We start from the raw sequence: 288358 nt of genomic DNA on the forward strand, positions 1-288358 counted from the left end.
CAAGAAGAGTTCTCCACTCCTCTACTCATTGCAGAATACCTTATGCCACCAGATTGGAAATTCTAGACCTAGAAAACCTAGAACTACACCGCATTTGGTCCGATCTAAGTATAGTATATAAAATCATACATTGCAATGTCCTACCTGTCAATGAATACTTCAGCTTCAACCATAACATAATAATAGGATTTTACAATTGGAGGGACATGATTTACAGCTAGGTTGGCAAGCATTTTTATGGAACCTGGATAGTAAAAATAATCTATAATTTTACTAGACATGTATTCCAAAAGTCTTTAATTAAAATTTGGAATGATATAAGAAAGAATCATACTAAAATCCCGAGGTGGTTTTCAACGATGGAGGTGATGTTTCACTTAAATACAATGGACATCAGTAAAAAACTTAAATATTACCAAATATTAGATCGTGAGGGAAGAATTAAAGCAAAACAGGAACTAGAATTACAAGAGATAGTTATTGATAATTGGCCATATTTTCAAATAAAATTGAGATATAACAAAGACGTAAAGGAATATGGAATTGAGGTAAAAGACACATATTTAGATAAAATACTTTTAAACCCTGAGACAAGTTTGATTTCCAAATTATATAATTGTTTACTAGAATATGAAATGGCGGAGAAAATTGTGAAAGATCCTATGTTAGCTTGGGGAAAAAACTTTGGTTATAGTATCAATCTGGATGCCTGGGAAGAAATCTGGCAGAAAACCTGACACTAACCAAATCAGTAACACACAAGGAGAATCTATACAAAATGATGTACAATGGCATCTGGCACCCTCTAAATTGGCCAAAATATTTCCGACAGCAAATCCTTGCTGTTGGAAATATAAAGAGAAATTTGGTACATATTTTCATTCATGGTGGACTTGTCCTGAGATAAAGAAATATTGGTTAAAAATAAAAACGTGGATAGAAGAAATTATAGAGTGTGGGCTGGAGTGGAAACCAGAATTATTTTTGTTGGGAATGATCAAAGGGGACTACCCCGCTAAAGTAAAATATCTGACCATCCATTTATTAACTGCAGCACGTATTTCACTAGCACAATATTGGAAAAACCCAAATGTACCACCTGTTGCTATTCAGAAAACATATGAGTGTGCCCAATTGCAGAGGCTTACGCTTAAAATTAATGGGAAGGAGGATACAGAATACTACCGGATATGGGATAAATGGTATAAGTGGGTAGACAATACAAGGGGAAACATGTAAATGAACCTAAGATACAAATTATATTCAGCGGTTTATATTAAATATATAAAAACAATTAAAGGTTTTAAACCTTCTTTTCTCTGTTACTACTACTATTATTATTAGCCATTTATAATATTTTTTGTTTACTAGTTAAAAAATATGAATGTATTCGTAATAGAAAAGTAGTTATAAACCAACGTGAAAATAAATAGAGTATATTGTGAATTATTTAGCACTTAGGATATGATAATGAGTGAAGATGTGACTAGTACTAGCCAATAATGATTTTTAGGACTTACCAAATTCGATAACAAATGTAAAGAATTATGTGTTATGCACATATTATTGTTTCTGTATTTTTGAAATTGTACGTTTTTAAATTTGTAAATAAAATTGCTTTTAAAATGTTTTTAAAAATATAAATAATATATTCAACCATAAACAGAGAGAATTGTGATTAAGTAGGTAAGGCAATGAAAGAAAAAGTGCAAGGCTGGATAGTATCCTTTCTTTAAAAAAAACTTGCTATGCTGTTTTTATGGTGTCAGTTAAGAAACAGAAAAATAATTTCCCAGGAGCCATTCATGGAGAATCAGAATCAGAAGAGAGCTGGAAGGGACCTTGGAGGTCTTCTAATCCAATGCCCTGCTCAAGCAGGAGACCCTATACCATGGTATGCCCAATAGCTCCTGTGCCAAAAATTGTGTGTGCGCTTGCACACTTGCGCTCGCATGCCAGCATCCAGAAGGCAATGCGTGCCCCCATGGCCCTATGCATGCATGCACAATACACACACACACACACACACACACTGCCACCCCCTCTTACCTGCACTGTGCCTTACACTGATTTTCAGCCAGTTTGAGGCCTTTTTCAGCCTCCCAGAGGCTTCAGGAAGGCTTCGGCAGGCATCTCAGGCCGAAAATTAGGCCCGTTTCGTCACTTCTGATATTTCTGGAAAAACAGGAAGTGATGAAATGGGCCTAGTTTTCGGCCTGAAAAGCCTGCAGAAGCCTTTCTGAAGCCTCTGGCAGGCCGAAAAAGGCCTCAAACTGGCTGAAAATAAGCTGTTAGGCGCGCACATGCGCAATGAGGTAAGTTTGCCTGCAGCTCGCATTCTGCCACAAATGGCTCTGCATGCCACCTGTGGCATGTGTGCCATGGGTTTGCCATCATAGCCCTACATCATTTTAGACAAATGACTGTCCAGTGTCTTCTTAAAAACCTCCAGTGATGAAGTATCTATAACTTCTGAAGGCAAGCTGTTCCTTTGGTTAACTGTTCTCACTGTTAGAAAATTTCTCCTTAATTCCAGGTTGGTTCTCTCCTTGATTAGTTTCCATCCATTATTTCTTGTACTGTCCTCTGGTGCTTTGGAAAATAAATTGACTGATACTCTACAGCAGGACTGTCAAACTCGCAGTGCGTGGGTTGGATGCGTCATGTGCTGGCCACGCCCATATCTGGTTTAGCAAAGGGAGGGGGAAAGTCCCAATGCGTCACGTGATACTGCGATGGCAATGTGAGTTTGATACCCCTGCTCTACAGCAAAGAATAGCTGTAGATATAATTCTGTCACCTAATTGGTTACTTGTAATATCAAGCTCCTCTCTGACTTCTGAATATCAGCCAAGACATGAAGTTGCTAAATTGAAGGATTTGATGAGAGGGGAGGAGAATAATTTTTGATTAACAACTTGAGACTGAAAAGGAACATCTTAAAAGGGTAAAAAAACAGTGGCAAGGTCTCCAAGGTCACTTGAAATAGAGAGAAATGATTCAAAACTGCTTCAGTAACAAGACATCAAGACCCAAAACACTTAACAGGATGCAGAGCAGTTTTGTGAAAGGAAATGGCCGGACTGTTGAAAGGTAACGTAATAGGCCTACAGAGTACAGACCAGAACTGCAGATTTGTGCCAATGAAACAAAAGTAATTTTTCATTCAAATTGTATTTGCCACCTATGGGAAGCAACAGAAGCAAAAAGGTTTCATTTCCTAATTATAAAAATGCTATGCTGGTGGTAATTTTGAGCAGGTGGTACCCAATAAAACTGGTCACTAATTACTGAACTTGAGCCACTGCATTTCATGCACTCAAAGTGAAGAAGTAATTTCATTACTGCCCTCCAGAAGCATTAAAAAAAACAGTGCCTTTTCAATCCTCATCTTCCCTTTGAAATGTCACATTTCATGGTACCTTTAGCAGATGAGAATCAAACAGCTGTGGAAGCTTAATAGGAGTTTATGAGATGGCTGCTTGATCAACTATTCCTAAAAGAGACAATACTGAAATGTTTCAAAGCATACAAAGTTGAGGTTGGCCTCTGCAGTAAAGGATGTTTTAATGTATATTGATGGGACTGTATAACAGCTTTCCCCAACCCAGTGCTTTTCACAGAATAATACAAGGTAGTGATCTTGAAGTACCATACAAGCTGGACTATAGTCCCATTCTATTATTGCCAACATAGCCTCTGAAATAGTATTTAACTGGGGACTGAGGAAACTGTTAGAAATATGGAATAAATACCAAGCTTATACCAGTTTAGTCACATTTGAGACTATATAAATGGTAAGTATTCTGCAGAAATACAGGTGGTTCTTGAATTACAATAATTTGTGTTGTAACCGAAGTAACAACAGCACTGAAAAAATTAAAAGAAGAAAAACCTATCACCATTTTTCACACTTTCAGCATTCCCATAGTCACATGATCAAAATTCAGCTGTTTGGCAACTGGCTCATATTTATGACAGTTGCAGTGTCCCCGTCATAAATATGAGCCCCACATTCACCTTTTGCAATCTTCTGACAAGCAAGGATATCTGGGTTACTAACTTAACAACTGTAGTGATTCGCTTAATAACTATAGCAAGAGAGGTCATAAACCTTCCTTGAGGTTGACAAAACTCAAACTGTCTTGCTTAACAACAGAATCTTTGGGTCTTAAGGACTGCCTGTGGTTTTCTCATTCCTTAAGTGAGTATAGTATAGATAAAGATAATCTTGCTCACAACCAGGATTTCCTATTCCATGGAGAACTGAAACTGCTCATGTAGAAAATAAAAAAATGGAATTTATTAAACAAAATCAATATTAAACAAAATGTTTATTCTTAAATAAATCAAATGCAAAAATGAATGATGAGGATACCTGGCTTTTATAGATTTAAAGCATCTTGTAATTATTGCTGCTCAGGAGCTGCATGTGGATCAACAATATAACATGACAGTAAGGCAAATGAAATTTTAGGCTATAACAATATATAGTTGTAATAGTTCCACTTTATTTTTCACTCTTCAGATTCTGTTTCAAGAACTATGCTTGCTTCTACTCCAATCATAAAATTTATAGATTCAAAAAATTAGAACAAGTTCAGAAAAAAGGCAATAAAAATATTCAGGGAACTCAAAACTAACTTCTGTGCAAATTGTTGTCAATCTTCCTTTATGTTTTGTTGATTAGTTTAGTTCACTTTAGCTGATTATAGGAATCTCTAGATGAATTACCATGGGCTCCAAATAAGTTCCTGAAGCAGCCTGCAATGTGACTGAGCCCAACTGACATTACAACCACTTCCCTTAACCATGAAGTGTAGCATTGTCAACTAAGGACTACCCATAAATATGGGGCAACGACAAAAGATATAAGTTCATGATTCAAAGTGCTCTTCCAAGAGGCAACTGGACTTTCTGGTTTTTCTTTGAAGATGTTTTGCTTCTCATCCAACAAATTTCTTCAGCTCTGTACTTTTGAGACAACCATCTCCTAGATGACTCTCCCTAGAATCTCCATAGACATTTAGTCAGAAGCATAAATGAAGAACGAGGGGGCTTCAAGACACTCAGAGACTGAAAGCCACCCAAATCCCAGAGAAAACCTCATTCCACAGGCAAGTGATGCAAAACAGATGGTGTGCACCCAGACTCCCAATATATTGTCCTGTTAATCAGATCCTCAGTGTGCCAACCTAGCCAGATTGATATTATGGCAGATACTCTGAGAGACAGGCAGTCCCTTCAAGAACAGGGTCTTTATAAGTAGCAGCAACCAGCACATTGAATCAAACTGACAATCTGTGCAGCAAAAAAGCAGAAGTGTTACATGGCATATCAAGGCGTATCCAGGAGTGGGGTTCAAAAATTTAGCAAAGGTTGCTGGGTGGGCATGGCCATGGTAGGTGTGGCATCGTTGGCCTCCTGCACCATGATAGGGGTGTGTTTTTTTCCCTCCCCAGGCTCTGGAGGCTTTTCTTGAGCCGCTGGGAGGACAAAAATGGCCTGCCCGGGCTCTGGAGGCTCTCTAGAAGCTAGGAACAGATCCATTTCCAGCTTTCTCGAACTTCTGCATGGCCCATTTTTCGCCCTCCCCAAGGCTCTGCGCATGCCCTGCACTTATCTGCACTCAAAACAGGCCCCGTGGGGACTCCTAGGAGGGGCGGAATAGGTGGGGTGGGGCCAGCCAGGGGTAGGATTTGGGAGTTCTCCAAACTGCACAGAATCTCAGATAGGGGCTCTCCCAAATCCTTGCAAACCCCCAGCAGCTCACTCCTGGGAATACCCATCACTGTCTTTGCTGTTGCATTCTGGGCCAGCGGAAGCTTCTGAGAAGCCAGAGTCATGTAAGTCAAAATGTGTGGGTATATAAATGAAAGGAAATTAATATGCAGGCATTCAAGAGGTTTTCAAGGGACAGCCCCATGTAGAACCCCTTGCAATAGACAAATTGTGCGGTGACCAAAGTATGAGTGACCCTTTGAAGGGCCTCTCAATCTTGATGGCCTAAATACCTACCTACCTACTTTATGATTATAGAACTTTATTATTTAAAATTCATAAAAACAACTGCAAGCACTTTCTAACCCACATAGCAACTTATGTATGTTTTATGTATTTTTTTTTCTTTGAATCAGCACAATTGGGGGAAGATCTTATAAATAAAATGGCACATAGAGTTAAACTGTCTGACTTATGAAGGCAGTGATAGGGGAAGAAAGAGAAGGGGAAAGATTCATAAGATTATAGAGGAGTGCATCCTTTGGGCATGAATCAAAGCCTTCAGATGCACTAAACAGAGGACTTGGATTTGAAAACTGAAATTATTCTTGCATTCCTTTGGTTCTATAATCCTACAATTTTATAAAGATTTCTGCCTTAGTTCTACCTATAAGTAGATTCATATGCAGTGCAAAATCTTAACTATAGTTTGGCTAAACCACATGACCATTAATTACATATTTCAATAGTTGGATTCATGAAATATGGTAAATCAAACAAATACCATAATTTCTTAGTGCCAGATGTGAAGAAGATACTATTAAACTGAAAGCACAACATGGGAAAAGGGCAGCTTCATTATGGATTTTTTCACATATGTATCAGCCGCTTGCAGAAATTGGTACATTTATTTTATTGTAATTATTCATATCCCTTCGTGAACAAAATTCTCTCAAAATGGATCAAGAGCATCATAACTAAAGTATTGTATTTTTTTTAAGGAATATCTTTTCTAGTTATTGGTCAATAGGTGGCAATGGCCTGAAGGATAGGAAAGAAAGAATCGAAATGCAGCAAGTGTAAACACATGAAGATGAAGTAAATTAGTTAGCTTTCTTCAGCAGTCAAAAAACTACTATGTACTAACATTGTGGCCTCCTGGTTAATAGTACCATTGCTATATGCTAAATAAATAAAATCTGCCTTCTCTAAGATCCATTCACAGAGCAACATTGTGTAGTTGGGACAGTCTTTGTCTTCCTGTTCCTCTTCCCTATTTTTATTAAATGCAGAAATATTTATCAAAGCTTAACAAGAAGTTCTGTTTACGCTTTCACAGAATAGATCTGAATCCTAAGCTAGTCAAAACTAACCTGAAAATAATACTCTACTCAATTTTTTAGGGTTGTTTTCAAGAGGACAATTGTCACAATTGTTTGAATTTCTTTTCTTCTGCTTCATTAAGTGGCCTAAGACTTAGTTTATCCAGTTGTTTTTAGCTGTTTTGTTTAGTATGTGTGTAAATTAAACTACTTGCTTTTTTCTGGATCAAAGGAATCATTCTCAGCTCCGGTGTCTGCACTGTGTACTTGAAAATACAAATAAATTACTCTTCATTCATTAATCCATTCATTCACTCACTTATTCACTCAGTTCTATAACTGCCTTTGAAGGTGGTTCTAAATGATGAACAATCATAAAGTTAAACCAAGCAAAGTATTATGCAATTAACTAACCAGCTTGAGTTCAATAGATTGAATTGTTCAGGTCCCAGTCCTTCCAAGTTATGTGTCTCTGAAACAATCTATCTCTACAGCAGTGGGAACCTACCAGATCAGTGTTTCTTAAACCCTGTTGATTCCCTGCAATGCAAATAGCTAAAACAACTGTTTAGATTTTTCACAAAATATTTCTTCTTACAGAGAACCTAGGCAGATTGCAATGCCTCACTGAACTGTCTTAAACAAACTAATGGGAGCTATTTCTTTCAACAATAGGGAGTGCCCTAACCTGCCATGTATCAAAATTGTAGGCTTCTAGACAGAATAAGCTGTTGTCAGGGAAAGATAGGCTTTTATTTATCTACTCCCCAGAAAGGTGTGTAGTCTGGCTAGTAACACAAATAATTCTCTGCATTAAAAATAACCAAAACCAGAAAGACAGACTTTATAAAGACCTATAATAAGATAACTATTATATTGTTAACTGTTTCAAGCTGATCTAGATATAGAAAAATAGCTTCCAAAGAATGAGGCAGGATGAAAAGTATTGTAAAAGTTGTACAGTGCAAACTTCCATCAGTGGTTTTTTTTTTTTTTTAATCATGAGAACATTTGGCATCCCTTCAAAAAGCCACTTGTTTATGACATGGGCATTAGCTCACTGATAACTGATTTGAAGTATAGATTCATACAGTTGCTCCTGATGAGCTAAGTGAGTTAAAATTAGTATTGTTTATCCAAACCAATACAGTGGTGCTTCAAAATAAAATGTGCATATTTTGTTCATTAAAACTCACAAACAATCTGCTTCATGTTTCTTGGAAAAAATATGCAGTCTCTCCTTGATCAAGTTTCCAATTGTGTATGTGATTCTCTCCTAAAAAGTAAGGATGATACCAATGTCACTATGAGGTAAATTCCTAAATGAACGATAGATGCAGATTTGAATTCTACCTTTGAATCTATTGCATTTGATACTTCTTGTTTCTCTATAAACCTGAAGAGCTGAAATTTTGGTGGTTTTGCTGTAGCCACAACACAAACATCCAACCTTAAGCAAAACCATCAACCTCTTCCTTAATTTACTGATTTATCACATTTCTGTGCTGGTCATCTCACTGAAAGATGGCTCCAATAACAGTAAACAAAAAAGCTCATCTGGTGTTTTGAACCATAGGTTGACCACAATTTGGATAAGACGACTATCCATCTTTGAGAGCAATAAACCAACTGTAGATCACTATCTTGCAGTTTCCTCATGACAAGCAGCTGTTTGGAACACTCGTGGATGATCACAACTCCTTGTCTGGAAAAGAATCTAAGGGGGAAGACAAACTTGAACAAAGTTTGTGGAATTAATTTAAAGAATCCTTATTCTCATGAGAAAATGCTTTGTTTTTAATACTTTTAAAAAAAGAAGACGTTAAAAATTGGACAGTAGAGGAAACTGGAGGGAACTAAAGATTACAATTATATAAACTTGACTTACAATCACAGAATTAAGCAAAATGTTCTAAGGTTGGACAAACTGAAGAATATTTTTGAACAATGGCTTCAGAATCCAATTTTAATACTGAAAACAGAAACATCTGAGTCTATGAGGAGAATGTGTCTAAAGTATTATAGAAGATAACAAGTTATAGCTGACAAGATTCAGATTGGATTGAATTGAAAGTGGATTTAGAAATGATATCTACAAATGATATAGAAAGAATGCTATAATAAACACACACACACATATATCAGCTGATGTGTTAATAATTAAAGGAGATACACAAACAATAAACAGAGAGTGATCTGAATAATTTTCCTATATTTGATTTACAAAAGAGACTTGTTAAAGCTTTAAATAATTTCATGAGAAGGGACAAAGAAAATAAAATGAAGTTCTGCAATATTATTTGAAGGAATTAAAGATTAATATTGTTAGCATTTGAATAATATATCTTTAAAATAGAATACAAAGTTGTTTCATTTGATCAATATTAAAATAGATATTATGCCTATAAAACTTAGACATAACTCTAAGCCTTTGTTCAAGCATGAGTACCTATAACTAGAAAAAAATAATAATAAAAAGTTACAGGATGTAAAAAGCCACTAGGTCTAATAGCTCTCAAAGCATTGCACTTAAGGGGCAGAAAAATCAGAAGTCTGGGCTCAAAAATAGAAAAAAAGATAAACTCGAAAAAGAAAACTGGAAAATAATAAAATATTTCTGTGTTCTACTCAGTATTAACTTTAATTGTATGTCAGCATCACACCTTACCCTGAAGGCTTAATTAGTTGGGCCCTGTGCCTCTTTTTCTGGGAACATTAAATTTATCTCACAGCTAAAAAAAAAAAAAAAAAGATACCAGCAATTGGAACTGGTTTAATTTCATTAGATTTATTCAGGCCAATATTGACTAATGAATTCTAGTACTGGCTAAAAATTATTTACATACTGACTGTTTCCTTCAATATCAGTAGACTGGTTTAAATTTATTACCACCCATATTCAAAAACCAAAAATAGCACATCAAAAAAATCAATTGGCCTTTTGAGAGTTGTAAACTATATGTTAGTAGTCTGAATGTTGCAATATAATATATTTCTGGAGGAACCAGCTTATTTTAGAGAAGACAGATCAATTCCAGATTGTTACTTATATTTCAGCTGAGAAAAGTAATACATGTCCTTGGAGAAAACCATATGTTGCCTTCATAGATATGAAAACATCTTTGATTCAATACTTACAGACAAGTTATGGGTGAAAATATTTATCTTTTCTATAAACTAGTGTCTCCTCACACTAATCTTGAAATTTCATGATAAAACCAAAATGATTTTTGTGTGTAGAAACTGGATCGTGTTCAATCCTTAGAAATGGCTTCAGTATCAATCAGACTAAATCCTATTTAAATATCTGAAATTTATTTCTTGATTTCAATTTCTTAGGGAGGGGGAGACAACACTGTGTCTACAAAGCCTCAACATTTCTATATGACTACTTTATATTTTGTGATGGCAGTAGTCACAAGTATATCTTGCCAACTATTAAGCCAAAGGAAGCAAAGGTCAAAGTATCTGTCTTACTATGTGCAGGTCTAATACTCACTGCCAAGAGGTCTCTTTTGAAATTGTTTAATCAAAGTTCTTAAGCTCTTGCTAAATGTCTTGCTATGTATCAAATGTTTTTATCTCGGCTGTGGCTTAAACTCTTTGCCACTTAAAATCTTTGCTTAAACTAATCTACGTAGAAGTTCTTCTGGCTTCCTTGACTTTTGTAGATTCTTTAGGCTAGCTACTGTATATCCCAAGATAATAGGTAAATCAATTTTAGGATTGCTTTTATTACTTAAGGCTATTTACAAAATAAATGTTATTGCTTAAGTTATTTGTTGTTGTGAATTATTCTTTATAATGAAGCTATCTTTTATTTTATAAGTGGTTTCAGGAGGTTTTAAAATGATTTCTGTGCACAGTATCAGGTTTCAACTGCCTTCAGCCATCTTATCTTTTTCTTTTTTCTTATTTTCCAGTTAGTTTCTAACTGAGATTTATTCGCTTTTCCACTACTTTCCTTCTGCATAGGAGAGATGCAGATTGATAACCAGGTAGGCAAGGAGTAGCTTACAAGTAGTTGCTTATCTTGCTCACCTCATTTGATTTCAGGGAGAATGGAAGGAAAAGAGACACAGGAGAATTCATTAACTTGTTGCTTTTCTGAACATGACATCTCTCCTTCTTTCTTCTTCTTAGACATTCACTCTGGTTTAAGGTATTATTTCTCCAATTCGCCACTTCCCTTCTTCCAGATTCTTTACTCTGATGGATACCTCTTCTTCTCTTGTTCCTGCTGTAACCCATCAAAAAAAAAAAAAAAAAACACTTTCAACAATTGCAGTCAGAACAATAGTAGTCACAGAATATCAACTGTAGCTCTGAAAAGGCTCAACTCCTGCTTTTAAAAGACAATTAGCTCCCCCTTGTACATTTGAAATGGGTAAATGTGTATACCAATCACTAAATGAGACAGTTGTGTGAAAAGAGTCACAGGAGTTCTCTATTACTCAGTTATCCTATCATGTACATAGAATTGTAGAAGACTTTTGAGGCAATGTCATAGTATCACCTCAGACAAATGGCTGTCTAAAACTTTCTTTCAAAATCTCCGGTGATAGAATACAAGAAGCAGATTGCTTTCATTGCTTGTTTCTGTCTGAAAATTCCTCCTTATTTTCAATTTGGGTATAACTTTAGATTCTTGGATATATGCAGAGTAGCTCCATACCAATTTCTTTTGTGATAGTGTTCTAACCCAGCCTTCACAAACCCCACTCAACAGCCTACTTGTGAGATGAAACCCCTTTTTATTTAGAAAGGAAGGAATACATGGTATTCACTGACAAAGTTCCAGGTCACACATCCTTGGGTGATTCACAAGCCATAGCTGTTGCGTCTCAGGAAAGAGACTCGGGACCCAGTTGACTTTTTCTACTCTTTATTTTCTTCTAGGATCTGGTTTCGGAGAAACCGCGGCAGCCTTTTTTAAAGCCGGCTGCTCATGGCTCGTGGCCAATGACGGCTCTTCAAATCTCCCGCTGCCACAGACCAACCCATCATAAGTAAGTATGCAAATATATAACACCCCTCCCCATGTGGTCCAGTCTAACCAATCCATGCCCCGCCTACATTACTTAGTCACGTAGGTAGGCGGGGCTCTTATAGTTCCTACTAGACCTACGCAACTCAGTCTTGAGTTCACCTGTGGCCTGTTTGGACGGGGTTGCTGTTTCTCCCGTCCTTTCCTGTGGAACCTCCTGGAAGATAGAATCAGCCATGCCGCTCCCACCAGGCCTTTCCTGGCTGGTTGAGTCAGCTCGGCCATTCCCACCAGGAGTAGCTTCCCGATGGTTCTTTGAAGCCTGCTCCAGTCTCCCCAAGTTGTTTTCTTCTACAGTCTCAAGTACGTGTTTGCGAATTCCAATCGGAGCTAATGTTAGTATTGGTTGTTGTGTAGTTGTTAGGGTTTGTTTTGTCAATTATTTTATTTGCGGAGGGTTTCCCCCTCCCCTTCTATTTGTGTTTGAGGGGTCACCCCCCTCTCTGGTTGGATTGTTTTTGCTTGAGGTTTCCGGAGGGTCTCCCCCTCCCATTCTACTTGTGTTTGAGGGGTCTCCCCCTTCTTCATAATTGTTTGTGTTTCTCAGTGTGATTCTCGATCTGATTTGGTCTATGTGTCTCCTCCAGTTCTTCCCATCCTCAGTGTCTACCCTGTATGACCGGGGCCCAGTTATTTGGGTTATTTTTGCTGGTATCCACAATGGTTACCCATGAGGTTCTTTGCATAAACTAGGTGCCCTGTTTTGAATGCAGCACTTACTGGAGGAGTCTGCTGGCTTTTCTGGGATATATGTGGGGTGTAGTCTGTCTAAGTTTGATCTTAGTTTCCTTCCCATTAATAATTCTGCTGGGCTTTTATTTGTTGTAGTGTTAGGTGTCATGTGTTGTATACTTAGTAGTTTGTTTATTTTTTCTTGTATATCTCCAGGTCCCAATTTGTGTAGTGTTTCCTTTGTGTAACGGACCATGCGTTCCGTCCATCCGTTTGTGGCCGGATGTCCTGGCGCTGTTAGTGCATGCCTTATCCCTTGTTCTGCCAGGACCCCCTTGAATGTTATTGCCGTGAATTGTGGTCCATTGTTGGATACAACTAAATCCAGCAATCGATGTGTTGCAAAAAGTTTCCTTAGTTGTCTAATAACAGCTTCTGTTGTGATTGAGTGCATGATGCTTACCTCTAGCCAATTTGAGTAAGCATCTACGACTATTAAGAATGCCATTTTGGCCCACTTCCGTTTTGTCGGCTTCGCGAGCGGCAGGGATTCGCGAAGCTGCGCGATCCCTGCTGCGCTAGCCATTTTTGGGGCTCCGATCCGGACGGGTACGGAGCTAGGCTGCCCTGCAGGGGCAGCTGAAGGTAGGGGGGATCCGGAGAGGGGTTTGGGGGTGTTGCAGACCCCCTCCCCGGCCATCAGAACCCCCTTTTCCCAAGACGGTGCAGCGGAGGTCCGTAATGGCCGCCACAAAGAAGCTGGCAGCCGGGTAAGAATGCGCAGGAGGAAGTGGAGAAAGTTTTTCAAAGGAGAAAGTTTTTCTTGGTTCCTAGGACTCTAAGACATATTTAACAAAATTCCTGAAAAGTATGATTTTCTGAATGATACCTTCTAGAAGAGGAAAAAAGCGGCAGTTTGGTGGTGCTGAAAGGAAAGCTTACCCTCTTTTCCTACGGAATAAATAAGTGGATATTAAGAAACCTATTTCTTTTAGGTGAAAACTGGCTTTAAGCGATGAGTGGGAAGAGAGAGGACTAAAAAAAAAAATATTTGTATGCTAAGACTTTGTTGGAGGAGATGCCTTAAGGATTTGAAGACTAAAATATATTGCAATAAGATTTTAAGAAACAGATTTGGACTTTCTTTTTCTTTGATTGATACTACCCCAGGAGGAGAAAGTGAGAACTCTGCCTTGGTTTGGACTGATTGATAACTTTGGGACTGTTTTATTTTTTCTTTGGAATATTCTGGTTGTTGTAAGAAGAAAGAAGGGGAAAAGAAAAGATTTATAATGGCTCTTTCTATTGAGGAACTGAGAAAAGATTATGAACAAGCAAAAAAAAAAAAAGGTAAATCTGGTTTGAAAGAAGCCTTCCTTTTTTTAGAAATGGCGCTTATTAACTATCAACAAACATTACAACAGATGAAGACAGCAGAAAAAGAAGAAGGAGAGGAAGCCATTTTTATTAAATTTCAGAACTCGACCAAGAAAGAAGGAAGAGTGAAAGGAAGAGAAATAAAGGACTTAAGATTTAAAAAAACACTTAAGAAAGGGAAAAATAAGGTGCAAAATCAATATAATGATAGTAAACAAAAGGGAAAAGGAACACGACAGAGAAGGGAAGCCAGTAAGGCAGAGGCTAGAAGAAGGTGGGGTAGAAAGGTTTGTTGGGAGAAGAAAGAAAGGGAAAAGGTGGAGAAAAGTTACAAAGTTTTGAAATTAAATGGGAAAAAAGGAATCTTTTTTAGGGATAAAGGATAAAGTATAATTTCTTCAAAAAGATTTTGCAAGGTACATAAGATGATATTGTAGTATGGTATTAGAAATAGAAAACTTAAATGGTTTAAGAGTTGATAAGAGATTAAAATGTTGAAATGTTTAATAATGATTGGTTTTAAAATTTAATAATATGATGGGAGGTTTAGAATATTGAGTTTTAATTAAAGAGTTTAATAAGATTATGGTATTGATGTTATTATAAAATTTCTATTATATTATTTGTTTTTAATATTTAGATTCATTGTTTAACTATGTATTTAATTACTCTGGATGTACTATTTAGATAGAATGTACCAAGCAAAATCGGATTGGGTATTGGGCGTTATTTTAAAGGTTAATTTGATTAATTTAGGGGGGAGATAGAAAGGCATCATACTCTGATTAGTGATTTCAGGAGAAACTTCTTTTTTTATAAGGAATGAGACAAAGGGACAATAAAGAATGGACAAAAGATACAAATATAATGACTCAAATTAAGATGATTAATTAAGATAGAATTAAGAAGAGTGAAATATGTGGAGAAGTTAATATAGAAAGCTTAGAATGGTAAATAAAATAAGTAATGATATGTAAGATGAGCATGAATATAATTGAAGTCCATGAAGAGAGAGATACCTGGGTCCAAGTTACTTTCCAAAAAGATTTTTTTTATGTTTTATGTGTTGTGTGTATATGTTGGTTTTTTTGGGAGAATTAATAAAACCTTGCAGAAATATAGAATGAGAATAATGGTAACTAAGTCAGAAAGAAATAGATGAAATAATAATAATGAAATTGAATAAGAGTAAAGAGAAGTAAAGAGAAATTGGACAAGAGGTTTTTGTATGTTTATATGGAAATGGTTTAAAACAGAATTATAGTTTATCTGACTTGTTAAATTTATAATGGAAAAAGGTTTAAACATGTAATGGATAATGATGATTTGTGTGTTTTGAAAATTAATAAAACTTGTTTTTTTTAAAAAAAAAAGAATGCCATTTTGAATACTGCGGGACCACAATGGGTGAGGAAAATGGCCCTCTATTTTGGGATATTCCGTGGAGGTCGCTTCCTTCTAGGAACATGAGGAATTGGTTGACGTACGATTCCCAGTCTTCGGTTGTTGGGTTGAATGGTGCGGGTGGCGAGTTGTTCCTGGCCATTTCATCTCGTTCGGTCTTCATTGCCACGTGCTCAACTGGGCTCCTTTGTCTCAGTATCCCACCCTCGTCACCAGTGTTGCATCGTGGGAAAAAGACTCGGGACCCGGTTGACTTTTTCTACTCTTTATTTTCTTCTAGGATCTGGTTGCGGAGAAACCACGGTAGCCTCTTTTATAGCTGGCTGCTCGCGGCTCATGGCCAATGACAACTCTTCAAATCTCCTGCTGCCACGGACTAACCCATAATAAGTAAGTATGCAAATATATAACAATAGCAGTCTCTGAGTTCCCTGCAGGGAGCCTCAACGAACACTTCAATCCCAACACAAGGAGTCCTGTCCAACCTGGGTTGTGGCAAGCAAATCCTGGCACGGAATTCTTCTGGAGCATGAACAGTTGTCTCCAAAAACCATGCCTCCCACACCCCTCCTCCTTATATCCTAAACAGGGAGGGACTTGTTAATGTCTCCTTCTTGGATAGCTGGCACTCAATCCTGTATTGCTCTCCTCTCTGCACTTCTCTGCATATATGCACATCTGGGATAGGCACCAGCTGTTCCTCCCTCTCGCTCAGCTCAGGCTCTGAAAACAGCTGTCTCTCCACCTGAGTGTGAGTAGATGGGCCCTGCTCTGCATCTGGCTCTGAAAACTCCTGCTTCTCAGAGCCTTCCACAAGCCCCAATAGTAACCCAGCATCCCCTCCATCTCCTCTGACTCCTCTGACTTGACTGCCAGATCTACTGGCAGTCGACGAACCACAACAGATAGTCCATCAAGTATTTGAAGATTACTACCGTGTTTTCCTTAGCCTTTTCTTCATTAGTCTGAACACAATTTCTTTAACCATTCTTCATAGCATTTGGCCTCCAAGTCCATCATTTTCACCATTCTTCTGTACAATCTTTCCTCTTTTTGTTTTTATGACCAAAAGTGGATACAGTAGTTTAACTATGATCTGAACAAAGCAGAACAGGCACCCCCCATGACCTCAACACTATACTTTTGTGAATACTGTCAAAAATTGCTTCTCTTTCGGAAGATGCTCTCCACTGCTGGTTCGTGCTTAGTCTGTGATTTGCCAAAACACAAAGATTATTCCTGCAGTTGTACTGGCAACTCAATATATAATATCCAGAAACTGAGTTTGTTAGGATTCATAAAAGCCTGATTGGAGGTGCAAAAGTTATGCAGAAAGATCTAAGTTCCCACCTAACATTGTAGTTCTCTAGTTCTCTCACATTTAAAGTTAGTATGGGATTCAACAGACATTGCACTATGATTTTCATTCAGCCAAAAGTAGATTGGCATTTCTGTAAGTATCATGGAAATGCCACTGCATGGGTCAAAATTAGTCAAGCTCAACTAATGGCAGTATTGTACCTGTCACAACATGTCCTACGTAGCAGTAAATAATCTGAGAAGCAATTCATTAAAGAACACTATGAAAAACAAATGCAACAGTCTGAATTGAGAATTCTATAATGTATTGGGCATTTAGAGACAGAAGACTATTATGGTTAGCATGCACTGTGCATATAATGTGGCCTAGAGAAACCTAAAATGATCTCTGCTTTAATATTTCACTGGCTGTGAGATGGGGTCATCTGCATGTCACTTCTGTTCCCGACCATCTTCTCTGACCCAAAATATAGCAAAACGTGTGCCACAGCAGCTGCTCATGTCAAATAACTCCCAAGGAAAATGCTGACTTAATTTGTTTTCTGCAAACTTTTCACCTGCCCTGTTGATGCGTACCATAGCTTTTGCTTTATAAGACTCTTCTGCATACTGTACAAAATATGCAACAAAAAGCAAATACAGCTATATCAAGTAGTTTGGAAAAAAGATAATTTAAACCCTATTGGGACAAATTTTAATGAAATGAACTAATGTAAGGTTTAGACTGCTGTTGCAAACGTTCAAATCTCTAATAACCCACCAGGATGATGATTCATTAAAAATATAACAAAACGGAAGTGTAAAGAAGATAAAGCATCCAGGACATAGTTTATGGGAATTCTTTCTAACCTCTTAATAATAGTTCTGATTTGGGTCATGTGACCAGGAGAGAAGAGATTTAGTATGTGACCAGGAGAGAAGAGATTTAGTATGATTCAGTTACTATTGTTATGAGCCATTGGCCAGTTGTCTTTCTTATAGGAATGGGGTTTTTTTCAGGATTTCTTTTCTAGGAAACCCCCAGATATATATGATCCATTTTAGAACTTCAAACTTTTATTATACACTACGTAATATATACACTATGTAAACCATATTGTTGCTCCAGACCACTCAACTTTGGAGCAATTATCTTATGAATGGATAAAGTCCAGAGCCTATTTGCATAATTTCTTTCTAGCATTCCATGCATAGACAGATAAACCAATAATAAAATCAATAATTTATATAGTGCTGGCTAATCCTATGCAAATCAAATAGGCACTAGATTAGTCTTAGATGGATAATTTGTTGGGACTCAACTCTGAATGTGCCGGCTTTCTACAGATGTAAAGCTACTGACAATGAGCGCAAAATATGTGGAGGTAATTAGCAAGAAGAACATTCTTTTCCTGATTTAAAAGACTTATTTTGCAAGTCACTTTGCAACATGTCTCCCCTAGGTAGACTGATGCTGTAAGGGCTGTCATCAGTCTTACCTTCTTAGATTAGTTCTCATTTGCCTTTGACCTCCGCAGTTCAATTTCTTACTTGGTTGACTTTGTCTTCATATTGGAGGAAAAGCCACAACAGGCTTCTAACAGTAGCTACACTTAAATAACTCAAACTTTCCTATCACTACATCATTTCTTCAATAAAGCTTATCTTAATTTTGTTTATGCAATTACCAGATTCACTTGTTACACTCCAAACTATTTTGTGTGTGTGTGTTTGTGTGTGAATGTTGGCACACACATTTATCTGGGAATATATACACACATATATAAATGCAATCTTTTCACTGAGCAAAGCTATCTACCACCTAGCATAATTTTAACAGATAAATTAACAGGGGACCAGCAATTATTTTCTTGCCTTACTCCAATCTATAATATAGTTAGTCCTTGACTTAGGACTACAACCGAAACTAGAATTTCCATTGCCAAGCAAGGCAGTTGTTAAGTGACTTGTTATGACCTGTTGGACATCGCTCCTCCAGCAGCCAAATCGGATTAGGAGGTAGCACAGGAATTGGGGCCAGCATCAAGACAATCTGAGAGGTCCGAGGGGGAAAAGGGAATGGAGATATCAGAGATAGAGACAGAGGCAGAGCTTGGGACATCCATTAGCCCTCAGATGGAGAGTCAACAGCTCCCAGGTCTGGAGATGGCTGATGAGGAAGAGGAGGAACAGCTGGGTCCAGTGCCTGACGAATGGATGCGCAGAAGGCAGAAGAGAGGAGAGCAGTGGAAATCTATGGGCTGACCTTGGGACAGAAGAGCCACCACTGCTAGTGAAGCCACACCCTAGCTTTGGGGATAAAATGCAGGGGGTGGAGATGAATAGTAGTGGCAGACAACTATTTATCTTCCTGCCAGACTTGTTAGCATGTCCTTTTGCTGGTGCTCCTAATAAACTCTGTAGTTTATTTAACTACAGAGGGTTTCTCATGTTTGGGAGCTCAGTCAGAAATGTTACAACCTTTTTTTGCAATGATCATTAAGTCACACAGTTGATAAGCAAATGTGGCTTTCCCCATTGATTTTGCATGTCAGGAGCCTTTGGGGAAGTCTGCAAAAATACAGCACAGATAAGTGAGTACCTATCAGCTCAAAATCAAATCCCACAACAACCACAACCACTACCTCAACTACAATCAAAACTACAACCAAAAATAACCACCAAACCACAGCCACAAACAATTACTATCCCTTCAAATAATTCCACAAATAATATCTCCTTACTCATGAAAGACATCATGGAACATGAACAGAAACATCCAAATGCCATCTTATTTGGTCTCGAAGACACCAACGAATCAGATGACATCACCAAAGTTCGTGATATCATAAGCAATTCTAATACAACAAACATCTCTCCTGAAGATATCATTGAAATAACCAGAGATGGCCAAGGGTACAAATACAATGACGGCTCTGTGGCCCCAAGATTTTGTAGAGCTGTATGCAAAAATGAGTCCAGCAAACGCATATTCATACATACAATAAATGCCATTGCAAAAACCAATCCCAACCACAAAAAACTTTGCTCAAGACCAAACTTATCCATACTGCAAAGAATCCACTCCCATGAACTCCGTGCAGAACTCAAAAACTGTCTAGACAATGGAGAAAAGGACCTGTACATTGACTAATGAGCTGATTGCATCAAAAGAAAGTCACACAACCCACAACTCTGCATCCAACCCCACCCCATCCAATCCAACATCACTCAAAACTAGGCATGCACACCCCTAACTACCTCTATTCCAACCACAACTGGCCTTAAATGAAAGCTACTCAATGCAAGAAGCCTTGTAAATAAAATACCTGAATTTCTCGTCTTACTAAATATGGCTAAATTCGACATTATATTTGTCTGTGAAACATGGCTCAATTCATCTCTCCCTGACTCCATTACCACAGTAAGAGACTATCATGTTTACCGATCAGATCATGAAATCTGTAGAGGAGGTGGTGTTGCTATCTTCTATAAAAAGTCCCTACATCTGAAAAATATCCAAGTTACCCAGGAGCTTGCTATTCCTGAGACCATCGTCTGTGAACTGTCCTTAAATATCACATTTTGGTTCTTACTATGTTACAGAGCCCCTGATATGACATCGAACATGCAAACAAGCTAAATACACTATTAACATGGGCAGCATCCTGCCCACACACTTTTATCTTTCTTGGTGACTTTAATCTACCTCATATTAACTGGATCCTTAACAAATGTACAACTGAACCCACACATGCAACCTTCTACAATGCAGTAACAAATCTGGGACTAGAACAACTAGTAACCAGCAACACTAGACTTAACAACTGCCTCGATCTCATCTTCTGCAATAGTTTGAATTCAATTTACAGAATACAAATTAAAGAACCCTTTTCCAACAGTGACCACAACATGATTGACTTTTGTCTCAACATACGTCCATACAAAAATCATCACAATGACGGAATCCCCAATTATAACTTCAAAAAAGGCAACTATGATCTTATAAACAACGATGTCTCATCCCTTGATTTGCAATTTCTATTCTCTGGATGCAATACTGTAGAAGACCATGACAACATATTTTTACTTGAAGTCAAAAAAGTCATCAAACTATATGTACCATTAACAACTCCCAAAACCAGAAAAAACAAATTACCCATAACAATAAGGAAGCTTCAATCCAAAAATAAATCACTTCGGCAGAAAAACAAATCTGGCCACGTTGCCAACTTCAAAAGCCGATACAAAAATTTATGCCACCAGATAAAGACTGGATGCACCAATTATCACATTAAACAAGAAGAAACCCTTCTACGTACCAATTTCACCCGTGCTTTCTACAATTTTGTAAACAACAAATTAAAAGACTCAAGGTCCATCCCACCCCTGAAAGGACCTAATGGTAAAGACTGCAACGACGAGACTATAAAAGCCAACATCTTTAACACATTCTTTGGCTCAGTATTTGTAAACAGCAAAGGATCATGCCCAGTATTTCCTAGTCGAACCACAGACAACTACAATGATCTAATACATATCGATTTTACAGAAGACATTGCTGAAAAAGCACTGCGCAATCTAAAACCATCTCTATCTATTGGACCAGATGGAATATGTGCCTACTTCTTAAAAATGCTATCCACTGCTATAGCAGAACCTCTAAGCATAATCTTTGAAAAACCTTTCAGGACCAGTTCCTTGCCAAAACTATGGTCACAAGCCACGGTCATCCCCATCTTCAAAAAGGGAGACCCCAGCCTAGTTGAAAATTACAGACCAATCTCTTTATGCTGCATCACCTGTAAAGTCATGGAATCAATTATTAACCAATCCATCATCCTCCACTTAGAAACAAACAACCTACTCTCTAATAAACAATTTGGTTTTAGGGAAAAACTATCCTGTAATCTGCAACTCTTACACTGCAAAAACTTATGGACTACACAACTCGATCAGGGCAAAGCAATAGACACAATCTATTTGGAAAGACTTTGTAAAGTCTTTGATTCAGTGGTACACGACAAACTACTCCTAAAACTAAAATCTTACGGTATCTCTGGACACCTGCATTACTGGATGGAAGCATTCCTCTCAAACAGACAACAAATGGTCAAAATTGGGAGCGTCCTATCAAATTCTTTACCTGTCAATAGTGGTGTCCCCCAAGGCAGTAGGACCAACTCTTTTCATACTCTACATGAATGACCTCTGTGATCATATCAAGAGCAACTGCGTTCTCTTCGCTGATGATGTAAAGCTATTCAACACCACAAACAATACTGCTACCCTTCAAAAAGACCTTGACTATGTATCAGAATGGTCAAGCAAATGACAACTTCAAATCTCAACAAATAAATGCTGTGTCCTACATATTGGCAAAACAAAATCAGAAAATAAGATACAGGTTGAATAATCAAGACCTTGTTGATAATCCAAGCTCTGTCAAGGATCTTGGAGTACTCATCTCTAATGATCTAAGTTCTAGATCCCACTGTAACTACATAGCCAAAAAGGCATTAAGAGTTGTTAACCTAATGTTACGTAGCTTTTCCTCTGGTAATATTACACTACTAACTAGAACATACAAAAAATTTGCATACTCGAATACAGCTCATCAGTTTGGAACCTACATTATGTATCTGATATTAACACAGTTGAGAAAGTCCAGAAATATTTCACAAGAAGAGTTCTCCACTCCTCTACTTGTTGCATAATACTTTATGACACCAGACTCAAAATTCTAGACCTAGAAAACTTAGAACTAGGCCGCCTTCGGTCCAATCTAAGTATAGTATACAAAATCATACATTACAATGTCCTACCTGTCAATGAATACTTCAGCTTCAACCATAACAACATTAGAGCACACAATAGATACACTTCAGCTTCAACCATAACAACATTAGAGCACACAATAGATACAAACTCAAAGTTAATTGCACCAAACTTGATTGCAGGAAATATGAGTTCAGCAACAGAGTGGTCAATGTCTGAAATACTCTACCTGACTGTGGTTTTTTTTCCTGAACCCCAAAAACTTTAACCTTGGACTGTCTACTATTGACCACACCCCTTTCCTAAGAGGTCTGTAGGGGGGCGTGCATAAGTGCATCAACGTGCCTACCATCCCTGTCCTATTGTTTCTTTTATATTTTATATTTTTCTTTTATGTATCCATGTATTCATAACTATGTTTTTACTTATACCTATTATCTTGTAAGCAATTGACAAATCAAAATAAATAAATAAAATAAATAAATGATGATCACATGATCCCAGGATGCTGAAACCATTGTAAATGCATGCTGGTTTCCAAGTGCCCAAATTTGATTATATGACCATGAGTATGTTGTAATGGTTGTAAGTGTGATGATCAGTTTTAAGTCACTGTTTTCTGTACTGTTGTAACTTTGAATGGTCACTAAGCTAACAGTTTAAGCCAAGAAACAAACAATATATGCCAAAAAATAAATAAAGCAACACTGCAAAAGCTTATTGAAAAAGTGTCTTCTAAAAATGTACTTATTGACTTACAGTACCTAAATGGGGAACAACATAAATACATGAGCAATCAAAAGGATGATTGGTTGACAATTTGGAATATGTTTTGTCTATTTTTTTAAAAAAAACACCTCTAGGCATACCTTAGAAGTTGAGAAAAGATGGACATTATTCAGTTGTAAATCAATTATATATTAAAGGCATTCATGACTCATTAATTCACATCATTCAGTTCCCAGCAGTCTCATTTGAAAGGATACAAACCAAGGAAATTGAATTGTTTCAAAATGTATTCGTTATTAAATTGTTTCCCTAAAGTAGAATGTATTCATCTAATTTGGTCCACTGTATGCCTACATTATGCTCAGATAGTTTTGTCTACTATATCAGAAATTATTCACCAACTTGTATGATAAGCATTCCGCTTATCTGTCTTTATTTTTTCTCCTTATTTCTAGGTTTAATAAACTTGGTGGGGTTTTTTTAATAAAAGAATAATTTCATGACTAGACAGTGTTTATTTTATATATATTTCAAATTTAGAAACTGTCCAGCTCCTTCACAAAGGAACTTGGGTGGTTTACAATTTTTAAAAAACATAAAATCTGTATATAAAATTAGGCGGAAAAGAAGAGTTAGAATTCAAAGGTAAAAGGCAAGGAAGGGGATTTCAAAGCACTAACCAATCGCATGGTCCTTCGTGAGCCCCAAGCAAGATGGCATTGCAATATCTTTAGATATTTCCAAAAAGCCAGGCCAGTGGTGGCCCATCTTGCATCTGGAGGGAGAATGTTCCAAGGATGGAGGCAGTGGCAGAAAAGGTTCTCTTTCTTGACCTCACCAGTTGAAATTCTTTAGTCCTCAACATACCCTCCCTGCAGGGGTGAAATTCAAAAATTTTCCCTACCAGCTCTGTGGCTGTGGGCATGGCTTGGTATTCTTCAGAGGTGGTATTCAGCATCTGACCAGTTCTGGAGAACCAGTAGGGGAAATTTTGAGTAGTTTGGAGAACTGGCAGTAAACTTCCCTCAAGAGTGGGGTGAGAATGGAGATTTTACAGTATCCTTTTCCTGCCACACCTACCAAGCCATGCCATGCCCACCAAGCCACGCCCATAGAACCAGTAGTAAAAAAAATTTGAATCCCATCACTGGTATACTTGGTCTAATAGTAATTGCAACCAGGGATGATTTTTTTACCGATTCAAAGCATCCCTACTACCTCTCCCGAGGTGGGCCGAGGTGGTTGAATTTCACCCCTGCCTCCCTGCCTTACTGGGTAGGCTGGGCTTATGTAATGGGGCAAATATGAAATATAAAATATAAAATCATGTCATAAAGGTCATAATCAATATCTTGGATTGAACCAGGAAGCAAACCTGCACAGGAAGCTTGTGCAGCAAAAGTGTTGCCATCCTTGGGTGCCCAAGATTGGTCATATGGCCATATTCTATGCCGACCCAAAGTTTCAGATTCTCTTCAAGGATAGCCCCATGTAGAGTGCATTGCAATAGTCCAAACAGGAGACAACCCAGATGTGAGTGATATAGAACTATTATTACTTAATAATAATAAGCTTACTATGTTAAACTACTATTATGTTTTCTTTTATAAGAATACAAGATAGATAGTTGTAGTGATGTAGCCATCTTTCTGTATCTTCTAGTTTGGCATTTTCTAGTTTAAAACTCTAGTGCATCCTTTCTGCATTGTGTAAAATACTTCAATAATATACGCTAATCTTTATAGCACAAAGCTGAAATAATATTGGAGAAAGAAAATGGAGATAGAACTGAAACATCTGTGGGAAGAAGTATTTTTTGTTTACACAATATATCTGGCAAGGCTCCTGGGAACAAAATAATAAATTATTGGTGCTAAATCCTCCAGTAAGCAAATATTTTCTCAGTGAAAGTGATTTACAAAAGCTGGGACATATGTTCATAGAGATATTTCTTTCCCAAGCTACTTGAGCTTTGTTAACCAAAGGGAACAAGGTGCAGCCACAGTTTTAACTTGATTATTACACATTCTGCTAATGTGTACGTAGAAAAAAAATCTTTCTACCATTACATAAGGTCGCTTATTCCATGCAATTATAAAACTCCAGAAAGGAAGTTATTAAATCTAATATGAAATATTTTTCCTATCCTCCCTGGGGAGTGCCATCTTTTATCTTTTGCTTTTCTACAGTTATTTTAGAAACTTCTGAACTAACTAAATTCTGGTTTAACAGTTTTATTATTACCTTTATTGTCAGAGTACAACATGTGTACAATGAGATTGGCTGAGCCTCCCTTCATGCACACCCACACCCAACATATAACTGAGACCTGCCAACAAATGTCACAGTGCAGCACGTTCTTCACTTTCCTGGTTTTAAAGAATTCATTTCCATTTTACCTGTTAATTCGGTTTTCTAACCTGCCCTCTTATATCTAGCATTCTCTAGTGTCAATGTAATCATTCTCATTAAAGGTTCTTGGTGATATCCCATTTAGTTTTGCCTGATTTCTAAAATATTAGACCCATCTGCCAAGATGGTCGTAACCGTTTTATATATGTAGGTAGTACCATTCTGGCTATATATCATAAATAAAAAAAAGCACTGTAGTGCTTTCTTTGAAAAAAGAAATGCAAGCCAGCTCTAAGTGAGGACTGCTAGATGTGCGGATCCATATACATCATGCTAATTTTGTCTTATTAATTTGTCGGATAGTCATTCTGGTCTAAGGATAAAAAAGAAAGATGATTTCTTAAGATCCACATCTACTTGTTGTCCATAATTTTCCCCACATTTTTGTACACAATTTGTCCTAAAATACAGTTGACAGTTTCTTTGACAGAAGCCTCAGCCTTGACAGATGCTGGAAGACCTTGGGGGGGGGGGGTTTGTGGGGGGGGGGGTAGAGGGGGAATGGGGGGGGAAAAAAAAAATAAAAAAAAAAAAAAAAAAAGAAGAAAAGAAGGGGGAGGGGGGGGAATATATTGATATATATTTATGTATTTTTGTTTTTTGGGGGGGGGGGGGAGGGGGGGTAATGTGTAATTAAATATTGTTTTTTTTTGGGGGGGGGAATTACGGGGGGGGAGGATATTGCTAAAATTGAACACTTTTTTTTTAAAGTTGTATTTCTTTTAATCAATTTGGTGGGGGTTTAATTTGAGGTTTTATTTATTGTGTGCTCGTTAAAGGTAGTGTCAGAATTAATCACCAGAAAGATTTCTTTCAATTGCTTGATATACAAGGTCATTAATAGGGAAGGGGGGGGGGCGGGGCTGGCGGGGGGTCGGGGGGGCGGGGGGGCGGGGGGGGGGGGGGGAGGGGGGGGGGGGGGGGGGGGGGGGGGTATTGTGGGTGGGGGGGGGGGGGGGGGGGGGGCGGGGGGGGGGGGGGGGGGGGGGTGGGGGGGGGGGGGGGGGGGGGGGGGGGAAAAAACGGGAAGATTTTTGGGATTTGTTTGGTATAGAAGGCTGTGGTTAGGAAAACATTATTATCCACAGAAAAAAACCCAAGGAATGGAGATTATAATTTATTGAAATTGGATAAAGAGATTGTTGGAGAGGTAGTTTTCTCCATCTTGGTGCCCTTGGTGCTACTGGTGACTGTCAATCCCATGAGTTAGGGTAGACCAGACCAGGAAATGAACTCCACATGAAAGTTATAACTATTATTAAGAATTACTATAATAACAGAATGTTGCAGTCTGATTATGCTGTACCTCTTCTCCCCTTTTATACACCTGTGAATTGTCTGAACCTCTTCTGCATGTGTTTGGTGTTTTACTTGATTTAATATATGTTACTACCCTTGTCAATTTAGTAATGGAGCTTGCATATTACCATCAAGGTCATCTTTCTACAGTCTCTGCAGAACTCTGTTCTGTTTGCAAGACTCTCGAGATAGTTTCAGTACTTCTGGAAAGCAACAGATTATAGGGCAACTTCAAGGTTAGTAAAACTTTATTGAGGTATGCCAATTCTCTTGTGGTGGTTAATGACTGCAATAAAGTTATGTAAGAAAGTATTGAGGTGTGTAACACTAACCATATATCTTGATAAGATGTCTTAGGGAAACAGAAGTATCCATCAAGAATAAGACTTTTATAATATATATAAACACACACACACACACACACACACACACACACACACACACACACACACATATATATACACACACACACACACACACATATATATATATATATATATATTCGTAGATTTTCACAGGTACAGGTATGTAGGTCTAGGTGTGTTCAGGCCACTGGCACGAAGCCGAAAGCACCAGCCTGAGGATGGCGAGTGGGACCTCACTGAAACATCGCCAAGATAGTCTTAATCTTACACAGGAAAAGACCCGAACACACCTAGACATACATACATACATACATACATACATACATACATACATACATACATACATACATACATACTATTATATATCTATTATATATCTTAGGAAAGCCTAGCTAGGTGGAAGTGCCTACATGACTTTGATTGTCATGATAAAAAATAAACAAGGTAGATCCTAGTTCTCAGATGGAATAACATCAGTAATACCTAGTAGCTGAGAAATTTATTTTAAAAAGTCCTAGAAGAAGACAATGGCAAGCCACATTCTTATTGTGCAAAGCAAAGCAAACAAACAAATCCCAGGTAAAAGGTAAGCACTGTATTTATCTGCTTTACTTCTATTCATCAGGGCTGCACAGTGGCTCAGCAGCTAAGACACTGGGCTTATCAGCTGGAAAGCAGTAAGGCCAAGTTTGAAACCCGAGTGCCATACAATGGGGTGAGCTCCTTGCCCTAGCTCCTGCCAGCTTAGCCTAATACAGGTAGATAAATGGGTACCACTTCAGTGGGAAGGTAACAGTGCTTCGTGACATCACACTGGCCACATGACCATGGAAATGTCTTCAGACAGCACTGGCTCAATGACCTTAAAAAGAGATGAACACATCCCCCTATAGTTGGCAATGACTAGCACAGTAAAATCTGCTGTGATTCCTTTACCTTTTTTTTACTTCTATTCATCTGCTATTAATTGTATTATCATAAAACGTTACATAGTGATTCCTATTCCTATTACATCATTCCATTCCATGCTATTCTACTATACTCTACATTGGTTTCTCCATTGTTAAGCTATCCTTGCTATGAAAGCTTATTCTCTCCTTTGGCAGATACTAGAAATGCTCAGATCATCTGCTGCCAATTCTCCCATGGTCCTTCCAAAACCTTTGCCTCTTTTAATCTCTCTTTTTTCTCCATTTTTCGGTCTCTAATGAATTTACTTATTATGGTTTTTACTTTATCACTAAAACAGCTGTTCCAAACAACAGATATATGCTAAGCAAAAATTCACTTGGGTAGCAAATATGACACAAATTATACAATCAATATTTCATGCCATTTTTTTTCAATTGAAGCAATATAAGAAAACTATTCATCTATTGGAGAGTGACCCTAATGAAATGGTAGCCAAACACCTATCAGGTACAAGTGGTATTGTATCAGTATTAATGTCTTGCCCTTTGGCCTTTAAAACGGCCAATTTTATTTTACAGAGGATCTTTGTGGAAAGCCAAATCTTGATAAATTAGTTCTATTATTCAGTGGGAGGTCATGTACCAATATACTTTATCTTGGTGGCACAAATCATAAGTGAATTTCTTATTGAACAGCTGTACTTGAAAGTTTTACATTAATGTGAAGATTACCATGGGAGATTAATTTATTGTTTAAATCTGGTCCTTGTTATTAAACTTCGTTAACAATGTAAGAAATGCAGTTCTAGGCTACCTCAACAGTATAGCGACACAATCAAGGCAATGATTGTGTTTTCTATTTGTTCATTCCTTTCTATTCATCATACTTAATTTAGAATAACGTATCCAGCTCTAGGCATCAGATTTCAGAAGGACATTGATAGACTAGAATATGTCCAATAGAAAGCAACAAAGATTTTAAGGGAAAACTTCAATTGGAGGTATTGTATATGTTAAACCTGGAGAAAAGAATATTATGATTAGATCTGATAGCCATATTCTGAAGAGTTATTATGTAGAAGATGGAGAACTGTTTAGAATGTTCTCAAAAGAAAATTACAAATTTATATTGCAAGGAAATAGATTTTGGTTACACATTAAGAGTATTTTTAATGTAACACTGTCTCAGGATATGTCAGATAGACAATTGCACCAGTGGATTCTTGCGATAGGCAGAAAGTTGTATTACATAGTCATCAGCTTCCCTTCCAACCTTTTAACTGTATGATTATCCGCATTTTCCATTGCTCTCCCTTTATCTACCAAAGCCTGGGTGGATAAATACTAAGAAAACTGTACCTGATGCTCAAGGATACTCATATTTGTGTATCCATGTGCAGTGCATGGTCCAAGTTCTTATTTCTTCACTTCCTTCTTAGTATATTTTTATTTTTAACCTTGGGTTTTTTTTTCTTTAGTTTCTGTCTTGCAGTTTAATTTCTTAAAACTCTGCCCCCTTCAAAGATTAGCTTAGAAATATATCAAAGTCCTGCCTCCTCAGGAAAAAAAACTGTTGAAAGTGGTTCACTTTATTTGTGATCCAATTTATATGCACCGAGAGCTTAGTTATTTATACTCACCTGGGCTCATAAATCTCCTTCAAATCCACTCACCTCTTTTCCCCATGTGTAATCACTGTAACCAAGTAAGAGATGGAAAGGGTCATCAGCAACTGAAGTGACCCCAAAACTGAACAATAATGTAGATTTCAAGAGAATTGTGCTCTCCACTGATGCTCTGAGATAAGATGATATATGCTTCCATCCCTTCTTTCTATTTGCCACCACTTGTCATTGCTATTTGTATGCATCACTATTACACTATGTACAGGACAACGGTACTTCAGGACATTTTTTGTTGAAAGTTATGGCTTGGCAGGAGTAAGGAATGGAGAGAGAGGTTATACCTTCTATATAGGATACTATGACATTTCATCTCCCCCAAATATGAATCTCAGTGATATCATCAAATAAGATCTCATTAATAATTTGTATCTTGATGCAAGAGCCATGGTGGCACATGGGTTAGAGTGCAGTACTGCAGGCCACTTCTGCTACTGCCGACTGCCTGCAATTTCACAGTTCAGATCTCACCAGGCTCAAGGTTGACTCAGCCTTCCATCCTTCCGAGGTGGGTAAAATGAGGACCCAGATTGTTGGGGACAATATGCTGACTCTGTAAACCACTTAGAGAGGACTGTAAAGCATTGTAAAGCTATATATAAGTCTAAGTGATATTGCTACTAATTAAATACCACAGAGGTTGATTGCTACAAACTGGAAATGACAGAAATGACAATTAAGGTGTTAAAAAATTTCTCCTCAGCCATGCAGTTTATTGGGTGTCTCTCTCAACCCAACCAATTTCAGAGTGTGACTGATAAAAAATCTGGAGAGGCCACTATGCACATTGCCTTGAGACTTCAGAGAAAAGATGGGATAGAAACATAAAAAAACACAAAGCAAATCAATAGTGTGAGTCCCAAAAGGCTATTCGGCAGCACTGAGTAGCATTTATTTATTTTTTGCATGAAAGTAAGTAGCTCAGTGTATATAGCTGGGTGGTAATAATAAAAATGGAGTGGTTTTCTTTATTTAAGTACTATAGTGCATTAGGAGCTAAAAAAAAGAAGGGGATAAATGACTTGAAAATGTACTTATAGTAGGTTGTGGATGAATAGAAGGTGAACTTTGCAGACAAATTTCTATGTCTGGGAGCAGACACATCACACCAAAGCACTGTAAATTTAATCTTTAACTTCTTTGTATACACAAAATTACAGCTGCGTTACAAACAAAAAGACCAAACACCCCACCCCCACTGAGTCTGACATCTTTCTACTCTAACTTATGTTTCACTGCCAGGTAAACAGATTTAAGCTGCTGAGTAAATGTACCTGCTGAGTAAAGAAATTGTGTTTAATATTGGGGTAAAGTCTATTGGCTCCCTTGAATTTTAATACTAACATAAAGTCAGATGAGGATGTTTTTCTCCGAAGTGCTCTGACTTAGAAAATTACTAGCTGTTTTGGCCATCAGATATATTATTATACCCTCTCTATTTAACCAGGCCTTTTCATTATGCTCAGAATTTCCATACAACACAAGCCAAAAGTCACTAATTGCTTCTGAGATCATATCAATGAATACAAGATCTGATTTGAAGACTGTAGCCTAAAAGTAAGATACAATAAATATGATGGAAGAATGTTGCTTTTGTTTGGAGACAGAGAGCATCAGCAGATAATTCTTGGTATTAGTAGAAAAGAACTATTGCACTGTCATATTTATGTCAACAAACTGAGCCTGTCAGAGACATCTAGAGTAAATCACCTTATCTAAACACCAGATAATGGAATGGAATGAAATGGAATGGAATGGAATAGAATAGAATAGAATAGAATAGAATAGAATAGAATAGAATAGAATAGAATAGAATAGAATAGAATAGTTCTAGTCCAATCCCCACCTGCTCAGGCAGGAAACCCCATACCAAGGGTTGCCAACCTTTTGGACCTCAGGGACCACCAAACGCATAATTTTAAATCCCACGGACCAGAAACCCTGCGAAAATCCCATTTTCCTACCGATTGATCATTCTTTATTTGGGATCATAGGATACCGTGTCCAGCTCTCTTCTGAGAGAGAGGGGGGGAGGGAGGGAGAGAGAGAGAGAGAGGTGGGGGAAACAGCAGAAGTCATTCTTTCTCTCCCCCAAACTCTGCCAGAAATGAGTCTTTGTGAGACTTGTCGTGCTGGCACAGCCTCTTGGAGCAGGATGCCTTGCAGGGTCCCAAAGACTCATTTCTGGTGGAGTTTGGGGGAGAGAAAGAAAGACTTTTGCTGCTTTCCTTGCATGCAGCCAAAAGCAGAAGAAAGAAATGGAAAGAAGCAGCCCAGTAGCCAGGTGAGGTGCGTGGGGTGAGTAGGGCAAGTTCCTCCCTCCACCCTTCCCCACTCCCCTCACTACCTCGTGTTGTTCAATGCAAGCGATGCAAGCCTTGTGCTCCCACAGGTCATGTGGGTGGCGAAGCCTTGTGTTCCTATGCAGCCTGGATTAATTGCTTTGGGTGGTGCTTTGGGGCTTTCTCTGCAGACCACCAAAACTTTCTCGCAGACCAACAGTGATCCCTGGCCCACTGGTTGACGACCATTGCCCTGTACCATTTCAGGCAAATGGTTACAATAGGCAGTTTTCTTCCCATGTTTCAAAGTTGTTTTATGCTCTCCTACTTACACAGGTAGTCCTTGACTTGCAACAGTTCATAGTGATCACTCAAAGTTCATAGTGATCACTCAAAGTTACAGCATTGAAAAAAGGGGCTTATGACCATTTTTCACTCTTACAACAGTTGCAGAATCGCTATGATCACATGATCAAAATTTAGATGCTTGGCAACTGAATCACATTTACAACAGTTGCAATATCCCATGGTAATGTGATCACCTTTTGCGACCTTCAATGGGGAAACCAGATTCACTTAACCACTTTGTTACTGCAATGGTGGTGATTCACTTAACAACTGAAAAGTGGCAAGAAAAGTGGTAAAATGGGGCAAAACTCACTTAACAAATGTCTCCTTTAACAGAAATGTGGGGCTCAATTGTGCTCATACATCAAGAACTACCTATAACACGTTGTTGGGGGGAACTTAAAATACATGTTCAGCTAAATTTCCCACATTTTATGCTTATTATTAAAAGTTTGGCTCCTGTGAATTTAGTCTCTCTCGTAATTTGCCTGAAATATGTTTTCTGTAACACTGTGCAACACCATTATTGATACTAGAGCTCCAGGTTGTGAAATTTGATTGCTATATATGGTGGCAAGGAGAAGACATTTATATAGTCCTGACATGCTGTCCAGCAGGCTGCCACACTGCATGTTAAGACCCAAGTTGTTTCACAAAAAAAGTAAAAATTACAATGAAATGAAGTAAAAGTCCTACATTCATGTTGTTTTTATTGTTGGATTACAGCATTTATATTTCTTTCACATTAAGATCACAAAATTAGACATAGATCTGTACCAATACTTTCTTCCAGTACTAACCTGAGCCAATAATTGCACCTTCCCCAGTCTTCTATCACTTTTACATCATTACATCTGGTGTAAGATTTAATTATATTAGAATCAACACATTTACATGTTATATATATTTTTTACAGTTGGAATAATTACTTCCATTAGAATAAAAAGGCTTTTTATTCTTTTGCTGTAATGTAAAACCCCCTCTACTATTTACCAAACACAGTATATATTTTTATAGCACTGAATATCAGATGCTGAGATTTTATTAGTGAAAATTATTTGTTAATACGTTTTCTAACCACACTCAAAATAAACGTATGGAATCTGCTGAGCCTAAAAGAAAGAACTGGCAGCATACTGTACCAATTCCATTTTGGGGGGGCAAGATTATAACTATACAGTATTTTGAAGGAAAACCTTGAAGAACTAGGCAGTATGACATGATAACACCAGAAGTGCACATAACCTCAATCATCCATATAAAGATAGAAAATTGTGAAGGCAATTTTATTCAGAAAAGAGATCATGACTAGGTGGGAAAAAATAAGCAATAAATAAACAAATAAACAAATTTTCACATAAAAGCTACTCTACATAATAACAACATTGCCCTATTTGTGTGTATGTGTGTGTGTGTGTGTGTGTGTAAGATCAGCCAGAGAGGGAGGGAAGAACAAAATTAAATTTGAAAACATAATAAAAGCTCTAATTTCTATATAGTAGACCAGGGATGTCAAACTCGTCATGACACATTGTTGTCACATGATGTATTGCAACTTCTCCCCCCCCTTTTGCTAAACCATGGGTAGGCGTAGCCAGAGCATAATGCACCCACAGACCTGCGAGTTTGACACCCCTAGATAGTAGATAGAAGGCCACAACTGAACTATTTTTATTTTTCTTACTTTTAAACTGGAACCATGTGTTATACGGCCTTATGTATTAGACCAGCAAGATGGAGGGATTAAGGTTTCTTTGAAATGTTACCTGCTGTATATTGGAATGTTCTTTTTGACAAGGGCTCTCCCAAGAAGAGGACTCAAGTTTTTCTATTCAGTCTGAATAATTACAATTATTCAAAGAAGTGATTTGGTCAGTGAAATAATTAAATCACACAAGAGACTAAAAAGTTGGTTTTATCCGGAGTCCTCCCATTTAAGACGTGTAACTTGTTTTTGTTTGCTTTCAAGTACACTGATATTGAAGAGAGGTGTATATAAGGCTTTAAGAAGAGTGTTTGTGTTAAGGTGCCTATGAGAAAAGGTGACTTTTGAAACTGTGATCATGAGGTATTCATCTGGCTTAAATCATCCATTCATTTTCATTGGGTATGTTTTCTTAATAGTGCCCAAACTCTTACTGTAGATTTGAGAGCATCAAAAAATATCCTTGTTTGAAAGCAAAGTTTCTACTTTTATTCTAAAAATAGGTGGGCAAAAATAGTAGGAATAGCATCACATCAATATTACAGCCATTCAGGAAGGAAATAAACATAGATAAGGAAAAGCATGACCTTGGGATAAAACCTTGCACCTGTTCAACTAATCACATTGAAATACCTGAAAGCACATGAACAGATGAGTCTCCAGGTAAAACTGAAATCCCAGCTACATCCATAGATATGGTTGCTCACTGCAAAGGCTTTGGGGATTAGCCAAAACTAAGTAAAGCCATAGAGTTATCACAACCCTATTCTGCTACTTCTTTCCATGTATCACACTGAACATTTTTCAGTGTTTCACTGAAGTACAGAAGATACCCCAATAAAAAATGTTGAGCACCTTGTTAATAGAACTCCTTATGTACCATTCTGGAAATGTATATAGAATATACAATTGATTTACAGAATATGTAGCTATCTGGCCATCAGGGACAACTACTACAAATCTTTTCAAACTACATAGAGAGGCAAAATGTATGCCTTTGCATATTTATTGAATAAAGGCAAATAATCCTGATATTATGCTGGTGTTATATCTATTCATTTTTCTCCCATTGGTGTATATATTCAGATAAGTAGTATCATCCCTTATCCAATATTTATGAGATACACAAATGCCCAAAATTCTTGCCTTTTTACAAACTAATTCTCCAATCGATTTATTTCAAAAGGGCTTATATATTCCAACTTTTATTGAAAAGATCACAGAAAGAAGGGAAGGAGGGAGGAAGAGAGAGAAGAAGGAAGGAAAATGAAGGCTATATTTTACAGAAATATGCTTGCTACATCCACAGAAGTTAGACAATGCACAGCCATGACACACTAAGAGCACTGCTGCAATGACTTGATCAAAAGAGCTTCCAATAGTCTTGCTAGATATTAGAGAAGAAAAAAATGTTTAATTCATCACAAGATTTTAATACATAATATCCTCTTCTATAGTACCATATCAACAATTCTTAAAGTTGAAACATATCATTTTTCCTTCTTTGCTTCAAAAGATACATATTTTCAGTGCAGTGCTGAATAAGATGATGATAGCTTCCAAACGTGTAGTCAGAAATTAAGGGTTGCTCACAATTTCTCTGATCTTGGCAAAGATCTCTAGCTGGGCATCCCTAACTCCAATATCTATTTTTCTTTGATGTCCAGTGTTGCAGAGAAGTTCCAAAACCAAGAAAAAAGGTTGTACAAAAACATTCATCAGATTTTTTTTTTAACTCAATGTATATTAGTGATTTTCTGTGAAATAACAAACCGGTTCATCAAATGGAAGTGTGCTTTTTTACCTCCTTACAGAAATAAAGCATATCCAATACCTTTCTTATTATAAAGAAGACAGATTTCTAACTTTTAAGGCAACCTTGCATTTCTGTTTCTGAATCAGATGGGACCAGGAATGATGGAGGATCCATTTGAGAAGTTTCATTTTTGCTACAGAGGTGGGAAGAATGGGGTCTATATATAATTAGCAGCTATGCTATCAAATAATTGCCCTTCATGCATTTACATATTATTATATAGTAACCTTACAAATATAATGCTTGAGAAAGATACAAAAACTGCAGGTGTAGCAGACACATTTTTAAACAAACAAATTTACTAAGTGCATATTGTGCAGAAGAAACATTAAGCATTCCCAAACCGACTGCCACACATTCATCAAGGCAACAGAAACTATTAAGCAAGTATGACTGTAGCTCACTAAGTCACTTTCTCCAAGGATTTGGGAAGGATTGTTGTGTTCCAAAGGACTGTAGAGTGTCATTTTAAAATAACTCATTGAGCTCCAAACTAAACAACTATATGCTGAAGGGATACACACACACACACACACACACACACACACACACACGCAAACACACACACACACACGATATTGGGTTTTTCCAGAGTGTCCAGATAATTTTTTTTCAGTACATGTTATTGCCAGCTGATGGTTTCAGCACCTTTGCATAATTGTGCTGTCAATTATGTCAGGAAGGATGGAAGTCTGAATATTTAGGCTCTCCCATTTCTGAAAGTTGAAGACTTTTATTTCACTGTAGCCAGTCCTGATGGATTTGCAAAACATTATATGCAGCATTCAAACACACTAACACACACACATACACGCATGCACACACCATATCCGTACATTTGTTTGCTTAGACCGCTAGAAGATACACAGAGGAAGATAAACATGCAGCTGTAACTGCATTTATAACTGATAGATAAACAAAATTGTCTTTTTTATACATCAAATGTCTCTAAGAAAAGTAAATAAAGAGTCAGTCACAGATGACAATGTCTATTAGTTCTTAGAAGAAGGCTTTGATAACCCCTTAGCAGCCAGTCTGGTCCATTGGAGTAAGACTGGATATGTCACTCTCTTTCAGCCTCATGTGGCTGTTACGAATGTGCTATGATTTGCAAAGCAAATATATGCACAAAGGCGCTTCATAAATCATGGTTAGTAATAGTTAACAATATTTCAAGAGTTTCAGTTCTGCCTCTATCCCTTTAACCAATAATCACTTCCTTGTAGCAATCTTCTTGAAATACAGGTGAAACTCAAAAAATTAGAATATCATGCAAAAGTTCATTTATTGCAGTAATGCAACTTAAAAGGTTAAACTAATATATGAGATAGACTCATTACATGCAAAGCAAGATAGTTCAAACCATGATTTGTCATAATTGAGATGATTATGGCTTACAGCTCATGAAAACCCCAAATCCACAATAGCAGAAAATTAGAATATTACATGCAATCAATAAAACAAGGATTGTACATAGAACAATATCGGATCTCTGAAAAGTATAAGCATGCATATGTATTCAGTACTTGGTTTGGGCCCCTTTTGCAGCAATTACTGCCTCAATGCGGCGTGGCATGGAAGCTATCAGCCTGTGGCACTGCTAAGGTGTTATGGAAGACCAGTATGCTTCAATAGCGGCATTCAGCTCTTCTGCATTGTTTGGTCTCATGTCTCTCATCTTTCTCATGGCAATGCCCCATAGATTCTCTATGGGGTTCAGGTCAGGCGAGTTTGCTGGCCAATCAAGCACAGTAATCCCACGGTCATTTAACCAGGTTTTAGTGCTTTTGGCAGTGTGGGCAGGTGCCAAGTCCTGCTGGAAAATGAAGTCAGCATCTCCATAAAGCTCATCTGTGGAAGGAAGCATGAAGTGCTCCAAAATCTCCTGGTAGATGGCTGCATTGACCCTGGACTTAATGAAGCACAGTGGACCAACACCAGCAGATGACATGGCTCCCCAAATCAATGCAGAATGTGGAAACTTCACACTGGACTTCAAGCATCTTGCAGTGTGTGCCTCTCCATTCTTCCTCCAGACTCTGGGTCCTTGGTTTCCAAATGAGATACAAAAGTTGCTCTCATCAGAAAAGAGGACTTTGGACCATTGAGCAACAGACCAGGTCTGTTTTTCTTTAGCCCAGGTAAGACGCTTCTGACGTTGTTTGTTGTTCAGGAGCGGCTTGACAAGAGGAATACGACATTTGAAGCCCATGTCCAGGATCCATCTGTGTGTGGTGGCTCTTGATGCACTGACTCCAGCCTCAGTCCACTCCTTGTGAAAGTCCCCAACACTTTTGAATGGCCTTTTCCTGACACTCCTCTCCATGCTGCAGTCATCCCTGCTGCTTGTGCACCGTTTTCTTCCACACTTTTCCCTTCCACATAACTTTCTATTAATGTGCTTTGATGCAGCACTTTGGGAACATCCAACTTCTTTTGCAATTACCTTTTGAGGCTTTCCCTCCTTATGGAGGGTGTCAATGATGGTTTTCTGCACAACTGTCAGGTCAGCAGTCTTTCCCATGATTGTGATTCCTATTGAACCAGACTGAGAGACCATTTAAAGGCTCAGGAACCCTTTGCAGGTGTTATGGCTTAATTAGCTGATTAGAGTATGACACTTTGAGCCTAGAATATCGAACCTTTTCACAATATTCTAATTTTCTGAGATTGTGGATTTGGGGTTTTCATGAGCTGTAAGCCATAATCATCTCAATTATGACACATCATGGCTTGAACTATCTTGCTTTGCATGTAATGAGTCTATCTGATATAATTGTTTCACCTTTTAAGTTGCATTACTGAAATAAATGAACTTTTGCACAATATTCTAATTTTTCGAGTTTCACCTGTATTTAAAAAAAACATAGGAAACAGAAAAGGGAAAATAACAACAGAGGATACACATGAGTGCAAAGAAAATAGTCAGTAAAAGTAAAAAGGCAAGAAAGGCTGTTGTGGCTGTTAAAAAACACTGATTATGCAAAGATACCGTTTGGATTTGGCGGAATGTATGAAAGAGCTAAAAGTTCATCCTGCATATGTATTAGTCATACTGGGCCTTCTGTTATCCCTTCTAGAGGAAGGTTGGTAGCATTATCAGCTGTAGATGTGTCTTCTTTCTTCATTGATGTCTGAATTAGCAGACTGACATATGGTTTGTGACAAGCCATGTTGCCCAAAGGAGGGTAATGTTGTCTGTAGCAAATGTAAGCAAATATAAGGCCAATGACTCCTCCAACGAAAGCATCTAGCCGTGAAGAAAGAAAAAGAAAATAAAGATATATTACTATTGAAAGAATAACGTAGGAATGTTCTGAAGCTACTTTTGGGTTCCTTTCTACTTGAAGATTATTTTTATGACACCTTCAGAAAAATACCTGACGTGTAAGCAGAAAAAAATATTAGCAAATCTCCAACAAGTAGCAGGTTTTCTTAAAATGTGGGGCAAACGTTCCCAAAAACGGTTAACAGGATTGGCAAGAATCTCAGACCAAAATAAATACTTTAGGGGAGTTCAAAATGCACTGTTATTCCTATAGCCAACTTTTATTCAAATGTGTAGTTAAAGTTTGCATCAGTAGACAACTTCCTTAAAGAAGCTACTTCCCCTCCAGCTACATACAATATATATGTCAGCGTTCGAGAAAACTGCCACTCCAACAAATAACTCTGAAACAGACATCCTCTCAAAAGTTCTTTTTTATTTGGGTAGTAAACTGGCACATCTGGGAAATCCCGAAACTGAAAGTTCTGGGTTTCCTTGCAATAAGTAAAAAATTACAAATCCACCCCCTGCACTCATCATCGCATCACATGCCCCAATCCGTCCCAACTTGAGACATCTGCTCAACCAGGTGCAGAAATAACATGACCTTGATTTGGAAGAAGAACGCTATTATGTCTAACCACATATACTCCAAGAAATTCCCCTCTCCCATTTCCCAGGCTCAAGAATGTGACAGTGTGGAAGCGTCTGGTGCTAATATGTCTTCCAAAGCTGACAATATGTACATTCTGTACTGTTTCCAGAATCACACAGCTGTTTCAAAGAGATACAGCTTGTACTATGTTGAATTCAAAGCATTGCACTGTTGTAATAAATATTCTACCTTGCCTTACTCTCAGTGCTGCCTAGGCACCATTTTAATATACCATTCTGTACTGCAGAAACATGTTGCAGTGTTCCCAAGAAAATGGGAATTAGGATGGCAGCTAACCCAAGATGCCCAATAAGACTTGCATTAATATAGCCTATGAATGACTCAACTGTTATCAAAAGAATCTTTTCCTGATCCCTTAAAATAGCATCTAAATAAGATCAAACAAATTTAACCCAGATAACTATTAAGATCCTCTTATGTTCAAGTAATCTATTTGCATTCCCATATAGGCATGGCAATCATATTTGTGTATGAAGTAGTGAGCTGATTGGAAGGAGATTTAGCACAGAACTATGAAAGCTCTTCTTAACATTAAATATAGCTAACCAGTAAAATTCATTGAGACAGAAGCCACAATCTTGGATGGCTTTAAGAGGGGATAACCTAATTTTATGGATGGCTGGTCCATAAAGACTTAGTTCTGAAGACTCATTGTTACCTTCAGATTGGGGCAGTGTTCCTCCAAGTCCTGGCTGCTCGGGAACAAGCATATCATAGGACCGTATCTGTAATTTGGGAAAGACCTTAGGAGATGGATGATGTTGCCTAGGAAATAGTCCAATAAGAGACAGCATAACCTGCAGCTGAAAATTGCACTTGCAAGATTCTGTTACGGTAGCTTTACCACAAAGCAATACTGGTTTATCTGCTGGCCATTTCCTGGTAAGACTGATCAATGTCTGGCTGGCTGTTGTGAGAAATGAAATAATGAACTAAGGTGGACTTTGGCTTGACTACAGCCCTGCCGATAAGCTCAGAATGCTTTTCTGAATTATTTCTTGTTTATCGAGGAGGCTAACTTGAAATATATTTCCAGAGCACTTACACAATCAATAACCCACTAAACATTTTGGGTACATGTCTGGAAAGGGGAAATTAGTAACTAATAATAGATCTTGTATAAAAACAACAGATGCAGGGAGGAATACCAATGAGAGTCTTTTCTGTTTTGCTATGTGGTTTTACCCAAGATAGAAACTCCGGCTCTACAAAATTACACTTGTTATATGATATGCTGATAGGATGGAACCACTTAAAGCAAAGCTATTTTGGGGGGGAGGAGGAGCTATTCCAGTACTCCTCCACTCTGCTATCAGCAGCAACGGGCAGTGAGATTTCATTATCATCTATATCAGGGGTCACCAACCTTTTGGACCTCAGGGATCACCAAACTCATAATTTTAAATCCCACAGACCAGAGAACCTGCGAAAATCCCATTTTCCTATCAAAAATGGGTACTTGGAATCACAGGATACCATCTCCAGCTCTGTTCTGGAGGGAGGGAGGGAGGGAGGGAGGGAGGGAGGGAGAGAGAGAGAGAGAGAGAGAGAGAGAGAGAGAGAGAGAGAGAGAGAGAGAGAGAGAGAGAGAGAGAGAGAGAGAGAAGTCTTTCTTTCTCTCCTCCAAAGTGTTTGTGAGATTTGTTGTACCGGCGCAGCCTCTTGGAGCAGGAAGCCTTGCAGGGTACCAAAGACTCATTTCTGGTAGAGTTTGGTGGAGAGAAAGAAAGACTTTTGCTGCTTTCTTTGCATGCCGCCAAAAGCAGAAGAAAGAAGTGGAAAGAAGCAGCCCGGTGGCCAGGCAAGGCGTGTGGGGCAAGTTCCCCCTCTGCCCTTTCCCCCTCCCTTCACTACCTCATGTTGTCTGAAATGCAAGCGACGCAAGCCTTGTGTTGCCACGGGTCATGTGGGTGGCGAAGCCTTGTGTTCCTATGCAGCCTGGATTAATTGCTTTCGGAGATGCTTTGTGGGGGGTGACATTTCTCTGAGGACTACCAAAATTTTCTTGTCCCTGGTCCACTGGTTGATGACCACTGATCTATATAATACAAATCATTTTGCATTCCAACTTTTTCCCCTTTTTTCCCAAGAGTAAAATCTTATAAATGGAAAATATTTCAAACCGCCCAGAGTTGCTGGAAGTCAGGCAGCCTATACATGTAATAAACAACAATTGTATAAGCACAGGCTCATGTGAAGCTTTTAGAATGCTGGACTGCTATTAGTAAATTACTCATACTTGACACAAAGAGAAAGCATCATAGGATTTCAAAATTTCATTTCATTGAAAAGTTCACTTCTATCACTTTCTGAATGGCCTGAATCAGTATGAATGGTGTGCAGTAGTTTTTATATAGCACAATGCCTCCATTAAACCATCTGATATGTTCACTTTATGCTGAGATGCTAGAATATGTAGGCTTCAGCTACTGTTTTCCAAAAGAACCTCTGCTATGTAATCCCATCACAAAAGATGCAGTAGATAAAAGCCAAAATGTATCTTTATAATTCTATCAATTTTATCAATCAGTTATTAAGAAAGAGAATTTAAACCCCTCATGGCATCAGATATTGGGCAAAACAACAATCATCCTAAGAGTCTTCCAATTATCCTCCAATTCTATAAAATAAAAGCATAAATGTTCAAAGGAAGCACCTACCATAGTAGCAACAATGACATGAGTGGGCCTGCTTATAAATATCCAACTGGGAAAGTCAAATCCAACATTGTATAAGCTGATTTATACGCATCAAAACATATATCTTTTAAACCCTTATGGCTAATGCAATTGACTTCATAGAAAATATTATAGTTTTATAAATAGTCAATTGGTAAATTTCAGTTTTAGCTTTTAAAATTATTTTACATAAATGCTAGGTCTAATGAGATCCTTAAAATTTTTCTAGGACTGATGCAAAGGCCAATCAAGGAAAATAATACAGATAGTCTTCAACTTACCACTACAATTTATCCCAAAATTATCTGTTGCTAAGCAAAACAATTGGTAATTAATCTTGCCCCATTTTACAACCTTCTTGTCACAATCATTAAGTGTAGGGGTCTTCAAACTTGACAGCTTTAAGACTTGTGGACTTCAACTCCCAGAATTCCTCCTCCAATCATGTTGTCTCAGGAATTCTGGGAGTTGAAGTTCACAAGTCTTAAACTTGCCAAGTTTGAAGACCCTTGGTCAGGGGTGGGATTCAAAATTTTTAACAACTGGTTCTGTGGGTGTGGCCTAGGTGGTGGGCATGGCTTGGTGGTCATGTGACTGGGTGGGTGTGGCTTGGTGGTCATGTTATTGGCTGGGCATGACCAACTCAATATCACTCACATCAAAGCACGCATCTCCTCGCCTGGCCTTTCATGACTGTGGGGATGCTGCAACAGTCGTAAGTGTGAAAAATGGCCATAAGTCACTTTTTTCAGTGCCATTGTAACTTTGAATGGTCACTCCACACAAGTAAAGTACCAGCAAAGGAGGGGAAAATAACTCCAGAGAAGTTCCTGAGACAGGAAGTCTAGTCCTGCCAAGAATGTAATAAGGGTTAATGGAGAGACAGTTTCTATAAGCAACACCAGAATGTTTCCTTCCTGCCTTCTTAACAGGATTAAGCCAGTAATTTCTTCTAACAACCAGTTCTCTGAACTGCTTAGAATGTTAACAACCGGTTCTAGTGAATAGGTGTGAACTGGTAGAATCCCACCCCTGCCCTTGGTTAAGTGAATCACCACAATTGTTAAGTTAGTACTACAGTTGTTAAGTAAATGTGGCTTTCCTACTGACTTTGCTTGACAGAAGATCATAAAAGATGATCACATGACCCCAGGACACGGCAACAGTCATAAATATGAGTCATGTGCCAAGCATCTCAATTTTGATCCCATGAGCAAAGGGATGCTGCATTGGTCATAAATGTGAAAAGCAGTCATAAGTTGCTATTTTTATGCAACTTTGAACAGTCGCTAAACAAACTGTTAACTCAAGGACTCCCTAAAAGTTAAGGAGATGGCTTCTGTTCTAAGGTAAAGTATTTTGGTTCAAAGAAATTTGGTAGCTAAATTCAGCAGCTAAAAATTTCTATTTAAGCAAGACAATTTGAAATGTTCAAACACATGGACATCTTTATGAACTTAAATCCTATATTTACAAGACAATGAATTAAAGAGTTAACAAATGGTGCTGGTAGCTGTACATTAAACCCTGAAACTAATTAAAGTATAATTTTGTACTCAAATTATTTTAAGACAAATACAATCTCATTATCTCAATGAACTAAGGCATTAGGATTTTTAAGTCTTTTGAAATATCTGAACGTAGTTTTAAAACAAACAGCATTATTAATTGCATGGAGTTATTTTATAATTTTTTAAATTAAAAAAATAAATAAAATGAGACCACTGCTACTTTCAAATAAGCGCAATGTTGAGAATATTAACATGTATTTTACATTTCAGTGGTAGGAAATCAAATAAAAATAATCTAGTGCGATGAATGGCTAAAGCAAAAGAATGATTTTGCCTCTCCATATTAATATTCCTGTTACAAAAATCTGTGGTGTATCCCACACATCTGTCAAACACATATAATTTTGTGAAGAATGATTTTTCCAACTCTTGTTTGCAACCCTTACACTTCCAATTTATGTTTGTGAACAGATGATATAAAGAGAAATATGGAAAATACTGAAACAAAACATATCTCAAACAGCCTTGTTCACTAGAAATTATGCCTTGTTGTTGTGATGGAGACATTATGAGAACTCTTGTATTTCAGACAAGGGTCTCCTATAGTTTTGTTTCTATGTGCAGATTTTGTGTTGTTCTGCTTTGTATTTATTAATACTAAATATAAATTTTATCTTGCTTACCATAAAGAGGTAAATTTATCAGTGCATTTGTTCCTTGCATATATTCTATATAATCATGTATAGGTTAAGAGAATTGAAAAGTTTACATATCTTACATTTTCAGAACGCTGAAGGACAAAATAAGTATCTTGTCAAGAGGTATACCATATCCTGGACCTCGCAGTGTGTCCCACGTACTTGAAAAAAATGTTGTATTTGTGAAAATCTCTTCAGATCCATTTGCATCCCTAATATTTTTATGTATTTTTATGTATCAGACATATTCTTTTTATTTACAATGGACTTCCAATTGTTGTTAGATTGTCTATGCACACCTGTTCATTAAAAACATTTTTAGATAATTAAAAGAGAGCTCGTTTTAAAAAACACTGAAGTAGAATACCCATAGATATTCTGACATAATTAATTAAATTAACTACTATTATTGTCATGGTGGCGCAGTGGTTAGAATGCAGTATTGCAGACTACTTCTGCTGACTGTTGGCTGCCAGAAGTTTGGCAGTTCAAGTCTCACCAGACTCAAGGTTGACTTGCATCCTTCCAAGGTCAGTAAAATGAGGACCCAAATTGTTTTATATATATATATATATATATATATATATATATATATATATATATATATATATATATATATATATATATATATATATATGCTGACTCTGTAAACCACTTAGAGAGGGTTGTAAAGCACTGTAAAGCAGTGTATAAGTCTATGTGCTATTGCTACTACTGGAACTCTGAGAGGTTTACAACTCATTTAAAACATGAAAAATATAACAATTAAAACAATAAGAACAAAATAAAAGCAGAGAAAACAGGATAATGGGTGGAAACATTAAAAGAAAACAATCTTAAGTTGAAAGGAAAGTTCAAAGACATTCGGATCTCACAAGGAACCTCATTCCAAAGGGCAAGTGCTGCCATAGAGAAGATGTGTGGCATTGCTTAGGTGAAGGACTCCAGAGTGTGCCAGCTCTGGTCAAGCAGATACTGTTCCAAACTAGCAGGCTCGTAAGCCTGCAAACCTGACTGGCCGTTCCACAAGCAGGCTCGTAATCCTGCACATTTGATTGGTCTGTTGACAGCGAGTCGTGACAGCGGTCATTCTGGACTGGTCTGATTGGCTAGTTAACGGGCTGCCGCGATTGGACGCTCCAAGCGCGGCAAACTTAAACCATTGGACGCTTTGACAGCAGCCAGTTCTATAAAAGGAGCTGCTGTTGCTATTCTCGTTGCTCTGTTCCTGAAGTCACAAATAAAGAGTTGGAGTCACTAATCGATGTCTCATCTCCGTTATTGTGCCCACTCTCCGAGATAGAACACTGGCGACGAGGATGGGATGCGGAGACGATAAGAGCTGACTGAAACACTCGCAAAGTATTGGCAGAGCACGTGGCTGACAACGCGCAGAAAACGGCAGAATGACCAGCAGCGCAATACCACCCGCTCCGTTTGATCCAGCCAACGAAGATTGGGACTCGTATATGGACAGGTTCCAAATGTTCCTGGAAACCAATAATCTGAAGGATGCTACGCCTGGAAAAAAACGCGCGGTGTTCCTAACGCATTGCGGACCCGCCGTTTTCAAAATGGCAAAGGCGCTAGCGAAACCAGCTGAAGTCAAAACTATGGATTGGGACACCCTCGCTCCCATTCTCAGGGCTCATTACGCCCCAGCGGTTCCAACCCTCATCAGAAGACACGAGTTTTATCAGAGGGACCAACGGGAAAGCAAGAGCATCGGGGACTTTGTAGCTGACCTAAGAAATTTGGGTGGACTATGTGGCTTCGCGAATCTGGAAGAAGCCATGAGGGATCGGATTGTCCTGGGTCTAAGAGACCTCACCATCCAAAGCAAGATTATGGCAAAAGGGGATATCGCCCTCGCAGATGCCATAGCGGATGCTACTGCAGCAGAAGCAACCAGGAAGTCAGCGGCTCGAATGCGCCGAGCAAATGGATCCAGCCGCCAACTCGCCAGCGACATCCCAACACCCACAGAGAGACACACAACAACAGCCCACCATGAAGACATCGAGTCTTCATCAGAAGGAGAAGAGGAAGAAGTCAATAGACTCAGATCAGAGCGCGACCAGCGAGACCAGCGAGGTCGTAAACCCAACTTCCAGTGCGCCGGATGCGGGGGAAACCACCCACGAGCAGATTGCAGGTTCCTAGACGCCATCTGTCGTACCTGTGATAAAAGGGGCCACATCGCCAAGGTCTGCAGAAGTAAACGAGTATCCAGCCCCAAGAGGAACGAAAATACCTTCCGGCAGACAGCGGGCAACCACCCATCAAATCGGGACCGCCCAAACACCCAGTGGAGCCCATACAACAGAAACCGAATGCTTGCCACCAATACCAGACGAGATGAGGCACATCAGACCGTCATCATCGGCCACGCCTCATCAGTAGATGCAAAAAAATCTGGGTAAGGGTCACTATCGAAGACAGACCGTGCATCATGGAAGTCGACTCCGGGTCATCCCTATCAATGGTCTCCTGGAAAACTCTCAAGCAACTGATTCCTGACATCCGCCGCCAGGATCTCCGCACCCAGAGACTCATATTAAAGGACTACCAAGGCAATCGAATCCCGGTTCCTGGTTCCAGTCACGTCCAGGTCTCGTTTAAAGACCACACCGCAACTCTACCTCTCACCATCATTGACAGAGACTGACCCAGTTTATTGGGATTACAGTGGTTCGCGCCATTAGGAATCGAATTGGCAGGCATCAACCAGACTGTAAGCGAAGACTGGGAGGCGGCCCTCATCCGGGATTTCCAAGACGTTTTCACCGAGCAATTAGGCAAGTACAAGGGGTCCCCCATTTCGTTTAATCTCTGCCCTGATATCGCACCCATCCGTCTAAAGCCACGCCGAGTTCCATTTGCCCTCAAACTGAAAATTGACGAACAATTGGACAAATTAATAGCACAGGGCGTGTTAGAACCCATCGACCACGCCCGGTGGGAGACCCCAATAGTAACCCCCATAAAACCTGACGGATCCCTGAGAATTTGTGGGGATTACAAGGCCACCCTGAATCACGCGCTTCAACAGAGCGCCTATCCAGTACCCATGGTCCAACACCTTCTTCACTCGCTCGGGGGCGGAAAAGTATTCGCTAAGTTTGACCTAGCCCAAGCGTATCAGCAGCTGCCAGTAGACGCAAAGACCGCTGAAGCCCAGACTATAGTCACGCACAGGGGTGCGTTCAAATGTAATAGACTCCAGTTCGGAGTAAGCGTAGCACCTGGCATTTTTCAAAGTTTGATGGAAAGGTTGCTACAGGGCATAAAAGGAGTTGTACCCTATTTCGATGATGTATTGATAGTCAATTAGAAAAACGCCTAAGAACTGTCCTACAAAAGTTCCAGGACGCAGGACTCAAAGTCAAGAAGGACAAGTGCCAATTATGCACTGAGAGGGTTGAATTTCTTGGTTACCTTCTTGACAAGCAAGGTATTCACCCTACCGAAAAGAAATTAGCAGCTATTAAAAATGCTCCAAGACCCAGAAACAAGACAGACCTCCAAGCCTTCCTGGGCCTCATTAACTTTTATAACATCTTCCTACCCCAGAAGGCGACTGTTGCTGAATCCCTGCATAGGCTCCTCGACAAGAAGGCTTCCTGGCTTTGGGGACGTCGAGAGGAGCAAGCTTTCCAACAAGTCAAAGACCTTCTCACATCTGATGCAATGTTAATCCAATATAACGAGACACTACCCTTGACTGTGACTTGTGACGCTTCACCTTTTGGAGTAGGAGCCATCCTGAGCCACGTTCTACCAAACGGTATGGAGGCGCCTATCGCATTCTTTTCAAGAAGTTTGTCAAAAACTGAAAGGAACTATAGTCAATTAGATAAAGAAGCCCTTGCTATTGTATCCGCAATTAAAAGGTTCCACGAATACGTATATGGACGATCCTTTTCCATAATCACAGACCACAAGCCATTGCTTGGCATTCTAGCAGGGGATAAACCAACTCCCCACATCCTATCACCAAGAATGACACGATGGTCGGAGTTCTTAGCCACGTACGACTACCAATTAAGACATCGACTGGGGAAAGCCATTCCCCATGCTGACGCCTTAAGCCGTTCACCATTGCCAGAGTTCCTAGATGACCCAGCTCCTACACTTTCCACGCTACAAATAGAGATGCTTCCCTCACCTCCACTAACTGCGCAGGATATCGCATTAGAAATAAAAAAAGACCCTTGTCTGGCGCAAGTCCTCAGCTGGGTGGAGAGGGGATGGCCAGAAATCGAACCCAACGACAAGTTCAAACCCTTCAAAAACAGACAGACAGAACTTTTCTCCCAAAAGGGGTGCGTGTTATGGGGAGACCGAGTAGCCATTCCAGAAAAACTTCAACGCCGAGTCCTGAAGGTGCTGCACGATGAACACCCGGGCATCGTACGAATGAAAGCACTGGCAAGGAGCTACGCATGGTGGCCAGGTATGGACAGACAAATCGAAGCCTGGGTTGCCACCTGTAGCAAATGCCAAGAAACACGCGCAGCTCCACCAAAAGCACCCCCAACGGAATGGGAAACGCCCAGGGGTCCATGGTCCCGCATCCACATCGATTTTGCGGGACCTACAAAAGGACATACTTTTCTAATAACAGTAGACGCCTACTCGAACTGGCTCGAGGTGAACAAGATGAAGACCACCACCACAGAAGCAGTCATCAAAAAACTAAACAGGCTGTTTGCAACACACGGATTTCCAGATGTCCTGGTCTCCGACAATGGCCCGCAGTTTACCGCCTTGGCGTTTAAACAATACCTAGCGGACCAGGGGATACGTCACGCCCTGACATCACCAGCTCACCCGGCGGCCAATGGCAGGGCTGAACGAATGGTTCAGTTTACTAAAACAACCCTACACAAAATGGACCAAGGAAACATTCACGACAGAGTCACCAGAATGCTCCTTCTCCAACATATTACACCGAACAGCACCACAAACAAAAGCCCAGCCGAACTTCTGATGGGCAGAAAACTTAGATCACACCTGGACCGCCTACACCCTGCTTACACCCCAGAAAAGCCCCTGGGTTCCAGCAGCAAACATCATAAATTCAAGGTAGGAGACCTCGTATTCGCTAAGAATTTTACAGGTGACCCATTGTGGGTCCCTGCCAAGATAACACAAATCACGGGGCCCCGTTCCTACCGATTAGAAACCACAGATGGAAGATTGTGGAAATGCCACATCGACCAGCTGCGTTCAAGGCTGATAACTACCCCCTCTACGAACTCTGAAATCGGAACCAGAGGGGGAAGGGAAACCGAGGATTTTGAAAACGAAATTATACCTGCTCCAAGACACGCAAGCCCGCAGTTTGCACAACCAAGCCCAGCATACTCACCTGAAGGAGAGGACCCGTGGCAGATGATCGCTTCCCCAGGCAACAGCAGCCGAGCGGGGTCAGCAAATTCGGAGGACCCAGACGACAGGGACGAGGGTAACGTTGAAGGCATCCCTGAGTCACCTCCAAGGATACCCAGCATAGAAGCCAGGTCACCGTTAAACAACCCACCAGAACCAGAATCCGAGCTAAGGCAGGTTGAACAGCACAAATCAGGTAGACAGGTGCGAAGACCTGCCTACCTGTGCGAATACATCACCCCACCCCTGAGACGGAACCTAGAGGGGAGGAGTGTTCCGAACTAGCAGGCTCGTAAGCCTGCAAACCTGACTGGCCGTTCCACAAGCAGGCTTGTAAGCCTGCACATTTGATTGGTCCGTTGACAGCGAGTCGTGATTGGTCATTCTGGACTGGTCTGATTGGCTAGTTAACGGGCTGCCGCGATTGGACGCTCCAAGCGCGGCAAACTTAAACCATTGGACGCTTTGACAGCAGCCAGCTCTATAAAAGGAGCTGCTGTTGCTATTCTCGTTGCTCTGTTCCTGAAGTCACAAATAAAGAGTTGGAGTCACTAATCGATGTCTCGTCTCTGTTATTGCGCCCACTCTCCAAGATAGAACAGATACTATGAGAGACAGGTGGTTCCTTGTGTAACCAAGCATTATGCCATATAGGGCTTTATAGCTATCAATCAGCATCTTGAATCATACCTGGAAGCAAACTGGCAACCATTACACCTCACAAAGCAGAAGTGTCACAGGGGCACATTGAGGCCATCTGCTTACACCACTGCATGCTGGATCAGTTGAAGCTTCCATGTGGCCTTCAAGAGCAGCACCATAAGTGATGGTATGTCAAATTATATATGACTAATTTTAAACATCCAATGGGAGGGAAGCCCTGCCACTTCCTGGGTAAACCTAGAGCAAGATGAGAAAATTTCTGTGTCTAGGATCACATGAAAAGCTTTCACTGTAATCTCAGGGAGTTCATGTAATATAAAAACTGGTTTTAACAAAAGGGGTTTGTTTGTGTGTGTTCTTTTTCACTGCCCAAACTCAACAATTGTGCTGTTTCTATTTGGCAAATAATTTGAGATGAGACTCTGGAGACTACAAACACTGAATAAAAGGTCTATACATGCCCAAGATCTAATCTGCATCAGTTTATCTGCATTTATAATTAATTTAATACTTGTAATAATCTATAGAGTAGTTTCTACAAGAATTTCCTTTCCCTAAAGCTTAAGACATAAGAAAATTATTGGAAAACAACAACAACAAAGTCTTTATTTTCTATGTGATTTTTAAGGTTTGTTCTTTATCTCTAGAGATACTTATTATGGTGAATCAAAGATGAAAATGTATAATTATTCCCATTAGCACATCCAGATCTTATTCCCGGTTGGAAAATTACAACCAGATCAACATGTTAGATATGCAGGCATCGCTCTGTAAAATTTAGCTCCTAAAATAACCAGTAATTGTTAAAGCAACTACAGGTAATCCTTGACTTACGACCCCCCAAATTTTAGTTGCTAAGCAAGGCAGTTGTGTCCCACTTTACAACTTTTTCCACACACAGTTGGTAAATGAATCACTCCATGTTGTGAATCATGATAGTGAACCTGGATTTTCCCATTGCCTTTGGTTCTTGAAAGTCATCTGGGAAGGTTACAAAAATGATCACCATAAAATTGGCATAAATGCATGCCAGTTGCAAAGCATCTGAATTTTGATCATATGACTCTGGGGATGCTGCAAAAGTTGTAAGTAAGAAAACCAGTCATACGTCTTTTTTTTAAGTGCCATTATCTATGTGTTATTATTATTGTTATGGTTGGTTGCATAGTTAGACTAGATTTGGGAATTTTATTGACTTAGCTAGTTATGTCTCTTTTCTGTTTTTCATTTGGTCATTCTTGTAGGCCAGTTTGGTCTCTCCAATATTCAATAAACCTTAGTGGTGTACTAACTTTAATGTAACTTTTTCACTGTCCTTCAGATGCTCTTCCAATGCTTTTTTACTTCTTCAAATATCTGGTGTACTTGCTACATTCAATGGCTATTGAATGAGTCTTCTAGTAACAGAATCAATATGCTATTGAAGACCTGGCCATGGCTAAGAAAGTTGTTTACACATAAACATAAACAAGGACAAGTGTTTTTTATCAGGGCAACCTGGCCTACCCAATATGGGATGAAGCATACTTCTGTTTTCACCTTTCAGCTCCAATCAAGCAGCCTTCGCAGGTAGTCGCTTTCCCGACAAACTATTTTTGTGTTAAATATTTATTTATTGATTGATTGATTGATTGGTAAATATAAATTTAACATAAATAAGGACAGGTGGAAAACAGATGGAAAGCAGGAGAATCAACCAATCATGGTAACACTATCCAAAAAGAACACCTGTTTAGCATCACTGCCAAAGTTGGAAATCTAGACAGCAATTTCTTAAGCCAGCTTCATTTCTGGCTGATTTCAGCATGAAAACAAGCAGCTTAAAGATGCTGATTAGAATTGATTTTTGTACAACCATTAGTTCAGGATGTGACCCCTTTGGATCATCTGCAGAAAAATACGTCATTAATAAATTCTTTGCTTTCTTCCTCCCCCAATACACAGTCAAAAAAAATGCAGCTAGTTGAGTTATTCCAGTTCTATCTCTTTCAACTTCAAAGACTAGCATATGCTGCTGTAATGGACATATAGTAGTCCCCGTGGACTACTATATTCACTATTTAGAAATTGTAATTGTACAGTACTTACTTTATCATGTGAATAATTGTGCCTCTTGGTGGAATACATTTCTTAAAACCATACTTCAATATGAATTCATCTAGCAAACCTGAATAGACATATTATTTTTACACTCAATATCTGTGTACATAATAATACCTACATATTTATTTTTCTAAACTTTGCTAAAGCTTCCAATATATAAGTTTTGGACAACTAGCAGTCCACAAAGTTAGTTACAAGTGTCCTTGAATTGCTTAAGATCATCCTAACAAAAAAAAAAAAAAAAGGTTGGCTAAGCCTTTGGGTAGGCTTGCCATACTAAAGGATGAAAATAGAAAAACAAATATAGATATCCTTGATAATTGATCTCCCTGTGAAAAAATGACCCCATTCATATTCTGATGCTATGGCCCCACATATCTCTGGGCCATAGCTACCACAATTTATTCAAGAATATATATTTACCAATCTCTGTAATATGCAAGTAAAGCTTGAAGCTACTAGACAATGTGTAGTTATCTGCAGTGAAACCTAATACAAAAATAGTTAGAAATGCTTAATATTCTTCCTATAACTCACATTAGCTGTTCAATATCTTTTAATAGCTCTTCTTAACTTGATTCTGCAGTTGTGTTAAGACTACAATGCCCATGATAGCCTGGAATTCAGGGACTTGGAATTTAAATACATCTGAAGGACATGTTATGTTAGTGAATCGAATTTGACTTGATAAACCACCACATGCCCTAACATAAATTAATAGCACACAGAGAGCATAATTAAACCTTGATAATTTTGATTTATTTTATAATGATACCTTAACTGGTGATTATTACAATACAAGCTTCTGGATTTAATTCAGAGCTGTCACATGTGGAATTTCATTCAGGTAATGCTCCTATTTTTGAAGGGCAAACTAAAATATCACTGATGAGTCCTTCCTTTTAGACTTCTAAAAATCTTTTCAAAACTGTTCAAAACCGCTTCATTAAGTTTTTCCTTGTTCAATATTTAAAGTCTAGGACTTACAGTACAGTTTAATACATTTCCTACTTGGTGTCATTTATAGATCCAAGAACCTTTTCCCAACAGGGTTAAAGAAAGCTCAAAAGATCATTAAAAAGAAAAGAAAAAGAGAGGCTAAGTTATCTCTTGTAAAAGTTCATTGTCTTCATGGATTAGAAGAAGCAACCTGAATCTCTTTGTCTAACAATCCTGTTATCTGGCATAAGCCCCATTGCACAGAGTGAAAACCTACTTTCACAAAAAGTTATGCTGTGTTGAACTCTACCTATCTATAGAAAAGAACAAAAGTAGTTCCACAGCAGCATTTCATTTTATTTTTATCTTATCTTATCTCAAAGTCTTTCAGTTATTTAATTAGCAATTTTCGGGACACATAAAGCAGTTCTCCCATGCTAAACCAAGTCACGTTTGATCTTGTTCCTCACCACCTGATTAAATCATATTCCAGAAAGAGCAAGGAAAATTAAGAGAAGGCAGGGATTACCAGGACTCACCTTGCCAGTGATGCTTGTAATCGCACATGCGTGATAGAGCAATCATCATGGCACAATACAGAGGTAGAATTGCTGCACAGAGCCGCCAGCTTTTCCCACGACCATTTTCAGTGAAGCAGTGCAGCTTGCCAGCCAAGTAGAAAGTGGTAAAGCCAAGGCCTGAAAATGCAACTGCCAAAGAAAGAAGAGAACAGGGAACCAGGAGGTAAAGTAGCATAGCAGAATGCCACAATGCCAGAGAACATAGCTCATTGTTGTAGAAAACAAGCTTTACAAATGACATGAGCAATTATTCTGTGCCATTAACTAGATATTCTATCTAGGCATTTCTCTATAACTTTGACCTGAAATGAAAAGACATGAGCTCTATTTTGCTCTCCTGTAATTTAATTTTTTTAAAAAAAATCACATTCAGTTCAAGTTTAGCTCCTAATGCTGGCCCACTTCATTTCTTTAACACATTGCAAATAACACCATTTCAGATTATACTGTCATTTTGCAACCCAAAGCCTGCAAGCTATTGTGTGCAATTATCAAAGAATTGCTTTTGATTTTTAATAATGAAAAAAAAAGATTATCCTTTTGCAAGAAAAGCAAGGAAGTGAGATGAAAGTCATATGCTATATTAAATTATAATTGGATCCTCCTGTGACCAATATTGGATTTAACCATGATGCAGCTGTGATTTAATTATGTTCCAAAATATTCTACTCATAACTGTGTTGGGGAGGCGGTTAGAAACAGCAACAATCACAAATCCCATTTCTGAAAGGGAGATGACAGGAATCTTTTTTTAAAAAAAAAATGGTCTACAACTAATCAGTGATAAATCAACAGGGATGTTTGTCCTGCTATATATGCAAAAGATGCTAGCTTCTGATCTCCTATTAGAACACAGAATAAGTACATGTTGCAATATCTATAATTTCAAACTTATGCTGCAGAGAGTTAATTGATCTGGAACTAAGATTGTCCAGTCATATTTTCTCAAACATTAATTTGCTTGATAATTTAGTGTAGTGCCCATATATACATATACACATATATGCTAAGATATGTTTTTTGGAGAACAAGGCAGAGAATACATATTGAGGAATACATATGGAGATTAATAACTAGCATAGGAAATGCATTTGTTAACCAACTCCGATTTAGAAATCTATTGATATTTAACCCAAATACTATTTCTTCTGATTGTAATTTACAGTTTGCTGAATTCACTAAAACATTACTGAAATAAGATTGAGAATTCCCAAAGACATTTAAAATATTAGCCTTAAAACAGCCAACAATTTTCATTTTCCATGAGATATGCCAGATATTATCCATTAAAAAAATAACATCAATGCAGAATTACAGCTGGTAGATTATTGGTAATGACCTCCATAGAGAAGGGTGTCAAACTGGATTTCTTCAAGGCCGGATCAGCATTGTAGTTTTCCTCTGTGGGCCGGCAGCAGATGTGGGGGAGGACAAATGTTCCCTGCAGCACCCTGCTGGTCAAAACAGGGCATGGACTTCCTGCGCACAGACCCCCTGTGCCTCATTTTTGCCCTCCATGGCCTCCTGCAGCACTCTACTGGCTGAAAATGGGCCATGTGACCTGATTTTCTGCCTGTTTGGGGCTCATTTTTCACCCTGCTTTGGACCCGTTTTCCTGCCCGTTTTTGGCCTGTTTGGGCCCATTTTTTAGCTAATTTTTGGCCAGTTTTTGGCTGGCAGAGTGCTGCAGGAGGCCATGGAGGGTGAAAACGAGTTGCAGGGGATATGCCCATGGCCCATTTTAGCTGCCAGAGACACCATGGGCCAATCCTTTGATATTTTCAGGTGGGCCCTACAGGCCGGATTTAAGCACACCTTAAGTTTGAGTCTGACACCCTTGCTGTAGAACATACGTTACATTACTTTCATTAGGGACCTTGTAAGATATTCTGTCATAAATGAATTCCAAATAACTGTGTAGAAGTAAGGTTTTCACCAGGGGTTGGTGAGCAGATGTCAGACAAAAGAACATTCTTGAAGGAAAATAATGTTTAGTGAATTACTGCCACAGCAGTTATGGTGTGTCACAGCAGCCATCTATCCAAATGCAGACTGAGGTGAATATTTTCCTCCAGATGTGCCCTGCCCCTCCAGATTATTTTAGTTATTATTAGGGGTTAATGATTGCTTCCAAACATGCAATAGGCTGAAGTATCTATTTGATTTTCTAGGCATGCCCATAAAACACAGGTGGACACTCATAGGCATGCACTCCAGTGCATCCAAACTTTAAAATAATATTTAGCTTATCTACCGTGTTTCTCATATAATAAGGCCAGGTCTTATTTTTTTTTTGAGCCCCGAAAAAATGGCTAGGCCGTCTTTTCGGGGGTGACTTAATTCTCCCCCCCTTGCATCTTTGGGCGGGCGGGCAGCGACGGCTTGGATGTTGACCTTGGCGTTGGTGGGGCACTTCATATCGGGGTCAACGCAGGCAGCACCATATCCGGGTGTGCAACAAAAGTACTTCCTAATGGCAAGCCCCCCCACCATTCCCCCCCATTTCGCATGTTTTAATATAGGCCTTAATTTGGGGGGAGGGGCTTAATTTCATTTCATGCCTATAAAACATGCTGGGACTTCCTATTGGGGGAGGCCGTATTGTTGGAGAAACAGGGTATCTATCTATCTATCTATCTATCTATCTATCTATCTATCTATCTATCTATCTATCTATCTATCTATCACTAGCTAGCTATCTCTGTCTGTCTCAAATCATTTTAGAAATGTATAAGGCTGCCCAACTCTATAATAACTCTACCATTCAATAGAAAAATAAAATAACTATCACTCACACTAAGTAGCATTATACTCTAAATGATACCCACATCGTGAAAGAGGGAAACCTTTCTCCTGGTTCCCCAAAGTCTTCTATAAATAATAAGATCTTGACAGTTTTTATTAACACCCTCAGAGTTGGTGCTGATCTAATCTTAGATAGAACACTATTTCAAAGGAATAGAAGAAATATAAAGATCCCAAATGAAAGAGAGAATAGACAGTTAATATGGTATGTGTGTTTGTGTATTTGTGCGCACACACACACAATTACATTTACCCATTACATTTAGAGGTCACTAAAAACCAAATGACTCTAGCATGCTTACATTTTAAAATTATAAACAATAAAATAAAAAGGTAATGAATATCTAGAATAACACAACACAGCACCCTCAAAACTGATAGTTCAGCAACCATTATAACCCCAGGTCTGGAAAGCACAGCCAAGTTTTTACAGAATACATAGAGTACAAATGAGGGGAAGACATATAGATCCTTTGGGGAATGTTGTTCCAGAGGGGAGGCAAAGGTGAAATAATACCTTTACTTTCATTTAAAAGTTGGTATTTGAAGGGCATCAAGGACCATGCCTACTAACATGTTGATGATTTATGAGTACCATGTTGCTTAAGCCTTCTCTGATAATACCAAAAGAGTCCTGGAACAGGAGCCATCCATGAGACTTGCCTTCAGATTCCAATCTCAAAATCTTGGCTCACTTTAGAGCATTTATATAGATACCTAATTTAAAAATATATTTCATAAAGGATGCTCTGAATGGATGCCCTGTGTGAAGTAGTTATAAGTAACAATGAAGCATATTATTCAGCCAAAGAAAATGTGTACCATAATAACAAACTGTTTAGTGAATGGGTTTACTCAATGTCCTTGCTTCTGACTCAGTTTATTTCAGGAAGTTCTTTAAAACAACAACAATGTTTATACTGTACTTTTTAACCAAGTCAGAAGCATAAACCTCAATAGATAAGTCTATTCTCCTGAGAGTGACTCATAAGTATGTCCAAAGTTTATAAATCTTGCAGTTAACCATCCAGGATTTCTGATGTACTGATCCCTTTTCCCACATAGATAAAACTGCAAAGCATTTCTAGCTTTATGTTTCCTTTTGTAAAGCATCTACAGGTGTCCATTTGACACAGAGAAAGAATTGGCAGATCCAATTTGGGTCTTTTTACAACCTGGTGTCCTTCTATACGAGACAGCTAAAATAATCATGGCTAGTCATCATTTTTCTGGTCAGTTCTACCAAACAAAATGGTTGTTGGAGAAAGGCTAGAACCTGGGAATGTAAAAATAAATGCATTAGGGTTTTTTCCCCCAACATAAAATGCCTTAATAGATTCTTTCAGAAGACAAATGGCCATAACAATTAGACACCACTGGCATTCTTAATTTTTGCAGGAATTATTAAACAACATTAGTGTAACCAGTTCAGGACTGGTTACACTAAGAATAAAGTTATGTCAGAGGTAAAAAAAATATAACTGTAATGTAAATATAAGCTATACATTGTAAGTATAGTACCTGTCCATGCTGATTCAAAAAAGCTTAAGAAAGACTGCATCCATTTATTAAGTTGCAGGGCTGCAGACTAGAATGAAAAGCGAGGGGGGAAGCAGGAAGAAAACAGTGGCAAATTATTTCTGGTGTAATTACTTGCTGATTTCTGCCAAGAAATCAACAAGGGAGATGCACTCCTGTTGTTATCAAAAGTTGAACTCAATTCGAGGGAGATTTTATCTTGTGTTTAAAATTGTTAATATTAGGAAGCAGACATCAAAATCTATAGAACCTACTGATCTGGAGACATTTTTAAAACACACAGAAAATAATATTGGAAAGAACAAAATAAAAGAAGAATCCAGGCATATTTTCATTAATCACACATCCTGAACCTGTTATGGCGACTTATAAGAAGATCTTTTCTAATGTGCAAAAGTGTTCATGAGCTTGTTTATTTATTTTTTCTCTTATAGCAGAAGTCATAACCATTTCCCATTAACTTATTCATGTATAGTAATTCATAAAAAGCCATGAAGGTTTTTCTTTCCAGCTTCAGAATTTTTCTGGCCTTTTTAGAAACAATACAGAATATTGTTGCTTCAGCAATAGTCCAGCACCAATGATAATTAGAATAAAAATAAATTCTTCATTTTTCTTAGAAGAAGAAATAGGAATGTTTTGTTGTGTGCAAGAGTGTATGTGTGATCACCATGTCAAGAGCATATGCCCAAAGGGCAAATTCTGATATGAGAAAAGTGATTTAAAGTCATTGTAATAAACTAAATTGGCTTTTGGAAGGAAATAAAATGAATAAATCATTTCATTTTTTTTAAAGTTAATTATGAATGTCCCCATGCTGCACTTCAAGGAAGTCAATTATAAGTACAGAACTTCCTTGAGCTTTAACTTTTCCAAAAAATGTTCTCTCTGGAGGTTTTATAAAGTACAAGATGTGCTTCTTTTTTCCCTTTCAACAAACACAAAAGATAATATGAACGGGACACAAATTAGCTAATCCACAGGACATATAAACCCTTTTGTGTTAGACTTCAATGTTTAGTGGAAAACCCTCTTGTGGAAAGGAATTTGAAACAAAATAGGATGAATTTTATTAATATTAAGTTAAAACTATCAAGGTGGTCTTGGCTCAGGAATCTTAGGACCATACTTGAGTAGCTTTTTTTTTTCTCACCCTGGAATAAATTTTAAGAAAACCTGTGAAGATAGCATCTGCAGTGGGGAGTCCAAAGGATACAGTTCCTTTCCACAGCATGTGTTGAGCTGACCAAGAACTAATTTCTTAAAATATTTATTGGGAAGGATTAAGTCTTAATCTTTCCAATCTTAGTCCAAAAATATTGCCTGAGTTGCAGTTGTTTTTGCCGTAGCATGTTTGGGGCATAGCCAATTTAATTTTAAGTCAGCGTTATAATAAATTTGTACAACTTACAAATAACAAACTATTGAAGGTTGTTTCAGTATTGGGGTTAAATATCAGTGGTATTGGGGTGTAAATCCCCCTATGCTGCAAGGCTTGTCCTGCAAAGCTGGGCATACTGAATCACCAAAGTTATGATTTAGTAACATTACCCAATAAAGAAGATCTCTTCTTTAGGCCAATTCCAGGTCAGAAAGAAGAATTCTATGTGAGGTGTTTTTTTTTTTTGGAAAATAACAATTCCAAGCTAACGCTAGTTATTGCAAAGTTTATATTTGTAGCCTGCAGAATGTTTCTCCTGTTGACAGGAAAGTAGGCTATGCATGGCCTCAAGTCTTTTTCTTATGCATGTTACACTGTAATTTATATTACAAGCTGTACTCTTTTCTTCTTTAATTAGGCTTGGGTCTATGACCTGCAAAGAAGTTTGATTGACTGGTCTTAGCCTGTTGTGTAAAACCAGCTGCTGTAATTTGCAAACCATGATGTCTACCTTGGTGTTATGACAAAAAGGCCACTGTAGATTATTCTACAGATCAATGATTAAAATAACTCATTATGTAGCACAGCAAATTAACTCACAGTTTTGAATTTTATTTGTTAAGTTGTTTGAAGCTACAAGTTATGTCAAAGATTAGTAATGTCTAGATATGAGGCTAGATGATCCACATTTAGAGGGATAAGACAAATACAGTTGATGCCAGGAAGCAGAACTTTTTTCTGCAGGCCTGGAATAACCCATTGTGCCTTATAGAGAGTACAGCATTTATAGCAACAATTTAGTGAAAGAAATGCATGTACACACATGCATGTTGCCAGAAGTCCTAATCTGAATCTGTCCATCTGAATCTTCCTGGATTCCTTAACATGTAAAATTCAGAATTAAGTGGGTTGTATTTAGGAAGACATAAATGAAATGAAATAATTTCACCAGAAACTGGTGCATGCTTTTAATTTAGATTTAACAAAATGTAAATAAAATCCTAATATAATTTCAATATGACCATTTAATGTGTTCAGTTCTAAGTGGGAAAGCCCTGTGCAAAGTAAGAGACTGTGAAAGCCCTATGCAAACCAGATTCTGGCTCCTAGAGAAATTTCTCCTTATCTAAATGGCATGTGCAAAAATATTCTCCTTGTGGCTCTTTGCAGAGGTTGGTGAGTCCACCTAGATCAGGGACAGGAAACTTTTTGATGGCCAAGTAATCCTATTTAAATTTTTTATTAGTACCCGCAGATGGGGTGATTCACAGAACAAGGATTTTCTTGAATGGAGGTGGTGAATTTTGCCAGCCGTGGTTACAGTAAAATGGTCAAGTATAGCAATAGCAATAGTAATAGCACTTAGACTTACAGATTGATTCACAGTCCTCTCTAATCGGTTTAGAGTCAGCATACTGCCCCCAACAATCTGAGTCCTCATTTTAGTGATCTCAGAAGGATGGAAGGCTGAGTAACCTTGAGCCATTCAGGACTGAACTCCTGATAAACAGCAGCGTTAGTTTGCAATACTACATTCTAACCACTGTGCCACCACGGCTATGTTATAATGGTGATATCGTAACATAAATGACATATTTATGTATTTACATCTTGCCCTCTGATACTATTATGTAACTCATCATATTTGGTCATGGCATGTTGATACCATTTATCTACTTTTCTTCTCACTTTGGGAATTTCTTGATTTTTTAAAAAGAAGTCTGCCAACTTTAGAGCATATATTACAATTCAGAGAATTGTACAATTGCAATTCAGGGAATTATAATATATTCCCTCAAAATAATATTCAGGATCCCTGATCAAAGTACCTCTAGAAGACACAAAAGAAGGTTTTTGGAATGCAAGCTGTCTATCTGTGAGATACACAATATGTGTTATTTCCTCAGAACACAGCTACTTCCTGCATATGTGTTTCATGAATTATTCAGAAAGAGTTATTGTGATTTGTTTAATTGTAATAGGCAAGGCACTTTAGTTCATGAAGACTAGAAGTGAAGCATATGTTAACTTCTAATCGTGCATTCCTCTCATGAAAGTTAGGTCCAAGTCCAGCAATCAATATAATATATCCATCTTCTTTGTATTAACAGTTGCTACCAGAGTTTGTAGAAATTGATAAATTTATAAAGAAAACATATGATCAGACTGGAGCAACAAAAAATATTTGACACATTAAAGGCTAACTAACAGATAATCATATAATTATTAATGGATATTTGCAATATAACAGAAGGGTGTTTCTTTCTGTAAAAAGTAATAGTACATGGAACTTCTACTCTGCACAAAATACCTACTGAGGGAACACTACTGTGACTTGTAGCTATGAAACTAATATATTTTTCCCCCAAGCCAATTCTTTCTTATAAAATATTTATTATAATATTGATTTTCCCAGTCATGCAGCTATCCAGAATAGGGTTCTTTATTACTACAGTGACTGCATGAAGTGTTAGCCAAAGATTTTTTTTAAAAGCCAGAACATGAATGTTCCCCATTGTCTAAATCTATATTGTGAAAATACCCCGTTAATACTGCATTATTTATTAAATCCACTTGGTTTAATTGCTATTCACTAGAAGTGTGTATCGCTATGTATTTAATATACTCTTTAAATGTAGCACAACGCAATAAAGATTGGGAAATACAGTCTTTCTCCACAAAATAAGACTTGGTTCTACACTACTTTTTCCACTTTCAACACACTGGAACATCTGATCAGGAAAAGGATACCTTGTGGGATTTATAATGCTATTCTGAAGCCTGTTATTTCGTATCTTCTCACCTTCAAAGTGTTCCCTGACTTATTAGACTGAAGCTACTCCTAGAATAAAAATTAAACTTTGCATACTAAATTTATATTTACATAGTACAACTGTGCCTAATGTTTGAACAATACTAAATATTGTATAGGTATAGACAAACAGTACTTTATTTTACTTTGTTTTAGCTTACCCTTTTAGTTTTATGATAAAAATGTTATTAGGAGATAAATAACATTTTGATTAATTTTAGACAAATAATATTCTGCCAACAAGTGATAATAAAGCACTGTATTACAGACTATCACCTGTGTTTTATATTTGGTCCTTCTCTTTTACTTATGAACTTAATTGCTTTGTATACTATAGTATACAATATATACTATTGTATACAATATAATGACTATACTGGTCATTAATCGAAATAGTGATGGACTGATTGACTACTAAATATTTAATATGTTGAGATATACTAATCTTTACATGCCTAACATGCTTTATCTCAGCACTGGTTCCTGTCAGTCAGCACAGCCAACAAAATCAGCATGTCAATTATTCCTCTCTGTCCTCTGACACTAATTTTATTTATTATGCTACCTGCCCAAACAACTCCTGTGTGTCTACACAGAACTACTACAGTAGCTTTACTTCGTAGAGACAACCAGATGCAGGTTTTCTTCAGGAACACATCATTTCTAAATGTGTCCATTACCTCAGGAAGATAAAACAATTCTCTCCTTGAAAGAAACAGAAGGCAGGTAAATGAGAAGGGACCAAGAACAAGAGTTTTGCATTCTGTCAACAACTCTGACAGGAGCTGCCTTTGTTCTGTAATGCAGTGCAGAGGGCGGACATCACAATGATTGATGTCAGTTTCCAGATCAAAAGCAATTTACAAAATCTGGGCAGACAAAGTAATGATTCTTTGAAATATTTTTTTAAATATTTTTTGTAAGGAGGAGAGAAACAAAGATTCTAGGGCTGACAGAATGACGCGGGAAATGTTTTGCAAATCCAAAAGAGATTGAACATCAAGTACATCCTGCGTATTTGTTATCATTTGTCAATTTATGGAGAAGATTGAACAAGATTATTTCCAGATTGTATATATTGAGCAAACAATATTTACTGGGGAAAAAAAAGGGTCATAGGGAAGAATAGGAAAGACTCCAGACTGGGAATATATATTCCCAATTCTCAGTGAACTGTCTGTTCTCGTGGCATTCAGGTATTATTGGAAATTTATTTCTTCATATAGAAGTTCCTTAAGTAAATGTTATTATTTTTCTTTACTTCTTATCACCCTCTTCACTACTATTCATATATAAATATATCTTTACCTGTTGGTATATTTCCATTCCACTTCCATGCAGCTTTCAAACTGATGTGCGTGTGTGCGCACGCAAACATACACATACAGGAAGTATGAACTGGGTAAGTCTAAATTAAATCCAAAGTGAATACCTTTCTTCTTCGTTCCTAATTGGGACACAACACAAAACAAGTGATCTCTGAAATCATTTGCTACAATCAGGGCCCTTTCTTTAAAATGGGAAAATAGTGCAAATTGATTTAAGCTTTTGACATTTTGGCAAAAAAATTACATTATTTTTTGGGGGCATGTTATTGTTCAAAATATTAAGATCTGTAATATAAGACAACTGTACATTTTCAGGGGGTAAATTAAACCCTGTAATTTAATATGCTATTACTTTTATACTTATTTTATTCATGGTGATTATGTATTCCATAATGGTCATAAATAAATAAATTCAATAGAATAATGAAGAATGGGAATAAGAATGAGATAAATATATTTATGCTCCTGAAGTAAGTGTCTTTTCAATAAAGGTGAATGTTTTAAACAGCCTTCAATTTCCAAATTGCTACAATTAAAATGAATACATTACCAAAAGTTTTATTTCTTTTCCAAACAGTACCAACAAAATTAGAAAAGAATTTTTTTGAAGAATTGAATAAAATAATAATAAAGTTTGGCTAGGGAAAAAGCCCCAAATAAATTTAAAATTATTACAAGACAGTAGAAATTAGGGAGGCTTTGGACTCCCCAATTGGGAATTATGCTACCAAGCAGCAGCCATGACGTGGATAAAATTTTAAAAATAAAAGAATATTGACAATAGAGGGTCATGACCTGCAATTAGGCTGTCATGCATTCATTTGGGAAGGGAAATAAACTTCATACATACTTTCAGAGACACTTAGTGAGAGATGCACTCCTTTATGTTTGGGAGAAAATTAAGACAAGCCACTATATGAAAATACCAACCTGGTTATCAAGCATGGAGGCAGTGATATACCCCAATGTACTAGATTTAAATAGTAAGGTATAAAAAGTTATTAGATGATCAAGGGGAATTAATTCATTTATAGTTCATTTATTTCAGTAATGCAACTTAAAAGGTGGACCCAATATATGAGATAGACTCATTACATGCAAAGCAAGATAGTTCAAGCTGTGATGTGTCATAATTGAGATGATTATGGCTTACAGCTCATGAAAACCCCAAATCCACAATCTCAGAAAATTAGAATATTGTGAAAAGGTTCAATATTCTAGGCTCAAAGTGTCCCACGTTAATCAGCTAATTAAGCCATAACACCTGCAAAGGGTTCCTGAGCCTTTAAATGGTCTCTCAGTCTGGTTCAGTAGGAATCACAATCATGGGAAAGACTGCTGACCTGACAGTTGTACAGAAAACCATCACTGACACCCTCAAAAGGTGTCAATGACTGCCATTGCCATACCATAACAATAGATGTTCTCCCCTAACAGTTTCATATAGATCAGGGTTGTCAAACTTGCAATCCATGGACCTGATGCATCACGTGCTGGCCATGCCCACACCCGTTTAGTGAAGGGGGAAAAAGTCATGATACATCACGTGATGCCACTGTGACAATGAGAGTTTGACACTCCTGATGTAGATGTTAAAAAGGAGTCTTGCTTGTAAGAATTATTGTGTATCATCCAAGTAACAAAGTTATCTTTTTGAAATGTGCATTCAGGGGCTAATAGCGCTTTCAAGATTTAAATACATTGATCTTTAGAATTTTCTGTTGATTCATATGGGAATCACACTGCTGTCTGAGAAATTTGTGAACATATCACAGGTAATACATAGATTAAGGACTTAGGGCAAGGATAGTTTTATATTGTGGATTCATGTTTATCTGATTTTTAATCTCTTCTTTTTTCACTTAGCAAATGAGCAAGCAAGTTGCTTATTCCCTGAACAGCTTTAGGTAGTTTGATTTACAATGTAAATTGCCCAAGGAGAAAGTCATGTATACAGTTTTGTAATCAAATTACTCACAGAATACTGAGTAATTAAAATAAGTTAATTAAGGAAAGCAAGTGTATGGTCAATGCTCAGGGTCAGGGTTTAAAAAAGAAATAACATAAACCTTAATGATGGGGCCATAACACGTGAAAAAAATATGGAGTTTGTAATCTGTCTCAGTTTGATCTTTCAATCAAATTGAATGTATTAATAGTGATCAAGGGAAGGCTCAGGAAGAACCTGAAACTCTATATGATTCTTTTTTTGTCCATTTAGTCTTGATAATATCACCATTTTTTTGATCTAGTATGGAAATTGGCTATTTTAAAAGATTATACAAAGATGTATAAAAGGATGATTCCAAAGAGATGAAGCTAGGAAAGAATATTTCTCTCTTCCAAACTTTCACTGGCTTGTGTAGTTTTTTCCATATTAAAAAAATTAATAAAGTGAAAATATATTTAATGTATTAAAATCACCGGTATGCAATATTTATGGCCCATGTATTCAACTTTATCCTTTTCTTTTTAATATGGCAGAGGGATACATATGAAAAAAATCATTGTGTCTGTGTATAGTTGTGGTGTTATATCTGAGATGGAAGCATCAGGTGGTAAATATTTATGTGTGAATTTGATTGTGAATAAAGGAGTCTCTGTGGAGGCTTTTAACTGTGAGCAGAACTCTGCTGGCTATTCCAGTGAACACATTATTTTTTAAATCAGTGATCCCAGCAGACATAAACAAGATTGATAAAGTTGAAGAAGTCATAGACTATTCTAGAATACACAATATTTTTCTCTTCCCATATGTGGCCCTAGGGATATAGACTGTATTTCTCTGCTCTAAGGTGAGGAAAGGATGAATGACTCTGGTAAATCTCAGTGGGTGCCGAATGTCCCAAATCACAGCTTATTTGGATGCAGTACCAAACTACAGTTTGATGAAGCTTCACATTGTGATTTCAAGTCCTTGCTTACTGGATGCTCACATAAACTCAAAATGCACTTTTCTGTGCTGGGTTAAAATATTCATCAAAGAAATTAAGGAAGAATGAAAATGCCTCCCTCTAATAGATTAAGATTTTGCAGCGAAAGAAAAGCACTTCCATTTTTTAAACAAACAATAAAAGAAATCCCATTTTTTTCTACTTTATTCAGCATTTTTTTTAGACCAGTGGTCGCTGGTGGCACATGAGAAAATTTTGGTGGGCCACAGAGAAATCTCACCCCCAGAACACCCTCCCCAAAGCAATTAATCCAGGCTGTGCAGAAACACAAGGCTGCCCGCCACACGGGAACCCTCCCCACTTACTCACTCGTTACCCAGCAAACTTGCCTGCTAAATTGCTATTTTTCCTTTTTCTAACCATCATCTGTTCTGCTGTGCTGGGAGATTTAGATTAACTAGGAAGCAGGAAATGGTTGGATTTCTTGATTTCTAGCTAGTCTTTAGATCTTCGACTCTGCTTTTAAGCACAGCCGAACCTCCCTTAGGACTGAAGGTTCTATTATTCAGTGCAGACTCACGGCAAGCAAATTTGAGAGACTGAGCTAGCCGATGGCAGATAGATAGATCATTGAATGATTCTGTGAGCAACTCAATCTGCCTGCCTGCTTTGCCTGATTTTGGGTAAAAGTTGCTCTTTTTTAAATAAAAAATTCAATATTTATATAAATATTTATAATAATTATATACAAGCCATGCCCAGCCAATCACATGACCACCAAGCCACACCCACAAATTAGGCCATGCCACAGAACCAGTTAGTGGTCCCTGGGATTTAAAATTATGAGTTTGGTGGTCCCTGAGGTCCAAAAGATTGGCGACCCCTGCTCTAGACTATGGTTAAAAAAAAGCCTCATGGATAGAATTATTTGTACTATAGTAATTGTCACTATTATTGGAATGGACAGATAGGCTGCTTCCTAATTGGTCAGTGAAATCATCTGCTCTGAATGTCCTGAATAATCTCTACTAACTCAATTTGTCAGTAATGTAAACTTACGTCAACTAGAGCATCTGGCCCCACGCTAGCTGGAATAGAAATAGAATTTCTATTCTATTTCTAATCACCATGTAATAGGTGTTAAGCCTGGATTCCCCAACGGGTGTTAAGGAAAACAAACTAAACAGAACGTGCAGCGAAGTCAGATAGGAAGACAGGTAAATGTGTGAGATAAGTTTTCTAGTTAACACGCAGTAAAAATACAGATACGCTTGTGCTATCAAAAATATAGTTTATTCCATTTAAGAATTATAGCATAGTCAAATAAACGGTCCATTAGTCATATATCAATTTCAGTCAAGTCTTGTCGGGGATATTCTATTTGCAAAATCCGTGTTGAATAGCCAATGTCAGTTCACTTACAATAAATCAGTCCAATCTTTATCTTCTCTCCGTTGAGAAAATATCAACACTCCTTTATCTCTCCCCGTTCCAGCAAGAACGCAGTCATCAATCCATTCAGTAATTAGGGATCAGTAAGCCAGAGAGAGAGAGCTGCAATTGCCTCGCTTCTTATATAGTGCTTTTACAACCACACCCTTAATTACATTCTTGCTGTTAAAGTTACACACACTTTAACTAACAAACCATGATACCATATTTATTATTTTTACCCAACACAGTTAGGGTAAACAATGTTATCCCTAACAATAGGAAGAAATAGCATGGAATATTTGTCCGTCTATGATTTAATTATAATAGTCCTAGAAACATCAGTTAAGCTTTTGCTGGACTAGAGGACTCCAATCAAACTTTGCCAGCTCCATCCTTATGTGCAACAATGTTGATGTAACGATATATTTCTTGCCACTTGACCCAATTCCACCCTCTTGTAGATATCCATGTTGGAATCAGAATGGATGGAATATTTGAACTCTCATGGCCTATAGAAAGGTGAGAAAAATATTTCTTCTTCACAAAGAGATTATTATCACTGTCCTATTGTGCCATTGCCTGAATGGATCAGCAACCATTTCTGTAGGAAAGAAACAGGCAATATTGCCATTTATTTATTGCCATGTATCCTGCCTTTATTATTTTTACAAATAACTCAAGGTAATGAATATGTTCAACACATCTTCGTCCTTCTATTTTCCACACAACAGAACCTTATGAGGTGGGTTAGGCTGAAAAAGTGACTGGCCCAAAATCACCCAGCTAGCTTTCATGGCTAAGGCAGGACTAGAACTCACAATCTCCTGATCTCTAGCTTGGTGCCTTAACCACCAGACCATACTGACTTTCTATCATGTCTCTATTAAGGCCCCTGGGCACATTCTTCTGCTTCACTTTTCCAATGTAGTTTCAATTTTTTTAGCAATTAAGAACTAGTGTCAGAATCAGATCAAAAACAGACAAAATAATAACTATCCCAAAATGCATATATCATCGATAATTCAAATATTCCTGTCAAGTTTGGATCAAATCACTGCGTATTTATCAGAGGCAGGAATCCCACCTTCAACTGATTTCTGCTTATCCTGGTATGTAATACACTTTAGAGCTGTCTTTTTCATAAGTATATCACAACATTTGCAATACTTTACTTGAATATTTCAGTAAGTGATAAATCTATCCTTGGCTCTTACAATTGGGTTGCCATGACCTTTTATTTTCAATTTTCTGTAAAGGCAATCCAAGAGTCTCCCAGATTACTCTCCAAACAAGGTTCTGTTACCATCATTGCTTAGTTAGCCTAATTCAGTGTAAGAAGCATTAGACCTTTATCTAGCATTATGTATCTGGAATCAAATAAATTAGCCAATAAAACCTTTTATCATATATTTTTAAAATAGCTATTGGATTTGGATTTATTTATGTGAGGATTTCACACAACCAATCAATCCAAATAAAAGGTTTAGCTTCTTCCTGAAAAAAAATACTTTTGAAGTCTTATCTCTCTCCAAGAAATAAAATCTATATGTAATTGAAAGTTGAACAAAAGTTTGTAAACTCTTTTGGATTTGGAATTTATTCGACTTCTCTGTCTCATTTTACCAATACCAAGCTTTGTCCCAATCTCTTAAAGGTATAATGGAAAGGTGAATTTCCTTTTTAGATCAATACAGCAATTTATCTAGCTTACTTAATTAAACAATAACTAAATTGGATATAACATCATATTTATATGGATATTACATCAGCCAACAGTGGGACATTTGTCATACTTTATTATAGACTGATATTACCTTTGGCTTTCTGACAGAATTTGCAATGGTTCTGTTCAATCTTGTTTTTCTTTAATTTTAGTCCTTTTTTCTATCTTATTTCCAGAAGCCAAATCAATGATTAATTTTCCTCATTAGATTCCTATTTTTAAAGCATCTCACTTTTTTTTCACTTTCTTAAATAATCAACATCTAATACAACTGAGTGAGAAATTACTCTCCAAGTTAGTCTCAGCATTTTTTAAGCTATGGCTAATGTAAGTTATTGAACTTTCTAATTAACAGGAGATTCTAGAAGGCAAAAAAACATAAATGTGAACATCTAAGGATATACCCTACCAGAGGTGATATTCAGCCGGTTATGACCAGTTCTGGAGAACCAGTAGCGGAAATTTTGAGTAGTTCAGAGAACTGGCAAATACCACCTCTGACTGGAGATTTTACAGTATCCTTCCCCTACCACGCCCACCAAGCCACATCCACAGAACCAGTAGTAAAAAAAATTGAATCCCACAATTCGGTATTCTTTTAAATGTGTTAGAACTATAATTCTGTGAAAGCTTGACAGGATTAAGGAAATGTGTTCTCAATCTCGGTGACTTTAAAACATGTGGACTTCAACTCCCAGAATTCCATAAGTTTTAAAGTCACCAAGGTCAAGAAAAAGTGAATTATGGTATTGGACTGGTTCTTGGGAGAACCAAGTTAAAATTTTCCTCAGCTGCTGAAGTTCACCCTTTAGAGCAGAGTCTCTCTGCCTACTAGACATCAAAGGATTGGTATGTCATGGAGAAAGCAAAAGAAAGTGTTCCTAAAGAAATGTTGGATTATCAACCTAACAAATAAAATATATCTTAGTAGCAAAATTCACTGAGAATATCTGATCAATTTCTATAAATCTGAAAGGCACCAGATTGAAAATTACTATCTATCAAATTTAGGCTGCAATCTGGGAATAAATCTCATAGAACAAAATTATGAACTTTTCTGAATCAATTTATAGACATTCTGATCAAACGATAGGTGCACCATAGTTTATGGTTAGTATTTGGTTAGTATTTATCGTTGTTCCAGCAGTTGCTAACCGGAAAAACTTAAAATAACTTATTAGCAGCCACTAGCAAGCCATTTAGGGCATCAGACACAAATCAATGTGGGTGAGTAACTGCCTTAACAATAAATAAGCCATAAATTACAGAGAGGCTGTTGACTACATGCACTTGTAGAATGGGATTGCATCTGAAGTATCTTTTTTATCAACAAGATAGGAGAAAGAAGAATATCAAGCAATTTTATCCACATTTTTAGCATTTTTGTTTATATTACTAAGTATATTCAGCCAGTTTTGTTCCATACAATATCAACCTTGTGAACTCTCAAGCTTCCTCTTTCCACTATGTATTCAAGACTGAAAGTGATTAATATTTATATGTTAGTGTGTAGGTATATACATATGTAGGTTTGTAGCATGTCTATATCTGTGTTATATATGTCTACACTTTTGAGAGCAGGCAATACAATTTCTTTTTTAATGTGTGCCAGAATGCCCACAGGAAAAAAAGGACAATAAAGCTTATCTTATCTCATCTCATCTCTTCTATTCTCTTCTGTGTTCATCTTATCTTATCTTGATAGGGGTAACAGAGTTGGAAATGGAAAATCCAATAGATTGTCCTTCCTCTTTAGTGCTTCTTCCACTAAAAATGCTTCGCACTCAATTGCTTTTCATCTAATGTTGAACATTATCATTTGCTCCCAGCAATCTCTTCGTTTATTCTTTTTGGTCTTCCTGAAATACAGTAACAAGACTGGAAGGGCATTTTACAATATACGACATGATTTTTCCTAGACATGCTCCATTTAGGTCCCAGCTCTTAGCAAAAAAAAAAAAAAATGGATGCAAATGAGCCATGATTTAATATCTCATCTAATTTGGCCCCAAATGTGAAGATGTTCCAAATCTCCTACAAACCAACTTTTGACTGCTGAAAGTGATTTTCAGTGTTTTGAATATTCATCAGGCAGTTGACCTGTTGTTTAGAATGTTCTGTCTTGACAGACTTCTTTGTTATTCCTCAGCTGGTTGTACATGTTTTATCTCATTTTTTCATTGCCCTTGCTTTTTGCTATTGGAATTGAAATTGTATTGCAATTGTACTTGTTACCTCCAAACCCTTCATGGTGTTTGAGGGAATGTCTCTCACCATATGTTTCTATCAAACTGGTGAGATCAGCTGCAATGGGCATTCAGTTCTGAATGACTTCAAGGCCAAAGCTAAGTAACATAAGAAAGTCTTGTATAGCTTGAAACACTAGAATTCATGGGAAAAATACTTACACAAGGAGCCTCCTTAGCACAGGTACTTGAGTTACGAGCAGAATTGACTCCAAAATTTATATTGCCAAGTGAACCATTTATTATGTGAGGTTTGCTCCATATTATGACTTTTCTTGCCAAAGTTGTTAAGTGAATTGTTGCATTTGTTAAATTAGTAACCTGGTTGTTAAGTGAATCTGGTTTCCCCACTGACTTTGCTTGTCAGAAGGTTGCAAAACCTGATCACATGACCCCAGGACACTGCAACCGTCATAAATATGAGTTAGTTGCCAAGCATCTGAATTTTGATCTCACGACCATGGTGATGCTGCAAAGGTGATAAGTGTAAAAAATGGTCCTGTCACTTTTTTCAGTGCCTTTGTAACTTTGAACAGTCACTAAATGAACTGTTGTAAGTCGAAGACTACCTGTAGTACAAATGTGATAATGTAGGAGTTTGTAGAAGAGATAAAAAGTTTTTGTCATAAATAGGTACTGTTCTCATGGCTACTTTCTGTCTAGGGAAGGTTCAGATTAAATTTTTTCTAGCACTGCTTGGCCTAGTTTCTAGAAATTACAAACGTAAAGATTATGCTTGGACTTATATCATTCTTCTTTTAGGGATGAAGAATTATCTGCTCAATAAGTATGTCTCAACTATTTCCAGACTTATTTTGGTTCAATTTAGGAATTTCAAGGGATAGTAATGATTAGGCTTTCCAATCTTTGACATTTTTGTGCTAATAGTTACAATGCCAAATTTGGGGAGCACAATTTTTAAACTCTTCAGATGTAAATGGAACTTTTTAAGGCCACCTACCATGTATTGGAGTCCAGATTAGCCATTCTTGAGCTATATATAATATTAACAAAACTGGACATTATTTTTTTATAAAAAGAACAGAATCTGGTGGAATTACCTAATGATAGAAGAGAGTGAATCCTCACAGAATGTAGCCCTAAACAGATACTATAAATCCTTTTCCCGCCGAAGAGAAATCTTCTTGTTATTCACTATAGCTTAATTTCTTTATTTATAGAAGACATTTCCTGAATTAATAATGGTAAAATAAAACATTCTAAACTCATCTGACTCTTAAATAATTGGTAGACAAAGGCAAAGTTAATAGGAATTACACAATAAATTCTAAGAATATTGCCCAAAGCAAAATTAATAAAATGATCAAGTCTGTAGGAAGTCTTTTGTCTCAACTATTGCTATGGTTCCTTAAGGAATGAATATTTTAGACGTACTGTCCTACAGAACTGTTAATTAACAGATTTATCTTTAAAATAGGGAAATGGTTTTAATTATGGGCAAACACTAGGTACTTGTAGCTCATCAAATACTTTAAAATCCTTCATTTTGCTGAAGGAAATATAATCGTTCTCCATAAAATAAATGGAAATAATTACATCTCCAATTTCCATACCAAAGTATAATGAGAGGTACAAGGATCATATACAGTGTAAATTCATATCTGTCTGAAGGTCTGTCTATCTACTATAGAAATGTACATATGCATACATTACAAACCCTAGCTATTGAAACTAGGTTATTACTCCACTGCATGATGCATATCATTTCAATTTTGTAGTTAATGAATAGCTTCAGGAAAAATAAGACTATTCTGCAATTCATTCATATTCCAATTTGTGTAAATAGCCTATCATGGAAATAATTTATTTCATGTCTTATTATCATAATCCTCCTGCTATGATTCTGGTGGCAATAATATAATAATTCATATTTAATAGACAATTTTGGTTGGTTGACCTTGAAAAAAGTTAAGGAGCGCTGGTAAATAACTGTAGAAAAGCCAGAAAAACAAAGAGGTATAGGCTAAACATAGCAGTCAAAACAGAAAAAGACAAGGATAGACCACTTTTGTGTTATGCTAGTAAAATTGTATGGACAAGTCCCTAAAATAACCACAAGTTAAGCTGATTTCAAGAGATATTTTACCAACGCACAATTATTGACATATGTTTCTAATTTAAAAGATAGTTTACAGTGTTACTTCATCGCAAACCACCCCAAAATATTGATCATTTGTTTTATTAATTCTCCTTGCTCTGTGTTGTGTTCTTTCTTAGGGAGTTCTTAACAAAGATTCCAGGACATGTTGTCATTGAGAACTTTTGTTACCTAATAGTTGTGGAAATAGCATTCTATAGTTCTTCATTTTATTTATTTCTTCTTTCATAATTCCTTTCTTTCCTGTCTGCTGTAGAGTTTTCTGGATAAAAGTCATCCGAAGATTTCCAGGGTTTCTGTGGAGATTCTCAGTCATCCAAGTCATAGATGTCCAAAGGTGCTTTTTCAAGAGGCAACTGGACTTTCTGGTTTTTCTTTGAAGACTTTTAGCTTCTCATCCAAGTTGCCTTTTGAAAAAAAAACCTTTGGGATTTCTAAGGTTTGGGGTGAGCTGTTCTCTGGGATCAGAGCTTCCTATGATATGGGATGCAGCAGTCACCACTTCAGTAGAGCCCTCACTGCATTCAAACCGAGATGAAAATTTTATGAGATGGCAGATATTTAAAACACTACCACTCTTAGTGTTAATTGGTTGAAAAGAAGACTCAGAAATGCTTCAAAGTAAACACAGAGAACATGTTTTCCCTGGAACGCTCACAACATGTTGACTGACATTTTTCCTCAATAAAATTGTTTGCCATTTTTTACTCAAATCCCAGATTGTAAGTGGTGTCACTTAATTATAGGTGTGGTATTAATGCAAAAGTTCCTTTGATCCTGGTGCTTCTGATTATTTGTTATGGCAATTCATCTACTATAGGTGGTCCTTGACTTAGACAACTGAGACCAAAATTTCTGCTGATAAGTAAGACAATTGTTAAAAAAGTTTGTCCCATTTTACAACCTTTCTTGCTACAGTTGTTCAGTGAATCACTGCAGTTGTTAAGTTAGCAACTTAATGGCTGTTAAATGAATCTGGCTTCCTCACTGACTTTGCTTGTCAGAAGCTTGTAAAAGGTGATTACATGATCCTAGGAAATTGCAACCCTCATAAATACGAGTCAGTTGCCAAGCATCTTAATTTTGATCACATGACCATAGGGATGCTGCAACGATCATAAGTATAAAAAATGGTCCTAAGTCCCTTTTTTCAGTGTCTTGGTAACTTTGAATGGTCACTAAATGAACCAGTGTAGGTTGAGGACTATCTGTACTACTTAAGTACAGAGAGCAGGAAGCTTAATACAAATGGCCCAAGAAGGCTAAGCAGGTGTTACTGTTGAAGACTGGCATGGAGCAGAATGATACATCATTAAAATCCCCCCTCCCTTTGGGTGGGGTACCTTTATGTCATTCTTCACTCCTGGTGACTGCCTGGACAATTCCCTTAATTTTCTTGATAAGGTTTTAGAATTGGTTTGTCACTGCTGGTTTTGTGCCTAAGGCAGAACTATTACTCACTGTGCCCTGGTTTCTAGACTGATGCCTTAACTAGTACTGATTCTGTTTAATTTCTTTTCTTTTTTTACTAGTTATTTATTTAGCTTCTGGTCTTGGGATAGTAAAGAATAGATATATTACATGTCACAAAACTACTATGAAGTTGTTATATCATATGAATTCTGTGCAGAAAAAATGTGAAAAGTTAGAAAATATTGGACAATCTTATGATTGCTTCTTTAACTAGTATCACCTACAGCTTTTGCTTAAATTTCTTTTTTTCAGTTATAACAGATAATAACAGATAATCAGAGTTGGAAGTGACCTTATTGGTCATCTAATCCAACCCCCTGCCCAAGCAGGAGACCCTACACCATTTCTGACAAATGGCAGTCCAATCTCTTCTTGAAAGACTCAAGTGATGACACGCTCACAGTTCTTTGCCGCCCCCCTTCTTGAGCCAATTACAATTCTCTTTAAAGAATCACACAATTTATATATAAACAAACATGTATTTTCTGTTAATTCAAACACTAATGTTCACAAGGAAGTAGGACAAAAGCCTTATTCTATTTAAACATATTGTAAGAAAAAAGAATGAAAAATAAGAAGAATAAGGGTGAAGTTAAGAAAAAATTCCAGGCCCTACAACCGCCAAGGTACCTCTTAGTTTACAGATGTTGAAAAAGGAGCTACTACAATTAACTGTTTCCTATGCATGTACATTGCTTAGCTCAACAAAAGCAAGATGGCTCTTTTTTTTTTCCTCTCTTTTTTTTTTTGAAACAGATTTTATTAATTTTAAAGACAAACAAAGCATCATTAGACATTAAAGACATTAAACCTCTTTCCATTATCAATTTTTACAAGGCAGATAAAACATTGTTTTATACAATATAATTCTAATATATCCCATTTCCACTTAAATATTTTTTAGCAGATTTCTCATTATTTCTCTTTGCTCTTGTTCAATTACATTTCTTCTATATTTATCCATTTTATACTCATAATATTCATATTTCCCTCTGCCTTGTTTACAAATATTCTTCTCGCTTTCTCCCAAGGTTTTATTAAATCTCAATCAAACATACACACACAAAACACAAAAACATAAAACTTCTTTTTAAAAAGTAGCTTGGCCCCGGATTACCTCTCTTTGTATGGACTTCAATTAAATTCATGTTCAACTTATATGCCATTACCTATCTTATTACCCTTCTATATCTTCTTTATAACTTCTCCCCGCTTTCCACTCTTCTTAATTCTATTTTATTTATTTCATCTTAATTTAAATCATTATATTTGTATCTTTTGTCCATTCTTTTCCAATTATCCATTTATCTCATTCATATTAGAAAAAAAAGATTTCTTCTGAAATCACTAATCGAAGTATGATGCCTTTCCATCGCTCCCCTAAATTAACATTTAAGGTAACACCTAGTTCCCTATCTAATTCGGCTTAGTACATTCTACTTACTAAAATAGTAAATCCATAAAGTAATTAAATATATAATTAAACATTAAATCTCATAGCATTCCAATTATCTATTTCAAAAACAAATACCATAATAATAAGTTCATACAAACATCCACACAATAGTCAATTAAACTCTATACTTAAACTAAATATTTTAAACATTCCTTTTAATATTTTATTAAATCTTAAAATCTATCATTATTAAGCCTTTAATGTTTTAATCTTTACTTAAGTCTTATAAAATTCTAATTTTCTATTTCTAATACAAATACCACAATACTATCATGTACCTTGCAGAAACATTTTGGAACAAAGTTATGCATTACCCATTATCCCTAAAAAAAAATTCTTTTCCACATCTTGTTTCATACCTTTGTGGCTTTTTTCCCCCTTCTTCCTTCCTATCTTATCCCATCTGGTCTTTTTACCCCCCTTAGCTTCCCCTCTCTGTTGTATTTCTCTTTTCTTTTGCTTTCTAACATTGTGTTGATTTTGCATCTTATTTTTCTCTTTTTTGGATGTTTTTTTAAGTCTTATGTCCTTTTTAATCAACTTTGTAGACTCGTTAAAGATGTCTTCTTCTTCTTCTTCTTCTTCTTCTTCTTCTTCTTCTTCTTCTTCTTCTTCTTCTTCTTCTTCTTCTTCTTCTTCTTCTTCCTCCTCCTCCTCCTCCTCCTCCTCCTCCTCCTCCTCCTCCTCCTCCATTAATTGTTGTGTTTGTTGATAAGTGGCAAGCACCATTTCTAAAAAGCGAAAAATTTCTCTCACACCGTCTTTACCTTCTTTTTTTATTTTACCATATTCCTCTCTCAGTTCATCAACAAATAAAGCCATTATAAACCTTTTCTTCTTCTTTTTTCTCTTCTTCTTCTTCTTAAAATAACCAAGATAATTCAAAGCTTGAAACAATTCCCCAAAATCCCAAAATCCTCAAATAATCCAAACAGAGCACAAAGTTCTTCACACTTTTTCTTCCTGGGGTAATATCAATTGGCAAGGGGGAAAAAAAAACCCAATCTGTATTTTAAAGTCTTATTGCAATTAACTTCCAATCTCAAAATCTTCCAGGCATCTCCTCCAACAAAATCTTAATAAAAATTTTCCTTTTGTCCTCTCCCTTCCCACTTATAACAAAAAGCTTTAAATTTTTACCTTCTATAAAATAGCAGGATTTTCAATATCCATTTGTTAAATCCATGTGGAAGGAGAGTAAACTTTCTCTTTAAGCACTTTCACTCGCCGCTTGTAAATCTCTTCTGGAAACAAAGTATCTTTCAAAAAATCAGGATTTTCAGGATATTACTTGTATCTTATAGTCCCAGTTCAGCCAAAAAACTTTTGCTTCAAAACTTTCTCCTTCTTCCTCCAGCACAATCTTATCCAGCTATCAGCTTCTTTGTGGCGGCCATTGCTGACCGCCGCTCCACCGCCTTGAGAAAAGAGGGTTAAGCCGGGTGGGGAAGGGGTCTGCGAAAACCCCAACCCCCTGTCCGGATCCCTCCTATCTTCGGCTGCCTCTACGGGGCAACGTTAGCCTCCAAACCCGTCCGGATCGGAGGCACCAAGACGGCTAGCGCAACAGGGATCGCGCAGGATCGCGAATCCCTGCCGCTGCCGAAGCCAACAAACCGGAAGTTCCCAGATTCCTCTCTTGACTCCAAAAGCAAGATGACTCTTAACCATAGGGTGTTATAAGAAAATGAGAATATTCAAAATGGCAGAAATGTGGCATCGGCTGAATACATGGCAATGCAACTACTGCAAAGTAACAAGAAGAATCAGTGCTTGTAAGCATACATCCTTTGTATGGGTCCAACAATATTCATGTTCAATTTAGTCCAAGGATGAGATGATTATGGAAAATGGCACAATGGCTGATTAACATGTACAGAAACATAACTCTTGAAAACATATTCCACATATTCTGTATAATATGCAGAATCTGTCTTCTTGCACCAGACTTTGATATGTTTCATGAGCCATTTTTAACTATTTGCTCACTTTAGATATAATAGACTATTCACCTTGCAGTGTGAGATTACCTCGTACAGAACATCCAACAGCAAATGCTTAAATGGTCTTTGTGGAATAGAAATTATTTTCAACCATATGTTGGATTGAACAATATGATGAAATATTGTGAGTAGGTATCTTGCTAAGAAGCAAAGCCGTTATTCTAATGATAATTTATCAATAGCTTGATGAACATACTCCTGAATCATGTATGATGTAAACAAGAATCACCTACCTTTTTTTTCCTAGAAAAGTGCTGAGCAACAAGATCATCAGGTGGCAAAAATGGTTGAAACATGCATAGGAGTGGTTTATGATGCCTGAGCACAACAAATGGACATCCCTAAGATAAGCATTAAAACATAAAATAGCCCATACACATTCCAAAGCTTCATATCAACCTGTGAACATGCCTTCTTAGGAACAGAAAGTGAAGTCTGTCATTTGTGTTCCTGAGTATGTAGCAAGATGGTGCTAACTCCCAACTTAGTTAATACATGCTGATATGCAGACTCAACTGCTGCAGACTATTTGTCAGCTGATGCTCCATTCAAAATCCAAGAAAGAAATACTTAGACTCTTTTAATCAGAGAAAATATAAATTTTACTGGAAATCAAGTGGTAGCAACAAAAGAATTCTGAATCTGAGAAAATGGGCATGTAAATCACATATACAAAGTAATGGCAACGTTCCCACCCCCAATAGTTCAATTGGCTCATCCAATTAAACGTTGTGTATATCATCATGTGGGCATCTCCAAGTGGTGATGAGGCTTCTGTCCGTTGACCTTGACATAGTTTGATAAAGGGTTGGAGCTGCGCATAGCATAGGAAGAAACCTAAGCAAGAATGTACAACCCCCCCCCAGCTTATACAGTGTTGGTTTGTAACACCTCCAGCTCACTTCCCATAACCATTCCCCCCTCCTCCCCCCATTACTTATGACAGCCGAAAGATGCAAAGCAAAGGGAGAAAAATCTTGAAGGCTGACACTATTGCTATATCAACTTTGAAATGACATCTTTTCGTTTCTCAGCTTGTCACACATTGGGGGGAGGAGGGAGCACTGGAATCTCAAACCAGAGAGCAACAACAAACTATTCCATGGGAACCAAGATCATCGCAATAGGGGTTGGCTAGAGACTGAAGTTCATTGCTAAAAAGGCGCCAAAACACCTAATTGGACGATGTGACCTGTGACAATGCAGAAGAGCATTATCTATTCTTTAATTATACAGAAACCACAGGAAATATTTAGAGCTGGTTTTGTTTTCATTCATGCCAAAACAATATACTCAATAAAGCAGTTCTTTGAGAAAGCAGAAAGCCTCACATTTGCTGAATTGGTTGGGTTCATTAGTTGGAACTTTGACATCCTAATTATGCAAATATTTCAGAAACTACTGTACGTGCTGACCAGGCAAATATCTCTTTCATCACTGATTCTTGCAACTAAGAAAGATTCCGTAGTAAGTTATAACTTAGAAAATTTTATTACATAGTTTCATTAGTTACAGCACTATCAGTTCTCCATTATGCTTTCCTCTTTTCTTAAAATCTTCCTCTCCAATCTGATGCCATGTTCCTATAACTCCTAGTACTATACTACATTTTAATGCAAAGGAAAATTGATGTATTCATTCAGATATGAAGGCAAAGAAATGTAAAAACTAATTGCCCAAACCAATTCTTAAATTTCTGTATTTTTCTTCAGAAAAATAAATTTCTGAGAAATCTGAGCATGAAAAGTTATTCCTATTTTCACCATTTTGTAAGATAGACAGGTAGACAGATACATATATACCTATCTAAACATACACATATACATATGTATTTTATATCTATCCCCTTTCTCTCTCTTTGTCTATCCATCTCTATCTCCATCCATCCATCCATCCATCCATCCATCCATCTATCTATCCCTTTAGTCTATTCTCTCAGAAACATTATATGAAAGGAAGGAAAAACAAAGCCAGTATAACTCAGTGCTAAAATTGATGCAATTCACAGACTGAGTTCTTGATACTGTAAACTGAAAACAGTATTCTCAATTTTAATAACAATGTACTTGTTTCATAATGTAATATATCAAACATGAAAAATGTGTTAAAAGAAATCACTGATCACAGGATAATCAACGCATGTGCTCACTTTATGGGAATATCACAGGATCTCATCAAAAGAGATTGGTTTTCTATATGAGATAAGAGAAATATAATTTGTAGGTGAGAAGTCAGTAATGACTTGGATGCAGCTAATTTTACTGAAATACATATTTAAAAAAGATTGTGGTTTCAAATGTTTGCTTTCATAGCCTTTTTGCTGACACAAATCAACAGTTAAGGTCACAAATGTTTTAATGATACCATAATGGTTAGATCATTCCCATTTTCCTCCTGATAAGGGCAAAGGCTTCTGCAAGTTAGAAATATATAAAATATCAAAGGAAAAATAAATGAAATTTCCTATTTATTGTACTGGAATGTATTTATTGGAACACTGGATATAAAAAATGTATTAATGCAGTAAATTAGTTATATAAATCCTTTTTCCCCACTAAAATTCTAAACCATAGAAGTCAAAGGGGAAAAAATAGCAGATGGCAAACCTGGTTGAACAGAGCATTTTATTTCATTTTTCCTTAATTCTTCCAGCTACCGCTTGGGTCTGCAAAAACAATCATATTCCACAACTGATTTCTAAGTTGTTGTTGAAAATAAGTACAACTTTACACTGTGCATCTGCCAAAGAGACAAAAAATAATTGTGCAGGATAGTCTGTATATTCTATTCTCCGCTCCCCATATTCAAAAACCCCGCAACTTTTTCAACTTTTTTGGTTATCAAGAAAATTAGGGGGGATAGCCAAAGTAAATAGCCAATGATCTCTCTGCAGTACTGGGCATCTTACCTGGAAGGCATTATATTAAAACCTTCAGATGGGGTGCATATTTTCTTTTGTACATCATACATATTACATAATGTTTGTTCTTCAGGATTCCAAGCATTATTTCAGGATAGGAAAACCAGTTGGACTGAAATCAACTGGTAAAGCTGAGGTTAATCTTTGGACCTGCAGTAGTTTCTTGGGGGGAAATCTTAAATCTAGATTTTGCCACCCTTGCAGTGGTAATTCAGGAATTGGAATCTCCAAATTATGGATTGTCATCCAAGAATATTTTTGTCTTTCCTTGGATTAGGAGAAGGTTGAATGAATCTGGCTCACTATGGAACATCTCGCACCAGGATTCAAAGGGACTGAAGCCAATTCCTGCGAAACACTTGAGATACATTGGTATAGTTTTGAAGAAAGAGGCTCTTACCCTAATAGGACCAAATAAATAGAGAATGGCACAGAGTTACAAATTACTTGCAAGGAAACAATTTATTGACCCAAGCAAACAACAAAAAAATTATTCCTCCTGTCTCAGTCCCTTTAATCTTTGGAGAAAACAGAACTATGTATTACACTGTAGGTAAGGTTTTCAAGGGTGTAACAAGGAAGACACAATCTTTTTCTTTCCTTTGACTGAGATAAAATAATCTAACACTGTGAAAAACCAAAAAGGGCAAAATCCATTGGCTACAATCCAACAGAGACATAAATGTCTTTTACTGTGTTAATATTGGTGTTTAACTCTTGTGTAAGATGATGGTAATGTGTTTTGCATTTAGCTATGATTTGAATGTACTCATTCCATAAAATGATTCATATATGAACATATACAAACACACACACACTTGACCATTCATGCAGATCAAAGGATTTCAGACTATTTAAATGTTTACTACTGGAATGCATTTTAAAACATTTTGAGTGATTTTATAGGCTATTACTTGGCACTGGGATCAAGCATTCATGCATTTAATAATGTGTGGGAAGGGACAAGGTTTCTAAGCAAGAGAGGGATTGATGTCTCTGTTATATATCTGTTCAATCACAGGTGGGAATACTTTCCTGCAATCATGAACATCCTTCTTCTTCCACATTTCCATATCTTTCCTTCAACTCACTGAATATTTCCCAATGGGATAATTCCCAATGGGGAATTATTACTAAGGACACATACATTTTAATTATATTTCATACAGTTACTACTACTAGATGGAACTGATGTAAATTGTGACAATGCCTATAAATGGGGAACTTTATCTTCCAGCCCTAGATGAGACCAAAGCCCCAGAGCAGTGAACTTGCCATTATAATTCTCAGTTTTATTTGATGAACTATTAGAAGAGGGATACGTCCAGGCATTCTGCTTCCTCAATTGGTTCAAAATGTCTTCTACCAAACTGATAGATGTATTTTCTTTTATTTATTAAATCCATATGGCTGTTCAACTCTAACAGTGTGGCTCTGCGAAATCTACAACAACAAAAAAGGGAGAATAAACTGAAGTCCCATATAAACTCCATGTAATATTAAAACATACACAACATATGAATACAAAATGGCAACCAAGCACCACAACAAAGCTATGAAAAGAGAATTCCATGCAAGTGTCTCCTAATGCCTTGGAATGGAGGGGCAATCACATCTTAATATCTTTCTTAAAGGCAAGTAGAATTAAGCCCTATCTTATATCTAGGGAGAAGTTGTTTCAGTTGAGGACAGAGCAAGATAACACTAATTACTTGTTACAGGACAATGAGGTGCTAAGCCCGAGAAAAGATCTGAAAATCTGTATTTTACACTGCTGTAATGTAGATTATGTGATAGTGGTCTATATGGCATCAAGGAAATAGATATGTTTATAGCTTGTTGCCAGCAATATTAAAGAATGAATGAGAAATAAGACAAGCATCAATGCATCGATCCATCGTTCCTTTCTGCTTAGCAAAATAAGATCAGATTTGTTTCCACTCTTCTAAATGATTATGGGGTTAATGATTGAAGATTATCTTGGATTGGGTACAGCAATAACATTCCAAAGATTTCAATTACTCCCTGCTGTTTTGCCAACCTTGGCAACACAGTACAGTACAGTACAGAATGGGATCTAGTAAGCTCATTTAGAAAGCCTCCTTATTAAACTAAATGAGAAAGGAGCAACAAATAAAGTAACCTTATTAAAGCACTAACATTAATGTGAGCATCATGAATGCAAGAAGAAAGAAGGAAAGAAACTGAGTTTCTTTGCATGGGACTATAATCTTTTGGAATATAAAGAAGCGGCCCTTTAAAAAAATCAGACAGAAGTTGCTTCTAAAAGCAAAAAACATAAAAACTACTGTCGTTGCAATTACAACGAAATATATTGATTACATCATGTATTTTAAATTTCTTCTAATGAAGGCTCTGATCTACAACAGCGGTAGTTATCCATAAAAATTATGACTATAATAAGCACAGCATACATAATAGTTTAATAAAAGCAAACAGAAACCTGAAGGGTAAGCTCCCCTGTTCAAAATGAAATAAATACACAATATACAAAGACAATATCTCAAACAATATCCTAATCTTCAGCTCTAGAATAAAGAGGCTTTCAGAAATAAGTTATAGGTTTTGGTTTAAAAATCACTGCACACTCAACCCAAAAGTCAAGATATCACAATAGGCACAACAAAGCTATCTGACTGAAATCAATTCCAGAAGAGTCATTTAGTAATTGTCTTGTTGAAAGACAAATTCCTTTTCCAACTGTAAAACAAGTGGTTACTACACAAAGCTATCTAGATCTTGGTTTAGGATGTCAACTGGGTTGCAAAAACTTCAATAAAACCATCTGATGCCTTGTGGATTTTTCCCCATCTTGCATAGTAACCCAAATTCTTTTGAGAATGGAATGATTATCTGAATGAGCAGTTAACCAGGGCAAGTTTAAAAACTTTGAGTTGAAAGTGGGTAGCATTTTGACAGTGGATCATGACAGTGGCATCTGCTACAAAATGTAATGAAGCTAAAATGTTATGTATACAATAATGTCATCATGCACATGTCAACATTATGCACTTCCTTCCCAAACTCTGACACAAGTATGTATCTTGTGGTGTTTGCATGGTAATATTGGCATATACAAGTGATTTGACTTAGCTTGTCTCCATTGAGAGCACTGATAGATTATCCAGTGTTCAAATGAATTGTCTAAAATAATGACCAACCTAGTCTTTCCTAATTGTCTGATCAATCAAGACTTTCCCCATTCTAGTTTGTTTGCTGCCTCAGTTCCCTCTTCCTCATTTCCCTCTACTGGACTCCTGGGCTGAACTTTGACCTCACTTTCTCAGCTACACAACATCAAAACTTCATTGGGGTCTTAGACTAGTTAAAATTTCTAATTCAAGTAATCAACACAATACCCTGATCGCATTGCACATATCCACAAGCAGAAGTATAGCATGTAGAATGGCTAGCCAAATTCATGCTACATGAATAACTTTATATAAAACCATACAAAATTTCATAGTTGAAGTGTGACTTCGAGGTTTCTATCTACTAAATCATAATTTGTATAAATTCCATCAGGAATGACAGGTAAGATTTTAATGAAAGAGGAAAAAACATTTATTAAATCTATTAAATCTGTCATCCAAGATTACTGAGGGTAAGGCAAAAAGAGGTTCCACAGAAATACCTTTGATAACTTAAAGTAGGTGAAAGATTGTATTTTGCATGGGAAAGGGAAACTCCTTGTGCATCTCTAAAGGGGTGGAGGCTTGTATAGTTTTACAACATTATGAAATTCAATATTCTCAATCCATCATCTGATTGCATCCTTAGACATATCTATCAGTACAAAAGGATGAGATGTCCCATGAGCCTGTTTTCTCGATACTTACAGCTTTTTACATACCCGGTGACTTCACTGATATGCCATTTATAGTTGCCTTTACTATTAGACTAAATCTGATTCTTTGTTATTGGTTTATAACGATCTATTCTTCCTGTTGGACCAAGGTCTCAAGTATTCTCCCAGAATTGACCTGGGTTAATACTTCTCTACTGTAGCTGTCAGTTGGGTTTCCAGCATGTAGTTTGCAGCTTGCTTGCCCTGGGCTACCATAGAAATGGGAAGCAGAGTTTTGGCATTTGGGATGGGGAAGTGAGCTGGTATGAAGTAACTCTCATGAAGCTCCTGTGAGAATTGAAAGGGAGGTTTGCACCCATCAACTGATGCAGTTTTTTGGACTTTTCCAAGGCCAACTGTCTTGGGCCTCCAGCATACAACATCTGCTGAAGAGTATTCCCATAACATCATATTGAATACTGATTGGTCTTTCTGGGCTGGATCGCGGGGGTGGTGGATTTGGGGTGACTTTCAATGCATAACTTTCATGTGGATTTTTCCCAGATCTTGCCTTGCTTTTGCTGCTCTCAGTTCATTCTTAGTAAAAGTACTTCTTCTCTAAATCCATGGACTTAGGGGTTTTCTTTCTTAGGATTTGAATGGAGGCAGACCTGACAGCATCCCCATGACTGACTTCTAAACTGATCTTGTCCCTCCCCTTTGTACATGGTCAAGTTTGGGATCACGATGATAATGCAGCTTCTTGGCTCTCTGGTTAGCTGTCAAGCTGCTTCATACCTCTGCACAGGAAGTGGAAGCAGTATGGCCATGTCTTGACTGACTGCAATATTGTTAAATACTTAACCTTGTCCCCTTGATTCTGTTTGTGAATTTTCCACTACCAGACTGGTATCTTAAGAATAACGTTCACTGTTGGAAGGAACAAAGAATCAAATATATTGGTATGTTATTATAGAGTGACATAGCAGCTCCAAAAGAGCAATCTTTTAACTTTTCACATTCTCAGGATAAATTGGATCATAAGAAGAAGCAACTGACAAGTGATAATTAAACCTAGATTAATACAGCTGGCTGCAGAAAGACTTAAAATCCATCTGCATGAAGGCAGTTTCCTATAAAGAATTTCTTCCGTTTTCATGTTTTGCACTTCATGGAGCTTACAGAAGCTTGTTATGGATTAGAAATATGTACATGTGCCATGCACAGTATCTGGACAAGCAGATACTGTCATTGGCTAGCCTTCAACTGTGAAAGTGGCAAATGCATAATTACTGTAAGAAATAGTTTGTCCTTCACTTGCCACCTTTTTGAAAAAGAACAGTACAGGATGATGTGGCAGTTAATATCTGAGTAAAAATACTGCACACATGCAGACCATGTATGCATTACTCCTCGGGAAAGGGAGAACAAATAAAAAGAACAAATGTAACACTATGGTAACGTACACACCTTGCATTCAAAAAGTCTTAGCTCAATAACCAACTATTCTAAGTATGTGTGATAAAGATTCTCACTTATGAATCATGACTGTCCTTCAGTGTAGACGATGATAAAGGAAAGCTGAAAACCAAAAACTGTACATCAGTATATATCACTCCAAGAGAAAAGCAACCAACTACTTGAATATTTAAAGCAGCTAGAGAACATAAATAAACCCTTTTCCTCCTTTATTTTTCTTTTTATCAACAAGGAAAATTTCTAAATGGTTGACTTCGGCTCCCTGAAATTAGCAAAATTATAAAAACCAGAAACATGCCATGCCAATCCTAATTCCATGCTTAAACAAAACATCTGAACTGAACACACTCAAAACCGTAGAAATGATGGTAGACTTTGGAAGAAACCTTCCCATACTACCACCTCTTACAATACTAGACAACACAGTATCAACAGTAGAGACCTTCAAATTTCTAGGTTCTACTATATCACATGATCTAAAATGGACACCTAACATCAAAAACGTCATCAAAAAACTAAGAATGTTCTTTCTGCGCCAACTCAGAAAGCTCAAACTGCCCAGGGAGCTGTTGATACAGTTCTACAGAGGAATTATTGAGCCTGTCATCTGCACCTCTATAACTGTCTGGTTTGGTTCTGCAACCCAACAGGCCAGACACAGACTGCCTTCAACCTGCCTTCAATCGAGGACCTGTATACTGCACAAGTCAAAAAGAGGGTTGTGAAAATATTTACAGACCCCTCACATCCCAAATATAAACTGTTTCAACTCCTTCCCTCAAAATAACACCATAGAGCACTGCACACAACTAGACACAAGAACAGTTTTTCCCCGAAAGCCATCACTCTGCTAAACAAATAATTCCCTCAACACTGTCCAACTATTTACAAAGTCTATACTACTATTACTGTTAATCTTCTCATCACTCCTTATCACCCATCCCCTCCCACTTGTGATTGTATAACTGTAACTTTGTCTCTTATATCCTTATGATCTATATTGACTGTTTCCTAGTATGACTTGATTGCTTATTGTACCCTATGACTATCATTAAGTGTTGTACCTTATGATTCTTGACTCTTGACAAATGTATCTTTTTTATGTATACTGAGAGTATTTGTACCAAGACAAATTCCTTGGGTGTCCAATCACACTTGACCAATAAAGAATTCTATTCTATCCCATAAAACTAATTCTTATGCAACTATTCAAATCTCATGGTCTTCATGGGTAACCCCATTCAAATCTCAGACACAGAGGGGCCTATCATGGAGCAATATATCTGGGTTCCTTTTGGGATGGGGTCCTCTCAATAGCCCCATTCTGGCTGAATGTGCTAAATGATCTATTCTCTTTCGAAGAGGCATTCTTCATATTTGCTATTTACCTTGTGAATTTAGATTTTTTTTTTCCAGGATGAACAGTGAAAAGGGCTAATAAATCTAACAATACGGCTGTTAGGTTCTTGGCCTCTACCAGACACCAAAAGTAATTTCTTTCCTAGGCTTGATTCTCTTTAGCAAAAATTTATTAGAAAGAAAGGGATTACAAGACCTCCAGCAAATGAAATATTTACCAAGATTCAGCCAATATACATTAAGGTAATGTTCCCTTCATATTGCTTTATTACTGTTTTTTTGGGAGAACTGGAGACTGGAGGGCCTTGTCATTGATAAGAAAGGAGCTTGCAGAATCACCTCCTAATTAGTCTGGGAAGCAATCATTATATGTTCACACATCATGCTATGCTGAACTGATTTTGCTTTAGCTCCATAGTATTAAAACTGTGTTCCTTAAAACCTCATGGTTCCATGAGAATCGTTTGGGGTTTCAACATGACTCCATGAAATTATTAGTGTAACGTTTTGTTTAAATAAAACAAAGTACATGAAATTATTTCATTAATGGATTCTGGATTGATTTTTCACATTGAGGATTCCTCGGGTACCTTAAATCAGTGTTTTTTAAGACAATGATTTAGCTCAATGTACAAACCTGGTGATAATAATTTATAAAGCATGGTGGATCATTTTTTGTTATTTGGGTTTTCTCCAACTAGTACTTCACTGAAAGTCATTTCATTGATCATGACTTCAAGCTGTCAACTAATTTTCATAGCATGGGATCTATTCCATTTCTATTTGATCATGTTCTGATCCAGCTCTCCACATCAAAGCCCCTGAAGTTGACTCAAAGATTCCTTTATTAGGAGTGCCAGCAGCCCCAGCAAAAAGTTAGTCTCTCAAAGCAGGCTAACTAGTTGTCTGCCACATCTATTCATCTCCACCCCCTGCCTTTTATCCCCAGAGCTAGGGTGAAGTTTCACTAGCAGCAGTGGCTCTTCCTTCTCAAGTATCAGTTCATGAATTTCCACTGCTCTTCTCTTCTCTGCCTTCTGTGCATCTGCATGTCAGGAACTGGACCCAACTGTTCCTCCTCATCAATTGCATCCAGACCTGGGGGCTGTTGACTCTCTACCTGAGGGCTGACAGGTGGCCCAGACTCCACCTCTGTCTCTGTCTCTCTCTCTCTCTCTGCCAGCTCCATTCCCTCTTCCCCCTTTGAGGTCTCAGGTTGCCTTGATGCTAATCCTGACTCTTACACCTCCTCCTCATCTGATTTGGCCAGTGGCCAACAGACCACAACAGATCAGCTTTTTGTGAGACAATGAAAAGAAATTGACACACACATATCCATTAAAAAAGTGTTCGGAAAGTCATTCTGCTAGAAAATTAGTTTTAAAAGGCAAATAAAAGCAAATAAAATATAGTGAGAATTCATTTTAAAGAATTTACTGTCCTAAAGAATTTACTGTTTGAAATCACCATGTGGCTTTCAAACAGGAAAATGGATCTTGTTTCAAAGGGGAGAAAAGGAACATTTATAATTCAGTTAATGACTTTCCAGTCAGGTAGTATGTGCATTTGGTGAAAACCCTCTGATTGAAAGACAAAGAAAGCGTATAAGAGTTATAATTTCCATGTAATTATGGATTTTTATTACTAAAAATAAAAACTAATACAAACTAAACTTAAAGAAACAAAAAGAGTTAAAAAATAAAAAGTACAAGAAAAAGAGAAAAGAGAAAAGAATGTGATAAAAAAGAAATATGTAAATATGTTACTATATATACAAATTTAGTAACTTCTATATTACTAAATACAGTAATATATAAGTTTATATATAGACATTTCTTAATCCCGTATCTCATTCTTCAACTATTAGCAAATCTATAAAACATCAACTTTTCAATCCCAGTGTCAATCTGTAAAGATTTGCTAGAATTTTGCAAATAAAAGTCTTATTTTAACCTTGATAAAATAAACTAACTTTATTTTCCTTCCTTTTCCTTTTTATTTCTAACAGTCTTTCATTCATTCAAATATTGATATAAGACTTGAGTCGGCTTGTACTTTTTTTCCACATAGACTCTTTAGCTGCCTCGAGTGTCCCGTTTTTAAAATTATAGTGTTACTTATCTTTTTATGAACTACATTAACCAAAATAACCCACAAGCACTACTTATTTTTACAGTTAATTCCAAAATCTTAAAGCAAGAGTCAATATTCCAAATTTAATTAGACCCTTAATCTACTGCAACTTTCTGAGATCAAAATCTGAGATCATGCTGGGACTTCCGGTTTGCAAGGTTTCGGCAGCGGCAGGGATTCATGATACTGCGCGATCCCTGCTGCGTTCGCTGCCAAGGTTCCCCCGATCCGTTTGGATCTGGGGGATATAGCTGCCCTGTAGAGGCAGCTGAAGACAGGGGGATCCGGACAGGGGCTTGGGGGTGTCACAGACCCCCTCCCCAGCTGGCAGAACCCCCTTTTCCCAAGGTGGAGGAGCAGCGGTCAGCAATGGCCGCCACGAAGAAACCTGCAGCCGGACAAGCTGGTGCAGGAGGGAGAAAGTTGGAAGAATTATGAAAGTGGCTTTCGACCGGGACAAGGCAAGAGAAAGTGCCCTGGAATCTTGAAGGCTGCTAAGGATACATTGTTTCCAGAGAGAGTTACAAGCGGCGAATATCCTAAAAGGGAAAGGTTTTTTTTTTTTTCGTTTCACTCTCCTTCCCAACGTGACAGCAGATGGAATCATAAGAGAAATCCGAAAACCTGCATTGGAGGTAATTGAATGCTGAAGGGATAAGGATTTCTGAACATTTAAAGGAAAAAAAAAAAATCTTTTTGGCTGTGAGTGGGAAGGGAGAGGGAAAAAAAATTGAAGCAAAATTTGAAAATAAGGAGAAGATTGCCTAGAATTCTAAAGAGTTACCAAACATCAATAAGACTTCTAAAAGATATATTTTAAAGGGAACTTTGTGACTAAACTTTAACCCCAGAAAGAGAAAGTGAAGAAGGAGAAAGTATTTAAAACAAACAGCTTGTTTGGATTGTTTGGTGATTTTGGAACTTCTGAGAATTATTTCTGATTAAAAGCACTTGGGTGGTTGTTTGGAAAAACTTTTTCTCTACACAATGGCATCACTTGTGGATGGACTGAAACTTGTATACCAAAAATATGAAAAAGAAAAGCAAGAAGGGAAGGATGCCTTTGGCACTCTTTTTCAATTTTTAGAAATGGCGGTTTGCGCTTATGTAAAGCTGAATGAGCAACAGGATGACTGGGACAAAGAAGCCATCTTTGATGAACAAGTGACTTTGGTCGGGGAAGGAAAAAAGAAAGAGAAAAAGGGAAAGAAGACTTTAAGATCTGGAAAAACAATCCAAAAAGAGAAGAATAAGGTGAAAGGGGGATATTATGTTAGGAAACAACAGAAAGGAGGAAAGCAGAATAAAAGGGAGGTGGAGAGACAAGGGGGTAAAGAGGACAAGGAGAAGAAGAAGCAAGGGAGGAAGGAAGGGATGAGAAGCCTTAATGGTGGGGAGCAAGATGTAAAGAAGCAAAAGTTTTTTAGAGATAATGGATAAATTTTATTGAAAAAGGGATTCTAGAAAGGTACATAAGATTGTATTTCTACATTTGTACTTAGAAATAACCATAGAAAATTGGAAATAATATGCAATTTAAAATGTGATAAAATATTTAGTATAATTTAGTGAAATTTTTGTTAAGAAAAGGGGAGTACTTCAATGAAACAATGATTTAAGATATGTGATGTGGGGGGGGAAAATAATTTTGGAAAGCATAAGTGTTCCCACAAAGGCATGATATTTAACTGAAATGGGTAAAATGTTTAAGATATAAATGATTGTTAATATTAATGATTAGACTATGTTATCCTAGTGAAACTTTTTGTGAAATGAGAGATTTGAAATAGGAGAAGGGGGAACATCGTAATGAAATAATGATCTATAATATGTGATGTGGGGGGGGAAATAACTATGGAAAATAGGTGCTCCCATAAAAGTATGTGATTTAACTGAAAAGTAATGTGCTAAATGTTTAAGATATAAATGAATATCAATATTAATGAATAGATTTGTATTGGTTTTGATAATACTGTATAATTTTAGAACGTACCAGACAGAATCCCAATGTAAGCTATGTATTCTATATTAAGTATTATAAATATAGGGGAAAGAGATAAAGGCATCATACTCCAATTAGTGTACAGGAGAAGTTTTCTTCAAAGAAGAAAAATAAATGGATCGCTGGAAATAGAACAGACAAAAAATAATAAATATTATGATTCGAATTGAGAGGAGATAAATAAAATAAAATTGAGATAATTTAAAAGAGAGAAGTTATATAGAAAATTGAAAATGCTAATAAGATATGGAATGGTATGTAAAATGAATATGAATATGAATTTGTGTCTGTACCAAGAGTTTTAACCCGGGACTAAGCAACTTTCAGAAAAGAGATTTTTTATGCTTTTATGTTTTGTGTTTCTGTGTATTTATGTTTTGTATGTCTTTAAAAAATTAATAAAATTTGTTTTTAAAAAAAATCTGAGATCATGCTTTTTGCTGTTTATTTCAATTTCTTTAACTTCCTAAGTTGTAATTAATTGTTCCTTTTTTCAGAATGGAACTTAAACTCCTTGGGCAACTTTTCAAACTTATCTAAGTTTGAAGATGGTTGATAGGCAATTTCCGTAAATGATGAGAAAGTGAGGCTTGTGAATTTAGTGTCCTTTAAAAGGCTCCACTACAATTGTGAGCAAGATGGCTCTTCCCTTTCTCTCTTGGCACTCAATCCCATGGAGGACAACTGTCCTGCAGATGCCTTGCAAGGAGCAACCACCAAAGCAATATGGGTGAACTCCTGGTCTTTCCTTATCTAGAAAGGTTCCAAAGAACTAACATACTCATCAATTCTTTTACCTTTGCTGCAGTAATTGGCTACGTTTTTTGCAGAGACATCTTATTTTGCCAGTGTCAACTTTGGAAGCCATATTAGCACCATAGAATGACACATTGTGCCTGTGCCTGTGCCTGGGAGGGGGAATTTTGTAGAGTGTTTATAGTTAGACACAATAGCATTCTTCTTTACAGTCAAAGTTATGTTATTCCTGCACCTAGATGAGGAGTGGTTTAAAGGATGCCTCAAATTGAAACGGATGGTGATTGGGTATTCTGATGGAGTGATGGGTACAGGGGATGGATTTTGTGATTTTTAATTATTGGAGAAAAATCCAGAATTCTCAGATTCGGGTTTTCCCAGATGTGCCAGTATGTGACAACTCAAATAAAATGGAACTTGGAGAAAATGCCTTTCTCAGAGTTTTGGTGTTGGAGTTTGTTTCCCTGGAATGCTGACAGCCAGGCCTCTCCCTGAAGTCTAAGTCTTCTAGTTTCCAAAACTTTGCTGGGATTCTCTTATAGGTCTCATTTGTTACACAGGCCAGATGTCAGCTATCAATGACTTCAGTTGGAATTACCATTACTAATGGAGTGTATCAAACTATGGTGACACCAGTATATAATGCTACACAGGTGACGATGCCATGACACAAATATTTGCCTCCTTTGCATTATGATATCTGATGCAAGTATGCATGTTAGTCATAGCACTTGTGTAATTATATCACTATGTATACATTGTCATTTACTTCCTATCCCTCTCCTCATCCCAACAATTGATACCCATTACCATTACTAGCATGTGTAGCCAATACAGGAGAATATGCTGTACGCTAAATGAGTAAATAAATAAATATCTGAATAACTTGGTGAAAAGGAAAGAATGATGTGTAAAAAACACCAAACCCAGCAGCCAGTTCAGAAATGACTTGCAAGGACTTATTAACGCTTATCAAATGGACCCTGAACCCAGCCAGGAGAACATTACAGCCAGGAGAACATTACAGCCAGGAGAAAATTGCAATACTTTTCTAGTATGTTGCTTTCCGATTATTTGTAATAGAAAGATAAGCAGCAGAGAAACTCAAATTATTGTTAGAGTTTTTAAAATGACAGAAGTTAATTAAAAAGGTTTGGAAAATGCATTATGTATACTATTTGAATATCTTCACTCAGCCAGACAATTTCCTTGTGGCCAGCAGCAGTCAATGTTTTTCGATTTCAAGTAGAACCTATGCATGGTGATTTTTTTTTCTCATTTTGCCTCTGTAAATGAAAGCAAAGTTAAATTTCATCATCTGTCCAATCCATTTTTGCAAACTTATCACACAGGCTTCTCTTTAGATTGTATGATCAAATCTCCTACTGGGTTCTCAGATCTTATAATCTAAAATAGCTGCAAGATATCCAGAAATGAACGTATCCATAACACCAAGAGTTAGAGACTGTGTCATATTTTATTAATGGGTGCAAACAAATAAAATGGGATGAATTCAAATGTGAATAAGGCCTTTGGCTTTGATAGCTATTAAGAATTAAACAGATTAATGGAGGGTAAGGATAGCAATTATTTTTAACCATAGTACATGAGGGCCTGTAATAAAATGTTGCATCATGGATTACTCTGCTTAGCCAGGGTTATTGTAGGATGTGCTGCGGCTTTCAATATGCTTCTTTGCTTTTGCAATAAAGTGTCAATCAGTGCTCTGTGTCCACAAAGCATGTCCGTTTCTCCTTTCCCTCAATGGAAAAGGCTCTAAGCTTTCACACCCTGCTTTTACATTTCCCTAAAAAATCAAATAGGTATAGAAAAATATCAGCAGCACGTACAATTTACATAGAATATGTGAATCAACCAAATAGCACCTCCAAATAGATGCAATGTGTCTTGATTATTAATAATTGGACAGTCTTTTTCTTTATTGCTATACATTCACTTTGTTAAAACATTGGTACATTGCATCCTATTTTAAAAGCTCTAAAGTGGTTTGCAGTGAAAGTTTAGATTGCTCCTATTCTTCAACACCTTAAACAGTTATAAGAAAGCAATTATCCCAGAATTCACAATTATAAGCACTGGTTTAATTGGATGTTATGCAGAAATAAGTGGGATTATATGTGTGGGCTAAAAGAACCAAATGTAGTTTTAGGTCACTTTCAATGTTTTCTTCTGGAAATAAATGTTGTTTTTGCAACCTTTGCAAGTTGCAGCTGGTGCTTGAAATCATGCATTCTTTACTAGTAGGAAATTCCAAAATTGATGCACTGACAAATTGTTCTTCAATTGCTCAGAACAGTAATCTATTTACAGTAACAAAGAGCAGGATGATGTTAAGAAAAATAGCTGCTCTGATTTAATTTCCAATATTTTATCAATGGGCATCTGGTTGGATGATTTGGCTTGCAAAAAAAACCCTAAGCCTCTTTAGAAGAGTTTATTTCCCATACACTCTTTCTGCGTACCATTGTTTAAAGCCAAGATTATATTTAACAAGGGACTTTTGTCCAATAGAAACACTTTAGTAAATATTCAAAGGGCAAGACATTTTGGAAGATAAATTACCCTGCAGGATTCAAGCCACACACCACCCTTATGGGGAAAAAATCTTCTTGGCCTGGCATTGATATAATGTCATTGATTACTTGAACCTGCCACCAGACTTTGGGGAAGATATCATCTAATTATTTTGCTAAAGAACACTGAAAGGCTGCCAAATCCTTGTGAGTGTCTTATTTAATTTAAATCATATATAGGAAACCAGACAATGATGCAGAGAATTAAATAGTTATTTCCATTACCCATATTTTGTTGGCATGAAATCAATCTCAATTTGAAATGCCTTGAGTTTAATACCACATCTCATCATATTTTGAACAGCCCTAACAACACACCCTATAACATGTCAGTTCAGAAGCAAGTTCAATATAGTTTTCATTATAAAGTAAATGAGTATAGGATTAGAGCCTTAACGACATCATAAAACATTAAGCATGTTAACGTGGACCAGTAAGTCAGAAGTCTGATAAATTCTGCCTTACTTTGGGGAAGCTCAACCATTCCCTCTTGGCTGCTCTTGCAACAAACCACAGAGATCCTTTCATGATCATTTTCAGTTAATATCATATAAGAATGTATCACTCACAGTTTACTTTCATGCAGCCCCTGGCCTAATTTAAAACCCAATCAGAATAGAGCTGGAAAGGAACTTGGACGTCTTCTAGTCCAAGCCCCTGCTCAACCAGGAGACCCTATAATACCATTCCAGACAAGTGGTTGTCCAGTCTTTTCAACCTCCTCTTCCATAGTTAAATTTACACTTATAGTAAAAGTTAACTGTCCTTTCCCTTTCCTATGCTGTTGCTTAGAAGAAATATATCCTCTGAAAAAACCATCTATATTTGCAATACTCATTATACCTTCCTTTGCTCAATGCATCTGTAGATAAATGAGGCCAAGGAATATCATCTTTTGCAGAAGTCTCTGCCTTGTTCCTATCCTTCAAAAAATAGTGCTGGAAGCTAAGAAAAAATCTTCTCATTTTGTTTAATAAGCTCTGACTTAGGAGGAGAAGGAGGAGGGGAGGAGCTTTTGCACAACATCATACTGCATTATTGTATGTCTTATTGACCTCTGGATGCAATAAAGAGGACACATTCTGGGTTCCTTCAAGGAATGTCATCTCAGGAAGTCTGCCTTCTCTATGGCGGCCCCAGCGCTTTGGAAACTACTTTCACACCAGAATATTGTTGGGCAATTAGACCTGGCTTGGGCCTTGGAATCAGGATGTTCTAAGTCCCCAGCTGATGAGCTAAAAAGAATATTAGTTCTTTTTTTTTAGTTCTGATCACCATTTTATTGTTTTAATGATATATTGATTTGTAAGGGGTTGATTATGATTTTTTTTCTTGTGAAGAAGCACATGACCTGATCCATATAAATGCTTTAATAAATAAATAAAGAACCCAGAGAGCAACCCAATTCATTAATAGTACTCTGAAAACTTAATTGCTTTAGGTTGATACGAGAAGATGGGTCTGGTGGAATCTGAAGTGAAGTGCTTTTATTTTGATATAGGAGGTTCCAAACAGGGAACTGCAACAGGATAGCAATAGCAATAGTGCTTAGACCTGGCTAATCATACTTTACAGCCCTCTCTAAGCAGTTTATAGAGTCAGCATATCACCCCCAATAATCAGGGTCCTCATTTTACCGACCTCAGAAGGATGGAAGGGTGAGTCAACCTTGAGCCTGGTGGGATTCAATCTGCCAAATTGCAGGCAGCTGGCTGTCAGCAGAAGTAGTTTGCAGTACTGCACTCTAACCACTGTACCACCAAGGCTCTATATAGGATGTTTTACATCTCCAAACAACAGAATCATCTAGTTCTACAAGTCTAATTTCTTATGGCTTAGAGGTTTGTCTGCTACAACTTACTCCTAGCAGCTACATAAAATGTGTATTGGTTTTAGAGAGATATTGCTCAAAAGTAGTAACAGATGTAATGAACCTGATGGGCAGGTATCCAAAACGTGTGTGTGTATGTGTGTGTGTGTGTGTGTGTGCGCGCTAAGATTTGTGAAATAATGAGTAAATACACCACCATTTTTAAAAGCTGGAAATGCATGGTGGAGAATAAATGCCAGTAGACCATAGCACTTGTATGCCAAGAATTCACCTACATATACATGCAAAAGAAATCTACAGATAAGAAATTTGCATTAGAAAATGCTGGACATCAAAGATCCAGAAGTGCTGTAATAGGTAAACAGGGATTAGGAGATCAAATTTACATCCACTTTCAACCACAAAAAGCTTGCTTAACATATTTTACCAGGTGGTTGGGAGGGGAAAGAATTAGTGAGGCAACAGTATTCATTTTGAAACACTTTTGTTTTATTCCTAAACGTAGTTTTTTTTACAGCCAACAAGACAGATACCAGCAACTGAGAAATGACTGACAGTACAAAATTAGGTCTTTTGTCATGCTTTGCACACTTTTGTCAGCTGTTGTTCGCTACTTTATTTCATGTGTAGTCTGCTAATTGTCTTCCTGCTCATTTGAGCAATATAAAAAAAAGAGGGTATAAAAATACAAAAATGACAGTATTTTCTCAGGCAGCAAGTACAGGCTGACAAAATAAAACAAAGTGTTGTTTAATACTGTCATAATTAGCCTGCAAAAAAAAACAACCCCAAACCCCACTGTGAATTGGTGCCAGGAATAAATGGCGTGATTTACTGCAGGTTTTTCTCCTGTAGGCCATTTACCATTTGGTTGATCAGAAGCCATATGGTTTATTAGACTAGCACAATTCTCGTTAATAAAATGGAAGGAGAACATTTTTCAAAAGGTTGGGTGATGTATGTTTGCAAATATCAAAAATCGCTGGACTATAAATCTGTATCAACTGTTCAGCAACTTTTACCCTTAAGAAGCAAGGTTTTTTGTTTCTAAAGAGGATTTAGGCAGGAATGGGGAGACTTATTACCTTGTCCAAGAAGTAAAGAAGAGAAAGAAATGGCATGTGATAACAGCAGCAAGAATTGTGTATGCACAAAATTGGAAAAATGAAAATATACCTACAGAGGAAAATGTAATAAAGAAAATATTAGAATGTGCTGAAAAGGATAGATTAAGTCTGAAGATTAAGTATAAAGAGGAAACAGAATACTTTTTAATTTGGGAATTATTTTATCAATCGTTAGAAAATAGAAGCAGAAGTTAGAAATTTAAAATTAAGAAAGATATGTAAATAAAAATGAAGTAAGTGTGTAATTAAATAATGAATGTTGAATAAATAGGATAAGGAAATATTATGATTATTAGACATGAAGAATAATGGTGATAAATGTGATGTTTATAAGGTTTGATATTAACTAATTATGTGATAAAACTGTGTTTAATTAAATAATGGAAATTGTTTAATAAGGATAAGCAAAGATTATGGTGAATAGATTTAGAGAATAATGGTTATAATTAATGTGTGTATAAGGTTTGTTATTTGTATTTAAAAGAAATTGTACCCAGACAGTACACTGTCATTGTGGATATGGAAATTTTATATATAACAAAGGAAATTGCATAATAAAAAATAATTTTCAAAAAGAAGAAGAGAAAGAAATGGAGGAATTCTATAATCACCTATATCCGGTTAATAGATAGATGTATCTCTCAATCAACAAAAAGAAGAAAAAATGCTCTCTTCTGAAGATGTACAAGTGGACAATCGAACTATTAATTGGTTGTAACAACTACCCTATGATGGCAATGTATAATATTTGGCATAACTTGACCAGAAAAAAGGACAAAGGAGTTAAATACTATGCACTGTTTCACAAAAACTTATCAAACATATTATCAAACACTCAGTAGAAAATGCAGCTTCTCACTGCAGCTACTTAATTGACATTGGACGCACAAAAGATACATCCTTTCAATGTTTCTTAAAAGTTTCCTTGACAGTACAGTAAACAGACATCATATTACAATTGTTACATAGTAGATGTTTCCTATGTTCCAACATGAGACAACAATAACCAAGCTTAAAACTGCAGTTGGCTGTTTTAACTCACGTAAGAAATAGATAGCAACTTTTATTCTTTTGTGAGACAGCTAACTAATTTTTTATACTGCATTTTCTAAAGCAAGGAAAGGAAAAAGAAAACAACAGCAACAACAAACCGGTTTTAAAAAAATATTGTACAAAGGATATAGTGTTCTTTAATTGGGAGGGAGGCACACTCCATGGGTTGTCTTAGGATGCAAAAAAAAGTGCAGCTGTGCAGTTTTGAGGAGTCTCACGCTCTTTTAAACTGGCCTGGTGATCAATATGATCAGGAATTATGACAGTTTTATCCTACGATAAAGCAAAGGGCACAACCCCTCTGATTTTGCTAATCATCTGATCTCATTAACAGCAATGGAAAATCATTGTTGATCTTGAGCAAGTCCAATAAGAAGAAAGGTCATTGCTTTAAGTCCATAACAGAGCAAAGTGGAGGGAAGGGGAACTACCCGTTCAATGTCTTTCTCCAAATCTCTAATGTAAAGATGATTTGCAAGCAGGGCTCCCTAGGATAACATCACATTGTGCTTTTACATAAACATCACACCTTTTCATAATGTAATGCAGAGAGTTTACTTCTTCGTCTGATGACATATACATACATATGTGAACGTATAAATCAACCATTACAAAACAATCTTATTTGCTGAAAAAGAAATTATATGCTATTACTTAATGTCTTATGTGTGCATTTAGGACTGCAAAAAGAAGAAGCAGACTCAATTTTATACAATCTTGTATGATGGTGGGGTTTTTTTTTGTTTTTGTTTTTTTTGTTAATCTGCCAATAGTTTGTTGGTGGGGAAAATCAGAACAAAGTGGACAGAGGCAGAGAGAGACAACTTGTTCTGAGAATTTAAAGGAATTTACCCAGAACCTTTGGTAAATCTGGACTGCAGCCATCTCAACAACAGTGATCCTGTTTTACTTCGTTCTGAAAAGTGGATTATTACTCATTTATATGCAATACACTTAGAAAACTGACTTTTTAAAAAAGTCGTACAGCATCACACATGCAGTACTGATATTCATTTGCATTTGTTTAGTTTATAATTTGTCATATATAGTATATATAACTTAGGCATTTTCCTACAGCATTATCATGTGTTTATGTGTGTGTCTGTATATAGTGTACGTGTATATGCATAGATACATTTATAAATAGAATAATATACATATATTACTGTAATTCTTAGATATATCTTTTTCCACTAAGAATAGCAATGATCACATTTTTGACACATATTTTATGACTTCAAATAAAAACATTCAAATCAATTGAAATTAAACTGCAAGTATTTGACATAATTTTTCCCAATTATTTTAATTAAATTCCTGTTCTGTTACCTTAAAAGTTATCCTTCAAAAACAGATTCTTTGGAATGGGGAGGAATTCTAGGAAAGTGTGTGCCCATATTATAAAAATCCTGCACAACCTGGGATACATTGTATTCACTGCAACTGACCAACAACATTTAGCGATTTAAAAAGACTTAATAGCAAAAAATAATACTAAACAAAGGCTAGGTAAATATTTCAGCATTAGAATTGTAGGCTCATATATTGTGCAGGTGTCTTGTAGATTTTGTTTTGTTTAGAGGCTGCCTGATTCCAAATGACTCAAGTGGGAAACTTCCATTTGAAAATCAAGCAACAACTAATCACTGAGAAACAGCATAAAAAATCCAAGCAACAACAGGTAGTCCTCAACTTACAGCCACAATTGAGCCCAACATTTCTGTTGCTAAGTGAAATGTTTGTTAAGTGAGTTCTGCCCCATTTTACAATCTTTCTTCTCACAGTTGTTAAATGAATCATGCCAGTTGTTAAGTTAGTAATACAAGTTGTTAAGTGAATCTGGCTTCCCCGTTGATTTGGCTTCTCAGAAAGCCACAAGTGGTGATCACGTGACCCTGTGACACTGCAACTGTCATAAAGATGAGCCAGTAGAGTCAAGCATCTGAATTTTGATCATGTGACCATGAGGATGCTGCAACAGTCATAATTTTGATCACGTGACCATGGGGATGCTGCAATGGTCATAATTGTGAAAAACAGTCATAAGTCACTTTTTTTCAGTGCCCTTGTAACTTTGAACAGTCACTAAATGAATTGTTGTAAGTCATGGACTACCTGTACCAATCATCTGAAGGGATTTCCTGATCTAGGAATAGGTACAACTAGCACACTAGATAAATATGTGTGAAAGGCCTCTTGACTATGGCTGCTTCCTGTTCTTCCAGAAAGGTACATCTAGTAAGTTCCTCAGGATGCATATCAGTCTCATCCAACACTTTAAATGGAAAGTCCCCAGAAGCATAAGCAGTTATATCTGAGTTGTTATTTCTGACCCAGACCCGCATAGGATTCACAATATTTCTACTTTTCCTAGAAATCAAGAGGCAGATTTGTAGCCAAAGACCGATGCTTTTTCTTTCCTCCTTCAAATATCTCCAGTGTCTTTGGCTTTTCTGGCTTTAACTCACTTTTAAAAAACAACCTCAAAATCATACCCAGCAGACAGTGAGAAAAAGTGTATAAGCCCTCCCACTCTGTGTCATTGCCCCATCCAGTGCTTTCACCATTCAATTTGGTGGCACTCTCTCTGTCTACCCCACACATGTCTTCTCTTTCCTATATCCCCTTGGAAGCAGGAAGAATCACGGCAAAGAACAACATATTTTAATAAAACTTACAGGAGGAGTGGCTGCTGGGAAAACTTTTCCTCCCTTCGGACACAACATCTGAATTACCCGTGCAGTGCATTTCAGAGTTCATTATTCCATCCGGAAAGCAGCGGTAAAAGAAATCGGGACGCGGCCTGCAAGAAACCCCAGGGACATTTGGTATGGAAGAGCAGTCATTAGTAAAGCCCCCAAGTGATCATTATACGAAGTTGACTATTTCTGCTGGGGAAGCTCTTTTTTCCCCCCGCTTTCCATGGAGCAACAAAGAGCTGAGGGAAATTAATTAGTTATTTTCATCCAAAGCATTGTGACCATGAAAGCAGTTAAGAATTCTAACCGCCTAGAGTTAAACCAAGAGGCTTATATGAAAAGGCCATTTTCAAAACTTAATTGGCTTTTTCAGTCTTGTGGAAAAGACCACACGAGGCACTTTTAAAAGATGAAGAAAACAGAGGATTCATATTGGTATCATGCAATGAACTGATTTCAACTGAGCTGGGTTTATGGGAGAAGGCAATTAAAATTAATTCCTTCAACATTTTCCCATAAAAGATTTCATTTCTACAAGTAAAGCAAAAGGGAAGTTGCTTTAACCTAAACACCTCTGTGGGATTTCCTGTTCTGCTCCCTACATACGGTGGGGGGGGGGGGATCCTGAGTATTTTTTTTCCCATTGCAATACTCATTAAGGTATTGTAGACAGGTGCTAGATTGTGTACCTGGATGCTCCAAAGTGATCTAATCTAAAGTGATCTAATCTAATCTGAAGCACTACATAATATTTTCTACATGTCTACAATATACAAAGCATTAATTTTACCAGTTTTCATTTAATTGCCCATTAGTTTCTCCACCTTTACAAGAACATGTACTATAATAGTAGCAATAATGATGAAAAGCAACCCGATGTCTTTCAGGAGTTGGGTATTCTCCAAAGCAAGATTCTTGCTTGTCATTTTCATCCAGCTTCATTATGGCTACCTATATTGAATAATAACTCAGGACTTACCTCCCCACTATTAATTTAATAGTGTTCGTGCAGAGTCCATTTAAAGCAAGAGCCAAGGACACAGCTAAAAGCAAACAAAAAAAAAACATATAAAACTACAAGATATGCTTTAAATTGCAATCAGAACTCAGAAATAGGCTGTTATAATGTTTTCAGAAAATGTAAATGATAATTTGATAAAATATGAAATGTTTCCATTTTTTTCCTATGATCTTTTGGCATAGTGAATTCTTATCTCATGCCTTGGGAACCCACAAATTTCGCCTTCAGGATAAAGATGGATTCATATTTGATCCCATTGCATCAACAACCAATCAATAAACCATTCCTTCCTGCTCAATTTACTGCCAATGAGAAGGATTGTATAAATAGCTAGCAAGAGTTGATATACTCTACTCCATATCAACTAAAACAAGTTTTTCCTCCTTTACAATGGAGCTACCAAGATTTGCAGTCTTGCAATGTGTTTATTATCTTTTGGAGGGGAGGGTATGCTTTTTAGCTGTTTATCTATTTTTTTAATTGACTTTTTTGTGCAGTGTGTGCTTTCTAGTGAATGCTAACTCCTGGAAACTGCCTGGACCATCTGGACTCTGCAGTTTTCTTAGCAACACTTTTTGGAAGTGGCTTGCTGTTTCTTAGGCTGAGAGTAAGTGTGACTGTTCCAAGGACACCAAGCTTGGTTCATGCCAAAGATGGGACCAGAGCTTAAAGTCATCCAGATTCTAGCTAAGTGTCTTAACCCCTAGACTAACTGAACTGTCTATGCAGACATAAGGAAATGATTTCATCAGATGTAAAGAGCTGCTGGCTTTTTTTTAAAAAAAACACTCCATTACCTTTCAGAACTGTGGGTTACAGAATATCAGTACAAAACTAGGAAATATTGCATCACTCAATAATTGCTTCAGATATTTCCAGAGGCCCAGGAAAACTAAAGTACTTTCATCAATTGTTTTTTAAGAACATCATAAAATTTGTTGGAAATCCAAATAACCATATTTACCTGAAAAGAAGATGGTAATTTCTCTTCTCAAAAAATAATTACCTTTGAAATGAGAAGCTTGAGTTTTAATCATTAAATAGAGGCAGACACTGTTTAAAGCAAGCGGATAGATCAAAAGTGAAAGCCTGTAGCCATAATAACAAGCTAGTGACTATAAGACTTTTCCTTCTGCCAAAGTGAGACTTGGAACTTAAAAAAAAAAAGAATGTTTTGAGCCCACTGATTGAAAGGACTTCGTGCAGTCTGCTCAGTCAGTAAGGACAAAGCAATAACTTCTTCCTTCTTTTGTCTCATTGTAGACACATACTTTTTAGAGTAGAGATTAATAAGAGACACTGAATTCTCCTAATTTGTTATAAGATTTCATAATGATAAATAGGTCAGACATTCAAAGTTTTCTTGCTAGAAAAAAGGTTCCTGAACTCAGAAGGCTTACTTAAATATTACTATCTTTTTTCTTCCCTACATCTTTTTTCTCTCCTTTCCTTCTGTCTAGTTAATAGATAACTCAATTTATTTTTTTCCCAAGGGAGAAAAAGCCTTTTGTTGATTTGTATAGAACATATTGTTTGCGTATTCCACTTTCAATACAGTGTAACAAATTTAGAAAAATCAATGCAAAAGAGAAGACCCTAGTAAGTGTAAAAATGAGGGGAGGAGAACCGAAAGCCATAGGAGATGATGATGATGTTGATAATAATATTTTCCAGTTATTTACCAGTACAGATACCAAAGTTTTGAAAGGAAGTTTTTTTAATCACTCAACATTTCTTTCTGGAAAAAAAAATTCCCATCATTTAAAACAGAATTTAATATTATTCTTCGCATACCTAGCAAAGCTTCTTTAATTTCAGTCTTGTCTGTGCGTCGGATTATTTTCACCACAAAAATGACAGCCAGGGGTGTCAGGAATGAAATGGCCTATGACAGACACAACATATTAATTGTTACTGTTGTGTCTCTCCATCAGAAATAGTAATTTCCAGTTTGCTTCATTTAGATGGGCTGATCATCTGTTATTACTGATAACAAAGCTGCACAAATCCGAGAACAAAATAATAATAATTAATTACTGTTATTATGAAAGGAGAAACTAAATTCCGAATCCTCACTGATACAAACAAATTAGAGCTGTAAACTTAACAATGAACAGCTTTCAAAATAAAAACCAAACTTTGAAAAGGAAGCAATACATTACAAAACATCAGTTCAAAGATTTTCCAGAAATACTCATAGCTTTAGTATATCCTATATATTTTGTACATGAAACATATGCATACTGAATATTCTGATTTTTAATAATTGAACTATTCTTTCCAATCCATTTTCTCCCCATAAAGGTTTATTTTCCAGAAAGTATACTTGACAGTTCAGCCCCTTTTGATTTTAAAAAGAATTCTACGGACCTTGTGTAACTGCACCTCATTTTCCCCTCCTCTATTTTTAAGACTGCTACCCTAAACAAGTCTCTGACTGCTCCTTTAAAATTCACAAAAATGGTCTAGGACGCCCTCATAGATGCGCTAAAATACACAGTTGCTCATCTTATCTGAGAGAAATATATCAGAACTTCAATGGTCCAAATTCTACTAGATTCATGATGTGGTTGCATGTATAGTTCTCTGCTATTTGGCATGACAGCTCACCCAGCCTTCACATTCAATAAACCCCAGGAGTCAAATATAGAAAGCTTCTAAAATAGGCAAGCAAGGAAGCAAGTATAACGTTATGCTGGCATGAATGATTTTATGAAGAAAACTACAGCTTATCTATCTATACTTCATACAAATGCTTCCATTTGTTTAAGAATCTTCACATTGCCACCACCCTATTTAGTTCACATTGCCACCACCCTATTTTTTTTTCTTTTCTCTTCTTGTAATCCCTTGCATGAGGTGTAGTCTGGGCAACTGAATGGAGCTTGAGTGTTTACTGACCAGATGCCCTTCCTGAGGCCTATGTGGAGTTCACAGCAAACACACAGAGAGAAAAATATCTGCTGCTACCTAGGATTGCACTCACAGCCTCCTGATTGTGAGGCGAGAGCTTCATCTCTAGGCCACCACGACATTCTGCCACTACCAGAAATGATCACTGCAAAAGTTGATCATGTAATAATATACACCCAACAGTCATAACATAGAGTATTAGGAATGATATTATTCACTATGTGAAGAACCGTCTTTAAATCTGCATATAATGACATATTTTCTTTTCAATTTTCGATTTCATTTTTTTCATTTTCATTTGTTTAGTGCCATTCCATTTTCACAATCATTCTCCAAACCCCAAGAATTTTGTATGCACTTATTTTTTTGCATATTTACCCGAATAAACTGTACTGTATATCAATATATCAAAATAAGAGAATATATCATATTCCATTGTTGCTTTCTCTGCTTTAGTGTATAGGTTTGGGGTATGCAAGCAGAGGAAATTTATATAAATTTCAAGCTAGATTTCTCTTCCACGTCTAAGAATAAATAATGCTACAAAATATGATTAAGATGAGAACATTTCTAGTTGTCTGGAGTGATAGTGTTTGTACATATATCAAATTGTATTGAGAAAATATTTCAATAAATAGGATTAGGATAAAAAAAATGAATCCATGGAGATGGGACAACAGACTGTGATCCAAGCAGACAAGCACTATCCCCCTCAAGGGCTGAGAGAATTTCAGTTTCTTATTAAAGTCCACAGAACATATTTTTTCAAGCTATTCTTGAAATATAAGGGTTATCAGATTTAATGCAGCATGAAGACATACATCTGACTCAGAATCCTGTAGCCCCACACACATACTTATGTGTTTGAATCCTCAACAACATACATAGATTTCCAATCACAAAGTTCACTTCACAAACAGAACATCATGAAAATGTTTACCAGAAAATGAAAACATTGAATGAATCCATATCGTAAACTGTTTTTTTTTATTTATTTATTTTGATTTGTCAATCACTTACAAGATAATAGGTATAAGTATATACGTAGTTATGAATACATGAAATGGGTACATATAAGAAAAATAAAAGAAACAATAGGACAGGGACGGTAGGCACTTTGGTGCACTTATGCACGTGCCCTACAGACCTCTTAGGAAAGGGGTGAGGTCAATAGTAGACAGTCTAAGGTTAAAGTTTTTGGGGTTTGGAGAAGAAACCACAGATTCAGGTAGAGTGTTCCAGATATTGACCACTCTGTTGTTGAAGTAGTATTTCCTGCAATCAAGTTTGGTGCGGTTAACCTTGAGTTTGTATCTATTGTGTGCTCGTGTTGTTATGTTGAAGCTGAAGTATTAATTGACAGGTAAGTCATTGCAATATATGATTTTATATACCATACTTAGATCAGACCGAAGATGGTGTAATTCAAGGTTTTCTAGGTCTAGAATTTCAAGTCTGGTGGCATAAGGTATCCTACAACAAGTAGAGGAGTGGAGAACTCTTCCTGTGAAATATTTCTGGACTTTCTCAACTGTGCTAATATCAGATACGTAATGTGGGTTCCAGACTGATGAGCTGAATTCGAGTATTGGTCTAGCAAATGTTTTGTATGCTCTAGTTAGTAGTGTGATATTACCAGAGAAAAGGCTATGTAGGATTAGGTTAACTCTTAATGCCTTTTTGGCTATGTAGTTACAGTGGGCTCTAGCACTTAGATCATTAGAGATAAGTATTCCAAGGTTCTTTACAGAGCTTGGATCATCAACAAGGTCTTGACTATTCAGCTTGTATTTTATTTTCTGATTTTTTTGCCAATATGTAAGACAGAACATTTATTTGTTGAGATTTGAAGTTGCCATTTGTTTGACCATTCTGATACATAGTCAAGGTCTTTTTGAAGGGTAGCAGTGTTGTCTGTGGTTGAATAGCTTTACATCATCAGCGAAGAGAATGCAGTTGCTCTTAATATGATCACAGAGATCATTTATGTAGAGTATGAAGAGAGTTGGTCCTAGAACACTGCCTTGGGGGACACCACTATTGACAGGTACAGAATTTGATAGGACACTCCCAATTTTGACCATTTGTTGTCTGTTTGACAGGAATGCTTCTATCCAGTTATGCATGTGTCCAGAGATACCGTAAGACTTTAGTTTTAGTATTAGTTTGTCATGTACCACTGAATCAAAGGCTTTACAGAAGTCTATGTAGATTGCGTCTATTGTTTTGTCTTGATCAAGTAGTGTAGTCCATATGTTTTTGCAGTGTAAGAGTTGTTTTTTTCTGAAACCAAATTGTTTATTGGAGAGTAGGTTGTTTGTCTCTAAGTGGAGGATAATGGATTGGTTAATGATTGATTCCATGACTTTACAGGTGACGCAGCATAAGGAGATTGGTCTGTAATTTTCAACTAGGCTGGGGTCTCCCCTTTTGAAGATGGTGATGAACATGGCTTGTGACCATAGTTTTGGCAAGGAACTGGTCCTGAAAGATTTTTCAAAGATTATGCTTAGAGGTTCTGCTATGGAGTGGATAGCTTTTTTAAGAAGTAAGAGCATATTCCGTCCGGTCCAATAGATGGAGATGGTTTTAGATCGCGTAGTGCTTTTTCAATATTGTCTTCTGTAAAATCGATATGTATTAGATCATTGTAGTTTTCTGTGGTTCGGCTAGGAAATACTGGGCATGATCCATTGCTGTTTACAAATACTGAGCCAAAGAATGTGTTAAAGATGTTGGCTTTAATGGTGTCGTCGTTGCAGTCTTTACCATTAGGTCCTATCAGGGGTGGGATGGACCTTGAGTCTTTTAATTTGTTGTTTAGAAAATTGTAAAAAGCGCAGGTGGAATTGGTGCATAGAAGGTTTTCCTCTTGTTTAATGTGATAATTGGTGCATTCAATCTTTATCTGGTAGCATAATTTTTTGTATCGGCTTTTGAAGTTGACAATGTGACCAGATTTGTTTTTCCGCCAGAGTGATCTCTTTTTCGATTGAAGTTTCCTTATTGTTATGGGTAATCTGGTTTTTGTTTTGTTTTGGGAGTTGTTGTTGGTATATATAGTTTGATGACTCTTTTGACTTCAAGTAAAAATATGTTGTAATGGTCTTCAACAGTATTGCATCCAGTGAATAGAGATTGCCAATCAAGGGATGAGAGATCATTGTCTATAAAATCATAGTTGCCTTTTTTGAAGTTATAATTGGAGATTAGGTCATTGTGATGATTTTTGTGTGGGCGTATGTTGAGACAAAAGTCAATCATATTATGGTCACTGTTGGAAAAGGGTTCTTTAGTTTGTATTCCGTAAATTAAATTCAAACTATTGCAGAAGATGAGATCGAGGCAGTTGTTAAGTCTAGTATTGTTGGTTACCAGTTGTTCCAGTCCCAGATTTGTAACAGCATTGTAGAAGGTTGCATGTATGGGTTCAGCTGTACATTCGTTTAGGGTCTAGTTAATATGAGGTAGATTGAAGTCACCAAGAAAGATAAAAGCGTGTGGGCAGGATGTTGCCCACGTTAGTAGTGAATTTAGCTAGTTTACATGTTCGATGTCATAATCAGGTGCTCTGTAACATAGTAAGAATCGAAAAGTGATATTTAAGGATAGATCACAGATGATGGTCTCAGGAAGAGCAAGCTCCTGGGTAACTTGGATGTTTTTTAGATGTAAAGACTTTTTATAGAAGATAGCAACACCACCTCCTCTACGAATTTCACGATCTGATCGGTAAACATGATAGTCTCTTACTGTGGTAATAGAGTCAGGGAGAGATGCATTGAGCCATGTTGCACAGACAAATATTTAGAATTTAGCCATATTTAGTAAGAGAAGAAATTCAGGTATTTTATTCACAAGGCTTCTTGCACTGAGTAGCTTGCATTTAAGGCCAGCAGTAGTTGGAATTGAGGTAGTTAGGGGTGTGCATGCCTAGTCTTGGGTGATGGTGGATTGGTTGAGGTAGGGTTGTGGTTGAAGGTTAAAGCTGAGTTGCAGGTTGTGTGACTTACTTTTGATACTGTCAGCACGGTAGTCAATGTACAGCTCCTTCTCTCCATTGTCTAGACGTTTTTTGAGTTCAGTGCGGAGTACACAGGAGCGGGCACATTGCTGTATGGTTAGGTCAGGGCGAGAACGGAGGTTATTATGGTTGGGTGTTGCTTTTGGCAAGTGAATTTATAGTATAAATGAATTTACATTTGCTTGATTCATTTTTGCAAATGACCCTGTAGAAGTGTGGGGCCACAGAGCCGTCTCTGTTTTTGAGCTCTCGGCCAATGTGGGAAATGTCAAGTATTTCATCAGGGGAGATGGTTGATGCTTGATAATCACTGATGATGTTTTGGACAGTTGTGATGTCATCATTGTCATTGATGTCCTCTAGACCAAATAAGATGGCGTTTGGATGTTTCCATTCACGCTCAACAGCTTCTCTGATGAGGACTGGGATATCATTATTTATCTGATTTATGTTTTTTTTGTGGATTGGGTTGTGGATTGGGTTGTGGTTGTTGGGTAGAGATGTGGTTTGTAGCTATTGGATGTTCAGGTTTTTGCATTGAGTCTTTTTTTTCAGGGTTGGATAATCTTTCTTTTAAAGCGTCCCGGGATGCTACTATGCTGTCAAGGGATGTTATTTGTGTTTCTATGGTATCAACTCTTTCAAACAGATCCAGTTTGGGTCTGCATTATTTGCAAAGATATGGAAACTCATTGGATGATTCTAAGTATTGAATCATTTGCTCGGGTAATCCTAAGAAGTCATGATGAGCGTATTTGTTACATAGAGAACATTTGATGGAATTTTCATGATTCCTTAGAGTTTTATAGCATTTAAGACATGTTCAGGAGTCTTGTGGTTCATTGGTGAGGATTACTTTCATTTAGGTTGTGGTTTGGCATTGGATTTTTTTCTTGGCATGGTACCATGTTAAGATGGTACGTTGATTAAATTACTTAATGAAACAATTTATATTTAATCAATATAGCCAATATCACACCAATCAATCAATTGCAATAATCTCTCTAGTCAAATAACTTTGCTAAGCAACAAACAGCCTAATCAATTAATTACACTAATCACTAATCAATTAATTACACTAATTATTAATCACACTGTTCAATTAAATTCACTAAATCACTAATTTTACTAATCAATTAAATTACATAAATCTTGATCTTTTAAACTAATCAGTAATCACACCATTTGCACTAAACACTCTAATCACACTAATCAAATAAAACAATAAATCAATTAAACCATTAATAAATTATTTTATAGAAATTGATTATCTAATCATTGATATAGGTAATGAGGTAGAAAAGTTGCAAGTTTTGAGGTAATGAATTAATCAGTATTTGATTAAAGTAATGAGGTAGTATTGAGAGTCTGCAAGGAAAGGGTTAATTGTTTTACTAGCAGCTGTTATTTACTGGGTGGGAGTAATTTATTGCTCCGATGGCTGCTGCTATTACTCTGTAAACAATAGGCTGTAACAGGATGTTCAAAAGCACGCTGCATTATTGAAAGAGAGCAAAACTCACTGAATTAAAACACTTTAACTACAATCAATATGTCTCTGAATAAGATTGTTTTCCAATAGTTTCCCAAAGTTCTTCAAGTTGAGTAGTAGTAAAAATACAGTCCAGAAATTTGGGTTAACCAATCCAATCTGTCCTTTTACTTCTGTTACTTCTAGCTGCAATATTTATTTTTACTAAATCTGACAGTCATTTACTAAATCTGACAGTCATTTAGTCATTTACTAAATCTGACAACCATCGTTAATCGCAGCTAATTTCCTCCTTTGAGTCCCACTTTCCAAGAAAAATTCCACTGCAGAAATTGGAATGATTCTTACCAAGAAAAGCACACTGTGTCCACGTGTGTCAATTTGAGTCAGTTTTAAAGATCTTTCCTTTCTTTTTCACTTCCGTCTCAGCTGCCTTCCTGGCTTCAATTCAGCCATGCTGGCGGGGTTTTCTTCAGGTCAGTCAAGGAGACTCTACTCTCCTCGCAACCACTGAAGCATCCCTCTGCCTTTACCACCCGTCCAGGGTGACTTTCGGCTCCTAAGAGCCTCAGGGCTTGAAGAAATCGGCAGGACTTCACGGAGCTGCCGCTTGTCCGCACCGCTTCATTCATTCTTGAAATATAAGGGTTATCAGATTTAATGCGGCATGAAGACATACATCTGACTCAGAATCCTGTAGCCCCACACACATACTTATGTGTTTGAATCCTCCACAAGAAACATAGGTTTCCAGTCACAAAGTTCACTTCATAAACAGAACATCATGAAAATGTTTACCAGAAAATGAAAACATTGAACGAATCCATATCGTAAATTGTTATATACGAAGGCTTGGCACAAAGTCTTCTTGTTCATATCACCCTGGACAGATTTTCTGTCTTAGTGAGGCATTTATAACAAACCAAAATGCAAAATAGTTTTGCAAAACAATCGTATGCTGTGTTTTTTTACCAAGGGTTTGTGCTCATTTTATTTTATTTTTAATTAAGGTATTATGGTTTCCAATTAAACTGTTTGCCTGAATTGGCTCTATTTCTACTCCAGTTTACAACAGCAACCAAGTGACAGGCTCATTTACAATCAAAAGGTCAGGTAAAATGGAAACACATGGGGTTTTGTGTGCCGTGAAATATGCCGTTCTTCACAGATTCTCCCGCAAGCTTCATAAGCTTCATTAGTGCTGGAATACTGACACCATTCATCATTTCAATTTGCTTGTGCTGCTTTCAAAGAAAGGACTGTCTCAGAGTTGCATCAGGATCAAGCTATGAATTGCATAGCCAACTTCAAAAGGTCAGTTAGGTTTAATCTGGTTGAACAATACTTATGTTGCAAAAGGTGGGGGGGCGGAAACGGGGTACATGGCTTTCCTTTCTTTGGAAAGCCTTCCCCTTTTGGTCTACTAGACATGAACAACGTTATCATTCTGGAGTAACTATGTGCAACTTCAGTATTATGCTTCATCTTATTCTGGATGTCTACACATAATGTGAAACACAATGACCCACACAGATAGAGAAGTACATGCAGATACTGTGTCCACGTGTGTCAATTTGAGTCAGTTTTAAAATGTTTCTGTGTACAGTATATCCAATGCACCTGTGAATCAATCAATTAATGAATATCAGTGTTTCCTAAATGAATCATATTTATTATGTTCTGCTCAGTGGGAAGGGAAATATATTCCCACTTTGTATTTCCAGGTACATTAATACTGGATTTATAGCCACCTCATACCATGCATTGTTAATCTTATAATTGCATTTTTAAAAATGATTTTTAAAACTCAGTAAAGAATCGAATCGAATTGAACAGAACAGAATAGAATAGAATAACAGAGTTGGAAGGGACCTTGGAGGTCTTCTAATCCAGTGCTTAGGCAAGAAACCCTACACCATTTCAGACCAATGGTTGTCCAATCTCTTCTTAAAAACTTCCAGTGTTGGAGCATTAACAACTTCTAGAGACAAGTTGTTCCACTGATTAATTGTTCTAACTGTAAGGAAATTTCTCCTTAGTTCTAGATTGCTTCTCTCCTTGATTAGTTTCCATCCGTTGCTTCTTGTCCTGCCTTCAGGTGCTTTGGAGAATAGCTTGACTTCCTCTTCTTTGTGATAAACCCTAAGGTATTGGAAGACTGCTATCATTTCACCCTAGTCCTTCTTTTCATCAAATTAGACATACCTATTCTAGCAACCATTCTTTATATGTTTTGGTCTCCAGTCCCCTAAACATCTTTTCTCATGCAATTTATTTACTACTCATTTATTTATTTTTATTTATTTATTTTTATTTGTCAATTGCTTACAAGATAATAGGTATAAGTAAAAACATAGTTATGAATACATGGATACATATAAGAAAAATAAAAGAAACAATAGGACAGGGATGGTAGACACGTTGGTGCACTTATGCTCAACCAAATATACTCAACCAAATGCTAGATGGTGTACTAGATGTATGATTAGTTATCTAAATAAAGTTAGTCCTCAATTTATGACCACAATTGAGTGCACTAGATGCACTAGATGTATGACTAGGTATCAACAACAATTTATGTTGTTAAGTGATAAATCTGTTAAGTGAGTTTTGTCCCATTTTATGACTTTTTTGCCACATTCGTTCAGTGAGTCACTGCAGTTGTTAAATTAGTAACATGGTTGTTAAGTGAATCTGGGTTCCCCATTGATTTTGCTTGTCAGAAAGTTGCAAAAGGAGATCACATGACCCCAGGACATTGCAACTGTCATAAATGTGAGTCAGTTGTCCAGCTGAATATAAATCCATGGGGATGCTGCAACGGTCATAAATGTGAAAAATTATCATAAGTCATTTTTTATTGTCATTGTAACTTCAAAGGGTCACTAAGGGAACTGTTGTAAGTCGAGGACTACCTGTATATAGTATTTATTTGCTCATTCATTTTTTTCTATTTTGCATGCAATTGTTCTGCTAGGAAGCAGTCTAGAGGAACAATCTAAGAAGACCTAATTTTGATCATTTTAATGGATTATAGGAAGCGCCCAGGGGTGGGATCCGGCAGGTTTAACTACCGGTTCGGTGATTTACGAGGTTCAGTGATTTATGATGTGCTTCCCTGCGTGCTGCGCGGGTGTGCCTGTAAATCGTCATCAGCACGGTGCATGCAGAGAAGACAGCTGAAGTTGAAAAATCAGGAAGTAAAGGTCAGGTAAGAGATCGGGTGGGCAAAAACATCAGCAGACATAGCATTGGTTCTATGTCTGCTGCTCTTCAGAGCTACCAGTTCTACAGAGATGGACAGAACCAGTAGAAACCCATCCCTGGAAGCGCCTCTCAACTGCATTTTCAGGGACATGCAATTTTTCAACAGACCTGGAATTCCATCTTTCAGTTTAAAAAAGATGATAAAAAGAAAGCTAGATAGAGGACAGCCTGTCAGCTTGTTTTAAGGAACACTCGAAGGTTTAATCTTTACTGACCACAATTATCTTATTCAAAATAATACCATTTGTTGCCATTTCTCCTACGGTGAAGGAACAGAGACAGAAATCATTCAGGTTAATTCTTATAAATTGGATTAGTTTGAATTTCTAAAATATAAAATTATTTCCAGGGCACCAATATTTGCCTCTTCATAAAAATGTAAAACTCTATGTATCAGGGTAACTTTGCATGACATAATATTCGTAGGGAATGTTATTTATACACACTAGTTAACTTGTACAAAAATGTTTACCATAAGAAAAATGTACTAAAAATGTATATGAACTTTCAGAAGTATTTTCTTTATTGTTTGTTTATCTTTTTATATTTCTCGCAAATGCTCCAAAATTTGCAATAAATTCATGGTAAATATAATAGAACTATTAAAAAAGTAAAGCAAAAGCAAGGCAAATTCTAAAACTGGACACTACTACTGATGATTTATTTATTTTTAGTTTATTTATTCATTTAATATTTTGAGTACCCAAAATTCTCAAAAATTCTGGCTGGCTTACAATTAAATTAAAAATTAAACCTTTAATTTGTTTAAAAAAAATTACAAAAGACAGAGGGACAGGGGAAGGGGGATCCAGGCTAAAATCAGGAACTCAAACTTATGTTGTAGAGCAGGGGTGTCCATTCTGGGAGTTGAAGTCCACAAGTCTTAAAGTTGCCAAGGTTGGACACCCCTGTTGTAGAGCCTTTGTAAGTATAGCTAGAAAGTTTATATTGGCAGTATCAAAAACAGTGGCTGACATATTGTTATAAAAATTACTCTTCCAGAATAGAAAGAATAGAAGAAAGAATAGATAGAAAAACCATCTTTTGACCACCTTTGTATCTTCATTAGATTTAAATCACATCTTCATTAGATGTTTTCACAAATGGTCTAATGAACTTTCCCTCTTTTCTATGTCCTTGGAGATATTCTCTTCTTCAACAGCCGTTTTACTGCTGCTAATGTTGTCATTGTTATACTTTTGACAATTAGACAGACATTCTGACAGTTCAACACGAAGGGAGAAACGATTCATTAAGTGCTGTAGTCAAAATACCACGCTTATGAAATTGTGCCCAAGATACTACCACCAATTGCATTAATGTAACAAAGTAGAGAGGGGGCACTGTCTTTCAACACAACATACAATAAATGCTTGTGTGTACAATTATTTGTCCTAAAATTGAGAATGTCTTGTACTCTCACCCAGTTGCCTCTTGAAAAGACACTAAGTCTTGCAAATCCTCCCAAAAAGGCATTTCAGAATTGTTCTTCCTTTGCTGTAGAAAAATTCACTGACAAATCACATTTAATAGTCATGCTGAAAATACTGTCTTTCACTTAGATATGCTTTAGCTTTGACAGCATATTTTATGCCAGTCATAGTTTTTTCCACTGAACTGTGGCTATTTTATTTTTCTTCTTTAAAAAAAAAAATCAGTGGTTAACTAAACTACCTTGTTAGCAAATGAAAGAAAACTGAATTTTTCTCTGTTGAAATATGAATAATATGTAGATATCCTACAATATTTACCTTTCAATTAGTCACTTCTTTAAAAGCAATAATTTGCATTGGAATGGAACACTATTCTTCTCTAAAGTGTTTTGAGTGAAAATCACAGGTTTTCAGTGTGTACTAAAAGATGAAGCGTCAATAACTATTTTGTATAATTATAGGATATAGGCACCAAAACTGTGCAGATTTTCTTTCTTTCTTTCTTTCTTTCTTTCTTTCTTTCTTTCTTTCTTTCTTTCTTTCTTTCTTTCTTTCTTTCTTTCTTTCTTTCTTTCTTTTCCTTTCTTTCTTTCTTTTTTTCTTTCTTTTTCGTCTTTTTCGTCTGCCCACCCATCCCATCCACCCAATTTCAAGGCATTTGTAGCATTATCTATGCCCCAGAAATGTAAGAAATATAAAAGGAACCACTTTAAATTAAATGACTTGTGTATATCATTTTGCTGAGCACAAAAGTTTGCATATCTGTTCAAAGTATCTACTAAAACAATTAGGCATTCCATATAGACCAACTGATACTAAACGTAGATAGGTCCTTATACTCCTTATTCAGCCAGCCTAACTATTGTGCCAAGGCAAGCATAATTGATTTTCCAGCATCATCATTTATCCTGAGTGACTGTAATAGTGTTTTGCTATCAGGTCCAAGAAAAGCCAGACAGCATCATGGCATGGATTCTATGAAAAGCCCTCTGGCACAGTTTGCTATGAGATTTATACAAGCTGCCTTGTGAACTGGGAAAAGAACCGAGATTTAGGCTATACCGATCATTAACTGCTGTGCAGGTGCCTTTCTACGCATATGTGATCATGATGAGGAGGAAAAGATCAGTTATAACAGAAGTTTAAAAAAAAAAAGATGATAGGTAGTAAGCAGTGGTGGTTTCTAAAACCTCAATTTGATTTAACCTCAGAATTCTTTATGAACCATGATACGGCCAGCAATTAATAAAAAGCGAACATAATTGTTGATAAGACTGCTTAACTAGCTGTCATCATCTTTCATACCATATGTAAACAAATTATTTTACAGTGTTGAATTTACTACACACTGTTAGGAATTGCATTAATGCATCTCCCTGCTTATCAATCCGTTATTTTAAAAACATACTTTTCCACTTTACATTCGCTAACAGCCATAAAATGAGTCTCAGTCATCATTGAATGATCATTAAATTCTAGTACTTACAAACATGAGACGCGTAGGTATGTTGTCAGATTCTACCAGTGGATTTTTATACAGCCAGATCTCTTCTGGCTGAATAATTCTTTGGAATGGATCCAAAAACTCTGTAAAACTAAACAAACAATAAGGAAAAAAAAGTTTTACCATGTATTGGAATGAATTTCAAAACACTCAAAAAGCATTTCGAAAAGAGATGTTGTCAAAAGTTAAACCAAGGAAATTATCAATTTTGCCACATGTAATCAAATAGGTATATAGAAGGGGTGATTTGTTTCCCTCGCTCTCTTTCTCTATGGAGTTATTACTTGGAACCCTGACATCACCTTCATATGAAGTTGCAACTGTGGCCTGCAATTGCAAGCTTCTTTTGATCTATCCCTGTACCAGTGGCATCCGTGGAGAGAGAGAAATGCCATTTCAGTACAGTGACCTTCAAACACTGAAGCGTCTTTCTGCCTTGTGTTCAAAGGCACAGTGTGCTCTTACTGAAGATAGCACTACTAGCTAAAGGAGCTCAAATGTAGAATTGCCAGCACACCTGTATTTAACAGTATGGAATGTAATTGAAGATTGCCAGCATGGACATATAGGGAAATACTGTCAATTTATTGTATTTTGTTTTTGCAAAGAGAAGTAGAAACATGTTTAGGTACAAATCTGGATGAAGCATTCAGCTACTACTTGACAAGAAAGCACTAATTGGCTCTCAGTTCTCTATGCTCGGTTACATCCAGAAAGGGCAAACACTAATTGGCAGGCATTTTCCACAAGCTCCAAACTTGATGTCCTAACAAAGCAAAAATAGGGGGATGACACAGAACAATTTGTTTGTGTTTAAATTTGATTCTTGGGTTGTTTAAATTCAGCAAGTTTGAGATGGGAAAAGGCTGAGTATCTGGAAGACCCAGATATTGTTGAAACCAATCCAACACCCAGGAAGCCAGACATTGATCATCTTGAGAAAAGGGAAGAGATGCTGCCAAAGAAACAATCAGATAAGAAATGCAGGAGCCTACTACTTATTTAGAAGTACACACCCGGAGAGAGAGAGAGAGAAAGAAAGAGAGAGAATAGCCAGTATGAAGTGATGCCGGAAATTATAGTTTGGCAATATCTGGAAAATTCCGATACTCTATCCTATTCACAATAACTTCCAAGTGCTAGAATTCAACATACTGGCAGTTGAAAATTTAATGCTAGGGTAACGGAGCCAAATTCTAAAGCCAGGCCAAATGGCATACTACAGTCTCGTACTCCCATATCTCCCTATCACTATCTCACAACCTATTTCCTAATGGCGAGAGCAGCTGGGTGGAAAGACTGATGTTACCACTTTTCCTGGACTTTCATTTGCTGATGCTTTTTCTGCTGCATTATAATGTAAACTTTGCTTATTTCAATCAAGTAATTAACCAAGCAGCTTCTGTCTAGAAGCTATGGAAGCCTGGTGTTGTGGTTTGCCAGCAGCAGGTGCGGACGGCTGAGGTCTCGGACAGCGAGGACTTGGATAAGTGGCCTGCATGTGATGCAGGGATTGGGCCAGGACTATCAGAGAGTGGAGTGCTGCCTTCAGAGTTTGTGGAGGCTGGCAGCAGTGATGCAGATAACTCCAAGGAGCCTGTGCCCAGTGCATGTGCGCGCAGGGCTGCTCAAAGGAAAGAGCAGCTGCAGCAGCATGGGCGATTCGGGAGTAAAGCTGCAAGGTGATGGCCTCTCCCTTAAGGGATAAAAGCCAGTCCTCAGAGGTGGGATTCTTTGCAGGAAGCAAAGAAGTTCTGGAACTTCAAGTCTTGTGGAAGTTCGGACTATCCTGGTTTGTGTTTGGAGACTTCTGGTTTTGATTATTTCCTTGCAATTTAATCTAGTGTTCTTGGCAGCCTTGCACAAGCTTGGCAAGACTTGTTCTTATCTGGGATGATTAGTTTTTAATAGCATTTTACTGTGAATGAACAGAATTCAGAGAGAAGCATTAAAAAGGTTTTGCTTTTATCTCTGGTGTTTGTTTGCTTTGAACTTGGGCCTTGGGTCAGAACACCTGAATGGGACACAACAGGTTTTAATTCAAATCTAGCAAGTTTGGGGTTTGGGAATCCCTGGTTCTGGGCACTAGCTATCTTTGCTTCTAGAAAGGGTTACACTGTCTCAGACATATTTGGACTCACAATTCCTGTTCAAGATGGTAGACTTAATTAGGCTGCTGGGGGTTCGCAGGGGTTCTGAAGAGCCCCAACTAAAATTCTGTGCAATTTGGAGAACTCCCAAATCCCACTCCTGGCTGGTCCCACCCATCCTTCCCCTCCCAGGAGACCCCATGTGGCCTGTTTTGGGTGCAGGTAAGTGCAAGGTACGCATGGAGGCTCGGAGAGCCTCATACATTATTCCCATAAATTGCAAGCAATCTCTTCTCTCCACTCAGCATTGACCAGACTTGACAGTTTGACAAGCAGTGAGAATTTTTACATTAAAGACTGGCATCTTTAATAATGTAGCTGCAATGTAATAAAGGCAAGTTAAGAGTATAGATATGAAAAATATCAATACAGCATCACAAGATTATGCTTCCAATGCTGTAATCAGGCCCTGACAACCTTAAACTTCCTATTAGACTTGTCAGAGAGATCTTTTCTTTGCTCTTTTAGTTTTGGTGCAGCAAAACATACCTCTGAGATCATCTTTTTCTCATCTGTTAAGTACTCATAGCTTTTCAAAGACTGTAGCCTGGATTTCTTTCATTTTACATTCTATAAGCAATTCACACAATACACAGAATGAATATAGGCCTGTGGTGAGCAGATATTTCATGCCATCTGAAGCTTCTTTAAAATTTAGTGTGCAATTATGACATTTCAAGATATATCAGTCACATTCAAAGACATCACAGTTCTTTATTGTAGTGCCTACTTATATCTAAATCTAAATATATACCTATGTACATTAGATGACCAAGATTTTGTAAACCAGATAAATCACACAATATTTCTTGGTCCTCATGTGAACTTTCTCAAGGCATTGGTAATTTTATATTTTAAGTTTTTATTCTCACATCAATGTCTACTATGGAAAAAGGTTGATGACTCCTGTTTTATGTATACACTCAAAACAAGTGCATGCTAGGTTGGTTTAAAATACTATCTCCTGAAAAATTGAAGGTTCAAGAATAAGAAGAATTTTTGAGGAACGCCAAACAAGATGTTTTGCTTCCTATCCTGCAAAACTTCATCAGTTGTATTGGATGCTATGGGAGATATATCCAATACAACTGATAGTTTCCAGGATAGGAAGAGAAAAATCATGTTTTTCCTCAAAAAGAAATCAGGCCAGCTGCGTTTTCAAAATAAAACCCAATTTTGATACAACTGATGATTGAGAATCTTCATAGACATTTCTAGAATCAGACTATACCTGAAACCTTAGCAATACTTTCAGAATAGTTATTTTGGGAAACTGCTGAAAAACTCCTGAGTGAACTTAATATTTCTGAGTTCTCCAGTCAAACACTCCATTTCCTGAAAATGATATTTGAAACATATCTAGCACATACTTTGGTTCTTAGTATTTTTGTTGTGCTATAGCAGGATACACATATTTTCTTGTCTACTGCAAACGTAATGAAATTAAAATTAATAAAGCAAGAAATATCCTTTAAAAAGCAGGTAAGCCATTCAGTGTCTCTCAAATACACAAAATACTTGCATTGTTCAGATTTGATTAATAGCAAGGCAGACACATACACTTTAATATAATATTACCTTGTCATATTTGTGCCAGACTGGACAATTTATATTGGTAGCATAGCATTGCCATTTTTAAAGATAAAACAAATAACAGTGAAAAACATTGTGCAGATCGGTTTTGGCGAAGATACAATGCCGATAGCAACCACACAGAAATGAATTGGATCGTTACTACACATCTATTTAAATTTTATATATATATATTGAAATGTCTCTGGCTACAAACTTATACAAACTTACTTGGAAGTGAGCATTATTGGGCTCTGTAGAGCTTCCAATTTGGTCTGTTAGAGGCCAGTACCAATTTAATATCCTCTTGGTTGGTGTCACTTTGCAACAATATAAGAAACATATTTCAAAGGTTACAGACTGCAGATTCAGAAAGAATCACTGTGCATTTGAAAGATTTCAGCAATCAAACAGAGCGTGCTATCAAACTATCCTGGAGGTATGCACTGGAATCAGCTGAAACCCACTCCTTAAATCAAATTAAGCCACTAAAGTCCAGCTTCATGTTGCCACATTTGTAAAAGTATTCCCAAATTGTTCAGAACCAGATCTGACAATCACAATTCGTAATGTGTGAATCAGTAATCCAGAGAGCTTCAGAAAGAATAAAATTTATATAACAGATTCCCATCCAGTTTTAGCTTATGGAGAAAAAATGGGGTGGGGAGGAGGAGGAGGGAGAGGAGGAGAATTATAATTAAGCAGAAACTCAACAGACTTTAGCTTTATGACACAAGCAAATGATAGCAGAAGTTGGATGGACAGGATCAAAGAGCTCATAAGAATATTATTGGAAGAGCTAATTATAGATAATCATCAGGGTCCAGTTGAAATGCAGACCATCTGTCCATAGTAAAGATGAGACTCAACCTGAAGGCATCTACTGGTAGATAACAGTTCCTTGAGAGATCTGAAAAGTACGTTAAACTGTTCCTTACTTTAATAATAACAACAGGCATTTTCCTTTAAATAAATAGACATTGAAAAGAACCTATCTCCAGGATATGACATGTATTTTTATCAAATTCAGCATATCTCAACCTTTCAAAGCGTGCCTGCAAATGTCACTGCATCCTATTAATGACATCTTGAATTTGTAATTTCCATCAATTAAGTAAATATTGGTCTGATCCCTGTTGATGTTTTGAGTCAGAGGTACAGTAAGCAGTCTGAGTCCCAGGCTCTCTTTTTCCTCTACCTGGAGCTACTTTGTTTGTAAGTTTCACTGCATTCATATCCCTTTAGCCTAATGAAGAATTTCTATGCAAGCATATTAACAGAAGCATGTGGCATTTTGCAGATTCCACCTTCAGGGTTTATTTATTTTTTAGTTCATTTGTGAATTAGAATGTAGCTACAATTTCAATAGTGATATTACTTAAACCAACAGCATCCCTTGTTCAACCTCAATTATGAGCGGCAGTTAATGATAGGCCATCATATTTCATGATTTCTCCATCTCCTAAAATAGCAGTCAAGTGATGTTGATTGAGAAATGAGAAGTTCAACAGAGTCATAATATGTCATCCTGTGCTAGTACCTCCATGGTATGAAAGTTAAATGAATGCCAAAACATTTTTTTTAATTTTTATTATTTTTTCTTAATATTTTATTGATTGATTTTTTATTGATTGACCTTTATTATTTTTACAAACAACTAGTATAAAATACAAATGGAAAATAGAGAAGGGAAATGGAAAGGGAAAGAAACAAAAAATGATTGACATCTTTGTTTTCTTTTGCCACTGTCATTCAACTATTTGCAGATCTTGTATTTTGTGATTTCTTCCAATTCTTTTGTCTTCTCTCCTGCTCTTTCCAGGTACTGCTACGTCTACTAGTCTAGGTTTGTATCTGAAGTTTCAAGAAACACTTTTGTACGCTCAAGACTTTACTTTCTAATGGGTCAGAGGTAGAGAGACAGAAGTAGAATGTGGAATGTGGAAGAATCACAGAGGGTCTTGTGAACAATAGTTTCATTTCATACTTGGCAAAATATATAGATTTTCCATTTGTAAGGATTAATACAATGCTTTCCAAATATTTAGATATTTTGATTCTGCTTTCGGAAATATTGTTCTATTAGTGTTAACTTGTGTAAGTGCAAGCAATTATAATATTGCAATTACAATTCTCAGGGACTATATCTCCCAGCAAAAGAAGCAGGGTTGCTATGATGATATAGGTAGTATCTGCAAATCAGTGCAAACAATAGTAACCCCTGACTGAATTTCTTCCTAGATTGGTGTCTATGCAGATTCTCAGTCATCCAGGTCATGATTGTCCCAAAAGTGCTTTTTCAAGAGGCAACTGGACTTTCTGGTTTTTCTTTGAAAACATTTCAGCTCTGAAGCTGAAGAAGAGTCTTGGATGAGAAGTGAAACGTCTTCAAAGAAAAACCAGAAAAACCAGTTGCCTCTTGAAAAAGAACTTTTGGGACATTCCTAGATTGGTGTTACATCAGGCTTTCCAATCCAGCTTCCACATTGTTCCATTTGGCAACATTCAAATTTACTGAAATCTATCCCAGGTCTAATAAGTTGGCACAAGGATGATTGTGGCAGATATAATTCAGTGTATTAGATAGTCAGATTGTGGAAAGCTGGTCAAGTTTCTTTTCCCAATATGAACAAAATATTGTTTTGTCTAGTTGAGAAATATATGAGCAATAGTAATTAGTCAGTATGAATAACGTAGAATTAAAAAAAGTTTTAATAAAAATATTGGCCCAACTACCTTTTAAGAAACAAACCCTGCAAATATTTGGTATTAATTACCTCTTCACTTTCATGCAACACAAGACAGAACTATCACAATTATTTTTCCTCCTAAACCTCACCTTGGGCAGCAGAATCTAAGTTTTCAAATATTTGGCATTCCATTCCAATTTCCTGGGCTAAAGACAACTCAAAACCCACACTAACCTATTTTGTGAGAATTAATTTTATCTTAACACCAGTGCAAGGACAGCTTCTCTGTTACATTAGATTAGTATACTAATCTCTGACCTCAGAAGAATATTTTCAATTATAATTTTTTTAGCAAATAAGCCTGAACAAGTAGCAGCAAAGGGAGAGAAGTCTGAATGACTGAAAGGCGAAGATCAGATTTTGTATGGCCATAAGTTATGAGAGTTTGCTTTAATATATGTATGCACAAACACATACACACACACACAGTCATGTCCCTGGTGGAGACTGACTCTGAGGGAGAGGAGAAATAGCCAACAGGGAGTGGAAGTGTGGCTCCAGAGGTGGTGGTGGAGGCTGGGGAAGGGCAGAGTCCAGCTGAGCAGTCAGAAGAGGACCCAGGCCCATCCCCTATCCATCCTAGGGCACGCAAGGAGGAGAGGATCAGGGAAAAATGTGGTCTACTCAGGAGGAGAGGGCCATGATTCTATTCATGGGTTGCAGATGTGAGATATTTGTGGTACGCAAATATTTGTAGCAATGTTTCAGCAGAATCTCATCTGCCATCATCAGGCTTCTGTATTGTGTTAGTCTGTGAGTCAGACTTTCACAGCCATTTCAGTTTTAAATTTGGGGCTAGCCTACTGCTGTGCCAGAATGGTTTTTTCTTCATCCAGATTGGTTGGGAGTCTTGGGCTGTGTTTATTGGTCTTGGAGTTTGCTGTGTTCTACTTGATTAGTGTTTCTAATATCTTCTGTCTGTTTTGTGGCTTTTTTTGTCTTGATTGGCTGGCAACATTGTGTTCCCATATTGGAGGCTTTTAGTGCAGCTTGGCTCTGAGTAAATGGACGGCTATCATTTATTAGGAAGCTAGGTTTCATCTGGGTGCCTGGTTGGGGTGTGTTTGAGCTGGAGGTATCAGAGGGGATCTGCTTGTGCCCAGGTGTTTGCCTGGCTTGTGGTGTGGAGATAATTTTTGTTTGTGAATGCAGGCTTCCAAATGATTGACAGTCTGGTGGAGTCATCTCTTCTATTCATGCTTTCAGGTCTTTTTTCAATCTCTATGGCTTCTCTAATAATTCTGTGGCTGGGGTTTTCTATAGTGGCTAGGGTTTTGGTGCCATTGAAGTTGATGCTATGACCTGTGGCTTTCATGTGTTGTACTAGTGAGGAAGTGTGTTCCAGCTTTTTTACTGCATTTTTGTGTTCATCCAGGTGGGTACTTATTCTTCTATTGGTATGTCCAATGTATGTGGCCGGGCATGATGCACAAGGGACTTCATATATGCCTTGGTTTTCCAGGACAATTTTATCTTTGGGGTTTCTTAGGATGGCTGCTATTTTTCTGTCTGATTTGAAGGCAGTCTTGATGTGATGCCTGTGTCATATTTTACTGATTTTGTCTGTAGTACCTCTTATGTAGGGCAGGACAGCTATTCCATAGGTCTGTTCATCTTCTAGGTCTCCATTATGTCTCAGTGTGTTTTTGTGGATCAAGCTGGTGATTTTGCTTTTGTGGAAGCCGTTAGCTGTCAGTACTTTAGTCAGGGTGCATAGTTCAGTCTTTATGTGTGTCTTGTCTGCCAGGCGTTTGGTTCTGGCAATTAGTGTTTTGGCCACGGAGTTTATCTGTGCTGGGTGGTGGTGGGATTGGGCGTTGAGGTAGTGGTTGGTGTGTGTTTTCTTCTGGTATATGGTGTGTCCTAGCGTGCCATCTGTTTTTTTGTAGATTAGTACATCTAGGAATGGTAGTTGTTTGTTTGTTTCCGTTTCCATGGTGAACTTGATTTTGGGGGGTGTGCCGTTTAGGTGTGTTAGGAAATTGTTTAGGTTTTCTTTTCCATGGGGCCAAATCATCAATGTGTCATTTTTTTTAAAAAAAAAACAAGTTTTATTAATTTTTAAAACACACAAATTATCATTATTCATTACATGTTTAAACCTTTTTTCATTGTCAATTTAACAAGTCAGATAAATTATGATTCTGTTTTAAACCATTTCCATACAACATACCAAAACCTCTTATTCAATTTCTCTTTACTTCTATTTACTCTTATTCAATATCATTATTATTATTTCATCTGTTTCTTTCTGACTTAGTTACCATTATTCTCATTCTATATTTCTACAAGTTTTAACTAATTCTCCCCCCCAAAAAGACATATACACACAACACACAAAACATAAAAAAATCTTTTTTGAAAGTAACTTGGACCCAGGTGTCTCTCTCTTCATGGACTTCAATTATATTCATGCTCATCTTACATATCATTACTTATTTTATTTACCATTCTAAGCCTTCTATATTAACTTCCCCACATATTTCACACTTCTTACTTCTATCTTAATTAATCATCTTAGTTTGAATCATTATATTTATATCTTTTGTCCATTTTTATCATCCCTTTGTCTCATTCCTTATTAAAAAAAAGAAAACAAGTTTCTCCTGAAATCATTAATCAGAGTATGATGCCTTTCTATCTCCCCCCTAAGTTAATCAAATTAATCTTTAAAATAATATCTAATACCCAATCCGATTTTGCTTGGTACATTCTATCTAACTAATACATCCAACATAATTAAGTACATAATTAGACAATAAATCCAAATATTAAAAAAAAGATACTATAATAAAAAATTTTATAATAACATCAATACCATAGTCTTATTAAACTCTTTAGTTAAAACAATATTCTAAACCTCCCCTATTATTAAGTTTTAAAGCCAATCATTTTTAAACATTTTAACATTTTAATCTCTTATCAACTCTTAAACCATTACAATACTACCATCTCATCTTATGTACCTTGCAAAATCTTTTTTTTAAAAAAAAAAAAAATTATACTTTATCCATTATCCATAAAAAATTTCTTTTTTTCATTTAATTTCAAAACATTGTAGCTTTTCTCCACCTTTTCCCTTTCTTTCTTCTCCCAACAAACCTTTCTAACCCCCTTCTTCTAGCCTCTGCCTTACCAGCTTCCCTTCTCTGTCGTATTCTTTTCCCTTTTGTTTACTATCATCATATTGGTTTTGCACCTTATTTTCCCTTTCTTAAATGTTTTTTTAGATCTTAAGTCCTTAAGTCCTTTAGTTTTCTTCTTTTCTCTTCTTTTCTTTTCTTTCTCTCTTCCTTCTTTCTGGATCAAATTCTGAGATTCATTAAAAATGGCTCCTTCCTTTCTTTCTTGTTCCTCTGCTGTCTTCATCTGTTGTAATGTTTGTTGATAATTAATAAAGCGCCATTTCTAAGAAAAGGAAAGCTTCTTCCACACCATCTTTACCATTTTTTTTGCTTGTTCATATTCTTTTCTTAGTTCCTCAACAGAAAGAGCCATTATAAATCTTTTCTTTTCTTTTCCCTTCTTTCTTCTTACAACAACCAGAATATTCAAAGAAAATAAAAAAAATAAAACAGTCCCAAAGTTATCAGTCAGTCCAAACCAAGGCAGAGTTCTCACTTTCTCCTTCTGGGGTAATATCAATCCAAGAGAAAGAAAGTCCAAATCTGTTTAAAATCTTATTACAATATATTCTAGTCTTCAAATCCTTGAGGCATCTGCTCCAACAAAGTCTTAGCATACAAATATTTTCTTTTTAATCCTCTCTCTTCCCATTCATCGCTTAAAACCAATTTTCACCTAAAAGAAATAGGTTTCTTAATATCCAGTTATTTATTCCGTAGGAAAAGAGGGAAAGCTATCCTTTCAGCACCTTCAAACAGCCGCTTTTTCCTCTTCTGGCAGGTATTATTCAGAAAATCATACTTTTCAGGAATTTTATTAAATATGTCTTAGAGTCCTAGGAGCCAAGAAAAAACTTTCTCCTCTCAATCACTTTCTCCACTTCCTCCTGCGCATTCTTACCCGGCTGCCAGCTTCTTTGTGGCGGCCATTACAGACCCGCCGCTGCACCGTCCTGGGAAAAGGGAGTTCTGCCGGCCAGGGAGGGGGTCTGCAACACCCCAAACCCTTCTCCGGATCCCCTACCTTCAGCTGCCCCTGCAGGGGCCTAGCTCCCATACCCATCTGGGTCGGAGCCCCAAAAACGACTAGCGCGGCAGGGATCGTGGCAGCTTCAGAAATCCCTGCCGCTCGCGAAGCCGACAAACCGGAAGTTCATCATCAATGTGTCATTGATGTATCTTCACCATAGTTGGGTTTGTGGGTGGCATTGGCTAGGGCTCTGGATTCGAATTCTTCCATGAACAGGTTTGCAATGACAGGTGACAGTGGTGATCCCATAGGGGCTCCTTCAATTTGCTTGTATCTTTGTCCTTTGTCTATGAAATATGTGTTGGTTAAGCAGTGTTCTGTTAGTTCCATGAGGTGTTTGGGTGGTTAGTATTTATTTTTGATGATTTTGAGAGTTTCTTTTATCGGGACTTGAGTGAATAGTGAAACCACGTTGAAACTTACAAGCAGATCTTCTTCTTCCACATGTAGATCTTTGATCATTTCCAAGAGGTGGTATGAGTTTTGTATATGTGAAGCTGCTGCTTCAGCATGGGGCTGTAGCTGCTTTGCTAGGTATTTGGCTAGGTTTTGTAGTTGTGCTCCTCTGGAGCTGACTATGGGTCTGAGAGGTATGCCTTCTTTTTGTATTTTTGGGAGGCCGCATAGTTAGGGGCATCTGGAAGATTTTTCTCTTGGGATGATCGTCTGTTGGATCTCTTTGCTCATGTGGCTGGTTATAATTTTCTTCTTGGTTATTTTTTTCCAGATATGTGGTTGGGTCCGTGTTTATGGGTTTGTATGTGGAGTCTTGGAGTAGGTCTGTCAATTTTGTTTCGTAGTCTTTTCTATCTATTACTACTGTGGCATTACCTTATCTGCTGGAAGTATGATTATGCTGCTGTCATTCCTTAAGGGCTTTTAGTTCCTCTTTGTGCAAGTTGCTTTTGGGTGGTTTGCTTGTGCATAGGATGTTAGTGACTTGGTATCTTATTCTATCAGCTTCATCTGTATTTAATTTAGTTAGGCTGGATTCCACTCCACATATGATGGATTCTGTGGGGATTTTTTTGGGTGCTATAGCATAATTGAATCCTTTGGTTAGGACATCTGTTTCTGTTTTGGTGAGTTCTCTGTTGGAAATGTTGTATACTAATTGTTTCAGGTGTTGGGAGTTGTTGGGGGCTTTCTTGTCATGTTCTAATTTCTTTAGTTTCTTCAGGAGTTTGTCATTTTTGTAAGTGGTTTCAGTTTCAGCTCTCCAAGTTGTAAGTTGTTTTATCTTGTCCCAAAGTAGAGGATGGATTTTGTTGCTCAATTTCAGGTGTAGAATTAGGAAATCTTTGTTTAACTGATCGAGTTGGAATCTCTTTCTTGTTCCTGAGTAGAGCCATTTCAGTTCTTTTCAGGATATGTTTAGTAGCTGAAGTGCTGTGACGAAATGTTAATTTGAAGCAGGTCGGTGTTGCATTGTTGTCTCTGCAGCTGTGTAGGAATTTGAGGTCACATAGTATTCCTGCTCTTTTAACTTCAAATTCCTACATAGCTGCAGAGACTATAATAAGTAAAACCAACTTTTATATCATATTAATTATAATCAAATCCAGGAAGATATCAATAAATCCACTAAAGATCACCCAGAGTAACAACCTGTCCCATTTTTTCCCAATCAATAAAGTGATTTTATAGTCTTTTTATTTATTTTATAAAGAGCATTTTTCTCCTGTATCCATTCACGATTATTGATCCTTGTTACAAATTTCTTTAGCATTTTAAATTCTTTAGTTTCTTTTGCAAATCCAAAATTGGGAAATTATTCTCTGGAATTTTTAAAAATTTCCTTCTTGATTTTCAGAACCTCATCCAATGTATCCGGTAAGAGTTTTTTGTTCAGATTCTTCCTTGGTATGTGCTTGAGAGCACATTGAAGTGTACTGTAAAAAGTTTGAATTCATCCTCATTTGAGTCTACATTTGGTGCGTAGAATTATAGTATGATGTTGAATGGCTTGTCTTGAATTTGGATATTATGCAATCTCTGTACGCTCTGTGATTCTCAACACATTTATCCACTTCTTTGCTTACACAGAATGCAATTCCTTTTCATTCAATGATATCATTTCCAGAGAAATAAAACCATAAAATCATCTCATTTGAATTGACCACTGCCTTAGTGTAACTCACCGATATCAAGGATGTCTATGTTAGCTCTAATAATTACTCTTTTTACAATTTTGAGTTTCCCAAGGAATATGCCCCTAATAATATCTCTACAGTGATATTAACTAGTAGCTTTATATTCTGTTGCCTTTTATTGCTATTGTGTTCCATTATTCTAAGCATCAGGATCTTTTCCAATGACTTTTAGCTTCACGTTATATGCCCAAAACATTTGGTGTTTAGTTCTTCCAGGAAGAAGACTGGTTCATGTCATCTAGTTTTGAAGGGTTGTTTGTTCTGGCAGTCCATGTATTCTCAATAGTTTTCACCAGCATCATAATTCAAAGACATCCATTCTGCTTTATCCAGCCTTCTGATGTTCCAGCTTTCATAACCATATGTTTCAATTGGAAAACCTTAGGAGGATAAAGCAATAACAACAGCTCTACATTACATATAAATTAAAATTTGGCTCCTTTACTGAATAATGTGTTTGTGAACAAAACAATACTTGATTTTTACTTTGGAGATTGACAATGTATAAAATTAATACACACATGGTTAGAAAAAATGACAAAAAGCATATAGACTTGAAACCAGAGATATTTTTATTGGGAATTTTACCTGAAATATACAGTAAAAAATTGAAATATTTGATTGTAAATGTATTAACAGCAGCTAGGATCATATTTGCTAAAAACTGGAAAAATGAGAAAATACCAACAGGAGGAAGTTATTAAGAAAATATTGGAATGTGCTGAAATGAGTAGATTGACATTTGAAATGAGAGAACAAAAGATAAACGATTTTATAAAATTTGGGATCTATTCTATCAATGGTTAGACAATAAAACATGGTAATGAAATATGTAGATTTTTAGAACATAATGAATATATAAAGATGTATTTTTATTATATCTGCAAAATGATTATAGGATAGATTTGAGATGATGATATGAACTGTCATAAAACAAATTAAGTAAAATATGGATTATCTTGTAAAACATGAATGAATAATAGTATAGTCAAATGATTGATTAACAATGATATTAATGTATTTGATTGACAATATGAGAACATATACAATGTAATTGTAAGTGAAGACTATGAAGTGGAAGCACAATTTGTAAACCAACCCACACACTGTATGTAGATATATGGAAGATGGCTTGATGTTTTTATGTTGTGTTTGTCTAAGTTGTCTTAAAAACAATAAAACTTTAAAAAAAACAATGTATAAAATTAATATAAACTTTTGTTGTCTTTGATTGTACTAAGGGTCAAAGTTATTTTAATATACACTTAATATAGTAGTTAAAATTTTTCCAGAAATCAGGAGTCCCCATTCTTATCTTGCCATTCTCAGCAGTTCCATAATTATAAGATGCTTTAAATTACAATTAGTGTTAATTGTGGGGATGTGGTGGAGCAATGGCTTAATGATACTAGAACTGTTGACCAGAAATGCTCTGAATTCTAGTGGTTGGAGCCCGGCTCTGTGAGACAGGGTGAGCTCCAGCGGCTTGGTCCCTGGCTCCTGCCTAGGGAAGAGTTCAAGCATGTAATATTGAAAGCAAATAAATGGGTACCATTTCAGTGGGGAAATTCTAGCTGTATTACACGGAGAGTGAAAGCTGGACCTGGCAAGACACAAGGCAACACAACATGAGGAGGCGTAAGGCAAGATCAGAGGAGGAGCATGGAAGAACCAGAAATCTGAGCACCTAATCTGACTGTTTAAGAGTCAGCTACCTGCAGTGCATCAAGGATAGGCACACGGGTGTTGAACAGAATGAACTAGCAATTTAAGCTGTCAGGACTGCATTATGTATCTAGCATGTGTAGATCTCCCTGACATTGCATGCCCTGTGCTTAACAAGTAAGTGCTATCTGTAACATGAAGAATTTAGATCAGGAATTAATGGATTCTGAGTTTGTGGGATCTATTTATTTTTAAATAATGCTGATACAAACCATTAGATGGGGTTAAAATAATGGGATGCAATGGGAAGAAAAGTGGAAACATTTACCTTTTTCATATTATAGATTCTTTAAAACCCACATCCACATCCAAATTACAACAGGGCAGGCATTCTTGCACAAACTTCTTAAGCTGCCAAGAAAGCTGCCCAATATTTGCTCAATGGCAATTAACGCTCCCATTTTATAAGTTATTAACAGTGAAACTAAATTTTATAAGTTATTAACAATGAAACACAAGACCTGAGCAAAGCAGACTTTTCAAAACTGACAATTTTATCAGTTATTGTTAAATCTTACTAGAGATTAAAAAGGCATTGCTGTACTACAAAATAACCAGTTTTAGTTTTAGATACTAATCAATGTACTTTCTGGAAATCCTGCCTAAATTAGTAGCAAAAATTCAGAAAACTCAGTCAAAACAATGAAACAGAAAACCAAATCAATTTCAAACTTTAAAAGAGCATGCCATGCAGAATTCAAAGCAAAAGTGATGAAGGAGTTCCTACAGACAAGCATCAGCAATATCACTATTATTTTTCGAATAACAAATCCTGTGTGCACTTCAATAGAGAAAATCCTACATTTTTGTTAGTTAATAATACAAAACACAAAAATATAAAAAATAGTAGAAGGAAAAAAGGGGAGGGAGAAGGGAAGGGAAAAGTGTAGGGAAGGAGGAAAAAGAAAGAAAATGTGTTGACTTCCAACTCCTTTGGGTACAATAAAATAAGATCATAGCATCAAACTTCAGGTTTTTTTACTTTTACATAATAGTATAAACTAGCCATTTCTATATGAATAAACTTATCTAATCAATAAAACCCAAAATCAAAGTTTCATTTTTTTCCACCTCAAGGACAATGTCCAGAAACAGTTTCCAAGTAGAAACAAAAAGGTTTTTTTTCTTTAATCAAAGCAGTCAATTTGGCCATGTCTGCCAAATCCATCAACTTTTGCAGCCATTCATCCATTGTGGGAATCAACGTGTCCTCCCATTTTTGTGCATAAAGTAATCTTGCTGCCGTCAACATATATAACAGGAAATCCTACGTTTATTTAGAAATAAGAAGTAGGACTTTTAGTTCTAATGAAAGTTACTTTTAAAAATTAGCTTAGAATCGTCTACTTTCTGTCCCTTTATTGATTCATCTTTATTTTGGCTGATGGATTTAAGAAACAGTTGTTTAATTTTTCAATACACGTTTCCTGAGTGGTGAGCTTGCAAAATGTTCACTTTCATTTTGCAGATAAGTTTCCCAAATTGATTCCTTAATGCATCCCAAAGGATTAATGTATCAGTAAGTCCCAGATGTTCTTTTCATATTCCACAAAGAGAATAGCTTAAAAGGGAAATATTCAAAAATAATCTAGAATTAACTATTTTGTAATTCTTAAATTTCAGAGAGACATTGGAACATGGTCTAAGACTGTAGTGAGTCGACCGTACAATGCATGATGTCATCCACCAAAGCAGAAATAAAAAATTAATCTAAAATCATTTTGGGGTTTTCCCACTAATTTTATTGAAGATTATATTATATAAATAAAATAAATAGAACCTACATGGTACAGAAAAATACAGAAAAAGAAGAAAATAAAAATATTGATCTCTCGATTTGCATCTGCCATCAGCTCAAGATTATTGAGCAAATACAGTAACATTCTCAGGGAGCCTAACTAAACATACTGATTAATTGATTATGTGTCACCAAGTAATTTTTTTTTTACTCCTAGCAACCACATAGATAGCTCAGTTCTTGATGCAAAGAACAGCAATATCCTGTTTTGTCTCAATACTTTCGGATGTAATTAATTACTTTGCAAACAGAAACAAAAAATAACAGAAGGAAAAGAGAAAAATATGTTCACATTATACTATTAATATATGTTTAGATTAATTTGTCTAACTTAAGACACAAGGATTAAATACATACTGTTTTGTATCTGTACCACATATGGAACTACTTTATCAGTGAAGATTCAGGGGGAGGAGTTTGTAACCATTTTTATAACTGTCAGCAGGGTTCCATGGTCACATGATTACCATTTGCATCTTGACAGCCAGTTTCCAACAATGAAGAAGTTGCATGATATCTTCTATAATCCTCCTCCTCCTCTTTTAACGACCTAATAATCCCTTGCGAGTTAAGAGTCTGGGCAACTGAATGTAAACTGGTCGGATGCCCTTCCTGTCGCCAATGCAGAGGGTTTTTTAGCAGATATATTCTCAGTGTGCTCAGAGAGAGAAATATCGGCCTCTACCTAGGATCAAACTCACAACAACCTCCTGATTGTAAGGTGAGAGTTCCACCTCTAGGCCACCGCACCACTCACAACATCACCTTTAATGACCATGGATAATTGGCTTTAACAACCACAATGGAGGTGATGTTGTAAGCCTTTTGTGGGCATGTGATAACTCACTTAACAATAGAAGTATCACTTCTAATTGTGGTCATTAACCAAAGACTACCTACACAGAATTTTTTATTTTTCAATTTCAATTTTTAAGAATGTGTTGCTGTAAAAGCTTTTTATCTTTCCATCTTAGTATGATAGTGTTAAATAACTCAATTTCAGTGATTAATTTTCTCTGAATATATATACTGTCAAATTCTTCAACAAACTTTGGATGATTTTCATTAATTTATATGTCTTTATTACTGGAGTCGGGAGGGGGAATTTAATTAGATTGGTATGAGGATAAACTTAAATATAAGAATACAATAAGTTCTAAACCACAAAAGTAGCATGTTATTAGATATAAACAGTACTTGTCTTCATCCATGAGCATTTTAATTTACTGCTTCTCTAAGACTTTTCATATAAAGCTTCAAACTGTGGCGAAAATTGTGATCTGATTTTCTTTTAACCACAGCTGATCTTCCTTGGCATAAAAATAAAGCTTTCGTAATTCTATAATGTTATCTGTAACAAAAGTTAATCTTCTCCTGCTAAAATTTTATTTTTAAAATTATTTTTTCTGATAGTATCTCCTGGGTAGAACAATTCATGTCAAATACCACAAAGAAGTCACATTTTTAATTATCTATAAACATTCTGAGGTCATTTCTGCAGGAATCACCCAAAAATCTTTTTAAAATTAATCTCCTGTTAAAGGCTTAAGACAAGGTGCTGCTTTTCTTTGTTCCAAAGTACTTGTAAATTATCAGTGTCTATCTTAGTAATGCTCTTCACTAATTTATATAACTGAGCTATATATTTAAGGGTCCCCTGAGAATGTTCCTATGTACGCCCAATAATTTCAAAAGCTGCCAGTGTATTAGATCCAAATTGAGCGATCAATTCTTTTTTAACTGGCTATATATTCCATGAAGAATTTTAGGCATCCAAATTATGTTTGCAGTTACTCAAAAATTAAAAATAATAAAATGCAGAACTGCATACAGACTATAGCCTTTAGTCCTGCTGAAAGTAACGGAGCTTAGTTTAGTCAGGCCTTCATTAGTTAAATTAAAACAAATTATTAAGATTGCAATATGGAACTTCTAGTCCAGTAGTATTTCTGATCAATATGCACATGTTTGTTGCATCAATTTAACACACTCTCTTTTTCTTTTTCTTTCTTTCTTTTTTTCTTTCTTCTTTCATAATCTTCTTTCATCATGTTCATTTATGCTAGTTGGGATAAATTAAACCAATAAAAGCACAATTCATAACATCATCTAAGTCAGTGTTTTACAACCTTGGTGTTGTGGTTCGCTGGCAGCAGGTGAGGACAGCTGAGGAGAGTGAGGACTCAGATGAGGGCCCAGGACCATGAGGGAGTAGACTGCTGCCTTCAGAAAGTGTGGGGGCTGGCAGCAGCAATGAGGAGGTTCCCGAGGAGCCTGTGCCAAGTGCATGTGCGCACAGGGCTCCTTGCAGGAAAGAGAAGCTGCAGCAGCACGGGCGACTCAGGAGTAAGGCTGCAAGGTAATGGCCCCTCCTTCAAGAAGACAAAAGCCAGCTGTGAATTGGATGTTCTTTGCAGGAAGCAAAGACGTTTTGAAACTTGAGCCTCGTGGACATTGCAATATCTTAGTTGGTATTTGAAGACTCTTGTGTTGTAAAATACTATTTCTAGGTAACCTTATCTGTTATTCTTGGCAGTGTTGTACAGTTTTGGTGAGGCTCAGGCTTATCAAAGTTAATTTGATTAGTAATCAAATAATTTGATTAGTTTGCAGCAGCCTTTTAACCGGGGATGTGTAAGAATCAATAAAAGGTTTCTGTTCCCTTTGGTTCATGTTTGTTTTATTGGAAAAGAGTTTGGGTCAGAACACTTGGTCATTCCAAGGTTTGGAAACTTCAAGCCCTATAATTCCACAGCCAGCATGATGAGAATTCTGGGAGTCAAAGTTCACATATCTGTAAATTGCAAAGTTTGGGGAAAACATCTAAATCATGCTCTGAAAGATGGTGATTTGAGATGAATGTGCTCTTCTGCTTCCCAATGCCACTATCTTGATTGGCTTCAGTCATAGTTTGTGCTAATAGCAATAGCACTTATATACCACTTCATAGTGTTTTACAGCTCTCTCTAAGCGGTTTACAGAACCAATATAATAAAGAAATTTGTCCAATAATGATCTGTGTTTTCGCCAAATAATGTGATTCAGGAAACCTCTGCAACCAATGGTTCCTTAATCATTAGCCTTTAATGTATATGTGATGTTTTTTCACTGCATGTGATATTTGTGTGTTATTCAGTTTTCTCATAAAGTATGCATTTTTCAATCATGCTTTTGAAGTCTGTATTAACTGAGCCAGTGCTATTTTATGGGGGATGCATTTGCAGATCACGTGAGTGTATTAGAAACCTTTCTTAGTATATTTAACTGCAATGTTAACTAAAATTGACTAGAACATTCTGAACTTCAGTTCTTGATCTTATGTGTCTTATCTAGGATCAGATCCTGCTAAATATGAATTACTGAATTACTATTCCAGGATTTTGTGAATATAAACTGTGCTTAAAGTTGATCTGATTTCTTAAAGTAACTTTTTAACCATTGTGACAAATTACCTACAGGCATGTTTTATAAAAGCATTGGGGAACCATACAGACAGGAACATGTCTGGTGGACAAGAAAAAACAAGCAACAACGTATCTGTCCCTTATGTACCTGTATATGAGATGTCCCAATGCAAGTATCAAAGGGCAAAATTTGCATCCTGAGATCACAAACATTTTAGCATCACCGTGGTTAGGAATGTTTGTCTATGAGCATTAACTTTGTCCAATGAGCCACTGCACAAAAGTGAATTTGCAGTCCAGATTAGGTTTATCACATTAGGTTTCAAATATGTTATTATTGCTAGCTATAGCTGTTCTATCTATATTGCTATGTATGTTTTATTACTAGTTGGATAGCTTCAAATTAGCTTGCCCAAGGGCTGCAGATTTATAACATGGTTGGTTCTCTCCAGAAGCACCAACAAACTTTGCAATGCTGCAAAGAAGCAAACTGGATAATCTATTTCTTTACAGGTGGTGAGAGGACAAAAATATACTATAGCGTTATATATATAAAACACAGAAGTAATGCTCAGCCTTCTTTCATTTTCATTTATCCTCAAGATGCAACAAAATGTAATACAATGAGGTGGAAATGAAATAAAATAGAAAAAGAAATACTTCGGAAAGAAACTGCACATATTTTCATTTCTGCAATTTTCACATAAGAACATTTAAGAAAGTAAAGATCTTCCTGGAGAATGTAAACTGTGTACAAAGAGCTGTTGCACACAACAGTATATGGAATATTTTCTTTTTATGAATGCCATTATTAATAAGAGTTATCTGTTTGCAATGTGTTCAGAGCACCTGGATAAGTACCATCTTAGGTGACAAAATGCTATGTAATGCAAATCAGTCTTTATCTGATATAAATTCTAGGTTCAAAGAGGCCTACAATTCAAGATTTGAAGGCAACAAGATTCAATTTAAACAAAGTCAAGATTCAATCCAATAGACACAGAGGCCATATGATTCAATGGAGAAATCATACAAATTCCTTGAATGGTATGGGCATAAAAGCAGGATGATAGAACCCTTTAAGAATTTAACTTTACAAAAAAAATTTCAGATAGCTTCAAGGATTTCACAATTATGTATCAAAATTATTACATCTACATTTTTCAGGCAGAATTAGAAGGCATAAAAAGGAACCCTTGCGTAAGGATAGATAAAATGCATTGAATGTATTGAACTAATGTGGATTTTCTCAATTAAATGAGTATTTTCAAATATTGTGTACAAATAATAAGCCAGACTGTCATCCTTTCTCTGACCATTTGCAGTTCTGAACTGGTAAGTTAATTAGCAAAAGTCATTGGCCAGCTATTTATCTCATTTTTAGAGAACCAATTGCAGCATTTAGTTTTATCAACACATAAAAAAGAAAAACTGGAATAGCTAAAAACCAGTAGAAAGTCTACTGAAATTCCAAAAATGCTTTCAGTTCTCTCTGGGGGAAAAATGATTATCTGTAGTCTTAAATTATTCTTGAGATTCAATTTGAGGGGAGGTCAATCAAATCTTAAAATTGAATCAACTTTTCAAAGTTTCATACAGCCCCAATAGCTAATAAAACTTTTCAGTTTTCAGTTAAAAAGTTTTCAGTTAAAAAATTTAATAGTTCTAGACTTATGTTTATCAAGTTAAAGAATATAGACCAGCCATTATTAAATTCAATATTGTGAGTATATCTCTTTCCTAATAACAATATGACTCATACTGTTCTTCTTCTTTCTATATGTACATATAACATAAATATCTAAACTTTATAACGTAAAGACTCAAAGAGTACTATGCAGATTATACCCCATTTTTCTTTTTACTAATTCTCATTACATCTGATGAAAGAGAATCTGATTTTCAAATTTATTTCAGAGAAGATAAATTCTCATGGGCAGAATGTGGTATCTATAAATGTATTTCGATGCAAGGTAGTCAAAGATGTGTGTGATGTTTTCTGTGCTCCGTCATGTAATCATCTCTCTCAATAATTTTCAGTCTCTCCACATTTCAGTTAAATCCCACGGGAAGATATAAAACACGAGCTTCTTCATATTTTATTTCACTTTTCAGAATGAGAGAAGCTTCACAGTGGCAGGCAGATGTTTTATAAAAGACAAGAATGCCGTTAGTAATACCTTCTGTCAGCCCCAAAATCAAACCTAGACAATTTTTTCCCATGATCTCAAGAATTATGGGATACATTATTCCCAACCACCAAATTGTTTCCTTAATGGTATAAATAGAGGAATGGTCACCCAATGTCTACATAAAAGGATTAAATTTTTCAAATAATTGTATTACATTTTACAAAACATGTACATAAAAAAACATTAACAATCAAAAGAAATGATAAAGATTAAAAAGATTATAGGGATAAAATTGTGAAAAAGAAAGAGCACGAAAACACAAATAAATATTAAGAATGTTTTCGAATTTAATCCAAGGATACAAAGAACGCTTACACTTGACTCTTAGTTTATGACTTTAAGAAAATGTCCCTTTTCCTCCCCAATAGAAAAACATCTACAATGTTATTTCCAGTGGCTCTAGTCTAGAAAATTCCATGCCCTTCTGATTTATGTCATACAATATAAGCCATGTAGATTGCTGATATTAAGCCCTCTGCCTTTGTAATCTCTTGTCTGATATTCATGTCTGTCTCCTTGTTTTGTGTTGTTTTTGTTCTGGTTTTTCCAGTAAGCTGGTTTTGATGTCTGATGATATTAAATGTATAAAAGCAAGCAATACCTTTGCCAGCTGCTTTGAGTGGCTTCCATGCTAGCTCTGATCTGGATGCAACGATTAACTGGGAGTGTGTTGGGTGCACACTAAACTGGAAATTTACCACAGAAATTATCCAAGAAAATGAAGTATAAAAAAATAAGCTTTTCTTTTAATTAATACAATTAATTTGTTTAATTTGTGATACAATTTGTTTCAACAACACGGGTTGATGTAGTTTTTATCTGACACAATAGAGCAGATATTCTGGAATGTGCAGGGGTGTGCAGTATGTACCTATCTTATTGTTAAACCTTCTTCTTTTTTTCACCCTGGAGCTGCAAAGCTTCTTTTTACTTTGAATCCAAAGGGCTACACAGCTCTATTCCCTATATTCTTGAAGGTCTAACATAACATAATTTAATAAATGCTTGTAAATAACAGTTATATGCATGTTATTTTGTGGTGAGTCTGTCTTTTCATCCACAAATAAAGAGTTATGGTGCATTGAGGCATATATAATGTCAAGAAGTACTTTAAGTTATGGCCACTCTGCATTTTTTATAAATAAAACGATTGCTGCAATTCCACGAATGACAATAATTCACCGACCGATTTGATCAATTGACTTAGTTCATACACAACACATTGTACCAGCCTGTCCAGCAAAAATAATCTGCTTCTGCTATCAAATTTGCATTATTTCACTTTTGTTAAAATTGCACAATCATAAAGTTCAATCTAAAGTTTGCATGCTATTGCAAACCATATTTTTATGGAATTCTTCCTTTAATATAGAAGGAGGAAGAATTCAATATTATCCATAGCTGAATCCTAAAGCCTTTCAATTTGTATTTTCAATTTATTTATGTCATATATGCCAATTCCAAGATTGTACCTCTGGGAAATCATCCAGTACACACACACAAAAATGTCACTCATGTCTGAACAGAAGATAAACATGTTATGATATGAACTGAAGTCAGGAAAATAAAAACTTTTTTTTAACAAGAATCTTGAGACAACTGAATGGAAAACGAGGTGGAAAACTTCCCCCAATTCTCCAAAACAGTGTATTCAATTTCGGAAGATATGTTTTAGTAAGAAAGAAACTGGTATTAATGAAACTTTATAAAATTGTGACTCACTAAATAAAATTTCAGAAAATATGAGGGATGTCCATTGAAATAAACACACATTTCCTATGATGATATCTTTAATACCTTGAGAATTCAGTTGTGCATTTACAGTTACATTTGTGTAGGCACATCTTCCAAATCATTTCCAGAGCCAAATGGGCTCAAATCAATGGTAATTCCTAAAAAAAACACACCAAAGTTACAAAAAAATCTGCAAACAAATCCACTTAGGGAAAATTATATTTTAAAAAACCCTAAAGTACCCAAAAGGTATTCATTATTCACAGTGAATGTGAAAAAACAAAACTGATCACATATAGGAGGGGGATAGCAATGGTATTAGGAAATCAATAGCTCAGGTAGGTGAAATACAGTAAATGTATTTACTTATTTATTTATTAAATTTTTATATTGCCAATCTTCCATCCAAGACAACTCTGGGAATATGCTAGGAACAAAAAAAATTTTTTAAATATAAGGAACAACACTAATATCTCAGGGAAGATGGGAAAATAGTAAGGCAATGAAAATGAAAATAAAACAGCCACTCAGTTTTATTTGGTTCTTTCTTTTCCAACAAGAGGTTTTTTTTTCCTATCAGGAAATGGTGAACTGGGATGTAGGAGTAAGAAAGGAACTTGTCATGGATAGAAATATGGTCAGATAATGTAGCTCCATGAAAAAGTTAGCTAAGAACTAAATCCAAAAAGGGCACATAGAGGAGACTGGAAGAGAATCAAGTCATGTAGAGGAATATTATAATGTTCAGTTCTATAACATTAGAGTGTTATAGGTGCTATCAAGAAAGCTACATGAGTGGGGTTTGGCAAAGAATGCCAAAAACAGTTCTTTGTGCAATGTGAAGAAAAAGATAAAAGAGCAAACAATGAAAGTTGAGATCATAAAATTCTCCTTTACTTTGAATGGGTGTATATGGACAACTGAATTGCATTATAGCAGTAACAATAGCGCTTAGACTTATATACCGCTTCACAGTGCTTTACAGCCCTCTCTAAGCGGTTTACAGAGCCAGCATATTGCCCCCTACAATCTGGGTCCTCATTTTACCCTCCTTGGAAAGATGAAAGGCTGAGTGAATTTTGAGCCTACATAACACACACACACACACACATCTCTACAGTCCAAGAAACTAGATTGTTTGATATTGTTTGATGTAATATTGACTATATAGATTACCCTAAATTGTTCATTTAATTAATTCAATCAACGTACTATTTTACCAATATTACCATGCCAAAAAGAAAATCCTACCTCAAACCACAACTCAATGAGAAGACAATCCCCACCAATGAACTACAAGACTCCTGCACCAATGAACTTCAAGACTCCTGCACATGCCTTAAATGCTGCAAAAATCTAATAGATAATAAATACTCCATCAAATGTTCTCTGTGTAAAAAATACACCCACCATGACTGCTTGGGATTACCTGAGCAAATGATTCGATACCTAGAATCATCCAATGAGTTTCCATATTTCTGCAAATTATGCATATCCAAACTAGATCTGTCTAAAAGAGATGATACCGCCGAAACCATCAAAACATCCCCAAACATTGAAACCATTGAAACATCCTCAACCATCGAAACCATTAAAACATCCCTCAACACCATATTAGCATCCCTGGACGCCGTAAAAGAAAGAATAACCAACCTTGAAAAAAAGACACAACACAAAAACCTGAACATCAAATAGTCACAAACCACATCTCCACCCAACAACCACAATCCAATCCAAAACCCAATCCACAAATAAACGCAACCCAGACAAATATTGATATCCCAATCCTCATCAGAGAAGCTGTTGAGCGTGAACGAAACGTCCAAACGCCATCTTATTTGGACTAGAAGACAGCATTGTCAATGATGACATCACAACTGTCCGAAACATCATCAGAGATTACCAAGCATCAACCATCTCCGGCGATGAAATACTTGACATTTCCCGCATTGACCGAGAGCTCAAAAATAGAGACGGCTCTGTGGCCCCACGCTTGTGCAGGATCATTTACAAAAATGAATCAAGCAAACGTAAACTCATTTACACTATAAACTCACTCGCCAAAACCAACACCAACCACAAAAACCTCCGTTGCACCCTGACTTAACCATACAGCAACGTGCCCCCTCCCGTGCACTCCGCATCGAACTCAAAACCCGTCTAGACAATGGAGAGAAGGACCTGTACATTGACTACCATGCTGACTGCATCAAAAGTAAGACACGCAACCCAATACCCAACTTTTACCCTCAACCACTACCCTACCTCAACCACCTACCACCACCCACCATCACCCAAAACTACCCACCACCCACCATCACCCAAGACTAGGCACGCACGCCCCCAACTACCTCAATCCCAACTGCTGCCGGACTTAAATGCAAACTACTCAATGCAAGAAGCCTCGTGAATAAAATACCTGAATTTCTCATCCTCTTAAATATGGCTAACTTCGACATTATATTTGTCTGTGAAACATGGCTCAATGCATCTCTCCCGACTCCATTACCACAGTAAGAGACTATCATGTTTACCGATCAGATCGTGAAAATCGTCGAGGAGGTGGTGTTGCTATATTCTATAAAAAATCCTTACATCTAAAAAATATCCAAGTTACCCAGGAGCTTGCCCTTTCTGAAACCGTCATCTGTGAACTATCCTTAAATATCACAATTCGATTCTTACTATGTTACAGAGCACCTGATTATGACATCGAACATGTAAACAAGCTAAATACACTACTAACATGGGCTACATCCTGCCCATACCCTTTTATCTTTCTTGGAGATTTCAATCTACCTCATATTGACTGGACCTTAAATAATTGTACAACTGAAATCATACACACAACCTTCTTCAATGCTATTACAAATCTAGGTCTTGAACAATAGTAACCAACAACACTAGACTGAACAACTGCCTCGATCTCATCTTCTGCAATAGTTTGAATTTAATTTACCGAATACAAACCAAAGAACCCTTTTCCAGTAGTGATCACAATATGATTGACTTTTTGCCTCAACATACGTCCACACAAAAATCACCACAACGATGTCATCCCTAGTTGTAACTTCAAAAAAAGGCAACTATGATCTTATAGATAACGATCTCTCATCCCTCGATTGGCAATCTCTATTCACTGGATGCAATACTGTTGAAGACCATTACAACATATTTTTACTTGAAGTCAAAAGAGTCATCAAACTATATGTTCCAACAACAACTCCAAAAACAAAACAAAAAAGCAGATTACCCATATCAATAAGGAAACTTCAATCCAAAAAGAGATCACTCTGGCGGAAAAAACAAATCTGGTCACGTTGCTAATTTCAAAAACCGATACAAAAATTTATGCCACCAGATAAAGACCGAATGCACCAATTACCACATTAAACAAGAGGAAAACCTTCTAAGCACCAATTCCACCCGTGCTTTTTACAATTTTGTAAACAACAAACTAAAGACTCAAGGTCCATCCCTCCCTTGATAGGACCTGATGGTAAAGACTGCAGCGACGACACCATTAAAGCCAACATCTTTAACACATTCTTCGGCTCAGTGTTTGTAAACAGTAATGGATCATGCCCAATGTTTCCTAGCCGTACCACAGACAACAATAATGATCTAATACATATCGATTTTACAGTAGACAACGTTGAAAAAGCACTACGCAACCTAAAACCATCTCTATCTATTGGACCGGATGGAATATGTGCCTACTTCTTAAGAAAACTATCCGCTGCCATAGCCAAACCTCTAAGCATAATCTTTGAAAAATCTTTCAGAACCAGCTCCTTGCCCAACCTATGGTTACAAGCCACAGTCATTCCCATCTTCAAAAGGGAGACCCAAACCTAGTTGAAAATTACAGACCAATCTCCTTATGCTGCGTCACCTGTAAAGTCATGGAATCAATTATTAACCAATCCATCATCCTCCATTTAGAGACAAACAACCTACTCTCCAATAAACAATTTGGTTTCAGAAAAAACTATCCTGTAATCTGCAACTCTTACACTGCAAAAACATATGGACTACACAACTCGACCAGGGCAAAGCAATAGACGCAATCTACATAGACTTCTGCAAAGCCTTTGATTCAGTGGTACACGACAAACTACTCCTAAAAATAAAATCTTATGGTATCTCTGGACAACTGAATAACTGGATAGAAGCATTCCTGTCAAACAGACAACAAATGGTCAAAATTGGGAACGCCCTATCAAATCCAGTACCTGTCAATAGTGGTGTTCCCCAAGGCAGTGTTCTAGGACCAACTCTCTTCATAATCTACATAAACGACCTTTGTGATCATATCAAGAGCAATTGCGTTCTCTTCGCTGATGATGTAAAGCTGTTCAATACCACAGACAATACTACTACCCTTCAAAAAGATCTAGACTATGTATCTGAATGGTCTAACATATGGCAACTCCAAATCTCAACAAATAAATGCTCTGTCTTACATATTGGTAAAAAAAAATCAGAAAATAAAATACAAGCTGTATAGTCAAGATCTTGTTGATGACCCAAGCTCTGTAAAGGACCTGGGAATACTCACCTCTAATGATCTAAGTGCTAGAGCTCACTGCAACTACATAGCCAAAAAGGCATTAAGAGTTGTTAACCTAATCCTACGTTGCTTTTCTCTGGTAATATCTCACTACTAACCAGAGCATACAAAACATTTGCTAGACCAATACTCGAATACAGTTCATCAGTCTGGAATCCTTATCACGTATGTGATATTAACACAATTGAGAAAGTCCAGAAGTATTTCACAAGAAGAGTTCTCCACTCTTCTACCCGTTATAGAATACCTTACGCCACCAGACTCGAAATTCTAAAACTAGAAAACCTCGAATTACGCCGTCTTCGGTCCGACTTAAGCATGGTATATAAAATCATACATTGCAATGTCCTACCTGTCAATGAATACTTCAGCTTTAACCATAACAACACAAGAGCACACAACAGATACAAACTCAAAGTAAACCGCACCAAACTTGATTGCAGGAAATACGACTTCAGCAATAGAGTGGTCAATGTCTGGAATACTCTACCCGACTCTGTAGTCTCTTCCCAAACCCCAAAAACTTTAACCTTAGACTGTCTACTATTGACCTCACCCCTTTCCTAAGAGGTCTGTAGGGGCGTGCATAAGCGCACCAACGTGCCTACCGTCCCTGTCCTATTGTTTCTCTTATTCTTTTATTTTTCTTATATGTACCCATTTCATATATTCACAACTATGTATACACTTGTACTTATTATCTTGTAAACAATTGACAAATCAAATAAATAAATAAATAAACTAAGAATGTCTCTTCTGAGATGATTGCCACATCCTCAGGCCTTCTGCAGACTCAGCTGCTGCTTATCTGACTTTTGTCTATTGCTCTTCTTCCTGTCTCCTAAGTAAGTCCCCCACATATCATTATACTTGCTGACAGTTTGGCTGAACATTAGCTCTGAGGAATCCCGGAGCACTGGTGAAATGTCAGATGATGTTTAAAGGCCTTCCCTATCTTAAAAATACATCAAAAGGAGGAACCAGGACACTATAGTACAGTCACCCCAAAATCCTTGCCTAGGAAGTTTCAGCAACGGTTCTTAAAGAATTCAATCTGTAAGCATCCAGGAAAAAATGTGGCAACTACCACATATCAAGATAGATATGGCAAGTACTGTACAACTTTTGTCAGATCATCTCATTTTTCGATCCAATTTATAAGATTACTGTAGATATAACTATATTTCTGCAAAGTATCTTCTTCTTTTTTTAAACAAATTTTATTAATTTTCAAAGACAATACACAAACAAACAAAACATAAAACATAAAAACATAAAACATCTTTTCTGAAAGCTGCTTGATCCCGGGTTACATCTCTTCATACAGACACAAATTTAAATTCATGTTCATTTTATATACCATTCCATATCTTATTACCATTTTACGTTTTCTATGTAGCTTCTCCCCTCTTTTGAACTTTCTTTTTATTTTATTTATCTCATCTCAGTTCAGATCATTATGCTTATTATTCTTTGTCTGTTCTATTTCCAGCTATCTATTTATCTTTTCTCTTTAAACAAAATTTCTCCTGTACACTAATTGGAGTATGACGCCTTTATCTCTTTCCCCTAAATTTATAACACTTAGTATAGTACATAGCTTCCATTGGGATTCTGTTTAGTACATTCTAAAGTTACACATTATATTTTAAAGAAAGAAAAAATTATAAATATGTAATATAATTAAAACAACAATCCATACCAATTCAAATCTATCATTAATATTAATATTCATTTGAATCTTAAACATTTTACACATTACTTTTCGATTGAATATCATACTTTTATGGGAACGCTTATAAGCTTTGGTTATAGTGTTTTTAGTCCTTCAAAGATAATTTCCAAAAGTCCCAAAGTCACCAAACAGTCCAAATAAGCTGTTTCTTTTTTCTTCACTTTCTCTTTCTGGGGTTACTGTTTAGTTGCAATATTCCAGTTAAAATGTATCTTTTAGAAGTCTTGTTAGTATTTAATGATTCTTTAAAATTCTAGGCAATCTCCTCCTTGCTTCCAAATCCTGCTCCAGTTCTTTTCCTCTCCCTTTCCACTTACAACAAAACAGAATTTTTTTTTTCCTGTTCGCTGTCAACGTTAGGAAGGAGAGTGAAAAAAAAAGAACTTTCCCTTTTAACTTTCATTCGCCGCTTGTAAATCTCTGGGAACGATGTATCTTTTGCAAATTTTAAGTTCCAGGGTACCTTCGTTGTTGCTTTGTCCCGGTCAACAAAAAAACTTTCACTTCTTCTTAACTCCTCCTGCACTTTCTTTTTCCGTCTGAGCGCTTCTTTGTGGCGGCCATTTCTGACCGCCACTGTACCGCCTTCGGAAAAGGGAGTTTAGCCGGCTAGGGAAGAGAGGTGCGATATCTCTCGACCCTGCCAGATCCCCCCTATCTTCACCACCTTCTACGGAGGTGGCTAGCCCTGAAGCCAGATGGCTCAGGGCACTCCAACGGCGAGCGCAGTCAGAAACCGCGCACGATCACGGATTCCTGCCTGCCCCGAAGCGCTCTGCAAAATATCTTCTGATATTCTAATTACTATCCTTAGATGAGTATGGCTGGATGGCATGAAGTAAACTGGATACATGGCTAGCTATGGAGTCAATTAACTAGAAGTAGTCTTCTCAGATTTATTTACTCAAATGAAAGCCACACAGCCTTATGACTTAATGTAGATCTCTATAATGAATACAGGTTGGATTTTACAGCCTAAATGATCACTTCCAAATTTCAGATTCTATTATTCTATTGCCAGCTCTGCTAATAAGTCAAATGAAAACTGTAGCAGATGCTGCAAGGTAGGATATAATAGAAGATATTTCAAGGAAGATATATTGCTATCCCTTAAATTTTTATTTTTATGCTATCCAGCTACTGTTGCTGCTCTTTGATTTCTACACATTAAAATAAAAGATTCAGGAAGTACGATGGCCCCTCAAAAGAAGGATATTTAGTTAGAAGTTATTGAAACCAGTATAGTTTTTTTCTCTGCTTTTCTTCCTGCATAGAGGTGTGGTTTTAACAAGCAAGGGAAATAACCTTGTTCAGTGTCAACAACTAGAACTTCAATAATTATGATAAGTTTTCTCAAGTCTGCACGACCTTAGAAACAAGATCCCATAACAATTTTAATAAGGTCAACTAACACAAGTCAACCATAATCCATGTTCTTACCACAGGGATATATTGTATTACTTTTATAACAACAACTAAAAATTTCTTATTCCATAAGAAATTGAGTTCTCAGTGAAACTTAAGTCATTTTAAACTTCCATCAACAGCTAAAATGTTCACACTTGAAAACCACAGAGAGTGAATCAGGCTGTTTTCTTGCAGACGTATTATTACCCAAACTAGGTGACATCATTCGTGTTAGTGACTAGTGACTTGCAGATGCCTGCTGAGAGAGAACTTCTCATTTCAACCCTGAGCTACAAATGTTTTTCAATACTTTAACATGCTTCATAGTGATTTGAGTGATTCAGAAATTAGTTATGCACTAAATTGGGTAGCAGTAATTTCACCCCAACTCGTTCTTGCTTTTCCCTACAATCAAATGGCATTTTCCCTATTTTTTTTCTACTGTATTTACTTTCTTATCTGTCCCCTTGTTCAAAGTGGAATTTGGCCCTTTCTTTCAGACTGCTTGTTCAGACTCTTCTTCTTAGAGACTGTTCTGAACTTTCAGATAAACTTTTAGATAATAGTTTTGTCTTCTCTAAATTTCACATTTCATTTTCCTAATTTACTACTTCCCTCCTTGATTCCTATTTCTCTCATCCTGGCTCTGCTCCCCTGGCCATTGCAATGCTAACCGTTCTGATTGTTTCAATCAGCATCTCCACTTACAGTTCATTTGAGGTTTCAGAATTGGAAAGAACCACTTAAGGTGTCTAGTCCAAGCCCTTGCTCAGTTCAGGAATCTAATTTAAAGCAATTATAACTATGGCTGACTATGCTTGAACACATCCAGTGGAGAAAAGTTCACCATCTGTCTCGATAATTAGTTCATTGTTGAACTGCTCTCGCTGTTAAGAAGATTGTTCTCCTGTCATATTCACTTGCAATCTGCCTTCTTGTAGCCAAAACCAGTATTCTGTATTCTGAAATCATAACCAGTATTCTGTATTCCGAAATCAAAAATAACCAATGCTGACCTTCTTCTATGTGACATCTTTTCAAATATTGAAAAGAATTTTACCATATTCTGCCACTTTTGATCTTCACTTCTCAAGTTGTCTTCTCACTATAGCCTTCTGAGCTCCTTCACTTTACTGGACTTAGACTCTGATCCTTCCCATTAACTTTCTATGATCCTATTCCAGTTTATGTTATTTTTTACCCTGAACTGTGGTACTAAGAACAGGACAAGATGAAAGCTGGACCAAAGCAGAATGAAGCAGAGCTACCCCTTAAAATTTGAAGACTATACTTCTAGTTGATAAATAGCCCAGAATTCTGGTGATACAGGCCTTCATTTACCAAACTTCCCATCAGCTAACTCCCCTTTAAAAAATAACCCTTTCTATTATGTTCATCTTCCTCATCTTCCTTGCGCAACTGGCCCTTTAATGTTCTGCAGCATTCGCCTAGAATGAGCCATGGTTACTGTGAAAGATATCTCTTTATATTCCAACTGCCAGAGGCCAAAGTGTGGTTCTCTTTGAAGTGGTCACCCTGAGTTTCAGTTGTACCTTTTCTAATTATTTGCTTACTTGCTTGAATGCTGCTCCATAAAGAAAACTAGTATATCACAGAGTTGTTCAAAGGTATATTCAATCATCTGAGACAAACTGAAACTCAGATAGTATAATCGTGACCTACCTTTGCCCTAATAAGAATCAGTTCAGAAAGATGTCAGAAGCGATAACAGCTAAAGGCTATGCTCATTGTCTGGCTAAAAGAAAAACCAAGCATTTTAAGCATTTAGATGAAAACTCCAAGTACCAAGCAAAAAAGGGGCATCTACACATGTCTGTATAAAGGTATATGTGAACAATTTATGCACACACATTCACATGTAAATTTTATATACCTTACTAGATTCCCATTCATCTCCAGGAGTGGTTATATCTATAGGATAACCATTATATTTCAGTAAGACAATAAAAATTGTTGTGGTAGCAGACTTCATAATTTCATAGATAAATTCCTTTCTGTAATAGGAAGAGGAAGTTTATTAGAGCAATAGATGTTCAACAAAGCTCAAAGGTCAATTAAACTACTTTTCTACATATTCAAACAAAAAGACAATGGGTATCAAATGAATTACTTAAAAGGAAGTATGACAAAAAAATTAGAACAATTATTTCCACCTTAATTTAACTTTTGTTTTGCCTGTGCCAAAAGATATCTTAAAGCTTAACAAAGTAGGTATGAGAAAAGCTCAGTGGCACTGCAAAGGATCACTATTTTAGATGTGAATAAAGTAAACAAAGTGAGTAAATCAACCGAAAAAAATTCCAACTAGGGGATAAAAAACAGAAAACAAGGGCCCTTTTGCCCTTTAGTCATTGGCTTTAAGAATCTTACAAAGATGGAGGCATCCATCCATCCATTGAAAGAGAAAGGGAGCAGTATGTTATGAATTTGAATGACTTCCTAATTATAGGAAGTCTTGGAAGGCACCCATTAGAAATGTGTAAGTTTTGAAGTACTGACTCCTATCTGCCATCTTGCATAGACATAAGGTTGCTCCAATAAAAGACAGCCATAACAGGTGGTAGCACGTAGATAGGAATTAAACAACAACTAAGCAAGATTGGGCCAGATTTCTATGTGGATCACAGACCACTGGGAAATCCCAAGGCTGTAGACAAGATTGGAAATAAAAATAACTCCCAGAGGAAGTTGGTGACAAACCATGTCCCTACTGTTCCCAATAAAGTATCTTTATGCAGTCACCTACATTCATGGCCTTAATAAAGTATGTTAGAGCAGGAGGCCATAGCCTTCCCACAGTAGCACCCCAGTGTTGCACGATACTTGCAAGTGAGAAGCTCCAACAACTTGAGTTTTCTAATATTCCAGACAGGTCATCCATTCCAAGACATGATAAATTTAGAACCTTAAAGCTCCTGCAAAAATAAATTCTCTGGCCTATTTCTATTTTCCTGTTTCCATTGTCTTCTCACATTTTGACTGGGATTGCCTACTGACTTTTGGGGAATTGCTTGAAGACTTTTAAATTTACTAAATGGAAATGTTTAAGAAACATTTTTAAATAAATTTAGCCAGAATTCTTATCTGCAAGGACTCAAACTTTGCATTAAAGCCAGCATAACCCAAACCTATGTTTCCCAATCTCTGAACATAGAGATGAGAGTGAGTATGCCATCTTGTCTGTCAAGGGACAAATACCAGAATTCCCTCTCATTTGTATGTAATATATGAGAGGAATCATCCATACAGAGTAAGCAGTCTAATAATTATTTCGTTACAGCAATTAGCAGCATCTAACTAACCTTGGCTGACCTTGAAAAAATTGAGTGGACCAGTTAGTTCTTGGATAGGAGATTACAGGAAAAAATACCAGAGTACCATAAAAGCAAGAACTGAGTCCCCAGACTCAACTTGTTCCATCTTCCTCTTCAAGAAATACAATAACTAACATGCTATGAGAGGCAGCTAAAACTACTCCAATGAATAATATTTCAAAAGTTGTAATATTGTGATATATTATTGACATACGCATTCGTTGATTACACTTGTAATCCTAAATATACTTACCAGGACATCAACAAATCCTACTATATCTATTTAGACATCCCATTGCTTACTCTCTATGATTACAGAATTGTATGTTAAATACCATTTAAAGCACTATCTTACTTATAAGCAAACATATATAGAGTCATGCTGTTTTATAACAACTGTTCTACATCCTTATTTGTTACCAAAATAGAATGAAATGCTGAGAACATTAGAAAAGGTCTACCTGTATATTCTTTCTTCCGAGAATTAATTCAAAGAAGCTGGTTTTCTCCTTAATGGAATTAAATGAAAATCATAATGTTTTTTACTAGTTCAAATTACAGAAAGCCCCAAAGGTGATTAATTAAAATACACTAATGGAAGGGCAAATACAAAGCTTCGGTCTTACAATTTATAAGCATTTAGTAAGATCTAAAAGGATCTTAAAATTCTTAGAATTATTCCAAAAATTGGTTTCATCTTTAAAGATAATATAATACAGCTGAGCAAATTTGCTGGTGACCTTAATTGTAAACATAGAATATTTGGAGATTGGATATACACCAAGTTAATAAAAACAACAAATCAACTGATATCCCAAAAGCATAGAAATATTTCTGATGATGAGTGCCTTCTTTCATGATTTTGCCTTATTATCTTTCCCCTGTGTTTTCCTTGTTAGTACTGTATATTTATTTCTGTCTATAGATCTATTCCCCCTGAAACATTTTTCATTCCCCGAGTTGTATCTTTCATTGCATATATAGCATTTTTGATAGGACAGGAAGAGAACGATTTCTGACAAAGCTGTTTTGTATTCTGCAGTTTATACATTTCAATCCATCCAGTTGAATAAAGAAGGGGCGCTATTAAATGAAAAACTTTTTTCAGGTCTCAAGCCATATTTTTCCAGGTTCACCATATGTGCTTCCATTCTGTTATTAAATATCTCAAGATGGATAGTATAAAAACAAACACTCTGGCAGCAGTGCCGAAAAGCTGCCATAGAGCTCATACAATTTTATTTATCTTGAAGAAAAAAGGCCCAGACGTTATTTGCAAATTCATTACAATTTATTACATAGTCTTGTCATATCAATACCCTTTGATGGTTACTAAGGATGGATAACAAAAAGCAATAGCAGTATCAAATGATGACAACAATAATAAAGATGACAACCACTGCTGATGACCTACTCAGAGGATACAAATGTTCAAGATACAAATAATAATATATTAGCAGGAATTATGTTGAATTTAAAAGGCAAACAGAATAGACTCAGCAGCAAAACATAAAATAGGCCAATCTAATAAAATTTTCCATTCAAGAACTTGGGAACAGTAAAGTTGCTTACATGTAATCTTATCTATATTTAGAGGAAGCATATTATGAAATTACCAGAAGACTTACAATAAAGCACTAATATTAATGTAAATTAGATGAGGCACTGGCACATGCTTTGGGAGAAGCAGGGATTGTACTTTTTATATCTGAAGCAAAGGAAGCAGATGAAAGAAAAAACTTTTGCACCATAAAAGTATAATATAATAATAGCCCTCAGTGTATGTATATAACATGCTACCCATACTGGATACATTTAGATTGCAGAAGATAAAAAAAAAATACACAAGGCACAAAAAGTTTAATAGAAAAAATATTCAATAATAGTTATAATAATAAATAATAATATCACAACGAATTACAGCCATAACATTTCCTAGATAAACACAACAGATGTTAGCAAGATATTGCTTCTAAGGAACAATCCAATTATCTCTAAAGACATTTCTAATACAAATTATTTCATAGTCAGGGATGATGTCAAGCTATAGTACAACAGCCCTGAAAAAGGTTGTTTTAATTCTAAACAACCACATGAAATAACTTTAACTAATAGCAAATTCCACTTTAATCAACACAAAGATCCAGACAAGATAGCAGTAGCTCATATCAACGTAACATTTTAAAGGTTTGAAATATCTGTCTCAGACTACCCCATAATAAATAAGGATTTCTCTCTTGTTCTCCCAGAACTTATTCTCATTATTGGAGAGTGGGAGGAATGCTGGGTGTCTTTTAGGCTGCCAGAGGACAATTGTCTTTGAGAGAAGTAGAGGTTTTGAGAAGGCTTCAACATTATTGCATTGCAGATAGGCTTGAAGCTAATGCTAATGCTACTGTACTGCTCACCTCCTTTATTATTCTGCCACCTCTGGAACAGCGATTGCCCCATCTGCAAACTTCACCCAATGTACTAACCAGCTACTCTATGTCTTCCAGGAGTTGTTTTCATCATATGGATGGAATGCTGTTCTTGTACTTCTGTTACCTCTCTTTTACTTTTAGCACCCAAAATGAACCACTGGAAAGCCGCTATTTTCTCGAGAAGGCACAGCATGATAATGAAAGGAAATATTTCCCCAAGGGACAAGAAGACCCTTTTAAGTCAGGGGTCTTCAAACTTGACAGCTTTAAGACTTGTGGACTTCAACTCCCAGAATTCCTCTTCTGTTAGCTCAAGAATTCTGGGAGTTGAAATTCACAAGTCTTAAACTTGCCAAGTTTGAAGACCCTTGTTTTAAGCCCTCCTTTTAATTGGAAGGATTGGTGTTAGCCCTTTCCTCTCAGATTCTACCTGTCATGATCGAGAAAAAGATTAAATACATGCTTTGTTTTGCTTAGCCACTGGTGTGCTCCCATTATCTTCATCTAGCTGTTCCCACAGGAAGGTAAACAGTCTGAAGAGATCCTGTATTACAGGGAGAATACAATCAAATACTTAGCTTGAACTCTACAAATGGGGATCTGGTTTCTTGCACCTGACATTTACATACAAATTGAAACTATAACATTATATGTTCAAAACCATATTTGATATGAAACTTTTACTTGCTTGACTCATTCACAGAATTTGACATGGACTCAGATGGACCCAGATGTTAAATCTTCAAATTTCTACCATCTTTTCCATCCTTTCCAGAAATAAATTCCACGTACATATATGGAAGAAAAGTAAAGAGTTGAATAAGAGGTTTTAATTGGTAATGCTAGAAAATTCCTTGTATGTTTTAAGTTTATTGTTAAGAGCTAATTTGGTGTATTGGTTAAGGTGATAGCCTAAAAACCCAGGGGCCATGAGTTCTAGTCCCACTTTTGGCATAAAAACCAGATGAGTGACTTTGGCTAGTCTGTCTCTCCTTCTCTCCCCACCTTCTCTCTCTCTCTCTCTTTCTCTCTCTCTCTCTCTCTCTCCCTTCCCTCCTCCCAACTCATCTCATAAGTTGCATGGGCCTGATGGGCACTGGCCCATGGGCCCCACAAGCATAGGGGCCCCCTCTGTGTGTTAACCCATCAGTGCACCTTGTATCATATAAATACAGCAACTGTATGGCTTACTGAGTATTATTGTGTTTTTCAAGCCTCGTGTATTGTTCAAATGTTTATCATGTTGATTAGTTGTTGCATGTTTTTAATGTTTCAACACCGATTTTGTTGAAAGTGCCAATACAATAAATATATGTTTAATTTTATCAACCATTTTCATTTTTATTCCTGTGAATAGTTGTTGTAGGGGCCCCAGTGCACTGCTTTGCCCAGGGCCCATAATGCTGTTAAGACGGCCCTGAGATATCTTCATATCTTTTGAATTGCATATAAAACAGGAAAGATAAAAATTGGGGGGAAAAGGTAATATCGTTGAAAAATAAATAAATATAAGCACCGGGTTCAGTGAAGGGGATCCATATGCAGTAATTGATAATTTACCTAATTGATAACTTATCTGTATGAATAATTTTTCTATAGTGCCTACTTATGCTCAGAAAAAAATTCACCTGTGCTCGTAAACACATGGCATTCCTAGACCTGGAGAAGGCATTTGATCGTGTTCCACACAACTAATCAGATATGCCCCCTGGGATCACAGGAGTCCCGGAACCATTCATTTACTGGGTCAAATCTATATAAGAACACCAACAGCCAAGTGCAATGCCCAGTCAGCCTCTCCAACAGATTCCCAGAGACCAAGGCTCCGCATTGTCACCAATGTTCTGTTTATATTGGTCATGGACACCATCACATATGATCTGGAGCAGAATGCACCCTGCACTCTATTCTATGCAGATGATGTTATGCTTGCTTCCCACCACCAGACGCAATCTATAGCAGCAAGTTCGCCTCAACCATTTTGGACTCTGCCTCAACATCAAGAAAAATCAATACTTAGAGACGGTTACCACTCCTGAACCGTTTCAAATCAATGGAGAAAACCTAAAGAAGGTGGACATTTTTCAGTATCTTGTATCCCATCCCCAAGGCAACATCAATGGTGAGATGCAAGCAAGGGTGAATGCAGCCTGGATGTGTTGGCAAGAACTCACCAGTGTGTTATGTGACAGACGAATACTAACCTATCTTAAATCTAAGATTTACAAGACAACCACCTGCCCTGTTACACTTTATGGTACTGAATGTTGGGCAACAACAACAGGGATTGAAAGCTATCTCCATGCCCTGGAAATGTGAATGCTCCATTGGATATTGGGCATCTCTCTTCTTGACTACATCACAAATGACACCATTTGACAACATTTTGGTGTGGCACCAATTATAGAGAAGATGAGAGAAGGTCAACTTCACTGTTATGGACATGTCCAGAGAGCAGTACCTTCCACCATGGCCAAGACTACCTAGAAGTCAATGTCCCATGACCTTGCGGGCATCCAAAACAGAGATGGCAAGACACCATCAACAAAGATATGCAAGCTGTGGGCCTGCACTCTGGAGATCCATACTTGACTCCTCCCCATGATTCAGCCAGTCTCTGTCCCCTATAAAGTAGCAATTGTTCTGGAACAGCTTGCCCTCAGAAGTTGTGGGAGCGCCATCACTTGAGACTTTCAAGAAGAGATTGGACTGCCATCTGTCAGAAATGGTGTAGGGTCTCCCGCTTGGGTGGGGGGTTGGACTAGATGACCTACAAGGTCCCTTCCAACTCTGATTATCTGTTATCTGTTATCTGGTGATCTATCGGAATAACATGTTCAGAGACATAAACATGGTACACTTGCAACCTTATTGATTCTCCTAAACTCCTCGGAAGCATATGAGAAACGAACCTCAAGTATCCTATCTTGAGTGAATTAGGTTGTTGTTGTTTTTTGCTGTGTTCATGGGTCTGTGGGATTCCAACTTGCTCCCCCTGCTGTTGCTGGGTTTGTTTCTCTTTCCCTTGTGCCATTTTTATCAACTTCTTTTAAAAAGAGAGCAATTGTTTTTTTTTGGCAGCTTTGAGCAAAACTTAATTTTTACACATTGGTGCAAATGACTGGATTCAGAATTAAGTGTGAAACTGGCTTTTGGATCATTCTGTATTATTTCTCATCTATTAATCTATTAAGAATGTATGAAAACTCCTTGGTCTTAGAGATCATCTCTGTTGCAAAGGATGCCATTTTTCAAATTCAAATGCTTCATCAACTAAGACTGCCGTAACTACCATAAAGCAGATTTTGCCACTGTCTGCATCCAGAAACTGCAGTTAGTAAAAAATGTAGAGGCTGAATCATTTGCAAATGCTAAGCATTAAGTCACTGGTGTAAAGTCAATATTTAGACCGTTTTATGCCCCTTTACTTGAACTGTGCTGATGGTTGGTTTATTTTTGGTTAAATTCAATGTACTATTGTGAACAGTTATTGTAAAATTATATTTTTGAATGGGATCTGGCTATCGGAAAGGCCACATTGTTACACATATTGCTTCCCACATTCCAGGCATCATTTGAGATGTTACTTCTGATTCCTTTGGCCCATGAAACTAGGCATGCAGCAACAAGTTCTAGTACTTTTAGAGGCTTCATCCATCTTGTGGAAAGTTCTGTCAAAAAATATTTTGTCAGGATCTGAGAACTGATTGCAGGCAGATTGCCTGAATCGAGTAGGGTAACTTTTCTTCCATGGGAAAATCATGTAGATCTTTTCCTTACTGATCTCCTCAATATCCAGGGCCAATAACTATCTGCAAAAATACTGCAAACAAATAGACCGAACTGGACTGACATCACAGCCACGGCAAAAATGTAATTTCTAGTGAATAAAGGTTATATTAACGAGAGGAATCTGGGGAAGTGAACATCCAAAGTATATATTTGGTGAATGTTTTTGCTTTATTTTCATCATTTAATCTAAAATAAAGTTGTGTGAAATGTTCTCTGCAGTGGGTACTTTGATGGGGCATTTCTCATACAACCTGGTTAATCCTGGATACACTGACTGACAATTCTCTAGTTTGAGACTCACACAACATATAATGCTTCTTGAGAGAACAATAAAATAACATCAACTACCAATAGCATATATAGAAATAAACTCAAATGATAATTGATAATCTTTCAAAGCTAGAGATGGGATTGTGTCTTCCACTTATCTGAAGATTAAAAGATAGCTCAGTGGAAAAACCAAGACCATAAAATATTCTAGTTCTGTCTTTCAACAGCTCACTGCTATGTGATTTGCTCCCTTAAGTGGCCATCTCATCTTCATAATATTAGAAGGGCAGTGAATTCTTGTCAGACTTCTGCAATTCTATTCATGTTGATGTTATTTTCAAGGCATTATGAGATTTTCTTTGATCAATTTTCAAGGAACGAAAAACCCTACCAAAGGAAAGCTAATGGCCTTTATCCTCTCTCATTTCAGGTCTGATTCAGCTACAAAATAGCATCAGCTTTGTGTTCAAGGAAAAAAATTCTATCCACAGAAAGAACAGAAATAATAAATAGGCTCTGTGAAAGTATACATGCTTAGTACAAGAGTTAACATGCATTAATCTTATCAAAAATGTTACTAAGAAATATGTGAAGTTATTATCAGCACTTTTAGGAAGCAAAGAGTGAGATTAAGACATTAATAAATATTAGTGAGAAGAATTACTTGAAACTGTTGGAGTAAGAGCATGCAAAATACATCCATAACCCAATTACATTTCTTTTAAGTACTTTTAACATAACCAGATATTGTGGGCTATACAAAGATAATTGTGTAATTCCTTTAATTTTCTTTTATGAATACATGTCCTTCAAGGCTCACACTGTAGATCTCAGCTGAAAGAAAAACTCCAAATATAATCACACTTTCTGCATTGCATATCCATGTCAGGTATATTTTCCATAGGAAATACCTATTAAATCTTGGTCTACAATAGTCTGCATCCAAATTAAAAGCCTCCCGCGGGGTCTGTGGAAGTACTACACCCCAACATTTCTACAAACATGGCTATTGGTTTCCAAGTCTCTGGAAAGTGTGAATGGCTGACCCAGAAAAAAACTGTTTGTCCCATCAAAAAAAAAAAAAACAATTGTGGGGAACAAGTAAAACAGACAGGAGACATCTCAAAATATTTAGCCATATCATTTTATCTCCAAGCATATGACTTTTTTTCTTCTGTGGGTAAAATGAAGACTGTCCATTCATCAGAAAAGTAACCAGTTGTGGTTATGCTATGTAACACATTCAAGAAGAAAGAGAAAACAAGCATCACTAGAGCTTCCATTTTACAGGCTTGAATTGTTGCAGGGAGGATTGGGGAAGAGAAGGGGAAAAAGGAGGAAAGGGAAAAAGGGAAAGGAAATGGGAAAGGGAAGGACCTCAGCAACAGTTTTCCACTATTTTGAAGATACAGCATGCATGCATTATAAAAGCCAAACACTGGGAAGAAATCACCTCCCATAAATACAAGTTCTTCTACAGTTATAGAAACATAATTCTTAACATGAAGACTTGCAGCCAATTAAAAAGCAGCAGCGTTGCAGGGAGATTGTATGCAGCAGAAGGACAATGACCCCCCCCCTTCCCGCTTTGATCACCTCCAGCCATTTTTCCCCCTCCTCCCCTTTGTCAGTTTCTAGAAAAAGGCAAGAGAAACTATTCAAGAGAATCCTGGCACAGCCAAGGAAAGAAAGAAACAGGTACGCCAAGTTCCCCCTGCAGCATCACTTTCACTCCTAAATTCAGATTTCCTTGAGGTCGTTCTGTGAGTCAGACAGCAGCTTTCCTGCTTCCTGGCGTTCTCTCCCCTCCCCCACACTTGTGAACTTCGACAGAGTCATGAGATTCAAGTAGGGCTCCCAGAAGCAATTGGCATGTAGCTTCAGAAGTGCATGGAAAGTCCATACACATTGAACTTGACAATACACCCCATCACATTTGGCAGTAACCTCCCAGAATCAGTGACAAAAGAGGAGGAGGCATAGAAAGCCTGAAAGAGATACAGAGCTGAGGAGCGCATCAGGCTTAGACAGCAGATGCTGAGGTCTCCAGAATGGCAGTGTGCCAAGTGGCCAACTGCTTGGCTTTATCCATTAGGAGAAGGCAATGGAAAACACTGTCCATGCACCAGTGTTAAAATAATAACTTCATGATGTTTGTTTTGGAGAGGCATGCAGGATGATTTTTCTGGACTGTATTTAACCAGGAAAACTAGCACTTTTCTAGATGATACAGAATGCTGTTAGGACGCTGGATTTTGTAGTCCACTGCATCCTGAGACTACTAGTTTCAGGGAAGAAAAACTTAGAAAGCCACGATATTGCACAGAAATCTTCCTTTGCTTGTATAGGCATTGCCAGGAAAGCTTTGGCGTTTTAAAAAGCAAAAATACACAAGGCATTTCCAGTGTTTCTTTCTGCATCCCACCTCCACATTTTTCCAGATGTAAAAAACTGCATTACCCCCTGCTGAGTTCCTGCTATCCAACTTTGGCAAGCTGCATACAGTTGCAATCCTAAACGTTTAGATGCTCCTTTAGGTCAGAGGAAAAAAAGCTCACCAGCACTAAGCAGCATGCGGGTGGGGGGGAAGGGGGCTCACTTATGCTAGAGCTCTGAACGCGATGAATTCCTCTGGGCATGTGCAGAATGCCCTGAACCAACCCGATAGGGAAGAAAACAGAGGGGAAAGGTTCCCAGGGGGCAACTTTTGAGATTTTGATCACCTCCCCTTAAATCTTCCTTCTCCTCTTAAGACACACTTAACATCTGACCCGGTGCACAGGTGGGGTCTTCGGGAAGCAGTCTTGAGCCGCTTTGCTCAATTTTCTTCCCGGCTCCAACTCGCCCTCTCCTCCACCTTTGCAACCCAAATCTGGGGGTTTCTGCAACTGATGCAGAAAGCGCGCGCACAGGTGGGCCGTGGGCACCTCGAGCTTGGCGGCCAACGGGGAGGGGGGGGGCAGGAAAGAAAAAGAAAAGAAAAACCAAAGTTGCTTCCCACACTTACACGAAGACGCCGAAGAGCAGGACTCGAATCCCGACCTCGATAGCTAGATCCCGCATGGTTTGATAATCCAAGACGAGCGGGCAGGATCAGGCGGGAGGGGGGCTCGGCTGGCAGTACCTTCACAGCTTCCCCGGGAATCCCACGTACCCTGGCCGAGCCGGGGGGGCGATGGGAAGAAGAAGCGCCGCTGCCTGGCCCCGGAGCCGCTCTTCTGGAAAGCCGCCTGCCCCCCTCCCGCCCGAGTGCCGCCGCCGCGCTGCGCCCAGAGCCAGCGCCTCCGCCTCCATTCATTCCCAAGGCCGGCAAGAGCCGGGATGATTCAGGCCGTCGCCTGCGCTGCGCTCCTCCGAAACTGCGGCCAGGACGGCAGGCGCCGAGAGAAGCGCCGGATTGCGCTCGGCGGCGCGGAGCCGATCTCTTCGCCGCGCCACTCGGGGCGCCTGCTCGCTCGGTTGGTTGGTTGGCTGACGGACTGACGGGCGGGCCGACCCACCGGGGCTTCCCTACTCGGGTGGCCAGAGGACGGAGAGCGGAGGCGGAGGCTCCCGGGGCTTTCTAGCGCGGGCTGGGCTGAGGGGATCCTGGGCGATTTCCATGCGCCTCCCCCGTCTGAGAGACTATCTGTTGCCTGTACTGTGCTTAAAAACACTTTTAACGCTGGCACGTTTCGCGCTTACGACGGCTGCGATTTGCGGCGTCCCTGCCGGTTTTCTTCCATATCACCTTTCTTTCTTTCTTTTTTTCTTTTTTCTTTTTAAAGCCAGAATCAATTTTCAAAAACAACAGCCGGGACTGGCAAGAGTTTTTCTCTTGGTTGTGGTTGGGATGTTGTTGTTTTAAATCTCTAAAAGCTACAATGGCAACGCTAAGCCTGCTCACCTAGACGTCACCCATTTATATTTCGGTAGGGAGGGGAAAACACCTGTCTGTTGAGATAAAAACAAAAGCGGTCGCTTCCTTCCAGTCTGTGGCAGGAGGCTTGTTTCCATAACAGCCCGTTCAAAGGCAAAAAGAGCAGACGGAGCCGTTTTTCTTAAGGAATCCGTACTGCTAAGTGAGGACAGGATGAAAATGTGATAACTTCTAAGGCTTCCCTTAGTGTTTTCCCAACACACTTTAGTAACCCTATATTCTGATATATCCTTTAAAAAGGTTGTTGGTTTTTCTAGAAAGAAAGAAAGAAAGAAAGAAAGAAAGAAAGAAAGAAAGAAAGAAAGAAAGAAAGAAAGAAAGAAAGAAAGAAAGAAAGAAAGAAAGAAAGAAAGAAAGAAAAGGTGGGGCAGAAATGCCATATCCCAAAGCTGCTTTTTTTCAAGAGGCAACTGGACTTTCTGGTTTTTCCTACCATCCAGTCAGAGCTGAAAAAGGTTCTTGGATGAGAAGCGAAACGTCTTCAAAGAAAAACCAGAAAGTCCTGTTGTCTGCTGGGAAAAAAAGCACCTTGACCTGGACAACCATGACCTGGATGACAGAAAGTCTCCATAGATGAGAAGTGCTATATTTTTTAAAAAAAACCCAAAACTGTATATTTAATATTCTGTTTCCACAAGATTTTAATACCTTTTTTTTTGTAAGTTTTATTTGAGTTTTCACAAAGAGAAAAAAAAATACAAATAAAACATCTTTTTTGAAAGCAACATAATCCCGGGTTACATTTCTTCGTACAGACACAAATTCAGGTTCATGCTCATTTTTATATTCTATTCCATATCTTATTACTATTTTACATTTTCTGCATAGCTTCTCCCCTCTTTTAATTTTCTCAATTTTATTTTAATTATCTCATCTCAATTCAAATCATTGTATTTATATTTTTTGTCTGTCTTGTTTCAATTATCTATTATCTTTTCTCATTAAACAAAATTTCTCCTGTAGTTACTGATTGGAGTATGACTCCTTTATATCTTTTCCCTAAAGTTGTAACATTCAATATAATACATAACTCCCATTCAGATTCTGCTTGGTACATTTTTAAAATACACACTGTATTCTTAAAAAAAGAAAAAAATTATAAATGTATATAATTAAAACAACATTTTATTCCAATTCAATTCTATCATTAATATTAATATTCATTAAAGTCTTAACATCTTTAACATTACTTTTCAATTAAATATCATATTTCTATGGGAACAATTATAAGCTTTCCATAGTTAATTCCCCCCCTCTTCACTTATATTTCATAAAACATTAACTAATTAAAATGTTCCCATTCCTTCCTAATTCAATTTTCTCATTTATTTTATTTCACTTATTTTATTCACAAACATTTCACTAAATTACACTAACTATTTTATTCCTCATTTTAATCATACGTTGTTTCCAATTTTCTAAAGTTATTTCTATTACTAATATAACAATACAATCTTATGTACCTTTACAGAATCCCTTTTTCAGTTAAATTTTCACCCATTATCTCTAAATAGGTCCTGTTTCTCTATATCTTGTTCCGGTCCTTTGTAACTTCTTTTCCTTTCCTTCTTTCCTCTCTTCTTCTCTCTCCCCTTTTTACCCCCTTGTCTCTCTACCTCTATTTCTCTCTTCTGTATTCCCCTTTTTTGGTTGCTTTCCAGTATTATACTTATTTTTCAAATTATTTTTCTTTTCTTTGGTTGTTTTTTTAAGTCTTAAATTCTCCATTCTCTTTCCCCCCTTTCCTTTTTCTTCCCCACATAGAATTACTTGTTCATTAAAGATGGCTTCTTCTTTGTCCCAGTCTTCTTGTTTTGCAGTCTTTTCTTGTTGTTTCTCATAGTTCCAAATCTCCATTTCTAAGAATTGAAAAATGAAGCCAAAAGAACCCTTCCCTTCTTGTGCATCTTCTTTGTACTTTTTAAGTTCCATTTTCAGTTCATCCAGAAGCGGTGCCATTGTATAAATTTTTAAACAACCACCCAATTGATTTTAGTCATTCAAATATAATAACCAAGAGTCCAAAGATCACCAAATAATCCAAATATATGCAAGCTGTTTCTTTTTTGCTCTTTTTTTTCACTTTCTCTTCTCTTACTATTTAATTGCAAAGTTTCAGTTAAAATGTATCTTTTAGAAGTCTTGTTGAAGTTTTACTTTAGATTCTTTTTAATTCCAGTCAGTCTCCTCCCTCTTCCAGATCCTGCCCTTATTCTTTTTCTCTCTCTTCCTGCTTATGAAAAAGAAGTTTTTAATGTCCAGAAATCTTTATTATCCCTTTGGCATTTTGTTTTATTTTCAGCTTAATTGCCTATTGATGCCAAAGTGGATTTTTCCAATTTCTTATTTAAGTCTCTTCGTTGTCAGTATAGGGAAGGAGTGAGAAGAGAAAAAAAAGGCAAACCTTTCCCTTTTCACTTTCCTTCGCTGCTTCCGACTCTTCTTTGGGAGCAATGTTATTTTTTGTAAGTTTAAATTCCAGGGTACCTTGGTTGTTGCTTTTACAATTTAACCCAGTCAGCCAAAACTTTCACTTCTTATCTTCCTCCTGCACGTTCTTTTCCGGTCGAGTTCTTCTTTGTTGTGGCCATTTCTGACCACTGCTGCAACCGCCTTCGGGAAAGGGAGTAATGGCCAGCTGAGGAGGAGAGATGCGGCTCTCCTCGACCCTGCTAGCAGTCTCCTCCCTCTTCACCACCTCTACGGGGTGGCTTAGCCCTGAAACCAGCCGGCTCAGGGCGCTCTAGCAGCGAGCCCAGACAGAAACCGCGCACGATCGCGGATTTCTGTCTGTCACCGAAGCCCTTCAAATCGGAAGCCACCCAGATTTTAATACCATTTTGATCACCCTAAACCACTCCTGAGATTTCAAGTGAAGTGCAGCATTTTCTACATGGAATTCATCTGAGCCTGCATCTGCATGCCATTTATTAAAACATACTTTCAGCATTGGGTTAAATATATGTTACTTAAGTTGGAATGCGTGGGGAGGGGTATGTTTTTGTTTGTTTGCCTTGTTGAGAAGATATGACAAACAAGAGAAACATTCTCTTTCCAAAACAAGCCTAATCAACCTCCTGGCTGAATTGCATTAACATTGAAAGAGCACTTTATCACCATTAAACCCCTTCATATTTTGCTTTCTTAAAGCTTGAGATGCTTGCAATTACTACTCATGCTTTAGAAGAGAGAATACAATGGAATGGAATGGAATGGAATGGAATGGAATGGAATGGAATGGAATGGAATGGAATGGAATAGAATAGAATAGAATAGAATAGAATAGAATAGAATAGAATAGAATAGAATAGAATAGAATAGAATAGAATAGAATAGAATAAGAATAGGACAGAATAGAATAGAATAGGACAGGGTTGGAAGGGACTTTGGAAGTCTTCTAGTCCAGCTCAAGCAGGTGAACCTATCAGACAAGTGACTGTCTAGTCTCTTCTTAAAAACCTCCAGTGATGGAGCTCCAATTTAGAGCCTTAAAAGTTAAGGAAATTGTAATTTTAAGAAAGCAATCTTAAATATCATGTTGTTTAAAGTGGCCAGTATTGAATATATATATATATATATATATATATATATATATATATATATATATATATATATATATATATATATATATATATGTGTGTGTGTGTGTGTGTGTGTGTGTGTGTGTGTGTGTGTGTGTGTATGTATGTATGTATGTATGTTGTATATGATGTATATGATGTATATATGTATATATGTATATATGTATATATATATGGCATTCGGCTTTGTTCGGTATTTTCCCACGTCATTGTAATTGTTCTTTTAAAGTTGTAGCAACGTTTCAGCAGAATCTCATCTGTCATCATCAGGCTTCTGTATAGTGTTCATCTGTGAGTCAGACTTTTACAGTGTTTGAGCTGGAGGTATCGGGGGGGATCTGTTTGTGCCCAGGTGTTTGCCTGGCTTGTGGTGTGGAGATTTTTTTTGTTTGTGAGTGCAGGCTTCCAAATGATTGACAGCCTGGTGGAATCATCTCTTCTGTTCATGCTTTCTGGTCTTTTTTCAATCTCTATGGCTTCTCTGATGATTCTGTGGCTGGAATTTTCCATAGTGGCCAGGGTTTTGGTGCCATTGAAGTTGATGCTATGACCTGTGGCTTCCATGTGTTGGACTAGTGAGGAAGTGTGTTCCAGCTTTTTGACTGCATTTTTGTGTTCATCCAGGCGGGTGCTTATTCTTCTATTGGTCTGTCCAACACATGGAAGCCACAGGTCATAGCATCAACTTCAATGGCACCAAAACCCTAGCCACTATAGAAAATTCCAGCCACAGAATCATCAGAGAAGCCATAGAGATTGAAAAAGACCAGAAAGCATGAACAGAAGAGATGATTCCACCAGGCTGTCAATCATTTGGAAGCCTGCACTCACAAACAAAAATCTCCACACCACAAGCCAGGCAAACACCTGGGCACAAACAGATCCCCCTGATACCTCCAGCTCAAACACATCCCAACCAGGCACCCAGATGAAACCCAGCTGCCTAACTAATGATAGCCGTCCATTTACCCGAAGCCAAGCTGCACTAAAGGCCTCCAATAAAGTAACACAATGCTGCCAGCCAATCAAGATACAAAAAGAGCCAAAAAACAGACAGAAGATATTAGAGACACCAATCAAGCAGAACACAGCAAACTCCGAGACCAATAAACACAGACCAAGACTCCCAACCAATCAGGATGAAGAAAAAACCATTCCGGCACAGCAATAGGCTGCCCCAAATTTAAATCTGAAACCACTGTAAAAGTCTGACTCACAGATGGACACAATACAGAAGCCTGATGATGGCAGATGAGATTCTGCTGAAACGTTGCTACAACTTTAAAAGCACCACTACTATGACGTGGGAAAATACCCCAACAAAGCTGAAGGCCATACATGTAAGTACCCGCGAAAACTTAAGAATATATATATATATATATATATATATATATATATATATATATATATATATATATATATATATATATATATTTGATCATCTGTAAAAGATGTAAAGCTCCCTCAGATACCATCTGTTATATTGCTTGTCCAGGCAGAACCTGACGGATTTCTCTATGCCGCATTGTGACATACAGTACTGCATGAATTAATCATGTAAATATAAAAATCAGACTAAAGAGACCTCATGCTGGTCACTTTGGGCCTTTATCCATCAGAATACAGTAATTAATTATCGACAAAATGGAAAATGAAGTTTGAGTCTAAGGGAGGCATACCTAAGTCCAACAAATACTTGCAATAAGTAAGGTCTTGTTGAATCAATAACAAAACCGGTAATTCATTTTATTCAAGAAATAGATTTTAATGCAGATATCAATCTTTTTATTAAAAGCTTATTATATAATAAAATATATATTAACATAAATATTAACATATTTACTTACAAAATAATAAATATATTTATTATTTGTACCAAGACCTGTACCAGTACAAAAATAATTGGACAATCAAATAAATACAATTAACAATTTAACAGCTTAATTCATGGTAGCAGTCTAACAGCTTAACAAGGCTGGATATGACATACTTTTATGGCTAAGGCATGCAATTTATCAATTGCACATAGGACATTATGCCAAGGTTGCTTTTTTATAGGATTATGCACATGCAGACAAAGAAGAACGGAAATGCAAAATTAATGGAAAGGGGGGGAAAAATCATAAGAAGCCACCTGTTGAATCAAGTTGCTATTGGTTGAACTGGTCTAGTACTTTGTGTCAGAGTTGCCAAACAAATGCATTCTAGAAGCTTATATATATGGCCAGGAAAATGCCAACCTTTTTTCACTGTCACTTCCTAGCAGCTAATATATAAAGCATGTTGCCTCTGATTCCCTGCAAACTCTGTTTATTGAACCCTAGAATTAATTTTTGAAATTCTCTTGCTTCAACTGGAGATTAGGATATTTAGTCATTTAAAGGTCCATGGGCTTCTGAGCAGGATAAACCTATGAGACAATGAAGAGAAGCTCATGTGGAATCAGAAAATATCACTGTTACCTATTAGAAACATTCTGGTTCAGGTCTAATTTGATCTTGTCATTATGACATGGAAAAAAAGATAACATTAAACTTCACTGATGTACAATCTTCTAGAAATCCCAGATAAAAGTAAACATGATAGGATAGTCAATTGAAAATCCTGACATAACCTAAATGTTGTCTAGTTGGAGAATTCCTTTCTATTCCAATGTCTTCATCCAGGAAGCTTCATGTAAAATTCAAAAGATGAAGCTTTAAACTTTTGTGTCAAAAGTCCAGGAATATCTGCCTTAAATCATAGTGGATATGGCTGCATCACAAGAAACAAGTGTGCAATCAAGTAGTTTTATACATTGCAATTGTTTAAAGACAATTTTCTGTACTATAGCAATGAAATCAATGGAAATGGAGAATACAAGAAAGAAACAATATTAGAACAGTTGAAATAACTGAAATAGACATGAACCTAAGCCTTGGAGGTATGGCAAATTGAAGAGGAGCAGATGACTGTGGCAAACACCAAGGAACCAAGTGCCTTCAAACTGCTTTGGATAAGGAGAGAATAGGGGATTGCCTACTTATGCTCCAGTTGGTTGTTCCTCACAAGGAGACTGCAGGACAGTGGTATTCTGTGGCTTTTGAATTCTAGGAAATAATAGTATTAGCCCTCGCACTTGCAACCATAACAGAGACACTAAGGACACTAAATTTGCAGACCTCATTTTTAGAAATCACTTTTAGAAATTGTTCATTATCCAATTGCTAAGCTATTAGACACCTCTGGCACGACAAGTTTGAAAAAGCAGGGTGCTTTTTTGTTTTTACATGACAATATAAATTATTTCATTATTTCAAAAACTGGACAGTGGAGGGACTAACAGTTTTAGGCAGGAGAACATATGCAAGATGGTTATATGACAATAAAAATACTAAAAATACTTTTAAAGAATGGGATCAGAAAGTAGTAGCTAAATCTCAACAACACTTATGTCTGGTTATGTGGACCGACTCTGAACAAAAGATACGATATGACTAAAGAAATATCAGATAAGGAACAAATGTTATCTGACAAACTAGAAATGGTATCAAAAAAGGATGTAAAATAAGTAGGCCAACATAGCGATTTAGAAAAGGATATTTTACTGGATAGACAAAAGAAACTGGATGAGGTTTTAAAGTTTCAGAAGGAAATATAAATGACAAACCAAGTGTCATGCCCCTGTTGGAGACTGCCTTGGAGAGGAGGAACAGCCGACAGAGAGGCTCCGGAGGTTGCGGAGGAGGCTGGGGAAGGGCAGAGGCCGCAGGGGAGGAGAGATAAGGGAGAGACATGAACGGCGTGGTCTACAGGAGAGGAGAGGGCCTTGATCCTCTTCATGGGCTGCAGCTGTGAGAACTGGTTCAAAGGATGGACATGAGTATGGGCCAGTGCTAGAAACAAAGCGTGGAAATATCTCTAGTCTGAGTTTGGCCTCCTTCCCAGTGTGTGTTCCAATATCTGTGGACGTCTTCAAGCCCTTATCTTGCCTGGTTCCCTTAATTGTTTCAGTGTGGTTTGTGTTGCTTTTACTCTTTATAATTTATAGGCATTTTTAGTTTAAACTTCATTTCCTCCTTTTCGTAACTGCTTGTGGGGGAGTTTTTTGTCTCCAGTCAAGGATATTTGGAACTTTGAAGCAAAGTGAAGGAATAAAAGGGGCTTCACCTGTTTTTGTGACTGTGTTTATTTTGTATCCCACCCTCGGTCATCATACCAAGAGAGTGACCTGAATAATTTTTTTCCATTAGACTTACAAAAGAAGTTGGTTAAAATCTTGAAAATTGTCCTGTGCAATGGAGCAAAGAAGAAATGAAATCAAACCCTACAATATTTGGAGAAACTAAAGGTTAAGACTATTAGAAGTAAAAAGAAGGGATATAAAGTTGGTTCACTTGACCAGGCTTAAAATAAGGTGTGTTGTTCTTCTGGCTATCCTTTTTGGACTTTCTGCGAACACTAGAGCTGAAAACTTGATGTTTTGTGGATTTGTTTCTAGATAAGAGATGGAGTATTGGATAAAGACATAAATGTAACAGTAGGAAGACAGAAGAGTTATGAATTTGTTTATACTATGATGATGGTTGGAAGTCACTTCTTTATTTTGTCTGTCTTCATTATAGTCTTACTTTTCTTTTCCTTTTCCTTCACATTTTTTACTCTACCTTGTCATTCAATAGGATCTCCTTTGTCGTTACTAAGAAGTAGTGCTAGCCCCAGCATTGCCACAAAATGGTATCAAAAAAGGAACGAATAACCTGTAAACAAATAACTTAATTTATTTTATTTATTTATTCATTTATTTGATTTGATTTGTCAATAACTTACAAGATAATAGGTATAAGTATAAACATGAGTAAGGAAATAGGTATGAATAAATGGGGGCAGTAAGACAGGGATGGTAGGCACAATTATGCACTTATGCATGCCCCTTATAGACCTCTTAAGAATGGGGTGAGGTCAATAGTGGTTAGTTTGAGGTTAAAGGATATAACAACAGAGTCAGGTAGTGTATTCCAGTCATTGACCACTCTGTTGCTGAAGTTGTACTTTCTGCAATCAAGTTTGGAGTGGTTTACATTGAGTTTGTATCTGTTGTGTGCTCTTGTATTGTTGTGGTTGAAGCTGAAGTAGTCATTGACTAGTAGGACATTGTAGCAGATAATTTTGTGTGCTATGCGTAAGTCGAACTATAAGTGGTGTAGTTCAAGGTTGTCCAAGCCCAAAATCTTAAGCCTGGTGATATAGGATATTCTGTTGTGAGCAGAGGAGTGTAGTACTTTTCTCATGAAATACTTCTGGACTCGCTCAATTGTATTAATGTCCAATATAGAGTGCGGATTCCAGACTGATGAGCCGTATTCAAGTATTGGTCTAGCAAAAGTTTTGTATGCTCTAGTTAGCTATTCAATATTTCTGGAGGAGAAGCTTCGTAAGATTAGATTTACAACTCTTAATGTCTTTTTGGCAATGCTGTTACAGTGAGCTCTGGCACTTGATATGAGTACTCCAAGGTCCTTGACAGAGTGAGGATCGTCAACGAGGTTATATCTGCCTAGTTTATATTTGGTGTACTGAATTTTTTTACCAATGTGTAGGACAGAGCATTTGTTGGTCAAGATTTGGAGTTGCCAATTGTTTGACCAGACACATAATCAAGGTCACTTTGAAGGACAGTAGCATTGTCAGTTGTGTTGAATAATTTTACGTCATCTGTGAAGAGGATGCAGTTTCTTCTAAGGTGATCGCAAAGGTCATTTATATAGATTATAAAGAGTGTGGGTCCTAGAACGCTGCCTTGGGGGACACCGCTGTTAACTGGAGCAGGGTTTGATATAGCACTCCTTATTTTTACTATTTGTTGCCTGTTTGACAGGAACGCAGTAATCTACTTTTGAAGGGATCCAGAAATGCCGTAAGAGTTTAGTTTTAACAGTAGTTAAATTAAATAGTTTCATCAGTTGTGTCATTGTAATAATAAAAAAGATACACATGAGTAAATTTTTGGTAATGATGGTGAACTCCATCTGTTCAGGCTTCTCAGAATGAACTCAATTTATCAAGTGTTTTAAGAGCACTATTGTGTTTTTCCAAAAGCATAGATTTGTCACATTGATGGATATTTATATAAGGGTACATAGAATCATATGTGTAGGTTCTTCAAATAGGATTTTAAAACTCTGTTTCAAAGGGAGGCATACATATTTTCAAAATAAAAATGAGACAGGAAAACATAGGGTCAGGTTGTTGGCATCTAAATAATTAAAACACTTAATTTGCAGTGTGATCATATAGAGATAATCCAAGCTCCAGTTAATTTTCCTCCCAGAAGAATAGATGGGATCAGTTTTAATCTTTATAATTCCACTGAAGGAGCTGTCCAAACACTTAGTCCCAAAATAAATGTCATAATAAAAACATTGATCATATCTTTATGCTCTAGCTGCTCATATATGTGGCAATAAGGACTTAGAGAAAGGGAGAAGACAGGAACATTTGATACTTTTTCTATAATTATGAGCCCCTGTTTATAAAATAAAATGCAACGCTAATGTTAATTATTATGGAGCTTCATCCAGGGCAGGACTTTGAGCCACAGTCCATTATTCCACTTAGCAGAATAAACAAGAGGCATAAGTGATGTCTCCATTACCAATGACTGACACCACCATGTTTTGTATGCAGATCATTGTTGCATCTCAGAATGTCTTCATGCTACTGTGTTTGATTGCAATAGCCCTTCTCCATTGGATACCCCATTCCCAAACTTTTGCTGCAAACAATGCATGCCCAGACTCCATTCATGTGAATGGTTCTAATGTTCTCTTGGTTTCATTTTGGTTCATTTAAATTAATCAAGACCAATGGGTTGTCTTTAACTTTAAAAAAGGGGGTGGTAGCTTAGAAAAGCATAGGAATAGTTTTCTATGTTCAAGATACACAAGAGATGGGCAAGAGCTGTGGTAGTGCAGTAGTTAGAATGCAGTACTGCAGGCTAATTCTGCTGACTGCTGACTGCCAGCAGTTTGGCAGTTCGATTCTCACTGGCTGAAAGTCAACTCAGCCTTCCATCCTTCTGAGGTAGGTAAAATGAGGACCCAGATTGTTGGGGGCAATATACTGACTCTGTAAACTGCTTAGAAAGGGCTGTAAAGCACAGTGAAGCAGTATATAAGTCTAAGTGCTATTGTTATTGCTATTATAGGTATAGATATCTAATAGAAAGGTGCATTTATGCTATTATTTGGGACACATCAACACCAAAAGCAGTACCATGCCAATCTTGCTTTGCAGATTAATTTTGGGATGACTTAATTTCTTGACTCAATCATTTGTCAGTTGTAGCTCTGAGGTTATTAAACATCCACTCTACCAGAGGACAATGCTGCAGGGTAAATGTACCATAATTTGAAATGACATCATGTACATTATCATCCTTCATTAAGTCTAACGTTACTAAAGTTCAGCACTGCCTTCCAGTCCTCAAATTATAAAAGGAGAAATGAGGGGATTTGGCTCTTATGTTTTCCCCCTCTACTTTTGCATGATTAAAAACTAACAACTAAAAAAGCATCATTAATAAAAGTTGAAGAAAACTATCAAAACTAAATATTTTTTAAAAAAATGCATTACACTGGGAAGAGAGCTGTGCGTATTTCTTTTATCATTTTATTGATCAATGTTACCAATTTCAAAGAGAGGTAAAATACAAATAACAGAATAGAAAAGAAATAGGCAGGGAAAAGAACGCGAAGGAAAAGAAAGTTTTAAAAAGGACAAGAAAGAAAATCATGGGGGGAAAATTTACTTCCAACTTTCTCCAGTACACATACAAATTAAAATAACCTCTTATTCTGAGTTATAGCAAAATACAGAGACATCATAAAAAATACAAATCAAACAATCAAAATAGCATTAGAATTATATAACAAAGTAACTGTTGACTATAATTTTAAACATAATATAATATATATGTCTAATAACAACAGTAAGATACACAATGTTTCTATAATCATACCAGGCTAAATAATCAAACCCTAATTTTTATCTTTCTCAAGCAAGAAGTCCACAAATGATTTCCAAGCAGAAACAAAGCTAAATAGATTTTCACCAAAGGAGTCAGTTTTGCCATCCCTCCTAGTTCCATTAATTTGTGTCTGTCTACTTCTGTGCATAGAAAAGTTTGTCTAGCATTGTCATGCATAGAAACAAAATCCCATCTTTTCTTTCAATCTGCTTATCCATGATAAAATAAAGTTTTAGTCAGTTCAGTTTTACATCCATTTTTAATATTTTCTGAATCAAACAATATATCTGATTCCTATACTTTTTGGCAGTTTTACATGTCCATCAAAGATGATAAAAGATGTGTCCATCTTTTGATTGATTGATTATATTTTTCAACACTCATTTAAATTCCCTTATACTTTTTGATAATGACTCGGGAGATAAATACATCATCATTGTGACACATCCTTTTATTTTAAAAAAATATTTCAAATTATAGTTCAGTGAAAATTTCAAAATCAACTCTACATATTTTTCCATTGATCAATCATAATGTTTTACCCAATGTTTTTTGTAAATTTAATTATATACTCTAACATTTTTGTCCTCCTGGTTCATTTTTGACAACAATTTATATACCTTGACAATAATGTTCATCATTAATATATAAGTTCCTTTCAAAATCTGTTTCTTCATTTGTAAAACCAATTTTTTTATCTGGTTTAAATCTTTTTGTTAATTGTGAATAGCCAAAACCATTGACAAATATAACCCTCCATTTCCAACTATTCTCTTATTTTCAAGGTAGGGTCTCCTTCAGTAAAGATCACAAGATCAGCATTAGTCAACCAGGTTTGTCTAACTATCCATTTCTTGTTGAGAGAAGAAAACTTCTTAAATCACACACTCAATTTTGCTGGCTAATAGCCATTATAAATAAAATTGAAATCAACATATTTCTTTCCAAACTAAAATTATACAGATGAAAACAATCTATTGGGAATAATATTAATATGATGAACAATATTATTATAAATGGTGAGTAATTTTTTATGAATGTATCCATTGCACAGTTTTTTGGATTTTTTTGCTAATATATTAACTTTTTAGCCAAAGCTGTTTTCTCATGTCTTTAATCCCATTCAACTAATGAAAGTTGTAGCAATAGCACTTAGACCCATGTATCACTTCACAGTGTTTTATAGCCTTCTCTAAGCAGTTTAGAGAGTCAACATATTGCTCCGGACGATCTGGGTTCTCATTTTACCCACCCCAGACAGATAGAAGGCTAAGTCAACCTTAAGGTGGTTAACATTGCAGGAATCGAACTCCTGGCAACATGTGCAGAGTTAGCCTGCAATACTGCATTCTAACCACTGTGCCATCACCTCAACGTGCATTGGTTTCTCCAAGTTTCTTATTAGAGGGAAATAACATAAGGACTCAGATTGTCCACCTCCCTCCTATTTTCCTCACAACAACAACCCTCTGAGATGAGAAACAGAGTGATTGGTCCAAAGTCAAATATCTAGCTTTCATGGCAGTGATGGGATTCAAAAATTTTTTACTACCGGTTCTGTGGGCATGGCTTAGTGGATGTGGCATGGGAAGGATATGTAAAATCTCCAGTCAGATGTGGTATATTTGCCAGTTCTCTGAACTACTCAAAATTTTCGCTACTGGTTCTCCAGAACTGGTCAGAACCTGCTGAATACCACCTCTGTTTTATAGCCAAAGGCGGGACTTGAATTCACAGTCTCTCACTTTTCAGCCTAGTGCTTTAGCCACTAGACCAAACTGGCTCTCTCTTTTGTGGAATTACCTTAGCTGGTTTAAAAAAAAAAAGAAGAAGAATATGAATTGATACTTTTGGCAAGGCAACTAATTCTTTTTTTTAAAAAAAAACAAGTTTTATTAATTTTTTCAAAAACAAACAAATCATCATTAGCCATTACATAAAACCTTTTTCCATTATAAATTTAACAAGTCAGATAAAACCTTAATTCTATTTTAAACCATTTCCATAAAGCATACAAAAACCTCTTATCCAGTTTCTCTTTACCTCTCTTTACTCTTATTCAGTTTCATTATTATTGTTTCATCTATTTCTTTCTGACTTGACCACCATCATTCCCATTCTATACTTCTGCAAGGTTCCACTAATTCTCCCAAAAACATAAACACACAACACATATAACATAAAAGAAAAACAAAAAAAAAATCTTTTAGGAAAGTAACTTGGCCCCAGATATCTCTCTCTTCATGAACTTCAATTATATTCATGCTCATCTTACATATCATTACTTATTTTATCTACCATTCTAAGTCTTCTATATTAACTTCTCCACACATTTCACTCTTCTTAATTCTATCTTAATTAATCCATCTTAATTTGAATCATTACATTTGTATCTTTTGTCCATTCTTTATTGTCCCTTATAGTAAAAAAAAAAGAGAGAGAGAATTTCTCCTGAAATCACTAATCAGAGTATGATGCCTTTCTGTCTCCCCTCTAAATTAATCAAATTAACATTTAAAATAACACCCAGTACCCAATCCGATTCTGCTTGGTACATTCTATCTAAATAGTAAATCCAAAATAATTAAATACATAGTTAAACAGTAAATCTAAATGTTGAATCTTATAACATTCCCATTGTCTTTTCCAAAAACAAATGCTATAATAAAAATTTTATAATAACATCAATATCATAATCTTATTAAACTCTTTAATTAAAACTCAATATTCTAAACCTTCCCTTTAATATTATTAAATTTAAAATCAACCATTACTAAACATTTCAACATTTTAATCTCTTATCAACTCTTAAACCATTTTAATTTTCTATTTCTAATACAATACTACAATATCATCTTATGTACCTTGCAAAACCCTTTTTAAAGAATTTATACTTTACCCTTTATCCCTAAAAAAGATTCCTTTTTTCCCATCTAATTTCAAAACTTTGTAGCTTTTCTCCACCATTTTCCTTCCTTTCTTCCCCACCAAACCTTTCTACCCCCACTTCTTCTAGCCTCTGCCTTACTGGCTTCCCTTCTCTGTTGTGTTCCTTTTCCCTTTTGTTTACTATCATTATGTTGATTTTGCACCTTATTTTTCCCCTTCTTAAATGTTTTTTTAGATCTTAAGTCCTTCATTTCTCTTCCTTTCCCTCTTCCTTCTTTCTTGGTTAAATTCTGAAATTCATTAAAGATGGCTTCTTCCTCTCCTTCTTCTTCTTCTGCTGTCTTCATCTGCTGTAATGTTTGTTGGTAGTTAGCAAGCGCCATTTCTAAGAAAAGGAAGGCTTCCCTCACAGCATCTCCACCATTTTTTTTTGTTTGCTCATATTCTTTTCTCAGTTCCTCAACAGAAAAAGCCATTATAAATCTTTTCTTCTCTTTTCTTTTCCCCTTCTTTCTTCCTACAACAACCAAGATATTTCAAAAAAATAAAATAAAACAGTCCCAAAGTTATCAATCAGTCCAAGCCAAGGCAAAGTTCTCACTTTCTCTTCCTGGGGTAGTATCAATCAGAAGAAAAGAAAGTACAAATCTGTTTCTTAAAGTCTTATTGCAATATATTTCAGTCTTCAAATCCTTAAGGCATCTCCTCCAACAGTCTTAGCACACAAATATTTTTTTTAGTGCTCTCCCTTCTCACTTATCACTTAAAGCCAGTTTTTACCTAAAAAAACCAGGTTTCTTAATATCCACTTGTTAAATCCGTAGAGAAGGAGAGTAAACTTTCCTTTCAGCACCACCAAGCTGCCACTTATTTTCTCTTCTAAAAGGTATCATTCAGAAAGCCATAATTTCCAGGAGTTTTGTTAAATATATCTTAGAGTCCCGGGGACCAAGAAAAACTTTCTCTTTTCAAAAGCTTTCTCCACTTCCTCCTGCGCATTCTTACCCGGCTGCCAGCTTCTTTGTGGCAGCCATTGCAGACCGCCGCTGCACCGTCTTGGGAAAAGGGGGTTCTGCCAGCCGGGGAGGGGGTCTGCAACACCCCCAAACCCCTTCCCGGATCCCCCTATCTTCAGCTACCCCTGCAGGGTAGCCTAGCTCCGAACCCGTCCGGATCGGAGCACCAAAAACGGCTAGCGCGGCAGGGATCGCGCAGAGTCGCAAATCCCTGCCGCTCGCGAAGCTGACAAACCAGAAGTCCCGGCAAGGCAACTAATTCTAAGCATGAACAAGCATCACAACACAGCAACCAGCTTTCAGGAATAGGCTCTATCTAGCTGCCTCATCTCGTCAGCAGCTTGGATTGTAGGTTTCTGTTTCTGCATGAAATCCTATTATCAATAAAATAGATAAAATATCCTTTCTTATGACTTTAAAAGGTATCATTTCCTGGGAGTCAAATGACACAACAGAAGATACTTTGACCTGCCTTTTGACTCCTAATCTAGCATACGATGATTGAAAAAAATCCTACACAAGATAAATCATTTCAAAAGCCTGTCAAGAATGCTCAGTTAGAGGCAGTTTACATGTATATATATATATATATATATATATATATATATATATATATATATATATATATATATATATATATATATATATATAAAACAAAATATTGATGATCATTGCTAACAAATGGTATGCTTCACATTTCTGTATGCAAATGCTGAATGAGTCTGGTTGGAGCTGAGAATCCACTCTTGCTTCCTGTGCATCAAAACACATTAGTGTAAGGTCATCACGGGGAAAAACAGTTCACAGCCCTCCATCTCCTGCAAGCAATTGGAGCCAAGACTAGAAGGTATGACTTCTCAATAGCCACATTAGTTCTCTGAAATAGTCTTCCAGTTGGAATCAGACAGGCCCCTCCAATGATTGCCTTCAAGGATATTGAAAATAGAGTTATTTCCTGGAAGCTGAGAAATTTATCTACCAATCTTCCTAACTTAGTATCTTGTAGATGTATTGGATTGTAATTTATGTAATCACTGTTTTGGTGGAAAGAGTAATAACGATTTGAAACATAAATAATATTTTCTATCATGGTCTGACCATGACATTGTGCCCATTTTGTTGGTTGCCAGTGTGTTTCTGCAATGCTCGCTTGGCTATTTTATCTCCATTATTTATGGAAACAGACATTAACACTTCATATCAACAAAATCCTTTGTGATCCATATTATGCTACTGAGCTATATTCACTCCTTGTTTTTATAATTCTTATTTATGTAATGAGAGGATTGTAAATTGATTTTTCAAAACTAAGTGAAGTTTGATGTGCTGATTATGCTTATTGGCTATTTCATCTGAACAAATCTGGTTCAAGGACGAAAGTGGGGAAAACCATTAAGAGCTCTATAGTTTGCTGCCAAAGGGTTTCTGCTCTGATGCCTGACATGTGTTTAGTTCCTCAAAGGAACTAAAGATAACTCAATCATGGTTAAAGAATCCTTTTAATATTTTCTAACCAGAGTTGTATAACAATTCAAAAGCTGGTATTTATCTTTCCTGCACAATTGCCATCAGAAGGACCATCGTAAGATATTTTGTTACCTACACATGCTGTCCATTAAACAGATATATTGAGAGCTAATTCTTTCTTCCGCATCACTAAGGGAACAATGTCCTATAATACATTAGAGAAAAGCAGTCTCATTTTGATTCATGCAGGACAAACTTTAGGGCATATATATAGCATTCTGTCCATCAGGAGTTCCCTGCTGTTCTATTACTATTCCATCTGATGCAGTGGTAGGATTCAAATTTTTTTACTACCGGTTCTATGGGCATGGCTTGGTGGTCGTGGCAGGGGAAGGATCCTGTAAAATCTCCAGTGGTACCACCTCTGGGTGGTATTCGCCAGTTCTCAGAACTACTCAAAATTTCAGCTACTGGTTCTCCGGAACTGGTCAGAACCTGCTGAATACCATCTCTGGCCCTGATGTCTTTCTCATACTGTGGTCAAAGATATGGACCTCACCACTTATTGCCACTGAATCCAACAAGTATTCTACTTCCCTTATGGCGTACCTAGCTAAACTCAAAGTACCTAAACATCAGAGGGGCTTTATTCTGGCACAAAGTGAAGGCCAATGCAGAAGGAATACTTACCTGAGAGACAATGGCCCTCTGACTCTGGACACAAACAAACAAACACTTTCTGGAGTTTATGCTTGTGTTGTGGAGATATTTATACTATCATCTCATCATTCCTGCATGAATACCCGGGATGCAGCGGACAATTCTACAGCTCCATGCCGCTCTTTGAAACCAATCCAGTACAATATACAGTATTGCTGCAGGATTTGTACAGGTTCTGCTCAGCAGCACTCAAAATTTGTCAGATGATGAACTGCGCCATAAACTAAACTAAATGAACACCTAGTTTGCCATATTACAATACTGTGTAAAAATAAGTTATTTGAGCTCCAATTTTGCTGCACAGCGCACAGTGGTGAAACCTCATGCAAACAGAGAGATGTAAATACATATCCAATATCTGTTGAGTACGCTCTTAGACCAGCTGCTTCTTTGTCTTCTAACTCAGCCAGAAATTGTTCCCAACAATGCTGCCTATGGGACATAAGCTGAAGCTAAGCAACAAGCAAGCATTATTATTAGGGCTTCTCTGAGAAATTGAAAAAGAAAACTGCTATGTCAAAGTCAAAGACAATAAAAAAGTTTCTTCCAACATATTAATATCAGTATGTCCACTAAAGAGAGAATATAGCAAGAAAGTAATAGGCAGTAGGGAAAAAGCAGAACTGCTTAATTCATTATTTGCATCAGTCTTTCACAGAAAAAAGAAAGCATGTACCAAAAAAGCTACTGTAAAAGATAAACCAGAAATAAAAATTAAAATAAGCAGAAAAATGATATGAGACTACCTATCTGACCTTGATTAATATAAATCACCAGGACCTGACAGATTACATCCCAGAGTTCTGAAGAAGCTGGCAGATGTTATTTCAGAACCACTGTACCAAATCTTTCAAAAATCCTGGAGCACATGGGAGGTGGATTGGAAAAGGGCTGATGTGGTTCCCATCTTCAAGAAAGGGGAAAAAACAGACCCAGGAAACTACAGACCAATCAGTCTGACAACAATACCTGGCAAGATCCTGGAAAAGATAATAAAAAAAAACAGATCTGCAAACAGCTAGAAGCAAATAAAATTATAACCAGTAGCCAGCACAGGTTTGTTAAAAAAAGATCATGCCAAACCAATCTTATTTCATTCTTTGATAAAGTCACTAAATTAGTAGACCAGCAAAATGCCATGGACATAGTATGCTTAGATTTCAGTAAGGCATTTAACAAAGTAGACCACAATCTACTTCTTGGTAAGCTAGAAAAATGTGTAACAGACAACATCACCACCAAATGGATTTGTAGCTGGCTGAAAAACTGTACTCAACAAGTAGTTGTTACTTCCACATGGAAAAAAGTAAGCAATGGGGTACCACAAAGTTCTGTCTTAGGCCCAGTACTCTTCAATATCTTTATAAATAACTTAGATAAGGGACTAGAAGGGGAACTCATCAAATTGCAGATGATACTAAACTGGCAGGAATAGCCAACACCCCAGAAGACAAACTCAGGATCCAAAAAGATCTTGACAAACTTGAACAATGGGCTTATCCAACAAAATGAATTTTAATGTAAAGCAAAGTTTAACATTTAGGCAGGAAAAATTAAAGGTATAAGTACAGATTAGGCAAAACCTGGCAAAACAGTAACTGTGAAAGGGACCTTGGAGTCTTAGTGGATGATTGCTTGAATATGAGCCAGTGATGTGCAGCAGCAGCCAAAAAAGGTAATACAGTCTTGGTTGTATACACAGAGACATAGAATCAAGATCACGTGAAGTATTAGTGCCACTTTACAAAAGCCTCATAAGACCATACCTGGTATACTGCAATCAATTTTGTTCACCATGCTACAAAAAAGATGTTGAAACTTTGGAAAAAGTTCAGAGAAGAGCAACTAAGATGATCAAAGGTCTGGAGACTAAAACGTATGAAGAACAGCTGCAGGTTTTGGGTCTGGCTAGTTTAAAGAAAAGAAGAATTAGGAGTGACATGATAACAATATTTCAGTATTTGAGGGCTGCCACAAAGAAAAGGGAGTCAAATTATTCTCCAAAGCACCAGAGGGCAGGACAAGAAATAATGGTTGGAAACTGATCAAAGAGAGAAGCAACCTGGAATTAAGGAGAAACTGCCTAACAGTGAGGACAATTAACCAGTGGAACAGCTTGCCTTCAGAAATAATGGGCGTTTCATCACTGGATGTTTTTAAGAAGACACTGGAGAGTTACTTGTCTGAGATTGTATAGGTTCTCTTGCTTGAACAGGGGGCTGGACTAGAGGACCTCCAAGGTCCCTTCCAGTTCTATTCTATTCTAATTCTAAATGTATGCCTTTCTTCCCCTTAACCCAGTTCTCTATCAAGCAGTAGGACTGGCTAGGATTCTAGGCTAAATAGACCACATTCACCCATAGCATTAAGCCTTCATAAAGAATACGGATTTTGCTCTATTGTATCTCAGCAAATTTATTGGTTTATTGGTTTATTATTTTTGGCAAATTTATTGGTGGTTTATTAAGTAAATGAAGTAAATGGTGGGTTACTATCACCAGTGACTGTGATTGCCTATGATCACACATATCTAGGCCAGGATTTTAATCATTGTTTATTAGATATGGTTATCTGGCAAAACAATGAACTGCTCATTCACCTAAGTAATCCCCTACAATTAATCACATCATCTCAACATACTCACTTACTCTTGAATTGCTTACTCTTGAATTCTTCCCCAATATAGGTTCCTTGACTGTGTAAGGCACATATCATTAATGTGCATTTCCTTCCAAGATCCAACAAATCAAACAAATAAACACAGGAAAATGTTGTCTATTTATCAAGGTCATTAAATAGTTAATTAAACAACCAAGATTATCATTCTATAGCCACTTTTCCAGGAGTAAGACCCTTGAATTCAATGGGATTTGCTTGTCAATAGACATGTGTATGTAATCTTGACTTCATTCCAAGGATTAGATAAAATTCTAATCTACACATTATTTTACTTCCTTTACATGGGCCACCTATTTTTCAACTATAAAAGTTCTTCAAGAGACTTAATGTCAGGGTCAAAACAATTAATGCAGTCTAAGAATATTTAATATTAAAATACTTAGTAACAATAAAACCTCATTAAAAACAGGCTAAAATAAATTAATCCAGGTGAATAGTGTAGATTAGTCTCATGTCTTGCCTGTGAATTTGGGATTGCCTCCAATTTAAAGAAGGAACACAGTCGTCACTTGCATTGCAATTCTGTAAGCCTAGGTTTAGTAGCTGAGGCTTTTATCAAATGAATTCTGATCTCAATAGATAAACATTTTTGATAGTTGAAGATAAAGTTGGGCTCAAATTTCCTTTGTCTCGTTTTGTAAAAATGAGTCAGTAATTGAGTTGTACTTTACAATCACTTGGTGCAGATATTCCTCAGCAATAGTCTTCATTGTTAAAAGAAGATAGATTATATTTTTCTTTTTACACTAGCTATTATTCATGCCAGGATTGATTGCTTTGTCATGAAAAGTGCAATCATTTTTCAGATATGAAATGGCAGGAATATAAGTTATATCCTGCCAACTATATCCTGCCTAGAAAAATCCTGATCTAAGAGTTAACAGATATAACCGGTACATTATCAAGGACAATCATTTGAATTATTTAAACATGACTTCTGAATCAAATACAATTCTCTGGGTGTCCAGCATATTAAACCCAAACCATAGATTATAAGCAACAATATCATAGTTTACACAGACAGCGTAGTTATTCAGTCTTCTTCTGTGCCAGGGTTTCCATTACATATTTCTACTCTTTAAGTGCTTTAAGGCAGGAAGAGTAAAAGAAAAAACATTTAAATCTTCACAAAATCCTGGACTTGAGACACAATCACTGCCCCATATCAATCAGCAAATTTTGTGGCTAAATAAGCTTGGAGTCTGGTTCATTTTGGTCCCAGCCTGTCACACTTTTTTTCTAATGCAAAATTAGAAAGTTGTTTCAATAGTGACCTTGTATTTTATTCATTTCAATCAACCTGGATAGCTGAGAAAATAGGAACAAGGAGAATGAATAAATTGAAAAATCTAAGAGAAGAAAAGTGCTCAAGGAAGAAGTGGATAGGTAAGGTTGGATTTTATTTCTAACACTGTGGGTATATAACACACTTGTATATTGTGTGCAAAGATTTGGGCAAGGTATGCACACATTACAAATAAAATCACAATGAAAAAAGAGTAAAGTCATGATTAAAAATTGATTAATGAAATGAATGTCTACTTCTTTAAAACAAGGCACTCTGTTTATAAAATTAACTGATCCCATAATTCTGTGTGTGTCTGTGTGTGTGTTATATATATATATATATATATATATATATATATATATATATATATATATATATATATATATATATATATATATATATATATATATATATATATATATATATATATGTTTTCTTAAGTTTTCGCGGGTACTTACATGTATGGTGTTCGGCTTGGTTCGGGTATTTTCCCACGTCATTGTAGTTCTTTTAAAGTTGTAGCAACGTTTCAGCAGAATCTCATCTGCCATCATCAGGCTTCTGTATTGTGTCCGTCTGTGAGTCAGACTTTTACAGTGGTTTCAGATTTGAATTTGGGGCAGCCTATTGCTGTGCCAGAATGGTTTTTCTTCATCCTGATTGGTTGGGAGTCTTGGTCTGTGTTTATTGGTCTCGGAGTTTGCTGTGTTCTGCTTGATTGGTGTCTCTAATATCTTCTGTCTGTTTTTTGGCTCTTTTTGTATCTTGATTGGCTGGCAGCATTGTGTTGCTTTAATGGAGGTCTTTAGTGCAGCTTGGCCGGGTAAATGGGCGGCTATCATTAGTTAGGAAGCTGGGTTTCATCTGGGTGCCTGGTTGGGATGTGTTTGAGCTGGAGGTATCAGGGGATCTGTTTGTGCCCAGGTGTTTGCCTGGCTTGTGGTGTGGAGATTTTTGTTTGTGAGTGCAGGCTTCCAAATGATTGACAGCCTGGTGGAATCATCTCTTCTATTCATGCTTTCTGGTCTTTTTCAATCTCTATGGCTTCTCTGATGATTCTGTGATTAGGGTTTTCTATAGTGGCCAGGGTTTTGGTGCCATTGAAGTTGATGCTATGACCTGTGGCTTCCATGTGTTGGACTAGTGAGGAAGTGTGTTCCAGCTTTTTGACTGCATTTTGTGTTCATCCAGGCGGGTGCTTATTCTTCTATTGGTCTGTCCAATGTATGTGGCCGGGCATGATGCACAGGGGACTTCGTATATGCCTTGGTTTCCAGGTCAATTTTATCTTTGGGGTTGCTAAGGATGGCTGCTATTTTTCTGTCTGTTTTGAAGGCAGTCCTGATGTGATGTCTGTGTAGTACCTTACTAATTTTGTCTGTAGTACCTCTTATGTAGGGCAGGACAGCTGTTCCATAGGTCTGTTCATCTTCTGGGTCTCTATTATGTTTCAGTGTGTTTTTGTGGATCAAGCTGGTGATTTTGCTTTTGTGGAAGCCGTTGGCTGTCAGTACTTTAGTCAGGGTGCATAGTTCAGTCTTAATGTGTGTCTTGTCTGCCAGGCGTTTGGTTCTGGTAATTAGTGTTTTAGCCACGGAGTTTATCTGTGCTGGGTGGTGGTGGGATTGGGCGTTGAGGTAGCGGTTGGTGTGGGTTTTCTTCTGGTATATGGTGTGTCCTAAACAGCGCACACCCCAAAATCAAGTTCACCATGGAAACAGAAACAAACAAACAACTACCATTCCTAGATGTACTAATCTACAAAAAAACAGATGGCACACTAGGACACACCATATACCAGAAGAAAACCCACACCAACCGCTACCTCAACGCCCAATCCCACCACCACCCAGCACAGATAAACTCCGTGGCTAAAACACTAATTACCAGAACCAAACGCCTGGCAGACAAGACACACATTAAGACTGAACTATGCACCCTGACTAAAGTACTGACAGCCAACGGCTTCCACAAAAGCAAAATCACCAGCTTGATCCACAAAAACACACTGAAACATAATAGAGACCCAGAAGATGAACAGACCTATGGAACAGCTGTCCTGCCCTACATAAGAGGTACCACAGACAAAATTAGTAAGGTACTACACAGACATCACATCAGGACTGCCTTCAAAACAGACAGAAAAATAGCAGCCATCCTTAGCAACCCCAAAGATAAAATTGACCTGGAAAACCAAGGCATATACGAAGTCCCCTGTGCATCATGCCCGGCCACATACATTGGACAGACCAATAGAAGAATAAGCACCCGCCTGGATGAACACAAAAATGCAGTCAAAAAGCTGGAACACACTTCCTCACTAGTCCAACACATGGAAGCCACAGGTCATAGCATCAACTTCAATGGCACCAAAACCCTGGCCACTATAGAAAACCCTAATCACAGAATCATCAGAGAAGCCATAGAGATTGAAAAAGACCAGAAAGCATGAATAGAAGAGATGATTCCACCAGGCTGTCAATCATTTGGAAGCCTGCACTCACAAACAAAAAATCTCACACCACAAGCCAGGCAAACACCTGGGCACAAACAGATCCCCCTGATACCTCCAGCTCAAACACATCCCAACCAGGCACCCAGATGAAACCCAGCTTCTAACTAATGATAGCCGTCCATTTACCCGAAGCCAAGCTGCACTAAAGACCTCCATTAAAGCAACACAATGCTGCCAGCCAATCAAGATACAAAAGAGCCAAAAACAGACAGAAGATATTAGAGACACCAATCAAGCAGAACACAGCAAACTCCGAGACCAATAAACACAGACCAAGACTCCCAACCAATCAGGATGAAGAAAAAACCATTCTGGCACAGCAATAGGCTGCCCCAAATTCAAATCTGAAACCACTGTAAAAGTCTGACTCACAGACGGACACAATACAGAAGCCTGATGATGGCAGATGAGATTCTGCTGAAACGTTGCTACAACTTTAAAAGAACTACAATGACGTGGGAAAATACCCGAACCAAGCCGAACACCATACATATATATATATATATATATATATATATATATATATATATATATATATATATATATATATATATATATATATATATATATATATATATATATTTGTTTTCTGAGGTTCTCGCGGGTATTTGTATGTGGATCTTTGGTTATTCGGGTTTTCTCCCGCGTAAGATTCAAAGTATCTAGGCAACGTTTCGGTGAGGTCCCACTCGCCATCTTCAGGCTGGTGCTTTCGGCTTAGTGCCAGTGCAAGCAGTGTGTGACCGGAGCTGCCATCTCTCTATATATACAAGTGGTGGGGATGGTGTGCTGGGCTGGTTGGCTGTGCTGCAGCCTCTTGATTGGTTGATGGAGTTGATGTTGGTATAATGGGCTGTGTAATGGCCTTTTGTTGTAGAGATATCCTGGATCTTGTGCTGTCATCTCCTGGGTCGTTAGCCTCTTGTGTTACACAAGATACACAAAGATACACAAAGAAGGAACTCCACTTAGACCAATAGTCAGCTCCATAGGCTCACCTCTACAAAACCTAGCCAAATTTCTCGCCAAACAACTACAGCCCTATGCAGAATCCATCAACTCACATGTAAGAAACTCATTCCAGTTCATCGAGATCATAAAGAAACAAAACTTACAACCCAGCGACCTACTAGTTAGCTTCGATGTCATATCCCTCTTCACCCAAGTGCCAATAAAAGAAGCCTTGACAGCCATCCAAAACAAATACAACCCCCCCAAGCACATCCTAGATCTGACCAACCACTGTCTATCCAATACATACTTCACCTACAATGGACAAAAATACAAACAAATAGAAGGAGCACCCATGGGATCACCCCTCTCACCTGTCATCGCAAACCTCTACATGGAACACTTTGAAACACAAGCTCTAGAAAAATATGATCACAAACCCAAACTCTGGCTCAGATACGTAGATGACACCTTCATAATCTGGCCACACGGGAAAGAAAAACTGAACAACTTCCTCACACACCTCAACAGCCTACACCCCAAAATACAATTCACCATGGAAACAGAAGCTAACAATCAACTTCCTTCCTAGATGTCTTGGTATACAAAAACCCAATGGCTCCCTAGGACACACCATCTACCAAAAGAAAACACATACAAACCGCTATCTACACGCACTCTCACACCACCACCCAGCACAGATCAATTCCGTAGCTGAGACACTCATCTCCAGAACAAAATGCTTAGCTGATGAACAACACCTAAAAACCGAACTAAACACTCTCACCAACGTACTAACAGCCAATGGATTTCAAAGAAAGAAGATCACCCACCTAATCCAAAAAGAAACCCCAACCAAAATCCAAGACAGAGAACAAGAGAGGCACGGCAAAGCCCTCCTCCCATATATAAAGGCACTACAGACAAAATCAGCAAGATCCTCCAAAAACACAACATTAAAACAGCATTCTGCACAAACAGAAAAATATCCACCATCCTAAGAAACCCTAAAGACAAAATCGAGTTAGAAAACCAAGGAGTATATGAAATCCCCTGCACTGCCTGCCTCACCACATACATTGGACAAACTAACAGAAGAATAAGTGCACGCGTTGAAGAACATAAGAACTCAATCAAAAAGAAGAACCAACCTCTTCCCTGGTCCAACACCTCAAAGCCACAGGACATGAGATTGACTTTAAAAATACCAGAACTATCGCCAAAACTGAACACCACAGCAGCAGAATAATCAGAGAAGCCATAGAGATAGAAAAACGCCCACACAGCATGAATAAAAGAGATGACACCTCCCGCTTACCAGCCATTTGGAAACCCGCCCTCATGAACAGACGAGTACCCAACATGATAAATGACACCAGACCCACACCCATGAGGGCTACACAAGATGCCACCACCACACTTCCACGTAAAAATCAGACTCACACCCACACAGAAGATGAGACACGACCACAGACCAGAAGCCGCACTGCAGCTGCATCACTACCCACTTCAAACTCCTCTGAACCATACATGAAGCGAACTGACCCCACCATGAAGATGTGGCACGACCACGAACTCGAAGCCAAACGAACACAGACCCAGACCCCAAACTCAAAGCCATATTAAAAACCCAAAATGCTACATCACAGCCACCCGCTCAGGACATCACATCAGAAAACTCAAGAAATTACACCTCAAGAACTCAAGAAGTCACAACACAGCAAATGACCCAGGATATCACAGCACAAGACCAAGGATACCACAGCAATAAATCTCACAAGGTCATCACACAACCCATTACCCAAGCTGTTACTACACAGGAGGCTAATCGAAAAGAGATCAAAACACAAGCGACCCAGGAGATTACAACGCAAGACCCAGGATACCACAACAAAAGAACTCACAAGCCCATCACACAACCCATTACCCAAGCCGTTAAAACACAAGAGGCTAACGACCCAGGAGATGACAGCACAAGATCCAGGATATCTCTACAACAAAAGGCCATTACACAGCCCATTATACCAACATCAACTCCATCAACCAATCAAGAGGCTGCAGCACAGCCAACCAGCCCAGCACACCATCCCCCACCATTTGTATATATAGAGAGATGGCAGCTCCGGTCACACACTGCTTGCACTGGCACTAAGCCGAAAGCACCAGCCTGAAGATGGCGAGTGGGACCTCGCCGAAACGCGTTGCCTAGATACTTTGAATCTTACGCGGGAGAAAACCCGAATAACCAAAGATCCATATATATATATATATATATATATATATATATATATATATATATATATATATATATATATATATATATATATATTGATTGGTTGATGGAGTTGATGTTGGTATAATGGGCTGTGAGTTTTGATATCCTGGATCTTGTGCTGTAATCTCCTGGGTCGTTTGTTTTGTAGTGATCTTTTTTCCATTAGCCTCTCGTGTTTTAATGGCTTGGGTAATGGGTTGTGTGATGGGCTTGCGAGTTCTTTTGCTGTGGTATCCTGTGTCCTGCATTGTAATCTCCTGAGTTGTTTGTGTTTTGATCTCTTTTCCATTAGCCTCCCAACCCCAAAACCAAACAAGCTGACACACACCAAGAACACAGACACCAAACTTGAAGCCAGACTAAAACTCAGAATTCTACATCACAACCACCCGCTCAGGATATCACATCAGAAAACTCAGGAAATTACACCACAAGAACTCAAGAAGTTGCAACACAGCAAATGACCCTGGGTATCAGAGCACAAGACCAAGGATACCACAGCAATAAGTCTCACAAGGTCACACAACCCATTACCCAAGCCGTTACTACACAGGAGGCTAATGGTTGCACTGGCATGAAGCCGAAAGCACCAGCTTGAGGATGGCAAATGGAACTTCGCCGAAACATCACCAAGATACTCTTAATCTTACACGGGAAAAGACCCGAAGACACCTAGACCTACATACCTGTACCCGTGAAAGTCTACGAATATACATATACATATATACATATATACATATATACATATATACATATATACATATATGTTTTCTGAGGTTCTCGGTATTTGTATGTGGATCTTTGGTTATTCGGGTTTTCTCCGCGTAAGATTCAAAGTATCTAGGCAACGTTTCGGCGGTCCCACTCGCCATCTTCAGGCTGGTGCTTTCGGCTTAGTGCCAGTGCAAGCAGTGTGTGACCGGAGCTGCCATCTCTCTATATATACAAGTGGTGGGGATGGTGTGCTGGGCTGGTTGGCTGTGCTGCAGCCTCTTGATTGGTTGGTGGAGTTGATGTTGGTATAATGGGCTGTGTAATGGCCTTTTGTTGTAGAGATATCCTGGATCTTGTGCTGTCATCTCCTGGGTCGTTAGCCTCTTGTGTTTTAACGGCTTGGGTAATGGGTTGTGTGATGGGCTTGTGAGTTCTTTTGTTGTGGTATCCTGGGTCTTGCATTGTAATCTCCTGGGTCATTTGTGTTTTGATCTCTTTTCGATTAGCCTCCTGTGTAGTAACAGCTTGGGTAATGGGTTGTGTGATGACCTTGTGAGATTTATTGCTGTGGTATCCTTGGTCTTGTGCTGTGATATCCTGGGTCATTTGCTGTGTTGTGACTTCTTGAGTTCTTGAGGTGTAATTTCTTGAGTTTTCTGATGTGATGTCCTGAGCGGGTGGCTGTGATGTAGCATTTTGGGTTTTTAATATGGCTTTGAGTTTGGGGTCTGGGTCTGTGTTCGTTTGGCTTCGAGTTCGTGGTCGTGCCACATCTTCATGGTGGGGGTCAGTTCGCTTCATGTATGGTTCAGAGGAGTTTGAAGTGGGTAGTGAAATCCCCTGCACTGCCTGCCTCACCACATACATTGGACAAACTAACAGAAGAATAAGTGCACGCGTTGAAGAACATAAGAACTCAATCAAAAAAGAAGAACCAACCTCTTCCCTGGTCCAACACCTCAAAGCCACAGGACATGAGATTGACTTTAAAAATACCAGAACTATCGCCAAAACTGAACACCACAGCAGCAGAATAATCAGAGAAGCCATAGAGATAGAAAAACGCCCACACAGCATGAATAAAAGAGATGACACCTCCCGCTTACCAGCCATTTGGAAACCCGCCCTCATGAACAGACGAGTACCCAACATGATAAATGACACCAGACCCACACCCATGAGGGCCACACAAGATGCCACCACCACACTTCCACGTAAAAATCAGACTCACACCCACACAGAAGATGAGACACGACCACAGACCAAAAGCCACACTGCAGCTGCATCACTACCCACTTCAAACTCCTCTGAACCATACATGAAGCGAACTGACCCCACCATGAAGATGTGGCACGACCACGAACTCGAAGCCAAACGAACACAGACCCAGACCCCAAACTCAAAGCCATATTAAAAACCCAAAATGCTACATCACAGCCACCCGCTCAGGACATCACATCAGAAAACTCAAGAAATTACACCTCAAGAACTCAAGAAGTCACAACACAGCAAATGACCCAGGATATCACAGCACAAGACCAAGGATACCACAGCAATAAATCTCACAAGGTCATCACACAACCCATTACCCAAGCTGTTACTACTACTGAGGCTAATCGAAAAGAGATCAAAACACAAACGACCCAGGAGATTACAACGCAAGACCCAGGATACCACAACAAAAGAACTCACAAGCCCATCACACAACCCATTACCCAAGCCGTTAAAACACAAGAGGCTAACGACCCAGGAGATGACAGCACAAGATCCAGGATATCTCTACAACAAAAGGCCATTACACAGCCCATTATACCAACATCAACTCCATCAATCAATCAAGAGGCTGCAGCACAGCCAACCAGCCCAGCACACAATCCCCACCACTTGTATATATAGAGATGGCAGCTCCGGTCACACACTGCTTGCACTGGCACTAAGCCGAAAGCACCAGCCTGAAGATGGCGAGTGGGACCTCGCCACGAAACATTGCCTAGATACTTTGAATCTTACGCGGGAGAAAACCCGAATAACCAAAGATCCATATACATATATACATATACATATACATATACATATACATATACATATACATATACATATACATATATACATACATATACATACATGGTTGCTTTACAACCATGAGAACAGGGAAAGAAACAATGAAAACAGACTGAGATTGCAGAAAGAATACAATGCATAAAGTGCATAGGATAAATTGTATATCACACGCACACATCCTCTACATTCCTAGAGGGACAAAGGCAGAGCAAAGATAGTAGGCTTCTCTCCAATTCTTGAAACAAGGGGAAATTCCCTTTTTCCCTAAATTACATCCATCCCTGCCACTTGCTTGCAATTTACACTCCATATTCACTTTCAACAGTGTCTTCCACTTTTATGTATTCTCAGAAACAAGAAGAGACCTCAATAAGCACTTTCTCCTATCATACTCATGATGTTGGCCTCTCTTTCACCCCTTGCTCACTTTCGGGATATTTATTTTCATTACTGCACCTGTAGCCCATTTGCTTCCTTTCAATAGCATCTTCCTTTGTTATTCTACTCTCACTTCAGGTAAGAACTAGCACTCCCTTCCCCAAACGTAGGTGTTTGTTTTGCAAATGGAGAAAATCTTGGATAAATGTGATGTTTCTAAATCAAGGCTTGGCTGCTGTATATGTGAGAATGCCAAAGAAGGTTTGAATATTGTTTTGGTTTTTTTACATTTTTTTACATTTTATTTGATTTGTCAATCACTTACAAGATACAGGTATAAGAATAAATATAGTTTTATAGAATACATAAGATTTATACAATACATGAGATAGATACTTATAAGAAAAATAAAAAACAATAGGACAGGGACGGTAGGCATGATTGGTGCGCTTATGCATGCCCCCTACAGGCCTCTTGGAAAGGGGTGAGGTCAATAGTAGACAGTCTAAGGTTAAAGTTTTTGGGGTTTGGGGAAGAAACCACAGAGTCAGGTAGAGTATTCCAAACATTTACCACTCTTGCTGAAGTCGTATTTTCTGCAGCCAAGTTTAGTGCAGTTAACCTTGAGTTTGTATCTATTGTGTGCTCTTGTATTGTTATGATTGAAGCTGAAGTATTCATTTGCAGGTAGGACATTGCAATGTGTGATTTTATATACTATACTTAGATTGGACCGAAGGCGGCATAGTTCTAAGTTTTCTAGGTCTAGAGTTTCAAGTCTGGTGGCATAAGGTATTCTGCCATGAGTAGAAGAGCGGATAACTCTTCTTGTGAAATATTTCTGGACTTTTTCAATTGTGTTAATATCAGATACATGATATGGGTTCCAGATTGATGAGCTGTATTCAAATATAGGTCTAGCAAATGTTTGTAGTTAGTTAGTAGTGTGATATTACCAAAGAAGAAGCTATATAGGATTAGATTAACAACTCTTAATGCCTTTTTGGCTATGTAGTTACAGTGGGCTCTAGCACTTAGATCATTTGAGATGAGTACTCCAAGATCCTTGACAGAGTTTGGATCATCAACAAGGTTTTGACTATTTAGCTTGTATTTTATTTTCTGATTTTTTTTCTGCCAATATGTAAGACAGAGCATTTATTTGTTGAGATTTGAAGTTGCCATTTGATTGACCATTCTGATACATAGTCAAGATCTTTTTGGAGGGTAGTAGTATTGTCTGTGGTGTTGAATAGCTTTACATCATCAGCGAAGAGAACGCAGTTGCTATTAATATGATCACAGAGGTCATTTATGTAGAGTATGAAGAGAGTTGGTCCTTGAACACTGCCTTGGGGGACACCACTATTGATAGGTACAGAATTTGATAGGACGCTCTCAGTTTTGACCATTTGTTGTCTGTTTGACAGGAATGCTTCTATCCAGTTATGTAGGTGTCCAGAGATACCATAAGATTTTAGTTTTAATAGTAGTTTGTCATGTACCACTGAATCAAAGGCTTTACAGAAGTCTATGTAGATTACGTCTATTGCTTTGCCCTGATCAAGATGTGTAGTCCATATGTTTTTGCAGTGTAAGAGTTGCAGATCACAGGATAGTTTTTTTCTGAAACCAAATTGTTTATTAGAGAGTAGGTTGTTTGTCTCTAAGTGGTGGATAATGGATTGGTTAATAATTGATTCCATGACTTTACAGGTGACGCAGCATAAGGAGATTGGTCTGTAATTTTCAACTAGGCTGGGGGTCTCCCTTTTTGAAGATGGGGATGACTGTGGCTTGTGACCATAGTTTTGGCAAGGAGCTGGTTCTGAAAGATTTTTCAAAGATTATGCTTAGAGGTTCGGCTATGGCAGTGAATAGCTTTTTTAAGAATTGGCACATATTCTGTCCAGTCCAATAGATAGGGATGGTTTTAAACATATTGCACAGTGCTTTTGCAACAATGTCTTCTGTAAAATCCATATGTATTAGATCATTGTAGTTGTCTGTGGTTTGACTAGGAAGTACTGGGCTTGATCCATTGCTGTTTACAAATACTGAGCCAAAGGATGTGTTAAAGAGGTTTGCTTTGATGGTGTCATCATTGCACAGATGGAATTGGTGCGTAGAAGGTTTTCCTCTTGTTTAATGTGATAATTAGTGCATTCAGTTTTAATCTGGTGGCATAGATTTTTGTAACAGCTTTTGCAGTTGGCAACATGACCAGATTTGTTTTTTCGCCAAAGTGATCTCTTTTTGGATTGAAGCTTCCTTATTATTATGGGTAATCTGATTTTCCTGGTTTTGAGAGTTGTTATTGGTACATATAGTATGATGGCTCTTTTGATTTCTAGTAAGAATATGTTGTAATGGTCTTCAATAATATTGCATCCAGGGAATAGAAATTGCCAATCAAGGGAAGAGAGATCGTTGATTATAAGATCATAGTTGCCTTTTTTGAAGTTATAATTGGGGGTTTTGTCGTGATGATTTTTGTGTGGACGTATGTTGAGACAAAAGTCAATCATATTGTGGTCACTGTTGGAAAAGGTTCTTTAATTTGTATTCCATAAATTGAATTCAAACTATTGCAGAAGATGAGATCGAGGCAGTTGTTAAGCCTAGTATTGTTGGTTACTAAGTTGTTCCAGTCCCAGAATTGTTACAGCATTGTAGAAGGTTGCATGTATGGGTTCAGTTGTACATTTGTTTAGTGTCCAGTTAATATGAGGTAGATTAAAGTCACCAAGAAAGATAAAAGCGTGTGGGCAGGATGCTGCCCATGTTAGTAGTGTATTTAGCTTGTTTACATGTTCAATGTCATAATCAGGGGCTCTGTAACAGAGTAAGAACTGAAATGTGATATTTAAGGTCAGTTCACAGATAATGGCCTCAGGAAGAGCAAGCTCTTGGGTAACTTGGATGTTTTGTAGATGTAAGGACTTTTTATAGAAGATAGCAACACCACCTCCTCTACCGATTTCATGATCGGATCAGTAAACATAATAGTCTCTTACTGAGGTAATGGAGTCAGGGAGAGATGCATTGAGCCATGTTTCACAGACAAGTATGATGTTGAATTTAGCCGTATTTAGTAAGAGGAGAAATTCAGGTATTTTATTTACAAGGCTTCTTGCATTGAGTAGCTTGCATTTAAGGCCAGTTGTAGTTTGAATTGAGGAAGTTGGGGGCATGTGTGCCTAGTCTTGGGTAATGGTAGATTGGTTGAAGAAGGTTTGGATGCTGAGTTGTGGGTTGTGTGACTTTCTTTTGATACAGTCCGCACGGTAATCAATGTACAGGTCCTTCTCTCCATTGTCTAGATGATTTTTGAGTTCTGTGCATAGTATACAGGAGCGGGCACCTTGCTGTAAGGTTAGGTCAGGATGAGATCGGAGGTTTTTATGGTTGGTGTTGTTTTTGGTGAGTGAATTTATAGTATAAATGAATTTACGTTTGCTTAATTCATTTTTGCAAATGACTCTGCAGAAGCGTGGGGCCACAGAGCCGTCTCTGTTTTTGAGCTCTCGGCCAATGCAAGAAATGTCAAGTATTTCATCAGGGGAGATGGTTGATTCTTGATAGTCACTGATGATGTTGCGGACAATTGTGATATCATCATTGTTATTGATGTCCTCTAGACCAAATAAGATGGCGTTAGGATGCTTTTGTTTGTGCTTGACAGCTTCTATGATGAGGATTGGGATATCATTATTTGTTGGATTTATGGTTTTTTGTGGATTAGGTTGCAGTTATTGGTTTGTAGCTATTGGATCAGGTTGCAGTTGTTGGTTTGTAGCTATTGGATGTTCAGGTTTTTGTGTTGTGTCTTTTTTTTTTTTTCAAGGTTAGTTAATCTTTCATTTAAAGTGTCCAGGGATGATACTATGGTGTCAAGGGATGATATTCGTATTTCTATAGAGTCAACTCTTTCAAACAGGGCTATATGTTTGTCCAGTTTGGGTTTGCATGGTAGGCAGAAAAATGGAAATGCATAATTGGATGTTTCTAGGAATTGAGTCATTTGCTTGGGTAATGCCAGGCAGTCATGATGAGCATATTTTTCACATAGAGAACATTTGATGGAATTTTCATTAACATTAAGAGTTACAGAGCATATAAAGCATGTGCAGGAGTCTTGTGGTTCATTGGTGGGGATATATTTTTTTAGGTTGTGGTTTGGTATTGGATTTTTTTACTGGCATGGTGGGTTTGTTGAGATATTACATTAATTAAATTGCTTAATAAAACAATTTTGGGTTATCAATAAAACCAATATCACACCAATTGATCGATTACAATAATCTCTCTAGTCAAGTAATTATGCTAAGCAACAATCAGCCTAATTAATTAATTACAGTAATTGTTAAATACACTGTTCAATTAAATTCACTGAATTTTACTAATCAATTAAATTACATTAAGCCTGATTTTTTTATATATTAATCAGTAATCACACTGTTTTCACTAAACACTCTAATCATACTGATCAGTTAAAACAATAAATCAATTAAACACTTGATAAATTAATTATTTTTAGAAATTGATTATCTAATCATTGATATAGGTATTGAGGTAGAATTAGAAAATGCTTTCTTTAAATCTCTGGTTACAACAAACCATGGTTTGTACAATGTCACAATACAGAATGAGCATAAAATAAGAGATTGCAAGTTGACCACTGAGAGCTGCTTTCCCAAGTCTGGAAACAATGCAGCAAATGAAATATGTAGTAAAATCTACAGCAGCAGCAGCAGTAGTAAACGGGCGGCCTGGCGAGCGCGCGCTTGAGAGCCTCTGCAGCCCGAGACGCTCAGAAAAACTTTCTTCGCCGAGGCTTTCTTGGAGAAGTCCCATTTCCCGTTGCTAAAGGCAGAGGACAAAGCTTCCATTTGGCGGGCCACCTGAAAAGCCGATCTGACCCGTGGGGAGAGGAAAAGCGCGAGGGGTTCCCAGCGAGGGGATTTTGCATTTTTGGACTTCCGAGTTCTTTGCTGCTTCTCCTGGGAAGGAGGCGATTCCTTCGGCGCTGAGCCCATCCGCGGGCGTGAAAGGAAACAGCCCCAGAGGGAAAAGTGAAAGTGCCGGGAAGCGATCGGGAAGGGCCGGCAGAATCATCTCCCCAAGAGAAAGTGAGGACTGCAGGCGCTATCTCTGCTTGGCGCCCTCGGGACCCAGACTCGAATAGAACTAGTTTAGAGTAAATGTTTGGCGGATTGCTGGCCTTTCAAAAGATACAAAGATTCGTTCGTGGCACAAAGCGAGCGTTCTCACGACCCACGAAAGAGCGCTAACAAACAGCCCGGAGCGCAAAGGCAAGCGGGCGAGGGCCATCTCATTCATCAAGGGAAAACAAAAACAAATAGTTTCCTGTGAGCTGTTCAATCTTTCCTTCACTCAGATAAAAACCCTTGGATCATTGTGTTACAACTTCCTGTTTACAGAGTAATAGCGATCTGCTTTTCAAACAGCGATAAATTCCTCTCTGCCAGTTAAACAATTAACCTGCCCTTGCAGACTCTTAATACTACCTCATTACCTCAAATCTTACAACTTTTCTACCTCATCAGCTATATCAACGATTAGATAATCAATTTCTATAAAATATTTTATTAATGGTTTAACTGATTTATTGTTTTTAATTGATTAGTGTGATTAGAGTGTTTAGTGCAAATAGTGTGATTACTGACTAGTTTAAAAGATCAAAATTCATGTAATTTAATTGAATAGCAAAATCATAGATCTAGTGAATTTAAATGAACAGTGTGGTTAATGATTAGTGTAATTAATTGATTAATGATTAGAGTAATTAACTACTCAGGCTGATTGTTGCTCAGGAATATTATCTAACTTGAGAGATTACTGCAATTGATTGTTTGATATAATATTGGCTATATAGATCACCCAAAATTGTTCCTCTAATTAATTCAATCAACGTACTATTTTAACAATCCTACCATGCCAAAAGAAAATCCTACGTCAAACCACAACCTAAAGAGAAGATGATCCCCACCAGTGAACCACAAGACTCCTGCACATGCCTTAAATGCTACAAAAATCTAAAGGATAATGAAAACTCCATCAAATGTTCTCTGTGTAAAAATACACTCATCATGACTGCTTGGGATTACCTGAGCAGATGATTCAATACCTAAAATCATCCAATGAGTTTCCACATATCTGCAAATCATGCAGACCCAAACTGGATCTGCCTGAAAGAGTTGATACCATTGAAACCATTGAAACATCCCCTACCATCGAAACCATTACAACATCCCTCAGCATCATAGTAGCATCCCTGGACGCCGTAAAAGAAAGAATATCCAACCTTGAAAAAAAGGACACAACGCAAAAACCTGAACATCCAATAGCTACTAACCACATCTCTACCAATCAACCACAATCCAATCCACAACCCAATCCACAAATAAACACAACCCAGACAAATATTGATATCCCAATTCTCATCAGAGAAGCCGTTGAGCGTGAACGGAAACGCCCAAACGCCATCTTATTTGGTCTAGAAGACATCAATGTCAATGATGACATCACAACTGTCCGAAACATCATCAGAAATTATCAAGCATCAACCATCTCCGCTGATGAAATACTTGACATTTCCCGCATTGACCGAGAGCTCAAAAATAGAGATGGCTCTGTGGCCCCACGCTTGTGCAGGGTCATTTGCAAAAATGAATCAAGCAAACGTAAATTCATTTATACTATAAACTCACTGCCAAAACCAACACCATCCATAAGAACCTCCGTTGCCGCCTGACCTAACCATACAGCAACGTGCCGCTCCCGTGCACTCCGCCGCATCGAACTCAAAAACCGTCTAGATAATGGAGAGAAGGACCTGTACATTGACTACCATGCTGACTGTATCAAAAGTAAACCACTCAACCCAATACTCAGCTTTTACCCTCAACCACAACCCTACCTCAACCCATCCACCATCACCCAAGACTAGGCACGCACGCCCCCAACTACCTCAATTCCAACTTCTGCCGGCCTTAAATGCAAACTACTCAATGCAAGAAGCCTCGTGAATAAAATACCTGAATTTCTCTTCCTCCTAAATATGGCTAACTTCGACATTATATTTGTCTGTGAAACATGGCTCAATGCATCTCTCCCGACTCCATTACCACAGTAAGAGACTATCATGTTTACAGATCAGATCGTGAAAATCGTCGAGGAGGTGGAGTTGCTATATTCTATAAAAATCCTTACATCTAAAAAATATCCAAGTTACCCAGGAGTTTGCCCTTCCTGAAACCATCATCTGTGAACTATCCTCAAATATCACAATTCGATTCTTACTATGTTACAGAGCACCTGATTATGACATCGAACATGTAAACAAGCTAAATACATTACTAACATGGGCTGCATCCTGCCCATACCCTTTTATCCTTCTTGGTGATTTCAATCTACCTCATATAAACTGGACCCTAAATGATTGTACAACTGAAATCATACACACAACCTTCTACAATGCTATTACAAATCTGGGACTGGAACAACTAGTAACCAACAACACTAGACTAAACAACTGCCTCGATCTCATCTTCTGCAACAGTTTGAACCTAATCTACGGAATACAATCTAAAGAACCCTTTTCCAGTAGTGACCACAATATGATCGACTTTTGTCTCAACATACATCCACACAAAAATCACCACAATGATGTAATCCCTATTGTAACTTCAAAAAGGCAACTATGATCTTATAGACAACGATCTCTCATCCCTTGATTGGCAATCTCTATTCACTGGATGCAATACTGTTGAAGACCATTATAACATATTTTTACTTGAAGTCAAAAGAGTCATCAAACTATATGTACCAACAACAACTCCCAAAACAAAACAAAAAAGCAGATTACCCATATCAATAAGGAAACTTCAATCCAAAAGAGATCACTCTGGCGGAAAAACAAATCTGGTCACGTTGCCAATTTCAAAAACCGATACAAAAATCTATGCCACCAGATAAAGACCGAATGCACCAATTATCACATTAAACAAGAGGAAAACCTTCTAAGCACCAATTCCACCGCGCTTTTACAATTTTGTAAACAACAAACTAAAAGACTCAAGGTCCATCCCTCCCTTGATAGGACCTGATGGTAAAGACTGCAATGGCGACACCATTAAAGCCAACATCTTTAACACATTCTTCGGCTCAGTATTTGTAAACAGCAATGGATCATGCCCAATATTTCCTAGCCGTACCACAGATAACAACAATGATCTAATACATATCGATTTCTGAAGACAATGTTGAAAAAGCAATACGCAACCTAAAACCATCTCTATCTATTGGACCGGATGGAATATGTGCCTACTTCTTAAGAAAGCTATCCTCTGCCATAGCCAAACCTCTAAGCATAATCTTTGAAAAATCTTTCAGAACCAGCTCCTTGCCCAACCTATGGTCACAAGCCACAGTCATCCCCATCTTCAAAAAGGGAGACCCAAGCCTAGTTGAAAACTACAGGCCAATCTCCTTATGCTGCGTCACCTGTAAAATCATGGAATCAATTATTAACCAATCCATCATCCTTCACTTAGAGACAAATAACCTACTCTCCAATAAACAATTTGGTTTCAGGAAAAAACTATCCTGTAATCTGCAACTCTTACACTGCAAAAACATATGGACGACACAACTCGACCAGGGCAAAACAATAGACGCAATCTACATAGACTTCTGTAAAGCCTTTGATTCAGTGGTACACGACAAACTACTCCTAAAAATAAAATCCTATGGTATCTCTGGACAACTGAATAACTGGATAGAAGCATTCCTGTCAAACAGACAACAAATGGTCAAAATCGAGAACGTCCCTATCAAATCCAGTACCTGTCAATAGTGGTGTTCCCCAAGGCAGTGTTCTAGGACCAACTCTCTTCATACTCTACATAAGCGACCTCTGTGATCATATTAAGAGCAATTGCGTTCTCTTCGCTGATGATGTAAAGCTGTTCAATACCACAGACAATACTGCTACCCTACAAAAAGATCTTGACTATGTATCCGAATGGTCAAACAAATGGCAACTTCAAATCTCAACAAATAAATGCTCTGTCTTACATATTGGCAAAAAAATCAGAAAATAAAATACAAGCTGAATAGTCAAGATCTTGTTGATGACCCAAGCTCTGTAAAGGACCTTGGAATACTCACCTCTAATGATCTAAGTGCTAGAGCACACTGCAACTACATAGCCAAAAAGGCATTAAGAGTTGTTAACCTAATCCTACGTAGCTTTCTCTCTGGTAATATCACACTACTAACCAGAGCATACAAAACATTTGCTAGACCAATACTCGAATACAGTTCATCAGTCTGGAATCCACACTACGTATCTGATATTAGCACAATTGAGAAAGTCCAGAAATATTTCACAAGAAGAGTTCTCCTCCTCTACTCGCTGTAGAATACCTTATGCCACCAGACTTGAAATTGTAGAACTAGAAAACCTTGAATTACGCCTGCTTCTGTCTGACTTAAGCATGGTATACAAAATCATACATTGCAATGTCTTACCTGTCAATGAATACTTCAGCTTCAACCATAACAACACAAGAGCACACAATAGATACAAACTCAAAGTAAACCGCACCAAACTTGATTGCAGGAAATACGACTTCAGCAATAGAGTGGTCAATGTCTGGAATACTCTACCCGACTCTGTAGTTTCTTCCCCAAACCCCAAAAACTTTAACCTTAGACTGTCTACTATTGACCTCACCCCTTTCCTAAGAGGTCTGTAGGGGGCGTGCATAAGCGCACCAACGTGCCTACCGTCCCTGTCCTATTGTTTCTCCTATTCTTTTATTTTTCTTATATGTAACCATTTCATGTATTCACAACTATGTATACATTTATACTTATTATCTTGTAAACAATTGGCAAATCAAATAAATAAATAAATAAATAAACTGAAGATGTTGAAATGGAAATGCCAAGCAATGTTGGCATAGGACGGTACCATGAGTTCTTCAAGTTTCCAAGTCAAGGATTACAAATCCAGATCCAAGTCGTTACGTACAACAATACTAACTACTCATCCTAGTTATTACATCAGTTAGGAAAGGTGAACAAACTTATTTTGTAAAGATTCACTCATCAAAATATAGTATAAATTCTCCCTGGAAAAGCCAATCCATTATCTACTGTAGTTCTAGCCTTTAGCTGAGGATAAGTCTTATTTTTGCAAATATGGCATCCATAAAATCCATGCCCAAGCAATCAACTGTTTGATGCTCATGCAATAAAATATTCCAGAGTGGATTCTTTTTTTTTTTCATTTTTTAAAAAATAAATTTGCTTCTATTCATATCATTCCCAAAACTACCACAGGTCAGACTGACCCTGCATTCAGATATGTCCTATCTGCTTGTATTCATAGTATTCCAAGAGCTACTATTGGTCAGACTGACTCTGCAATCTGAAAGTGCATGATGAAGAAGGTACATAACATAACTTGAAGCACATGTGTCATCTTCAATATATTCTAATTACTATAGTAATATATGGGTTGCGGCTTTTCCAATGCGCAAATAGGCTGCCTCCAGGAGATGGGTTTCCTTACATTTGTTACATTTGTTCCTCTCTCTTCTGAGCTATATTCTGCTCAGAGTCACACCAGCCTATTCTGTTTACAAAGCTATCTTAGACTTTTGATGCTACAAGAAGAGAGATAATAAAACGACAGAAGAAAGTGGCTACTGCAAATGTTAAAAGCAACTCTCTTTCTCTTCCTGACAGTGTTCTAGGACCAACTCTCTTCATACTCTACATAAACGACCTCTGTGATCATATTAAGAGCAATTGCGTTCTCTTCGCTGATGATGTAAAGCTGTTCAATACCACAGACAATACTTCTACCCTACAAAAAGATCTTGACTATGTATCAGAGTGGTCAAACAAATGGCAACTTCAAATCTCAACAAATAAATGCTCTGTCTTACATATTGGCAAAAAAAATCAGAAAATAAAATACAAGCTGAATAGTCAAGATCTTGTTGATGACTCAAGCTCTGTAAAGGACCTTGGAATACTCACCTCTAATGATCTAAGTGCTAGAGCCCACTGCAACTACATAGCCAAAAAGGCATTAAGAGTTGTTAACCTAATCCTACGTAGCTTTTTCTCTGGTAATATCACACTACTAACCAGAGCATACAAAACATTTGCTAGACCAATACTCGAATACAGTTCATCAGTCTGGAACCCACACTACGTATCTGATATTAGCACAATTGAGAAAGTCCAGAAATATTTCACAAGAAGAGTTCTCCACTCCTCTACTCGTTGTAGAATACCTTATGCCACCAGACTTGAAATTCTAGAACTTGAAAACCTTGAATTATGCCGTCTTCGGTCTGACTTAAGCATGGTATATAAAATCATACATTGCAATGTCCTACCTGTCAATGAATACTTCAGCTTCAACCATAACAACACAAGAGCACACAATAGATACAAACTCAAAGTAAACCGCACCAAACTTGATTGCAGGAAATACGACTTCAGCAATAGAGTGGTCAATGTCTGGAATACTCTACCCGACTCTGTAGTTTCTTCCCCAAACCCCAAAAACTTTAACCTTAGACTGTCTACTATTGACCTCACCCCTTTCCTAAGAGGCCTGTAGGGGGCGTGCATAAGCGCACCAACGTGCCTACCGTCCCTGTCCTATTGTTTCTCTTATTCTTTTATTTTTCTTATATGTACCCATTTCATGTATTCACAACTATGTATACATTTATACTTATTATCTTGTAAACAATTGGCAAATCAAATAAATAAATAAAAATAAATAAAATAAATCTCCCAGGCCTAATATTTGGAACTGCCATTAGTTTCTTCAGAAAACTTGAGTCACAACTCCAGTAGATAGATTTTTGTCCTTAGAGACTAAAGAAGGAAAAGGCTATTTTGGATACAACTACTATTCACCCAGCCACACATCTTCTTTCTCAAGAGAAGTTTCTTTCTGCAGCTCTGGGACTTCTGGGGATCCCCAGACTGTCCTGCATAGTTGCATGACCTCACAGAAATCACAGGGCGAAATGCCTTCTGCCTTCTGCCTCCTTCAGGAGAAAATTGTCGGTGCCCTTTGCTACTGTTCCTCTTGGTTTATTAAATGTGTTTGAATAATAATGAAGATGCTGTGATTTCTTTCTCCAATAAAGATCCTGACATGGGAAAAAGAAGAAGAAAATTGCAAAGGGCAATCAAAATTGAAAAGGGAATGACACATCAGAAGAGAGGGAATGTCTGTAACTAATTTGGTGAGGTAAGGTAGGTAAGGTAAGAAGATAAGAAACAGCATATGGTCTCTGGTGCAGCACATAATTCATACATGGTCTATGAAGCACATAGTTTTATGGCCTACAAAAATCTATATTCGATTACTTCCAGAAATACAAAAAGAACTTCTAGAAGAACAAATGGAGATTGTAGAAGTTCGACAGAGTGCTTTCCTTCCTTTGGTGAGGTGTTTTGCCTTAACATGCTGAGATAGGACAGCTGCAGAGGAGCTTTCAGCTGGTTCTGACCAGTTCTGGGGAACCAGTAGCGGAAATTTTGAGTAGTTTGGAGAACTGCTAAATACCACCTCTGACTACCCATGCCTCCATCCGTTCTCTGCCTCCTGAGTCCCAGCTGATTGGCTGGGTCTTCTTTTGTTGCCCTACACAGGAGAATGGAGCTGGAAAGCAGCTTAGTGGGGTGGGGAGGGAATGGGGATTTTGCAGTATCCTTCCCCTGGAGTGGGGTGGGAATGGAGATTTTGCAATATCCTTCCCCTGCCACGTCCCCCAAGCCACGCCCCCAGAACCGGTAGAACCACGCCCACAGAACCGGTAGTAAAAAAATTTGAATCCAACCACTGGACAGCTGGCATCCTAAATTATCCAGAAAGTCCAGATTTTTTAAAAGTTTGTCCTTTTTCTGCATAAATAATAGACTTTGTCAGCCACAGACCCAGAGCTACACAGATAATAGAAAGATTAGGAACAGATTTCAACAATCTATTACTCATTAAGGACGCTATCCCATCAAGATATTCAGTAGTGTTTTATTTACTCTGTTTTAAATAAGGAGAGACTTTTTTCAGGAGTCCTAAAATATTGAGAAAATAATATTTTCTTGTAAGAAAGCATCTAAATAAACCAAGGAACGGAGACATGGGTTTTTTTTAACCATAAGTCTAAATGTAAATTTTAAATCCTTGACAAATACCTGACCCACTCAGTGGTCTAATCGCTACTAAAGAACAAAAATTATGCTCTGTAAGTGGGTTACATTTTGTACTAAATTATTATTGATTTGATTAATAGAGAAATCTGATTAATTTGATTAATAGATAAATCATTCTAAAGAACAAAGTAACCTCCCCTTCTTGATGTCAAGAAAGATGAAGGAAATCTGTGGAACATGTGAGAAAAGCTAATCTGTAAGACATGTTTGCAAAAAAATAATAATCGGAGGCAAATACTCAATTTACAAACTTTGGTTAATGTTGTCAGCCCCATATATAATTATTTCTGCAGTTTACATAACCTTCTAAATAAGAAAACGGTTCCCACTTCTACCTGATTTTTATATAACTGTCTGTGAAATTCTTATGTCTTGCTGAAATGGATAGCCATTGTGGCCATTAAAGTATCTGTGTTGCTTGGACAAGATTAATATAAAGAATTATGACATTCCACACACTGAAACCTCCAGATGCAGTGTAAGGGCTTGGGGCCCCCTTGTGTCCTCAAATGATACTGCAAACATACAAAGACAAGTCTACAACATTGGTCTTCTTCACCACTGTCATGATACAGCTTACTGGATGTTATTATAGAATGCTGCTAATATAAGAGTACACTTACAAGAAGACAGATAGTGAGGAACCTTTCTTGTAGGATCCTTGAGAGCGAGATGGTCACCCATCAATGCTGAGAGGAGAAGTTGCATTTAGTCCTATATTCTCGGTGCAAATCCTAATCCTATGAATCTACTTGAAAGAACACATTTTGCTGGCCATTTGTATTCATTTGGTTTGATCCCAATTTTCATTCATTCATTCATTCATTCATTCATATGTGTGTATGTGTGTATTCTTTTAAATATAATGACGCATAAATGTGCAGTGTGGAGGTTAGTTAGAGATACATTTATCATTTTTGGACCATTTTCATGGGGTTTGTTTTTAATTTTGGAGGGGAATAAATTGTATTGCATTTCAGAAATTCTTCCTATCTATGGTCTTAGAGACATCTAATACAATATTATTTCTACTCTTATCACATTGCTAAGGATAATATGGAACCCACAGCAATAGATCAGGTATTTTCTGCTATGTACCCAAAGTATCTTGCTTGGTAATTTGGATGACTGACAGTGCATAAAACTTAAGTTTTGCTTTAGACTGATTTGCTATCTTTATTCCCCTGTCAGGTATATGTTATATATGGGGGTATAAGAAACTATGGATTTATGAACGGAGGAGGGAGCAGTGTGTGTGTGTATGTGTGTGTGTGTGTGTGTGTGTGTGTGGTGTGTATGTATTATGAATGAAGGAAAGAATAAAGGGTATAGTGGCCATGAAACTGAAAAAGAAATTTTTAAAAAAGGGTTGTGGAACTACGTTTCAAAAAGAGGGAAAGATTAAAGGTATCCCATGACAAAAATAACTCTGAATTTCTGTTTGAACTTTCATCTATCTTTTGTTCTTGCTGCTTTTATTTTCTATGTCTAGATGGGCATACAAACATCCAAGCAGCCATTTTTGTGTGTCTGAACTCTTCCTCCTTCTCTTGAATGTTATTTGGTTATTGTTGCTGTCGTTCCTATGATCACATTTCATTTTTATCACATTATAAACGTAGTGACTACCTAAAGAGATAGATGTAGTTGTATAAAGCAGTACTTCCTAATTTTGGTGATTTTAAGAGGTGTGGACTTCAACTCCCAGAATTCCCCATCCAGCCATGCTGATTCGGGGCTTCTGGGAATTGAAGTCCACGCCTCTTAAAATGGCTGAGGTTGAGAAACATTGATATTGTGGTCTAGACTTGGATATCTTCCTTCCCAAGGACTAGAGTTGAATCATATTGAATCACATGTCTGTTATTTAGTTACTTGATTTATGAATTACCTTTCTATTCACACTGAACCCTCAATGCGCCGTACATCTTAAAAAGTAAAAGTCATTAAAACACAAAGAATAAAATCTGGTAATGCCTTGGAAGGAATGTTAATAACTTGGTAAACTGGGCAATTTGCTCATTGAATTTCTTGATCTGCCTGATTTTTTCAAGAAGCACAAGAAGAAAGAGGTGGGATGAGAAGGAGAAGGAGATTATCTTACCAAATTATTTGTGTGAAATGCTGGTCTGAACAAGGCAACTGGTGCATTTACAAGTGCTTAAATATAATTAACAAAATCCTACTTTAAATTCTGGTTTGTAATACTAATTTGTTAATCAATATGGTAATCTCATTAATATTGTTTAATACAAGCTTGGCAATTGCGGCTGGCTAGATGCCTCTAAGAAGTCTTTATAAACTACAACAAAAGAGAAACCTTAGAACTTATCCCTTTCTGGAGAAATTACTTTTCTCAGAGAAAAAGGAAATAAAAATAAAAAGTCTGTAGAGATTTTTGTGGATGACAGAAAAATATAATTAAAATGCTGTAAAGAATGGCTCAATTTTGTTCATCTAAGCCAGAATCTCATGTGAAAATTACTTTAAAGATGTCCTAATTGGCTTTATTCCATCTCTGTTTGACAGCTGCTGCAGGAAAAGAGAACAAGAATCACATAATATTGTCAGTTTTAACTAAAATCCCTATTCCATCAGGAAAGCCAAGATTTTAAACCCTGATGTGGCGCCAGACAAAATCTTTATTCAGAGGATTCCTACTTATCATAAAGCAATGATGAATTTGAAATGATATTTCATCTTTTCCTCCCTAACAATACTGGAGTTTTCTTCTGTAGAATTCAAAATTTAAATCATTGTCTCTACTTTCTCACATATAAATGTATATATAGGCATCCAATCCTTAATTATACTGTTGACTCCATCCAGATACCCTATGCTTACATTTTTGGGCATAGAATGGTAGCTTAGTAGCAAAACTGCTTTTCTCTGTTTCTTCACAAATGATTCTATAACCATCATTATTGAGTGTGATCCAGTGATTTACAGAGTCAGCATATTTCCCCCAACAATCTGGGTCCTCATTTTATTGACCTTGGAAGGTTGTAAGGCTGACTCAACCTGATTTTAATAAAATAAATAAATCAATAAATAAACCCGAGTCAAATAAATAAATAAATAAATAATTTTTAAAAAAACAGATTACCTAATTATTTCTTAGTTAGATGATAGATATTTTTGTGTAGTTGACAAAAATCTAGAGACATATCAAGTTGGCCTCTTTAGTAGTATTCTATTATAAAAGAGAAGAGTTGGATAATGAAAAGGCACAATGAAAAACACATTCAAGTATTCTAGCACTGGAAATATATCTGTGCCAATCTTTGGCTTCATCGATATTTGTGGATATAAGCAGTATTATATTATTTAATTTAGCTCTCATTCCATCATATAAAATGAAAAGCCAAAATAAAAGAACATTCATAACAGCATAATGTATTTATTCCAGAAATCTCCAAAACTGAAATTAGATTATCTAATGTATGCTAGACATTGAAAACTTCCACTTGATTTTAATGTTGTCGTCATTATTTTAAGAATTGCCATAGTCTTGCAAAACAAAACATCTCACTTAATTTACTGCCTTGCACTATTGTACAAGTTCAGCTAATTCTCATGATCAATAATAATAAAACTGTCCAGTGTGGTTATGTAGCAGCTAAGATGCTCTAGGTTCAAATACAGTAATAAAATATTTTCTTTTTAAATCTTATTAATGGTTTTAGCAAACCATTGCTGCTTGCCCTGAATAGGTAGAATACCCATGTACATTTCTGATTAGGTCTTTAAAAAAATTGATTTCCGTACTATACTCAGTACAATGTCAGCTACTAAAATCAAACAATCTGCAAAATGAATTATTTTACACTTGTACTCTATTTCATTGGCCATCACTTTGGGAAAAGCATACAATCTGTTAGTATCATATCCCATTTTTAAATGTGTAGATAAACATCTGTTTCCTAGAACATGTGGAAATGACAATGTAATGCATTGCAGTGATAGGGGGAAAAATCCATTTTTCATTCAGAAATGCAGAATGACCAAAGATGGAGGAAGGAACATTGTTTAAAAAGAGAAGAGGTCCAAATATATTAAATGTACCAAATATTAAAGCACCAAATATATTAAATGTACTTAAAAATGTACTCTACCATCCTGATCTCCCCCCCAGCCACACTTAAAACAGGAGCTACTAAGGATGCTCAAAATATGTACAGTGGGTTGTATTAGTCTCTGATATCTCTACCTGAATTGCACTAATCTAAACTTTTATATACAGGATACATATCAGGAAGGCATTGGAGATTAAAGATAAATCCAGCTGGCAAGCCTGCCTTAAAATTTGGCATCCATTCTTCCTGCTTGACGTGTATATAAGTCTCCGCTGCCTTTTTGAAAAGAGCAGGCCTAGGCCAGCCTTTTAGAGAATTGATAGAATATCACCATAGTCTAATAAATATGTCAGTACTTGTAGTTTTTATTTATTACCCATCCCACTATTGAGTGACTTTGGGTATTTCATTTTCAACATTTTTAAAAAATCAATTTCCTGCCCATTTTTTTGTGGTCATTTATTGTTTTGCACATTAAAAAGTAAGATTAGTGCTTCCCATAAATGCCAAATCAAAGACTTCTATGGGTGTGAGAAAATATGCACTTGTTTGCCTATAGTTGAATGATCACTACTTCTTTTTGAAGTATCTGTATGTGAAGAAATGAAAAATGACCACATTCACCAAGGCCATGAATGCATCTGTGTTGGTGTGTCGTTTTTTTAGTGCCTTATGAACATCCTCTTCAGAGGTGGTATTCAGCAGGTTCTGACCAGTTCTGGAAAACCGGTAGCAGAAATTTTGAGTAGTTTGGAGAACAGGAAAATACTACCTCTGACTGGAGATTTTACAGTATCCTTCCCCTGCCACGCCCACCAAGCCACGCCCACAAAAACAGTAGTAAAAAAAATTGAATCCCACCACTGATCCTCTTCCATCTCTATTACATTAGAAATACAAGAATATATAACTCCAAAGTCAAATTACATGCTTCATTACTTCTTTCCAGCTTTCTAGGAATTGACATAGTAGAGAATATCTTTATTTCTTATATGAATTGATGCATAGAAATAAAGCAAATATATCAATGAATTTAATATCTCTGCCACTGCTTTTAAAAAATATTATTGTAATTTTTAAAAAAGTTAAATGTGAAGGAAAGGTATAATGCTATTTCTTGCATCAGTATAAGAAAAACAGCTCTAACACTGTTTCTGTCTCTGTCTCTATTTCTGCCTCATTGGCTTGTTTGCATCATCCAAAAATTAAAAACACAGATCAAACTCTGAGCATAATTTGTCTTTCTTTTTTTTCATGGATATCACAAGATATAGTTATCACTTGGCAATGAATTAGGCAAGAATTGCAAACATCAGTAACACATTTTGTACATGCTTCTGTTAACTATCAATGAATTAAGAAGGCAGATTAAATATATAGAAATCCATCATACATAAGTCACATAATTGTACAATTATGTCTAATTCAATGATCACAGTATAGTGAAAACTTGAATTTTTGGGACAATTCCATATCTTGTTATCTTTGTGAATGTAATTCACATTGACTTCACTCATGACGAAGAAACAAAAAATGGAATATTCACAGAAGACAGTAGTATCTTAATTTCTACCTCTGGAGTAGTTGGAAAAATGCTGCCTGAAATACTGAGGAAAGTTTTCCAGTCCTTGTAGGAAATTCTGAACAAGATGGGTCAGTAGCTGACTAAGAATAATATAGGTTCTTATGTATTTGTCTGGAATAACAAATCCTATGTAAGTCCCATTTACTTCTAACTAAACATACAGACCCTGGCTATAAATCATCTTAACCTCCTCAGTAGGTATTCAATAAATCCAATTAACCTTCATTTGACTTTTTCTAATGTAGATCTGTCTGTGTTTGTCTAAGCAGAGCAGTAAAATAATGTGAGATTCTGAAAATATTTAATCTTTTAAATATGTTACACAACTCTTCTGGTATGGCCAAATGATTATATTATTAACAGTACAAATAAACTTTTGCTTGAAGTCCAGCTCAATACTTAGTGAGATCATAGCAACAACATGAAAATAATTTGCCAGTGCCTTTTTCAAATTTTGAGGGCAAGGATATTCATTGATCAATCAGAAGGATTACCTTCCTTCCTAAAAATGTCACATTGCTATACATATTGGGCAATATGATGACACTAACAAACAGTGAAAACAATGGATAGATTTAAAAAGGTCATTCCATAAATATTGAATTGTTCATTTTTGTAAAGTGATGAAAAATCAGCAAAGGCATTGTTTAAACCTGCTGTTCTAATATTTTTCGTTCAGATTAAACCTGTTCAGCTTATCAAATATGATTCTATAGGGAAAAATGCACCATCCTATAATTATATTAACTATCTGAGAATAACTATTTCATAGAGATTCTATGGATTCTGGATCCTTTTGTTTCTTGACTATGTGAAGGATATCACCTGTGAATCAGAGGTGGTATTCAGCAGGTTCTGACCAGTTCCGGAGAACCAGTAGTAGAAATGTTGAGTAGTTTGGAGAACCGGCAAATACCACTTCTGACTGGAGATTTTACAGTATCCTTCCCCTGCCACGCCCACCAAGCCATGCCCACAGAACTGGTAGTTAAAAAAAATTGAAATCCGCCACTGCTGTGAATATACTATAATGGAAATAATATATGAAGAAGATAACATGATTCTTTATAGCATCTGGCTAAAAAGCAGGAGGCAATGAGTTCTAGACCCATGTTAACTGTGAAAGCCAGTTGAGGGTAATCAAGTAATCATCAGCACAATTCACTTCATAGAGTTGTTGTTGTGGGGAAAATAGGAGGAGGATAATGTGTTGGATAGGTTCACCAACTTGAGTTATTTGTAAAAATAATAAAAGTGGGATACAAATAAGTAAACAAAAATAATGAATATTGTGAATTATAGAGAAATATCTATTCCTTGATAGATATGTTAATGGATATCTTCCCACTTGTTCACGTTTCACTTTTAAAAAAATTATATTGCAAAAATGTATGCCATAATTTTAGACTTTCCTCTCTATATTTAGGAAAGTTTGTACTTTCCTAACTTATTTCCTTTACTCTTAAACTCTGTTACCTAAATATGTTTTAAATTTTAACAACAGCATCTTCTAAGTATTTTCTTACTTCCCTATTCTGATTTCTTACTGTGTTTTATCTGTTCCAATCCATATTTTATTTTAAGATGATAGGCACTTTTATTCTATTTGTCTCATTACTCTAGTCATCTTCCTGTTATTTAATCTGTTTTTCTCTCTCTTCACATATTCTCAGTCGTATCTTCTGTTCAGACTTTGGGAAATTTCCCTTCCACTTTATCACTTCTTCTATTACTAATCTTTTATAGTTTCTTTATTCTTTTATGCCTCTATTGTGTCTAAGTTTTATCACTTTACTAGTTATTTAGTTGGGCGGGGAGGGAGTTCTATTAATTCTTTTTTCTATTCTCTCCCAGCATCGCTTAGTCAGTTTTGCCTGCCAAATATCTAGGTTCTGAGATTTAGATAGGGTATCCATGTTCTGCTTTTGAAGTGACACGTTTCCCTCTTAACCTTCACATGCTTCCTGAAGGCCTCTGTAGTCTCCCACTCTGCCTTTATTGCTGGGCATAGTTTTCAGCATACCACTGATGGAGTGAACGATTTCTCTTTTTCTAGCTATCATGAAATGGTTAGCCCCTTCTCTGGCTCTTGGCAGTTATCATCACTCACAATTCTGCAAGTAAAAAAAAAACAATTTTGGAATAAACAATTTTGGTTGTGCTGCTGAAGAAAACTTTATGGATATGTGAATTTATATGTAGCTCAATTTGAGGGACACTTGGTTTTATTTGTTTTACTGTAATGCCCTAAAATTGAATACAGACAATTAACTTATTTCTTGTTTTATTTTTCTTTATCTCAGAACATTGGCAGGGATTGGATTATTGTATTTCAAGTTCTGCAGGAATGGAAATGAAGTAATTTGTTTGTTTATTTGCTCATTTACAGGCATTGACTAAACATAAAATGTATGGGTAGATGTTTTGGATGTTGGAAAGCATTAACACTAAATAAATTTATTCCTTGGTTTTATAGCAATTCTTATTCCAGAATTGGAATTGGAATGGAAAAATTCATTTTTTTTAATAAAAGGTACATCTAATCCTAAGCTACTTTACAGAAGTTCACAGTTTTCCCATTATCTTGTTATCTTTGCAATGTTTCACCCTGTAGGACAAATTATGAATATCAATATAAGGACTCGTGTCCCTTATTGCTATTAGTGGCATCCCCACACACATGAAACAATCATAATCGTCAAGAGAGTTCTAAAGTCTTCTATAACTAGCAATTTAGAACTTTAAAAAAGATTCATTTAACTTTTGGGATGAACTTAGAAATTCAAATCAGCATTGTCAGAGATTTTATTTCTTTAGACATGTTTAACTAGTAGCTTTTAAAGCATTTCCAATTCTGTACCTAGAGGAAGATCAAACAGTTTCCTGACAAACCTAGCAGACAACTTTGTCTCTCAAAAGATAGAAAAGGGAACTAGAGAATCAGCCATACAGAACTTAATTTTCACTTCAGTGATAAAAGGGATTGAAGTTACAAGAATCTTGAGAGGGAATGACCGTGCTATATTCGAATTCAACATTATGTAAGCAGAAGGAATAGAAAAATGTCAAACTAGAGTCTTGTACTTTAAGAGAGCTGATTTCAATAAACTTGGCAAGAGTTTGGCAAGGATTTCATGGATGAAAATCCACAAGGGGAAAGCAGTTTAAGAAGCTTGGGAAATTTTGAAAAATGAGATTATAAAAGCCCAGTCTAGCACAATAGCAATGAAAAAGAAAAATAAGACCTTTTTAAAGAAACCAACATAGCTGTACAAAGACCTCTGTGATAAATAAAAGGATACATATAAAAGGTCAAAAGAGGGGCATATTTAACTTTTAAGGCAGAATATCAGCAAATCACCTGAATCTGCAAAGATGAAGTCAGAAAATCTAAGGCTCAAAATGAACTAAGACTTGCAACAAATGTCAAAATGATTTTTAAAAACCCTATCCTCTCTATACAAATTGAAATCACCAGGGCCACATGGATTACATCTCAAGGTTCTGAAAGATCTGGTAGGCAGGATCTCAAAAACCACTGAATCATATCTTTTAAAAATCCTGAATTATCAGATGACTGGAAAAGGACTGATGTGGCTTCCATCTTCAAAAAGTGGGGGTAAATGGATTCAGGAAACAACAGACCTATCAGCCTCTCCTCAAAACCTGGGAAGAGTCTGGAAAAGATAATCAAGCAACAAATCTGCAAACATCTAGAGACAAATCAAGTCATAACCAAAAGCCAACCTTATTGCATTCTTTGATAATATAACAAAATTAGTGGACCAAAAAATGCTATGGATATAATTTACTTGGATTTAAGTCAGTATTAGATACAGTAGCCCACAAACTACTACCTGATAACACAGAATAATGTGGATTGGACAGCATCACCACTATATGGATTTGTAACTGGCTGACGATCTGCACTCAATGTGTAGTTCTTCATGGAACTGCATATAGATGGAGGATAGTATGCAATGGGGTACTTCAAGACTCTGTCTTAAGCCCAGTACTCTTCAATCTCTTCAAAAATGATTTAGATGAGGGAATAGAAGGGGAACCCTTCAAATTTGCAGATGACATCAAGTTGTCTGCAATAGCCAACATTCCAGGAAATAGGCTCAAGACACAGAAGGATCTTGATAGACTTGATCTCTGGGCCTTATCTAACAAAATGAAATTCAGTGGTGAAAAATGCAAGAAAAACAAATGCACAGGTATAGAATAGGTGGTACCTGATTCAATAGTAGTAACTGTGAGAAAGGGTTAGGATATTGGAGTTCTAGTGGGCAATCACTTAAATATGAGCCATCAGTGTGCTGCAGCTATTTGAATGTTTGTTGCCTGTATCAAACACATTCTATGGGAATTTTATTTCTCAGAGAAGTTTAGAACTTAAGTTCTAAAATTATACTATTCCCACAGTATAATTCCCATAACATATGATAAATTCATTCAGAATTGAATGACTCCCCCCCTTCTGTGGAGACATAATCCTAAAATGGAGATAACTTGACACCAAGTCTTCAGTTTTACTCACATGATTATCTTAGTCCAGACACTAGACAATAAATTGTTTTCCACATATTCAGGGGTGGGATTCTACCAGTCTGGACCGGTTCAGTGGAACCGGTTGTTATGATTCTCTGTAGATTGGAAAACTGGTAATTGGGCCTCTGGCTGGCCCCACCCCTCTCCACCCGCTTCTCTGCTCCCCGTCCAGTCAGTCCCAATTGCACATGCATAACATTGTGCGCATGCGCGACATGCCTGGAGTCTGCTTTTGCCTGCTCGCCAGACCAGCCACTGCTGCCTGCCTTTCGTTTCGGCCCTGCCTGATGTGATGGGTGAGTGCAAGCCTTGGTCCCCTTTCCCCCACCACCACCCCTTGCCTGCCACTGGGGAACACGTGGAAAGGCTTCTGTTGACTCCGGCCAGGTCAACGGCTGCTTCTCTTACCTGCTGCTCCAGCTGGGAGAGCGAGAGCGTCTCTCTCCCAGCAGAGCGAGAAGCTTGCAAGTCCACCTCCCATCAGAAACAGCTCCCAGGCAGCAGAGAAGCCGCCCAGTTGAATCCTGCTTCTCTCTGCCATTTGCAATGGGAGGGGGTCTTGCAAGCTTCTCACTCTGCCAGGGGAGATGTGCTCTCCCTCTCCCAGCAAGAGCAGGTGAGCCAACACAAGCCTCTCCGCTGTTTCTTCCAGCTGGGAAAGTGAGAGTGTCTCTCTCCCGGCAGAGCAAGAAGTTTGCAAGTCTCCCTCCCATCGGAAACAGCTCCCAGGCAGGAGAGAAGCAGCCCGGTTGAATTCTGCTTCTTTCTGCCACATGACAGCCATTTGTGATGGAAGGGGGACTTGCAAGCTTTTCAAGATTGAGTTTAAGAGCGCCCCATGGAAGAAGCTGAGAGCAAAAGTAGCAACTGTGAGGGCGACAGGGACGTGTCCCTCCATGATCCCCTCCCAGGTGACAGCCAGGGCTTCACCTCCTCTTTTCCTCAAAGGCACGGTGTCTGCCTCCCTTCACACTCCTTGCAGAGGGACATGGCCCCGCATTGCTCTCAGCTTCTCGGCTTCTTCCATGTGGCACTCTTAAACTCAATCTTGAAGAGCTGGAAAATGTTTCCTTTGATCGCCGCCAATTAACTCACCTTGCCCATGACGGTTGCAACAGAAGCAGGAAAAGCACACCAACTCCAATATCTTTTGGAGCCTGGGTGTCACCCTGCAGCTCTCTGCACATGCGCAGGAGCACTCTCTTATGTCTCACTAAGCTACCCAGGGTTGCTTGGATGGTTAGCAGGCAAGTGGGGGGGTACTGAACCAGCTTGCATTGTCCATATGCCAGGTGGGATGCGCAGTGACCTTGGTTGCTGGGTGTTTTCAAAAGGCTGTGCACTGAAAGGTGGGGGACACAGTAATTGTATAGCCCCCTTAAAGGGGTGAAGAAATAGCCCCCAGGCTTAGAGAGTTGATTTACAACTGGAAATTTCCTTTTTTCTCTCTCTCTTCCCTGCCAAATTTCTGGGTAGAAATAAAAGCTGTTGGGAGTTTTTGAGCTGGAAGATCATTTAGCCAATCCTGATTTTCATGAAGAAAATGCTGAAGCAGAAGTGAACTGATCAATAAGTATGGTGATCAGGGATTGAGATATTCTCTATTCTAGGTGAACATATATTATAATCCCTGTGAATGATCTGGAAATACTTCTTACTTTTCAATAAAGTTTGGATTCTCAAGTGACACTGCTGCAAAACAATGCAACTGCACAATTACACTTGGTGGCAACTACTTCTAAGCTAGAAGATTTAGCAGGAGTCACCTATTCCTTAATTACACATTGGCCAACTATGCAATGTGTTATATGCAGTGCTGCATTTGAATCTCCAGAAATTTAACTAAAATACAGCAGTTAAATTGTTGGATGTGTTATAAAATTTACAATGATTGTCAAAAACAAAGTAAGATGTTAAACTTTAAATTATTTCAAAGCTATCTGAAGAACTATCTCAATATGAGCCAGTCTAAAGGCTAAGATCAGGAGATGCCCTAAAGATACCTTCCCTTTATGGGATTCACTTGTTCAAAATACAAAACAGGTTTTGGGGTAACCTTGCTATGTTTCATTAGCTCTTCATGTATCCCTGCATCCCTGAATAATTTAAACACTTTCTGTACTAGATATCTTCTTCTGCTTTGGTAATAAGAGACAGTCTTTATCAATACAAGATGAAATATGACAAAATTCTGGAAAGCAGATGTATGGTCATAGAGATGATGGCAGTACTAGAGGTACTACATTGGTTAAAATATATTTGGTTCTGATGTCTATTGAATATAATCCAGAAAAAAGTGATTAGATAGCCTAAAATGATTTGGTACTATTAAAGGCTCATATGTGTCTGAGTAGATGAAGTCCACAAAGTATTTGATGGTGAGACTCACAGGAGGATTTCTGAAAAGGAAAACCACTTTGGAATCGAAGAATGAGGATGTGTCAGAAGACAGATGGAATAAAAAAAAGACCAAAGGTTTATGACTGATGGTTATAAAGTAGTTCCACACTAATTCATTGCCTGTGAGATATAGAAAATTGCCACTAACTTAATGTAAGTGCTTTTCTTAAATCTAGTTAAATAGAGAATTCCTAGTGCTTAAAAATATAGAGAAATATAAATATCACACATGTTAAGCAAAGGGACTTGAACCCGGGAAAGTGAAACTGAAATTGCTTTTTAATGTCTGTTAAATTAATTTTCTTAAAGTATGACTAAATAAAGTTTTGACTCCTTTGTTTTCTTGGGAGGGTATTCCCTTTTCTGAGCAGGGATTCCTTTTCTTTCCTTGCCACTGCCCTGGGATTTCTTTGGCACAACTTTTTCCCTCCTCTGGGCTTTTTAAAAAAATAACCTACCTCCCTCCCCCCTTCTCTCTCTCTCTCTCTCTCTCTCTCTCTCTCACACACACACACACACACACACACACACACACACACACACATATACACACACATGCACAGAGGTTGGATCTTTCTTTCCTCCTGGCCCACACAGGTAACACCCACGCAAATGACTTAGAGTTGGCCATGCCCCACCCAGTCATGTAACCACCAAGCCACGCCCAGCCAGTCATGTGACCAAGCCATGCCCAGCCAGTCACGTGACCACCAAGCCACACCCAGCCAGCAAGCCACACCTACCCAGTCACATGATCACCAAGCCACACCCACAAATTAAGCCACGCTCACAAAACCAGTTGTTAAGAAATTTGAATCCCACCCCTGCACATATTATATATTTAAAGTAGATAAGAATTCTCTAGAAACTAGCACTAGCACTGTTTGTCACTGATGATGTTATATGCAAGAAAAAAAACCAAGCTCAGAGAGCACCAAGAACCCCTCATTAAGAAACTGTATGTAAGTTACGTTTATTAATCTAATCACATCTGTGTCCTTCTTTTAATCCAAAAAAAAATTTAGTCATCAAGAAAATTTGATCTACTTAAGTCCATTTCTGCATGATAAAATTTCTTTCTGCATTTCCCACAAGTAGAAGAAAACTTTACTATAATAAACAGATAAGAAGCTGAGATATTACCATGCTAAACCAAGTAAATGTGATTTAGTTTGATTAGTCAAAATTTAGTATATTGTGGGAATTCAAGACAACTGTGGCATTATCAATTAACTAGAATAAAGCAAAATATGTCTTAGTTCATTTGGTGAATCTTGTCAGTATATATCACCAAAGATAGTGCCCTGAGGGAAAAAATAGGCAATGGAGCAGAAGTAAATTGGGAACCGTACACTACCTTCTTTCCCTATTCAAGGAATTGAATGCTACACTGCAAAAGATGTGGGAAACTCACTCTTAATAATAAATTTTGAGTATCGTTGATCTGTCCTAATAGTCCAAATGGAAAAAAAGGTGTGATTGTCAAAGTGACTGAGTAAGCCACTTACTGAGTAAGCCATTCCTATTTCTAGATTATCCACTAGGTAGATCAGGTTAATGTGTCTCTCGGATTTGACTGGAAACAAATTAAAAAGCTTTTTTTTTAATAATGAAAAGCTGCTTACTTTGCATTTGAACAGACCTCTTTTGACATTCCACTTTATAATGCAAACAGCCTGAACATTTTAATGTCTGCAAATTTAGCTACAACTGATAGAACATCCCTATGAGTAATGGCTTTCTGACCTGTATAGATACTGCGCAGAATTTGGAATAAAATTAAACGAAACATGCTTGGATTATTTTTATTCGGTGCTAAAATAGTTACCCAAAATATGTTGTTGTTTGTTATCGGATAACACAGATGAACTTCCAGGTGGCCTTAACAACTTGCTAAAAGAATGCAAATGACCAGCTGTCTGAAAGTAGTGTAAATCCTTCCATTCCCCGCCATCCAGTCAGAGCTGAAGAAGCTTCTTGGATAAGAAGCTAAACATCTTCAAAGAAAACAAGAAAGTCCAGTTGGCTCTTGAAAAAGCACCTTTGGGACAACCATGACCTGGATGATTGAGAATCTCCAGAGACATGTTGCTGTTTAATTACGTTAAAGGGCCATTATCACAAACTATAAGCAGTTTCAAGTAAAATTGCTTTTTGCAGTTGACTTATGGTGACTTTATCAATGCCAATTGTGTTCAGCAGTGTGCCAGATATTTTGGAATTGCACTCCAAAGTACCATTAATATTGGTACTATCTTTGCTTTCTTTTGCCACAGTCATTCTATTTCTATTTGCATGTTTTATATTTTGTTATTTTCTCTGGTTCTTTCTTTTCTGTTCTGCAAACTTCATGTACTGAAACCTCCACTATCCAATTTTTTTTTGTCTTTCTTATCAACAATTGTTAAGTTATATGACAGATGCTTGTCTGTTTGAATTTTAAAAGTCCAGAGTATTTTAGCTTCTTTATGTTCTATTACTTTGTTTTGTGGACTAATTTTCCATGAGACAGCACTCACTCTAGTCTTGCTGAAACTTAGAAACAACTAACACAATCAGGCAGCAAATAATATTCTACAATTAAAATATGGGGACTTAACTCCAGAATTTTTCAGTATATCTATTGTAATGAAATCTAGAAACTAAAGTCCATTTATCCATAACAGTGATCTCAACTTTAGCAACTTTAAGATATGTGGATTTCAACTCCCAGAATTTCCCAGTAAGCCTGCTAACTGGAGAATTCTGGTGAAATCTATCTATCTTAAAGTTGCCAAGATTGAGAAACGCTGATGAGACCGTACCCAGATTGGACAAGGTTGAAGTATGCAATGTTTAAACCGAGCAATCTTAGATCCTTTGCACCCATCCTCTTTAGAACAATTTGCAGTTAATCTACAATACTAGAACAAAGCTGAAAAGGCCAAGGAAAACAGTTGCATATTTAGTAGAACCTGCAAACAGCTATCTAAACAAGTGTCAAATTAAACCTTCTTACTGACTCTCCATCTGCTGTCATTCATATACTTCATATACTTCATACATCAAGAAAAGATTCCTAAATGTCAATGTGTGATTACAAATATTCATTATTTCAGCTTATCTTTGGAAAAATACACTTCTGTCTAATCCATTTTCCAAATGTGAATTTCTGATTTGATTGATGCCCTCCCATCCTACTCCTCCTTCCAACAGATCCATTTAGAATCAAACATCTACTTTTATATCTGTTACAGAATTATAAATGAGTTATTAAAATATCATAAGAAGCCATTAGATTAATAGCTACATCATTATCTAAGAATAATATTATTTTTTATACAAGCCTATTACATTTCTAAAGATTAAAAGTAACTGAACTGAAACGGTGCCAGGTACAGCTTGAAGCAATCCATAATGGATGGCAGCCATGAAACCACATTAACTCTGCTAGACAGAGGACAGATTGCTTCAAATTAGGTGAAAGATGCAGTAGAAACCAGACAAGAAATTGAAAAACCTCTGAAGTTCATTTTATAACAAAACAACTATAAGGTTTCTTTAAGGAAAAACCAAAATTGAGATCCAACAACTCCTTCAGATTAAAATAAATTAAAATATTAAAGCTTGTGGGTCAATGGGAATACTAAATGTTATGTTGCAGCTTTGGATATCTAAAGTTGAAATCTGTAAATATTTCAGTAAGTAAACATAGATTTTTTTAAAAAAAATTATATGCAGGTGGTCCTTGACTTATGATCACAATGAGCCCCAAATTTCTATTGTTAAGTGAGACATTTGTTAAGTAAGTTTTGTCCCATTTTATGACCTTTCTTACCACAGTTGTTAAGTGAATCACTGCAGTTGATAAGTTAGTTACCTGGTTATTAAGTGAATCTGGCTTCCCCATCGACTTTGCTTGTCAGAAGGTCGCAAAGAGTGATCACGTGACACAGCAAAGGTCATAAATATGAACCAGTTGCCAAGCATCTGAAATTTGATCATGGGGATGCTGCAAAGGTCCTAACTGTGAAAATGGTTATAAGTCACATTTTTCAGTGCCGTTGTAACTTTGAACTGTATTTATACAGGATTTCACCTGTATAAATGTCTATGAAGATTCTCAGTCATCCAGATCCTGGTTGTCCCAAAGTTGCTTTTTCAAGAGGCAACTGGACTTTCTGGGTTTTCTTTAAAGATGTTTTGCTTCTCATCCAAGAAGCTTCTTCAGCTCTGACTTGGATGGTGGGAAATGGAAGGATGTATACGCCTTGCAGACAGCTGGTCATTTGCATTCTTTTAGAGCTTAACAAGCCACTATCAGTATAAATCCTTCCATTTCCCAGTCAGAGCTAAAGAAGCTTCTTGGATGAGAAGTGAAATGTCTTCAAAGAAAACCAGAAAGTCCAGTTGCCTCTTGAAAAAGCACCAATGGGACTACCTGTATACATAATTTTTATTTTTATATAAAATATACTTCTGATATATTAATTTTTTATTACATTGCAGTAACTTCTGAAGTTCAAAAGAATGCTTTTATCATCAACAAATAAGCATCACTGATATTATTAACAAGATTTAACTGGAATTAAGAGTTCTCTATTTTCCCCCCACCCCAATTTTCCCGATAGCAGCACATTTCCAAAGAGTTCTTTTGGCCTTTATAGGATTCCTTTCTATTACAATTCCGTGCTGTTAAATCTGGATATGGAAGAAGACTTTCTAATTTAGAAATTCTAACTTCTGATGAATAACCTTTAGTCTCCGTGTTTCTTGTACTAAGTAAGCATTTTTTTCAGATTGCTCCAATATATCGAGGAAGAAACACCTAAAAGCAAGAAGTTTGTCTTCAATAGGCACAAATTTTCACACCAGCCTTCACAGTCGGCATCCTTTTTAGAGCAATCCGTTTTGTATTATTTAAGTGGATTAGAAATTGCCTCTGCTTTTTGTAGCTAATCCAAACATAAAAGAAAAAGAAAAAGGAAATTGCCTTGCTTGTGCTTAGTCCAGGATTTCCTAGGGAAATCATTTCATAATTCAAGGACCCATAGTTTGAATCCAGTTAGAAAAGTAGTTCCATGCCAAGTTTATTTCTAATTTGTATTGCATTTAACAAACCAAAACACAGGTATGCTTCTAAAGGCGCACTTGCTGTTCTTTCAAAATGCCTACATTGTTGCTAGGCAACTGGTTATTGACTGCTTGCTTTTTTTATTTCTCGGTAGGCCAAAATGTATATAGTGCATGTTACCCATTTGCTAGACTTATATCCCATGCCTTTTCTTAACACCACTGAAATATACAGTAATGTTTATTTCTGCCCAAAGACCCCAAATTCAGATTTCACTAAGGGACAAAGGACCTATCTTCAAAATGGGAAATTAAGTGATTGTCATATTGATGTGGTGAGAGTGGTGGGTTTGTAAATATACCACTCCTGTTTTTTCTCAGTGTGTTACCATTGTAGGTTCTCCTGCTGCATTTTAGCCTCTCAAACAGTTATTAAAACCAGAAGAACAGTGCTCAACAAATGGCACAATGTTCTTCATTGGAATAAGATTAAAATGGTTTTATAAAGTGTCTCTTGAGAGTTACTCAGGTAATATGTATGGAAATGCTTTCAGTTTTGACAGCATGCTGTGAATTTGACCCACGCTTCTATTAATGCGTGCTTCAGACAGGTTTGCACAGGTTTTGCATACAAAATCTGGATGGTTTTATCCAGAACATGTCCAGGTAAAGATAGGGGAAAGGCAGTTTAAACTCTAAGGGCTCAGCACAGAGCACAACAACTGCCTTAAAGAGATCAGTATAAAACAAATTAATGAGAATTCTATTGAACTAGAGAAAGACCTGAAGACAAACAGCATTTCTTTATCAACGGTTAGTTGGTGCATTTCCCTGGATAGACCATGATTGCAAGAGAAGGATTGTATGCCATGCTTGTATTCCTATTTCACTAACCACACAAAGTCACCACTCATCATCCCAAAACAAATTCGCACGTAAATGAACAAATCGTGTTTTCAGAGCTGTTATATATTAACAAACAAGCCAAAACCCGACAGCCTAAACATCTAAAGTTTTCAAAATGTTATCAGTAATATCAGTTGCTACTGAAATACACAGTATACAGAAGAATCACAGTCTGGACTGTAAGTAATATTCTGAATATTCATGGGGACTATGCTAAGCAACAACACGGCAATTCACCATTTCATAGCTATAATCCGTTTGGCAAATATTCCTATCCTTCATATGAGAGTGGGGGAGAATCATCATAGGAAAGCCTCTGTGGCGGTGACTATAAAATGTGTTTTTATTTTAACTGTAATTATTTCTGGAATGATTAAAACTGAACATTAAATAAAACATCAGCTGACAGGAAAATAATAAAATCATTTGTCAACTCAAGAAATATAAAAAGGTGCTTTTTTTTTTAACCTATGACACAGTTCTTTTTACAAAATTGTAATTTTTAAAACATTTAATAATCAGAAAATTTGGGAGGGGTCCTTTTGATTTTCTGAAACACAGGTAGTCCTTAAATTACAATAGCTGATTTAGTGACCATTCAAAGTTACAATGGGACTGAAAAAAAGTGACATGACCATTTTTCACACTTACAACCTTTGTAGTATTTCTATGATCTCTGATCAAAATTTAGATGCTTGGCAACTGGTTCATACTTATGACCATTGCTGTGTTCTAGGGTCATGTGATTACCTTTTACAAATTTTTGACAGCAAAATCAATGGTAAAGCCAGATTCACTTAACAACTGCAGTTATTCACTTAACAACTGTGGCAAGAAATGTTGTAAAATGGGGTAAAACTCACTTAACAAGTGTCTTATCTCACAACATAAATTTTGGGCCAAATGTGGTCGTAAATTGAGGACTACTTGTATACCTTAATGTGGGACACAAGACAGAAATGGATACATTCTGAGTAATAGTATACAACAGACCATTTTGGCTTAAAGGAGGGGTTCCATCTTGAAACATTTCAGGTTTATCTGATCCCTAAGTAAAGATAAATTGTATATTTCTCTCTACTTGGCTACCAATACATTTGTTGATATGAAAACTATCAGAATTCCTAGCTTGTGTGGGAATTGTAGATCCACAAACCTGGAAGATTCTTATTGTGGAGAAAATCTGGATTTCATATTTATACAAGCAACAAGGTTTTATAAAAGTTGTGAGTTTGGGTTAGCCAAAATTATTTGAGAGTAAAAATAAGCAAATCAATTATTAACACTGGGTCCTGCCAGGTGACTGTCCTTCTTTATACATGTGATGACCAACATGAATTACGTAGAATTGACCTCATAGGACTTAATGCTGCAAGAAAAAGTAACTCAAGTTGTTCTCTTAAAAAGCTGCATCTTTATTCTGATAGGAGTACCAAAATCTGGAAATTGACAGGTGCAGTGTTTGGGCAAGAGCCCTGCCCCCTTTTTATATGTGTGTTTGCAGATATTGATCCCTCCCTTTAATGGATGCTGTTGTTCATTCATCACTACTTGTCAAATAAAGTGAAAACTTTTTTAGAGTTATACTCAGGGGTGGGATTAAATTTTTTAAACAACCGGTTCTGTGGGCATGGCTTAGTTGGTGGGCGTGGCTTGGTGGTCATGTGACTGGCTGGGTGTGGCCAACTAACATCACTCACATTGAGGCATACATCTCCTCATCTGGCCTCTCATGACTGTGGGGATACTGCAACAGTCGTAAGTGTGAAAAACGGTCATAAGTCACTTTTTTCAGTGCCATTGTAACTTTGAATGGTCACTCCACACAAGCAAAGTACCAGCAAAGGAGGAAAAAAGAACTCCAGAGAAGTTCCTGAGACAGGAAGTCCAGTCTCGCCAAGAATGTAATAAGGTCAATGGAGAGACAGTTTCTGTAAGCAACAACACCAGAATGTTTCCTTCCTGCCTTCCTTACAGGATTAGGCCGGTAATTCTTCTAACAACCGGGTCTCCGAACTGCTTAGAATGTTAACAACCGGTTCTAGAGAATAGGTGCGAACCTGTAGAATCCCACCCCTGGTTTTCTCACTCTTTTGCCATATGTACTGTATGTACAGGTGAAACTCAAAAAATTAGAATATCGTGCAAAAGTTCATTTATTGCAGTAATGCAACTTAAAAGGTGAAACTAATATATGAGATAGACTCATTACATGAAAAGCAAGATAGTTCAAGCCGTGATTTGTCATAATTGTGATGATTATGGCATACAGCTCATAAAAACCCCAAATCCACAATCTCAGAAAATTAGAATATTACATGCAATCAATAAAACAAGGATTGTACATAGAACAATATCGGACCTCTGAAAAGTATAAGCATGCAGATGTACTCAGTACTTGGTTTGGGCCCCTTTTGCAGCAATTACTGCCTCAATGCGGCATGGCATGGAAACTATCAGCCTGTGGCACTGCTGAGGTGTTATGGAAGACCAGGATGCTTCAATAGCGGCCTTCAGCTCTTCTGCATTGTTCAGTCTTATGTCTCTCATCTTTCTCTTGGCAATGCCCCATAGATTCTCTATGGGGTTCAGGTCAGGCGAGTTTGCTGGCTAATCAAGCACAGTAATCCCACGGTCATTTAACCAGGTTTTGGTGCTTTTGGCAGTGTGGGCAGGTGCCAAGTCCTGCTGGAAAATGAAGTCATTATCCCCATAAAGCTCATCTAAGGAAGGAAGCATGAAGTGCTCCAAAATCTCCTGGTAGACTGCTGCGTTGACCCTGGACTTAATGAAGCACAGTGGACCAACACCAGCAGATGACATGGCTCCCCAAATCAACACAGACTGTGGAAACTTCACACTGAACTTCAAGCATCTTGCAGTGTGTGCCCTTCCATTCTTCCTCCAGACTCTGGGCCCTTGGTTTCCAAATGAGATGCTATCATCAGAAAAGAGAACCTTGGACCACTGAGCAACAGACTAGTTCTGTTTTTCTTTAGCCCAGGTAAGACGCTTCTGATGTTGCTTGTTGTTCAGGAGCAGCCTGACAAGAGGAATATGACATTTGAAGCCCATGTCCAGGATCCGTCTGTGTGTGGTGGCTCTTGATGCACTGACTCCAGCCTCAGTCCACTCCTTGTGAAAGTCCCCAACACTTTTGAATGGCCTTTTCCTGACAATCCTCTCCAGGCTGCAGTCATCCCTGCTGCTTGTGCACCTTTTTCTTCCACACTTTTCCCTTCCACATAACTTTCTATTAATGTGCTTTGATACAGCACTTTGGGAACATCCAACTTTGTTTGCAATTACCTTTTGAGGGTGTCAATGATGGTTTTCTGCACAACTGTCAGGTCAGCAGTCTTTCCCATGATTGTGATTCCTACTGAACCAGACTGAGACCATTTAAAGGCTCAGGAACCCTTTGTAGGTGTTATGGCTTAATCAGCTGATTAGAGTGGGATACTTTGAACCTAGAACCTTTTCACAATATTCTAATTTTCTGAGATTATGGATTTGGGGTTTTCATGAGGTGTAAACCATAATCATCTCAATTATGACACACCACAGCTTGAACTATCTTGCTTTGTATGTAATGGGTCTATCTCATATATTGGGTTCACCTTTTAAGTTGCATTACTGAAATAAATGAACTTTTGCACGATATTCTAATTTTTTGAGTTTCACCTGTATGAACAAACCATGTATTTGAAACAAGCTGAATTGTTTCTGAACAAATACTCTAAATGAAGCTGTCACTTTTTCTTTACTCTCTTATCTCATTTCTATCCATCCATTCATATCACCTGGTAAAATCATTTTGATCATAACATGTAGAGAGAATGGCAGATTTTTTTTTATGGTGGCCAGTATGTCAAAAGATACTGTTTCCCTTTTATCTCTTTTGCAAGGTAGAAATCAGAAAATTGTGAGTTCTAGTCCTGATATTAGAGGAAGAATAACTGAAAGGTGAATGGCTAAGGATTCCTCCAATCTAAATCACAAATTTTCAATGTTATCAGATGTCAGCAGTGTGTCTCTGGAGTTCACAGTCATCTGCATGTATACAGGTATCACAGTGAAATGGCTGCAAAAATACATAGGAATGGGATAAATAGTGACCTAGCATCCCATTATGGCCCTAAGAATTTGTTTTTCAAATTGTAGCATCAGAGTTTAGACAGTTTTTATCCAAGTTATTAATTAATTTACATTAAAAATTGGTCATCAGTTTGTGCATTTTTCCATGCATGAATGTTCAGATCATTCATCAAGAACAAGAATACTCAGAATGCAAATCTTAAAGGAATCAATCCGGATGGAATAGAAATATAATGCAGTATATTTTCTTAAACCCTTGCAAGTTGTGGTGGTCCCGAGAAAAGAAATTGTTATTTTTAGAAAAGAAAAATGGGACCTCATAAAGTCACAAATACATTTTAGTGTATTTATTTTAGTGTATTTATTTCAATAGGAAGGACAAACATGTCCTTCAAAGATTTGGAAAAGAAACAAAAAAGAAAGAAAGAAAGAAAGAAAGAAAGAAAGAAAGAAAGAAAGAAAGAAAGAAAGAAAGAAAGAAAGAAAGAAAGAAAGAAAGAAAGAAAGAAAGAAAGAAAGAAAAGAAAGAGAGAGAGAGAGAGAGAGAGAGAGAGAGAGAGAGAAAGAAAGAAAGAAAGAAAGAAAGAAAGAAAGAAAGAAAGAAAGAAAGAAAGAAAGAAAGAAAGAAAGAAAGAAAGAAAGAAAGAAAGAAAGAAAGAAAGAAAGAAAGAAAAAGATAAAGTAGGGGATAAGACAGAAATGTACAAATCTGGCAACTACCTGGAATGTCAAGATAACTGAATTATAGTAAAAAAATAGAAAGACAGATGATAGGTATTTTCTTTAATCTCCAGATTGCTCATCCAAGTCACATCAGATTGACAGGAGCAAAGTCATGTCAGATCTTGTTGAAATCACTCCACAGCTTGTGAAACAAAGAAGATGAGCAAAGGTGCCACTCTGTCACACCCCTTACCTACTGTGTCAATAAACATTCTGATGGTCAAATAGAGAATTGGTAACAGACATTAACCAGTTTTATGTATTCCAATGTTACTACAATCATATTACTGCCATTTTGCTAGGATAATGTCAGAGATGCTAGTTCATATGAATTAATTTTACTTATCTAGAATAAAGAAATTCAATTTCTGAGTTTTAGAATTCTGTGCTTGATACCATTTTAGGGTATGTGTTTTTAAAGAAAAATCAAAGGTACCTGAGCCTTTGTAAATCTCTCTCTCTCTCTCTCTCTCTCTCTCTCTGCTTGATACCATTTTAGGGTATGTGTTTTTAAAGAAAAATCAAAGGTACCTGAGCCTTTGTAAATCTCTCTCTCTCTCTCTCTCTCCTTGTGAGTGTGAGCGTGCTCTTTCTCTATTATGGTATAATGTGGAGGCTTTCAGGGCAATACCTCATCAAAAATAGTTTCACAAACCCTCCTAAGTCATGATTTGTCTGACTACTGAATCTTGAATATGTCATATTTGTTTCAATTCAGATATCTATGGTTTATATATCATGATAGCTTGAATTAGACAACATAATCATCATCATAGTTGTTACTTAACCTCTAAACCTTCCGGAAAACCCCAGAGGTCATCAGTAATGGAATGGCATTGATAGACATGTGGTTGAAAGTTGTGGAGATGTTTTCTTGGCAAGTATGAGACAAGCTTAAAATAGAATTGGAGCAGTAGGGCTCTAAATTAATATTATTTCTACTTTTAATTATCCTCTCCCTTCCAAACCTATGAATAATGATCTACATTTGGTCATTTTACATGTCTTTTCTAGCTTTTGAAAAGGTCTAAGAGTTTTAAGAAGGAATAAACACTTCAGGGAGGAGGAGCAGGGGGAGGATGCCTTCATGAGTAATAAAGGGATTTTAAAGTACTTAATGTAAAATACAGTATATCTTGATAATCTTTTTTTGTGCCATATTTTAAACTGGAAGAATTTTCAAAGGCATTCTTTTTTGTTCCAAAATTAAATATGACAATGCAGGAATCTCTGATCTACAGGAAATGAGAGATCAATATTAAGAAAAACATAGGGGCACGATACATCCCAAAATGATTGTCTTAAAATTTCATTCTTTAAAAAGAAGTGGCATCAAATGATATGTTTCAAACCAATTGAAATATACTTTAATCTCTTTAGATTTACTTATTTTGTATGTTTTCCAATTGTCTTTTTATGCTTTTTCCATTAGCTAGGTTGAATTGCTTAGGTTTATAACTAAAAAGAGTGTTTATTAGTAAACTGGAAAGGATGGAAATTAATTCTGGCCAAAGTCTATTCTGTCACCAGCAAACTTTTAAAATATGCTTCTGTTTCTACATTGATATTATGCTACTATTATTGTTAATAATATTGTATCACAATTGTGGGATGGGTGGCTATGTATATAGAAATATGAAATAAATATAAATAAATAACCCATGTTCATGAATGTGCAATAGAGTAGTTAATGTTGTTCAAAAAAAATGAATTGATCTGAAATATGTTTTCAATTTTGGATTAAACATAAATCCTTGTAAATCCCGTGATTACCAATTCTGCAATTTGTTAGTCCAGGTCCATGATGGCGAACCTATGGTGCATGGTGCCAGAGGTGGACGCGAGCCATCGCCCAGCTCAGCTCCGTTGCGCATGCATGCGTGCCTCTCACCAGCCAGCTGGTCTTTGGATCTCTGCCATGCATGCATGCATGGGGGCAGGGCGCATGCAGGAGATGAGCATGCATGCACGGAGGACACACGCACATATGGGGGGCAAATGCGCCAGGGACACACATGCATATGTGGGGGTGCATGCATGTGGATGAATGCACATTGCATTTTCGGGGTTTACGCACATGCGCATTTGCACATGCATACATGCGCTTTGGGCACTCGCTGTCTAAAAGGTTACCCATCACTGGTCTAGGTGGCGATAAGTAACATCCAGTTCCTTTTCTGAAATTGAGGGGCGAAGCATTCATGAAGCAGTATTCGTATACTGTAGAGTCAAGAATAATTATTATAAACGTTGTGTGTTTTTAATAAGTAATGAATGGCAAAGCTTCTTTAAATTTATCATTTAAAATGTGTCAATAACTAGTGTCACTGAAGTTTCCTTTGCTTGTTTTTCACATTCAGTTTCTCCATAAGCTTTTTATAATTCTTAAATTATAAAATATGAAGATATGACAAAATGTTTCAGGATCTTCTTTGCTTCCTAATCTTTGTCGAAGTGGAATGGATTACACTAGTAGAATTTAGCAGTAGAATTAATTGTCCTCATTTATATCAGTATGGAGTAGTTAAACTAATTGCCAAGCTAACTATCTCTTCAACCCAGCCAGTGGGGAATGGGTTAACCTGGTTATTTACAAAAAGTTGAAAATCACTGTCAATTGAGTGGTCACTGTCTGGAATACTCTACCCGACTCTGTAGTCTCTTCCCCAAACCCCAAAAACTTTAACCTTAGACTGTCTACTATTGACCTCACCCCTTTCCTAAGAGGTCTGTAGGGGGCGTGCATAAGCGCACCATCGTGCCTACCGTCCCTGTCCTATTGTTTCTCTTATTCTTTTATTTTTCTTATATGTACCCATTTCATGTATTCACAACTATGTATACACTTATACTTATTATCTTGTAAACAATTGGCAAATCAAATAAAAAATAAATAAATAAATAAAATAAAAAAAAATCAGATACAACAGTAATAAGCTACTGGAGATAAGAGCTGTTTTACAGAATCCTAAACTCATGTAAGCAGATATACATTTCTCTTAATTTGTTAGAACTTACTTCCTGAAAAAGATGCAGTTGAAATTCTAAGGACATACATATAGGAATAGAAGTTCTTGGAGATTTTGTTAGGTCTGCATTTTGAAGCAATCCAACTTGATCAGCAGCTCCTAGAAAAAATGCTTTGGGTTTTACATTTCCCTAATTTGATTTACGTACTTTTTAAACTCATAAATGTGATGTTTTACTTTAAGATATACTACCATATTCAATACAAGGTAGGCAGGCAAGATGGCAGATTGATCAGTTTTCATGAGGATTAAAAGTAGAGGTGACCTGTAGTGGAAATGTCTCCAAATTGTGTGACACTAACCATGACCCCAGAGTAAGGGAAGAAGAGGTGACTATTATTAATTTTGAGTCTCCCATGGCTTTGGGAAGTGCTGATCCATAGGGAATTGCATGTGAGATCTTTTTTGTAAAGCTGTGCTCTAGGGAACAGATGGGATTGCTGTTACTATATCAGCCTCACCATTAGATAGCAACTTCCCTGTCTGAAGATGCCAACACTCTAGTTAGATTGCCAGTGGAGTTTTTTTAGATTTATGGTAATAGGATATTTCAACCGGGCTGTACACCCAGAAAGGCAGGATGAAGTTTCCAAATACTATATATCTAGTAAACTCCACTAACAATCCAAGTAGCTTGGCAGTTCATGACAACATGAATCTGACTGAAGTCAATGAGAGCCTGATGGACAATGGAGGTCATATGTTGGATCTGTTTTTTTGTCTTGGGGCAGTATCCACATGATTGGTAGATGGGGGAATTTAACATCAATGAACATCAAAGCTCTGTGATTGCTTTGGAGTTCCCCGTGCTAGCTTCCCTCTGCAGGAGAGGGAAAACCCGTTCAATTGGTTTGCCTCAGATGAACCCCAACAAGTTTCAGTGAGTGCAGAGATATTTCTGAGAAACTGGTGGCTGTTGCCTTGGATTGGATTGGATTGGACTGGACTGGATTGATTTGTACCTATGTACCCATTCTCTGCCCATACCTGTGGCTTCATTCAATGTTTTGATTGTTGAATCAACAATGGTAATTTGTTTTACCCTTTGTAATATGTTTATACTTTATCATTTTGATCAATGCTCCAATTTTACATTTTATTTTTATTGTTATTTTAATTGTATGCCAGCCTAATGCATTTGTTGGGAGAGCAGCAAATAAACTGACTAAGCAAACAAGTGTAAACAGAAGCTGCCTTCAGATCTTCCTACGCAATGCAGCAAGATCAAACACATGTTCCTTATGTAAGTTCCTTATATATATATTTAGATTTCCTCTTCAGATACTGTATATTACCCAAACAAGACTGATGTTTTCTCATCATAGGCTGCATTCAGATAACCTACATCTATGATTAATTTAAAACTATTTATTAAGGCAATTGACTGGGTTTGCATAATACACCAAACTAAAATGCAATTGGTTAATTTGTGGTTCAGTGGGTCATGCAGATAATTAGTGTAATATCAATTTGCTATTTGTAGAAATTCTGAATCTTTCTTATGACAAAACTGGCAAGCACTAGGAAGAGAAAGATCTCTACTTTTTACATTGTTGCCTTTTTAGGGTTTAATAATTGCCTGGACTCGACTACAGCTACCACAACCCAGCTTCTTTTTCTCTGTGGAATACTCTTGGAATCAGAACAGGGTTTCTATGACACTGAGAATTAAGTCAGTTCTACAGCAACTTTGCTTCAGAGTGGCTTGTCAGTTGATTTCTTCTTCTCATATTCCCCTAAGCATTTTCAGTCCATTTTCTTTCATACACTTCTCCATTCATCTCTAGTGCCACTAACAGCAAAATGCCCAGGGCATCTTCCTACCAGAGAAATAAAATGTTCAAATATTGCTAGCTTTGTCAAGCCTTTGATTATTTTCGTGTCCTTGACTGTCTATTCCTACTAGCATTCTCATTAATTAAAGTATCTTTTCTTAAACTAGTCATCCTCTCTTTTTATAAAAATCTTTGAGACTTTGGTTTTTTTTTTAAAGTTTTTCCCCCTTAAACTGTGTACTTTGGTGAATCTTATTAATATCTGTTCCACAATTGCCACATTACCACTTTTCCAAAAAAGAATTCTACTATCTTCTAAGATTTATGCAACTAAGCCAAACCTATTAGTCCTGTTTCTCCCTTTTCTTTTCATGAATTATTGTCTTTCTTATGTCATCCCAGGGGCTTCAAATTCCATTTTATTTTATAATTCACATGTGTTTCATGTCTTTCTTGGAAGAAAAAAAAATACTCCAACATTATTTATTTTCTTTTTTTAGTTTTAAATCTTGGGTTTCATCTGATCACAGTCAGCTTCTGACAGAAAGAATGTATTTGTGAATTAATAATTTTAAAGAAGAAGAACATGTATTCCCACAAGCCAGACTGGCTACTAAATAATACAGAATTTTCATCCATTTGTTATTTGCTTTATTTTTCTTTTTGGATATCCACAAAGACTCAATATTCTTGAAATACGTCTTCATTACTCATCAGTTCTAATGTTTTAATTCCCAAAGCTCTGCCAGACTGCTTAACAAGGATAATGATGCAGTTAATTCCCCCAAATAAATCTCAAGTGTAGAAATCCAGGCAATTGGATTGAATAGAGTTTCAGGCAACACCACGTAGGGAAAAACATCACTCACAACACCATCCTGGGAAAACACAAACAGGGGGAAAAGTAAGCTTGTAAACATGACCCTTACAATTCCTTACAAGATAAAATTCTCAAAATAAAAAGCATTACTACCATCATAATAGTTCCAAGGATTGTATGTTTCAATGTAATGACAGATAAAGATATAAAGATTCTAAGTAAAGAAAAGCAAGAGAATGAGAGAGATTGTATGTCCCATCATCAAAACCTAATTTAATGATCAGAATGAATCAAGTTATCTTCTCCTTCCTTGTTTTGTTCTCATCCAAGCCTTCAGCTTTTTCTTTCAGTTTTGGAAAACCTCAGGTTAGTTAATATCACACTAGCTCCAAAATTGTTGGTTTTTGTTTTTAATTAAATGTCAAGCCACCCTTTCTATTCATGGATAAAAGGTTGTGGACAGGTCTTTGGATTGTTTGGGCACAAAATGAATATCATTCAAGGCATAATGCACTAATCATACTGGATGGTCATTAATTTTACATGTGATTGTATAAAGAAGCTGACTTTCTGCTGCATTTAATATTTCAAGTTATGCAGCTTTTCTTAAAAAAAAATAGAATCACAGCTGTTGTCAAGTTTTGAATGATGAGGTAGCTCAAATTTAGGGCCATAGGGGACTTCTAAATCTGTGAGTTGGGGTTCACTGTAAAGTTTTGGAGATGTTCAAATTCATGTCACTCGATATTTCTTGATTATGCTTTGTGATCTTTTTCAATCAGTAATATATTTAAATTCTAACTTTAGACATCATTTATTAGCTGGAACATTTTTCCTCCATTCACTAATTTACTAATTACACTTTCTTAGAGCAGACCTAATTAAATTAAATTATTAAAGGATTAATTCCAAAGAATCTAACAACAAAACTGATGATGGCAAATTGCTTGGTATTATTCTGGCAAGAACTGAACAGCTGAAATTATTAATAGCAATTAAAAACAGGTAAACTTGCCACAGTGTGCAAATTCCAGAACAATTTGAATCTTATATCTACAGAGATTAATCTACATAATGAAGATTGTTTTTTTCTCGTAAATGCTAAGGCATGATCTATTGCATTTATAGATTAAGTATTGATGAGTGCTCCTAAATGAAGAAATTCTCCAGTAACAGAAGGTTGGTGGATAGAGAGGAAAATTATCATTATGTTTGCTAGCAAATCCTAATTCAATACGTCTGGATACAAACCAAAATCTCTATCTTTTTTTTTTTATCTTTGAGTAGAAATATCTCTATTCTCTGTTCAATAAGTGTGAACAGAAACCAAGATGAGTTAGCAGAAGGCAATTTTCATCTATTCCTTCTCCATCTACATTTTCAACCACACTGCTTCAGAGATTTGCTGGTCTCAGGAATAGATTTTCAGAGCAAGAAAAGTATGAAAGGATAAGAAAAATGCAGTGAAAATCACTTCCATCTGACTCACCTCCCTACCAGATTGCAGATTACTGGATGGTAAGGATAATGAGGTTTTTGTAAAGGTATTTTGCTATATTTCCCAGTATGGACTATATCTAGCCTGGATTCTTATTCCATTTTTCTGGTTATTTCTTGGTCTAGTTTAATCAAACATAATTTACAGGTAAGACTGATCAGGATCATAACAATAATAATTTTGCCTGAAAGCTCTATCAATGCAACATTGCCAGAAATAATGCCATATAAAAATAAATTTCCTTCTCACCTTTATGGGTGTTCTGTTTTTCTCAATCTACAAGAGGCCTGGGAGTTTGAGGGCTCTCTAGAGCAGAGGTCTCCAACCTTGGCCACTTTAAGACTTGTGGATTTCAACTCCCAGAGTTCCTCAGCCAGCTATGCTGGCTAAGGAACTCTGGGAGTTGAAGTCCAAAAGTCTTAAAGTGGCCAAGGTTGGAGACCCCTGCTCTAGAGGATCTTAGCTGTTCCTAACTTTGTCCAATTCTGGACAAAGAGATGTCGTTTCTGAGATCTGTTGGAACCATTCTTCCAACTTAGGAGTCACTGCTCCTCGTGCTTCTTCCACCACTGGGACCACTTTGACCTTTACTTTCCACATCCTCACTGATTTCTCCATCAGGCCCTTGTACTACTCCAATTTCTCAAACTCCTTCTTTCTGATATTGCTATTACCTGGCACCACTACATCTATCACCAAAACTTTGTGTGTGTGTGTGTGTGTGTGTGTGTGTGTGTGTACACACATACATATTTGTGGCAATATATTTATATCTATATCTATCTGTCTATCTATCATCTTATCTATTATCTAGATTATTATCTAGTTTATTATCATCTACCTAGCTAGCCACAAGCTTATCTTTGAAGCTGCTGAACACTCACTTCTTCCTTGTTTGTCTTCTATCTTTAATATTTAGGCTTTGGAGATATGTTTCCATGGTCTAATATCAACCTGTGCTTCCTTTGATTTTTTTCCCCCGCTTCTGTCAAAATATGCGTTCTTAAGATATCAAAAGCCTTTCTTCTCATGTCAAAGAGGGAGCTTAAAAATTACTAAACACCAGTATGTCCATCATTTTCATGCAACGTGACATTTAATTCAGCATATACTCCTACATTCTCCATTTTTTCTCAAGCTGTGATGGGCCTACTACATTTCTAAGAATTTCCAGGAAATATACCTGGGAATTCTGAGAATTTTTGTCCTAAAACATCTAGAGAACATCAAGTGGAAAACTCTTATATATTTATTTACTTGATTCAGACTAAAAATCTAGTTACATTTTGTAACATTTTTGCTTTCATCATAATCTTTTTAGTTTGATTTTATTCTTTGGTTTTAGACTGTTAAGTCATCTGAAAAGTTTTCTCTATATTTTAAAGAAGTAAGTAGAAATTTTCAACAATTGAAAGCAGAACAATAAACACCTGTCATTCATAGGGCAGGGCAGTATAAATCCTGTCTGTCATCAAAAGAGGAGGAGCCAGTGGTGCAAAAGCAGTCATGACCCACAACTGCAAATATTTCTCTGTAAATCTCCACTACTGATATTCTAATAGTAATGTGCCATTATATGTGCCCCTCATTACACCAGAACATTCTTCAAACATATTCAAATCCTTTTATACCATCCCTTAGACTGGTGTTACTCATTCCTTTTACATTTAGAGTTAATGCACAGTACCATTCCCCTACTATTCCCTGTTATTTCCTTCGTGCTCCTAATATGGATGAGTCCATCATAAATTCTCTCTACATGCATTTAGTTGCACATACATAAGCAGAATTGCTCTATATGCAGCAATATATTAGCTGACTGACAGCCTGGTAGCGTACTCTAAAAACATTGCTTCTGTTGCTATATATTGGAAACACTTTTCTCCACAGCTTTGTCCATATTGCATCCTGAAACAAAATTCCCTGATACACAGTTCAATGATACAAGCAAGATTGTTGTAGTATTAAAGTCCACATCTGCTTAAGGAAACTGCAGACAACATGAGAAAAGATGAAATAAGCAATGGGAGATTGACTGGAAAGCGATCTTGGGGACTGATCTAACACTACAGATTTCTTTTTCTTCAAAATAAAATGTGAGATTTCAGTAAGCCTTTTTAAAAAGGATGGCTAATATAATGGGTCCTTTACCTCTTAAGATTACAGTGAAAGGAAGGCATTTACTTGGAAACTTGATTGTTGCTGAACCATGTGACAGGCCCTCTCTGGAAATAATAGTTTTAACAGTGAAGAGAATATAGTCTAACAGTTTTGGTTTTTTAACGAAGCTTTTAAAAGAAGTTTTTTTTTTCCTCCCTGTTAATCAGTGTGGAACAACTAATATCAGTTTGACCCAATATCATAGTGTCAGGCTCTTCCTATCTATATTATTGTAAACTAAAATTAATTTACCTGACTTTAACAGTTATTTGAGTAGTTAAAGATCAAGGTATTAATTTCTCTTTCAGGCATGAATATGAAAACAGAAGAAATAGAGGAAAACTGTTTCTAAAATGAGACATTACTACCAATAGCTTTTGGAACTACATAATCTATACAGACAGAACTCAGCATTATACATTCTTCCAGAAAAATGTTAAATATAATCTAACTCAAGATATTTAATGAACATAGAGTAAAGATCATTTATATATAAATCTAAATAGCTATAACTATCTATGTATGGTTGATACCTATAAAATCCGTGGTGCTAGCACAAAATATGAGGCACGAACACATTTTGTTTTAGTGCTAAGTTTATTTAATCAACATGAAATGAAAATATAACATTCTCTAGGTTGCAATACTTACTAAAAAGGACAGTTGGGAAGAGAAAATGTTTGTAGAATAAGTAGAATAGAGAAAATAACTGAAAGAAAACTTCCATGAATAAATGGGTAGGGGAATAGTCAGCATAATTATGGTCAATATTTCCAAGTTATTATTTTTAACATTCACTATATTTTAATTGAAAAGCCAATTATAAAATGGCAACATGGTGTTTATTTTTTTTCTTCATTTATCTTTTTTTTCTAAGCATACTCTAAATGTCTTAGCTTGCCTTGCTATGTTGTATTATAATATTTTATATAAGGGAATCATTCCTGCTTGAATTTGGTTAGACTTCTGCTATGAAAACCATATCATTTTCCCCCCACTACTTTGTACTTTAGTCTTACATTGTCAGCAAAGCTTCTCTTGTCCAATGTTGTGCCACATTGATTCTGGAGAAATGTGAAAGATGATTTTTCAATTGGTTAAGAGCAAAACTGCTACAGGATGAAAACCACATAGCTTCCAGTGGTGTTTTAATCTGTGTATAAAGCTACTTTTGTACCCAACATTGTAGGAGATGACCAGGCTGAGCCCAAGGGAAGGGTCAAGGATGTCATCAGTCATGAGTGCCTTCGTGCCCACAAGAGAGCTAAGACCAGCCTGTCTTGGATTCCTTTACTCTTATCTCCCGCTAGATTCTTGTAGAGAGCTCAAGCTTACAATAAATCTTTATATACATTTAAACTGTCTGGGTCTCCTGATTTCCCTGGTACTTGACAATATTGACAACTTCCTCCTTTTGGATGCACACCTATATTATCACCAAACTCACTAGGCGTCATCTCACATATAATTTTTTCCGAAATAATTATTTCATTAATTAATATTTTGCACCTCACAATAAAAACTGTAGTTTAGAACAAGAACAAGTTTGATCATCCCAACACAAATTATACTGAAACAAGACAAAAATTCTTTTTTTGGAAGTTGATCAGAATCTCATCATAACCTCATTAATAAGTGCCTTATTGTTAGATAAATGGTAACATAATATTCAGCTAAAGGTAAATGAGAAAAATAAAATGCCAGAGAAACCCATGGCAGTTTGAAGCAAAGCTGGAAATGATGTTCACCCTGCTCAAATCAAGATGTATATTCCCTTAAAAAAATAGCCATGTTACTCTGGAACATGACACAGAAAATCCTACAAGGCCTTTACTGTACACACATAGATACTCCCTTTGCTTTTGAATCAGTCCTCATCCTTGGTGACATCTGAACAAGACCCTACAGTTTTCTTGGTAAGATTTTAGAAGTGATTTGCCATTGCCTCCTTCCTAGGGCTGAGAGAGACTGACTGGCCTGAGGTCATACAGTTGGCTTTTTGCCTAAGGCAAGTTTAGACCTTATGGTCTCCTGGTTTCAAGCCTGGTGCCTTAACTGCTGCAAACTGAATCTTTACCCCAAATCTAGCGATAAAAATATAACATCTTTCAACAGCTGCCTTTTTATAGCATCCTAATTTTGCTGTCTATGGCATCCACCTCTGGTAGGGCTGATCAGTCTTCCACAAATCATCTGCTGATATATACAAGTGTGTGCACAGGCACACACATGCACAGAAAGAGTATATGTATATATGCAATGCATATATAAACATATATAAAATATATTTACACACACACACACACACACACACACACACACTGATAGGACGTTCAAATTTTTCAGCTTCCAATTTCCAAACATCAAAAGTTGTGACATGCCTTGGGGATTATAAAGATACTTTGGTTACTTTAACATAATTGAGATGTGCTTGCTAAGTAATTACATAAATACCATCATTTTTAACATTTTATTTGTTCATTACACATGCACAATTACAGCATTATATCCTACTTGGTTCAAGAGTTCAAGAAGGCATATTTAAAGTAAGTATTCTCATCCAATCTTTACAACATGCTCATGAGACATACTGGGGTTTACAATAGCACTGTATCACTTGGTATCTTATGACACTGGTATTTGCATTTTTATACACATAAATTCTTGCTTTCTGGAAGGAAAGCAGCAACATTAAATCGAAATGATGAGTTCCATCTTTATATGGGTTTACACAGAAGTAAAATGCATTGCATTTAGTGGAGCTTACTTTCCTATCAGTGTTTTGAGGACTGCTGCCAAAAACAGCATTTGCACTTAGCCCATTTCTCTATTTCTTAGTCCCAATTAAACCACAGGATTACCTTGTAGGTGAAATATAAATAGCTTTGTTTGGTTTTGCTGTTTCCTTACAGCCAATTATTTTTACTACTTTTCCTAGCATTAGAACAATTGCCTGCGTTTTTATTATCAAACTGTCCAGGCATTTACTGCTTTGAGAATAAGCATTTATCTTCCCTCACTTTCAACAGGCTGTCAAATGCAATTCTCTCATGAAAATTCTGCATAATTGAATTTTTCTTGCAGGGGCCACAGTGCAATACAAACAGTGCCCTTCGTTAGCCTCTCTTTTAATTGTTTTTCCAATGCTGATCATTTAAAACACATATGGTATTGTTTCAGGAAAAAAGAAAATACATTTTGAAGTCGATCGCCAATTTCTGACTCCATAGAGTTTTCTTGGCAGCATTACGGAAATAGTTTGTGATTGCTTTCTTTCATTTTTTTTCTTTCTTTTAGTGTTCTGCCATTTGAGGCCTGATCTGATTTTCATAATCTGGCATACATTCTGAAAGAGAAATCCTGGCACAGGAATGGATTTAATACATTCTCTTATCTGCCTTAACAGCCTTGTCAGAAGAAATGAAGGGTTGGTAAGAATCAAGCCAGGCAGCACTTCCTGCATTGCATTTACCATTTGAGTATTATGTCTGGGATATAATCATCCAGACAGAATCAACCAGCCCTATCACAAAAGCTTAATTTCATTACGATGCTCACAAGACAATCACAGCCTTGCATGCAGAGACACCAGTCTTTCCTCTCTTACATCTGCCTGTCTGAATTCAGATGTCGCAGGCGGACACAATGCTGCTGGAGTAGAATTCTATTCTCCATGTTGATTCCCAGCTAGAAGGTCAAAAAGAAGGGGTCCTGCTTTTCTTTAGCATTAGTATTTAGTAAAGGAAGGTTTATGCATTTGCCAAGCAAGGCTAAAGAAGATGCATGATGGGAAAGAGACCTAGCATTCTCTGCCTTGCCCTGCTTAAGATATGTTTTCTTTTTCCACAGCATAGGAAGGAAACATGTACTTTAGTCTTGTTCTTTCTGTTTTTCCAGAAACTAGTTTTATGCATAAAAGGGGAATCAGGGAGTAATATTATCCTTCCTTTTTTCCCGACTGGATAAAGTTCTTGTTGGCAAACATGAGTAGGCAAATGTACCTACATTAGTGTTTGTTACGAACTAAGCAAACACACTGGTTTTAAATCCTAATAGTTTTACTTCCACAGCAGGCTCGTAATCCTGCACTTCTCATTGGCCTGCAGTTAGCAGATCGTGATTGGTCGTTTCCGACTAGTCTGATTGGCTGATAGCGGGTCACCGCTGATTGGACGCTTCCAGCACGGCAAACTTAAATCATTGGACACTGTGACAGCAGCCAGCTCTATAAAAGGAGCTGCTGCTGCCCTAGCGGGTTGTTCTCTTTCTTAAGTCACTAATAAAGAGTTGAGTCACTATTCGATGCCTCGTCTCCGTTCGTTGCGCCCACTCCTCCAGATTTAACACTGGCGACGAAGGTGGGATGCAGAGACGATAGAGCTGACTGAACACTCGCTGAGCACCAAGCAGAGCACGTGGCTAAGAGCGCACCCGCTAGCGACAGAATGACCAGCAGCGCCATACCACCCGCTCCATTTGACCCGGCTAACGAAGACTGGGACTCGTATATGGACAGGTTCCAGATGTTCCTGGAGACCAACAATCTAAAAGATGCTACGCCTGGCAAGAAACGAGCTGTATTCCTGACCCATTGCGGGCCCGCCGTTTTTAAAATGGCAAAAGCACTCGTGAAACCAGCTGAAGTCAAGACAATGGATTGGGACAACCTCGCGCCAATCCTCCGGGCCCATTATGCACCGGCGGTGCCAACACTCATCAGAAGACACGAGTTTTACCAGAGGGACCAACAGAAAAGCGAGAGTGTTGGAGACTTCATCACTGATCTCAGGAACCTGGCGGGACTCTGTGGCTTCGCAAACCTCGAGGAAGCCTTGAGAGACCGAATCGTTCTGGGTCTGGAAGACCCTACGACCCAGAGCAAAATTATGGTGAAGGGGGACATTGGCCTCGCAGATGTCATCGCCGAAGCTACTGCAATAGAAGCAACCAGGAAATCAGCCGCTCAAATGCGCCGAGTGAACGCACTGCACCGCCAACTCGCCAGTGACGCTACGCCTTTCTCCGAAAAGCACACAATGACCACCCACCATGAGGACCTCGAGTCCTCATCAGAAAGTGAGGAAGAGGAGGTCAACCGCCTCAGGTCAGAACGTGACCAGCAAGACCAGCGGAACCCTAAATCTTCGTGGCAATGTGCTGGATGCGGGGGTAATCACCCGCGGTCAGACTGCAAATTCCTAGATGCACTCTGCCGTTCCTGTGGAAAGAGGGGACACATCGCAAAAGTATGCAGAAGCAAACGAGGATCCAGCCCAAACAGAAGAGAATATAATTTCCGGCAGACAACAGGCACCCCACCAGTAACTCGGGACTGCCTAAACAACCAATGGAGCCACTACCACTACAGAAATAGAGCACCCGCCAATTCAACTAGATGAGAAGAGACCCATCAAACCATCACCATCGGCCACGCTTCGTCCCTAGATGCAAGGAAAATCCGAGTGAAGGTTACCATTGCAAATCAACCATGTGTTATGGAAGTCGACTCCGGGTCGTCCTTATCAATGGTCTCGTGGAAAACCCTCAAACAGCTGATCCCTGACATCCGTCGCCAGGACCTCAACACTCAAAAAATCATATTAAAAGACTACCAAGGGAACAGAATCCCAGTTGCCGGTACCCGCCACGTCTAAGTATCTTTCAAAGACCACATTGCAACTCTTCCTCTTACCATCGTCGATCGAGATCGGCCCAGCTTGCTAGGCTTGCAGTGGTTCGTGCCGCTAGGAATTGAACTAGCAGGCATACACCAGACCGGAAGCGATGACTGGGAAGCGGCCCTCGTCCAGGAATTCCAGGACGTATTTACCGAGGAACTAGGCAAGTACAAAGGATCCCCCATATTGTTTAATCTCAGCCCCGATATCGCGCCCATTCACCTTAAGCCTCGTCGAGTGCCATTTGCACTCAAGCCAAAGATTGATGAACAATTGGACAAATTAATAGCCCAGGGCGTGTTGGAACCGATTGACCACGCCCGATGGGAGACCCCGATTGTAACCCCCATAAAACCTGATGGATCTTTGAGAATATGTGGGGACTACCGGGCCACCCTAAATCACGCGCTTCAGCAGAGCGCTTACCCCGTACCTGTGGTCCAACACCTTCTTCATTCCTTGGGAGGTGGAAAAATATTTGCAAAATTGGACCTAGCCCAGGCATACCAGCAACTGCCCGTAGATGCACAGACTGCAGAAGCCCAGACTATAGTCACGCACAGGGGTGCATTCAAGTGTAATAGACTCCAATTCGGAGTGAGTGTAGCACCGGGCATTTTCCAAAGTCTGATGGAGAGACTTTTACAGGGCATAAAAGGGGTTGTGACCTACTTCGATGATGTCTTGATAGCTGCCCCCACTAAAAGCCTATTAGAAAAACGACTCAGAATGGTTCTCCAGAAATTCAAAGACGCTGGCCTGAAGGTCAAGAAAGACAAGTGCCAACTATGTACTGAGAGGGTTGAATTCCTGGGGTACCTTCTTGAAAAACAAGGAATTCACCCTACTGAGAAAAAACTAGCTGTCATAAAAAACGCCCCAAGACCCAGGAATAAAACAGATCTCCAAGCCTTCCTGGGACTCATTAATTTTTATAACATCTTCTTGCCCCAGAAAGCAACCGTTGCTGAACCCCTGCATAGGCTCCTCGACAAGAAGGCGCCCTGGACCTGGGGACACCGGGAAGAACGAGCCTTTCAGCAAGTTAAAGACCTTTTAACTTCAGATGCTGTATTAATGCAATATAACGAGACTTTACCTTTAACTGTCACCTGCGACGCCTCACCGTTTGGAGTAGGAGCCATCTTTTTTTTTTTTATGAAACAAATTTTATTGATTTTAAAGACAAACAAACCATCGTTAACCATTAAATACATAAAACCTCTCCATTATTAATTTTACAAGTCAAATAAAATATTATTTTATACAACATAATTCTATTTTTCACCATTTCTATATAACCATATAGATATCTCTTAACAAATTTCTCATTATTTTTCTTTTCGTATTCAATTTCATTAATTATTATTAATTTTCTATATTTATCCAGTTTATAATCATCATCTTCATTCCTCTCTGTCTTGTTTAACATTATTCTCATCCAACATTCCTCCGAGGTTTTATTAATTCTCAAAGAAAACATAGACAAACAAAACACAAAAATATAAAACTTCTTTTAAGAAAGTAGTTTGGCCCCAGATTACCTCTCTTTGTATGGACTTCAATTAAATTCGTGCTCATCTTATATACCATTACCTATCTTATTTACCATTCTATATCTTCTATATAACTTCTCCCGCTTTTCACTCTTCTTATTTCTATTTTATTTAATTCATTTTAATTTAAATCATTGTATTTATATTTTTGTCCATTCTTTCCAAATTATCCATTTATCTCATTCCCTACAGCAAGTAAAAAAAAAAAAAAAGAATTTCTCCTGAAATCACTGATCAAGGTATGATGCCTTTCTATCCTCCCCCTAAATTAATATTTAAAATAACACCTAATACCCAATCTGATTCTGCTTAGTACATTCAACCTACTCACCTCTAAAGAAAGAAAATAATAAGTCCATAATAATTAATATAATTAAATAATAAATCTAAATTTTAAATCTTATTAGCATTCCAATTGTCTATTTCAAGAAACAAGTGCTACATTAATGAGTTTATAATAAGATCAAAACAACAGTAAATTAAACTTTTTAATTAAACTCAATATTTTAAACATTCCTTTTAATCTTTTATTAAATTTTAAAATCTATCATTACTAAACATTTCAATATTTTAGTCTTTTGTTAATTCTTATAACATTCTAATTTTCTATTTCTAATACAAATACTACCATACCATCTTATGTACCTTGCAGAATCTTCTTTTTTAAAGAAATTATACATTACCCTTTATCCCTAAAAAAAATTCCTTTTTTCCCATCTTGTTTTATACCTTTGTGGCTTTTTCCTCCCTTTTCCCTTCCTTTCTTATCCCACCTAACCTTTTTACCTCCAGCTTCCCCTCTCTGTTGTATTCCTTTCTCCTTTTGCTCAGTAACATTAACATTGAATTGGTTTTGCATCTTATTTTTTCCTTCCTTAAGTATTTTTTTAAATCTTAAGTCCTTCATTTTCCTTCCTTTCTTTCTCCTTCCTCTCTTAACTAAATTTTTAGATTCATTGAAGATGGCGTCTTCTTCTTCTTCTTCTTCTTCTTCTTCTTCTTCTTCTTCTTCTTCTTCTTCTTCTTCTTCTTCTTCTTCTTCTTCTTCTTCTTCTTCTTCTTCTTCTCCTTCCATTTCCTCCATCTGTTGTTGTATTTGATAATTAACAAGCGCCATTTCTAAAAAGAGGAAGGCTTCTTTCACAGCGTCCTTTCTTTCTTCATATTCTCTAAGTTCATCAACAGATAAAGCCATTCTTTATTCTTCTTCTTAAAGCAACCAAAATGTTTCAAAAGTTAGAGCAATTCCCCAAAGTTCCAGAGAGAGTCAATCAGTCCAAACAAAACACAAAGTTCTCACTTTCTCTTCCTGGTGAGGTATCAAAGGGAAAGGAAAAAACCTCCAATCTATATTTTAAAGCCTTGTTGCAATTAATTTCTGGTCTCAAGATCTTCAAGGCATCTCCTCCAACAAAATCTTTATTTATTTATTTATTTATTTATTTATTTATATATATATATATATATATATATATATATATATATATATATATATATATATATATATATATATATATATATATATATATGGTGTTCGGCTTGTTCGGGTATTTTCCCACGTCATTGTAGTTCTTTTAAAGTTGTAGCAACGTTTCAGCAGAATCTCATCTGCCATCATCAGGCTTCTGTATTGTGTCCGTCTGTGGGTCAGACTTTTACAGTGGTTTCAGATTTAAATTTGGGGCAGCCTATTGCTGTGCCAAAATGGTTTTTCTTCATCCTGATTGGTTGGGAGTCTTGGTCTGTGTTTATTGATCTCGGAGTTTGCTGTGTTCTGCTTGATGGGTGTTTCTGATATCTTCTTTCTGTTTTTGGCTCTTTTTGTATCTTGATTGGCTGGCAGCATTGTGTTACTTTAATGGAGGTCTTTAGTGCAGCTTGGCTTCGGGTAAATGGGCGGCTATCATTAGTTAGGAAGCTGGGTTTCATCTGGGTGCCTGGTTGGGGTGTGTTTGAGCTGGAGGTATCAGGGGATCTGTTTGTGCCCAGGTGTTTGCCTGGCTTGTGGTGTGGAGATTTTTTGTTTGTGAGTGCAGGCTTCCAAATGATTGACAGCCTGGTGGAATCATCTCTTCTGTTCATGCTTTGTGGTCTTTTTCAATCTCTATGGCTTCTCTGATGACTCTGTGGCTAGGGTTTTCCATAGTGGCCAGGGTTTTGGTGCCATTGAAGTTGATGCTATGACCTGTAGCTTCCATGTGTTGGACTAGTGAGGAAGTGTGTTCCAGCTTTTTGACTGCATTTTTGTGTTCATCCAGGCGGGTACTTATTCTTCTATTGGTCTGTCCAATGTATGTGGCGGGCATGATGCACAGGGGACTTCGTATACACCTTGGTTTTCCAGGTCAATTTTATCTTTGGGGTTGCTAAGGATGGCTGCTATTTTTCTGTCTGTTTTGAAGGCAGTCCTGATGTGATGTCTGTGTAGTACCTTACTAATTTTGTCTGTAGTACCTCTTATGTAGGGCAGGACAGCTGTTCCATAGGTCTGTTCATCTTCTGGGTCTCTATTATGTTTCAGTGTGTTTTTGTGGATCAAGCTGGTGATTTTGCTTTTGTGGAAGCCGTTGGCTGTCAGTACTTTAGTCAGGGTGCATAGTTCAGCCTTAATGTGTGTCTTGTCTGCCAGGCGTTTGGTTCTGGTAATTAGTGTTTTAGCCACGGAGTTTATCTGTGCTGGGTGGTGGTGGGATTGGGCGTTGAGGTAGCGGTTGGTGTGTGTTTTCTTCTGGTATATGGTGTGTCCTAGTGTGCCATCTGTTTTTGTAGATTAGTACATCTAGGAATGGTAGTTGTTTGTTTGTTTCTGTTTCCATGGTGAACTTGATTTTGGGGTGTGCGCTGTTTAGGTGTGTTAGGAAATTGTTTAGGTTTTCTTGTCCATGGGGCCAAATCACGAATGTGTCATCGATGTATCTTAACCATAGTTTGGGTTTGAGGATGGCATTGGCCAGGGCTCTGGATTCGAATTCTTCCATGAACAGGTTAGCAATGACAGGTGACAGTGGTGATCCCATGGGGGCTCCTTCTATTTGTTTGTATCTTTGTCCTTTGTATATGAAATATGTGTTGGTTAAGCAGTGTTCTGTTAGTTCCATGAGGTGTTTGGCTGGTTGGTATTTATTTTTGATGATTTCAAGGGTCTCTTTTATCGGGACTTGAGTGAATAGGAAACCACGTCAAAACTTACAAGCAGATCTTCTTGCTCCACGTGTAGATCTTTGATCATTTCCAAGAAGTGGTATGAGTTTTGTACATGTGAAGCTGCTGTTTCAGCATGGGGCTGTAGCTGCTTTGCTAGGTATTTGGCTAGGTTTTGTAGTGGTGCTCCTCTGGAGCTGACTATGGGTCTGAGAGGTATGCCTTCTTTGTGTATTTTTGGGAGGCCGTATAGTTTGGGGCATCTGGAAGATTTCTCTCTGGGTATAATCGTGTGTTGGATCTCTTTGCTTATGTGGCTGGTTATAATTTTCTTCTTGGTTAATTTTTCCAGATATGTGGTTGGGTCTGTGTTTATGGGTTTGTATGTGGAGTCTTGGAGTAGGTCTGTCAATTTTGTTTCGTAGTCTTTTCTGTCCATTACTACAGTGGCATTTCCTTTGTCTGCTGGGAGGATGATTATGCTGCTATCTCTTTTCAGGGTTTGTAGTGCTTTAATTTCATTTTTCTGTAAGTTGCTTTTGGGTGGCTTGCTTGTGCATAGGATATTGGTAACTTGGTGTCTTATTTTATCAGCTTCATCTGTATTTAATTTAGTTAGGCTGGATTCTACTGCACATATGATGGATTCTGTGGGGATTTTTTGGGGTGCTATAGCATAATTGAATCCTTTGGTTAGAACATCTGTTTCTGTTTTGGTGAGTTCTCTGTTGGAAACGTTGTGCACTAATTGTTTCAGGTGTTGTTGTGAGTTGTTGGGGTTTTCTTGTCATGTTCTAATTTCTTTAATTTTTCAATAATTTTTCCTATTTGTAAATACCTTCAGAATCAGCTCTCCAAGTTGTAAGTTGTTTTATCTTGTCCCAAAGTAGAGGTGGATTTTGCTGCTCAGTTCCAGGTGTAGTGCTAGCAAATCTTTGTTTAACTGATCTAATCGGAATCTCTTACTGTGGAGCTGGTTCCGTAGTAAAGCCATTTCAGTTCTTTTCAGGATACGTTTAGTGGCTGCTGTGCTTTGATGAAATGTTAATTTGAAGCAGGTTGGTGTAGTATTGTTGTCTCTGCAGCTGCGTGGAATTGGAGGTCACATAGTATTCCTGCTCTTTTAATTTCCAGTTTCTCGTAGGTTTTGATCTGGCTTTTATTTCCTCCCGTAGAGGTTTGATATTTGTTTTCTTAAGTTTTCGGGTACTTACATGTATGGTGTTCGGCTTGGTTCGGGTATTTTCCCACGTCATTGTAGTTCTTTTAAAGTTGTAGCAACGTTTCAGCAGAATCTCATCTGCCATCATCAGGCTTCTGTATTGTGTCCGTCTGTGGGTCAGACTTTTACAGTGGTTTCAGATTTAAATTTGGGGCAGCCTATTGCTGTGCCAGAATGGTTTTTTCTTCATCCTGATTGGTTGGGAGTCTTGGTCTGTGTTTATTGGTCTCGGAGTTTGCTGTGTTCTGCTTGATGGGTGTTTCTGATATCTTCTGTCTGTTTTTGGCTCTTTTTGTATCTTGATTGGCTGGCAGCATTGTGTTACTTTAATGGAGGTCTTTAGTGCAGCTTGGCTTCGGGTAAATGGGCGGCTATCATTAGTTAGGAAGCTGGGTTTCATCTGGGTGCCTGGTTGGGGTGTGTTTGAGCTGGAGGTATCAGGGGGATCTGTTTGTGCCCAGGTGTTTGCCTGGCTTGTGGTGTGGAGTTTTTTGTTTGTGAGTGCAGGCTTCCAAATGATTGACAGCCTGGTGGAATCATCTCTTCTGTTCATGCTTTGTGGTCTTTTTTCAATCTCTATGGCTTCTCTGATGACTCTGTGGCTAGGGTTTTCCATAGTGGCCAGGGTTTTGGTGCCATTGAAGTTGATGCTATGACCTGTAGCTTCCATGTGTTGGACTAGTGAGGAAGTGTGTTCCAGCTTTTTGACTGCATTTTTGTGTTCATCCAGGCGGGTACTTATTCTTCTATTGGTCTGTCCAATGTATGTGGCCGGGCATGATGCACAGGGGACTTCGTATACGCCTTGGTTTTCAGGTCAATTTTAAGCCGAACACCATACATGTAAGTACCCGCGAAAACTTAAGAAAACATATATATATATATATATATATATATATATATATGGTATCCGGCTTGGTTGGGTATTTTCCCACGTCATTGTAGTTGTTCTTTTAAAATTGTAGCAACGTTTCAGCAGAATCTCATCTGCCATCATCAGGCTTCTGTATTGTGTCCGTCTGTGAGTCAGACTTTTACAGTGGTTTCAGATTTAAATTTGGGGCAGCCTATTGCTGTGCCAGAATGGTTTTTCTTCATCCTGATTGGTTGGGAGTCTTGGTCTGTGTTTATTGGTCTCGGAGTTTGCTGTGTTCTGCTTGATTGGTGTCTCTAATATCTTCTGTCTGTTTTTGGCTCTTTTTGTATCTTGATTGGCTGGCAACATTGTGTTACTTTATTGGAGGCCTTTAGTGCAGCTTGGCTCCGGGTAAATGGACGGCTATCATTAGTTAGGAAGCTGGGTTTCATCTGGGTGCCTGGTTGGGATGTGTTTGAGCTGGAAGTATCAGGGGGGATCTGTTTGTGCCCAGGTGTTTGCCTGGTTGTGGTGTGGAGATTTTTTTGTAAAGCCTGATGATGGCAGGCTTTTTGAGAAGCCTGATGATGGCAGATGAGATTCTGCTGAAACGTTGCTACAACTTTAAAAGAACAACTACAATGACGTGGGAAAATACCCGAACCAAGCCGAATACCATACATGTAAGTACCCGCAAAAACTTAAGAAAATATATATATTTTCTGCTTGCACTGGCAACTATATATATTTTCTGCTTGCACTGGCACTAAGCCGAAAGCACCAGCCTGAAGATGGCGAGTGGGACCTCGCCGAAACGTTGCCTAGATACTTTGAATCTTACGCGGAGAAAACCCGAATAACCAAAGATCCATATATATATATATATATATATATATATATATATATATATATATATATATATATATATATATATTTGTCCTCTTCCTTCCCACTTATAACAAGAAGCCAAGTTTTTTACCTTTTATAAAAAAACAACAGGTTTCTCAATGGCCATTTGTTGATTCCATAAGGAAGGAAAGTTCATAAGGTGAACTTTCCCTTTCAGCACTCAATTTTGCTGCTTGAAATCCTCCTCTGGAAATGAAGTATTGTTCAGAAAACCATAGTTCTCAGGATTAAACGCCTCTTAAAATCCTGGGTCAGCCACAAAAACTTTCTCTTAACAACTTTCTCCTCTCTTCCTCCTGCTCAGTCTTACCCAGCTGCTGACTTCTTTGAGGCGGCCATTACAGACCGCCGCTCGACCCTCTTGGGAGAGAGGGGTTTTGCCGGCTGGGAAGGGGGTCTGCAACACCCCCAAACCCCTCACCAGCTCCCCCTATCTTCGGCTGCCTCTTCGTGGCAGCCTTAGCCTCCAGATCCGTGGATCGGAGGCACCAAAGCGGCTGGATCGCAAATCCCTGCCGCTAAGGAAGCCGACAAACCGGAAGTTCCGGAGTAGGAGCCATCTTGAGCCACGTCCTGCCAAACGGAACTGAGGCACCTATTGCGTTTTTTTCAAGAACCTTATCTAAAACCGAGAGAAACTATAGCCAACTCGATAAAGAGACTCTCGCTATCGTGTCTGCGATCAAACGATTTCATGAGTATGTATACGGAAGACCCTTTGCCATAATCACCGATCACAAACCATTACTTGGCATCTTAGCGGGAGACAAACCAACTCCCCACATTTTATCACCCTGAATGACACGTTGGTCAGAGTTTCTGGCTGCCTACAATTACCAACTGCTACATCGCCCCGGAAAAGCCATTCCTCATGCTGACGCTTTGAGCCGTGCTCCGCTTCCAGAAGTCATCAGCGACCCAGCTCCAACCCTAGCTGCACTACAAATAGAAACTCTTCCGTCATCACCCCTGACTGCACGGGACATCGCCTCGGAAACAAAGAAAGATCCTTGTTTGGCATGAGTCCTCAGCTGGGTGGAAAGAGGTTGGCCTGACAATGAACCCAGTGACATCCTTAAACCTTTTAAAAACTGACAGACAGAACTTTTCTCCCAAAAAGGATGCATCTTGTGGGGAGACAGAGTCGTAATCCCTGAGAGACTACAGCATAACGTTCTAAAACTTTTGCACGATGGACACCCAGGCATCGTGCGCATGAAGACACTGGCAAGGAGCTACGCATGGTGGCCAGGTATAGATAAGCAAATAGAGACCTAGGTGGCCACCTGCTCCAAATGTCAGGAAACTCTCTCAGCTCCACCAAAAGCCCCACCGACTGAATGGGAAACTCCTCGAGGTCCTTGGTCCCGTATCCACATCGATTTTGCGGGACCCACCAAGGGACACACATTTCTTATAACAGTAGATGCCTATTCCAACTGGTCCACAAAATGAAGAGCCCCACCACAGAAGCAGTTGTCAAAAAACTAAACAGACTATTCGCTACGCACGGGTTACCAGATGTCCTGGTCTCAGATAATGGCCCCCAATTCACTGCTCTGGCATTTGAACAGTACCTAGCAGACCGAGGAATACGCCACGCTTTAACTTCGCCAGCTCACCCGGTGGCCAATGGCAGGGCTGAGCGCATGGTCCAATTCATAAAGAAAACGCTACACAAGATGGAACATGGGGACATCGATGACAAGGTGACCAGGATGCTTCTCCTCCAGCATATCACCCCAAGCAGCACCACAAACAGAACCCCAGCCGAACTGCTCATGGGCCGAAAACTTCGCTCACATCTTGATCGCCTACACCCTGCCTACACGCTGGAGAAGCCCCTGGGGTCCAGCAGCAGGTGTCGCACATTCAAGGTAGGTGACCTAGTCTTTGCAAAAAACTTTTCCGGCGACCCATTGTGGGTCCCTGCTACCGTAACCCAAACTACGGGCCCTCGATCCTACCATTTACAAACCGATGATGGAAAAACGTGGAAGTGCCACATCGACCAACTTCGCTCCCGACTAGCACCTACCCCCATCACAAGCCCTGAATTTCAAACCAGGGGGGGAAGGGAAACCGAAGGGACCGGAAGAGAATTAGCATACGACCCAGTAAGCGAAAACCAGCAATCAGCACAACCAACCCGGGGATACTCACTGGCCGAAGGAGAACCAAGCCAGGTGATCACCTCGCCACAAAGCAGTACTGCAACTGAAGCAAATCCAAGGAAACCAAATGTCAGCCGGCACGCAGCACACCAGAACCAGAGCCAGGGCAAAGACCAGTGGAGCAACGTAAATCGAGTAGACAGGTGAAACGACCTGCCTATTTGGAAGAATACATCAACCCACCCCTCAGACGGAACCTAGGGGGAAGGGGTGTTACGAACTAAGCAAACGCACTGGTTTTAAATCCTAATAGTTTTACTTGCACAGCAGGCTCGTAATCCTGCACTTCTCATTGGCCCGCAGTTAGCAGATCGTGATTGGTCGTTTCTGACTAGTCTGATTGGCTGATAGCGGGTTGCCGCTGATTGGACACTTCCAGCGCGGCAAACTTAAATCATTGGACACTGTGACAGCAGCCAGCTCTATAAAAGGAGCTGCTGCTGCCCTAGCGGTTGTTCTCTTTCTGAAGTCACTAATAAAGAGTTGAGTCACTATTCGATGCCTCGTCTCCGTTCGTTGCGCCCACTCCTCCAGATTAACAGTGTTTGTATGCCTCAACCACTTTAAGATGAATGGACTTCAATTCCCAGAACTCTTCAGCCAGCACAGATCTTAAAGTGGCTGAAGTTGAGAAACACTGTCCTATACCAGTGTCGCCTGTGTTATCTGTGGGCCTGTGTCTTGCTTAGGATGGACCACAATACAGGCCACAAGAAATAGACAAGGCAAAAGTTTCCCATTTCTGTTTTAAAACACATATTACTATTCCATTTTACAATATACTACTAGTTAAACAATCCATTAATTCATTCAACAATCTACAATATTTCTTCAATCATATCATACTGCCAAAGAACCAGACATGAAAGGCTAATAGGATGATTATAGGTCTTTGGGTCATTTTGACTGCTTCGGCAAAAAAAAAATTTCAGTTCATGCATTAATTGAATTCAGTGGCTTCCAGAGAAGCAAGTGGCACTTGTGATTCATTATCCTGAAAATTATACTTCATATCTATGGTTCTTCCCATTGACACATTCTTTACATACAGAAGACCAAGTGAACTAGTTTTCAATAATGACACCGTAGATGAATCCACTATTAGCATTTTTAACAGAAAGAAATCAAAAGCATGAGACATTCATTATTCAACAAGCAACAGATATATCATCCATCGGTACATTTGTTTTGTTTAAATATTCTGCCCTGCTTTTATGGCAAGGCACCCAAGAAAATTTCAAAATAAAAAATATAAATCACTGGAGATAAAATAAATATTATTTTATGAAAGATTTTAAGAACACAAAGAAGTGCAAATAATATCACAAATGTCTCATTTTTTAAAAAAATTCAATTTTAAAAGAGAGAGACTTGAAGGCTGATTTCTATTTATCACATTATACAGAATGAAAAAGTTTTAGGTAAAAAGGATCTTTTGAAATAGCCAGAGGCTGGAAGGAGAAAAGCTTCCTTAGAATGTTCTTCTACAAAGGAATTAACAGAAAAATCCTTAATTGTTTTCTCCAATACTAGTTCTTGAAATAAAAAGATCATTGAGGAGCTTTCTTTATTCTTCCTGGATAAGTAACCTAAGGTGATACAATCCTTTAAGGTTTTGTAAGATGTGGAGATGTTTAAAAATAATCAACAAGGCTAAACTTCCACCCCTTAGTTTATCAAGATAATATATCTCCTAAATTGTTTCATCCAATTACACTTGAAGAAATTATATTTGTAGGGCTTTTCCCCTTACAGATATTTTTTGAATAGCGGTTCAAGATACTGAATCTTTTGAATTGTTTGTTTTAAAAGTTTCACTATGGTCCCTTTGAAAGAAATTTCAACTTGCCTTCCTTTTGTGAAAAAAATATCTTTTTTTAAATAAATGTGGGTTTAGGAAAGGGGAATTAAAGACATTTTATTATCCTACTGTAACTTCAGAAAAGAAGGGTACTATGAAAGAAACTTCAGATCAGAAGATATTATGAAAGAGCATAACCCCACATCAACTGATAATATTAATGTAGGACTGTCACTGAGAAAGAGTCCAAAGAATTTTAAGGATGATTTCATTTTAGTGAGTGCTAGAACAGAAATTAGGAGCACTAGCAAGATGAAAGGAGATAAGATATTTCATTGTACTGCGTAATAAAACAAGTAAATGAATAAATAATAGCTAAATCAAAACAACTTATTGGTAAGACAGATTTGTAACAGACATGAAATTATGTATGCTGCTGAAAAAACCACCAAATTATCTTGTAATCAGTTTCAATCACAGAAGAAGAGAAGAAGGAGATGGAGTTTTTCTATGAAATTAAATGAGTGTTTTTTTCCATAATAAATTCAGCTCCTTTATTCTAATAGTAAAATCAAAACAAGGTAACAAATAAGAAAGGTGATAGAGTAAATTTATCAAAAGAGGTGGCAATAGTATGGAACTTTGATGACATTCATCACTATTTATTGTTAAAGTTGTTCTATAGTGACCATGATCTTACTTGTTCCTTTAGACTTACAACTGCACTATATCTATTTTTGCCTCCATCGAGATTTCCATAACATACTGTCTTCAACTGATTGAAGAAATAGAAGTATTGAGAAAAGAAGATAATAGAGAATAGAGATCCAATAAGCTTTGCTATTTTGTCCTTAGGGTTGAAAAAAATACTTTTTTTACACTTTAAAAAACAAAATAATGAAAATTATTTGAATATTATTAGGAAAGAATTGAATATTAAGATATACATGAAACTTAGAAATGGTAAGTTGCTTCTTCCACATACCAAGAATTTACTAAAATTCACAAATGACACAAACAACATGATTTTAAGTCAAAATAATTGATTAATAAAACATCTTAAATTTCTGTGTATCTGATATCAAGCAACATCATGGACTTTAGGAAGAAGATAATTCTTCAGTTTCAACAATTATCCAGCATAGTAAAATATTAAACAACATAGTCTTGTCCAATACCTGTTGAACTGTGCTAGTCTAAATAGTTTTTAAAATCTTCAAGTTTTCATTAAAAATTACCAAAACTGTCTCCATAAAGGCAACAGAAAGATCTTGATCTTTCATGTATTTTATTTTTTACAAGAGCTTTTTTATAAAAGATCTTGAACTTTTAGACAGGCAAAGGTAACTTAAATAAAATATGACAATTTAATTTTCCCCAAAGGTACAAATTAGATTGATTTCAAAATGTATGAAGCAAAACAAAAATTAAAAGGAGGGTTATAATATAAAAACTGGAGTTCCTTCCAAACATTTGCTCCAAGGAGGCAAATCAAAAGAACAATCAAGAGCTTTGAAATATATATATTTTCCCCTATTCTGTGAAATAGATAATTGCCATCTTACTTGTTGGTTTATATATTCATTGATAATTGTCAGCAATAAGTGATCTTCCCAACAATATGGCTAATTAAGATAAATGTTGGCTGTGTGTCTTGTCAAAAACAAATTAGATGCTATTTCAGAAACCCAGTGAAGTCCCAGTTGTGTGAAGAAACTGAAAATGATTGAATTATTTTCTTCGATACTTCCAAAATACAAAAAGTTTAAAACATTTGAAGCTATACAGAGACTCTTGTGAACGAAAAACAAAATAGAGGAAGAAAAAAAATTAATAGAAGGATATTTATATAGTGAAAAATTAATTGAGATTAAGATAGAATCATGATCCTTTCAGACTATAACTCTTCTTTGTATGTATTTTCCAAAAGGAAAACTTTATTTAAATTGTTAATGTATCTTTTAGTGACAGTTGAATCACAAGTATCTTTTTGTGCTTACATGGAAATCTCTATTTATAGACTACCTTATTTATTTTACTGAAAAAGTATCTGCTGGAATGTAAAGCACAGTCAGAATCATTTTATCTGAAACTTTATTTATCTAGAACAAATGGCTTTTCAGAAATTTTCCCTCCAAAGTGTAGGCGAAGAAAATAAGTGAACATTTTGAAGTCAACATTTCTAAACATTTTAACAAAATACTGTATCCTGAAGTAGACTTTCAGTTGAAAAGCTCATTGCTATTTTAATGAAATGCCTACTTTTTCTGGAACTATCATTTATAAGCTAGCTAAGCTATGTGATCCCCTTCTGCCACTCAGAAATGAAACCAGAGTTGACTTGAAGTCCTGTCAAATTCTAAGCCACCATTAAAAATCCATAGATGTGTAGTGGTGAGTTCTCCTATTTTTTCACAAAAGCTTAACTTTAAAAGATTTCTCTTCTAAAGACATTTCCAGCATTATAAAAGCTATTCTATTTTTTTTTTTATAAAGAAGCTAGATTTAGAGATTATTTACTGATATTCTCTGTAATAATGTAAACATTTTATGGAAAATAAAGAGTCAATGAACTCTTTATTTTCTATAAAAATGTCTCTTTCCATACTTTACAGGAGCCTTGGGATACATAGAGATCCTCAAAGGCTTTTCAAAATGCAACAGCCACAATAATCTTTAAAAACTGTATTGACTTATCTCATAAGTCACAGATAACAGAAAATCAGAGTTGGAAGACACCTTGTAGGTCATCTAGTCCAACCCCCTGCCCAAGCAGGAGATCCTACACCATTTCTGACAAATGGCAGCCTAATCTCTTCTTGAAAGTCTCAAGTGATGGCACTCCCACAACTTCCGAGGGCAAGCTGTTCCATTGGTTGATTGTTCTCACTGTCAGAAAGTTTCTCCTTATTTCCAGGTTAAATCTCTCCTTGTTCAGTTTCCATCCATTATTCCTTGTCTGGCCTTCGGGTGCTTTAGAGTTTAGAAATAGCTTGACTCCTTTCTCTCTGTGGCAGCCTCTCAAATATTGGAAGACTGCTATCATGACTCCCCTGGTCCTTCTCTTCACTAGACTAGCCATGCCCAGTTCTTGTAACCATTCTTCATATGTTTTAGACTCCAATCCCCTAATCATCCTGGTTGCTCTTCTCTGTACTTTTTCTAGAGTCTCAACATCTTTTTTATAATGTGATGAACAAAAGTGGATGCAGTACTCTAGGTGTGATCTTACTAAGTCTTTATAGAGTGATATTAGTACCTTACTTGATCTTGATTGTATCCCTCTGTTAATGCAATTTAAGATTGCATTAGCTTTTTTGGTAGCAGCTGCAAACTGCTGGCTCATATTTAGCTGGTTGTCCACCAATACTCCAAGATCCCTCTCACAGTTGACAACAGTTCTGTTTCCAATTGTCAAAGGCCACCCATAATCATAAGCAAATTTCATAGTATTAATGTTATCTTACTCTGTTTGTCATTATCATTCCTATGGCTACCACCTTTCACACAATGCTGTATGCTATATCATATATCATATAGTTAGAAGGGGTCGCTTTGTGAATCAAGGTACTTCAAATGGACTAATTTACAGAAAGAGTCTAAAATCCAGGATCCTGAGAGGATGAAATTTGGAAAAGTTGTGGCTGTTTCAGGACTACTGGCTGCTGCTGTGTTCCTTTTGTGGTCATGTGATCTTCATTTTCATTGTTCCATACAGTTTCCCAGCCAGTTTCACAATCCCACATCAACACAGCAGCAGGGACATACATGCCTGTTGGGAAGGGAAAAGAAAGGAGAACAAAACAACCACAAAGAAGAGGGTGGTCAACCTATTATCCAAAGTACCTGGAGGCAAGACAAGAAGCAATGGATGGAAACTAATCAAGAAGAGAAGCAACCTAGAACTAAGGAGAAATTTGGAACAATTAATCAGTGGAACAACTTGCCTCTAAAAGTTGTGGGTGCTCCAACACTTGAAGTTTTTAATAAGAGATTGGATAATAATTTGTCTGAAATGATATAGGGTTTTCTGCTTGAGCAGAAGGATGGACTAAAAGACCGCCCCCCCCCCCCACTCAAAGTCACTTCCAACTTTGTTATTCTGTTGTATTCTGTTAGGGAGAAAGGAACAGCTGTGGATCGTTCCCTGCCTGTGCCATTCCCCACGTACTTTCCTGCTGGCCTTGGATTTACAACTTCCCACTGTCTTCTCCATAGGGACATATTCCCTGCAAGCTTCCCTAAGGAAAGGAGGGAGGGAGAGTGGAAGGTAAGGAAGATAGATTTCCCATGCTCCTTGTGATCTTTATTCAATAAAACTCAACAAGGAAACCAGCAGAAAGCTGGAAGTTGTTCCTGCTGCAACTGCTTTTTTGTCCAGCTATGGTCATTCTGTTTCTCCATTTAGGTAAGGAAATATCTCTGAAATGATGACACAATGGGTCATGTTATCTAGTACTTTTATATTTCCAGGTCCTTCCTTTGTCTTCCCCCACTCCAGCTGATCTCTACACATGCTGTATTAAATTGAATCACTTCTCAAAATCCCTTCCCTCTTCAGTTTTCTTTGAACTCACTTTGCCTTTCTCTCATTAAATTGGATGAGATTGTAAAATATTTTTCTTAGATTATTAACTGATTGTTTGATGGCCTTGTGTGTCATTAACCTTAAATATTCCCTCTGCTAGATTTCCAATAAATTGTCAACTGATTATTATTTGATTGCCCTATATACCCTCAATCTTAAGCCCTATTAAATCGAATAAGATAAATTAGTTGCTAATTATAATTTCATTAGTGGACTTTTGGAATGAACTAACCTATTAATCTGTAATGCTCAAAGTCCAGAGAAAATTGGTACATACTATGACAGCATCAAACCCAGTAAAAACTTTATTGTAGCAAAACAGTCTTAGGCCCAGTACTCTTCAATATCTTCATTAACGACATAGATGAGGGAATAGAAGGGGAACTTACCAAATCTGCAGATGATACTAAGCTGGCAGAAATAGCTAACACCCAAGAAGATAGGCTCAAGATCCAGATGGATCTTGACAGACTAGAATACTGGGCCATATTTAACAAAATGAAATTCAATGTAGAAAAAAGTAAAGTCCTACACTTAGTCAAGAAAAAACAAAAGTAGACATATAGACAAGATGAAACCAGACTTAACAGCAGTAACTGTGAGAGGGATCTTGGATCTTAATGGACAACCAGCTAAATATTAGTCAGTAGTATGCAGCAGCAGCCAAAAATGTCAACACAGTGCATTAACAGAGGATACAATCAAGATCAAGTGAGGTACTAATATCACTCTATAAAGCCTTAGTAAGACCACACCTAGAGTACTGCATCCAACATCAAAAAGATGTTGAGACTCTAGAAAAAGTATAGAGAAGAGCAACCAGGATGATTAGAGGACTGGACTAAAACATATGAAGAATGGTTACAGGAACTTTGCATTGCTAGTCTAGTGAAGAGAAGGACCAGGAGAGACATGATAGCAGCCTTTCAATATTTGGGGGGCTACCACAGAAAGGAAGGAGTCAGGCTATTTTCTAAAGCACCGAGCCCAGACAAGCAATAATGGATCAACCAATCAACCAATGGAACAGCTTGCCCTCGGAAGTTGTAAGAGCATCATCACTTGAGACTTTCAAGAGGAGATTGGACTGCCATTTGTCAGAAATGGTGTAGGGCCTCCTGCTTGGGCAGGGGGTTGGACTAGATGACTTACAAGGTTCCTTCCAACTCTTATCTGTTATTTACAGTATTTCTCCAGATTTTATTCAAAAACAGAGCTGGGAGATGAGAGACAGGGACCATGGTAGATAGTCTCTCCATTGAGAAGACAAGAGAAACTCAGTGGGATGTACAATCCATTGCTGAGATTGGATAGAGAGGGAGGAACCCCACTCATTTTGTAAGAAAGGAAGCAGCATATTTGCAATATTGTAAAGGATAGCTGCTGGTATGCTGCCCACATTCGGGATGGGGAACGATATTCAAAGTGCACATGGTAATGGCAGTGTATATGCAAAGGAGAAATTTAACTAAATTCAAACAAGAATGACTTCTATATATATTACGCATTATACAGCAAGGCAAATATAAATATTGAGAACATGGCTTTTAAGGTTTACACTAATAAATACTGCAAACTGGCAGTAGAACAAAAAAAGGGAGGAAGTCACAAATTCAATATATATATTGTTTTGAGGTAGGTCTTTCTGATTTTTCAGTTTCTTTTTAATATTTATAAACAATAATATGGTGGGTGCTTTGTTACTAAGCTAAAAATGCACATGCAAGAGGAGTGAAAAACTTATTACATAGCAGGATTCTTAATAAACCACATTTCGCCTTTCAACCAAATGAAGATAGTTGGCTGGATTTTCTTGGAGTTGCAGTCCCCAACATATTTTGAAATTGTCAGTTTGAATAAGGGTGAATTAAGGTTTTCCTCAAAAACCTTAATATAAATGCATGCTGAAATCACTTCTTTGTATAGGAAAGTGCTTATAGAGAGAAAGCATGCTACAACCATCTGTTATTCCCTTATTACTTTCAATCTTGAAATGGAAACAACTTTGACATTTAATATTTGTTGTGGTGAATTTATTTCCTGTTTTGACCGGTGTCAACTAAGAAAAAAAAAAAAGACTAAACAAAAGGCATAGGTAATTTTTAAAAAACATTCAAAAATCTAAAATGCAATTGAAATATCTAAATTAATTATTTGTAACTGCTTGTAAAATTATATTGATTCTTCTGTTGCTAGAAGCACAACACTTAAATGTTTACATTTTTATTATTACACACAAATCTGTGTAAGTCTTAATTAAGATATATCGAACTTATTGCTACAGAGATTTGGATGGGAAGAATTCAAAATTATAGACAACACAACCCACAAATTCCCTTCTTGCGAAATACTTAACCATGATGATAGGATTATTTCATTTATCGCTTTTTACTATTCTGGAAGGCACTCAAGATGAACAACATCATTAGAAACAAAAGCACAACATAACAAGTCAAGTAACTAACAGTAAATGACTTGTAAATAGATATATCTGTACAAATTTCCTAAACTCTGAGAAAATAAGAGCCAAACACAAATGTGGAAATAATGTATTCTATGCCCCGGTAGCAAAGCAGAGGAAGCCCTCTCTCACATTCCAGAAAGGTCATGCAGGCACCTAAAAAGGGACCCAAGTGTAACACTGAGTATATCCTGACAAAAATATTCCTTATCACAGTTAAGGGTGATCCCTCTTGTATTGTGGCAAAAGATCTCCAACAAAATTAGCCAGCATTTGGACTAAGTGATGGGATTCAAATATTTTTACTACCGGTTCTGTAGGCATGGCTTGGTGGGCATGGCTCAGAGATGTGATTCAACCGATGTAACAACTGGTTTGGTGAGCATGTGCTTTGCATGCACACGCGTGCTTTGCACGCACGCGCAGAGGATTTGCTACTGACCTCCTGTAATCCTGCAATCTCCCTGTGTCTTCAACAGCTGACAGGTGGCAATCCACTGTGCTGCACAAAGCAGCTGATGTTGAAAACCAGGAAATAAAGATCAAAATAGAGCCAAGGTGGGCGGGCGGGCCGAGCAGCTGATCTTCAGAGCAAACAGGTTCGCTCACAGATGATCCTCGGAGTTACCAGTTTGGCCAAACCAAGTCGAACTGGTAGAATACCACCACTGATTTTGACTGTACTATGAATGCTCCAAATGTAGTACCAATACCTCAAATAAACTTATGAACCCAGTGGAAGGTGAGAATCAAGGAGCAGTCCCAGACTGCAAATCTGTTCATTCAGGGTTGAATGCAATTCCAGTCAAAACAATCCAGTTTTTATAGTTTTAACTCCAACTTTATTGAATTTAATTTCAACTTGTTTGTTCTCATCAACACCCTTATCAGACCTAGGCAAATATGCATGGATACTGACTGCCTCCTGATTGGGAAGTTCTCTCACTATCTTTATATAGATGTTGAACAGTTATGGAGGATCAGATGGGCTCGATGAGGAAACCAAGTTCAAAAACTTAAAAGTATAACAAAAACACCAGGAAGATCAACTTTTGGTAGGTAGTCCAGAAGAATAATACGATCTATAATACTAAGAGCTATTGAGAGAGCCAAAAGAAATAGCAGGGCTATAGATCATCAACAAAGCATCCAACGTACTGTACTTTCAATATCATAGCATAGCTGACAGGATTGAAATGGAACTAGAAAATCAATATTATTCAGATACATTTGGAGACTCAAAGCCACCACGCTTTTGATCATTTTCATAGAAATGGAGCATTTGAGATTGGTCTATAATAGTGCATTACTCCCAAGTCAAGGGATAGTTTCTTCATTTAATATATTTGGTAAAATACTGCCTTTTTTGACAGAGCATATACACCCATTAACAGAGAGATACTCAACTCTCGCTTTAATCAAAGAGCTCCTGCCACCATGGGCTGAACTGTGACAAGGTTTAAGTATAAGCATATAGTAGCCTTCTTCTCTCCATACATCTTGTCTACATCCTCAAGATTTACAAATTGAAAACAATCTAAAGTAACAATGGATGATAAATCATTAACTTTCAGATTGACAAGACATTTTGTCAATTTTCAGCTACTGAAGTGTCAGAAAACTATCATATCACACAAAATTATAATATCATATCTTGTCCAGTAAGTCTAGGTAATATAACCTTCTGAGACAGCTAAAACAATAATTTCCATGACACAGATTTTCAGTCAATTGGCAGAATATCCAAGAATACACCATATCTGATTAATGGACCATCCCTTTTGTATTGTGGTAAAAGGCTAATGAGATTGCCAACAAAACTAGATAGGGTACAGTCACTGGGTACTGGGTCAGTCATCAGTTTTGTTTTCTGAGCTTTCGGACTTATGCTAGAGCCCATCTTCAGGGAACTTCTCTCTAGCAGAGTGTGTACTATTCTGTATGTGGTATTCATGGTGCCTGTTGCAAGTGGCTTTTTAGATGTTGATTGGGGTATGTTGATGGGTGGCTTTTAAGTCATTAACTCTGGTTTGCTTGTGCTGCCCAGCTCTTGCCTTCTAAGTACGTAATAGGCTTAGCGGTAAACCAGCACTCCTGTTGACATTCTGCTAGAGAGAAGTTCCTGAAAATGGGCTCTAGCATGAGTCCAAAAGCTTGGAAGACAAAACCTCTGGTCCCAGTGACCGACCCATATTAGACCCTGCAACATTATCTCAGGACACATATATTCACCTTTATCTATGAAAATTAGCTAGCCTTTGGAATGTACCATGAATCTTTCAAATGCAGTGCAAATAACTCAAACAATTACTGATTTTTTTTGGAATAGATTTAAAAAGCACAACAAATTAGTCATATTCTACCTATTTAAAAATACACCACTAGATTTAACTTAATACCGTCCCAGTTTAAAATGCTTTATCCATTTTCTAGGGGCCAAAGACAGGAATGGAACCTCCTGGATAATGTCTGCCCTAGAAGCACTTCAGCTTTGCAGATGAAGAAAACATTGTTGTCTTTCCAAAACAGGAATGACAAATAAACTTTGACAACAAGCTCTATGTCAGCTGATCTTCTTAAACGCCTTTCTACATTTTTCTGTGAATCTAAACAATTCTCAGGGACTACATCTGTCATTTTGTCTCAGAAGGTAGGAAAGAAATCTATAAGAATTCCAAGGAGAAAAAACTCTAGAACTATATCACAAATTTGAGCCACTTGTAGACATCAACAAAAAATACACATGCATATGCACATTCTGCATAACAGACCAAATTTTTATATAATCTTTTGAGTTCTGCAGAAACATTTATCAAATAAGATTGTTATCACCACCAGGCAATTTCCCTGATTTATACTTTTCAATAATTCAAACACTATGTTGTGATCTTGATTTGACCTAATAAAATCTGGCATTTTTAAAGAGGCAGTTTTAGCTCAGCTAAAGTTTAATATTTCTTCCAATATTTCTGTCATTATCAACCTAGTTAACTATTAACATACTGCTGATGCCGCTTTACACCATTGTTTTTTATGTCCTCTCAGGTCTTCTTGATTTCAAACTTGGGAAAGATAGTTTGATTCTGCATTCTGAACAAAATTTCCAGTAACCTCCAGGTCAGTCTTCCCAGCTTGCTGATTCCTAGACATATTTAAACAAACTCTATCATTTCCAACCAGGAATTGCAATCACATTTCTGATATTTGTATTCCAGAATGTTTTGCCTTTCAGGTTGTATAATCCACATCAGAGCTATTAGATTTTACCAACCACCCTATGCCATGACCACTTTTCTCCACATTTCTTTGTATCTGTCACTCTCTTAGCTTTTTTACTTCCTGAACTGTTATTATATGCATTTGTTTTAATTATATTGTGGAAGACGTGATATACAAAAGCCCTGGGCAATGACAAATGTTTCAATACGAAGAAAGGCCATTTTTTTCTATTCCTGGATTCACAGCTTTCAGAATACAATGCCAGCAGCAAACCCATTCTCCATATTACAGTGTCCATATGGAATAATCTGAGTTGTACCAATATCATTTCAGTGACATCATCTATGCAATTATACATACTCAATATTTTGTTCCCCACTTGGTTAAGCTGTATTATGCTGAGTGCAAAAAAGCATAAAAATAATAAACCAAAGAAACTAATGCTGTGATATTAATTTCTTTTTTTTAAAAAAAGAAAAACATTTGCTATATCAACTTATTGTTTGTTCATTTGTTAGATTGCAAGGCTACCTGACCCCAGAAGACTCTGGGAAACTTACAAACATTTTTTAAAATATACTTGCAAAAATAACATGACTTTTGAAACAAATATAAATAACATACAGAAAAAAAATGTCAGGGGTTCCACTTACCCTAATTTCATGTCTGGGAACACAGCCAGATCTTAAGAGATTTCCAGAAGATTTGAAGGATGAGAGTCACAGATATCTCTGGGGAAATGGTATCCAGACAGAGTGCGGGATCATGACAGACAAAATTCACTTCCTCAGTCTCACAAGATAACAACATTTAATTGAAGACACCCAGAATATACTCACTTTACCCAATCATATTGCCTAAGCAGAAAACTGTTATGAACTAACATAAACGTATTTAATAAAGTTTAACAACCTTAATAGAAAAGCAGGCTCGTAATCCTGCACTTTTGATTGGTCCGTGAATAGCAAGCTGGGATTGGTCCTTACGGAGCAATCTGATTGGCTATTAGCGGGTCTCTCATTGGGTACAATTTAAACGTTTCAACGAAGTCATTGGTTAATGGGACAGCAGCCAGCCCTATAAAAGAGCTGTTGCTGCCCAGGGTTTTCACTCTGTTCCTGATCGTTAATAAAGAGTTGAAGTTCACTGTTCACAGCCTCGTCTCCGTTCCTTGCGCCCATGCTCAGAACATAACAAAAACAATTGGAGACAAATGGGCCCTCAAAATAAGCAGGCCTGAATGAATTGATAAACAATAGTGTTGAAAGTGGGGACCAAAGCGGACATCTGCATTAATATTGAACAGCGCTCTCTCAACAGAGTGTGAGGGATATGATACCATCTATCTTCTGTTTACCACACAGTCCTTTCAGCAGTTCCAAGAAGGCTCTACACCCATTTGCACTCTGATACAGGTGAGCCTTGGGCACACATAAACCCTCAAATGGCCTGCAAGAAAAAGTGCTAACAACCAGACCACTGCAAGTAATATAAATCTTTCCATCCTGCACCATTCAGTCAGAACTGAAAAGCTTTTTGGATGAGAAGCAAAACTTCTTTAAGAAAAAAACAGTGTCCAATTGCCTTTTGAAAAAGCACCTTTGGGACAATGATGACAAATGGTGCAATGTCCATTATTGACCATGACACTGCATTTTGAACTAGTGGTAGCTTCCAGTTGATTTTTGAGGACCGTCCCACATAGATCACATTGCAATCATCCAATTGTAAGGTGATTAAGGCATGCCCGACCATCTGAAAGGCTTTCCAATGGAGAATACTGTGTTTCTCATAAAATAAGGCCGGGTCTTATTTTTTTTTCAGCCCCCCCAAAACAGCCATCTTTTCGGGGGTTACTTAATTCCCCTCCCTTGCATCCTTGCCTAGAGCGCCCCATGGCTCGCCACCAGCCGCTCCTAACAGGTGATCATGGTGGAGCGCAGAGAACTCCCTACTCCCACCAAACACCTTCACTGCAGACCTGAGACCTTCGGCGCCTGCTGCTGCTGCTTCCACCGCCGCCATTGCTTTCCATTCTGCCCATGCCACCGCCACCATTTGGAGTGCTGCTGCCACTCCAAAAGTGCTCCAAATGGCAGCGGTGCTCCAAACACAGAAGCGGCAGCTCCAAACGGCAGTGGTGTTGCAAACGGCGGTGGTGCTCCAAATGCCGAAGCAGCAGCCATATCTCCAACAGCCATATCTACACAGTTTCATCAGCAGTTGCTCATGCCCTAGTCACTTTGAAGCTTGATGGGGTTGCCCTTGAATATCAGCTGGAGGCTTCAAGTGATCCAGATGCAGTGGCATGGGCAATGATTAGCATGCATTGATATCTCCATGTAATTCATCTATTTTGTCAGCTGCTCTGGCAGCTGGTTGTTAGTTTGCCTCCAGGTATGATTCAAAGTGCTGGTTGCTACCTATAAAGCCCTACATCTCCCATAATATCTGCGCAGTCAATCTGATTTGAAAAGGTTGATGTGTTCCCGATTCCTTCAATTAAACAATGCAATCTATCGGCATGGCAGAAGTGCACTGTCTTTTCCCTATCCTCTGGAATAAGATCCCTCCCCACCCCCAGATCCAGATGGCCCCTATTCTGCTGCTGTTTAGAAAAGCTGTGAAAAACTGGCTTTTTTCCCAGATCTTTGATGAGGGATAGCAAGACCTTCATTTTATACAATCTGTTGCATTTGCCATATTTTATCTCCCCCCCTTTTAATTGGATTTATTGTAATTTCTTCTTTTAATTGTTGAGTCATCCACAGTTGTTGGGAGCCAGAAAGAATACAAGTTTGATAATAAACAGACTGCCTGTTTCTTCCCATCTGAACTGAGACATTGTCCTTTCTCCATGTCAGTACATTGACAGTTTCTTCGGTACATCCCTAGATTGAGATGTTTTGTGTAGGTGTTAAATAGGAGGGATAAGACTGTTAAGCTTTGAGGCACCTTAGAGGTGAGGAACTATGATAGGATTTCTATTTCCAGCAACACTAATTGTAACTGATCACAAAAGAGACAAACCACAGTAGTGCAACATTTTCCACTCACAACCCCCAATGGTGATGTGGGGGAAACTCTTGTAAGGCAGACAGGTGGGGACCTGACAAGTGAGTAACAGAAAGCAAACATTGAATTTTCCAAAGAAGTAGAAAAGATGTAGTTTGTTCTCCCTACACCCTTAACTTTATATGTTGTGTGTTTGTGAAATTAAGAGAAAATGAAAATGTAATAGGTGGGACAGAGATGATATATATCCCCAAATCTATCCTGTATATATTTATCATCTCTGTCCCACCTATTACATTTTCATTTTCTCTTAGTTTCACAAACACACAACATAAATATTTCCTTCCTTTCATTTCTTTTGCTTATTCATGCTGTCTACCATTTATTTCATTTACATTTCTAGTTGCTACCATCAATATGCCATGCTCATGGTTTAAACCAAGCATTCTCACATTAATCTATATAAATTATTATCTCTAATCCAGATGTTATTTTACAAACCAATGTACTGTTACTCTCACCCCATCAACTGGAAGGTATATGCAGCATACTAATGTACACACTGTTCATGTAATGCACAGTGTGCCACATATATTCATAAGAGGACCAAAAACACTACTTAGAATTTTTATCTCTCCTTTTCATATGAAGATGTTGAAGAAAGAGCAAGAGGAAAAAATGACTTGCTTGTATTTCAAGGTTTAAATCATAGTTTAGACTTATAATATTAGTATTAAAGGTAAAGGTTCCTTCGCACATATGTGCTAGTCATTTCTGGCTCTACGGGGTGGTGCTCATCTCCATTACAAAGCCAAAGAGCTAGCGCTGTCCAAAGACGTCTCCGTGGTTATGTGGCTGGCATGACTAAACACCGAAGGCGCATGGAATGTTGTTATCTTCCCACCCTATTTTTCTACTTGCATTTTTACATGCTTTCGAACTGCTAGGTTGGCAGAAGCTGGGATGAGTAATGGGACCTCACTCTGTTACATGGTGATAGGGATTCAAACCGCCAAACTGCTGACCTTACTGATTGACAAGCTCAGTATCTTAGCCACTGAGCCACTCTTATAGCCACCTCTCATATTAGTGTTAGTGTTAGCCAAATATATTCTACAAACCTTTGTCTTGCTGTATGCTTTCAGGCTGTCTCAGTAGAGGGAGCATAAGAGGGAAATGGTGTGAGAAAAGGAAAATTTATTATAGCAAAAATTCCAACTTGTTTTGTTGGTAAAATCAATTTCAAAGCAAAAAAGGAAAGGGCAACATCTCTTTTTGATTTTTTTTTCTTTGTCTCTTCCAAACAAGTAACTGCATGTTCACTCCCAGCTCTTCCTTGGTTAACTGTTGGGTTTCCCAAATTCTGCCAGCTTTCTTTCTGAAAGCACTCAAGAGAAATTTCCCAATTATTTCCTTACCATTAGTTCTCATTGTAGAAACATCATCCAACCATTTGGGACTATTAACAAGCAATATGCCTGACAATCAAATGATTGCCCAACAGCTATAACAGTAAGAACAGAGCATGGAACATTCTCAGAAAGGTAATGAAGAAATAAACTTCTCAGCTGAGGATTTTTATCAGTTCAATAACAAAGAGACAAAATCAGGATGCTTCCATTCTACTCATGCTCAGGACACACAATAGGGTCTGCAAGTCCTGGTATACTTCCTTCTCATAATGAGGAACTGTAGAAAATTAACACCCACCCCTCTCCTAGAAGAATGAAATATTTTGAGAAATTAAAAAGGCAGAATATTATATTTCCCTAAAGGGAGAAAGCAGCCTCCACCTTTCTGAATAGCCCTCAGAAGATGTCAGCATTTAAGAGATAAAGAGCTTATTGAGTTCTAGGTAGCTCTATTCATGGACAAAAATTGCCTGCAGCAAGGTTTGAACAAAGGTAGGATTAGCCCTCAGCCACAATAGGAATTGCCCAACAAGCCCCTTCATTGCATCAGCCAACCAAACCTAGCTCAGATAAACTCCTAGGATTTGTACATAGCGCCATGGCAGTCTGACACCACCCAATATAACACATGTTCTTGCACAGAAACAGGAAGTTCAAGTGCAAAGCCCAAGAGAAGGTATAAATAACCTCCACTGTCAACTCTGTTTCCAGTCCAACAGCTTTCAAAGATGATGATCCTTGATTAGCACACCCACTGACTTCCCAATCTTGAGAACAAGAAGCAGAGATATGTTGTTATAGATCCTGGAAAACCAAAAAGGATCTCTTATTCTCAACTCTAAACAAAAGTGAAATAAAATAAGTCGCTTGCCTTCCTCTTCCACCTGCCTTCTTATTCCATGCTATATACCTTTGCCTTATCATACATAAATCATACCAAATGGTTGTTCTGAAAGCTGCAAAGCTGTTAAAGCACATTTCTCCTTGGAAAAAAAACTATTACAGTGGCAGATACCTAAAAACTCAGATATTTAAAGTTCAGGGAACTTCTGCAAATGGAGAAATGGAACAGTATGTGAGCTCAGCACCACAGTCATCCCGCAAAGAAAATATAAAGTCTACTCTGATTTGAGAATAAGCTGCAATTTTAACCAGGAGAGCGGGAAGGAGATTGCATCTCTGATAAAAGGCAATTGCACAGATCTGAACAAATTTCCTAACAGTCCTAGGTTAGGAGATTGTCGTGTGTCCTCATTCACAATTCCCTATTTTATCAAGTGATCTATAGCCTCCTTAACATCACATTCTTCCATTAAATCCTGAAAGAAAAGAGCATGAGGCCATTCTTCCTTTTGAGTTTTTTTAGATCAAAAAGCATGATTAGCCAGAGAGGCTAAAGAGAAATAGACTCATGTAGCAGAAAATCAATAACAACAAAGTGGGGGGAAGCATCTTCTGTCACCTTGTCATAACAAAATAGTCAGTTCAAAATGCCACCCAAAGAAATTAAATAAAAAGACATGTCAAAAGAGATTGAAAAGTAGTTCAAAGGCACCTTTAGTTATAAGTTTTGGGATGCTTCTCTTTTGTGCCATCTATGGTTATTGGAACTTTTGCAGCTCAAATTTGGTAGTCCTACACAACTCTTAAGAAATAGTTTCACATAAATCCATATAAGGGTGAGCCAATGATGTGGAACTGCAAATGTAGAGCTGATCCAAGGACATAAATTCTGCAGGGCAGGTACTCCTAGATACCAAAAATGTTTTGCATTAGATAGTAAGAAATTAGAAATGGTTTGGATAAAGCACTTTAAAAAGCAGCATTCTCATAGAAAAAAGGACTTATATTTCTTTTGAACATGCACAAAAGTTTATTTATTTATTTTATTTTATTTGGTTTGTCAATTGTTTACAAGATAATAGGTATAAGTATAAACATAGTTATGAATACATGGATACAGATAAGAAAAATAAAAGAAACAATAGGACAGGGACAGTAGACACATTGGTGCACTTATGCATGCCCCCTACAGACCTCTTAGGAAAGGGGTGAGGTCTTATTATATTATAGGACAATGTAAAATAAGTTTTTAGACTTGAGTCTCAAAGTTGAAGAGGATAAAAATTCCTTGAACTCAATAAATTATGGACACTGTGGCCATGTTTTTTTTAAACTGTGATTTATTTCTCTCACCATAAATATTTTACAACATCATAAATGTTCTGAGTTTCCTGATAATGAACCAACAAAATATTACTCTCTGTGTATTCCTGAGAAGAATTCAAAAAGGTCAGCATCTTATCTCCAGCGTTTTTACTACAATAAAATGTTGATTTATTTTATCTATACTTTAAATAAGTGTCACATTATGCTAGGGATTTTGTACCCATTTTAATATTCTCTAGAAGTATTGTATTACAGTTGCTATCATCCCCAAATGGGGATATATGGAAAGCATTCTGCAATTGAAATTTATTCTGAGATTCACATGAACGCATATTGCAAGCTACCCAAGTTCAAGTTAATCATTAAGAAGGACTAGTAGGAGGCAAAATTGAAAAGTTTAACTATGGCAAAGCCCAAAATCAGACAATGACTTTTTCCCCTTTTGAGTATTGGTGTAGCTCACATCTTTGGAGGTCACCAAACTAATAACAGGTTGAAGAAAGACCTTAGAGTTGACAATGAAGATATCAAAGTGTGGGTAGCTCCTACCTTTTAGGATTAATTATCAAAAGTAAAGGCATTGCCAGTCAAGAAATATGCCACAGGCTAGCATTTGGTAGAACTGCCTTGAAGGAAAAGATATGCTGAGATATGTCTTATGCTTATATGTATACTTATAAAGATCAGAATCATGCAATCCGTAGTATTTCCCATGACACTATGTGGAAGCAAAAGTTGGATTTTAAAAAAGTAGGATAGGAAGAATCCTACTTTGAACTTTGGAATTGGAGAAGACTGCTAAGAATCTTATGGACAGCCAGGAAAACAAACCAATAGATCATGGGTGTCAAACTTGATTGTGTCACTTGATGTACCGTGACATATCATGATGCATCTGGCCCACAGACTGCCAGTTTGACATCCCTGCATTACATCATCAGACAAATCAGAGTTTTTATTCAAGACAGAAATGACTAGGATCAAATTATTCTACTTTAAACATATTATGCAAAAACCCAGCTTTCTGGAAAAGGTTATAATGCTTGGAAAGGTGGAAAAAAAGAGGAAGAAGACAACCAATAGCAAAGGGAATGGAATAAGTTATAATGGTGATAAGTGCACAATCAGAGACCTGAAAGCATAGATTAGTGATAGATCACCATGGAGAAAATCTTTCTAACTCCTTTTTAGGAGTTGCAAATGACTTGCTGGCATATGATTAATCAAATCAATCAGGAGAAGGAAAGCTTCACTAGATCTCCTGATCTTTTGGAATGAATTACATGCATTTATAGTATTCAGCATGCAAATTTCATATACCATATGAAAATATAATGGAATCCAAATCATAGTTTCCAAAGATAATATCGCAATACTAAATGATTGCTTTATCTGAAGCACACTAAAGAAACTTTATGTGATATATTACTTCATACTATTTGGTAGAGGCAGAAAAACCTTTTTCTGAACATTCATATCAAATTCTATTCCCACGTGCTCTAAGTTTCTGTAGTTAATATGTTTTCAATCAGCTATAGAAAAACTGCATTAAAAATTCATCTTTACCTTTGAACTATCTCAAATTGGATAAGTTTAATTGAGGCTATTAGCTTTAACTTACATCGCTCAACACACTGACCGTATTTCCCAGGCTGCAAATTGCAGGGCTGAGAAAGTTGGACACTATCATGCATGCAAACCCTATACTGTCTGTTTCAACTCTCACCAAGTTTTGCTTCTCGGTTGGATGACCTTCTACAATTGGATGACCTTGGCAAATCTTATGAAATTATTGTGTTGTAGTAAAAGCGATGGCACTTCCAACACAATATTTTTAATTGGGATTGTTGTTCAGTAGTTGTGTCTGCCATCATTTTTTATTTACGTGACAAAAAAGTCTGTGTGTAAGTGGCTTTGTGTGTGTGTGTGTGTGTGTGTGTGTGTGCGCTTCAAAATATTCAGGACATTTTCCCATCAAAATTTCATCAAGCTACTGTCTGCTCACATTCTTTTGATAATATAAAATACTTTTGGAAAAATTATGAGTTCCTACAGCATTCTGATGACTAGTGACATGATTTTTCTGGGACATTGCACACAACACCTTGCAGATCCAATAAATCTCTATAATAGTGAATAAGAATTGTTGAATGGAATAAGTCAGAAAAGTGCAAAATGCAGGCATTTTAAATCTGTAAGTGGGTAAAGTGGATTTCCCCACTGGAGCAGAATGCAAAAGGGCAAAAGCCATTTCAGTTGGCTGCATAAATAACAGCCACATGACTCTACGCACTTAAGCTAAATTAAAAAGATTCAGGTTCTCACCCTATGTATATTTCCTAAATAAATTGATTTGACATTTGCTATGTCTAGGACTTAAATAACATTGAAAAACAATCTTCTTTTTAGAAGTTGCACTCCTCTAACTTTCATAATTTTTAAAAAAAATATGACACAGAAAATAGATAAAAGGTATAATATTCCTTTGATGGTGAAAAAAATCCTTGAATTGACCAAGAAAACATAAGCATTGCTGGAATTTAAGTATTATGTCCCTCCCTAATGTATTATTTCCCCATTAATGATTTACAGCATCTTCTAGATTTTTCATCAGTCTCTGGAGTGATATAAAACCTGCCCTCATGACTGTTATTTAGACACAGTAATTATTGTTTGAAGATGCTATAAAAAAAGACCCTTGATGGCACAGGGGTTAGAATGCATCATTGCAGGCTACTTCTGCTGATTGTCAGCTGCCAGCATTTCGGCAGTTCGAGTGTCACTGGCTCAAGGTCGACTCAGCCTTCCATCCTTCTGAGGTCAGTAAAATGAGGAACCCAGATTGTTGGGGCCAATATGCTATCTCTGTAAACCACTAGAGAGAACTGTAAAGCACTGCAAAGTGGTATATACAGTCAGTCTAAGTCCTATTGCTATTGCCATAAGCTACTAATAGGAATCCTGGATAGAACACACCTTTCTTTTTTCAGAAGATGGGGCAGGGTTGTACATATGGCTGCAAAAGTCTGGTTAGGGACACAATTTAGTGCAAAGATTGATTTGGTTCGAGATTGCATCTTCCAAGAACAAATGCATGAATAAGACTTTCACTTATCCATTTCCACCCTTCATTAAGTCATTTCTCACCAAAAATATCTAATTAAAAAAATCAGAAATTTGACCTGTGATCTTCAGTTGCATAAGAAACTCTGGAGGTTGCAGGCTGAAATCAAAGATATTCATAGAGTCTGTGAGTTGAAGGTCCCTTTTTCAAATAAGTTATATAGCAGCCATATTCTGAGCTAGCTAAAACTTCTTAACAGTATTCAAGGGCAGCTCCATGGATATAATTGCAGCCTGAGCTATTGTGGTTAAAGTAGCCCTATTCAAGAAAGGCCCTTATAGTTAATGTCTTAGAATAAAGATTATTAAGGATTATTTTTTTTAAAAAAAAGTTGGAATTACAAATAAAAATACATACAGTCCATAATATCCAAATAAGAGCAATTAGAAAATGATTGTATAACCATTTGTAATTCAATATACAACTTGTTATTGAATATACAATCTAGAGAAGCTCTAGTGTGATTATTTTTTGCAATTCTTTTCTTTGTAGAATCCCAGATAGACCAGGATCACAGCTTGGGTGTCCTCCTGGATTTGGAACTCCTGTTTGAAGAGCAGATGGTAGTCACAGCAACTTTATACAACTTTAGGTTGTGCACCAGTTGCAGTCTCTCCTGGATCAGGAAGTCCTGTGCTTAATCATTGAAGCCCTGGACATCTCATGTCTGGACTAGTGCAATGTACTATATATGGGACTACCCTTGAAGAGCATTTGGAAGCTTCAACTGGTGCAGAGTGTGGTAGCATAGCAATTATTGGCATCACTGTCAAACTGGTGGATCATGGGTTGAATACGGCCCGTGCCACGCTGGCTCCACAAAGGCAAAAGACATCACGATACATCACGATACGACCTGCAAAGTGATCAGATTTGATACCCCTGCCCTAGAGTGACCCAAGTTATTGCTCCTTACCTGAACTGGTTGCTAGTCTGCTTTTAGGTGCAATTCAAGGTGCTGATTATTACCTTTAAAGCCTTGTAGGGCATGGGTCCAGATTATTTAAGGAACCATTTCACCCCATTGGGATTGGCCCACTTCACCCATTCTGGCATTCTGCAGACCTCATCAGTCTGAATGACAGGGTCCATGAGAAGGACCTTCTGTGCTGTGACTGCTGCCCTTTGGAACACCTTACCCACTGAGATGAGGTTGGCTCCCACCTTCCTGACCTTCCACCTGAGCCTTAAGGCCTGGCTCTGACAGATGGCTTGGAGCCCCAATGGGGAAGCACTGGAGGTGGTTTATGAATTAAGAGGCAATCCCAATCTTCCCTATCTCCATCCCACATACACATCCTGTTCCCTCCCCCCACACCCCGTATTTTAATTTGGTTTTGATTTTGGTGTACCTTTTTCTTTAGAACTATTTATGTTAGGATTTTAATATTTTAATGCTTTAAGCCACCCAGAGTTGTTTTGATACAAGATACAAGATAAGTTTCATAAATAAATAAAATTCCCTAGTCTTCCACACAACATAGAAGCACAGAGACTCTTGCAGACTATTTGGTGATGTCATACAGGATATACTATGGAGTCAAAGGAAACATAGCTGAAGATAACAACTTGTCATCCCAGTTCTGCAGGCTGAAAGAACTAATAAGCTAAACACCATCTAAACTCTAATAAGCCAAATATCATCTTCCTCAGAGAAGCAAAGCCTAGAATGACTAAAGCTTATGTTTTAAATAATATAATATTTTTCAGGAACTTATTAAATATTAGGAATCTTGGAAGGGGAGGATCCTTACTCTTGATTCGTAGAGTATGAAGGAGTGGAAACATGGCATAAAGTTAGTTTATTGTTTTTTTATATATATTTACTATATTTATCTGTAGACGTTGTTTCAAAAAATTTCAATGAGGAATTATGGATTTGTTTTTGTCCCCACAATATTATACTCAGTTCAGTTAGATGAATTAAACTGATAATGATTGGATCAAGAGAGCTTCATGCCTGAAAAAAGTCAGATAGTAGGTTAAAATCTAATCCCAGCACAATTTATATCCATCAGCATCATATCTTTCATCCTATTATAAAATGACATATACAATTAACCGTTCTATCTTTCTTCCACAATTAGAACGTCTGTTCATGAGGCAAAGAACAGGGATACCAACTTTTGTTCAGAGAAAAATCTGGGTTCACTTTCACACTGTTGCAAAATATAAATCTTAGTAGGTATATCTTTTCTTCTGATAGTTCAACATTTTTAAAAGAACTTTATGGCTGTCAGATCTGGATCTGCAAAAATCCAGACAGCTTCTAGATGGCACCAAAGAGATCTATAAAAGTATTACATCTGGTGGTTATCTAGATGTTTGCAGCCTAGATCTGGTAGTTCAGGGAAAACTTATTATATTGAAATTCTTTTTCCCTGAAAAGATACTGGCCGAATAATGTAATTATGTTAATTCCCCCAAATAATTATAATTCTGATTAGGAGATTAAAAGCAAATTCTGGTAATACACATTATGTATGCTTTAATAGAAGATGATACTTTATATACAAAGCAGAACACAATGATTGATATAAGACTACAAACCAAAATCAGATTGTGGTTTTATACCTGTGAGTTTATACATTAAGCTCACATTAAGGTCACATAAAACAGTAGCCCCTTCTGTATGTGTAAATTTGGCATCGCAATACAAAGAACAAAAAAAATATAAGCACAAAGCTAACTCTCAACCTAATAAACCATGATTAATTTTACTGTAACATTGTATTTGTTACTATATATACTTTCTTGATATGAAGAAATAAATGTTAAAGTATTAACTAATGTTAACTAAATAAATAATAAAAAAAATTGTATACCAACAGTATAAAATTAAATATTATATGTAGCTAAAGGGAACTATTATAAAATTTTTATTTATCTGGCCCATAATAAAAATTCAGATAAAAAGAATGAGGGATAGTGAAAATAATTACATAAATATAGAGACTATTATATCCCTGAGACTTTGGTTTCAGATCTTATATAACGGTACATCACTAATATGTCAGTTGACAATTTCTAACAAGTGGAAGATATTATTTTGGTGAAAGGTATCATGGAGATATGGTCCTCCTTTGATTGTCACAATCCATATCCTTATGATCTTATAGACAACGATCTCTCATCCCTTGATTGGCAATCTCTATTCACTGGATGCAATACTGTTGAAGACCATTATAACATATTTTTACTTGAAGTCAAAAGAGTCATCAAACTATATGTACCAACAACAACTCCCAAAACAAAACAAAAAGCAGATTACCCATATCAATAAGGAAACTTCAATCCAAAAGAGATCACTCTGGCGGAAAAACAAATCTGGTCACGTTGCCAATTTCAAAAACCGATACAAAAATCTATGCCACCAGATAAAGACCGAATGCACCAATTATCACATTAAACAAGAGGAAAACCTTCTAAGCACCAATTCCACCCGCGCTTTTTACAATTTTGTAAACAACAAACTAAAAGACTCAAGGTCCATCCCTCCCTTGATAGGACCTGATGGTAAAGACTGCAACGACGACACCATTAAAGCCAACATCTTTAACACATTCTTCGGCTCAGTATTTGTAAACAGCAACGGATCATGCCCAATATTTCCTAGCCGTACCACAGATAACAACAATGATCTAATACATATCGATTTCACAGAAGACAATGTTGAAAAAGCAATACGCAACCTAAAACCATCTCTATCTATTGGACCGGATGGAATATGTGCCTACTTCTTAAGAAAGCTATCCTCTGCCATAGCCAAACCTCTAAGCATAATCTTTGAAAAATCTTTCAGAACCAGCTCCTTGCCTAACCTATGGTCACAAGCCACAGTCATCCCCATCTTCAAAAAGGGAGACCCAAGCCTAGTTGAAAACTACAGGCCAATCTCCTTATGCTGCGTCACCTGTAAAGTCATGGAATCAATTATTAACCAATCCATCATCCTTCACTTAGAGACAAATAACCTACTCTCCAATAAACAATTTGGTTTCAGGAAAAACTATCCTGTAATCTGCAACTCTTACACTGCAAAAACATATGGACGACACAACTCGACCAGGGCAAAACAATAGACGAATCTACATAGACTTCTGTAAAGCTTTTGATTCAGTGGTACACGACAAACTACTCCTAAAAATAAAATCCTATGGTATCTCTGGACAACTGAATAACTGGATAGAAGCATTCCTGTCAAACAGACAACAAATGGTCAAAATCGAGCGTCCTATCAAATCCAGTACCTGTCAATAGTGGTGTTCCCCAAGGCAGTGTTCTAGGACCAACTCTCTTCATACTCTACATAAACGACCTCTGTGATCATATTAAGAGCAATTGCGTTCTCTTCGCTGATGATGTAAAGCTGTTCAACACCACAGACAATACTGCTACCCTACAAAAAGATCTTGACTATGTATCCGAATGGTCAAACAAATGGCAACTTCAAATCTCAACAAATAAATGCTCTGTCTTACATATTGGCAAAAAAATCAGAAAATAAAATACAAGCTGAATAGTCAAGATCTTGTTGATGACCCAAGCTCTGTAAAGGACCTTGGAATACTCACCTCTAATGATCTAAGTGCTAGAGCCCACTGCAATTACATAGCCAAAAAGGCATTAAGAGTTGTTAACCTAATCCTACGTAGCTTTTCTCTGGTAATATCACACTACTAACCAGAGCATACAAAACATTTGCTAGACCAATACTCGAATACAGTTCATCAGTCTGGAATCCACACTACGTATCTGATATTAGCACAATTGAGAAAGTCCAGAAATATTTCACAAGAAGAGTTCTCCACTCCTCTACTCGCTGTAGAATACCTTATGCCACCAGACTTGAAATTCTAGAACTAGAAAACCTTGAATTACGCCGTCTTCGGTCTGACTTAAGCATGGTATACAAAATCATACATTGCAATGTCCTACCTGTCAATGAATACTTCAGCTTCAACCATAACAACACAAGAGCACACAATAGATACAAACTCAAAGTAAACCGCACCAAACTTGATTGCAGGAAATACGACTTCAGCAATAGAGTGGTCAATGTCTGGAATACTCTACCCGACTCTGTAGTTTCCTCCCCAAACCCCAAAAACTTTAACCTTAGACTGTCTACTATTGACCTCACCCCTTTCCTAAGAGGTCTGTAGGGGGTGCATAAGCGCACCAACGTGCCTACCGTCCCTGTCCTATTGTTTCTCCTATTCTTTTATTTTTCTTATATGTAACCATTTCATGTATTCACAACTATGTATACATTTATACTTATTATCTTGTAAACAATTGGCAAATCAAATAAATAAAATAAATAAATAAATGTATCATTACACTTTTGCAACTCAAGAATTCATAAATGAGAACATTGTCACTGTCAATGAATAAAGACTGAATATTCATTTTTTACAAAGACAGATAATTATCCTGTCACAAATTCTGGCTATCATTTTGATATGTTTCCGTGCTTCTGAACACATGTTCTCATACTCTGGTATCTCAACACTCTTAACATATATCCAACAAATTCTTGTCATTGTGTCTTTAATTGTCAGGGGAATTTAGATTCGAGGTTTCTTTAGAGTGTAAGATTTATGTACAGTGGACTGTGCTGACAGAGTTACTCATGAATAAAATCAAGCTACAAGGGGATAAAATGGTTGTCCCACATGAATATAAATATATCTAATATTTGGAGAAAGATGGTGCCCCACTATAGATATAGATAGAAATAGAAATAGATATTCTTATCAATGAAGAAGAAAAAATCAGACTGTCAAATCTGGTTTGGTGATAACAATATATTCTGGCTTTACATTTTATCATTGTGTTTGTATTCATCCAGCTTTCTTTCCATGCTCCACATATTCCACAAATGTATATGGATCTCAAATACACAAAAGGGCTTTCATCTCAGACCTACCAGCTTTAGCCTTGGATTTGTCATTGAGTATTATCACCAAGTTCCTTTCTCCTCCTAAGCATGCTGCACATTTAAAAAACAAAAGGATAACATTTCAAAGCTGGAAGGTCGCTGGAAAGAACATGTGTTCCAGCTTTGGAGAGCTATCCTTAAGTAAGGTCACCTGACGCCCCTGTGTGAAATACTGTTCTAATGCATCATTCATTCCAGCTTCTTAATTTGCATTTCCTCTCGACCTTTGAAAATGAAACAAATTGTTGGAGTCTACTAATTTGTAATAAATGAAAAACTGCCATTCCACATTCATCTTAATGCTTAATGTAGGGAAGATGCTACCTCCATCCATTTTCTTTCTAAAGTCACATAAACAAATACTATGAAACTATCTTACTAGCACCTGAGGACCTCTGGGAACTAATGAAGTGTAAGATGTGTTGAACTCCTACTATAAGCATAGTGACTAATTATCCTGGGAAATAAATGCTTAATTTTGCTGATTATGCAGCTGCTACTCATCATCTGTCTATATTCAAATACACATCTAATCTTACTTACCTCCTGTTCCAGTTTTACTGTTCAAAGCAAAAGGAACTAACACGCCCTACAGAAAAAGAATCCTCTCAAATAAATAATTGCTATCTGTATTCACACAGAGAGACTGTTTTCAAAAATTAGATCTGCCTGTGTCAAAAGTTAACATTGTACCATCCTATTTAGTTATAGTCCACAGTTCAGAACTAGTTCAAGCAAAAGGAAGAGGTGAGATCAAATGAATGCTCTTTTATGCATTTTGTAATTTCATATGTGAGGAGCAATTGCTTTTCATTTCCAGTCCAGGGAATAAGGGAATAAGGGAATTAATATGCAAACACACCCATCAACACACATATGGTAGAAGCACATAGGAGATAATTATGATTTGCAATTGCTCTTACTATATCACTACTGTGGACTGCTCTTATTATAGAAACAACTCTGACCACCTAATTATTTCCCATTGTACATATACATCCATACATGTAAGTAGACTTCTTCTATACTAGAGAAGACTGGCCAAAACTAGAACATAGAGGTGGTGTCAGATCTGCTTCAGCTTGAACATCTAAGCAAGATCCTTAACTCCATTTATTGAGAAATGTATAGTTTAATAGAGGTCAAGTGAATCAGTGAATAAGGAAAAGCCAGAACTGAGATATGTACACCAAAATCACTAGGTTCAACTCCCCTCTCTTGTCTACCTTTCACTGCCCACCAAGCAAATTCTTGCAGGATCTCTCTGTAATGGTCATTCTAAGACAGGATGGTATGTGACTCCCTCCTCCTTCTAGCTGGGCAATTTTGTAGTGGTGGCTGGAGGCAGCTTCAACTTTCATTTTCCCCCAAGTATCACCCTCCCTTAATTTCCACCACCCCAACAGTTCATGGCAGACTGTCACTGCATAGTAGTGAGGCACAAGCAAGCATAAGGTGACAGCTGACAGATGACCTTTCCCAAAACACATAGGAAAATATTGCCACCAGTAGTAGTTTCTGTCAAGACCCAACTACCCCAGGTATATCTACAGCCTTATCTCTGCATTATTACAGAACAGATTGATTATATAGATAGATATACTGTAGATGATATATAGATATAGTTGTTATCTGTTAACTTCATATACATAATTGTATAAGATTAATACAAGGGATTATCAAATCCTCCACCCTTCATGTAGAGTGCTTAGAGCCATTGACATTATCTCTCATTTAATGGCACACTTTACTAGTACAATCAAATAAATAAACAAAACTAGACCGAATGTCTTAAAGCCATTCAAGTGTCATGGCACAGTTAGCTGTATATAGGGCAGAAAGTGGTAAAGGCATGCAATTTGTACTGTCATGCCCATTTTTGCAGCTACTGCTGACATCCCCAACAATTGCCAATTTTAAAGACATCCCATGAGTTTCTGCAGGCCAAAGTTTGACATTTTTCCTTCTCAGCCAAGCTGATTTTCGCAATATGTTTCAAGGTATTTTAGACAAGTAAACTATTTAAAAATCAATAGCACTGCAGACACATTCAAAGTCTTGAACTTAAAACTCATTGTCTGCAGGGAAAACAGAGGGACTGTAGAAACTCCTGACAGAGAGAGCAAAGAAGTTGTGGTCAGTTTGGTATTTGAAAACACTAACATTTTAGCCATGAAAAAAGGTCAACCATCAAAGGTCAGATTCATGTTAAGTGTCACCAAACCTCCATAATTTACACCTACCTAAAAATGAAATGTAAATGAAATATATTTCATATTTCTATGCTTGAATAATGGTGTTGTCCCACAATTAAAGCTATAATCAAGTACCCACTTATCTAGAGGTAAACTCTATTGAATTTAACTGGACATTTATTCAGAAATGTGTAAAGGTTTGCATTGCAATTAATCACATTTAGTAGTGATTCATTCCTTCCCAATTCATGGCAGAACTGTTGACATTATATTTTTTCATTTAGTCAGTGCATGTAGGTTCTTATAGACTTCCAGTTCAATGTAGGCATAGAGGACATGTTAGTTTTCTTTATCCAAGAGTTGACACTGAGGCGGAAGAAAGGAAGTTGTTAAGTTAGTGACACAATTGTTAAGCGAATCTGACTTCCTCAATGACTTTGTCAGAAGACCACAAAAGTTGATCGCATGTTTCCAGGACACTGCAACCATCAGAAAAATGAGTCGATTGCCAAGCATTTGAATTTTGATCACATATCAGGATGCTGCAACAGTCATAAGTCTGAAAAATGATCATAAGTCATTTTTTTCTGTGCCATTGTAACTTCAAATGGTCACTAAATCAACTATTGTAAGTCAGGGATTGCCTGCATTTGCCAGTATCTTCTAATAATGGAACTGCAGATGCCTTGCAACAAGAAAATGCAATTCTAGTTTATACTTACCATGCAAAGAATGTTGTCCAAACAATAAAATCTATACCCAGATTATAAATCCTATCATCTGAATCTAAACTGAATCTCAGGGCTATTAACCCCATTTGGCAACATGTGCATTTCACAAACAAATAAACATAAAACATTTTCAATGCCATTAAACTGTCCCCCACAAAGGCATTTTATAGATATGTCCTTTCTCAAATAGTTGAATTTTAACATATTTTAGTGAGCTTCTATAGTTATTAGCATGCTTTCATCTCCTTACCTACAGATAATGTACAGTAAAATGTGCAGTATTTAAATGAACAGTTCTTAGAGAATTGTTCACAGTTCTTTGGATTTGTTCACATTCCAAATCAGGAGAGTTTTTATTTTAGTAATTTCTGTTCCTTTGAAAAAATTGCTTCTTCATTTTTAAGATAACAATAGGCTGCTGGGTATGTGGCACATTCTCTTCTTTTCTTAATGGACTGAACCTTACTGTGACTTTGGTTAACCTTTTATTATTAACTGAGTAGTGAAGCATCATTTAATCATGAATTTTATAATGAAAGTAGCCTAAAAAACTCAGAAGCAGTTAAATATTTACCAGTTTAAGCTGTTTTAATATAGATGAGGGAAGCAGGTCTCGAAATGTATTTTATGTGTATTTCTCCTTGGCTTTCATACTAAAGACAGTACCTTTTATTTCTTTTTCTTGTTTCTATCCCTTTATCATTTAGGAAGGCTTCAGACCTCCAAGGTAATTGAAAGTTTTTATAATGTCAATATTATACCAAAAGAAAAGGCATTAAAAGCATTATTGAAATGCAAATTGGTTACATGGTCCTCAGTCAATTATCCAAATGTGCTTTCTGTGTCTGTATTCAAAGTTCTGAAAAGACAAAATGGCTGGCCATGAAAGGCTGAGAATCAGATTTCATTGATAGATCTGTCATTATTTATTTTTCAGGTTTTAATTGGATGTTATTTTCCTTCTGATTCTTTCCAGAGGTTAACATAACAACAAAAAACAGGCTTTTATTATGTGGATAGCTATCCATTATAATCTTTTATTTTTATTATTCAACGTGTTAAGGAAAAGCATAGGGATATATGGTATTTGTTGTGACTGGACAGCATGACACACAGGATTGACGTCCATACTAGATATCCTCAAACCTCTCTTGTGAGTCCTGCTGATCAACAAAAACCTTTAATAGCAAATACACCGCTGTGATTGTTGCTTCTTTGGTTTTAAATGTGTTGTAGTGATCCATTTGCACTAGCAATCAAATGACATTG

At 37.2% G+C, this 288358-nt stretch overlaps 1 protein-coding gene across 3 annotated transcripts; it reads right to left on the reverse strand.

Annotated features, from left to right (window-relative positions):
- Nucleotides 1-38995: 38995 nt before the first annotated feature.
- PLPP4 (phospholipid phosphatase 4) lies at nt 38996-163996 on the reverse strand. 3 transcript variants are annotated; one of them, XM_087964436.1, is made up of 8 exons: nt 163484-163996; nt 119291-119399; nt 106470-106560; nt 104634-104697; nt 103634-103758; nt 54639-54809; nt 53146-53224; nt 38996-39419 (listed from the first exon to the last, which is right to left on the reverse strand). In XM_087964436.1, the coding sequence occupies exons 1-8, from the start codon at nt 163537-163539 to the stop codon at nt 39269-39271; spliced, it is 846 nt and encodes a 281-aa protein (XP_087820562.1). In that variant the 5' UTR covers nt 163540-163996; the 3' UTR covers nt 38996-39268. The 3 variants fall into 3 exon arrangements, with proteins under 3 accessions (XP_087820562.1, XP_087820563.1, XP_026524286.1); XM_087964437.1 differs by lacking the exon at nt 163484-163996 and adding an exon at nt 121948-122022; XM_026668501.2 differs by lacking the exon at nt 53146-53224 and having other exon boundaries at nt 163484-163993.
- Between the last annotated feature and the right edge of the window lie 124362 nt (nt 163997-288358).

The sequence above is a fragment of the Notechis scutatus genome, chromosome 4, assembly GCF_049901735.1.
Source record: "Notechis scutatus isolate UNSWTSFEM ecotype Mainland chromosome 4, rNotScu1.2, whole genome shotgun sequence".
NCBI lineage: Eukaryota > Metazoa > Chordata > Lepidosauria > Squamata > Elapidae > Notechis > Notechis scutatus.

Excerpts from the sequence above, each read along its gene's own strand:
- PLPP4 (XM_087964436.1), bottom strand. The coding sequence starts at position 163,539 with ATGCGGGATCTAGCTATCGAGGTCGGGATTCGAGTCCTGCTCTTCGGC. Across the intron at positions 106,561-119,290 it reads TACCTACGCGTCTCATGTTT|GCCATTTCATTCCTGACACC; the intron begins GTAAGTACTAGA and ends TGTCTGTCATAG. Across the intron at positions 103,759-104,633 it reads ATTAAATTAATAGTGGGGAG|GCCGCGTCCCGATTTCTTTT; the intron begins GTAAGTCCTGAG and ends GGTTTCTTGCAG.